Here is a 288,358-nt window from a genome sequence, read left to right on the forward strand (position 1 = left end):
TGGAAGAATCCTATTGAACAATTAAGAGGACACAAATGTAAATTAATGTCAAGGAAAATACACTACATGAGGTTTTTTTTCAATTCAACCATCCTCTCATATCGGTCTTTTCTGTTCTCCAGATTATCCCTGGTGTCTGTCCCCAGATGAACTCTGACTCAAGCGATTGTTCTGGACACACAGAGGGTAATTACATGGAGAAGGGCTTGACAGTAATTGCTATGTGTCCCACAAAGAGGTGTCAGAGTGGTGGGCTGGAGAGGAACTGGAGAGGCTGGGAATCAAAGACCCCTACTTAGAAAACCTGATGTCAACTGTGTATTGAATATTAGCTTCTAAATATGACAAGTTACTAGTTGATGTGGTTAAAAATCACCTAAAATCACCTCTCCAATTACTTTAATTTTAAAAGTATCTGCTATTACATCCGCTATGTCTTGGGGGGGGATTTTCCTTTCAATTTCGGTTTGTCAAAAACCAGCATGAAACATAACTTTATGATGCATTAGGATGTAAATTCAGTTCAATATATTACCAACATATAATGTCGAAATTTCCAGATGACCAAGGCTGTACTGGACATTATGGCTGATGGTTATTGACAGCATGTTCCTTTCTGAAAATTAGACCAATGCCTACCTCAGCAGTATTAAGGACCCCCCCCTCCTCCCCTCCCCTCCATGTACAAGAGTTATTGTGGTGCCCTTGAGTAAATCCAAGGCGGCTTATTGTAATTAGGTGCGGACTGAATCGCATCAATATCACTGAGATTGTAAAAATGTTTGGTACTTTGGAGGTGTTGAGGTGACAAAGAACAAAGTTGTTTTAATCACTGATTTGCATTGTGTCTGCTGCAACAAAGTTTGTCCACATTACAGCGGCAAGAATACTGCTATGCAAAACAAAGCTTATGGAAACAGATTATTAACAATATGTTCTGATCTGAAAAAACTTGTTTCAGTGCCTAACTTTTTAGAGTTGTGAATTCGTCCGGATATTTTGCGTATAAACTCTCCATCAATGCTACAAATGCTCAGTATTACTGTAGAAATGTCTCATCTCTCTTTTTCTTGTGAGTACACTTTATTTTGATGGAAAGGTTCTATATTTAATGGACATAGAAATGCATGTAAGATTTGAATTGTGCATCCTTAATCACTGCAGAATAGATGTACTCATGCATCACCGATCTCCAAGCAATCTCAATCTCCACCAATTAGGTTGGAGACTGAAATAAGACTATAACTAAGACCCGGTCTCAAGAAATACAGCACTGTTTTTGCCCTTTCACAAGAGAGAGTCACCCGTGCTTCTTTATAATTTGTCTCTGATGTCCCAAAAACAGTGTTGTGCATTGGCCGGGAATCGAACCCGGGCCTCCCGCGTGGCAGGCGAGAATTCTACCACTGAACCACCAATGCATCCTTACATAAATATGCAGGGGCCTCTGCTCAGAAACTAAAGGCTGCAGGCTTCTGCTGAGTTGGCAGGAGGGGGAGGAGTTTCATAGGAGAGGGGGAAGAAGCGTAACGGGACACTTAGGGTGGGGTGGAAGAGCACACATTTGGATGCAAAGCGGCTGACTGGTAGTGTGTGAGTAGGTGCTTTAAAGTCCCACTGAAACAGAAGTTAGAGCGTCTTTAGCTTCTGTACTGTGACGTATTTCCCAGGGAAACGGAATATTTGAGCGGTGTACAGTTACAAGAGGGATTTATATCAAATCCTTCGTATTTGATTGGACCGCTAAACAGTGGGCGGGGCTTAGAGTTTAGTGTAATACGGAGCTACAGAGAGAAACAGAGCTACAGAGGACTGTTGGCTCCACACACACCAGGTTGAAGAATGATTGATGGGTGGATGTCATGATGTTATTGGTTGAAATTGGTTGGTTCATGCTTACGTAAGCACACAGCATATTTTGTTTTACAGGAAGAAAACATGATTGGATTTTGATATAAGAATACAAAGAAATTGATTTTTTGTATTTTTTTTGGCATATATTGTTAAATAGGCGCACAGTATGACCGGGGATGTGATCTAAAAGGGTTAAAAATGCATTTTTCATTTCATCTCGACTTTAAGATGAGAGCCGTACATATTTGCTGAAGAATAGATATCAATTTGCAATAATAGTGTCTATGATGTAAACTTTAAATTCTGTAAATCTCTGCTCATTCTCTGCGCAGGAGTGAACAATACATCGTCTCCATTTCTGCCTCAAACAATAAGAAAGTGAAGACTATGAACATCTGTGACCTTTATAAAGTATTTGTTTAATGTAAAGTGATTTTCCTCTTTTTGTCTGTCTCTATCCCCTCGCTTCTTTTTTCACCATATGATGTTGTATTTTTTGTGGATTCGTGGTTTGCATACTTCATGTATACTTGTTGTCGTATTATTCCAATAAAAAAAAAAAAGAAATAGAATGGAGTGTAATCGGAGAAAAATGTTTCCGCCAACTAGAGCCTTTTTTCTTCACCGACGTTCAACAATCATACAGGGGGAAATCTAAAACTATCCCTGCCATTACTGTTATCTCCAATTACATGTAAACCTAATGACTGGATGCAACAAGTTCAGGCGAGCTCACTGGGGAATGTCGAAAGGCATTCTGGGAAATGTAGGAAATCACTAAGTAAAGTAGAAGCAGACGAGGCAGGTTGAGGGAAAGTGGGTACAACAAAAAGGTAAATTACAACACTTTATCATAAAATAACTCCTGTAACGCATTGCAATCATACTCTGCTGCAATAATATATGGTATATGTAACTGTGCCTAATTGGCATTTCTTTGGGTTCAACCCAAATTAGAAAAGAGAGTTAGCAAACCTGGATAAAGTTGGGGTGAGTTGTCCGTCCATCGTCATGAAGCTTCCCTACCAGCCAGGACTAAGACAGCAACCGCAAACCTGATCCATTCTGTGAAGACAAAATCTTTGTATGAAACTACCCCTAAATTCAGGGACGTGCACAGACATTTTGAGGGGCTGTTGCTCTAACCTGAAAAAAGAGCAGGGGGGGTGCTCTTTTTTTGAGGTGTCTTTTTTAGGTGTCACCCATCAGCATGTACCTGAATGGTGTAAATATAGTCGATAACTAACCACAAATCAATTTTAAATTTGTAAATTGTTTTAAATTTTAAAGATTAATGAAATAAAAAAAAACTGCAGTTAGTGCAAGTTAACACATTATTGCAGATATAGTTTCTTGTAACTAGTTTAAGCAGCAGTATGATTTTGCGTCTTGAGCTTAACACTGCCATCCATCAATTTGATTGTGAAAGACGTGTGCCTGTATGGTGATCACACCGTTTCAACATGGCACAATGGTCCTTCATTTAATTACTTGTTATAGACAGCAGAAGCTATGTAAAGCATTCAAACTTTGAGGAAACATTTTTGAAACCAAAAAAGTGAAAACCACAATATTCAAACTACAAACATAAACTCTTTGAACTCAGATGATTACGAGTTGATATTGTATACATCATGTAAAGTAAAAATTTAAAAGTAGATTTTGCAAATTCGAGTCACTGGAAATTAAATCTACTTCACTGTATCATCCAAAAGCAAGTATTTGATTGTATTCATATCTCATATCTCCATGAATGAATACCACTGAATGTCTGAATTACAATAATAAACATTTCTGTCTATGAAATTTCCAGAGACAATAATATAAAGACAGTGCCAGGCAAAATGCTATCATTCTTTTCAATCAAATTCCATTTTGCAAGAATAACTACAACTGTAGGTGATAGCAGCCAATAAGGTATCCTTCAGGAACATATTGCTATTTGAACCTGCTGCTGGTAGTCTGTATCCAGCTCTGCAAACTTGTAGCCTACTGTAAGCACCCAAAATTAACATTACATTAAAAAAAACATGCATTACATTTTAACCAATTTGAACATTACAAGTTATCATCTCATAACGAAAAATAAGGCGACTTCTATCAGCTACATCTGCTTGTTGGTTGAAAATTCATCACAACCTGAATGAAGCACGTTCAAGAACATAGCTAGCAGCTCATGCCACAAGCTAGAAAGAAGCTAACGTAGCGTTAGGTTGGTCTGTTCGCACACGACACGTAGCTTCATATTGACTGTAAACAATATCTAATCTAGCAAGATCCCCGTATCTCTACAGAACGCACACTTAATGTAATGGTCGCACCTGAGGAGTTATCTCGCATGTAGCCTGCTGCCTATATGTTAGCCAGCTAGCTAGCTAGCTAAGATTGGTTCATGTGATAGCATGATATAAGGCAATATTGCGCGACGTGATGCAAACGTGACAAGCTGCACATTGGAGGTTTTTATTCACAGGGCATACCATTGGTTATATCGTTACCATAGTAGTTAATCATCTCCACGACTTCAAAAGACTCGCCCGGACTCGCCCTCACATGACAGGGGGCATGCCTATCAAAAAGTAACAAAAAAAAAAGTTTGGTTGATATGGGGATTTGATTTGGTCTAACTTTAACAATTATGGGCTACTCGTATTTATGCAACCACAACAGCATAAATATATCAGGCCTATATTTTTTTAGCTAGCTAGCCAACATTAGTCAGGCAGAATTCTTAGCTTTAGCCATTCCATTCAATTTAGCCTACTCGACTAGACTTTCAAAATAACTGACATTAACAGATGAAACAGGGGGTTGTTTTCCTAGTGATTGACAGGTCACTAATTACGGGCCAATAGCAGGCGGAGCTGCGGCTCTGCAGACGACCCAGACTCCGCCCCCTCCACCTTGGCTCCGCCCCTCTGCCTCTCTTTGGCTGCTCCGGCTCAAAAAAATGTCAACATGGCGGTGGAGGAAGAAACTCTGGTGACAGGAGATGGTTTTCCCACGTTCATGTCATGTTGCATTTACTATAAACACAAACTGCTGAGTGGAAAAACGCTCACATCTGCCTCCTGGTGGTTACTACAAGTAGAACATGTGGGAATATTTTTCTTTTTTCTTGTATTTTTATAACAAAATCCTTGTTACACTCTGCCTGGAAATCAAATGATTATGGTTTTACAGCAAGGTGCTATTTTTGATTTTGTATTCTTTTGATTTACTATTTATTTTTATTTTACTTTTTAATTTGATATACTGCATTGATTCCACTAGGCCATTTTGCCACCACAATATTACCAGCTATATCAGTTTTGAGCTACTTTTAGATCGCCATCAATATGGAAAGCTGAGTGACGTAACAGTTGCCATTTGCACTTTCAGGCAAATAATTAGGCTTAGTTTTTTTGGGGGGGGAATATTTTATTTTCAGATTTATTTTATAATTAGGCTTAGTTACAGCATAAAATGTGTGTGTATTTAAGTAAACACAATCGTAATACTTCTTGGTGCAAAATGTTTTAAAGGGCAAAAGCACAATTTTTCCCCTTCACAAAACAAATGGGTCTAATGTCTCTACCACCTCAGACAGGTCAGAAGACTCCTGGCAAGAGGAAGTGCTAGCAAACGGTTAATTCCCAAAATTCAATGTCTTCATTAAGATAAAAAATAGTTTCTGATAATCCAAACACACAGTCTGGAAGAGATGCAAAGAGAGAGCACAAGACTGGACTGGAATATGCTGATGGGGACGTGAACACATGAACAGTTTAGGTTGGGTTCAGGAATAGCAAGTGTAAGTCATAATAATGACCACAAGGTGGCAGGCTATACATTTACTTGGGATACTTCTCAACCGTACAAATTCCATTTCTTCAGACTAGTGTTTGGATATATTGTATTAAAAGTATCAGTCTGCCAACTTAACTTTTCACTTCTTGCTCTCTTTATTTCATTTATAGAACACCATGCCTTGCCAAAAAAACAACTGAAATATGAATTCAGTTAATGTAATGAATAAACGAGTACTTTGACACTGCTTAAAGATTACAGCTGCTGGGGAAGATTCTCTGAGCCGTTATCTCGTTCTTCATCTGCGTCCTCCGTCGATGTCCGTGCCATGTCCATGTTGTCCAGTTCCCTTTTGGACAGACTCTGCGCGATCGCCACGCCGAGTGATGGTGAAACTTACAAAATCCACTTCACGGTAATCAGAAGGCTCACATCCCGCACAGGCAAGTCTACTGAAGCTAGCACCAGTAAGGTGCTCACTGCCCCTGCAGCCGGGATCCCTGATGATGCGAAGCTGGGAGCAGCTGCTGATACTCTAGAAATCAGCCACAGATGGACAATGAGTAAAATCCAATCAAGTCGCTCAGCAGGGATCTCGGAAGGGTTTCTGAAGGCCGATACTGATGCTAATATTTTTGGATTGAAGCTGAAGATAGATGAAAGTTTGTGCCGATATTCAATATCTTTATGTTGACCAGACCAGGTGAATCTCCTGTCTTGTTGACCCTCTCACAACACTGGAAAGTCAACGGCAGCGTTGCAGAGCTTCAAGAGAGATTGTTTGGTTTGTTAGCTCACACAATAAACGTAAATTCTAGTTATATTGCATGGTGCTGAGGTGGCATTAACAAGGGTATATACCTGGGTGAGATTAGTTTTTAGAAAAAAAATAATAGATTCCTGGGAGGACCATTGTGGCATGAATGAATAGCCTTAAATTGATTACGTTATTTTTAGAAATTGCAATCATACTGCATAGTGTGAAAAAAAAAATCACTTTATGACTTTATAAGACTAATATCAAGAACACTGAGTAAGGAAATGAAGAACAGCCCAAGTTTTTCACTAACATGCCAGTCACCAGTTTCTACGATCTTTCCAGTGATCAGGAATAATATTCTCAATGGCATGTAGCTGGAAAATAAACATTAGAAGGATATTTTTGGAAAGCTATTTTTGATTGTACCAAAAGATTATTAGAGCAAGGTTATTCCAAAACAAAGCACATGTTAAATTGTCCATGGTCCATGGTTTCATGCCAGAACAAGGTCAACCAATCTCTCAGTAGCTTTGTTGAGAGAGATGAACATGTTCAGAAGGGCTTTCCCTTCCTCTCCTAGATCTCCAAGGATCACACCAAATATGATACAGAAGATGATCAGGCCCACGATATTCATTCCTGCGACTCTCTCTTTCACAACTCGGATATCGTAGGTGACGTTCTGAAAAAACAAATCAATTGTTCAAACAATTCGGTGACCAGAAATGTAACCTGAAACTGTAAACTTACCCACTAATAATCGTGCTGTAGTGACAATTATGAATCCTGGTCAGAATCTCAATAGTGTAGCATTAATCATATGATACATTTTTATTTTTTGCTTGTTCCTCCCTCTAACTACTAGAACCCGGCTCAACTCAAATCTGACTTTATAAATTGTTTATGCCTTTATTAATTAAGGAGCATTTGATTTTCAGTACTTTTTCTTTTGTAGCTGATATTCTAGTTACATGGTTTTTGTAATAATGTTGCCTATTAAAATGAATCCCTTGATAAAGGAGAAGCCAATTCTTCACAAGGAACCTAATTTAATTGTGTGAGTGAAAGCTGGAGCTTATAGTTGATTAGCAACTACTGAATAACTTATCCATCTTAAAATAAAGCATTACGGAAGGTTTAAAGTGAAAATAGGTGTTTTGTTTTGTTTTGTGGTTTTTTTTTTCCGTTTCGTCTTGTACTGAAGAGATAAAATCATCGGGGCACAAATTCTCAAAAAATCTGGTTACTGATACATATTGAGAGGCAGTGTAAATTGATGCACTACTTATATGTAGACTGTCAAACCTGTAGGAAGGTTGCCTCAACTAGATTGTCAGGTATCATGTTCCTGTAGGCCAAGAGAAAGACAATCATATCGTAGACACCACACAATACAATGTTTATGATGAGTAAATGTAAGCCAGTATGCAATTTGTCTTTGTCTTTTTGTCGTTAGTGAACAATGGTATTCTATCTAGGATAGCATTCTGGGTAAGAAGACAGACTAAATGGTGAATACTGCTGTGGGACAAAGCAGGAAATCAGCATGGGCTCCAGTCGGTACTCTTAAACATACACTGTCTTATCAATCCAATACACACCTTATCAGATCCATTATGGCGTCCACTGTGGAGATAGCGCCCTGGCTGTCATCTGATTTGTTCTCTCTGACTTGGTAAGTTACACCAGGCTTGATGATCGCTACCAATACAACACCTGCGATGGCAATAACTTCAGTGTCATTCATACAGGGATGGAGGAAGAAAAACAATGTTTATGAATATTTCATCCCCCCCCCGGCACAGGCTCTGGCATCAGCATAACTTCTCACTGCAGTTAATCTAACTGTCAAGTGGAAGTAACAAACTACATTTACTCTCATTACTGTAATTGAGTAGCTCTTTGTGTATTATAGTATATATTTTACTAAACTCTTTGTCTTCATAGCTTGGTGATCATCATATTAATGTCTTTTAGTTTCAAGTAGCGCGTGATGTATAAGTGAGTAAAAGTAACTTTTACTTCAGTTTGAGTAAAATTTTTGTAAAGCAACAGTATTTCTACTTGAGTAGGATATTTTGGTACTTTTTCAACCCCTGCTAACTGTTATTATGGCCTGACATTAGATAATATCCTATAGACAATATTTACTATGGCTGCACAATTATGGCAAAAATGATAATCCAAACTTTGCACAGAATCTGGATTTGTCATGTGGTTTAAAACCAAACTATCTCCAAATGACAGACAGTGGCCCACAAACTAGAACAAACAAAAACATTTTCACATTCAGACTCGGGAGAAGGATTTTCCTCCTGCCGGACCGATCGGTTCTTTTCCACTTTGCACTATGCTTTTTCCAAAGATGTCTATGCATCTTAACTTTTGTTTTGATCACATAGGTGCCCATTGAGCATTCAAAGGTGTGGATTCTCTTATCTACATCTCACTCAGTATTCCTCCAGTCCTTCCTAAAGTCTCAATAAAGAAAGTGTAGTACGTGAGACTACATGCATACAAAGATGGGAACAGGAAAATGTTGCTCACCAATTGTCACAGAAATCAAAGTCGTGGTGAGGAAATATATAGCAGCACGTAACCCCACTTGTCGGCGAGATCCTTGCTCAGAGAAGCAACACCTGCAAGGAGTAATGTCATTGACACCCAGCAAAGTAGAGGCAACAATACAAACTGTAATGCCATGCTATCATAATGCAGAGCTTTCGTTATGTTGTCTAAAGTTTGTTGCATGTGACATTTTTTCGCTCCATAGAGGATGTTGAAAATGCTACGAATTCGTCAAAAAACAATGGCAAAGGCCCGATGCTTACCTGTTGTTATGCTCGATGTAACCAGAGGAAGGATCACTATATTCAGCATGCGCATCGAGATTTCTCCCGGAAAGCCTATGTAGTATTTTTGTACGTTTGTAAGGGGGACCTGCGTCCGAAGAATCGTGCCGGTGATGATCGCTGTGGGACAATAACACAAAATGGAGGCAAATAGTTACAAAAATACAAGAATACATCATCACACAGGAATACAATGATTACCTAAATATTGGATTAGATACTAGAGGGGTGTAATGGATTACATGTAATCTGATGGGATTGCAGTCTGACTGGAAAAAATACGGTATTCCATTACAGTTATTGCAATTGCAAAAAATAGACAATTTCTTATGTGATTTATGTGTGAATAGAGATCATACACATGGTAACATCCCTCGGCAAGTAACTTAAAAGGTGGAATAATAAGATTTGCCTATATATCACCTCTTCACTACACTTTTCTGTTGGATCTCTGCTCTAATTAACTAGTTCACTCCTCTCTATTGTGAAAATGACTTGACTGTTTGTGTCAATTACAGGCCACCGTAATGCCAGAGTACTTGTGTAGGAGGAGAGAAGTTATTGAAATGGCCCTTTAAATAATGGTTAATCATAGCTGAAGAGAAAACGAGAATTCATTCATCTTCATTGCCATATGCACAGATACATGAATATAAATTCATTAAATTCACTAAATCCTAGGATATGGCAAAATTCTTGCATCTAAAACCATTTCCCAAAGCAATAACTGATAACAGACAAGAGAATTAGCACTTTTTGGAATACAGGCTAATTCCATCGTTTCCATTATTGAATATGCTAAAGTGTAATTGTTAATTGGTTACTTTTGATAGAAACATTGTTTTTCAATTAGACCCTCTATCATTTAACGTGTTTTACTGACATTTGAATGAAATAAAGAATATGTAACTTAGTTAGCTAACGTTAAGTGGACACTAGCTAACGTTAGCTAACATACATTTGCTGTGAACTTAAAACTTCCCTCCTGAAGTTTTAGAGTAGCGCTTACGGACAGTTACAGCCACAACAACAGCAATAAGGAATTTGTTTTGTAACAGTTGTTGTTTGAGAGATGTCCTATTAATCTTGAAGGTTTGGCGAACGGCTTCCATGTTGTCACTTGGCAAATTGACTGTTCGCCAACCTAGTAATTACAATTAAGCCTTAATAATGATGAAGTGGAAATCTACACACGCATTGCCCTATAGCTGATAAACTAGTTGAGGTTTGCATGAGCACTAAAAACTTGAAGAAACGTTACATTCAGACATTAATGAGAAACGTTACTGTTTGAAAAACTACTGGCTTGCTGGTTGCTAAGAGACTGGGCGCGCAACCGTTTTTGCTTCACTGCTGCTGCCGCATTCAGGTCCCATGGGAAACATCATGGTACAGACAAGTCTCCTACTTAAAATACTGTTCACCTCAGCTTTCAGGTGGTAAATACTACTTGGGAACTCAGGGTTTGGCGATTTCTCCGGTTCCATGGACGTCACCAACAAATAAATACCCGTAGTGAAGTCTTGGGATATATTCACGTCAAATAAACAAAATGAATGGTTTTCATCATGTCATTTTGTTATTGCATCTCATGATACCATGGCCACTGGTTGCTGGATTTTCAAGTGCATATGTGTTAAGTGTTAGAATATAAGTAACATGTCAAATGACATTAAAGACGGCAAGAGAAAGATTTATTTAAAGACTGCAAATCTGAAATCTGTAATCTTGATCCCAGATACCAGATTTTATTGGACTTGAATATGCGTAACCCGCAGAAATGCACAAAACACACCACAATCCACAAAGTTCCACATATTCCACTATCCACAAACAAATACTTTTTCACTTGTGTTTTGGATGATTTCTATTCCTGAATAAATGTATTGTCATTAAATAATCGTAAATTTATCCAGAAAGCTGAACCAACCAAGAAGCTCTATCCATGGTGCTGAAATGTAACTGACTAGCAATTGTGTCCCTTTGATATACTGAACATGTAAGGTCAACAAAACAACTAATCTCAGTGAAGGCTGTGTAGTATTGATCAATTCTACAATAAATATGTAATCAATCAAACTGCATCATATAGCCATCATATCAGAGGTGGACCACACTGACTGGACTGGATCTGATTTTTAATAAAAGGCCGTTGACCCCATATATTGGTCTAACCCTAGTTCAAACAATCTAATTTTGACCCCTATCAATCCATAAAATAATAACACTATAGCTTTGAAAGGCAGTAGCAGTCGCAGCAGTGCAGTGACTGCTCAGTACACCATGGAATTTAAGCCAAAAGCACAGCTGATATTTCTGGCAAACAGATCAGTTTTTGAACTTTAATTTAAACTTGAAGCCAAAAGAGTTCAGTTGATGTTTTTCTGACCAAAGGTAAAACGGTATTTGGTTCATAAACGGAAGTTTGACCATCGTTTCCAACTGACTGATGCACTAAAATCTACTAGATGGTCACCTTGCTGCTCGGTAGAGGGACAGAAGACACTGAATGATATTGAAAGATATTGAGTGACTGCTCAATATCTTTCTTTCTTTCTATTTTAATGTCATTTAAATAGTTTCTTTCTTTTTTAATGTAATTTTAAATAGTTGTGGAGTGTGTATGTATTTTTTCTGTTTTATGTGAAGCACATTGTATTTGCCTTCAGTATGAAATGTGCTATATGAATAAAGTTTGCCTTGCCTTGCCTTGAATAATCATTGTGATTAGTGTGAGACTGTAAAAGCAAATAAATCTGCTCTGCTCTTTGGTCTCAGTAGAGATCTGAGATTAATCTGGAAAGTTTTGTTGACATTTTCAAGTCTGTCAACTATCGACCCAACGCTCTGTCCAGCTGTCTTCAGTGCAATGCTGCTTAACATTCTCTACAGAAATAAAACTATACAGGCAGTACATTTTTTTTAAAAGATATTGGTGGTGATATCTTTTATTAGGGAAAAATTGAAGGGGAGTGTTGGAGAGTGCAAATAGGTGATAAGGTGTCTTCAGGGGTGGGGGGTTGGAAATGAGTGGTGGTGTGTGTTCAGAGATTTAGGGTTGGAAATGGACGTGTCCTGATTCTCGTCCTTGCCCTTCCTTTGTTCTCTGCCTCGAGCCTGATGCCCAGATTGTTGATCTTCAAGATGTTCTCTTCGTGAAGCATTTTCAGCTTCACTAGTTGTGGGCAGAGAGCCTCATTGTCCACTTTAGGGGCCTTGAGCTTAGTGGCTAGCTCTCCGTTGCTCGCGGCTTTTTCTCTGGCCTTTTCTGGGAGGTCCTGCAGTCCTTTGTGGTGGGCGTCGCCCTCTGCCTCACAGGCCTTGAGTATGGTGTGTGTTCAGAGATTTAGGGTTGGAAATGGACGTGTCCTGATTCTCGTCCTTGCCCTTCCTTGGTTCTCTGCCTCGAGCCTGATGCCCAGATTGTTGATCTTCAAGATGTTCTCTTCGTGAAGCATTTTCAGCTTCACTAGTTGTGGGCAGAGAGCCTCATTGTCCACTTGAGGGGCCTTGAGCTTAGTGGCTAGCTCTCCGTTGCTCACGGCTTTTTCTCTGGCCTTTTCTGGGAGGTCCTGCAGTCCTTTGTGGTGGGCGTCGCCCTCTGCCTCACAGGCCTTGAGTATGGTGTGTGTTCAGAGATTTAGGGTTGGAAATGGACGTGTCCTGATTCTCGTCCTTGCCCTTCCTTTGTTCTCTGCCTCGAGCCTGATGCCCAGATTGTTGATCTTCAAGATGTTCTCTTCGTGAAGCATTTTCAGCTTCACTAGTTGTGGGCAGAGAGCCTCATTGTCCACTTTAGGGGCCTTGAGCTTAGTGGCTAGCTCTCTGTTGCTCGCGGCTTTTTCTCTGGCCTTTTCTGGGAGGTCCTGCAGTCCTTTGTGGTGGGCGTCGCCCTCTGCCTCACAGGCCTTGAGTATGTTCTGCTTCTCCGCTTTGACCTCCTCCAGTTCTTTACGGAGTTCCTTGTTCTCCTCCTTACAGGCCTCGAGTTTGCTGTGCGTCTCGCTGCAGGAGGCACGCTCACTGCAGAGGGATGCTTTGAAGTTCTCCAGTTCTTTACGGAGTTCCTCTTTCTCCTCCTTGCAGGCCTCGAGTTTGCTGTGCGTCTCGCTGCAGGAGGCACGCTCACTGCAGAGGGATGCTTTGAAGTTCTCCAGTTCTTTACGGAGTTCCTCTTTCTCCTCCTTGCAGGCCTCGAGTTTGCTGTGCGTCTCGCTGCAGGAGGCACGCTCACTGCAGAGGGATGCTTTGAAGTTCTCCAGTTCATTACGGAGTTCCTCTTTTTCCTCCTTGCAGGCCTCGAGTTTGCTGTACGTCTCGCTGCCGGAGGCACGCTCACTGCAGAGGGATGCTTTGAAGTTCTCCAGTTCTTTATGGAGTTCCTCTTTCTCCTCCTTGCAGGCCTCGAGTTTGCTGTACGTCTCGCTGCAGGAGGCACGCTCACTGCAGAGGGATGCTTTGAAGTTCTCCAGTTCTTTACGGAGTTCCTCTTTCTCCTCCTTGCAGGCCTCGAGTTTGCTGTGCGTCTCGCTGCAGGAGGCACGCTCACTGCAGAGGGATGCTTTGAAGTTCTCCAGTTCTTTACGGAGTTCCTCTTTCTCCTCCTTGCAGGCCTCGAGTTTGCTGTGCGTCTCGCTGCAGGAGGCACGCTCACTGCAGAGGGATGCTTTGAAGTTCTCCAGTTCTTTATGGAGTTCCTCTTTCTCCTCCTTGCAGGTCTCGAGTTTGCTGTACGTCTCGCTGCAGGAGGCACGCTCACTGCAGAGGGATGCTTTGAAGTTCTCCAGTTCTTTACGGAGTTCCTCTTTCTCCTCCTTGCAGGCCTCGAGTTTGCTGTGCGTCTCGCTGCCGGAGGCACGCTCACTGCAGAGGGATGCTTTGAAGTTCTCCAGTTCTTTACGGAGTTCCTCTTTCGCCTCCTTGCAGGCCTCGAGTTTGCTGTACGTCTCGCTGCCGGAGGCACGCTCACTGCAGAGGGATGCTTTGAAGTTCTCCAGTTCTTTAAGGTATGCCTTGTTCTCCTCCTTGCAGGCCTTGAGTCTGCTCTGCGTCTCGCTGCCGGCGGTACGCTCCCTGTAGAGGAGTTCTATGTACGTCTCCAGTTCGTTACGGAGGTCGTTGTTCTCCTCCGTGCAGGCCTCGAGTTTCTCCTGTGTCTTGCTGCCGGAGGCACGCCCACGGTAGAGGGGTGCTTTGAAGTTCTCCAGTTCTTTACGGTATGCCTTGTTCTCCTCCTTGCAGGCCTCGAGTTTTCTCTTCATCTCGCTGCTGGAGACACGCTCACTGAAGAGGAGTGCTTTTAAGTCCTCATGTTCTTTATGGTATGCCCTGTTCTCCTCCTTGCAGGCCTCGAGTTTGCTCTTCGCCTCGCTGCTGGAGGCACGCTTTTTGCAGAGGGATGCTTTGACCACCTCCAGTTCTTTATGGAGTTTCTTATTGTCCTTCTTGCCCGTCTTATTCGCTGCCTCAAGCGCTTGGATGCTCAAGTCTTTTTCTTTGAGGTTTGCTTTGAGGGCATCCTTCTTTGCTTTACAGGTTTTGAGTTCATCCTTGTACTTCTCCGCTTCTTTACGGAAGTGCTTCAACTGATCCTTGCTGGCATCAAGCTGTATCTGCTCCGGCATTCCCAAGTCCTGCTCTTCATGCGATTCTACTAGCACATCATAATTTTCGGCCTTTTTCAGGAACTTTTTTCTTAGCCCCTCCATGTCCTGGTCTGGTCTAATAGAAACCTGTCTATAATTATAGTCTATCTGTGATAGTCTAGCACCGTTCACTAATACTCTCTCAGCTCCTCTTCAACTAAACGTCTTCTGCAGTGTCTTGTTAGAACCACACACCTCAGTTTGCTGCAACTGGCTATTTATTGCAGTTCCAACGCTTCCCCGCCCACATCGTGGCATCACTGACAAGTGACGTCACAATGGAGTCGCCCAGCCCTGTGATTGGCTGTGTTTTCGAGCGACGTTCTAACGGATTCGCCTAGCCCTGTGATTGGAATCAAGAATACAAAAACAGCAAGCAGCATTAACGCCGCGGTGTGAACAAGAAAATGAATTCATCATGCCGCCTCAAAAGTGTCCGGCTGGGTTTTCAGAAGAGAAAAGAAAGAAAGGAAAGAGAGGATGAGGAAAGGGAGACAGCGAGAGAGACAGTTTTGACCAGGAGAGGTGAGTCTACAGTCTGCTAGCTTCATTTCAGACTCTAGCTAACGTCGACATCGTGTTGTTTCAGATTAATTTTAGCTGTGAGAAGACAAAACGTCCCGGCGGATTCACTCCCAGTGTGATTGGACTTTAGTTTGCATGCTAGAGATTTTTCTCTGTGATCGCCTACATTATTTTAATAGTCTGTTCATGAGCGTTTTTTTCTTGCTCAAGTATTACCTCGGCATCTGAATCTGTTTATTTAGGCTGCTACGCTTTCATGAAAATTATCTCGGTTCACTCGTTTTAACCTGGCATTTTGCTGTGTGTGTGTGTGTGTGTGTGTGTGTGTGTGTGTGTGTGTGTGTGTGTGTGTGTGTGTGTAGTATATTAGTTTATGTGTTAAAATCCAGAAACTTGGTCTCCTCCCTGTTGTTTCAGATCTTCACTGATTCTTTGATGTTTCGGTTTTATTTTGGATTAACGTTATCTGACATTTCTGTGTTTACAGAGCGAACCGATAATCCCTTAAATTAACCTCACATTTACATTCATTCACTGCTGAATTCATGTAAAATCCCCTTAAAAATGAGTTAAGCGAGTTATTAATGGAGGAGACCCCGTCAAAACTTTTTTTTATGGCTTTTATTGTTTTTATTTTATTCTTTTTACTGTTTTAATTGCTCTAATTTTGCTCTATTTTTGTTCTTATATCGTTTTGCAACAGCCACATTTTTCCACAGAGATCAATAAAGTTTCATCTTCATACATGTGTGGCGTAGGATTTCTCTATTGAAACCCAGACTGATGAAATTGTTTTAGGCTTAAAGGGGTGAACTGTCTGTCACACTGCATGTGTTTTCACATCATGCACAGTGTGTTTGAATTGCATAGATATTTTAATAAGTTGGCATGCTTTCATTGTACAGTCTGCGATATCTGTTCATAGTTTTCAAACAGGCGGCATCTATTGAGCTTTGTTGTTACTACTACTACTACTACTACTACTACTACTACTATCACTACTATTATTACTACTACTGCTAGTACCACTACTTCTACTTTGGTTTCCTCACATGCATTGATCTCATAACATGCAATACTATCTTCTTCACTAGATGGCAGCGTGGCTTTAAACCACACACTGCAGATAAAGCCAAGAAGAAGAAGAAGGAGCTCCTCTCTGATCACTGGCTGACACGCCTACACGACTCGCTCTAATCCGACATGTCACTCCCCACGCGGTCGCGGCTCATTGGCCGAGAAGCCCCTCTGTGGATCCGGATGGACAAAACCCCCATCTGGCAGCCAGGAGCGTGATGGAGGCCGCTGGGTTTTCTGTCACCGAGTCGACTGGAGAGAAGACGAGCCAGGACTGGAGACAGGCTGGGAGGAGAGACAGGTGAGGGGGGGAGACAGGTAGACCTCTGCTGCTGACAGACAGACAGGCTGAGAGAGAGACAGACAGACAGGCTGACAGACTGACAGACAGACAGAGTTTAGCTGTTCCAGCTGACTTGAGTGTTACTGAGCTGTTTCCTCAGCTTCAGCCTTAGTTTTCAGATAGTATCTGTTATGTGTGTTTTATGTCTAAATAAGTTCAGTAAGTCAGTCTAAATAAGTTTAGTAAGTCAGTCTAAATAAGTTCAGTAAGTCAGTCTTTATTCAGACTTTTTCACCTTGTCAGCTAATTTTCCATGTCTTGATATACATATATATATTTTGAGCAATAAATGCCAAAAATGTACACAATTTTTTATCTTCTTGTGTTTTCATATCAAACGGGTCGGGGGGGGGCCGGACTCCAACCCGTGAGCCACCGGGGCGCCACATGGTGATGCTTTCTGACCCGGAGACATCGCAGGTCATTACTGCATCCTGACTTTGAAACACAGGTGACAGTTTGGCCCAAATGAAATTCCTAAATACAATGAATATCAATTTTGCAAGTGAACTTTTCAGCAAAGGCGGCTGACAATTCCTGCCGAGGCGGCCCGCTGTGGCAGACGCTGATATCGTGTCCATCAAACCTGAAATAAGTGATTTCAGACCCTGAAACCGGTCATGAAGCTAACGGGTAAAAGTCTGATCAACGGGATTTTAGATATTTATCAAAGCTCCGAGATGTAGAAATGGGCTTTCATTTGACTTGGCGTGTAGGTGATGGAGCTTCTGTGGACTTGTGGCGGAGTCGAGGTGCTGAAACTGGCATGAAAAAGATTGAAAGAAATCAGCAGGAAACAAACAGCTGCTGTCAGACTGTCAGTCCTGAAGCGTCAGAAGTGCATCAGTAGAAGAGAGTAGAAGCAGCTGGTTTCTACTGTAGCAGACACACTGAACCCAGCAGCAGGCCCAACACACGGCCTCTCTGCTGGTTTAGTGCTGTGGCGCCACCCAGTGGTGAAGAGAGGAAACTGCAGTTCATATTGTGTTCAAGTCAGATATGACTCTCTCATCCAGAGCCACTTCCAATGAATGTATCATTATAATAATAACAATAATAATAATAATAATACAATCTTTATTTTTATAGCACCATTCAGACATAAAATGCAACTCAAAGTGCTTTACATAAAATACATGGATTAAAACAATTTTAAGCCAAATCAAAATTTTCAAGCAAAGTCAAAAATACAAGCAAAAACAAGACAGAAATTAGAACAGTAATTTGCCTACTATTACATTAAAAAAGAAAGAAAGACAGATAAAAATAGGTAAAGATAATAATAAAAAAATTGAAATATTGTTTTACTGTACTCCAGTATAGGAACGAAGCAATAATAATAATAGTGACAATAATAATAATAATAATAATGATAAGAAGAAGAAGAAGAAGAAGAATTATTTTTAAAACAGAGCTGAAACATGCTGGATGGTTCAGCTGTCTAGTGAAAGGAGCCAATCAGGACTCAGTCCAGCTGATCTGAACCTGCCGGATGGATTTTTGAAAATCCCAAACTAAATGTAACAGAAGCAGCTGCATCTGACGAGTTAAAACAGACGCTGCGTTCATTAAATCATTCCTTACTTATTTCATAAGTAAGTACTTATGAAATAAGTAAGGAATGGAAATGATCCAGATTCCAACATGTTTGAATCTGCTGTTTGTATATTTCTCAACAGAGAACCTCACTGTAAAAACCCTCCATCTTTCAGCCTGAAACCAAGAGAAACATTCTGCAGTGAGGAGAGATAACTCCACTTGTCTCCAATGCAGCTTCACTTGTTTCAGGAGTTTTCTAGAAATGAGTGTCAGTCTGTTGAAACCAGTCAGAATAAGGCAGATCACTGCACTGCTGTCAAGAAGATGACTCTTGATTCTACTAAATTCTTCAAACAAGTTGATTTGCATCGGAAACAAGAGAAAATATCTAACAACACTGGCAGATTTTTTTCACTTATTTTAAGAAAATTCCGATTTTAGGACTCAATAACGTTCTCAAAGACTCAATAAATAACGTTTTTTGCAGTGTAAAAGTTTCCTTCCAGAACAAAAGTGGCAGCTGATCTGGTAAAGTGTCTGCTGTCATCAAAGGAAAACTCACTTTTGAATATTTTTTGAAGGGAGCAGCTGTCCTGAGTTGTTTTGTCACTAAGCAACCGTCTTTTCCCAGGAGGATGTCTGGGTGTTATGGGGAGTGAAACCTTTAACTCCCGTGCCTGTGCTTTATATAGAAACTTATTTGGGTGAAGACATTATTTTATCTGAAATGTCTTCTGATCCAGCGACGGACGAACAGAAGACTGATCTGGATTCAGTCGTTAAAGGTTTAGTGTCCTCCTGTCTGTAAGCTCAGCAGTGGAAGCAGCTGCGGTTCCCTGTGGTTCAGTAACACTGCTCTACTGCCACCTGCTGGACTGACCGACCCAGACCCACTGACCACCTGTGGAACCGTGACCTTTGACCCTGTCTGACCTGCAGGTTTGCTCTGACCAAGCTGGACACCCTGGCCGTGCCGGAGGAGATGAAAGTGGCCGTGGCTTACTCTCTGAACGGGAAGAAGATTCCTTATTTTCCAGGTGAAATTCAAGGCAAAGTTAGTTTCTTGTGATGTGATGAAGTGAAGTCTGTCTCCTCTGGATCAGACAGTCACAGTCACATGAACACTGGTGCTGAATCAGCTGATCCTGAATCAGCTGATCTGACGCTGCAGGACTCATCAGCTGGATGTTTTGTCTGATCAGGAAACAGCAACACTAATAAACCAGACTGCTGTTTCTAACATGAGAACGGATTCAACTGAATTATTTGATACGGCATGGAAACTATGAGAAAATATAAAACTGATGAAAATATAAAACTAATGAAAATACTCCTGATGACGTGGCGTAGGGTTTTTCCTTCATCAGCAGTATTTTCATCTGCTCTGGTTTTCTTTCAAACTAGAGCTGAAAGATATTGTCAAACAATCTAATTGTGATTATTTGACAGAATATTGTTTTTCTGGTCATAAATCTTTTAGAACTTTAAAATTGTTTGCAGAAAAGTGATTTAGTTAAAAACTAGATGTGAGTGAGCAGATTCACTGAGTTTGAGTCTGATGAAGGTTTTCATTCTAAAACTCCTTGTTCACAAATCCAGTTTGGACCAAACTCTCTCTGAAGAAACTAACTGAGACTCGTGAGATTTGGAAATTGCAGAAGTTAATTGTTCAGCTCTAATCGGCTTGGTGACTGAGTTGAGTTCATGAATGGATTGAAAGGTTGAAAGTGATGAGATTTGTTCCAGCAGACGACTGAATTTAAATTCTGTTTTCTGAATTTGTATGGAATGATTGAATTTATTGAAGTTGAAACTAATTATAGAAATCAAACTCATGATGCTCTTGCCAAGTTTTTATCCTATTAAAACCATATTGCTTTGAAAAGTCCTAGATATTTAGTTTTCTTTAAGATATTAAATTGATACTGGACTCTTGATTTGTTCTGACTTGACTTGCTGTTCTACATTTAGACTTGAGACTTGACATTAATGACTTGGACTTGACTTGGTAATCTACATTTAGACTTGGGACTTGACTTGAGTCTTGTGCCTCAAGACTTGAGCAAAGTTGACTTGGTCACACCTCTGCTTGTTGCAAAAAAATAAGTGTCAAATACAGTGTCATCAGTCTTAGCAGGAGAATAATCAACTTCAACATTAATCTGCTGATACAGAGCAGCTGATGGCCTGTGAGTTTTACCACATTCACTTCAAGTCTGATTCACTGTAAACACCAAGCAGCCAAATCTTCAGCTGATGTTGAAGTCAAACTGAAGCAGCAGCAGCAGTTCCTCTAACGTCCAGAAAGACTCCAAACCTCCAACTCCATTAAGTCAACGGACCACAACCAACTTCTGATAAAAATACACTGCAAAAACTTAACTTATTTTCTCTTGTCTTGACTTATCAAGTTTATTTTAGGATTATTTTTTTTCCCGGAGAATGTAACTTGTTTCAGGACATTTTGTTGGTAAAAGTGAAATTGTCCTGGAGAAAGTTTCTTGTTTCCAGATTTTCTTCATTGTTTTATGATGATTTCTTGAAAGAAGTCATATTGGCATGAATTAAGTGAAATTTACTGAAACCAGCAGATTATCTGCCAGTGCAGTGAGAGAATTTGACTAAAAATATCTGATAGCTGATAGGCCTCCTCACCCAGTGTCCCATTAACTTTTCAGCTCACCTGCCAAGGGCTGGTAAACTAAAATTTTGTCCCTCGATAGTAGAGGAAAAAATAAGTGCCAAACAATATTGGAGTTTGAGCAAGCATTTGAAAAGACTATCCCCTACATACATACAATCAGGTCTATCATTGGGCCAGAGCACACCGGAACGGTTCCAGATGTGAGTTTGACGACGGATCGGCCTGATCCCCATGTCCCTACCATTTTCCCGCTACTAGTTCGGTTCGTTTTTCCTTAAAAACGGAAAACTCCACCCAGCCGGGAATCCGGGACACATCAAACAAATGCACAATTATATGACAAACGCAGACATAATCTGATCGGCAGAGCTGGCAAACATATTGTGAAATATGTGTGTATTGTGAAAATGGCGAGAATGGAAAAAAACTAGACACTCGGTCGTATTTTCATCCCAATGTGAGTCATAAGACCATATTTTCATGTGAATTTAACTTGTCATTGTCATTTCCTTGGTAATTTTCTGAACTGAGTAGCTAAAACAGCATGTTTGTAATTGAACTGACTAGTCTGAAGTTTGCTTGCTAGCTAGCATGGCAAGCAGAGTGAAAAAAAAGATCTATCTGTGTAACATTAGCTAATATGTTGCAGTGGTTTATCATTTTATAAGCTGTATTCCTGGTTTTCCTTAAAGGATAAATTTGGCGATTTTGGAACTAACGTTATATATAATTTGTCTCTTACATACTTGGACCAGCAGAGAAGACTCCAGAGTCAGCTGTCGGTTGAAACGGTGAGCTCCATTGCCAGACCTCTAGCTGCTAACAATGAGTCCAAATAGGGTATGTCTAAATATCTCCATTATACTGATGATGTTGATATTGATGATAGTGATGTGGTAGCAGTGGCATCATGCCCATAGACACTGGGGGTGCACGTGCACCCTCAAACCTGCAGGGAATTTTTTTTGGTGGACCTTCTGAAAATACTTTGGCTACAAATGAATTACAACATTACAAATTAATTCATGTTTTTTACCACTGAATATGCCCTATCAAAAATATAATGAAATATTGGCAGGGTATGTGAATCCTTTTCCCCATTTAGGAAAATGTATCAGAATAAGCTGCTACCTGTATAAATGTGGCAAGGACTATGGTCTATGACTCGTCTATGCTTCCTCTCTCTCTCTCTCTCTCTCTCTCTCTCTCTCTCTCTCTCTCTCTCTCTCTCTCTCTCTCTCTCTCTCTCTCTCTCTCGTTTGCATGACGCACCCTGTGTGGTCAACCAGAATCTCAAACGTGTGTACGCATTTCAAAACTGGGCGTCTAGTATCTAAGATTTAGTTTCAAGCTTTGAGATTATGTCCTTGATATCTCGCTATACTGCTGCACAGCCACACATATCTTCAGTAATTCCAGTGTGACTGAGACTTCTCTTCAATGTGTGGTTGTACCCCCCCAACCCCCAAAACAGTGTTGTGCATTGGCCGGGAATCGAACCCGGGCCTCCCGCGTGGCAGGCGAGAATTCTACCACTGAACCACCAATGCATGGAGCTAGTAGAGATCTACTGCGAAATATCAAAGGTACCAGACACAAAAGACAAGCCACCATGCATTAGTCCATGCATGTGGCGATCTGCATTAGTGGGCGGTTTTCGGCCTCTCATTGCCGGGGGAGGGCTGGAGTTATGTGCTCCAGGCTGGGGGTGGAGGAGGGGCGCCGAGCCTCTTCCTACACCCAGAGTGCCTTTCTGTTTACAAGGAACCGCGTGTGGGAGGACAGGGAGGAAATCGAAGAGACCATACTTGCCAACCTTGAGAGTCCAGAAATAGGGTTTCAATACCAAAGCAGAGGGTGTGGGAGTCGTCCTCAACCACATTTTAAGATTCAGACAACCTATTCCCAGCATTCTGGTAACTTTTTATGTAGGCTATAGCATAACAAGGAAAAATATACTACAAAAATGTATTCAAATCTTTCAATACCTTGAAGAAATCCTTCCATGATGACTGAAACATGCAGGCATTTTTCTTTTTCTTCCAACTCTCCTTTTCTTGTTTGCGCTATAAGCAGTGGTGGAAAGTAACTAAGTACATTTACTCAAGTACTGTACTTAAGTACAATTTTGAGATACTTGTACTTTACTTGAGTATTTCCATTTGATGCTACTTTATACTTCCACTCCACTACATTTCAGAGGGAAATATTGTACTTTCTTCTCCACTACATTTATTTGACAGCTTTAGTTACTTTTCAGATGGAGATTTGACACAATGGATAATATAACAAGCTTTTAAAATACAACACATTGTTAAAGATGAAACCAGTGGTTTCCAACCTTTTTGGCTTTTGACGTCTTACAAAAAGCAGTGTGTAGTCGGGTCACATTTCAGATGTCTATGAGTTGTTAACAGCTCCACCAAATAGTGATTTTTCCCTCTAAACCTCACATGGTTTCATTTCAATAAATGTTCAAATGATCCAATATTTCAGCAAAAATCAAAGATTAGAGAAAAAATCCAAAAACTGAAAACAGGTTTGTGTATCAGAACTTTGTTTTTTCTTCTTTCCTCTCCCATTAATCATCTCACGACCCCTCAGATTTATCTGGTGACCCTTTGGAGGGGCCCGACCCCTAGGTTGGGAACCACTGGACTAAACTAGCTAACTGTATATAAAGTAGTTCAAACTAGCTCCACCTCCAGCAGCTACAACAGTAACATGCTGCTTACACACTGATGCTTCAGTATTAATAATCTAATGATGTCATATATAATTAAATATCAGTCAGAGGGACCAAACCACTACTTTTACTTTAATACTTTAACTACATTTTGCTGCTAATACTTATGTACTTTTACTTCAGTAGGATTTTTCATGCAGGACTTTTACTTGTAATGGAGTATTTTTACATTGCTGTATTGGTACTTTTACTTAAGTAAAGGATCAGAGTACTTCTTCCACCACTGGCTATAAGTGCTTTTGGCTCTGAGTCAGTAAAAGGATTTTGCTTCAACCACCACTGAACCACATTTTTGGTGTAATGCATTTTGCTGGGTGTTCAGAAAATATCCATCTAATGAGTAATTTAGTTCCTGTTTCATATTCAGCCTTCAAATCAGATTTTTCGTAAACCAAGAGAACAATTCTCCCAGTGAGGTGGGATAACTCCACTTGTTTCCAGTGCAGCTTCACTTGTTTCAGGAATTTTCTAGAAATGAGTGTCAATGTCTTGAAAAAAGTCAGAAGGCAGATCATAAGTGAAATCATCTAACCCCACTGGAAGATTTTTTTCACTTATTTTAAGAAAATTATGATTTTAGGACTCAATAAAAGACTAAATGACTTGTTAAGATGGATATGTTTTGCAGTGTAGGGTTTAGATTTTTGGTGTTGCTATTTATACCAAATATAGCAAATGAGCCGATTTTCAAATTTGATCAAAATACAGGAGAAAGTCGGGAGAAATGGACACCGGGAGCGGCATGAAAATCGGGAGGCTTGTCAAGTTAGGAGGGAAGTGTGAAATGTAACTGAACAGCGTGAGTGGAATGGAAGCATAAACTTGAACTACTAGTGATGTAAGGTGTTTGATGATGAAAAGGATCCAGGATTACCCCACTCTCCCATATTACCTAGTGCTGCCAAAGCAGACCAGCAGAATACATAGGTGTGTGATATTTGGCTTGAATATAACGGCTTCAAATCGCTTGTCTGAACCTTCTGCCGTTATCTTATTTTTAGAGATGAATCGAAGAACATGGAAACAGCAGGCGGTCCATACGGCTCCCTCCCACATACAAATAGAGAATAAGATGTACAGTAGGAATCAAAGAGATACACAGGAATATTACACATAGAACCAAAGGCTATCAAGACCTGAGTGGACCTGCTGAGTAGGCTGTTTCAACCCTGAAGGGTCAGCTGTCACATTAGTCTCTGACTGTTGGTACAATACAATATCTGAACTAGAGCAGGATCAACTGTCCTATTCGTCCTTGTTGATGGGAGGTGATTCTGGATGTACATGGCATGAATAAATCTTTTTCTTTTTTTAAAATATATTTTTATTGTTTTTGAAGGAAAATATAAACATAACAAGAAACAGCTATACAAGAGTTGATGGTTTCGCATAGGACATTGCAGATATTTTACTGAAACAAGACACATAGGGCAGCATGAATAAATCTTTGTAGATGGAATCTCAACAACCAGACATCTCCAAAAATGCATTGGTTTTCCCATATTGTCTACAACAAACGGTAGTGCTCTGTGTTTGTATTTCCATCAAAGCTTGGTCCAAATCTGCTGTCTCTCTGATATAATTTGACTTGGAACCAAAAAACTGCCAAACAGCAACAGTAGTCCTCTTTTTCATTCCCCTCTGCCAGCTTCCCCTCTGAGTGGCTGTTTCAAAGCTAGTTGACACTTGCCTGAGGAGATAAAACATGATGCGATTTTTTAAATGGAAGACAGAATCTAAATGCTGTAACGGTATTTAATATGACACCTCAGACATTTTCAAAGAGAGACCCCAAATCCAAATCTCTGGTGAAGCCTGACATCTAGTGGCAAATAGTAGGGTACTGAACTGACCATCTGCTATTGGCTGATCTCTGGTGTCAAGTGATGTCACTGCCTCTTGTACTGTATAGAAGGTGACATAACCTGGCACCAAGACCAGCCAATAGCAAATGGTCAGTTCAGTACCCTACTTTTCACCATTGGATGTCAGGCTTCACCACAGATTTGGGTTTGGGGTCTCTCTTTGAAAATGCTTGAGGTGTCATATTAAATACATCATTTGGGTTTGGGGTTTAGTTACTTTTTAAATACCCTGGTACATGATAATAACTGGGACATCGCCCAACTCTGCCATTCAATATTATAATATTACCTCTACCATGTTTTCCACCTGAACACTTTCTACTGATGCAATGTGGCACATTCAGTGTCGCCCTTACCGCATTTTTCCCAGTGCCATCCTCTGGAGGAGCACATTTGAATATCAAGCTGAAAGTCTACTGAACAATGCCTCGGCCCGTGACAGCGTCAAGCCTGTACCCGTGCAGGCGCAGAGACACCGGCAACAAAACAAGCAGACAGAGACAAATACATCGATTTCAGAGAGAAACAGATGGCCTGGCAGCCAGACAAGCCGTAGGTACAGACCCAGCAAAAAAAAAAAAAAAGAGACAACCGCACAACTACAGACAGACAGAAAGAAACTTACATCACAATCTGAATGTATACTGAACGAACACCCACCCACTGTCAGCACATTACTGCTCTGTATTCAGCTGAATGCGCTTTATGGTACTGTGAAATATTATGTAAAATGCTATGGGATATTGAAGTGTAGGTTTGTCTTTTTTCTTTTCTTGCGATGTTGCTGCTATTTAGGCAAGTTTTAGGCAAGATGATGTAACACACACACATATTATGCCTCGTTTTTGACACTCATTCACATATTCACCCAAGACATTGTTGTCACCACTATAGACCAGTGATTCTCAACCTTTTTCATATGAAGGACCCCTAATTTAGTCCACATTAGAGCCACAGACCCCCATTTGATGAGATTTTGTCTCTCGGATCCGAATCTGAGAATATTTTTATTGTTTGATATGATTTTGTCAGAATTCCATGACTATCTATATTGTAGGTGGAGAGAAAACAGTGAAGCTATGATCAAAACAGTCATTCTTCTACATTCTCTAACTGTCTTAACTTCTTGGAAATGAAATAATGCTGAAGTTTAACAATTCATCAATTTGCTGGGGACCCCCTGGAACCCCCTCAAGGACCCCTGGTGGTCCCCGGACCCCACGTTGAGAACCACTGCTATAGACTACTAGATGTCATCAACATTGTAGTAGATTTATGATCTGGCCTCAAACTCAGAGAAGTTAATCTAAGTAGCCGCATGTTAGACATCACTGACCAAGAGTGGCACAAAATTTGACCAAAAAACACAGAGTAAAGGAAATTTGGTGGTATTTCAAAAACTGGAAGCATGGATGACTGAACTGTGGAAGAACTCTGGGTGTCTTGTCACATCTTGTCAGTCTCCACTGTTGTCCCTTAAGGCCCAATTAGTTAGAAACAAACACCACCAGACCCTCATGGAGCTCTTCGTACTTTTCTTGATTCCTGCACTTGATCTCCACCAAATCTGTATTCCCTTTCTCCTTCGTTTTGTTTTTCTCCCGTTCGATCTTTGAAAACAAAGGACCGGAACTTTTGTCCTACACATGTGAAGCACAACAGCCTCCAAACTTAAATAACCTCCTGACGTTTATTCTGCTGAAGGTGCAGACAGAGAACAGCAGGTGGTGCCAGAGTCTCACTCTCTGTTGAAGGCTTTCCAAGAGCTGCAGTGTTAAATGTCTCTTACTAAAGTCCAAGAAGAAGAAAAGTGGTCTCTCAGGCGAGACAAGAACACCACATACACATCAGCAATACAATTTGGCCATAATCTAACTTGAGTTATAAGCAAATGCCGCACATGTCCGCTACAAACCACAAAATACCCAAGAGATCAGAAAAAACATCCACCCCTAGTCCACCAACAACCTTCCATTACATACTGTGAATTAACCAGTCAAGACAGAGAAGCTTCTGCCTGTCTGATTCATTTAAAAAACAGTCAAGCCACACAGAGAGTTTAAAGACAGACAGGGAGAGTGAGAGACTGACTGATGCCAGCTACAATACATGCAGCACTACTTGGCCTATGAGGTGTGGAAGTAACAGAATAGATATGATGGAAATGCGAGTTGAAAAGAAAAGTGATCAATATCATCAGGCATTAAAAATTGAGTGATAAATTGCCATGTGATTTGATAGTTCCAAAGACAATCTCATTAAAATAGTGGTGATCTGATGGAAACAGCCATGTTTTATCATTTATCTTCAGGTTTTATCATTTCACATTTACCATTCAGACTGCAAAATTGGCATTTATCATTTAAGATGAGCTGCCTCTAGACTAAAGAAGGGTGTGATTAGCAAAAAGTGATAAGATTCGGAGGGGATGAATGTGAACTGAAGCACTGTGATGAAACTGTGAAAAAGAGATGATTGGTGATTTCAGATTTTCCCTTCCTTTTCATCATTCCCCCGCAACGAAATTAGCCTTTTATCATTTAAAGCGTGCAGCCTCAAGATTGTTAGCTGTTTGTTGTATTTTTTTTATTTTTTATTTGAATTTTATTTGATAGGGACGATGTGCTGCACAGAGAGTTTATGGCTTTTGCTAATTTCCAACTCTTGTCCCTAGTTGGGCTTTTACATGTACAGTGTAATTAAAATATACAGCTTTCAGTATCATAAAACCACAATACACTACAGATATGGAAATACAATGAAATACACATACCACAATACACCAATACACATACACCATACACCAATAGTGAGCCCCTTTATCTTCTCTGCCCAGATAGTTAAATGTCAATCAAAATCCACACCCACTGACGAACCTCTCAAATTTTCTGCTCTCAGACCTGTTGATAACAACCTGGTGATGGACGTTGGCTACCATGGCAACCAGCCTGTTTCAATCAGCGGGCGTGGTTTTCAATTGACCTTTAGCTAATCTGTTGTAAGGGCACCTTGCTGGTTTGAGTATTATTTGAGAGGAGGTGAAGCAGAGAGCTCCCACTCAGCCCCTATTTCTGGGTTCCAGAAAGCACAGCAAAAAATAAATTGCAGACTAGAGTCTGGGCTCAATTCTCATATATTGGCATTAATGGAAACGCTGAGATATGGCCTACTGTTGCACAAATCTTGCATTATAAACATCTTAAGTTTGTTTGGACAACACAGAACACAGAAACTGACAGTATTGGTAAGAACCAGAGCTAAAATGTATGCTTATGAGGTGTTTGTGAGAAAAACAACTTCGGTTCAGGTCTGTACCAGCTTGGTCACTATGGTAACATCGTTATGCATGGCAATGGTTGCCAACTCTGTGAGGCTAATCAGGAGGAGGAGAGGCATTTGGTATTATTGCAAGTTAAACCTGTCCTATGTCATGAAGCAAGTTTAACATAGTCAGAGTGTCTTTGCAATTGCCGGCTTCACAAAACCAAACAATGTCAATCCTGGATAACTGGTCTCATGACCAGTCGCTCTGTCAACCCAGGATTTACCTATCCAGCTATGAGCACGTACAGATGAAAGGGGCGAGGTTTGTAACAAATAGCCAATCACATTCAACATGGACAGATCTAGGGCAGCCGACTTAAGATAAGATGAAACTTTATTGACCTGTGGGGAAATTAGGTGGTTGCAGCAGCAAAAGTAATATGATTCAGCGGGGTAAAGGAAATTTAATATAATCAAACAAATAGAATATAAAAAAACAATAAAAATAGTAGGAAAAAATAAAAAAACAAAAGCAATAAAGTAGACCATTAACAATTGTGGGGTTATGTAAACATATGCTGCTGGCAAGTTTTTTTGTATGAATATGGGTGCAATCTATTGCACCAATCACAAAGGAATCCTACTAATACTAGCATTATTTAATAGCCAGAGTGGGCAAATGGCCTGGAAACGCTACAAACATAGCAGGAACTGGTACAGAGGAGCTGGCCCAGGTAAACCCTCCACTGGTCGGTGTACATTGTTCTGAAGGGCCAGCTCCTCTGCAGGCCCCCCACCAGTCTGCCTCTTCTCTGCCTTTCTCTTATTATCTGTATATAGTGAATACAGCTGTGAAAGATAGGCATGAACTAAGTGCTTCTTGACAACTGGTTCAAAGAATTTCAGCTTACCAGTTAGAGTATTTTTGTGTTTCATTTTGACCTTTGCCCACGGTCTCTTTGAACCAGTGCCACCGGCTCTGAGAGTGAAACTCAAAGGAAATCACAGGCTGTGGAAACTTTACAGGGAAGAAAAATCATATCCTGCCATTTTGAAGAATTTCCACTTGATACCAATATTGGTAACTACAATGATGTATTATGGGCTATAGATGCAATTGTAAGTAGCCTACAATGATGAGCTCTTACTCAGCTGTAGTGTTCACATGGGATGTTTGAAATCCGTCAAATTAATGGACAATTATGCGTTGAAACCAGACTGTATTGTGGGCATGTGTCGAAGCACAGTGGTTCTCAGCCTGTGGGTTGGAATGCCCCAGAGGGTTGTGAGATCATTTTGTGGGGTCCGAAGATGATTTATGGAGTAGGAAAAATGTATATTTCTATTGTACAAATGTATTACCATGTCTAGTTCTCATTATTGTATGATTTTTGCTTTTTTTTTGGTGAAACACTTAATAGTTTTCAGCCTCCATGCCTCCTCTGATAATTAATCAAATGAAACAAACTGAAAAGGGAAAATCATTCTGTGGTTGAACTGTTGAATTGTTTGGTTGAATGACTCTGCACATGCAGGGGTCACAAGCCAGAAAGGTTGAGAACCACTGTATTAGTGGATGACGTTTACTTGTGCTCCGTCAAAGGTTCAAGTAGTTTCAACTTTTTTGATGGAGTGGGTTGCGATATTTTCAATCCCTGTCATCCATCAATGCATAGGTCTTGTTGAAATACAGTAAAAGTAAGGCCAATATTTGGCCATACTCTTGGTGCCGCCCCAGCCAACCGCATGATTGTTGATTATGGTTTCGAGACTCTACTCATGTTCCCATTATCTCAAAACAGGAGTGCACAGTTATCCAAGATGACCCACATCCAAAGAGTAAAGGGCAGCTCCTGGCCAAACCGCAAAATCTATTCCTAGAAGCTTGCCCCACTAGTGGCAAGCTTAACATCTCTGCAAAAGTAAGTTGGGAATTTCACATCTTAATCATTTTTGGTATACCCATAGTCTGGACTCTAACCATATAAATGCACAAATACAAATTTGAATCTATTGCATATTCTTTGTGTAATATTGAGAATTGTGCATAGATGTGCAGACTTTAGAGCCATTTTATTGTATTCCTAGGAGATATTTGATATGAATAATATTGCCTTAAATCTCTTTTTTCCACCCAAACTCAACATCACTCACTCACTCATTCACACAGACACACACACACACACCAGTACATACACACATCTGCATTTAAAAATAAATGACTCTAAAATCTCTAAAACTCTAAAAACTTTAAAGCAATGCATATCAAGAATGAATCTTCAGTTCAGTAATTGGAGAAACATCAGTGCATTTAATAAAGTGTAGTTAGGTATTCATATTTAACTTTTCTATTCGGTAACAGCAAAAATAACTCAATCATTGTTATCTTGGTGACATCTACTTTTCTCTTGCCTTTATTGGCCCTTGATGCATTGAGACTCTTCAACTGGCATAGCTGTTCTGACATAAGTTAAAGGATATATGGTCGCATTTATGAATTGAGCATTCACTGTATAATTGGCAATAGAAACATCAACAGTAATCAGTATATGATGTGCTATATGAGATCCTCCATCTATTCACTGGCTTTGTGTTGCCCTCCATCACTTTGGACGGAATGCTTTAAAACAGTAGTACAGTTGCCTTGTTACCACAGTGATGACAGAGCCGTTGCCTCAGTCCTGGTCCTGGGTAGTGACCCCTCTCATCCATAGCATACTGCCTCTGGCACACTCTGTCTCCTCCGGCTGTGTGCGGCATGCTGTTGGACAGGCCATTGTGTACTGTACTTGCTGGGTGGAGGACTTAATCTAATGCCTACAAATGGCTGTTTTGGAGATATTTCGACATACTCCATTTGGACTCATTGTTAGAAGCAAGAGGCAATGGAGTTCATCATTTCAACCGACAGCTGACTCTGTAGTCAGTACTCTCTGCAGATCCAAGAACTACAGGTATGTAAGAGGCAAATTATATATAGGCCCTTTTATCCGCTGCCCACTCACCACTTCTCTGCTGAAGGTGAGGAGATCCACTGTCTCAGCCCCAGAGGGACTTCTGCTAGAGAAGCCATGCACTCTGCATTGCTGCATCTGGCATCAACCTGAAGGATGGTGCCCACCTCATCTTGTTCCTTACTCACCCTCCTCCTATCTGTCTGTTTTTCATGCTGTATGTGTGTGTGTGTGTGTTAGGGGTTCAGACAGGAAAAAGTATAAAACAAGAGGCACTTGAGCTTCCTATAGATTAAAAAAGGTGTTTTCTCTTAATTTACAGTTTTCCTAAAACTCAACTGTGAGACAAGGGTGTCAAGGTTCAAGAAAGCTAATGATTTTTCTCTTATGAAGCAAAGGGAAGGTGATATTGTTGGAAAGAGTACTGAACATTTTGCTCAATTAAAAATGCCAGCCTACTGCTGGCCTAGGTAAAAGTGAGAATGTACTTTTCTAGAAAGTAAAAATAAATTAGTACCTCATTAAAAGTTGAAGAACTTGATAAACCTGTTAGAGTTATATCTTAATATGACCATCAAGGGGTTAAGTGTTATGTTAAATGGATTGGAGCCTATTTATTCCAAAGGGTTGGAAGTAAGACTCTTTTCTCTCTGTTCCCATTTGACCACGTCTCGTCTCAGCTTTGCCATTCCAGGATGACATCCACTTGTCCTAAAGCAGAGAAACATACATGGGCATTGTGGGCCTCATGTGAAACACAGACGCACTGTAAGTAACTGATTAGTTCCACATTTCTTGTTCTGTGTTGTTTGGACTGCATCATCACCCGAGGGTCTCAATGGAGCTTCCTTGTTTCACTCTCATGTTCTTTCCATTTCCCCCGCCTCTCTCTCCTCAGTTCCACAGTTGCAGAAAAAGGAGGCCACCCTGCCCAAAGTGAGCCAAACCTGGCTTGGGAGTCCCAGACGCCTCCAGACCTCACCTGCCCTCTTGGTCCCCAGTGTAGACTACCAGACATCCAGCAACTCCAACAACTACCTCTTACAGGCCGTCCTGGGAGTGTTGAGCGTCAGACAATTTGTTAGGCGCCTGAAATTGGACACAAACGAAAGCGTGACAGTCTTAAAAAAGAAAGAGACCTACATCCATGAGCCCGAAACGGAGGTGGGCCACTTAAATGTTCTTGATTTGCTTGCAAAGCTTTGTGTCGCACCTGTTCAATCAGTCAGGTTTTACCTGGCCCACTGATAAAGGCGATATTCCCAGATGTCTGTGCTGAAAAAAGCTAAGCCATTTAGACCTGGACAAGTGCAGCATTGTCAAAATGGTATGACTGCTTCAAGTTGAGAGGACGCACTCGTCTGGTTTTCAAAATGTTGTACATCAGCCTGTGGCATTTCATGAAGCAGAGGCAGTTTAGCCCTCTGCCTCTAAAGGACATCAGGCCCATCACTCAACAGGTACACATAGACGATGTGGTTTTCACAACTGTATCGCAGACCAGTTGAAGCAATGGAAGCAAATATGCCTGAAGCCAAATATGCCCTTGATGGATGAAAAAATATGGAAATGGACCCCCACTGTTATAGGAGAAACAGCAAAATACAAAGCTTCATCATAAATTCTCCATTCTTCTATTGTACTAGCAGCTGGCCACGACATTCAACACCTCAAAGATCTAAAACCAGACAGTATCATGCTGATGGACCATGTGTGACAGCCCTTCAGGGTGAAGCTAATTGACTTTGTCTTGGCCATCCGCGGCATCCTACTGTTCAGCCCTTTTACCGGAGGCGAGTTCTCTACAGCCTTGGATCGCTGCTCTACCAGTGTCTGTTTGCATTTTCACACTTTTATGGTAATTAAGTAGCTGAGGATGTCCATACACGCAAGGACGAATGTTTAAATCTGATGTTACAGCAGCTTAACAGATGATGTGCGTTCCTATTTGTCAGGGATTGCTGCCATGTCCCATGTTGTATTCTTGTTCCTCTAATTTTTGTCATGGTGTTGATTCCTGAAATAAATAATGAAAATTTTGTGTCTTATAAATTAGAATAATTATACATTGTGACATGTAAAAGCAAGGGTTTTTGTTTGTATGCATGTTTTCAATACAAGAGTATTTTTTCATATAATTATATTATATATACTTCAGAGGAAATGGAATTGAGTGCACAAACACAGCACACTGGTCTGTGACAATATGCCCTGACGTGGGTTGTCAAGTGGTATTTCAAGTGTCAAGCAGTATAATTAATAACTTTTGCTTCCAGTAAATTATTCAAAATGTAAAAATGGCATTTTTAGAGAAGACCTTAATCTAGAAAACAATATATTGTATCTCAGTAGGAAGGCACTGCTGGGAAATACACCAATGACTAAAAAGTGTGACAACATGCCCCGGTTTCCCCTACTCTTCCTAAAAGACCACCAGAGTGGTTCTCAACGTGGGGTCCGGGGACCACGAGGGGTCCTTGAGGGGGTTCCAGGGGGTCCCCAGCAAATTGATGAATTGTTAAACTTCACCATTATTTCATTTACAAGAAGTTAACACAATTGGAGAATGTAGAAGAATGACTGTTTTGATCATAGTTTCTCTGTTATCTCTCTACCTACAATACAGACAGTCATGGAATTCTGGACAAAATCATATCTAGCAATATAAGATATTGTCAGATTTGGGTCCGAGAGACAAAATCTCATCAAATGGGGGTCTGTGGCTCTAATGTGGACTAAATTAGGGGTCCTTGATATGAATAAGGTTGAGAATCACTGAACCAGGGGACCAGCTTCTGAATGCTGGGACGAAAACAGACTCCTTTCCAGGAGAAACTCTGGAGGCTCAAGGTACTTCAACACCTAAACAAATAACATCTTCTCATATAAAAGTGCCTTTTGAATATAACACAGTAAATGAATGAAAGTGACCAAGAGGTGTCTCAGGTATGTTCTAAGTTATTTTAGACACCAGAGAAGTAAACAGCGGATACAGGTATCCAGTCCAGAGATACCAGACCCCACACATTCATTTCTCTGGATGTCCTGAAAGATGTAGATGTAAAATTCAAGACTATATTAGTGAAATTCCTTTTCCATAATCCGGGAAGTTGATTTGTCCGGTGTGCTGTTGGACTTGGCTCGTTCTTTCGGAATCCAGTCCGCCTGACTGTGGAGGACAGGGCAGAGGTGGAGGACAGGCACGAGTTTGGGAGTTTGATGAAGCAAATGCTCCAAATGGATGGTGGCAAGAGGATTACGCTTGGCCAAGTCCTCGCCTATCCATTTATCACCATGAGCCACCTCAGTGACAGCTGCCAGGACTGCTCCCAGTGAGTGTGTGTGTGTGTGTGTGTGTGTGTGTACTATGTTAGCGCCAGTGCACAAGTTACTGCTTCGTATAAGTTAGCTGATAAGGGAAGGTACTGTCGGTAAATGATTTTGACTGATACATGGCTGATTGGTTGATTAATTGTTTGATTAGTTGATTGATTGATTGATTGAGGGAGGGGTCCTGTCCACCTTCATAAGCCCACAGCCAATCACCATCTTGACTTCTCCCAGCCCAGTTCCACTCTCCAGAAAGAAGAGAAGAGGTGAAGCTGCAAGGGGAGGAAGATGGCAAAGTTAGACTGTTATGAGAGCAGAGTCAGCTAGTATGTGTCCTTTTGATTCTCAGGAACTCAAAGGGAATTTTTCATGAGTTTTCTTAAATGTAACTAAACGGGACTAAAATCTTTGAAGGATCCATATGTAAACAGTACAGTGTCTTTGCGCAGCAGTTTTTGGGCAAGCAAGCCCGCTTTCAGCCAGGCAAGCATCCAGAATGATGCAGATAAGTAGACCTCTTTCCTCCAAGTATGGCCCTTTTAAATGTACTGTCATTGGACCACTCATCACTGAGTGTGTGTGTGTGTGTGTGTGTGTGTGTGTGTGTGTTTAGGGGACCTGACATCAGCTGTGCTGTAACAGAGACTGTGAGTTGTGGCACCAGCAGTACTGCAGGCCAGACTTTCTCAGGGAGGAGAGTGGAGGCAGAGGCTGACGAGAGCAGTGACAGCTCAGTGTTGATGAAAGCTGGTGTTGGCAAACTATTATTAATGCAACTGGAGTAGATGTACTGTGGGCCTGGAGAGGGAGAGATACAGCCAATATCCCATCTAAACAGGGGCTGTGACACTCAACGACATAATCATTAAATGTAAGAAATGTGATTCACATAAAATTCAGTTTCGTGTTCAGCATCATTATCTTGATCCCCCCTTCCTGTACCTGACAAACACACCATCATCATCATCACCATCATCATCATCATCACCACCACCACTATCATCATCATCATCACCACCACCACCACCATCATCATCGTCATCATCATCATCATCATCACCACCACCATCATCATCACCTTTCCTTAGGTTCTTGGCTGATGGTCACTGGAACTGATGAGGAGGTAAAAGGAGGTGGCAGTTATGATGACTGTGAAGAGAGGGAGCATGAGGAGCAAGAAGAGAGAGGAGGAGAGTGGGGAGATGGAAGGGGAGGAGAAGGAGGAGAAAGGAGGTGGAGGAGGAAGAGAGGAGGGAGGAGAAAAAGGATGAGGAGGAATAGAAAGAAGACGAGAAGAAGGCAGAGAAGGAACAGAAGAGAGGAGAATGAAAAGGAGGAAGGGGAGGAAAAAGAGGAGGAGGAGGAAGAAGAGAAGAGGGAGGGACTATCACTATTATCACCACCACTTTTACTACCACCACTACTGTCACCACCATCATAAAAATAAATACAAATCTAAAAGAATCCTTTCATTCATTGCATTCATTTAATTTATAGTCAGTTTAGCTTTCATCTCTGTCTCTGGTCATATCAACCTATATATGTCTGCATTTGAAATTCAAATTTTCCTTTGGCACGCTCACAGCCTTGGCTGAGCTCAGCACAAATCTGTTGACATTTTTCACATCAGTCAAAGTATGTGGCTACAGCGCAGGTTTTCTCTACATCCTCTCAGATTGTTTTAATTATCCATAAAACAAGTGAAAACTAGCAGAGTGCTAGATACAAGCTTGCCACATGGGAGTGTATAGGTGAATAATGCAATATTGTTTTTCATTAGCTATGGTGATATCATTAGTTTTTATGTCATTTGTTTATGGTTAAAGCAAAACAAAGGTATGACAGCTTTATTTCAAAGGTTATTGTTCAAGTCAGTTTGTGTTTAATATAGATCTAGCATAAAAACCTGTTCACACCCCAATGTTTCCATCAAAGTCTTCCTCAGGGTGTGGACAAAAGTATAAATTTCAATAACTGAATACCAGTGCTGACTATATTGTATAAACTGTGTGGCATGATCCAGAAATATCAACTCTGATTGAGTGCTTGCTTATCTTGTACAGAGACATAGAAATGTCAAATGAAATGCCAAAAGCCTAGGACCCAACCAAAGTAGTTTCTTAGTTTAGCAAGATAGTTTCCAGTTCCAAAATTGTTCAATTTCATATTGCATTTCTGGGGAAATGCTCTTTTACAGATTATTGATGGCATTTCTGCTTTATTAGACAGTTCACAGTGAAGACAGGAGAGAGAACTGGCACAGGTTCCAGGCTGGATTTGAACCCAGGCGGTCACATGGTAGCTATCTAAGCCAATTGATCCACCAGGACTGATCCACAATAATTCGCCCAACTTTCTCTCTGGCTTTGTTAGTGGCGATGGTTTAGCCTTTTTCATTATATTTTTATTCCATCATTCTATTTGATGAGCATCTGCTGCTCCGTGGCCATGAACGTCACAGCTCTGTCTTTAAGTCTCTGTCTTCTCCATAGTGAATCGATGTGATGCGTGCTCGAGATGTCGGGTCTGTGTTTCGAAGTCGCGAATGCCCATTTGTCTTGATCGTTCAAATCAGAGGCCCATCTCACGAAGCCAGATTAGTGGGTTAGTGAGCTAATTTTAGGCTTAACCCTGGTTTTTTCGGTCTCACAACAGTGGCCCAGTTTAAAGTGGGGTGCATCACCATGGTAACTGGGGCCTGTCTCAGGAAGCTGTTCATGTATTGATAAGACGGATGATTGGAGAGACCAGCCTCATGAATTTCCATTCTTTGTTTTCAATGTTACTGCAGGTTACATCAGTTGGTTATGATGATGCATCCATGAATACATTACCGTGCAGTATTGTGCAACAAGGGCCAATTTATACTTCGGAATTTGTGAAAAATCATACATTTTAAATTTATTCACATTTACATTACTTTCTGTGTATTTTCCTGCCATATATTATCAACAGTCTGTCATACATTTTATCATACATACATAGGAATGCATACAGTATTTTTACAGGAATAACATACTTCATTTTTCAGGCTGAGGTTCTCATGCAGGTTTCTACTGGCTGCTCTATACTGTAAAAACCAGAGGTGATGGGACCTTTCCCATCAGGGCCTCATCAGGCCGGGTAAATCTGCATCATCTTTTAAATCACCTCTTAAAACTCATCTTTATAGACTTGCTTTTATGTAATAATATTTTATTATTGTTTTTGACCTTCCTTTTATAACTCTTGCCTTGCTTTTATATGTCTTACCTTGCGTTTACTACTTTTGCTGTTGATTGTTTTATTTTTATCCTTCATAAAGTGCTTTATTACCGTTTTGAAAGTGCTATTTAAATAAAGATTATTATCATAATTTGCCTGAAAGCATACTAACTAGGGGTAAGTAGAACTCTGATGTACTGGTTTTGACACAGACAACTAGAGCACAAGAAGTGTATGGGTTGTGATGCTGTCATCACAGATGTGTTCAAAATTATGCAAAATCATTACCAAAGGTGGGTGGATTGAACTTCGGCACAAGGACGTTTAAGGACCAAAAAGCGGCCCATTTTACCGTGAAGTATCACGATGAATACTGCCTTTTAACTAACCATGTGTATAGTGAAGAGGTATTATATCACCATGCTAAATACTGGAATAATCCTGATGAAAAGTCTTGCAAGGCCAGTCGCTCGCTCATAGCACCGTCCTCCATCACTGAGCATCTTTGAGGTGTTGATCAACAACCCTATCAGCCCCCCACAGATGGTCATGCTGTGCTATGGGGCAGTAAAAAAAAACATACTTATTTCCCCTTAATCAATCAGTCATTCTTCAATGAACTCTGCTCAGTTACCAATTTGGCTCCGACAAGGCTGAGGAGGACCAAAGCAGGTGTGTGGAATAATTTCACACCAGATTGCATGTTTCATGTCAGCTTCCATCAAAAATCATTACGGCCAGAGCGTTGTTGGTTTATGTACAGGTAGCACACCGAGCTGACATCGCCCAAGGTAACCTCAACAAACAAGCAATGGCACAGATCCAACTGGCGTGTTGTTGAAGCCTTTGAAGTGATCACACCGCTCTCATGAGACCGGCCTCTAACAGCAGGAGTTTCTTTGATCAGTGATTCTTTTGAACGTGCGCCTTCACTATTTGAGAGATGCTGCCAATTTACGTACACAGTGGCATGACTGTAATCCCATATGGTATTACAAGCAGTTTATGGCAGATGTGACAGTTTACTTAATTCTCAGCCCAAATAAATGTGTTACATATAATTTGACACAGTGATGTGATAATGAACGAAATACAGGAAAAGGATTTTACCAGGAATACTGTATTTCAAATTTTTTTTTTTTGTGGCAAATTGAGAACGCAGTTGTTTGGTTTCAATTATGAATGAGGAGATTATCTTCGTGATAAGGCTGTGCAAAGTAAATCCAAGTCAATTTAACTCAGTGAAAAAAGAAAGTCTTTAAAGTCTTTAGCGCCGTCTTGACAGAACTAGAGCAGCAATTCAAAGACTGAAAAAACACGAACAGGTTGGACTTTGGACTCTTTATTGGAAAGCGCTGTAGGGGCTCCTCCATGTGCTGCCTCAGTTCAGATCGCACAGCCTGTAAGAAACAAAATTGTTTTTAAATGTGAAAAACAAGACACATGAGTTGATTGGTGCCAACTTTGTCATGAAATGATTGAATCCAAAAAGGTCGCCAATAGTGGGTGTTAAAAAAAATCTACATGTTTAATAAAACAGTGTGATTCAAATATGCTTCAACAGCATAATACCCCACCTGTACTCTTCCCTGGAGTTGGTCTGTATTGCTCTGATTGTGTCAATGGTTGCTGTGCATGGAACTGTGTTGATCCTTCCTTACCCCACAAACGAATGTAGTAGTTTCTCAGGAGGAACACATCTATAAAAAAGGAAAAAACACTTTAGAAATATGGAAAAGCACATCACAACATTTTTAAAATATAGAGAGGGGGGAGGAAAATAAACTTTACATGTACCTCTAAGACTAGGGTTCCTCAGGAGCTTGGTTTGTACCCACTGTTGTACAGATCCTGGGTCATGGGTCGTCTTGGACTAGAGCTAGGCATGTATCCTCCACTGACAGGCGTATGCTGCGACTGAGGTATTGGTTCCCTGGGATTGGAGCTAGGCTTGTATCCACCACCATAACTATAGCCACCTCCATTGGACGCAGCAGAGTGGGAGGCTTGAGGCTTTGGGTTGACCGGGCTGCTAACCTGAGAAAAACCACCGCTGTAGGAGGCACTCTGCTGGTAGCTGGGCTGGAAAGACTGAAGTGGTTTTGCAGCACTGGCAGCCTGCTGGGAATGTTGAGGAAAGGATGGTTTTGGATGAACCGCCGTGTCACCTGTGCCAAAGGGCTTCAGGTTGATGGGTCTGCCAAGCTGGGCAACATAATTGTTACTGGAGGTGCTTTGTGCAGACTGGGGGGGATTTACTTCACCGACACACTGAGACTGTTGTTGGGTAGGCTGCAGTGAAGAGGGTTTTGATGGCAACGTATACTGTGGTGCTTGGGGCTTTGGATTGTTTGGGCTAACCTGGACAAAAACATTGTTACTGGATGGATTAGGCTGGTAGATGGGTGGAGAAAACGGAGAAGGAGGTGGTGTTGATAAAGAGACACCCTGCTGAGACTGGGAAGGATGAGGGGGGAGTTTATCAGCCTTCTCAGTAAAGATGACGTCAACAGGAACGGCTGTATTTAGGTCAAACTCAGGTTCCTGGCTGGTGGAGTCAGGTAGAGATGGAGGATATTTCACGAACTGAGGAGCATTCACTGGAGTTCTGCTGGGGACATTTGGACCCTGTGGTGGGTTAAAATTACTTGGGCCCAGTTGAAAAACATTCTCATAGGCATTCGATGGACTGTATTCAAATTGATTTGAAACAGCTGTAGGTGCAGGGTCAAAGTAGGACATTTGCTGAGGAGCAATAGGTTTTTCAGATTGGGCTACCTGACCTGAATCTTGATTGCCATAAGAATATTGGTTGTAACGATTGAAGCCAAGCATATTGGAGGGATTTATCATATTGACCGAGCCAGGACAGTTGCCTGTGTGTTGCAAATTGCTACCAGGATATTGTCCATGTTGAGATGTACCAAGTGAATCAGTCTCGGGTTCAGGGGTCAGCTCTGATGATGTCCTTTCTTGTTCAATGTGAGCTTGGCCAAAGTATGTGGGCCCAGAGCCATCAGATGCTCCTAAATATGGGGCATAGTTAGTCTGTCCAGGCATAGGATCAGAATACTGTATTTGCTCCATTTCCATTTGAGGGTTATATACATATTGGCCATCTTCACTGTCCATGCTAGGAGTATGGCTATAGCCGAGTGTGTACGATTCAGGTCGGTTGCTTGGGTAGGTTTCAAAACTGGAGGCAACTGGTCTGTTATGTTCAATGCGTTGCTGTTCAAATCCAGTGGATTGAGGGTGGCTCACTGAAACTGGTCCATACGCACCAGGAGATGGTAGTTCTGAAAGCCCTGCAGACATAGAATCATGTTTGATAATGTTTTTTTCTGGTAGGTTTTGGCCAGTCAATATACCAGAGGGACCATCATAATGTGTGGTTGGAGCTGCAAAATTGCCATGTTGTCCAACGGCTCCATGCAAGGGGGATTCATGTTCAGCATCAATCACAACTTTAGTGAATCTGGGTTTTCCGTCTAATTGCCCTGTCCCAGTATAACGGGTGGGGAGTGGCGCCTGAGTTTGATGATACTTACTTGGCACATCTTGGAAATGTGGCAAATGGTCAGGGTGATTTTGTTCACTTTGGCCATTGCTGTACTGATAAGGAGAGAAAGAAGAGGATGGGGAAGGAGGCTTTGCAATTACTGGTTTTGTGAAATCTATTTGCGCTGTCTGCCCTGTATTGCCCTTTCCATGATAGCTGGCATTGGTGGCAATGTTGTGATTTCCAAATGATGGCTGTTCATATTGTGAGGGGGCAAAAGTGGGAGATGAGGGAGGCACTGGGCGGATGGGTTGAGGTACAGGCTGTTCATTCTGCCCTTTGCCAGAGGAAGGCTTAAATTGGCCATAGTTGTACTGCACAGGAGCAAAGGTAGGGGGAGCACTACCAGGGAAAGTTGTCAGTTCAGTTTGACCTCTGCCATTGTTGTTGCCACTGGGTTTGAGCTGACCACCATTGTAATGTCCACTTGGAGCTTTTTCATATTGTGAGGGAGCAAAAGTGGGAGATGAGGGAGTCACTGGGTGGATGGGTTGAGGTACAGGCTGTTCATTCTGCCCTTTGCCAGAGGAAGGCTTAAATTGGCCATAGTTGTACTGCGCAGGAGCAAAGGCAGGGGGAGCACTACCAGGGAAAGTTGTCAGTTCAGTTTGACCTCTGCCATAGTTGTTGCCACTGGGTTTGAGCTGACCAACACTGTAATGTCCACTTGGGGCTTTTTCATATTGTGAGGGAGCAAAAGTGGGAGATGAAGGAGGCACTGGGTGGATGGGGTGAGGTACAGGCTGTTCATTCTGCCCTTTGCCAGAGGAAGGCTTAAATTGGCCATAGTTGTACTGCGCAGGAGCAAAGGTAGGGGGAGCACTACCAGGGAAAGTAGGCGGTTCAGTTTGACCTGTGCCACTGGGTTTGAGCTGACCACCGTTGTAATGTCCACTTGGAGCTTTTTCATATTGTGATGGAGCAAAAGTAGGAGGTACAGGGTCAATTGCATGTGTGGGGTTAGGCAAAGGTGTTTGCCCACTTTGACCTCTCCCATAATCCATGCTTGGAGGTTTTATTTGACTGCTGTAATATCCACTGGGAGCATTTTCATATTGTGGGGGAGGATAGAGTGATGGTAGCGCAGACGGAGGTGGATATTTTCCCATACCTGGTTTGGGAAATCTATGGCTACTTTGTTCAGTGGGAAAGTTAGCCTGGGTTGACTGTTCAATGGGAGTGTTATGCTGGTTAGCTCGTTCAGTGGAAAATGTGATCCGTTGACCGTCAGCAGGTTTGATCTGAACTGGGCCATTAGCACTTTGTTCTGCTTCTCTCTGCACAGTACTAGCAGAGTTCGAGAAAAATCCACTATGAGCAGGCCCGTTTTCTCTTTGTTCTGGCTTCATGTAGCTATTCTGAACCAAACCATCACGGCTTGGTCCATGTAGATTTTCAACAAAACCAACATTGCTGCTGGAGGGTTCTGCAGATGGAGTAGGGGATGGAATAGGAACAGATAAGCTGAGTTGAAAGGTTGGCTTGGAAACATCATGGGTATTTTTTGCTCCATTTGGGTCTTTTGTGGAACCTTTCACAGGCCCGCCAGCAGAACTAGAAGGTCTATTGAAACTGCTCTCAATGTGAACACTGGTTGGCCTGTATGTGGACTGAGAATCACTACCGGAACCATCATCAGTACTACCACCACTGACCGGATCTGAGCCTGTGGTACCTCCACCTGTTACTTTGTTTTGGGCTGGGAAGTTAGCGAAAGGAACCTTTATATTGAATTCAAAGCTTCTGGGCTTGGACTGGGGATAGTTTGTCTGAGTGTGAGAAGGTCCAAGTTGGGTGTAATACTGAGGGGGCGTTTGAGGAGCCTGCTTTTGTCTGTACTGGATGGGTTTAGCATCAGTCTGGGGCGGGGTCCTTCCCTGCAGCCATTTGGTGGGTACATCAGACCAAGCCCGATACTGGCTCTGGGATTGGCTGTACAGACTGGGTCGATTTTGGATCTGGGCCTGGCTGTGGACCCTTATGGTATTTATCTGGGGCTTTTGCTGGGTCATGACCTGATCTGGATGTTGGACCTTGGCCTGTATCCCTCTGTAGCGCTGCCTCAGGGCCTGGGCGTACTGGAGAGGGCGACGGTTCCCATAGCCGTGTCCCTCTTGTGGCTTCTCACTTACGCCCTGCCTCGTCTCAGTATAGCTGCTGACTACATGGCAGGTAGAGATAAGAAACATATTCAAAATATTTAATGAAACTAGAAATTAATGTTATACACAAACATACTTCCACTAATGCCCCTTCACGCACTTCCTCTAAGACAAATTGATTGGAATTCTAATCATTAAGATTAATTACAATGGTAACGTCTACCTCAAAAGTGTTAGATGTCTCCCAATCAACTAACTTTATAAATTACACTCACACATACCTTATAAATAAAACTCAGACATACCTCTTGGAAAAGCTGAGGAGTAGTCGGCCTCACTTAACAAGCAAAGCAGGAATATACTGCGAGAAGATTACAAAGTCAGCACTCGGCGTCAAACATTTATTACAGCCAATTCAGAACCGTACAACAGTAGGGAATAAAAAAAAAAACAATCAAACACTTTAGGTAGCGCTCAAGAAAACATTGTCGCAAGCTCAATTGGGCAAACCAATCTTCAGGGTTTTTACTCCATTACCTTGTAAGTTGGAATCCAGCAGCCATGATTGTTGCGGCTGCAGCAGCACTCACAGTCTACGCTGACAAAACCATCCAGCCGCTGGAGTCGAGTTGGACCGTGCAGCCCTGTCAGTGCCTGGATAAAGAAGAGTTGATCTCGCTTAGAGGGAGACAGCTTTCTAAATTCCACCAAGTAAACACACCTGTTGCTGCAGCCGAAGAGATTTGAGTTTGGGGGAAGAGAGGCAAGTGGGCAGGGCCTGCCGCTGGAAGCCTTGAAGCTTGTTCTCGGTCTGTCTTTCCAACTCCAGTGAAGCTGTAAAGTGTTACTAATCTTGCGTCAGGAGGAGACAGGCGCACGAGACTTTACACAGGTGTGATCACTTGATGAGATTGCCCCGGCAGAGGAGAGAGAGTGCCGGCTTTTCTGTTCCCTGGAGGATGGGATCAATGTGAATGAATGTAATTGCAACTGCTAGAATTGAATTTTTCCTGTACAGCTTTTTCCTCTTCAGTCAGAGTTTAAGGTTAGAGTACTATACGCTGAATGTACAAAATATCAGGGACACTTTCATTAGAGACCTCTTTTCATGAAACACACTGACGAGATGAATCCAGGTTGAAGCCATTATCCCTTATTGATTTCCCTTATTAAATCTAGACCAATCACAAAAGTGGAGGTGTAGATAAAGAGAAGCAGTGGAGGTGTAGATAAAGAGAAACAGTAGAGGTGTAGATAAAGAGAAGCAGATGAGTCAGAGAATGATGCAACTGCAACAACTGGTTGTTGCAGTTGCAAATGTTTTTGGTCCACTTTTGTCATCATACCTATATACCTATACCTCTATACATACTTTCATACATACCTATACCTCTCTCTCTCTCTCTCTCTATATATATATATATATATATATATCATACCTCTATTTTAGGCTATATTTTCTGTGGGCCTTTTCCCACTGCACGATGATGACATTCTGTTAAATTTAGGGGTCAAGGGTTGTGTGATACTCAGTCACATGACCTCAATAAAGCTCAGTGGTTGTTGGTTGATAAGTGTTCATATCTATATATTCCAACATCAAGTATACTGTTCTTGCTGAGTGCATCAGTACAAATGTATTGCTACAAAAAAACAAAGAAGCTATTGGTGCAATGTTTTAAAGTGGCAGGGAAATGATAGAGACGAGTGACTCACCACACAATGGGTCATGATTTTAATCTACCCTGTCATTCAAGAAGTTCAATATATGCCTACTTAGGTTCATAATGGTCTGATTCTTGACTCACTGATTGCTCTCCGGTTCAATGTCATCTGGAAAACATTTCAACACTCTACAATCTACATATTTCGTAACCCATATTTAACCTGGCAAGTTGGCTAAGGACACTTCTTCTATGAACACTGCTTCTTTACAGCAGCACACTGGGGGAAAAATGTGGTGGGAGATGGGTTAGATGCATACAAACATACACTGAATGCACAAAACATTAGAGACATCTTCCTGATATTGAGTTGCAGCCCCTTTTGCACAATCCACATCTCAATTGTCTCAAAGCTTCACAATCCTTCTCTAACTAATCTGCTTCTCTTTACCGACATTTGCTCCTTTGTTATCTGTATAAAATTAAAAAAGAAAATCTTTTACCTGGATTCACCTCTGTACTTAATGAAAAGAGGAAGTGTCCCTAATATTTTGGACATTCAGTGTACATATCTGGGAGTTGCCCAGTACAACCAGTGTCGCAGCACTGGTGAATGAACAGCTCCCCTGGAACAAGTGAAGACTGTGTGTGTTTTGGCTCAAGGAGACTTTGAGAGGGCTTAAAGGAATAGTTCACCCAAAAATGAAAATTCTGTCATCATCTACTCACCCTCATGCCAAATGAAACACAGGTGAAATTTGTTAGTCCATATAACACACAGGGAGGTTGCCAGCACAACTTGGTAGCAGCCTTCTCCAAAACAACTGAAGTCAGTGGGGACCTGTTCTTTAGAGTTCCAAAACAAAAACAGCCAAACAATCACACTGTGAATAGAAAGACCTATACACCATTATTTGTTGCAAATCAATCAGCTGTAGTTAAGATTTGCACTAAATGATGGTGTAAATATACTGTAGGTCATTTTGGAACTCTGAAGAACTGGTCCCCACTGACTTCAGTTGTTTTGGAGAAGGCTGCTATGGAGTTGTGCTGGCAACCTCCCTGTGTGTTATATGGACAGAATTTTCATTTTTGGGTGAACTATTCCTTTAATGAGGGAGGAAATAGCGCTCCACGTTCCCACATTTTGCCAACCAGTCTAGGGTTTTTGAACTGGCAACCTTTCAGTCAAAAACTCCCTTATATAAAGTTTACTACTGACACAATCCACAAGTATGGACAACATCACTCTAGCTGTGCAGCAGGCTATGCAATCATTTCCCTCCTTTCTTCTTCTGGAACCAATTTTCAGAGTGACAGGTTCGCACGCTCAGGGCGGACTCCCGATTATAATGAAAATAAAGTCATAGCATTTAAAAAAAAAAAGAAGAAAAAAAAAAAAGCGATGCAGCGGCGCTCGCAGCTACCGGCCCGTGCCTTTCAGATCTTATAAAACAATATTTGCATGCGCGCTAAGGCAACAGGCTGTGTTTTGCACTCCGGTCACAAACAAGACAAGTCAGCGAAGCATCGGAAGATTTAACCCTGGCCTTGGTCACACTGCGATGAGCCGAGCGCCTAACAGTTCCGGGCCTAACGATGACGGATCTCCTCAAGGTGTTCGCTCGTTTATTTTTATTTATTTATTTGTCTGTTTATTTACTCCCGGGCTGTCATGGGGGGGGGGGGGGGGGGGGGGAACTCGCTTGATTAAGGAGCATCAGCCAACACGCAGGTGAAAGCTGAAGTAGGAAAGTAAGGACGGAGAAGAGATACAGAGATGCGTTTGGATTTGATCGACTTCCCTCCTTCCCTGTCATCGCCTCATCTCAGTTCCCTCCAAAAAATGAAAAGCCCCGTGAAAGCGAAAGCAGCAGTCAACAGATGTGCACAGATAGAAAAAGTCCTAGAGAAATGGAAAAGCCGACGCCAAGATCCACACCCAGCTGTTCACGTTGACAGCGGCGGAGACGGAGGAGAGGTGTGAAGGAAGCTGCTTTGCACTTCAAAGATGCGACCCATCGCGAGACGCTGCACTCCACTCCGGTCCACAGTGTTTGTCCTTGTGTTTGTTCACACCCATATCTCACCATCACCAGTGGCTTAGTTTACTGTGCTCCACTGCACCACAATCATTTGTTTGGCCTTTGGTCTCTCTCTCTCTCTCTCTCTCTCTCTCCCTCTCTCTTTCTATCTATCTATGCGAATCCCTCTCTCCCTCTCTTTCTGATTGATTCCTCTGTGCTTTGTGTCATCCTGCTGCGGATGAATGATGTTGTTTGCCTCTCTGACAACCAGTCAATACCTCATTTTGTTTCATTTTCAGGTGACTCCTGCCGGGTTTGCGAATGTGTGTGTATGTGTGTGTGTATATATACGTGTGTGTGTGTGCCTGTTTGTTTTCTGTTCATGTTTGCTTGTGAGAATGCACTCAGTGACTCCCAAACCAAATGCTGCAATGATGAGGACCTCCTCCTCAGGCTCACTGTGTTATGATTTAAACTGTGTTCCTTTGTGTGTGTGTGTGTGTGTGTGTGTGTGTGTGTGCATGCCCCTATATATGCATGCCTAAGCATGCATGAGTACTGTGCCTTTATGTATGTGCATGGGTCTTTGTGTGTGTGTGTGTGTGTGTGTGTGCAGAGTCGGTTGTCATCAGCAGCGCTGTGTGTGGGACTGAGTGGGTGTTACACTGGAATAATGATGACAAAAAGCCACCTGTCAGAGCCCAGGCTCTGTTAGAATGTCATTTCACAGTGAATGGGTAATCAGGTCGGCGGTGTGTGAATTGGAAGGCTACGGAATTTAGGGCCTCTCAAACTTTTTAATGTCAAGTGCCTTCGCATAGATTTGCATAACGCAAGGAAACTCACATCGGGAGTAAAAAATATGGCAAGGGACACCCAGTCTGAGGAAGTCTTCTAGTATTTTTAGATTTAATTTAGCCCAGAGAGCTGTGTGTTGTAAAACGGTCGGGCGATAGCAGCAGGGAGACCAGAGCTTCATTCTCTCTAGACAATATAGGAGTGCTGTCTTGTGAATGAAATATATGGGAAATAATAAAGTAGTCTTTTTTTTCCCTGGGCACCCTTTGCCTTTGGGATCCTCTAAAGCACCCAATGGACCCATCTGACCCCATGAGAACTTCTGATTGACACTTCTAGGATTAGGACTATTATACTTTAGTGAGTGAAAAGGAGAGTAAAGGAAAAATCCACCCTAAGATACTTTACACCCTTAAAAACCAGCTATTGGATTTGCATTTCTTGGTCCATTTTGTTATTTGGTGCATCAGCGGTAAACGTCAGGTTTTGGTGTCAGTCCCTCAGAATCAAAGAGCGAGGGCTTCTTTCTAGAGTCGTGATTTTGCACCAAGAGACGTTCAACAATCATACAGGGAGAAATCCATTGTAGAAGAGGCAGATAGACCAATTTCTCCACCCACACTATAGCCTCAATAGACCAGAATGCAATGCAGCCACGTCAGCTTGCATCTTTGCTGATCTGTCGTCAGTATCATATGAAATACACACACGCTTTTTTTGGTCATTTGAACACCTGAGCCCGGCTCACCACGCTCACTTCTTCTCGAATGGAAAAACTTACTACAACATCGCTATTGCTTTCTCCACCAACTATATATACCGCACAGAGAAGCCCAATCCCCGGGGGGGGTCGAAAGTCATTCTGGGAAACACAGGAAACCACTGACTGAAGTAGAAGTAGACGAGGCAGGTTGAGGGAAAGTGGGTACAACAAAAAAAGTAAATTACAACACTTCATCACAAAATAACTCCTGGAATGGATTGAACACCAAAAATGTATGAAATCCAACAGTGTCCGATGTAAGAGTGTCCCAGGGTGAAGTTTACATGATCCCTTAAATGAATGAATGCATGTGTCTACTCGTCTTTCTGCCTTGTGAGTTACGATTTCTCCGTTCTGAGCATGCTTTGAGGATATACAGTACGCATCATATTGCCCCACCTATTTCTGCCTTGGGTTTCTGAAGCTTCAGTACAAATGGACGTAATGTGCAGAACAGCTGACTGATTTGAACAGGTCCATATTTGCGAGCGCCTATATGACTCGGAGGAATCATCCAACTAAATTGCCATCTGGCATGTGGATGAAGTTCCTGCATCGGAGTTAAACTGTTTACATAAAGCTGTCAGGTTCAAATTCTCTTGAAAGCAACTGGCAACGATTGCCAGTTGCTTTCATCTCCAGTTCATTAGTGCATACATGTTTTTTAGGATGAGTGGGCCCGGTGAGAGTTGAACCCCTCCTAGCAAGATTACACATTTTGTTACTCTAGTGCGACTCGAAGAGTTTATATGAGGTTGCTTCATTTGGCTTGAGTATCTGTCAGTCCCTCCATACAGACGCTGTCGTGATTTTTGAAGCTTTATTTGTCATATTCTGGTGACAGCAAGGACTCAGTCGCTGGCTCAAGACACTGTATTGAAGCAGATAAGTGTCAGGAAGTTGACATTTGTCTCAAGCAACAAGCCCACTCTCTTATTTGCCCACGCTGTAGAGCCATTCCCTGAGCTGCTGTTTGCTATGACGGCCACTGGGAGGCAGAGGGTCAATACAGTAGAACGGTGGTTCTCAACCATGGAGAGCCAACAGTCTGCAGGTTTTCATTCCAACCAAACTCTATAGCAACTGATTTCCCTGATTAGTTCCTTCTCTCTAGTTGAAGGTGTGCAAATCACTGAAATCAGCTGCAATAGTGTTTGGTTGGAATGAAAACTTGTATGCTGTTGGGAACATGATGGAGATCCAGACCTTTATTTGCCTCTTTGATGCTGCTCAAACTCACTTATAACTTCATCAAGTTAGCTGCGTGTATAAGTGTTAAGTGCGTAACAAAACCAATTAAACACCCAAACACACACACAAACTTTTACTGAGTTGTAATTAAGACTTAAGGTGCTTTATTACACAGAGAGAGAGAGAGAGAGAGATTAACAAAATCCTAGCTTGGACCCAAAAAGCATGTGTGTTTTCCCGAGACCAATATTTTCACCTATCCCCCTGTGTGGGGAAATGAACTCATTTACTTTGAATCACTAATTCTCTAACACTTCTCACTCAGTGGAGAAGAGCAGAGTGCTTAAAATTGACTGCCTTTCCTCATCCGGCTAATCGACCATCACTTTGTGTTGAAAGCAAGGAGAAATATATTCATTGACATTGGCATTGGCATTGGCAACCGCAGTAACATTCTCACTCTTAACTCTCCCCTTTCTATTTTTACCACCCACAGCTCCTATTCAAAGTATGGAGACATTGCCAAAGACCTTGTGTCATCTCTTTAACTGACAATAACTGTGTACTGATGGCAGGGAAATATGCATTTAAATGCACTCAAGACTGGAATTACTGAACAGGAGGCTATGGTAATTAGGTCGTCCATCTCTTCTGAAATGGTATGCTTTTTCACTTCAAGGCTAATGTTTTCACACAAGGGCAATACTTTGTGCAAGAACTGTTGTACCTAACTGGTGCTTCTGCGAAGGAAAAAATATTATTTTCAGAAGGCCTCTGCTGTGCACTTTGAAAAGTTGAAGGCGACCTCTTAAGAGGGAATAGCAATTTAAGTATTTATATACTATTGCTATGTTCTAGGACAGTGTTTTGTCTTTCTCCCAAAGCCAAAACCTATGATGTCATCAAAATGTTAAGTCTGGAGCTGCTTCATTGTCCCCTCAAGTGTTGTCCTCATTTCAGGGCTTTCAGATTCTATCCTTTTTTTTTTTCTCATCTATGGCGAAAATAAATGGGATTTTTGGATCCCTTTTGCCAATTGTTCTGTTCTTAAAATGGGTGAAATAATGCAAGTAGAAATATATGACAAAGTCATTACATATTTTATTGTGTAACTGAATTAAAAAAATATATATTTTGCTAACAACCATGGTACTGTTGCATTTTCCTCGCTTGACCGAGCCAGAAAATGTTGGAATGCTAAGCTAAGTATGGCTAGCGATGTTTTTATTTTAACAAGTAATGTAATTAGGAATCCCTGAAAGCAGAAATAGTTAATGTTAGCGCTGGACGTAGTTAAAGGCAATCACTTTACACTCCTATTCATTTACATGTTAGACTGAAAGTGGACAGGATCCAGAATCAGGCAGAAAATTATTCCCACGGTGGCCATTTTTAACACTCGGGGAGGGAAACTCTGCTCGGAAGATTGGCATATACAGTAGCTAGATATAATAGCCTATAACTAGTGTTACCTCAGCACATACATGAGGAAAGATAGACCTTTAAGAGTCATCAGATTAGCTAATAATCTTGGGAACAACAACGACAACAACTGCTTGATTTTAGCAGGGAAGTTAGCTAGCTTACTACCGTGATTAGATTCGGGTAGCTAACTGTAATGGACCAAATATATTACCTTAAAATGTGAACATGTATTCCTCTTGGTTGTCGTGATCCATTTGTTTTCAGGGGGAAATCTGTGATAAATGTTTGTGCTTCCTGATATTTGTACCAATGTGCATGGGATAAAGCCTAATAAGAATGAATTGGGATTTCAAAGGTAACTGTGAGAACCAATACAGTTACCGTAGAATATAGCTCATTTTGGTGTAGAAAACACTTAAAACAAAATTCCTGTGGGTCTAAATCTGTCTCCTATTCATTATATATGTCCTTGTTAGGGTGCTCCTGGCTTTTCTATCCAAGAAAATCTAGTTTGCTTGGCAGAAAGTATGTCGACCTAAATTGAATCTAGAGGCAGGTGATGCTAATCTGGTTGGAAGCAAACCATCATAATATGCAGATTATTTAAAGGAATAGTACACCCAAAAATGAAAATTCTGTCATCATCTACTCACCTTCATGCCAAATGAAACACAGGTGAAATTTGTTAGTCCATATAACACACAGGGAGGTTGCCAGCACAACTTGGTAGCAGCCTTCTCCAAAACAACTGAAGTCAATGGGGACCTGTTCTTTAGAGTTCCAAAACAAAAACAGCCAAACAATCACACTGTGAATAGAAAGACCTATACACCATTATTTGTTGCAAATCAATCAAGCTGTAGTTAAGATTTGCACTAAATGATGGTGTAAATATACTGTAGGTCTTTTTGGAACTCTGAAGAACTGGTCCCCACTGACTTCAGTTGTTTTGGAGAAGGCTGCTATGGAGTTGTGCTGCAGCCTCCCTGTGTGTTATATGGACAAACTTCACCTGTGTTTCAACTGGCATGAGGGGGAGGAGATGATGACAGAATTTTCATTTTTGGGTGAACTATTCCTTTAATCAATGACTGATGCAGTAGGATAACTGTATTGATCTGCGTATGGAATAAGGATGCTGTAAGTAGGTTCTGACTAACTTTACACAAGACCAAAAAAAAGGCATCCTTTGTATTTATTTGATGTTTTGTTGTCTACACCAGTCTTTCCAATTCATTGGTATGTTTCTGGTGCAGGATCTAACAGCTTTAACTAACTTATGCCTTTATTCATTACTCAGTGACTAATTTACCTTTTAAGCCCTTATTGCTCCACCTCCTTGATAAACTCAATTTAATTTCCCTCGGCTCTATACACTTAGAGATTACATATCCATATACGGTTTCTGTTTCGTTGGCAGTTTTATCAAGCGGGGCTTAACCCCTGTGAGGTTCCAAAAGATGATCCTGGGCTAAGCTATTTTTTAATTCCTGCATTTTTGCCTCATTATGGACAAACATTGATACTGATACACAGCAAATAAGTGTTGATTTTTCGGTGACAATTATTTGGAGTTGACAAGTGTTGATTGGAGAGTTGCTTGTCCACTCATAGAGCTGATATGGCTCTGGAGTGGCTGTTGAAAACGATCTAAAGTGTTAAATTATCTCTGATGGTGTGGACTTACATAACACCGGCATAGTGTTGATCTTTACGCTGAGGATTTTGCTGAGAATTTATTCTATAAAACAGTTAATAAAATACTGAACATGGAATTATTGATCGGGCCAAGTCAGTGAAGCCGAGGCCGTCTGGGTATTCATATTGGCTTGCCTACAAAGCAATAGTAACACTGCCCAGCAATAGTAACACTTCACCAACACGTCACGGCTCAGAACAGCTACTCCTTGCATAAAGTGGTGGTTCCTTATTTAATCAGAAAAGTATGCCTCTGTAATAAATCACATCCGCCTAGTGAGGTTTAAGGGATTTGAGACTGTGGGTTAGCACAGAGCCAAATACGCGCGGCACTAAAACGAAGTGAGACGAAACGAAGTGTGGAGAGCAGGCAGGGCGAGCGAGACTAAGGAGATGAAGAAGTTGAGAAAGGCAAAACTCCACTCCGAAATTGAGCGATTCACATCTTCGGCTCCAACACTGACAAGTATGGAGAATAGAGACAAAAATAAACCCCAAAACCTGCTATCCTAGAGACACAGAGAAACCTTTCTAAAAAGGTGAGAATTTTTTGTCTTCTCCTTTTTACTCCCACTCTTACTCTTTTCTCATCTCCGCTCCCCTTCCAACTCCAGCTACACCGACACCCTCTTTCTTTTTCGTAAGTGACATCTCAAGGAAAAATGACTCTTTCAGCTTTATTTATTCCCTCTCTCTCCGCTAGTCCTCAGCCTTACTATCGCTTTTCAATCACTTTCTTTGCCTCTCTCTTCCGCCTCGTACTGTACTCTCTGGCTCTCTCTCTCTCTTAAGTGGGAGTACACAACACAGAGTGCACAAGAGCAAACAGTATTGATGCAAAGAGCCAACATCTGCTGATACAGAAGGAGACACATTACAGTAGCTTCGAGATACCTGCCATCTAAGACTATTCACCATTTAGCTGCTCATAGGCTGCTTCGGCTCAGATGTGATGCTATCCGCCAAAATAAAGTGATCACGATCTATGCCAATTGACATCATTTCTGTCAACCCTATTGACTTTACCCTATGTATGGAGGGTTACTTCATAGGCTATAAGCAATCTAAAAAGCATGTGGCTCTGATTTTGGAATATGTTGTATCAACACATCTTGCTTGGTTTAATTTCACAAAAGTCCATTCAGTATTATTTACACAAACGACAAAATTAGTTACCGAACTGTACAACCCAGCAGTCGTCTGACAACAGAAACAGAAAGATATGTCAATGACAACACCTGTATTGTGTTATACACCATGTTGAAACACAAAAGACGTTATCACAGACAGCTACAAAAAGTTGGGTTTTTAACATTACCGGCAACCAAGCTATACCCTGCGGAAATACGGCGGCCATGTTTGTGAAAAGTGCCTATATGTTCCATCTCCTGCAAAGGGAACAAGCTACAGTAGCCAGCTAGCTAGCTGTAGCTTCACAGGCTATACTGTGAAAAAACATGGGTAGTTACTATCATGAGCCTGAAGTCCCAAATTGTATCTAAAGAGCTGAAACCTATGCTCGACAGCGTCTAATCCCTACTCAGGCGGATCAGCCCTGCTATTGGTTTGTACATTCTATGTTGTAGTTCACCATTGTTACAAAGTATTTTCTGTAAGTTTCTATGCCCTAAAATAAGACACGTGCAAATCATCTGAAAGCTTATGCTACGTAGTGAGCCGAGAGGTGAATCTCAACACTATTTGTTGCTTTGCTTAGTTGCAGTAACACATACTAGTTTGCAGTCAGTGGAAAACCGCGTTAGCCACTTAGCCACTACTCCCTAGCTCCCTATTATGTTGCTGTTTTCTTAAGAAAGGGAAGACATTCAACCGTTTTTGTGGTTACCCATACTGTATACTGTAACACAGTATAAAGGTGGACTTTGATGAGCACAAAGACGTAGTGGAAACAAGGCAAAACAGATTTTTGTGGAATTCATGGTCTTTGCTTCAAATTTCCTCTGATTTGGTTGTTGAGATAAAGCAAGGCTCTGTTCTTCTTGTTCTTCTTTTCCTTCTCCTCCCTCATCTCCCTCTGCCTGTGACAGAGATGTCAATCAAACATGTGGTTTTGGTGAGTTTTCACAATGGATTGTGGGTATTCCAATCTAGCACTTATTGATTGGTCTCTCATATGATGACATGATAAAAGAGCTGCACATTTCTTCTCCTAAAAAAAAACACATTTGTTTTGATTCAGAGGGTTGCCTGGTCTTGCTTCAGTGGGTTGTCTGGTCAGTAGAACATTAGTACTATTAAACTAGACATGAATAAAAAAAAGTAAGTGAAAGAAAGAAAGAAAAGGAAAGAAATGCAAAATAGACTGATTGCACACGCTGTCAGATTTGACACTGGTTGAAATATAGGCAGACAATCTAGGATTTGCCTTGCAACACATCTCTCCCTCTCTCTACTGTTTGTAAATGGGCACATCATATACCATTTAGTTTCAATAAATCATCTGTCAGAGGTTTTGCTATCAACAACCACTCACCTTCGCTATCAACTCACCCTTCCACTGATATAATATGACACATCCTACGGGCGTGAAATATGACCAAATCCAACGAGACAGAATAGACCATTCATATTTGCTCAAAATCTGCATTTATTGACAAGGGAGATGCATTTAATCATTTGTGCAAACAAAAGGAATGACATCCTCTTTCTTTCCCGCTCACACTACGCTTTCCACCTCCTTTCTCCAAGTCATAATTTCAAACTGAGGTCCGTGGATTTACACATGGAACAGAAAATGCCTATTCTCCCACAACCCTGACCATATGCTGTTGTTTAGCCAGCAATGAAAAGGTCAGGTCAGGGTCACAGACAGTAGCGTTCCAAATCATATTTTCCGTTCTTGTGTAAATTCAGCCTTGTCGCTCTGCACAGTCTTTTATTGAGTAGAAAAGAAGGCCGCTGTAAGAATGAAATAGCTATATGTGCAGAGAGGATAAATAAAAAGAGTGTGGAATTGATATATTGACTAAACCCAGATCTGAATCCCTCGTGTAGGATGCCCCAGGCCGGCTTGGGGGTTTTGCTATGTATGGTGAAATAACTTTGTTTTACCTTTGTGAATAAAACATTATTACCGCTGCATAAGAACAGACACTATAACTCTGTTCATCCCCCCCCCCCCCACCTATAATCATTATCTCAAATTATTATGAAAGGATTGTTATAGTGGCAATACTTTGCGAAGAAAGACGTTTTCGCACATTGAGCAGATTCACTCCGTGCATCAAGGAAATGCAGACAGACTTTAATTCATTCTCTGTACAGGGATTTCTCACAGAATTGATTTTTTTTTTTTAATCTAGTTATGCAAAGACTTAAAAAAAAATGTTGAATGAACTCTCCACTTATTTAAAGCTGATACTTCTAAAAATTTGATGGAATTTAATGGAATAAATGTAACTTGTGAAATAGATTCTGTTTGGATTTGATTACATGTCACGCAGTTTTTGGAGTGCAATTTGTACCGAACCCTCCATGATCCAAATCAAATGTAGATGTATGACAACGTGGAGCACTTTATATAACGTAGACCCACAACAGTCTCTGTAAGCTATAAAAAGAAGCTGCGTGTCAACCTCAGGTCTGGGAAAATCTTTCTTCCTTTGCTGTTTGCCATCATTGTTACCATGGTTACAGGTGCCTGTAATGGCTTGTCAGGTAGAATTTACCCAAGGTAGTTATGTGGAAGGTAGATTAGTTGCCTGGATGTAATTGTGCTCATAGGATATAGACAGGAAAAAAGAAAACATCACTATGAACGGATGGAGCTAAACCTTAGAGGGGCTACTGGACTGCAGCTCAAGATGAATTGTTTGTTAAATCCTTCGGTGCTGATGGAGGGTGGGGCGACTTCTACCACAGCAAACACCTTGTGACCCAGTTTCAATATTTTTTTTTTCATGTCGAGCTTGAAATGAAAAGATCAGGGAGGTACTTCTAGAAGCAGGTTTATGCTATTATAACTTTCAAATGGATCATAACATCTGCTTGTGCTTTCAGAGATGCCACAAGTACGGTGAGGAATGTTGGGAATGTTTTGATACCAATACCGGCTCTAATACTGCACTTCAACCTTGACACTGGTTGTAAAACATTACTTTTTTTTTGGATGCCTTTGTTAAATGAAAGCACGTTTCATCCTGCAGCAGATTATATCTGTAAATCATTTGTACATGCTGTTTGCTTTTCTAAATAGAATCAGACTGATCAATTGATATTCTGCAAATGCCCATTAAGAAGGAGAGACATTAAGGTTCCACTCCCAGACACAAACATTTAGATTATTTCTTATAGCTTTTGCATAATATAATATTATATGGAAACACTATTACTATTGATATGGAACACATGTACCAACTTGAAATGTGTTTTTGAACCCCAGCCCTAATCATTATTTGACTTTGGAAGAGTACAAGACATCCCTAATTTGACAAATTTTTCAAAATAGATAAGACTGCATTTTCAGATCTAGAATGACTAGTAAAAAAATATTTTTTAAAGTCAAAGCAAAGCAAATCAAGCTGACCTTAGACCAGCACTTTAGGAGACAGTGGTTATCATTTTTCTCTAAGCAACAAGCAATGTATTTTTCTCTAATTTATTTCCTTCTTGTCTTGAAAACGAATGTGTTTCCAGCGTTACCTTGGTCCCATGACCAATGACTTTCCACGAATTTCCCAGCGAAGATGATGATGATGTGTCGTTCCTCGGTCCGCAGGTCAAACACGAAGGTATTTTATTCTTGTGCGGATCCAGCCTCAGCTCCAGGTTGTCACGCTATCAACGAGGTAATCGCCTCCCTCTGCATCAGTTTTAGAAGAGGTGTCTTGTTTTCTGAACGAATTAGCTGTTTTCAGGTAAATTGGGTTGTCAAAGTCAATATGGAGCGGGAACATGAGAAAATGGCATGGACAAACACAGGAGAGAGAGAGCGAGAAAGAGAGAGCGAGAGAGAATCCCGTAGGTGCATGGTTTTGCTGTTATATAACTGCACTGACCCCTTAAGACCGTACCTGTTTTCAAGAGCAAGCAGGCCAAGCACAAACAGCTTAGACCCAGGAGCGAAGGGAATTCATTTAGATTTGTTTGGGGAATTCAGTTCAGGGTTGAATCTATTCTTGCTATGTTTAACAAACTGACTTGCATTTATTCTGCAAATTGTTCCCCGTTCCCCTTTCGTCCTCTGTTGTCAGAAATGACTTTTGCGCTGAGCCAATCAAATCGCCAAAACATGCTGTCCTTCTGACTATTTATCTGGACTGGCTAAGTCTTAGGCTGACACACACACACACACACACATCATTACAGATTAACGTTCTACAAACAAAAGAATGATGTCAACCTACATTAGAGCAAATGTTTAAAAGCACCGTGCAAGTCTCATGAAATTTTGAGGAAATGAGCATGTCTGAAAATGCAAATATGCGCTCCATGCACGAAAAGTGAGAGAAATATGTTTTCCCATCATGAAAGTATTACATACAGATAGGGCTGGGCGATATGGTTGAAATCAATATCATGATAATCATATATATATATATCAATATATATCACGATATGGTTCATGTATGCAAAATCACGTTAAATAATCAAATTAATGTTCATCTCATTGAACCAAATGATAATGTTAGGTGTGATGTCAAACAAAACGGAAATATTCAAATAATATTCCTACCATACCTCATTTTATGAGTTTTTAAGTAAAATTTGCTGTGGCGAGTCATTTTGCAACAGTTGATGTAAAATACTGACTAAGGAACTCAACTGGTCGCCAAAAGTTGACAGGTTTCAAATTTGCTTGAATTATGTATTTATTTAAATGTGTCCAGAATATTCCTCCATATGGCAACATGCTGGATTTTGTTGTCGTCGTCTCTTCAAACCGTTGCCTCTTCAAACCTTGTCCATCTGTTTGGCAAAATGACTAGAAACCTGCTATGTCGAACTGCAAAAAATAGTAACGGAGGTGAGGAACGCCGTGAAGACACAGTAAAGTGTTCAAAATGTATGAAAGGCAGAGTCACAGAAGCTCATTATAAAATTCTGCTTTGCTTGGCTGTGTTGCAGACGCTATCTTCCACCCTGTTGCCCCGGACTAGGTAATCCTCTCTATGCTTCAGAGAAATCTACGGACCATCTCTGTTAATCTCTGCACTGCTGTATGGGTGTGTGTACTGCAGGCTTTCCTTAAGCTCTCCACCGCCGATAACCACAGACAGAAAACTTACCGGAATGAAAATCAAGCCAGTTCTATTATCATATTTTTTTTATCACATCCTCCAGCTTTAAATCCCAGCAGTGCTCAAGTCTTTGCTCTCAGGGAATTTCGCAGCAACAGTTTGGAAACAGAGCGAGAGTCGAACCGGCTGGTGAACATGGCTGTGATAAGGTGAAGCCAATGGGGAGAGAGAAAAAGATGTGAGGAAAATAACAGTGAGAATGACTTTTTGTCTCTGTGCACCATGTATCTAACTCTCAGCCAGCTAACTGATGCGAGAAACTGAATATCTACCAGTGGGCCAAAGAGCCAAGTAAGATACTCCATGTGGGGCTGTTCAGTTTTAAATGAACAATAGTTAAGGAGCCTGTTGCATCAGCTGAACATTCATTGGAAGGTAAGTTAGGGTGTAAAGTCTACACTTAAGCTAGTTTTTAACACTAAAGCTAATCTTTGTTTAATTGCACCATGGAGACTAAAGGTACATCTCAGCTAGCAGAGCGTAGTCATGAACAGTGATATTTTCACCTTCTGTGGCCAATAACATGCCTGCCAAAATCAATTTCTCCTGCCTCAAGTAACGGTAGCCCAGGTTAAAGTTAGCTAACATGGTTTTAGCGAGAGAGAAAGAGGATAAACCTAGCTTATTTAACATCACCAAATGTCAACAAATAGCTATAATCTAGTACAAAGTATTAGGATTAATGTTGTTTCCCATATAGCCACTACAACCACAGACATTTAATAAACTAGTAGCCTACAGACAAGAATAGTGACATTAAGTGGTTAACTGTCAATTGCAACAGGATAAAAGCTATGTAGCTAGGCCTAAAGCAATTTCCCCTATTGCGAATAGGGTGGGAAAACAATAGTTATCTTGGTTTAAGATAGCTAAAATTGTATTTGGTTCTTTCCTATCAAATCAATTTGCCAATTAAGCCAACATTGTACAGAAAACATTACACCTAGTAAGGGGTTGGTGTAAGTTTTAAGTTGTAAGTTATATCTACATTGGAAATATTCTCTTTGTCAAAATTATAGTAATGGGTAAACTCATAGTGAGAATTTATATTCAAATTAGCCTTCATTTGAACTTGGTTTTAACTTGAAGAGGCTGCTGGTCCCTTAAGCTGTGTTACAAATAGACCAGGTGCTGTGCTTGTAGGTGCTGTGGAAAAGCCTTTGGGGCAGATAGATTTAGACTAGACAGGGACTTGAGTTTCTGCATCTGTGCAAACTACAGCAGCGGTAATGACACCTCAGTAAGGGAAGTCCTTACTAAGCAATCTGACCGACCACATAGACTCTCCTGCTGCTTTATGAGCCTGTAAGCCAAAGCATTTAGCGATGCTTCACGAATCAGCTGCTAAGCTAAATAGTGGTTACCAGGGAGCTATTTAACCTTCTTTCTAACCCTCATGTTTTTATGTTCAAGTAAGCATTTCAGACGAACTGGAAACCACTACACATAAGAGGGTGCGCTGTGAAATTTGGTGATACCAATGGTGTGTGCTTAAAAATGTGATACAAAGCTTTCTGCAGATTTACTGTAGATGTTTTGTTATGTTCAAATTGAATCTAGGAATTGGTCAAGGTGTCAAGTTATAATATTGTTATAATAAGTTTGGTGCTTTGTTTACATTCTCATCACCGCACATACTGACACTTTGTCAGCCCATAAATGTGGCAATGCAGTAACCATTATTTATACATAGCAAATTGTAGGTGTTAATTTAACTCGTTTCTATCAGTCCACACCCATCAGAGGTCATTTAACACTTTTTGATAGTTTTGGACACTCGCCTCAGCTCTAAGAGTGAACAAACAACTCTCAATCAACACTTGTCAACTCCAGCTAATTGCCACCGAAAAAAATCAACACTCATCAACACTGCAATAACACTGAATAACCTCAAAATATCTGTAAAAAGTTATTCAAAGCGTAGTGTGTTCAAATGTTCCCCTCAACGTTATTCTGTCTTTCTTCTCTTGTCCATCAGTCTCGTCCACATCCGTGTCTGCTGTCATGTTCTAGCCTCCAGCTTCAGCCCTCTTCTGAAATAATAATAGGATTTTACGGGCAGCGCCAAATTAAAATGTAACACAAACTGAAGTGGACTGATGGTCCAGCATGGATTTCTCTGATGTTTCCTGAGGCAGCTTGAAACACGATACCAAAAATTTTTTGGAGAGGCCAAATTAGTGCTTAAATCTTCATGATGGCCTTGCAAGTTGGAACTGACAACTGGATGATTCAGGAAATAAATCAGGAATAGGTCCAAGAGGGTGTGTGCCACAAAAATATTGTGCTGTAATATGCAATTTTTGCTCTAGGCTACTTAGTATCAGCTGAAAATGATAGAGAAGTTATCTATTGGATTTTTAACCACATGCCCACTGTAAAGATCGGCCTCTCGGGTATTACAGCTGTATTCAAGATTTTAAATTCTCAGCTTGACCGTGACTTTTCAAGTATCAAAGAGCCAGTGAAATAATCAATAGGTGTGAAAATGTCATGATAGACCTGCAACTTTGAGGCAGTTGACCTCGGCTAAAAAGATAAAAGGAGAACACAGTCAATAATACGGTGGTAATGATGGCAAAAACATCAACTTTCTTTAGACGAGACCGCAGAGACCTAGCGATGCTTTGAAAGTGATCAATACGACCGTAAATCGAATTCTACAACTAAACCGGTCGCCCGTGCGAGAGATGCTAAGATGGGATGATGTGTGCTCTGCTTTTAGCACCACTTAAAACGCTCGCTGCCGCATTAGTTCCAAAACCGGAGGCGTCGAGAGGCACTTTGGACCCAGGCGGGAGCAGAGAGTCGTGAGGAGATAAAACCCGGATGACCTTCTCCAGATCAGCAGAGGATAAAAGCGGCTTAATTCTGGAGATGTGTCTCCGCCGAGAGAAGAAAGACTGCGCGACCCTCTTGACCCGTTTATTAAAAAAAAATAAAAAAAATAAAAAAAAAAAGCCCCAGCATCCTGTCCGGTTCAACACCTAGCAGATGGAGTAAATGACACAAGAAATAAAAAAAAAAAAAACATCAAATCTAAAAAGAATGCCACCCGTTGCTTTTCTCACTTGGCTCCCGATGGGTTCTTCTCACGATCCGGTGATTGCAACATCTGTCCTGCAGTAGTGTCTGGAGCAGAGGATATCCTGTTCAGCGTGTGTGTGTGTTTGTGTGCGCAAATACATCCTAGTGTGACCGAGGGGCCATTTATTAATTACAAAGCGGCCTGGAAAAGGGACTCCTGCCAAGTTCAAGATCCACAGGAGCAAATTATCAGCTCTGACAGCTACACAGTCAATTCCTGACCTAACAAATGCGTCGCTCTTACCTTTCCTGTTGTTGTGTCAGTGTCCCATGGCTTCCATTTTCCTCTCTATAAATTGCAAGTGCCTCAGGATTTGACGAGCCTCCATTTCTCGCACTATAAAAACCCTTAACACGCCGTTAGCAATCAGGGCTTTTCTGCTGCATTCCTGTTGTTGTAAGATGTTCATGTGGAGTTCTACCTTCGCACTTTTCTAAGATCAGATTCTCATTGGGCAAACTCAGAGTAAGATGTGACTCTCATTTCCCTTGGTCAAATTAACACTATTAAAAGCCTTGTGTGTTACATAAATAACTTTAATGTGAATGATTTTTTTTTAGGTTTTAACGTTTATGTTTTTGTTTTTCTTGGATGTATGGCAGTGATTTATTGCATGTGATCCAATATGTCGTAGGGTTCAAGCATTGACCTTGGGCTGTGGCCTGTTTTCTGATTGGTCCATTCAGGTGGATTAAGTGGACATTTTGGAAAGGATTGTAAGATCCATTGTCTCTTTGTCATGTACAGTTAGGAGGTAAACATCCAGCTGAAAGAAGTGATTACTGACAGCAGAGTCAGTAGAACATGCGTTATTTCAATGGAAGTAATACTCAGTTAGAAGGAGAGACAGTGATGTCACAGTTGAATAAATATGAGTTGAAGGAAAATTAAATCATTGCTTAACTCGCCATCAGGAAGCTATTTGAGGGAGACAGGATTAATAAATAGGATTTCGTTTTTTGCGGGGGGGGGGTTCTTGAATATATGGGAATCCACACTCCAACATAGTGGGTCGCAGTAATGCACCTTCAAGTTGGAAGTTGGAACTCCCATTACTCCCATACCAGGTCTCTCTTGATTGCATCTCAAGGAGACAACCTGGTAAAATAAAGGTTAAATAAAATAAAACCAAACAGAAGAAGAAGTCATGTAACCCCGATGAAGGCTTTCTGCCAAAATGTGTTGTTTTTTCTGTACCAACAAAGTTGTTCTTCCTTTCTCGCTTTTCCTCGTATATGTACTTTGGTTGCAAGGTGAGGTGTATTGACACTTTTGCTTTTCTCGAGCTAATAGCATGGCTTGCCCAGTTGGCACTGTCCTCTTCTTTGGATTCGCTTTCTATTTGTGAAAAAAAAAGCCCCATTCGTACTGTCCGCTTGCCACTACTGCCGCACTGTTGCTCCACCAACATGAGGAATCGCTTGAGGACAAAAAGAACCACGCTTGTTTTTCTTTTCTTTTCATTCCAGCAGTCAGCGAAGGCACAAAAACTGGCCCGGCACCGTTTGAGAAACATGAGTTTGGTGTGACAGTGTAACGATTTTGCTGCAGAATGTGGGTCTTCTGTGATGTCTACCACTATTATTTGACAGCCGATCTTTTTCCTTTCCCTAGCCCTAGTCCCTAGTTTTGTGAGGAATGTGTAAAACATGAACACACTCGGTCCACATCTGAAATCGATAAAACGCACAGACCAACCCGAAATATAATTCAAGGATAAATAGAAAACAATAGCAGCACGAGGGGGGTGGGGGGGACAAATCGCCGCAACCTTTTGACCATAAGGAGAATCGATTGCCCCTGAAATGCCTGGAAATCTTGTGGTTGAAATGCTGTGGGCTATAACCCGAGAGAGGCTTTAAAAACCCCGGAGCGCCCGGCGTTATCTTTTTTTCCATTTATCCTTCAGCGCCGCACCTGCCCCAATCTGCTCGGGCGTGTGCGCTTCCCCATTTCTTTTTTAAGCCCAAATATATTTCAGACGTAGACCATCTGGAAGTGCTCCAAATCTAGATGGATTCAGATGGAGTGCCGTCTCTCTCTCTCCCTGACTCTCCGACTCCGGATCACGCCCTAACCATAAATCCCCGCCGGAGTCAAGGGCAGCGCCGCAATTAACACTTGGATTGGGAACGAGCGAGCGAGCGAGCGAGAGAAAACGACGAGAGAGGGAGAGAGAGAGGGAGAGGGAGAGTTGATGTGTTTGCTCGAAGCATCACGGCAAAATAAGAACTGTCACATAAATATTCTCTGAGGATGAATAGATTGTCGTAAAATGTGACGTACGAAGAATAAACACGCCGCTCAGTGCCAGAGGTTGGCCGCCGCAGCGAGTGAAAATCCTTCACACTGGTTTATGGTGTTTTGTTCTGCGGGGATAATTCTCCCGACATATTGTCATCATTTTCTGAGGCTCGTCGGCTCATATGTATTTACTAGGCGTCGCCCCGAAGCCATTAGAACTAAAGAATGATGTCCTTTATAGAAAAAATAGCAGAGGGGGGGGGGGGGCGGGGGGGGTCGATTCGCCCCAGAAAAGTGAAGGGTGCGCTTTCGTGTGCCAGGCGGCATTAGCTTCTTGAATGTTTCTTTTTGGGCCGTTATTTATAGTTTCTAGCGATTTCAATGACAACGAATGCTTACAATGACAGAATAAATGGCTCTGACCTAGACTGCTGAGTCAGCAACAAAGGCCATTTTAACTTTTACTGTGAGCAAAGAAGACTCTCCCCACTGTGGCTGGAAGCATTTCACTGGGGATCCTCGACTCCTTTAGAACATGCTGGCCAAAACACTCTCAACATTTCTCTCACTTTTCTGTGTCCAACCACCATGGAGGACATGATGTCATCATGGTGTCTGTCTGTCTCTCTCTCTGTCTGTCTCTCTCTCTCTCTCTCTCTCTGTGTCTCTCTGTCTGTCTGTCTGTCTCAAGAACAACACTTGATAGAAACTCATGCTTACACCACAAGTTTCCCCCTATAGAGTAGATGATCTAATTAGATTTTGATGGACTTTGCAGCATAAATTTGCATGTTAATGAGGAAAAACTCATTTTCTTGAAACTAAGGTTAAAATCACAATGAAAGGATGAATGAATGGATTTTGAGAACATCTTGCTTTAAGTGCAAACCAAGGGGAGAGCAGTTAGGGAGAGAAAGGCAGTTTCATTGGATGGGAAGGGCAAAGGGGCAGGGCTGATGAAAAATCTGTGACAGTTTTATTGGTTGGAATTCCTCCCAGTACACAGTGATGTCACCACTAGAGAAGTAAAAATTAATGAGATTATGATTGAAAATTTAACAAAATTTGATTTGATTAAAAAAAAAAAATTTGTCATTTTTTTTGCCATGAATTATTTTGAATTTTTCATGTCATTGTGACTTTAAGCTTGAAGATACAGAGTTCATATTAACACTGTCCATCTGTTATGTGAAGACAAATATGTTGACAGAAATATTTGCTAATTAAAGTGATAATTAGCTTAATGAATGGCCTCGTTAGCATAACTGGTTATGTTTAATATGTCACAGTGATTATGGCGGGACATTAGGCGGCTCATGTGCCTCCTGCTCACTCGTGCTGCTAATGTCAACTCAAATGTCGGCTTATTGACACTGACAGCAATATGAACCAGAATCCTCTGTGATTTGTGATATTCATTTCTATATGATATGAATGGAAATGTCTCCTTTCCTTACTTCCCAGGTGTGAGAACGATTTATCATCTCAGCAACACTCCAGCGATGCAATCTCACAGAATTTACTCACGGTGAGGAATGGCCGATCACTATCTTCAGTTTTGAACCTGAAAGGTTGAAGGCTATTGTTGTTTGACTGACATTTCATCTATCTCTCAGGCTCCACTCGCCGCCCCTGCTTCATGCCTCTGTGGGGTATATAGTGTCGTCGGCGGTTTCTAATGAAAGATATGGAAATTTTCCCTTTCTGCCATGAGTGACTGATCGCTGGAGTGGTGTAGACTGATCTGTGTAGCGTTTGTGCCGGCGCTCCCCTCTGGGAAATGTCTATCCACACGTTTTCACAGTAGGACCTCACTTATTAAAGAGGTATTTGCATTTCAGCTTTGACTTGATCTTAAGATTTTTCCTCCATATCCTCTTTGACGTATGTGCATGTAGAGCTGGAAGATGAAGTAGATTTCTCACACAAACACGAAGATTAATTTTGTTCATAAAACCTTTCTATGGAATTTTTAGCCACTTGAGAAGATGTTATTCCAGAGGCTGACAACATGCCGGAAAAGTCTTTGATTGTACATTGTACATTCTTTTCAATACATTAAGCATTTCTGTTCCATCCCTTCAATTTAATAGCAACACTGAAGTCAACTGCATGAAAAAACAAAAAATGCAACAGCAGTCGAATATTTAGAGAAGCAAGCATGTGACCAGGAGAAACACCTGATTGGCTGGAATCCTGGATGTAAGAAATGAATGAGATGCTTCCTCCATAATTCCTCCATAATTCCTCCATAACTTAATTAACTAAACCCCAGCGAAATCTGTGGTGAAGCCTGACACCTAATGGTGAAAAGTAGGGTACTGCACTGGTCATCTGCTATTGGCTGGTCTTTGTGCCAGGTGATGTCACCACCTGTTGTACTCAGAAGTGGTAGAAGTACACAAATTCCCTACTCAAGTAATAGTGCAAATACTCATTTAAAAATATGCTCTGGTAGAAGTTGAAGTACCATTTCAAATCCTTTACTCAAGTCAAATTATAAAAGTACATGGACTTAAATTTACTTAAAGTATAAAAGTAAAAGCCGTTCTCTAAAAAAGTATTTCTAATGTTCTAAACTGGTTTTCTGTTGAGCGTTCCTCTGAATCCAGATGAGAAAGAGTCTGCAGCTCAAATCACAAACCTGAACCCTAGCAGCTGAATTCACGAACGTTAATTCTCTCTCTTGTTGCTTCTCTCTTCTTCGTGTTGCTTCTCTTTCTCTCCCTTTCCCTAATTTTTGGTGTCGCTTTGCTGAACAAGCAGCCAATCACATCTGGCCCTTGATCAACTGCTTCCGGGATGGAAGCTGTCTGATGCTGAAAATTATTTTTTTTAGAAAATCAGTTGATGATTTCCCGAGTAACGAGTCTGTTTTGAAAATGTAGTGAGTAGAAAGTACAGATTTTTCTTTTGAAATGTAGTAAAAGTAAAAAGTCTTCAGTGAAAGTAAAACTTGAGTAAAGTACAAGTATTTTTACTTTGTTACATCACAACTCTGGTTGTACTCTATAGAGGGTGACATCACAGGGCACAGAGACCAGGTAATAGCAGATGACCAGTGCAGTACCCTACTTTTCACCATTAGGTGTCAGGCTTCACCACAGATTTAGGTGGGGTTACTCTTTAACTGCTCTATTGGTGCTATGGACAGAACATGTATAGTGCACACTTTTAGGCTCCGTTCAATAACGATGGTTTATTGTCAACCACATTTGGAACAGAGTACATTCAAATTTGACTGTTTCCTCTATATTTGTCTTACAACAAGGGCATTTTTACCTCCACCATGGAGGTCCGGTTTTCACCTGGTAGTTTGTCTGTCTCTCAGTAGGTATCTCAAGAATGTATGAATGGATTTCTATAGGTTAGATAGGCTTTGGGCAAGGAACAGCTCATTAGATGATCTGGATCCGGGATGGGAGCGTATCTATGTTCCCAGGATCCTATGTTCCCCAGATTTATATGGCACATAATGGGAACATGACAAAGGGTCCTATGTTCCCAGGGTCCTACATTCCCTAGTTCTACATATGTGCTCTCCCAGGGTCCTATGTTCCCAGGGTCCTATGTTTAACCCTAACCCTAAACCCTAGCCCTAACTAACCATATTAAGCGAATACAGAGCTGGGTTCCCATTATGTGCTATATAGAGCTGGGGAACATAGGACCCTGGTAACATAGGACCTTGGGAACATAGGACCCTGGGAACATAGGACCCTGGTAACATAGGAATGACTCCTCCTCCATTAGATGATTAGCGTTTTTTAACCCTAATTATGAAACTAACAGGGATAGAGACTTCCAAATCCTTTGGGTATCTACAGGGTCAAGAAACCAACTTTAAGCGACAGGAATGATGCATTTGGGTTTAACAGCAAGTTGGAGAATTGTTCAGCGTTGGCGGAAGTGTGCATGCGCTCTCAGAGAGCCTTCTAGTTTTCTCATGCAAAACCTGTCTAGGGAGCAGAACTTCGTAGTGGGGAAGCGAAGCTTTGAGGCATGCAAGGAAAAGAATCATTATTTGATATTGTAAAGCTACAGGGATCTGGTGGAAATGTCTCATCTTTTCTGTTCAGGATAATGTTAGGACACTGTGCTGCTGTGTGTATATCAGGGAATCCTTAAACTCTTGGATCCAGGCTCCAACCCACACCAGTACCCGTTGTGATATAGGGGTCCAAAAGCTACAGACATAGGACCAATTTTGGATCACTATAAGTTTTATCCTTCGTGTCGATATGAAGTAGGAGCAATTCCAGCGTACAGGGTGACTGTCAAGATAAGACATGCTGTATATGGCTGAAATCCCAAGGTCAGTCTAAACATGAAAGACAGATAGCAGGCTGGGAAGCTTCTTAGCTTCTAATGGTAGAGATAGCAAGGTTGGACACTCTGGGAAAAAAAAGGCTCTTGAAAGACTCTTGAGAAAAAGAGCAATCCAAGGCACTTCAAAATAGGTTAAAAAGCCTTTGTTCTAGTCGGCTGTTTATTATGAAGAGTTACAGCCGGTGCCCAGGCTTTTTTTTAAGGCTTTTTAACCTGTTTTTAATTTATTTTGGAGTGCCTTGGATGCCTTTTTCCGCATCACTCAAAAAGGGAAATGAGGGTGGAGGATGCGGCAATCATCTTGTTCAAAAAAGGACACAAGGGAGGAGGAAGCGGCACTGATCTTGTTCTGATCACAACACTAAAGGCTGTATTTATCTCTCCAAATGGCTATAGCCTGTGTGTGTGTGTGTGTGTGTGTGTGAAAATCTGTGTTTGTGTGTCTTGAAACCTCTCTGAGGAATATAGATCGTCTCCCTCTACAGTCAAGTCAACATCATTATCCATCATGGCTCACGATTACCCATCAGCGATGTCAAAATACACTCACCGCAGGCAGGCCAGACAAACACACACCTGACACCGAGTAACCGAAAGCCGCACACACACATACACACACACACACACACACACACACACATACAGTGAGTTCTATCACTGAGAAAACAAGGTACAGAGTTGGTACAGCCCCAATGACAAAAGGTACAACTCTGCACTTTCTCACAGTGACGGGCGGAAGAAACTAAGTACAGAAACTAAGTATTCTTGTTACTGCAGCTAACTTTTTGTGTAGGGGAGACCGGGGCATGGTATCACACTTTTTACTCATCTTTACTCAGGCCACTTGCTACACAAGCCAAAGGTTTGCGGGTCCAAGTATATCAAAATCATATTTATTCAGAAATGGATGACAAAAAAGCTATTTCTAAGCAAAAAAAAACAACAATTTCGACAGTTATGACAACATGCCCCACCCAGACATTCCTGAGAAAGATCCTTCTCTGAGCACAGAGCTTCACCAAACCATTCAAATTTATTATCAGGTTACAGCTAACCCTTGCTTTTATGTGTCACAATGTATAATTATTCTGATTCCTTTATAAGAAAAATATGAGAAGAAAAACACAGAAGAGTTTTATTATTTACTTTAAGGTTTCAAAATTGTTTTTATGTTAGAGTGTTTTGACTTAGTATTCAACATATGTAAGCTCTTATTATGAAAGTAAACGTTTGTGTAATTGGACTTTTGGCTCTAAAATATTCAGTTTAAGAAATAAAGCCACTGAGACAACATGTGACAACTAGCCCCGCACTCCCCTACTCACTGAAGTGGTTGTTTTGAAATCAGTAATTTTCCTTTTCCTTACCTAAGTAAGTTTTGATTGAAGTATTGTACTTCACTTAATTTTACCGCTCCATAAGCATCTGAACCTGGCATAATTGTAAAGTGGGCTCTTGTGGAGCCATTTGCAGTGAGCGGTCAGTCAGCCAGGAAGAGAAGAGTACTCTGGCTTTTTTTTTGATTACGCACTTTATTTTGTAGAGGGTATTGTTTTTCTCCCGTTACTGTAAAATAATCTAGTTTGAACTCTCCTTAGAATTGCATGGAAAAAATCACGTGACAAGTAACTCAGGAACTTTTACTCCGAGTACATTTTAAATGAGCTACTTTTTACTTTTACATAAGTAAATTTTTACACTGGTAATTTTACTTTAACTTAAGTAAAATCTACTTCTACTTCCCTCCAAGAAGAGACTAATCAATGAATATTACTGTAATGTGTGCTTGTGATTGTGAGTACCACACAGCTCTATAGGTGTACTGTATATGAAGGGGTGAATTATAGTTTGGGATTTTTCATGTGTTTTTGTTTTTATATACATTGGAATTTTTTTATTCAGTTTCTGTTTAGTTTTTGTTTGTTTTCAGTGTGGGTTTGGTAGTTTTAGTTTAGTTTTATTTAGTTTCGGGTTTTTTTTTTTGAAAGTGGTAGTATTTTTTAAAGGTATAATAATATAAGTTTAGAACAGGTGCTTTGTATATTTTGGTAGGTATTGTGTAATACAAATAATAAATCATTTATTCTTTTTGAAATTTTTTCATTAGCGTTCAGTAAAAATACCCCTAAATTCTTTGCTCATGAAAACAAAACAAAAAAATCTTTTTAAATATTAGTTAGTTTTAAAAGTAGACAAGATAGCTTTAGCTCAGTTTCAGATTTTTCACAGTCACACTTTCATTTTTATTTCAGTTTACGACACTGTTTTTTAACACCTAGTTTTCATCATACTTTCAGTTGTAGTTTACGATAATAACCTTAGTGTGCAAATGCACTTGTGATTGTGTGTACACCATAGCCATATAAGCTGTGTATGTACAGTATATGTTGTTTTTTGCAAAACACACAAAAATGATCATATTTTAGAAATAACATATGACTCAATTCAAATACATCTAGTGGAAATATTGCCCCTTTCCCCTCTGAATAGCCTTCACATCTTCCATCAAACCCCTGACTCCTGCAGCTCCTCGCTCTCGCATCACATGCCCTCGCAGTGTGTTCAGTGCCTGCGGTCCACGAGGAGCCGAGCTTGTGGAGGGAGCGGTCATTGTTGTCAGAAGCTGCAGGACAGAGAGTCGATATGCGCCCCGGCTGTGTCGTCTTGTTAGGTTGTTTGTCCCCCGCGGCCCGGCTTTACAGCGCCGCGTGGCTTTCTCCCTCGCTGTTTACGGTGGAAAAGGACACACCGCTGACACGCTGATGCCGCGAGCACTCGCTGAGAAGGAGCGTTTCAACTTTCACAAAAGGATGCCGATCTCCAGTAGCTGCACGGCAACAGCAGGAGCCATGATGTGTGTGTGTAGTGCTGGCTGAAAAACATTTGATGGGTAGACGCGGGGGCTAGTGGATGTTTTACCCACTTGTTAAAGGAGAACTCCACTCTCAGATGCTCTTAGACTGTTAAATATTAGCAATTTGTGTTATTTTGTTGTAATTTACTTTCCCGGTGTACCCAGGTTGCATTCAGTTCCACGTCAAATGCTTGTTGTCTTCCCTTGAATCGAGGGAGGAAGTCCCCGAAATGCCAGGATGGAGTGATGGAAGTGGAATTCAGTTCCAACAAGCATTGATTCTCCCTCATTCCCTGGTTTTCCCTCCCATCCACAAAAGAAATGCAAACTTCCAAGTGTATCCCACAATGCACCACTCTGCTCCAGCTGCCTGAATCCACGCCGATAGGAGGATGGCTAGATAGAAATTGTGCATATGCTATAAATGTAAGCTGATTTGGCAACTTCCAGTTCTGCTTTTCAATTTTTCATAATGCTGCGCCATTCAAAGGTGGGTAAGTTGTCAAAAGAGGCAGCGTTTTAAGTATTTCACTTACCTCGCTGGATAAGCCTTTATTTTATTTTGAGAGTAAATGTATAAGACTTGCTATATAAAGTAGTGAGGGCCGTTCAGCTCTGACTTTCTTCCCTTGCAGAGAACCTGGAGGGTTTACTTGTTGTACGTCAGACATTTCGTCACTAGGGGACTCAATGAAGGGAAGACATCATGGTCATGCGGCTCCGACTTTCCCTCAACCTGCCTCGTCTACTTCTACTTCAGTTAATGATTTTTCCTACATTTCCCAGAATGCCTTTCAGCAACCCCCCAGAGAAGGAGCGTGGGCTTGTTGCATTCAGCTGTGGGTGGAGAGAGCGGCAATCGGAAGAGCGAGAGAATGAGTTTTCCAGTCGAGAAAATCTAAAAACACAACTTGTGGCTGCATTGCATTCTGGTCTATTGAGGCTGCTGTCAGTGGATCTTTGATTCTGAGGGACTGATGTTGGATGAAAACCCTAAAAATGTCATGTTTTAGGGTGGGTTTTTTTCCTTTAACACAACCAAGCCAATGCATCCTCCTTTGCAGACAATACGAGTCAAGAGCAAGCTGCAATTTCGCTCCACAGCACCACCCCCCACCCCCTTGTTAAATCCGGACAAATCACCAGTTACACAGGCCATTATGGAGATGTGCCCATTTTATCCTGAAGAGACCGCAGCGGTGTGTAAATTGTACATTGTGCCATCAAGCTTCATTTCAGTATAACAAGCATACTGTATATCGTAATGGAGGCATAATGAGCGTCGCTTGCTTGTGTGTGTGTGTGTGTGTGTGTGTGTGTGTGTGTGTGTGCGCCTCAAGGTGCAATAACACCATGAGACGATGTTCAAATTCGGCCCCAATTATATTCGACACAGATTTAGAAGAGCGGGACGCCGCTTCGTGTGTTTTTATCTGAGCTGGTCTCGCTGAATCCTGATCTGGATCATTTAGCGGAGATGTGAAATCAGTGTATGGGCAAGAAAGCTTGTATAGCGCTCGCGGCCCCTTAGGGTGCTGCTGAATACTATGACAACTATTTCCTACACCATTTAATTGGCTATCAGGAAGTGAGAGGAAGTGAATAATAAAGTGTGTGTGTGTGTGTGTGTGTGTGTGTGTATACTGTACAAGCTCTCATGTCTAGTGATTCATAAGAGCAAGAACTCTCTCTCTCTCTCTCTCAGTAATTAATTAGTAGTCTTCTAATTACAGAAGCCAGCTCGTGATCCCATGTGCACATGTGCCCCCAACACGTGCACACGCATACTCTGACACACACACACACACACACACACACACACAGAGAGAGAGAGAGTTTCCACTGTCATGGGTTCCCGCACTCACACGTTTGCAGGACTGAGTTGATAACATCAGTGACCTTCAAGTTTTATTGAGTGTGCGTGTGTGTGTGTGTGCATGTGTGTGTGTGTGTGTGTGATCTCTGATAGATTTCAGGATCAAGAGTGGCAGAATAGGACAGTCAATATGTTCCTATCAGACAATGAAGCACCTATATCCCTATATCTCTCTCTCTCTCTCTGTCTGTCTCTCTCTTTCTCTCTGTCTGTCTCTCTCTCTCTAGCTGTCTCTCACTGTCTCCTGTTCTCTCTCTCTGTCTCTTTCTCTCTCTCTATCCCTCTCTGTCTCTGTCTATCTCTCACAGTCTTCCTCTCTTTCTGTCTCTCTCGCTCTCTCTCTCCTCTCTGTCTCTCTCTGTCTATCTCTCACCGTCTTCCTCTCTCTCTGTCTCACTCTCTCTCGCTCTCCCTCTCTCTCTGTATCCCTGTCTTCCTCTCTCTCCCTCTTCCTCTCTCTCTCTCATGCTCTCTCTGTCTCCCTGTCTTCCTCTCTCTCCCCCTCTCTCCCTCTGTCTCTCTCTGTCTCTCTCTCTCTCTCTCTCTCTGTCTGTCTCCCTCTCTCTCTCTCTCTCTGCCTCTCACTCTCTGTCTCTCTCTGTCTCTCTCTGTCTCCCTCTCTCTGTCTCTCTCTCAATCACTCACTCTCTGCAGATATAGAATTTAGGAGTATATTTACGGATGTAGCATCACTGCAGACGTTTTTTAAAGAATAGACAATCTTCATCAAAGACACACACACACACACACACACCCATACGGCCGTATCTTTGGTCAACAGTGGACATCATCCTGAGTCGAACTTCAAAAGCTCCATAACTCGACCTTTTTTGCATCAGATCTCTATTCAAATATCAAAATAACAATCCAGAAGTAAACAAATCAAACTGAGATGAAGTAATCCAAAGGGGCTAACGCTTCTGATTTTGCCGGTAATCAGAATCCCGTTCCGGACTCCATTTACACATCTGCCTGGCAGCCTCACGCTCATTTAGCCTCTCCTTTCATGTCTTTCATATCCAGCGTCCTTTTCTCTAAATCAGATATCCCTCTTCTCCCTTTCCCGCTCTCATATTTCCATTCTTTGATTGATTGTCCGTTTCATCGCGGCGACACCTACCCCTCGCTCCCGGTTTCCGACAAGAGGCGGCCCCGGGTCTTCCTTTTCCACTTTGGCAGCACCAATTTTCCTCTCCGATGAGATGATGTGAAAGTAATTGCACATTTTCCTCCTCGCTGTGTGTGATTGTGACGCTTGGTCGGAATATCCAATAGGTAGCAGCAAGGGTTGATTGCTTTCAATCTCTTCAAACAAGTCGCTATTATACCCAAAAAAAAAAAGTTCAGTTAATCAACATAAAAAAAAAAAAACGTTAATTTCTGGAGTGAGCCATGATATCTTAAACGTCAGCAGCAGACAGTAAGAAGAATTGATGAAAAGAATGCTAAGAAAGCTGCATTTTCATGGTGTCTAGCTTCCGTAATTCAACATATTTCTGGTTGAAAAAGGATGTTGGGGTAGGACATAATGCAGGGAGGAGGGACTGTTCAAAAGTGGGACCAGAGTAAACATGGAAAAGTGACTCAGCGCTTTGCTAATAATTTTGAGCTTCATATATTCTGGATTCTTCAAAATGAATCAATTCCAGGCACCAGGAGGCAATCATGGTGGCTTAGGAAGATGTTGCCAGTCATGTAAAAGTTGTGAAGTTGGGGAATGTGTGAAATCTGGTTCAAATCCCATCCAGGACATCTCTAGCCTTTCCTGTCTCCCTTGACTTTGAACTGTCTAAGGCAAAATGCCAAGAAATGCCAGGTTTTATATGATGGGTATTATTGGTTGGAGTTTTATATACGCTGACCGGTGCACCATGAAGTAACCACTAAAAATACACAGTTTTCCAGGAAGTAAACATAATGAGATTTTGATATAAAAAATAAAAGATTTTTTTTTAGCATTTATTGTTTAATAGGTGTACATTATGCTATGGAGAATCAGCCGGCAAGGTGAAAAAGTCATCTTTGATTTCATTGTGACTTACATTGTGGCATTTGTTGTTACAGCTCATTCTTGGGAGTTTGTGTCTCCCGATTTGGGTATGTACGTATCACGATGAATACTTTTGTTCTGTGTAATTACAATATTGGTGAACATCTTATGCAGACTACCTGTAAATGGCAACAAGAGGCTTGGGGGTCACAAGGGGGTCAAAAAGCTTTCATGATCCCCAAAACATTCCCAAGACTTGCTGAACATTTCCCCAAATCAGCACAGAGTCCCCTTGATAATCCTCAACCCTGCCAATTCATATGCACAGTAAATAAACATTATCATATTGGCACTGTGGATGTAATGTTTTCTTATGAATTAGCATTCAGCGAGCAGTCTTCAGATTAATTGTTCTAATCCCCATTGTCATTGTCTTAATGTGAACCCTCACCTCTGTGGATCAGCTCTAGGACCTGCCCTATGTTACGAGGAGCTTTTGATATGATTCATCACTTTTACAGGTGTGTGTGTGTGTTGCAAAATGACGATGCAAGAGAACACAATGCAAAGGGGGGAAGGAGAGTTTTAAGAGAGAGCAGGAGGGTAGGAAGCGACAGATTGGGGAGAGAAAGTGAGAGAGTTTTATAGTTAACTCAGTCTCCTCTGACTCATAACTGCTGCCACTGCCAGAGCCTAGGGAACTAGACAAAGGGCTCTCAGGTGCCTGACTGAAATGAAGATGGAGAAAGAAAGAGGAGATTTATGTGTGTGAAAGAGAGAGAGTGTGTGTGAGAGAGAGAGAAAGGTGTCTCATGTGCGGCAGTCCTCACAAAGGCAGCGCGAGGATGAGACAGTTCCCATGCAGGGAGACAGAGGAGAGGAAAGGCAAAAAAGCCAGTGGGACCTATGCCGAGCTCAGCCAGTTGTGACACGTTCAGAGAGGAATTCATTATACCGAGCCCCATCATGCAAATGAGGCACAGGTCAGCCGGGGGCCCTCGGCACCCCGCGTCGGAGGTTCGGCGCTTGAGGGACGTGACTCGACATTCCCGACGGGTCCGTCTCCGGGGCGAGATTTCTCGAAGTGTGTGTTCACAGCTTTCTCCCTTGGCTTTCCACTCCGGCTCCGTAATTAACAAGGTGGATGCCTTTGGTGAATTCCCTCTTAACCTTGTCATTGCGTACCCTTGGGTTACCATGTGTAATTCAAATTCAGCCCTAATAAAGAAAAGTGTCAACTTAAAGGAGAAGTCCACCCTTCAATTTGTGATGTGCAATGCATTCCAGGAGTTATTTTGTGATGAAGTGTTATCATTTATGTTTTTTGGTGTACCCACTTTCCCTCAACCTGCCTCTTCTACCTCTACTTCAGTTCGTGGTTTACTACATTTCCCAGAATGGCCTTTGACAACCTCCAGAGAAGGGGCGTGGACTTGTAGCATTCAGCTGCAGGTGATACATGTAGGTGACAAGATTATTATCGTTAACGAAAACTAACGAAATAACTAAAACTAGGTGTGAAAAAACATTTTTGTTATCTGAAATAAAAATAAAAACGAGGCTTTACAAAAAAACAATAACTAATTGAAACTGTATTGTGTGTTTACAAAACGAACTAAAATAAACTAAAATTACAGAGAAAATGTCTTTAGTTTTCGTCTTTGTCAATTTATTTCATACATAAGCCTAGTATTTTGGGTGGATATGAAATCTATCTTCCAATTTTTTAGCTGTGCCAGTTTTAGTCCACGCCCCTCGCCTGGCATCATGGCGGCGAAAGTCGGGAGAAAGCGGCAGAGTCCCATTTGGGATTACTTTCAATATGTCTCAGATAAGAGCAAGTGCCTTACAGTGGAAGGTGATAAAATATGTGGAACATTTCTCAAGGGGAAATATCCCACGAAAAAAAAAAAGTCCATTTGAAAAGCTCACACAAGAAGGCTAACCTAGCTTACATTGACAAGGTAAGGGAGAACAAAATGAATACATTTTTTAAAATGGTATGATGTTTTGTTGAGTTTTTATTACACAATACTATTTCTGACCTTTCTGAATCTCGCCCCTGACAAATATACAAAATTACGAAAAAAGACTAAAACTAACACTGAAACTAATAAAAACTAAACTAAGCATTTTCAAAAAATGAAAACTAAACTAAACTAGCAAATCCACTTTAAAAACTAATTAAAACTAAACTGAAATGGCAAACAAAAAGTCAAAATGAAATAAAAATAAAAACTAATGAAAAATGCAAAACTATAATAACCTTGGTAGGTGAACAGAGCAATAGCAATTGTGATAATAAGTGCAAGTGAAGAGCAAGAGTTTTTCCTGTCAGGACAAAGTGAGAGTCTTGTGGCTGCATTGCATTCTGGTCTATTGAGGCTACTCTTAGTGGAGAAATTGGTATCTCTTCCTCTTACATCATCAAACAACAAAATGGGCAAGGTATATGACCAATCACTGTTAAACAAGAAGTGTTTTTGAGTGGATTCCATTTTTGTCTCAGGGGTGGCTTTCAATAGTTTAAACTGGAAAAGCCCGCAAAAGGTGAACCATAGTGCTGATGATGGTCTGAGGACCAAAACGTTCACCTTTTTTCTCACTTAATCACTCTTTTTCACTATGTAAATAAATCATCTATTTTTGCATCCAATGAGCCTCAATAGTTTTTGTCAGTGTGCGGGCTTTTTCTGATTACATTGGACTGTTATGCTGGCCTCTCGCACCTGGCCCACTCCTTGGTAAGCCTTGAGTCAAGAGTGCAAACTTTTTGATAATAATAGCTTAAACTGGGCCAGGGCCATTGCTTTCCACACTCTGTAGGTGAATGTACCGATGCTCTGAATGTCTTGCTCAGGACATGTTCACTCAAACTCTTTGTGAACTGATAAAGAAGAAATGAACAATCAGTTGTGGGTTGTTACATTGCGGGTTGCTTTTGTTGGTGATAGATGTGCAGGCCGGGAGCACACTGTACTGTATCTAATTAGGATGACATACGGCAGAAAGCGCTTTTGAATCATTTTTCCTCTGCGGGAATGAAGCTGTACTGAAACAAAAAAAAACTTGTGTCCTCTCAGTCTGTGCTTTGCCAAATTGTCCCTTCCATCTTCTGACAGCTGAATAGAGAACAAGATTAGAATTTCCTAACAATCTATCTTGAAATCCTCTCCTCTTGAAATAGCATGTATCTACAATAGCAGTCACCATTTTCACACCATGCGCTAAATGTTACAGAGAATTACAGCTGCTTTACGCCGAATCAGAATCACAAACATTTTTATCCAAGTGCACAAAAGAAATGTACAGGAATTTATCTTGGTGACATTTGTGCAGGTACAGAGACAATAAGAACTCCCTATTGGTGCAAAGGGACAGTGCAGGACAGTGGGTTATATACTATATCAGCAGTCCAATGGAACAATATACCATGAGAGAGGAAGAAGGAAATGCATGGACTTGGCTCTGAGCAATGTGGAGCATGGACATGGTTCCCGAGGCGTACAAAGACTTGTGGAGACATTCTAAGTATTGCAAGACTTTGCAAATAGCACTTAGCAAAATAAATTGGATTCACTGGACAGAAACAGAGCAACAGCCTTGGGATTACAGTCAGTTCCCATGGCGGGGCTGTTGAATAGGGTGACAGCTCTTGGGAAGAAGCTGATAATGGCCCAGTAGGCTACCATCTCCCAGAGGAAAGTTTCTTGAACAGGTTCTCTGGGTGTGCAGGGTTGACAGCAACCCTGCCAGTCATTGGCGTCATGCAAGCCCCTTCGTGGAGGCCGGCTGACAGCCAATCACCCGCTCAGCAGTGCAGACAATAGATTGGAGCTTAGCCGCGGCGTGTGAGGCAGCAGAGGAGAACCAGACTGTGATGGAAGATGTAAGGAGACTTTCGGTGACTGACTGGTAGAATTGGACGAGGATCAGGTCGGGAGACATTGAGATTCCTCGGTTGCCGCAGGAAGAAGATCCGTCGCTGGGCTTTCTTGATTAGACAGGAGATGTTCCCGTCCCGTTTGACCCACGGAACTGAGTCCTGAGTTCACACCTGAGCCTTTCATGTCCAGAGGGCAAGCTCCCTTCCAGACGTCAGTCCTTATCTCTGCAGTTTTGAGTGTGTTGAACTCCGAGTTGGTGGTGAGATGGTCCACTTTATCCTTGGAGATGAGGCCCACCAGTGTGGTATCATCTGCGAGCAATTAGACAAGGGGCACCGTCATTGGTGCAAAGGGAATAGAAGAGGGAAGAGAAGACACATTACTCTAGTGCATTGCCTTGAAATATATTGTTTCATAAATTCCATTTTTGTTCTCTTGTCAGCTGTCAGAAGGTGCGAGGATGATCTGGCAAGCAGCTAATGGAGAGACTCGAGTCTTGTCTTACGGTATGTCAATCCACTTCTACCTTACAAAATTTGACTAAACCCCAGTGATGACTGCAGTGCTAATGGAGGCCAGATTCACAATAGTTGAATGGTTATAATGGCTACCACTGTGAGATTTTGGGTTGAAGTGCCGCTAGTCACATTAGCTCCACTGTAGCCAGCGCATCAGGACAGATTTGGAGGCAGGGATGAATGGGCAGGGGATGGAAACAGGTAAGCAAGCTACAGCTTTGGTGGGAAGAAGCATGACGCATGATACACACACATACACACACAGCATAAAGCTAGAAAGCCGTAATCGCTCCCTCCTCTCCTCCTCTCCCTCTCTCTCTCACACACACACACACACACAAATGTATACACACATACACATGCACAGTGTGACAGGCGTGAAAGCCAGCCGTCGTCCTCTAATGGGTTCTAGTGGAATAAACCTTTCTTGGGCAGTAGGCTGTGACACTGCCAGCGAGGGAAAGAAGACGACGCTCAGTATGGGATGAAAGGAGAAAGGAGGAGTGGGAGGAATGTAGCAGCAGAGGGTAAGAGAGGTAACCGAAAAGGAGAAAGTAGAGTAGAGAGTCAGGATCGGCGAGATCAGGAGAGGGAGAAGAAAGGAAGGAGAGAGAGGGAAAGTGGACAGAGAAGGAAATAGAGGAGTCCAGGCAGAGAGAGAGAGAGAGGTAGAGAGGAAGAAGAAGTGAATGATGATAGAGGAAGAGTGTAAGTGGAACACAGATGGTTCTGATCTTTTGCAACAAATGAATAATCAGGCTGACAGACTTGACAGAAAGCTCATCTTTCATTTCACAGAAAAATAAACAAGGCGAGCTGAAGAAATCATTTTCCACCACTTCCATCAGCAGGGGGTGCTGGGCTATTTCTATAATGTATCTATGCCAGGAAGTCACTTGTAGCAGCAAGCATCAGTCAGGCTCCAATACAAATCAAGGCCTTTCCATTTCATTAGGCCCCCCGACTGATTGTAGTACTTTCAACTTCACAAATTACTACATCTGGCAAAGACAGAGCTTTTAGAAGACAAAGTTCTCTGCAACTCCCAAGGGTCCAATTTTAGTCGAGGCTTGTACATTAACAAAAGTACAGCTGTCATCACTTTTGATCAAATTGCCTTGGCAAATCTCTTGGATTTATTAAAATGGTTTTTCAATTTGAAGTCCAAATTGTAAAAAAAATACAGGGATTATTTCAGAGCTGAATTTAATTTCAGAGTCGTTAATCACTCAAATAAGAGTCAGAATGTTTCATTTGAGACATTTAATTTCAAGCAGTCGTCGTTTAAGAGATTGATGGGAAAGTGGGTAACATCTCTTAATGTAAGGAGATCAAGACTTTATAAGGAGATAAAGAGACTGATTAATTATTAACAAACTCGTGGACCCCCTTACCCCTGCACTCTCTGGTTGAATGGCCCTCTGTAGTACTAGTCAACATGCAACTCAGGGTTTAATCAAGGTTATAGGCTTGTATATGTGGTTTACTGCCACCTATTAATCTGGGAACAGTCATCCATTTCTCATCCTCACTTATGCAATGGGTGGCAGGGTGGCCAAATGATTACAGTGACTGTCCTGCAACTGAAAGGTCACAGGTTCGATCTTTGCAACGGTCAATGAGTTCCCATCAATAGCCACATGTCCTGTTCAATACATGTAAGTGTCCATGAGCAAACCACTGAACCCTACCTGCTCACTCGCTGGAAGTCACTCTGGATAACAGCAGCACCTAAATGCCTTCAAATGAATGTCAAGGGTTACAGTAAGCTATATAAAGCCCACTTCTTAGAGGTGCACCCAGCTATCCTAGGCTTTCAGGTGATGTAGCGACCCTCTGGCGGCCATGTTGGATGTCCTCAGCTCTTGGGCAACAGTGGCTGTGAACAATTGTATTTCTAAACGTATAACTTCTGGTTCATTTCTGTGCTGTTTTTGACTGGGAACTGATAATTTCACCACCGATACATCTGATCGATTTTGTGTTTAGTGAATGTTAGCTTATCTGGTTAGCTAAGCATCACTGCCTTGTAAACATCTGATTTGCACACTACCTAGTAGAAGCTAGTGTTAGTAGTGGTGATAAAGTCAACATTTAACATCAACATTAACATTAACATTGGTGGCATTGCTAAATTAGCACACAGCCAGTTCTCCAATTAACCTCCATGTTGGCACCAGGCATGGTTGCTGGGAGATTCGTGACACATTTGCAAAGCCTCTATTTCTCTGGGTATACTGTAATCAAGCATCCTTATTTTTCAGCCTAATTCATATTGACACTGGATGTGTGGAATCTGCGGTCACAGTGTAACCGTCTCCACAGCCTCCACCACAACATGAGGCCGATGGTTTTAGGTTTGCCTGCTTTGGCGTTCGAGAAAAGTGAGTAGGAGCACCGATCGACTGACCTTGTAACTGATCCTTGATTATCACCATTGCTGTATAACCGGATTTATACAAGAAAATACAAATGAGGCTTTTAATGCTTTGTGGCACATGTGTCTAAATCAAGCCAGGCTCATTAAACACTCATGGTTTGCATGCCAACCCTTGTATGTATCAGTCATCCAGGATCACTGATCTGTTCTCTCTGACCTGTCCTTCCTCATGTCCTGAAAGACGCCCCAGTGTTTTGCTCCAGACTGGAACTTCAAGACTGGTCGGCAGCAGAAGGTCTTACCTGTGTATGTGCCTGTGTACACTCTGAAGTACAAACCTGTCACTGATTCTGGTCAACTGGACTTTTCACTGGTAATGATGTGAGAAAGCCTTTTCAATCTTCATCGCTCTTACTCTGACAAGCTTAATAGATACCTGCACCAGACCAAGGGCAATAGCAAATATTACTTTACACTTGGGCTGCGTTCGGAATGGGATACTACTCACACTATACATGCTACATGCAACATGTATCTCTATGTTTAGTATGGTAGTATCCCATTCCGAACGCGACCTTGGTCTCGCCCTAAGACCTTTGACAAGTCCGCCATAAGACAGGATCTCCTCTTATTCCAGCGTCTTCTGAGAGAAAGCCTCGTCTTCCTCTGAAGGTAGCAGCACTGCCATTTAAATAGAAAGGCTTTTTTTTTTTCTAAATGGAAAAGTGCAGCAGGTTAAATAGAAAAGTGTCTGCTAAATGCAACAGTGCTGTAGGTTAGGATGAAAGACCTTTTTCTAAAGGTAAAAGTGCAGCGGGTGAAGAGACCTGGGAATACGAAAATCATCTGGTAAAACGGCAGCTTAATTGAAAAGTCAAAGATGAAACAGGGGCTGTCGAACACACGCCTGCGTTTATTTTCATTTATCTTAAATATGTGAGTACGCTTTGCACGGAATGTCTTCGTAGATAAGCAAGAAAATAACGCAAAAATCAAGTGCTTAACGTAAGAAGGCGTTGTTGACCTTTTGTAATACCTGTGCTGCATGGCTATCCCTGCTCTTTGCCATTCATCTGAGCTGATTGTGCTATTAGCTTGCAGCGCAGAGGGCCATTGCACTCATCCTTTCCGTCAGAGCAAACACTTGTCAACACAGAGGGCTTTTCAATTGATCCACCCGCAAACTGATTTAATTAAACCCTCCTTTGCAGCCAGGCGTGGCCCCACATAATCATCCCGAACAACAAGTCGGAAAGCTGCCGTCCTGCCGGTATCGAACCGGTCAAAGCCGCCGGGGGTGAGACGTTCCACTGCCGTAATACATGCGGCTGAATGACGAGGATATTTTTTTTTACAGCGCCCCACTGGCAGCCTTCTCCAAGTCTTCTGATGTGTCATGGTGAATGCACCAGAACCCCAGATGCACGCCGCGCTCCCCATGAGCTTCGCCTCAGTTTTCTTTTTGGGAAAGGCGGCGGGGGTGGCAGTTATTTCCTCTTATTTCCTCTTTCCCCTCTCTTATAAATTGCAGCTGTAAAATAAAGTCCTATTGGATTGGAAATACCGAATCCACCGGAAAGGAATGAGAGAGTAGGATTTGCATGATTTTTTCTAAACAAGATGATTTTAAATTTCACGACTGCTGTGTTGCCTAATCAACCAACAGTGCTGCTTCCAAGGGCGATGAATGTTAAAGATCAGCGCCCGACCGGTCTATTAAACTTTAATCGAATGGATATGAATCAGGATGTGCGATTGCCTTCCGACAAACAGACCTCTGACTATGGATTTTACTGTGAATGAACACGTTTTTATAGGTTTTATAATATCTCCTCGGATCGCCTCGAAGCTTCAATTCCACAACTGTGCCCAAGTGGACAGTGCCAACAATGAACCCAATCCTACGCAGCGGGTTTTTTTAAAAATGAAGCGTCTCTTCGCGTCTCGAGTGTTTTGGACTCCTTTCGGGGGCCAAAGTGAGAGAGAGAGGAGAGATGGAAAAGTCAGACAGACAGATAGACTGACAGATGGACAGACAGTCAGTCAGACAGGATTGAAAGCAGCATAGAGCAGAGAGCCTTAATATTTCAGATCTAATGCATTATTTATACCCTTGGCGAGCCGGCTGTATCCGCTAGAGTGCTCTTGGGTGAATGGAGAGTTTTCGATTCGGCTCCGTGTGTGTGTGTGTGTGTGTGTGTGTGTGTGTGTGTGTGTGATTGGCCAAGCAGTGGATGAAAGACAAAGATGAAAGCAGCAGCCCGGAGGCCCTATCTGCGAGATCCATCTGTTGGTGGAGTGAAGCTCTGAAGTTACTTTAGCGCTCAGGTAGGCACCCTAGGTGGCCCGGCGATCAGAGGTGAGTGTGTGTGTGTGTGTGTGTGTGTGTGTGTGATTAGGTGAGTCTGTGTACATAGTGTGTGTGTGTGCGTGCGTGCGTGCAGAAGTCAGGGAAGCGGAGAAGTAATGCAGATGAGATGCGTTTGGACTTGTCAAATCAGCTGCTAACAGCAATGTCACAATGTCATACCGCTTATGTGCTGCACACGCACACACACACACACACACACACACACACACACACACACACACACACACACACACACACAAATATCTAATGTCTCTTTTACCATAGATGTAGATTACCTTCTGAAGCTACGGTGTCAGGAATTGGAATGGGATACACACACTTTCCTATTATACACACAAAGACACACAGATTAATTTAAGCCCCCAACACACACACATGCAAACACACAGACAATTATGTACACTCTCTCTCTCTCTCTCTCTCTCTCTCTCACACACACACACACACACACACACATGCAAACACACAGACAATTATGTACTCTCTCTCTCTCTCTCTCTCTCTCTCTCTCTCTCACACACACACACACACACACACACACACAGACTATATACACAGACTCTCCTAAGACTCTCCCCTCCACACACACACACACACACACACACGCGCGCGCAGTTGGCACTTTGCATAAACGCACCTGTTTCATTTCAATTACTGCGCCGTGCCTATCCATCACGAGTCGGGTCGATGCGCTTCAACTTCCTTGCATCCCATCCCGTCTCTCTCTCTCTCTCTCTCTCTCTCTCTCCCTCCCTCTGTGTACTCCAGCTGTGAGGGGGGCCGGCGGAAGGGATGGAAACCCCGCCTCCCTTCCCTCCTATTGGGTTGTATAAGGACTATGGGCTTACCGGGGCGTGGGGGGGGTAGAGGAGGTGGGGGGGGGGGGGGGGGGGGGGGGGTGCAGCGCTGCGTCTGACAGCTTTCGCAGCGGCTGAGCGGCAGCCTCACTCGCCCGGGCTCGCTCAGTGGGGACTCTGCCTTTTTTACTATCATTACCACCAAGTATTGTTATTACGGCAATCGGGAACGCGCTTTTCCAGCAATGCCCCCAGCTCCGGCTTCGGACCTCAACGGACTGAATTCCCACTATTTTTGCACTGACTGTTGAATTTGGAGAGATTCTCTAATCCACCTGCCTGCGCGCGTCGGGAGAAAAAGAGAGAGAAGAAAAAAAAAAAAAAAAAAAAAAAAAAGCCCATGGAGGGATGTCGCGATGTTGTGCACACGGAGAACTAAAACTTTGGTGTCGACATGCGTGATCCTGAGCGGCATGACCAACATCGTGTGTCTCCTGTATGTCGGCTGGATCACCAACTACGTGGCCAACGGGGGTCCCAAAGTTGCGGAGAGCGGCGGCGGTGGCGGCGGCGACGCGGAGAGAAAGTTGGAGGAGGACAGCAAGGGGGAAACCCTGAGGATTATCGAGAGGCTGGACCGGCTGGAGAGCGTCGTGAACGAGCACATTAAAGGTGAGGCGCCCGGCGTCTAATGCTCTTATAGCCGGATCAATATATCAGATGCCAGTAGGAATATGTTGTTGTGAGTGATACAGATCTGAAGCCCTCCTATACTAATCCTATGATACATATAAATATCACAGAAAACCATATAAGTCCCTATAAGGATATTATAGTGATGTCATAGGGGATAAAAGTACCATAAAGTACCATAAGGTCACTATAAAGTCACCACAGACGCACTCAAAATCCCTATAGGAATATTATGCCATCATACTGATATTCCCTCCATCTTCCTCATGATGGGCTGTTTCTGTAAATAAAGGTCTATAGAGCCTATAATCAATTCATCATACAATATGCCAAAATGAGCATTTTATTATGCCTGATGCTGGTGTGAAGCATTGAAAAAGAACTATAGATCGAATTTTGTGCTGAATTTTAGACTGATGCTGTAGTAATATCGCAGCAAAACATATACATCCCAATAAAAATGTTACAGTCCTATATTAACTTACTATTGAGTGCCACAGACGCACTCTACAAGTCCCTATAGGAATATTATGGGGATATTAGATTGATTTCTCACAGTGAAACATGGAGCCTAAGTCTGTATAGGAATAATAATGGAGGAATATTATAGTGATAAAACGGCCATAAAGTATGATGAGGTCACTATTAAGCCCTGCAGACACACTGTAAATCCCCATAGGAATATTATACAGATGTTTCATTAGGTCACAGCAGCTTTGTGGTCCGATCATGAATGGCAGTTTCGTTTTAACTACACCTCTATTTACAATTATACACAATTACAATGTGTAATGAATTCATTAGAGGGCAAAAGGAGCGTTTTATTATGAGAGAATGAAATCCATTGACATTTAGTGTCCTATTTAAATGTACTATTTGTATTTGCATCATTGACCCATTTCTAGCTCTTTCAGGCCAGCTCTAGTCCAACCTAAATTCAGAAATCAGATTAGGTCATTTGTCTAACTACACTATTGAGGTCAGTGCTTGGACTCGCCCAAATTTTTCATATGACAGCCTGCTCTGTCTCTAAGCACAGTGGTATTAAGAATCAAGGATGAATAGCCTACCTCCCATGGTAATAATTCATGTTTTATATGCTGAGAGTCCAGTGAGTATTTGCAGGCCCTTCTCAGATGTGTGACGTCATCCTGCTCTATTTACATTTACAATCAATGGTGAGACTCGACTTCGCTCATTGATAAAAAAAAAAAATAAAAAATGTTCGCTCGAGCTTCTCTCCGGCTCGACCTCACCCACACCCACGTCTCTAACAGTGTCCCCCCCCCGGGTCTATCTCACCGCTCCGTGTTTTAATTATTCTCCACAGAGCTGTACATGAGTGAGTCAACACAGATTAGGGAGGAAGAGGGGAGGAAGGGGGGAGGAAGAGGGGGGTGGGGGGGGGGAACTGTAGACCTACATAATACACTGCTGTGAAGTGAACCGTGCAGGATGCAGGGGGAAAACCACATTGGAGCAGTAGTGCTGAGTATATAGACTATACTCCCCTCTAACGCCTGATAGACAGAGAACTCCACTCCCTGGGAAGATAAGGGCCATCCTTTATCAAACATCCATGAGGAAGACTGTTGATCCAGGATTAATTCGGGGGTGGGGGGGTGGGGGTGGGGGTGGGGGTTCAGATGAGAACGTGCCGCCGCTAATCAGCGGAGGGTGAATTAATAGTGTTCCTGAGGAAAAACATCGTTTCAGATGCACAGATACATAAGCGCTGACACGCACAGGCTCAGATGTACTGGCACACTTGGAGTGTATGGGCTTTGATTAAACATTTTACATTGATAAGAAAAGGACAGATAAGGCATTGCGTCATGGATGGGAACAGACCTGACATTGAAACCTGCTGTCGTTGCACTTCTATGGGGTGCTGTACATGCCCTTTTTCTCTATGTGTGTGTGTGTGTGTGTGTGTCAGTGCTTTGTATTCCTTGTCCACACACACTTAAATACACACTCTAGACGAATGAAACCGACGCAATTTACATTAGTCGAGAATTCAGCATCAGTAGTATGGCTTACAGCATTCAACAAGTACTTCATTAAAAAAACAAAGTTACACCAAGTACTTTCTAATATTATGCAAATGGAAAACATTTCATCTGCAAGCAGCGACGCCTTGAACGGCATTTGCCATGCATGTTTGCTTATTACAGCCCCTAGTCCAGAAAAATATTAATTTTTACGTGTATGTGCGCAGATTTCTGAGCGTTAAGGATGGAAAGTAATCGCGGAACTTCTACCCGACCCTACTGCAAATGACAAGACGAATACATTAAGCACCAGTGTTCACAAACAAAGTAAGCCAAGCATGTATAGCTGTAAAACACATTAAAAAATGCGTCGTTCTGTCAACTCTTGCATCGGTAACTCAATATGGGAACGAGGAAAAGTCTTCAATCCAATAAATCAAAATGTGAACAAAGCCAGCTGTCTGGTCACAGTGGTTCAGCAAGGGACACTCTACTTCTAAACTAGCTTTGGCCCAGTATTTCAGCAGCTGTCAGTGTTTTACAAAATATGAAAACACAGGCAAAACGATGAATGTGCACCATTGTCTGCTGTGATGCAAATCTTTGTATTACTTAGATGTGTAATACCTGTATGTGCTGTATCAGGTTTCTCTGTTGATGACTTTACTGTTCATGCTGATGACCCATAGTAGATCCATACTGTAGCAGTGGTTCTCAACGTGGGGTCCGGGGACCACCGAGGGGTCCTTGAGAGGTTTCCAGGGGGTCCCCAGCAAATTGATGAAATATTAAACTTCATTGTTTTGTTTACAAGAAGTTAACACGATTAGAGAATGTAGAAGAATGACTGTTTTGGTTGTAGTTTCTCTGTTATTTCTCTACCTGCAATACACAGAGTCATGGAATTCTGGACAAAATCATATCTAACAATAGATAGATTTGGGTTCAAGAGACAAAATCTCATTAAATGGGGATCTGTGGCCCTAATGTGGACTAAGTTAGAGATCCTTGACATGAAAATGGCTGAGAATTACTGATCTATAGTACCTCCAGTATTGTCTGATGTGGTTGTGTTGGATCCACCTAAAATATGAAAGCAGGACCCTTCCTTTTTGCAGAGATATCAGTGTCAAACACAGCACAGTTATCATTACCATGCAGCATTGTAGACTAATGGTGCACAGAACTGCTCAGCAGTGCTTATACAATCTGCTTAGGCTCCGGGGTTACAGCGGGTGAGTAAATGTAGCCTCCGGACCGCTTGGCACAGTCCGCTCCTCCACTCCGCTTGGTCCTCGGAGCCGGTGCCAGATTACATTATCGGCCATGGGCTGATGTGTTGATGTGTTTATGCTTTGTCACTGATACAAAAAAGACCAGACGTGGGGAGCGGACGTACCGGTTTGAATGAGGATAATTCAACGTTAAGGGGCACAGGGAGAAACTAAAAAGTGTGTTTTTGCTAGTTTTTAAGTTGAAAATCCATCCTAAAATGTAATTTGCATGTGGAATTCTTGGAAGGGTTTCATTCCAAAATGCTTTATTTTAATTTTGGATAATGAAAATTTGCCTGCTATTCATTTCTCAGTCTTTCACAACTGACTACTGCAAGTCATCTAAAGTGTTGCTGTTTTGTAAGCAAAGGTTTCAAGATGACTAATTACTTTGATAATGATCCTTAGTGAGTTGTACTGTCATGCTAGCCATCATTTTGTCAGCTGATATTTTATTTATGAAAATGAAGAAACAAAAACTGAAGCTGCTGTACAGACAGTGAAATGGAGACCGACTCAATGGGTTCATACAGTATTTTAACCAATACACCCAAATGTGCGTTATGATAAAGTGATTTTTCTGTCACTTGATAAGATCAGAGCTTAGAGTTTCAGTCCTCAAGCAACTTATTCATGTCCTCTGATTTAGAATACACTTGCACAAAAAACAGTTTTAGTGTGGATTCTCCCTTTAAGTGTCTGAGAGGAAACGAGAAGTGCCAGCTTCGCCGAAGATATTGAGTGGCCCCTCTGGCCGGTGCCGTGTTACATCTGCTCCGCTGTGCTGTGGCGAGGCGGAGGCTCGGCGCTCAGGTGGAAGACAGAAGAGGGGAAGAAGAGATTCGGGTCATGGAGGAACCGGCTCACGTTTGTTTACAACAATTAATTCGCTGGGCATGAAATACGCAGGATTAAGGGCACAAGAGTAATCACCGCTAAGACACCAAATGGATTCATGCTGTGGCTGATCTCGGCTATAATATTGCACTTTTCGCTCAGACTTAGGCGTCTTCATCGCATCTGTCTCCTCGTGTGATTTCCTCCTGTTTTGACCTTTGCTTTCCCCACTGTTTGTTTCCACCCATGTCCCCGTCAACGAGGAGAAGTCTTATTTTTAGTCGCCTCTTTGTGTGTCAAAGCAAAGAGACGAGTGGAAGTCGCTGGGAGTCGATCCGTGTTGACAGTGTGCTGAAGAGTGTGGCATATCTTGCTTCTGGGGGGGGGGGTGGACTTATGAGAGTGAGTGTGTGTGTGTGTGTGTCAGTGTTTGGCAGCGGTGTGTATGCATTGTCGCGTGAAGAACGCCGCCACCACAAAACCGTCCCAAACAAAAGAGTATAAAAGTGGGAAGATGCCTTTTTTTTTTTTTGACTGTATTTTCCTATGCTCTTGATCCCCACCCCCACTCCTTTCTCTATTACCTGCTCTCTTAAGATGCCTGAGGATAATTCAAAATATTGCAATATAGACATCAAGGGTAGAAATTGCAAAGACACAAAAAAACGAAAGCGGGTGCACTTGCCTGGTAGTAGAAAAACAATAAGGCAATAAGAAGTAAAAAAAAAAAATGCTGCATCATACCCGGAGATATAGGGGTGAGGCATTAAAGCAGAGAGGGACCGCTGTTCCTGTGATTGATACCAACCCCCCCCCCCCCCCCCCCCCCCCCTCGCTCGAACTCAAAGGGAAGGAGAAGAGGGAGAGGGTGCGATCGTCCGGTGCCACATCCCGCCTCTGTACTTTCCGTCTGGTTCTGTCTCTGAGGAGATGTGGCGCTCCCCCCCAATTCCAGACATGTCAATTTATTCCGATCGGGAGCGCGTCGCACCTCCTCCGCTCCATTTTGTTCCGATGAACCTTGACAGCGGCGTGCAAATTATGAAGTGTCAGACGGCGGGAGCTCGTCTCAGGCGGAGTCCAGCTCCGGAAATGAACTTTTTCACCTGCCGCTCTGCAAAAAAAACCTCTTAACAAGTCATTTAGTCTCATATTCAGCCTTCAAATCTTATTTTTCGAGAAATGAGTCTTGAAACAAGTCACACTGCACTACTATCAAGAAAATGACACTTGACTCTACAAAATTCTTGAAACAAGTTGATTTGCATTGGAAACAAGTGAAATTATCGAACCCCATGGGAAGATTTATTCACTTATTTTACGAAAATTACAATTTTAGGACTCAATAATAGACTAAATTATTGTTATATTGCAGATTTTTGCAGTGCAAGAGCTGGGAAAGATGCTGTGTGAAACCTTCGATAAAGGTTTGAATAGAGACAGGGACATTGTTTTGTTTTGTTTTGTTTTGATTTGATTAGAGAGAGCGTACGGTGGCCAGCAGGGACAAAGTTTGAGAACAGTCAAAGACCAAAGACTGTATGTAACCAAAGCATCAAATGACTGGCGTTGGATTTGGTGTGGCAGGTGGAATTTTTCTGACATTTGACGCTTGGTGGTCGCATCAGACCCTGCCTGAAGGTATTCCTGCTTCAGTTACAATGTGAAGTCTTGGGCGGCGGCCACGCTGATCCATCAGAACACAGACAGAATTATTAAGGGATGGATTTCTGTCTGCCTGGTTTGTTTTGGTACGTCAACACGGTGGGCAAGGCAGAGGGCTTTGCTCACAGCGGTGCTGCTTCATAGAAGAAAGAAGAAACGGACTGTGCAGTATAAATTAAATAAGAAACTAAGAAACTGACCTGGAAAACCTGCAGTCATCCCAACGTTATACCAGGCTTTCTCTGTTTTATCTTTGTTTTGGTCGGACCATGTCTGTTGTCCCAAAACAAACGTAGGAACGCCTCTGATTGGCTGAACGGACGGTGACGAATCCACCTGTCCAGAACAACCCAGCGGAACTTTCTGTCCGTCAAAACTGTTGTCCGGACAACAGACAGCTCTCATTGCAAATGAACTGAAATGAACAGAGACTAGTCCTTAGTCATAACCAACACACACAAAGCTATAAATATTCATAGGTACTGTATGTGAAGTCTCACCCAAAGCAAGAACCAAGAGAAAAGAGAGAGAAGACTCCAGGCTGTGATAGAATCAAAGGAGACGTTCTGGTGCTGCTCCGTTGACAAGAGATTAGAAAGCAACCTTGTGGACACTGTACAGTATCAAGGTTGATTTTCCAGGGATATGCCTCAGAACTGTCAGCACCACTTAGAAATAAAGCTCATTCGGGTGAAGCGATGGGGGGGAAATGGAGATCAGTTCACAGCCGATGAACGCTCTTTTAAAAAATTCATGTCACTCTGTCACATTACGCTCAGACGAGGATGGAGGAATGACTAATGAATCTGTAGGGAATTCTGATCTTGACAGGCTTGAAACTCAATTCTGACATTATGAGAACTTCAAAAACAGACAATGACTTGCATAGATGTAATATAGAAATAAGATTATCAATCACTAGACACTATGCGCACTTGCTTCCTCGCCAACATCAACTTTCTTTGTTCGCAAGAAAGTACTTCCCAATGTCTGCACAATATGTCCAAATATATATTGGTAGCAGGCTGTGTGGATAATGGGCATTATGTGAGTGCAGGAACAGCAGACTCGGCCCGGCTGCTATCATCATTCATACACTGGTTTCGCATTATTTTGCTCATCTCTTATTAGCGATCGCAAAATTGAGGTCAGCTCTCGTTTGCTGTTCCCGGGTTTCGGTTCTCAGACTGTGTCGCTGCCCATTTCGCGCTACAGGCGTCCGGCGAGGTTTCTCGAGATTCAGGTCTTCAAAAATGAATTTGCCAGCTCCGGCTAGTCTGCGCCTGGAGGGTGGGAGGGGGGGGGATCTTGCGGTCTACGCTGCAAGATCGTCACGGTTTCAAGGGTTGACCGTCGATTTGGATGGTGCCAAAAAGCTGCCAAAATTACGATTGGTCCTTCTCGCTGGACTGGCCCCATCTGGTCCCGTTGTTAGAACAAACTTTTTCTCACTCTCAAGGCTGGAAGCTATGTCTGGAATTGTGTTGTTATTAGGGATGGGACGATATATCGAAATTAAAGAGTAACTAAACCCCGAACCCAAATCTTTGGTAAAGACTGACACCTAATGGTGAAAACTGGGGTGCTGCACTGGCCTTCTCCTATTGGCTGGTCTTTGTGCCAGGTGATGTCACCACCTGTTGTACTCTATAGAGGGTGACATCACAGGGTACAGAGACCAGCCAATAGCAGATAACCAGCAGTGTACGCTACTTTTCACCATTAGGTGTCAGGCTTCACCACAGATTTAGGTGGGGTTTAGTTACTCTTACAGTATGTCGCAATACAAAAATGTGATGATGCGTATTGTGGGCCAGACTTTTATTTATTACATCGTATCGTGGTTGTGAACCCCATATCGCGTATACAAACGTATCGTGAGATCGTCCCATCCCTAGTTGTTATTTTATACTCATCTAGCCTCATCTTACCTCTGTCTTAGGTAATTGCTCAACTTAGTCTTAAATCCAGTGAATACATATGCTGCACTTTGTTGGTTATCACTGTTCCTTTCTCTGTCTTTGACTTCTAAGGTACAATAAAGATAAAAGACCAGTGAAGTATGTACGGATTTGAGTTTCAAGTTCTCTTTTGTGTTGCCTTTTGCACCAGAATCTGACATGATAGTGTGTTTGAAAGGAATTAACAAAGAAGAAAAACAGACATTGGAAACATCCTATTGAGCTACCTTAGCCGACTTCACATCCCTCCAGTGCCACCCTTTACATAGTTCTCTTATATAACAGTCCATATGAAACACATAAGAAGACCATAAGTGCAGGTACTTTTCGTAGGAAATGCAAAGCGGCTTTCCTCGGTCTTTGATGGTCCTGTGAGACCTGGTACCACGGTTGTTAATTAAAGAAGGGGAATGTGCGTACTGCGGTCAATATCGACCTCGTCACTTCACACACACACACACACACACACACACAAACACGCACACACACGGGAGATTCATAATGGACTCAACCGTCACCATAGAGACTCTCTGCGGTTGTTTGGGGAGTATGACCTGACATACACATGCATATTTGCATATGCACACACACACACACACAAGTGAAAAACACATGCGCACAGACAGGACACAGAGAGACAACACACACACACACACACACACACACACACACCTCCAAATCCCAAATGCTGTAAAGTGCAAGCTGCTAATTTACCCACCCATGCATACAGTTGTCTCATCCCATAAGCAGAGAGTGTGCAAGGAGGTGTGCAGTGTGTGTGTGTGTGTGTGTGTGTACTGCGTGCTTATATGTGTGTACTTGTTAATCCATGTGCTATGTGCTGTGTGTTTGGCACATGTACATGAGTGTGTGTGTGTGTGTGTGTGTGTGTGCGCGCGATCCTACAGTCCTCGCCACCTCGTGTGCCCGTCATGTTCTGTGAGGGAGCACTCTCTCTCACGGTGGCAGGCGGCTTGGAGGAGCCTGTTCACATTTCGCACACGGATGTGTCCAACATGGAATCTAACACTCGGCGAGGCTGCCACTGTCACTCACTGTCTCCTAAATCCCAAAGTGTGTTTTCCCAGAGGCTGCACCGGGGCACTGCAGGGGAGGCTTTCCTCTGCGCTTTCCCACCCCCACCCCCCTTGAGCTAAATACCCCCCAGCTATAGGCTTCGGGAAGAGTATCGCATGCGGGGAGCCTCGTAAAAGTTGTCGTCTGGAGTTGCAGCAAAAAACGGCTGACACATTTGGAGGGTAGGAGCAACGAAGGAAATGGAAATGGATCCCCAAAGTGTTGCGGAGACAAAGCTATTGACTGTCTATTGTTGCCGAGCCCATCTCCGGTGCCTGCGTGAAATCATTTCGGCTTTGTAACTGTGTAGTTGGAGATTGATTTTGAAAAAAAAAACACAGATTTTTATGATTCTGCACAGTCATACAAGTTCAGCGGATTGCAGTCTAGACGTTTCTAGTTTATTCATTGTTCCTCTAGGCATTGAAGAACTTTTCGTACTTACTCAACCCCTTAAAACCCCTCAGAACCTTGGGGTGGGTGTGTGTGTGTGTGTGTGTGTGTGTGTGTATGTGGGGGGGGGGGGGGGGCAATGTTTTTTTTTATTTTGTAAACTGAAAAATCTATAAATAAAGTGTTTAAAAAGAAGTGTACAGGACACATAGGTGAACCAACCAAGTGAACCAATATTGGACGAACTAACGGAACCAGCATTGCAATACAAATTTATCATAGATTCACTTCCAAAACTGTAACTGTCATCGCCGATAAGGTACTACATGTGTAAAAGTATTAAAAATGCATTCGGATTACAGTTACTTATTCATATAATTCATATGATCCAAGGATTACAGTCACAAGCTAACAGTCAGTGCATGTTAGACATGGAATTTAACACTTAATCTATGTCTTTTTCATTCGCTGTCGCCTGCCGTTCCTAATTCTGCCACAGTTACTGTCTTTTCTGTCCGACTGACATCATCCGAGATTCACTCGCAGGTCCCCAGACTGCAGATGTGCCTTCAGTGCTGCTTGCCCTGTAGCTAAATACCAGCTTCCAGCTCTTGGGGAGGACTATCACACAATAAGCTTTCCCTCCACGGTGGGATGAAGTTGTCATCTAGAGTCAGGGGAGATGCCTGAAACTTTCGGAGCTCTAACTATTGTGAGTCTGCTGTTATCCAAGTCCCACTGAAAGAAACTCAGAGAAATTTACCCCGAGGCGGTTCTTCGAGCCCTCTGAGGGCCACACTTGTCTGTAACACTGTGAGGATTACATCGTGTTTTTTACACTATTATTTTATGGCACTTCAGCCTTGTTAAATGATAGGTTTTAGAGCTGTTATTATTTTAATGGCATTTTAATGCTGCACCAGGCAAGATTTTCATGTAAAAAATACACTTGCCTTATCAGCCTAAATCACAGAGTGGGGCTCCATTCCATCCTCCCTTCATTGAGATGGCATAGATTCGCAGCGTTTGTTCAAATGAAATTCTGGTGTCGGGTATGGTTGCTTCTTCACCCACAGGTGAAGTGAGGAATCGAAACTTAAGAACAAAAACTGAAACTGCTGGCAAAAGATTTTTTTCACCATCTCCAGCCCAACCAGTCACTCAGAAGAAGAACTTTCGGTCAGAGTGTATAGTTTATATCGCATTACATGATTTCTGGGTGATGAAGTCCTTCAAATTTCAAAAATCCAAACGGTTACCTGTTGCTGCCACTTGGGAACGCCAAAGTGCGAGGTTGCCTAGTGCAGCTTTATACGTTTTAAAGGTCCCATATGGTGTAAAACAGGATGCTTCTGTGATTATAAAGGAGTTGGATGTGCTATCTAAACATGGTGAAAGTATCAAAATGCACGGTCGCCAACTAAATCCACACAATCCATATGAGAAAAGGTTCGCTCATTATCATTTTTGTAAGAAATAATAGACTAACAACGTGTTTTTTTCAAAGCGGTTGAGCAGTTGTCATTGTTTATTAGAGAGAGTTTTCCCTACCTGTAGCTGCCAGGCCGCGGCGTCTCACGTTTCACTCTTGAAACGGTTAGCCAATCAGAACAGAGGGTTGTTAATATTAATGAGCCTTAAAGACACAGCGACAGAAACAGCCTGTTCTTGGTAAGGCCGTTTTTGGTACATGACACCACACACACAGCTTTGAATGGACCTCAAGACACAAAATAAAACACTGGAAAGTGTAGAATATGGGACCTTTAAATTTATTATTCTTTTTGTGGCATTTCAACATCAGATCACGCAGGCTGCAGTGGAGAGTGACAGGAGAGGTGTGAGAAAGAGGGGATGAAGTGTCAAACATGAGCCAGATTTGAACACCCAATATTGTGATGTTGTGAATATTGTCTCTGGCTACTGAGCCGCAAATATATATCCTTTAGGCCCTGGACTTTTCTGTGGTATTTTGCAGAAGCTTTAGTTGGTGAAGGTTTTATTTTGATATGACATTTCTCAGAGCCCTGGCTGAAGCTACAGCGGTCTGTTGGACATGGAATTTACCACGGCATGAATCTGCCTCTGGTCACTGGTCACTTCTGGTTCCTGAATCTGAGGCTGATGTCTCCCCCCCCCCCCTCAAGCTTTTTCTGCAGCGCTGTAGAGAGCAAGGGCTTTTGGTGCTGCTGTTCTGCAGCCAATTTTGTGCTGTTGTTATCTCTGGGAGGCGATTATATATCTGGAACATTTGGACATTTGTCTGGTGCTACTTTAGTGGTAATCTGCAAGATCCTGCATTCTCAGTTTGTCTCTGTCTTTGTTGCTGTGGTGTTTCTGCATTGGACTTACCAGAGATCACCTGTCAATCAAACAGTGCGTCCAGTACTGTGACGACTTTCTCCTTGGATTTCTTGGACAGTTTTTCCCAGGAAAGACCTACCAGACACCGGGTGTTTAGAACAGCAAATGTGAAAGATTTCATAAACCGGCTATAGGTTGGATCACTATTGTGTTATAGCAATCGGGGATAGACATTTCTTAATATAAAAATGTCACATACTATTACTTTAAATCTCACACATTCTACCACTATCACTCGCTCACTGTCGTCTCAGTCCAGCAGACAGTAGCGCGCCGAGAGTGTCTGCTCTTCAATCCCCCCAAGGCTTAGCACCGACTCCTCTGCAGGAACGCGGACAAAACTTTCAGACAGTTTTTGTTTTTGTTGTACGGCTCTTGCTGCGGTGATACCGGATTGACTGATTTGTTTTGATATACCGCTTCCCGCATGCCAGTCACAAAGCAGCCTTGGTGGAACCTCGGTGGCCTGTCAGAACGCGGGATTTAGCAGCGGATGAATCTGTCTGTTTTACTCTCTGTCACCCCGGGTCCCCTGAATCTGTCACGGTCGCTCTCGGCGGATACGAGCGCTCTCTCTCTCTCCGCTCCCCAGACAGCGGGGAGATATACGGCGGCTCCCCTGGAGCTAAATACCTTCAGGTCACACGCGGTTTTTGTTCCTGGTGGGAAAAGGTTATCATCTGGGTCATGGGGGAGGGGAAAAAAAAACCCCTACCTGAATCATTTGGATGTCTAGAACTTTGTCTTCCGCTGTTGCTCGCTGACATCCAGGTTGTACCGAGTTTGAAGCCCGGTGTAATCTCTGCCCTAAGGCTTTATTCCGCCCTCTCTAGGCCTGGGATCGACTCTTGTGTTGCTCTGTTGAGATGACTTTCACTTTGCAAGCAGCTTTGTGTCTGATATCTAATTGATTCCGATGACGTACGTACGTACTCTGCCTGAGATTTGAGCTCTCTCCGCAACATAGGAAAGAAATACAGTACCATATGTCAGCGGGACAATTTCCTTCGTGCCAAGGCACATTTTGTTAAAATAACAAGAATTCCAAGCTGCACTTAATTATTCATCTCTGGGAAAAAATTTTTTGAAAATGTTACACGGAGCCTCGCAGGATTTAACAGGAGGGTTAGCAAACACCATTAACTCCTGGCCCTGACCCAGATTTTTATTAACTCGGGGTTATGTTTGGACTCAGGCATAGATTTTCTCAACATGAGCGGACAAATCTCAAGAAACACCTGAGCTCGCTCCGCGGCTTCACTCGCCATGCTGTTTTGTTTGAGCACCACTTTTTTTTTTTTTTTTTTTTTGTGCGGGATAATCTCCCCAAAGAGAAGAGCTCTAAGCTATGACGCTCTAATGCTACATGGCAGCCTTACAGAAGGCATCTTTCCAGTCTGGAGACACTAGCCTTTTGCTTCGGGAAGATTATCTAAGATGTGTGAGTCTGCCACCCACTGTCGCTCGCTGCCATCTGAGTCCCGCGGCAGCCTACAGTCGTCTTTGCCTTAAGGCTGTTCACCAATCCCCAATCCCCCCCTTCAGATCCCTCAAGCTCCTCTGTAGCGCTGTCAAGTTTCAAAGAGCCGTTTGATTATTGAATGCCTTTGGCCCGAAAGATATCCTACATCCCAATCTTACACTGTACACTGTCTTTGTAGTGGCTCTATCCTGAAAAGCCTAGTAGAATGAGGGTGAGGATTTTGGCAGGAGGAGTCTTTCAGAGTGGAGGATGGGATGAAGCGCCTAAGACTTTCTAAATGAATTCAGAGGAGGACACACAGTCTATCTTCTCTTATGAAAACAGTCCGACCCCACAAAGTCAAACAGCACTTACTATTTTTTGTGTGTTTTAAAAGTAAAAGGCAGTGACCAGGGTTTACTGTAGCTCTCATGTTCACAAGTATTATACCCATAAATGCTATGAAATGACGTTTTTTGTACCAACAAAAGTGGATTGTTGGGCTGAAGGATAAACTTTAATGTCATTTTTCTCAGTTTCTGTACTCTCAGCTTTGTAAAGCAGACTCTAATCAATTTGCTTTATTATACAGACTGTATTTGTGTAGATAATCTCACACACAGATGGGCAGTATTAATGTACTTTAATTTGTAATGTGTATTATGCAGCTGTCAAAATCATGCGATTTGTACCAGAATGTGTTTGAGGACGAGATTTTTGTTTATCAAAAATGTCAAAATACTCTCATACTTTCATTTACTTCATCTGTCACACTATTCACTATTATCAGCATTTGGCAGGATTTTGTTTGTTTGTGTGATAATTAAATTATCAATTCATTTTCAGTATTATGAAATGCGTGGATGCGTGCGCCAGTATTTTTTAGACTTTTGCTAAAAAAGTATTTGACCTTTTTCTTCTCTTTTCTTCTTTCTTCTTCTCTCTTTTCTTCTCTAGTAAGTAATAACATTACCAAGTCATAAGCGAGCAAAACATTTTTCACGCAAATCTGTCATTTATTACTGCATTTTTTTTCCCGAGTAACTGTCAAGAGTTTACAGCTGCTGTTTTGGAATCAGATTTGCTGTAATCCGATTACATGTAGCCCGTGCTGAGTGCGTCTCCCCCAGGTGTTGACTCGCTCCGTCCGACTCCCATACTGCGCTGCAGCCGAGCGCTCTGTGCCCCGAGGCTCTGCTGTACCGATGTGTGAAGCCTTTGGTAGCTACAAAGCGGCTGCCTCACAGGCAGACAAATGGCAGACCCGCTGTGGAAGCAGGGGTGGGAATGTTTTCACTCGCTGTTGTGTGTTTTCTTTTGTCAGGATTTCAGGCTTTTTGGACGCACCATACCCAGTCTCTTCTAATCAGGACGAACATTTCCCCGATGTCATCACGGTGGCACCTGTCTCTCTGTGTCGCAAGAGCAACACATGACAGAAGCTACACCACAGATCCCCCCTACGGAGTCGATGATCTGAGTTGATTTTGAAGCAACTTGCTGCATAAATCTGCATGTTAATGAGGGAAAACCGATGCTCTTTTAACTACTATAACTCCTTTAAGCTTTAAGATAGAGAGTTCGTATTAATAATACCCATGTGTTATGTGAAGACGTAGAAACTTTTCCTAATTAATGCGCTAATTAGCTTAATTAATGACCTCGTTAGCGTAGCTGGTTGAGCTTAATATATCATGGCGATTATGGCGGGACATTAGGCAGCTCATGTCCCTCCTCTTGTTTTGAGAGGATATGGGAGAGCAATTTCATCCGAGTGAGTTTTCTTGAAGGCTCATTTGCCAACATTCAGAGACTCAATACATATTTTCTTTTTAGCTATTTTTTTTGACTTATTGCTTACAGACTGAATGCATACTTGTCTTGAACTGAAATAACCCAGTGTACTCGAAAAACAGGCCTTTTGCAGCCTCAGAACGCATACAAGATCTGGTGAAGCTGTCACATACTGTCAGTCGTTGTGTCAAGCGCTCAATCAATCAAATAAGTCAAAACAAAGCCAGTAGTGGGGTGACAGTGTTTCAATAGAGGGGGACCAGGCTGCAATTATGGATTTTGGGCTTTAACAAAGCTGCCATCCATAGACACTTTGCTGATATTGTCATGGAAATAACATTGTGGTTATATTGAGGGTTTTGCATGGATTGCTCTCATTAGTTTCCAGTCCAAACAGGACCAGATGGGGCTTTTTCATTACTAATAGAACTGAATTTTCCCCAAAACAAAGGGGTTTTTTTTTTTTTTTTTTTTGCATCTCATTGTCATAAAGGTAACTTTTGTTTTGATGGAGTACGGTTTCTCATTAGAACATAATGCTTTCAGTGAACATATTGACTCTGGGTCTGCAGAGCCACACAGTAGAAAAGTTAACTAATCCCTCGGCTGAATTATAAATGATCTTTGCAGACTGTTTGAGCGTAAAGATTGCGGCGACTTTCAGGGGGAAAAAAAATGCAGTTCTTGAACAGCGGCCCGATGATTGAATGTAATGGAACTGAAATGAAGCGAAGTGGAGCTATGTAAAGGCTATTGTCGCGGCGGCATACACAGCTCCTATGCGGCTTTGGCCCATTCCGGCTCCGACTAGCTGTCACTTACCTCCGGGGACACAATGCAATCTCTCGGCCCACATGGGCTTTCGAATCGCCGCGACTTTTCCGAGAGAGGTGGAGACGCGCGTGAGTGGCAAATTGAATTCGAGGTGAAGTGAATTGGCTGAGATTTAATTCTGCTGAAAGTGAATAGCGGAGAATGGGACGCAGGGGCGCGGAATTGAATAGCTTTGCTTGCTTTGTGTTGATGGGTTACTTTGCGAAAGTACTATGCCAGCTATGAAGCGAGCACAAAAAACACCCATTCCAGGATACTCTTAATGCGTCCAAAGAGATTCTGTCCATTTCCCTCCACCGATAGTGACGCACAATGGGCCGCGGGAATGAAATGGCGGCGGAGATTGCGGAATTATTTCAGCGATGGAAAAACCTCGGCCGCAATCATTGTCGCGTCGCTGGGCCTTTCAAACAGAATGATGAAAGGGAAGGCGAAGGGGCAGACGAAGAGTGAAAGATGCAAGAGACGGACAGAGAGGGTGGGGGGGTAATTGAGAGAGAAAAGTAGGAGGGGGGAGGGGGCAGTGGGAGGATAAACAGATTGAGAGAAGCAGGGAGGCAGAGAGAGAGAGAGGAGAGGGCATAGACAGAAGTGGACTGTGTGTGTGTGTGTGTGTGTGTGTGTGTGTCGGGGGCAGAGAGAATGAGCGTGTGTGTGTGTGTGTGATTGAGAAAGGAGATAAAGAGAAAGAAGGAGAATAGAGAAATTGAAAGGAAGAGAGTTTCAATCTGTCTCGGGAGAATTACCTTTCTTGTTGATGCTCTGGCTCTGCGATAATCAGGTGTTGCAATTCCACTTCCCCGAGGATCCGAAGAGCAGATTACCGAACAATAAGCTTCTCTCTCTCTCCCTCTCTCTCTCTCTCCCTCTCTCTCTCCCTCTCCCCTCTCTCTCTTTCTGGGTAAACAGTGTTGTTTTCCCTCCTTTGGTCCATATTCGTGTCTCAAAAATCCTTGGGGAATATCTGAAAGAGGCTAGTTTATTTGTGTGTGTGTATGATTATCCATGTGAAGCATGCGCATGCATACCTGCACCATGCTTGTGTGTGTGTGTGTGTGTGTGTGTGTGTGTGTGTGTGTGTGTGTACGTCTGTGTGGGTGTGTGTTTGCAGCAGCAACAGGAGAAAGGAGTTGATCAGCAGTGTTGTGTGTCTTCAGGGAGAAAAATCCTGCCTGCTCAGCCAAGGAGAAGATCCACACACACACACACACACACACACACACACACACACACACACACACACACTTCCTCGCTGTTTCCCCCTGGCTGCCTGGTCGATGTGATCAGCAGGGTGCCTTCCATGTACAGTATACAGTATGTGCATGTAGCAGTTTGAGCACAGCTACTGTAGTATTCCCAGAACTCGTCTGGCCAGCAGTGGCTGTATTTTATTCCCTAATAGAAAATTGCATTGCTTAAGCTCAGTAATGAACCACTCTTTCTTTAATGTTTAGCTGTGCGCCTCGAGGAAGGACCGGCACTCCTCCGCCAGCTCTTTGTTTCCCCACTGCTTTAATCGGCCGGATAAACACTACACGATTTCCTGCATATTCTTTGAACCAATTATGCGAAAACTTGCAATCCAAGCCGTATTTTTCTAGTTTGGGCCGTGGTGAGAAAACTGTTCCAAAAACTGTTTAACCGGATCTTCTTCTTTTTTTTTGAAGATTATTTCTTTGGGGACGTTGTTCTTGGCTTTCGTGAGCTTTTGAATTATAAGGTTCTATCTGGGTGGAGTGAAGCTCTGAGGATACTGTGAGCATCAAAGATTTGACAAACCAGAACTGGCAGAACTGTTAGGAACTTTCAATCTTTTTAAATGCCTAACCCCAAAAGGTTCTTTTAAATCCAAAAAAATAACACCACACGAGAATAAAGTAAGATTCAAAGATCGTGAATATGTGGATAATTTAATTTTGATGAAAAAAAAAAAGGCCAGATAGAACCTTAGAATTCCAAGTTCGCGCTTTATCCACAGTAGAGAGGGAGGGACAGAGAGAGGGATGACATCAAGAAGAAGACATCAAGAAGGCAACAAGAAGAAGTACGTTACAGTTACATAGTATTAACCTCAGCCAACTGAGCCACCGGGCCGACCCTTAACTGGATCTTTTCAAATTTGTGGCTTAATTGGGACTCCCCAGGGCTTCGTTCCATCATATATCATCCAGGCCTCTTATGAATATTAAAACAGCTAAAAGAGCTATCCAAGGCACTCCAAAAGTCAGTCAAAAGCCTTTATTTTACTTGACTAGTCATAATTGTAAGTGAAAACCTGCACCCAATGGGTTCCATATAGATACCCAGATGAAGGCCATGGGGCTGAACCGCACTGGGTGTCGTTTTTATCGTACAAATACATTAAAGGCTTTCAGAATTCTCTAGCACCTTGGATCTCTTGTTTTTCCATTTGATTACTAGAGGACGCTTCTTCCATCCAAGCTCCGCAGTCTTTCACATTAGCAGCTACGAATCCTTCCAGCCCGCTGTCTGTTTTACACCGGCGACTAAGTGTTGAAACACTTAGTCCCGCCGCCTCGCTCACAAACCCAAATATCACATGCGGCGCCGCCGAGTCGTGAAGTCCCACTTGTCACCGAGATCGAAGTGCGGGAAAGCGTTCATGAAAGAGAGAGCGGGGCTGAATCATCGTCTCAATCATCTCCGCAGATGGTGCTGTCTTTCTTCCTTAAAGGGACGCTCGTCTTTCTCCCACTACGATTCCTCCCTCGTTCTTTTCATCCATGCAGCGCCTGCTGCTAAGGTCGAACCCTCCGGATGGCGTTGGAGTCGGAGTCGGTCTGTCTACCTGCCCGTCTGTCTGTCTGTTGTCGGAATTTTGCCGCGGCCTCTATTTCTTCCACCTGACAGACAGTAGATTGCATGGAAGCGGCGGCGGTTTATGCGTACGAAATTGGCCTGTTACGGCTGGGAATGTGATTTAAAGGGGCATTCTGGGTCATTTGAGTCGTTGGGATTTAATAAAGTGGAGAGAACTCGAGTCGTATGATTCATCTGCGCGCATAAGCGTCCCTTCCAGGTGAGTGGACGGTCCAGTCCGCTCATATGCTTTACAGCTTATTAGATGGGAGTGGAGGAAGACGGAGAGAGAGGTGTTACATTTTTTTAATCCGTTTCTTCAATCGATTTTCATCTCTCAAGGTAAATCTCTGGAGAAAACATCTTTGGTTCTTTTGGCTCAGGGTTCGTTCGTGGGTTCGTTCGTTCGTTCGTTCGTTCGTTCGTTAGTTCGTTCGTTCCAACAGGTTGGTGTAATGTGTTCAAGCTGCGTGTCGGCAATCATTTCCCTGGTAAAAATTCAAATTAAAACAGCTTTGTTTACTGTTTTGAACTGATATCAGAAAGACATTTAGGTCCTGATATCACAAAGCGATGCAGGTATCAGCTATAGACATCATCCCATCTTTCATTTTGGCGCTGTATTTACACAGGTTTTCAGTGTTGATGCAGGCTGTCGTACCAACATCTATTCAGCATCAGAATGTTTGCTGGGTAAAGTCACATCCCTGATGAATCAATATCTTTGAGATATGAAGACAGCTGAATCAAGAATTACCTCAGCAAGACAGACTGATGAAGTTCTATTGTTTTGCAGGTTTGCTGGGAATAATTATGGCTTTCCTTGATTGATTTTGAGCTGACCTTTGACTCAAGGCAGACAAATTATATATTTGCTGGGCTAAATGTGCTGTTAAAATTAAAGGCCTGTTATATTGAACAAATTGTGAGCACATCTTACACAATCACACTCTCGTCTGGCTGACACTAATCACTCTCTCCTAACCAGAGGAAATGAGAAGCTAAATCCTGCTTAGTGACACATTTCCCTTTTGTCGGGGAAATATGATCTGCTGTATGAAATTCTTATTGGAAATATGAATCCTCTTAATGTTCTTTTTATATCTCACACATTGATTTTTTTTGAACATTTTCCTTTCTCTGGGGAAGGAGAAATCTCCTGTATCAATTTGTGACTTTCCATTATGAATTTCTTATTTAGAACATGTATTCCTCCTAATGGGTGGAATGTTGGCTCAGCGGTTAGCATTGTTCCCTCACAACAAGAAGATCCTGGTTTTGATTTATCAGTCCTTTCTGTGTGGAGTTTGCATGTTCTCCCTGTGTTCTCCTCTCACAGTCCAAACACATGCAAGTCAGGTGGACTGGAGACTTTGAATTGCCCATAGATATGAATGTGATTGTGTATCTTTGATGTATCTGTTGTGGATTGGAGCCATGTCCAGGGTGTCTCTCTGCCTTCCACCCACTGCATGCTGGTATAGGCATCAACCTCCCACACACATAGCCTTGATGTAAACCTTTTATTCAATGCATTAAAGAATAGTTTTCAACAAAATAACATCTTTGTCAAGGTCACCACAGCACAGCTCTCCAAGTAAGTTCTATTGTGATCCTGACAAGAAATCATTTTTTTATGCATGTATGTTTGCATCAACTTTTTGCCATGCCCATGCCTCAACAATCCAGGAGTGTATTTGTTTAGTAAAATATATTCCTGTTATTAGGAAACACAAATCTCTCAAATTATTTTCTCATTGGAAATATGGATTCCTCATGTCACAGTGTATTTAGATTCACTTCCTTAGATAAGATGAGAAATTAAAAGTCATAATAGAGAGTTTTCAGGTGATATAATGCACCCTCTGGCAGCCATATTGGATGTTTTCAGCTCTTGGGCAACAGAGGCTGAGAACCACTGATTGCGTTTCTAAAAATGTACAACTTCGCTACCTTAAAAGAATTGAAAAGACGTGGTTCATTTCTGCTGCTTTTGACTGGGAACTGATCGTTTCAATTTTGTGTTTAGATAATGTCAGTTTGTTAGCTAGCTAACCATGTTACTGTCTTGTTGTAAACACATCTGATTTGCACACTAGCTAAAGTATCTAGTAGAAGCAAATGTTAACACTTGCAGTGGCTGGTAAGCACATGTTAACATTAACATAGGTTGGCTAGTTAGCTAAGCAACCTAACAAAGCCAAAACCAACTGTTCTGGTTAACTGAGCTGACTCTTCAGTTTTTGACTACAGATTATGACTAAAAATTACAGTTTACTATGTTTCAAATAATCAAATTCATCTATGCACCCATGCAACGACTATCTTCAAGTATCTCTCATTTTCTAGCATAGTTGTTTCACATTTAGCCATTATTTGTGCACAGCTAATTCTGCAATGGACCTCCATGATGGAACCAGACATTGATAGGAGATTTGATACAACTGCCAAGCCTCAACAGAGTCTTCTTATGATGTTGGCATGTCTTGCAGCCACGTCCCCACTCTCCAGCGTGGCTCATTGAGCAAGCTAAACAGCTTCATCCTACTTCTCAGATGGATTTCCCACTATTACAATATAACAAGATCATTTGAAAGGTAATTAGATTAAGCCTCAAGGTCATACCTAATGGACTCTGTTCTTGATGTTGATGTGTTTTGTATCTCATAGTTTATTATCTATGCTTCTCGTACGCAGTTATGGGTCACTGATCAAGCCTCATCTCCATGTTGTTTGGTCTATCTCTAAAGTGGATTTCACACTGTGAAGATAGCAAGATAATAATGTGATATGCATGAATTAGATGATGCTAATGTCATCTGATCTGTTGATGTGTGTTGTGGCACTGTATCTTGTTTCCATACAAATTAATATCCATGCAAGTTACTGTATATTGCATTGTCAGCAATAGGGTTGGGATTTCACGCTTGGGTGGATTTTACACTGTAATGACAAATACGTAAGATGATTCTTTTTTTTTTTTTCAAAAGTGGAGAGGTTTAGAGAACAGAACAAGCTGTATCATTTCTTGTAGTTTCCTGATTGCTTTCACACTGCTGTAATACAATAATTATTTTTTGAAAGGTCGGAAAGTTTGAAAGTGAAATTTAGATAATGGAGTCTGGAGTGTGTTGTTTCTCACGGAGAGTCTGTATACCCAAAACATCGGTGTCTTTCCCTTTGACGCTCATGGATTTTTGGGGGTTTTTTTGGACATTTTACAATTCATTATCAATGGTTTGTTTTGGTCCCAAGGTCAAGTAACGTGTTGAATATGAGGTAGAAAATAGAAAAAAGACAAGAACGGCAGAATTGTAGATGGAAGGTTCCTGTAGGAAACCAAGGCCATGTTTCCCATACATAGTGATGGGTCAGTGAATACTGTACTTCTTTTATCATGATACATAATGTTGTTCTCTTTCTTTCATTCCTTCTCTCTCGTCCTCATACTCAGAAAAGCTCCATTCAGCAACTGTTTCTGAGTTTAACATCTTTCATATGATAGCAATAATTTGTTGATAAAGACATTAACATTTGGCTGATCTTCATGTTAATGCTGAATGAGAGCTGCTGTAGTAAGTCACTGATCAAGCCTTATCTACTGGCTGTTTGGTTTTCTAGGTTGTGCTTTTATTTACTCTTAATAGGCAGATTTGAGCATTAATGTTAGTCTGTGGATGCAGACAAGAAGGTGCTCAGGGAAAGTTAGGAGGGCATGCTGTTGCTTCAAGTGATGCTACTTAAAACAATGTTTCTTCTCTTCCGAGTCAGTCACTGTAACTGTTTTGGTATTAATTGTGCTGATAAAAAGTAATTTAACATCATTAATTGTTCGAGCTGTCAAGTCCTCAGTCGAAATTGAAAGATCACTGACAAGCTACGAGTCGTCTATCCATCTACATTAGCCAAGCTTTTACCCAACAACCGAAATTAATACCTTTGCCCCTTTTTTAAAGATTTTTTGGGGGCATTTTCGCTTTTATTGGACAGCTCAAAGTAGAGATAGACAGGAAAGACTGGGAGAGATAAGGGGATGACATACGACAAAGGTCCTGGGTCAGATTTGAACCTAGGCCGTAGTATTTTTACATGGAAGGCGCCTTAGACCTCCTCTCTTTCTCCCTTAAGAAGTGGGAAGAACTGGTGAATTTTACTAGCTTTGTCCGTTCTCTTTGCTCTTCAAGATTGCCACCTAGAGGTCTAGGGTCTTTCTCAAAATGCTTTCTTGAACGTTCTTGTGTCGTCCACGACGTGTTTGATGTAATATCTGACGGCCGAAGTACGATTCCAGAACAAAAGAACGCCGAAGACGAAGGACGGACAAAGATCAAGGAAGTTTACTCGTCAAGCGAGAATGCGTCCGATGGTGATTTGGCTGACGAGAACGAATGGGAAGACGCACTGCGAGAACGATGCATCTTGTCCAAACTCCGCTGTAATCTATAGTATAGAGCTGGTTGAAACATGAAAAATTGAAGAGCTGAGTGTCTTAATTGATGGCGCGACGTCAAGCACCCAGCCCATCTCAAAGTCTAAGGATGCCTCTCTGTGCTCTTCAGAAGTTTATTCTCTCCAAGACAACTTGGGAAGAACTTTCTCCAATAGTATCGACTTGGCATTCTTGGATTTGATAATCAGCTCTAGGCTCCAGTAGCTTCTCCCTGCTCCGAGGGCTTTCTCTACTCTCACTATAGTGCTGTGTTGACAGAATGACGCCCCCCTGTTACATCAACATGCACTCCTTGCTTCGCCTGTCTAATTTTAGCCGATTTAAATAGAATTTTGGGGGATTTTTATGGTCGTGGGGGGGTGGCTGCCCCAAGATTTTACAATGCAGGAAAAACCCAGTGTTAACATAGGGCGCATGAAGTAGCATGCACTCATGATGTGTGTTCAAATCCAGGACCTTCTGTCCTCTAACTCTGCAATGTATACAGTCAAGTGAAGGAGAAATTCCTTAAAATCTTTCAAGCCACAACATTCCGTGCACTGCAGGTAAAAAGGAAAGAAATACCATCAGTTGATGACTGGACTGATGTTATTCATGAGATATATATAATGGAGAAGTTAACCTTCTCTCTAAAGCTTCAACAGGACAAGTTCAATAGAAAATGAGAAAAATGGATTGATTACACTACACCTTTGAGAGAAGATAAATGTGAACAGAATGAAACACCCTTAGTTAGTGTCCTTTAATTATTAATATGAACTTTTATGTGTATCAAGTTCAAGTTCAAATAACTTTATTTGTCCCTGGTGGGGCAATTGGTTATGCAGCAGTGGGACGCATACATTTAGCACACATAAAACACAGGGCACATAAATACAGCAAGAACGAATTTAACAAGACAGTACAGTACAAACAGATGAACAGGCTCCCCGCTGCTGCCGGTCGCTGCGTGCGCATGCGCCCAAACTAGTACCTCCTGTATGTGTGTACATGTGTGTATATGTATGTATATATTATATATACTGTATATATTGTTTTGTTTTTCTCATCTCCATTGTTTTTTGTCTCAATATAAAGAAAAATAAAACACATACTTTGAAAATTTGTTGGACAGACAGGAACAATGATGGACTCATTGATAATAGAAATTTACCATATGGATATTTCTCTGCTTTCAGTATATTTAATTTCTTCACTATCAATGCTTTGCATCTCATTGGAGAGCCTTCACCTGTTCACCTGTATAACGACAATTTATATGTCTTTCATTAACATTACTGTACTCAATAACACAACATTAATATTAGTCTATTGATGTTATGATAACAGTAAGGTTGTCTTACATTGATGCTGATGTGTGCTGCTGTATCTTGAGAGTAATTGTGGCTTATATTTCCTGCTCATATGGATGTTAAGCAGTTAAGATAACTATTATTACTATTAAATTCATTTTAAATAATTAGACATTTTGCAGAAAAATGATTAAATGATTATAACAAATTATTAAGTTTGTCCAAATGTTCACATTGCTGGCTGCTGTTATCTAGTCATTAATGCATTTACATTGTGGGCTTTAGCAGATGCTCTTATCCAGAGTGACTTATAATGAGTCAGTGAGTGCAGCAGTAGAATAACTCCTGTGGTCAAACCCCATCCTCTCTGATGGCTTGCATCTCCTCGCTGGGATGGATTTTGCATTGAGATCGTATTAATGCATGTCTGTCGATGCATGTAGTTATATAAGGGAATTTGCCGCAGAGAACATTATCTATGCTAGCTGCATCTCCATAGTGAAGAATTAGCTCTTGTTGGGTGGATCTGCTGAGTATACGGTATGGAAAAGATCATAACTGTTGACAAGAGGGGCTTCGCACCAGTGATTGTGTGTGTGTGTGTGTGGATCAAGAAGGCTGGAGAGGCATGGGCAGGCTTGGCAGGGGTCCCTCGGATCCTGTCCGGTACGTCAGCTGTCAAGGTTTCAGCTTCTATATAACTCAAGAGGAAATGACTTCTGACAGGGAAGCCGAGGTCGCGAACCTTCACCGGGCTGAGGAGCATCCGCATCCCGCTGCACTGGAGACAAACAGAGAGAGAGAGGGAGGGAGAGAGAGAGATTTAAAGAGAAGGAGGGGGAAGGGAGGGGGCAGAGATCTTGACAGAAGAAAAGAGGAGAGAGTAAGTGATGAGATGGGAAATAGAGTGACCGGAGCAATTTGAAGAGAGAGAGAGAGAGAGAGTGTGACTCATTGCCAAAGATATGAACCGCTCCACCCATTCTTCAGTGCTTGTGGCCCTAAAGCTGGCAGTGTGCTCGCTGCGGAAATGAGCTTTGGCTGGTTCGTTTGCGGCGGAAAAACGATTGGTCTAAAGTATCACATGATTGGTTGTGTTGCCTCATAGGAAAGCATCTCCACTACCATTTACATCCTTGTGCTAACATCTAAGATTGGACCAATAATCCATTTGCCAATATATCGGTTTGCCTTTTATTAAAAATCTGATTTAGTGTCCAGTTAGTGTCGTCCACCTCTCATATGATGAATATGATGCAGTTAGTTTGATTACATATTTATTGTAGAATTGATCAATACTACACTGGCTGCTCATAAGAAGCACTTATCCCGAATTGATTCTAATGAGACATTTATGATCAGATTACACACCAGCAGGCATGAATATGTTTTATTAAAATAATTATCCTGGGTTTCAATGGAGAGTTTTAGTGTCTCATGGTCTAAATGCAGCTTCAAAGGCTTTTTCTACCCTGTCAAAAATGAAACACAGAATTTTCTGGTGTGAACATGGTCAAATTTAAAGATATGGAAAAACAAAATATTACTTATAGCCAGCATCAATCCAAAACTATCCGTATTGGCCTTCTAAACCCATATGGGTGGAACCCTAGTCTCCTCTATTTCCAGGGTAAGAAATGGAGAGAAAATGAAGGACGGAGATGGGGGGAGAGATGAAAGAGGGGGGGGGGATTAGAGACATGAAGAGAGAGAGAGACGTGATGATAACAAGGGTTGAGCTCCCTATAGGTTTCGCATATTCTCAGTGTGAATAGCAAATGAAATAGGGCCGAGGCTGACGATATCGGAGGCTCCGTCGCTTCATTCCTCCGAGGGACGAAGCTTGATATTCTCGTATCAATATCTGCGTCGTATAGCGGACGGAGGTGATATTTGACACAAATTCATATTTTATTTGTTTATTGCCACGGTGCACGCGGTAGTCTATGGGGAAACGCATAAGCGAAAAAGTAGAAAGAGTGCAAAGATTGAAATCAGGGGGTAAGAAAGAATATAAAAATATACAGCTGTCTGATGAAAATCCCAAAGGCAAATCAACAGCGTCAGCCTCAGATTGACAATATTGTTGTTCTATGAAAATATACATATACATGTGTTTTGGATGCGTTTCACAGGACCTAGGGTGGTGAAGTCTGCAGTGCATAAAGGAGCAAGTAAACTAAATTGATAGAAAAGAAGAAACTGCTGAAGTTGTAGTCATGAGGTTTTCACATGGGGAGTTCAGTGACTATGTGTGGTTCACCTACGCTAGTTAATAGTCCAAGGAAGGGGAATAACAGATTAAGTGTAATGGATTTGCAGTAATCTGCTCTCAGAATGGGAAATGCACTGTGATCCATTAGAGTTTAATGGTTTACTTTAAAGAAGGCTGTAAGCAGATTACAGTGTTACGGCAGTGAAAGGGACTTCAGAATCAGAATCAGAATCAGAATCAGGTTTATTGCCATGTAAGTTTTCACAATACAAGGAATTTGCCTTGGTATGAAGGTGCATACAATAAACATAAACATGGAGAAAAATAATAGGAAAATAATAGGGATAGGTTAAGAGGAAGGACTGCAAGTCAAAAAGTCAATAAACATAAATAATACAGAATATGAAAAGAAATACAATAAAAATATAATAAAAAAATATGTGCAATATATCTGTTTTTTTTAAAGTGAATGAAAAAGATGTACAGTTTGTACAGGAATTTGCAAAATATTGACCAGAGAATGTGCAAAGGTTAACAGTATGGAGTATAGAGGGGGGGATAAGGGTCAGTGTCAGTGGGGGTCCCGGGGCTTGTTGTTTTGGGTTGAAATATGTTGTAGATACTAACATAAATAATACAACAATTGGAATTCAGGTTATTTATGGTGATGAATGACAGTCTGCATATTGGAATAAATAAAACGTGACTGAATGTAGTCAGATTACTGAATTGGACTGTTCCAGTGGAATATACTCACCACGAAACCAAACCCCTTAATTTTATCCCTGAAATGTCCTTAATTTCTCATTACATAAACGTTAATTATCCATTAAAAATAACATAGCTTTAAAAAAGTAAGGTTGGTATCATGGGTTTTTAAGGGATTTATTCAGGGGTTGATTCGAGACACCAGAAATTAAAGGATTTTTTATGCCTTTTGTTATTAATGAGTTATTAATGGAAAGTTCCAGTCTCCCTGAATTTTACATTAAATTAGAAAGTAAGCAGTCAAACATTAAGGGGTGTTGAAGGTGGTTTTTGATGGGGTCTCCTCCATTAATATCTCCCTTAACTCATTTTAAGGGGATTTTGCATGAATTAAGGTGTGAATTCATGTAAATGTAAGGTTGTTTTAAGGGATTACTGGTTTGTAGAGTATTACAGATTATAGTAACCAAGGTAACCAATAATCTATAGGAATGATAATGTGAAACTAACTGTCCTATGATGTGTGATAATAGTTAAATTTTGAACATGAAATCACACTGGAATGCCGTTACGCCTCGCTAACCTTGGCTTTAAGCTCCTCGTGGGTTGAAAAGCCAGATAAATCTGTTCATGAATGTGTGTGTAGGACTGTGTGTGTGTGTGTCTGTCCACCCATCTGTGCAATCCAGATTATTGACCATAATCTTAATCCCTCAGCAGATAGGCAAAAAAAATGACCTAGCATCTCTCTCATTCTCTCTCTCTCTCTGTCTTTCATTTTCTTTTCCTCATTGCTGCTGTCATTGTCAGAGACTCAGTGCATTGCAGTAAACCGCCTCTATCCCTCACCATGCTTTCATTCAAGCCTGAGTGCTGTTTCCAGTGGAAAAATACGGCAATCACAAACACACACACACACACACACACACACACACACACACACACTGTCACAGAAAGTATCGAAAGTATCCAACTTTCCCGAGCAATCATCCCTTTTCACAGCGGTTTCCCTGGAATTAAATGATATATAATTTTCCACTGTACTGCAGGCAGTGGCAAAGTATTTTCATGCCCTAAAATCTGACCCAACCCAGATTTTTTTAAAGTGAGGAAAAATTTACTTCTATCAGTTTGTGGTCACCCGGCCTTTTAGAGCTTGAAATTAGCCTCTGAATCCCTCAGGACAGAGGTGGAGAGGAACAAAACTGCTTGCTCTGCCACTTCATTCTGTTCTTTTACTGTAGTTTATTTCAATTTGCTGTTATTATCTTGGCAATTCTGCTTTATTAGATGATATGCTGTGCGGCGGACCGAAGCAGGCATGCGTCGTAATCATGGTGCATGTGCGTCAGCCGGCTCAGGGTGATTTGTTGGTATTTTCCAAGGGGATGGTAGGGAATTAAATGGCTGTTTTCTTTTCAGCTTTTCCCAAACTGGCGTCTGATGGAGCTTCTACATGACCCCAAAGATCTACTTTCTTGTTAGTTTGAATCGAGAGACAGGGTATAGGCCACAAATCTATAAAGAAGGAGAAGTCAGATATGTCAGATCCATGTGCCTTAATTAGAGACAAGCCTTAAAGCCTGCAGCACAATTTGTATTGTAGTGGATGGGAAGTCCATACCTTAGTTTGTGAAGCCTGAGTTCAAACCTGTTCTACTGTGCCTTGGCAATGGCACCAATGATGATTTGTTATTTAGTTCACTAGCTAATATTTTAGGTGTTTTCATTATAAATTTTGATTGAGGAATGACGACAGGAACAGTCCAGACTCCAGAAAAGTCCAGAAAATAAGCAAAACGTTGACTTCACTAGAGCTTATTCTGTCAGGTAACGTCGAATAAAAGAAAGGACATTTTCAACGTTAATCTGACTGGTTTGTTTTAGCTAATCACGTAGCTAGCCTACTGTTTGCTAGGTTAATGCTCTGAAATGGCACAAACAATATCTTGTACTGTAGCAGCTAGCGGTAGTTGATAGCATAAATATGAGTGGACGTACTGCAGTGGCAACATTAGCTGAAGTTAACTGAGCCTTGCAGACAGTTCAAACAGTGAGTGTTGAAGGCAGGGGTTTTAGCGCTTACCGTATTTCCTCTAATAGTGGCCGGTAGTCAATTAAAAGCAGAGTCTCCGAAAATGGCCGGGGCCGTGGTTGACATGAACAAATAAAGACTGGCCCCAAATACAGGCCGGGGGAAAAACAAAGGAAAAAACAACGGTGGATAACGGTAAACTACTGGTGCCTGTTATATAATGTAACTGTAGTTTGTAGTAACGTACAAGTGCCACAAGATGGCAGTATGCCACAAGACTGCTCGGCCGGCAGAAGTCTCTGGAGCATGCCGTCGTCGATTACCATAATGCATTGCAGTAACAAAAAAATGGCTACCTAACGTAGCCCAACAGAAGCAGATCAGAAAACAAGGAGGCTTCGTACTAAAATATGAGCAAATATACTTATCAAACAGAGGGAATTAGAAATAAAGGCCTGTCTCTAATATAAGCCTGCCTCCAATAAAGGCCTGGTACCCTCGGCCACTATTAGAGGAAATACGGTAGCTTCACAGCGGTGGTCGAAGACAGAGACTGGTACCACTATAGCATGCCCACTCACCTTATGCTATCAACTAATGCTAGCTGCTAAACGACAGTACAATTTAAGAGCATTAGATCTAGGTGGAATTAGCAAACAGTATGCTAACTATGTGTTTAGCAAAAAAAAAGATGGTCGGATTAAGGTTCAAAGTTGACACATTTATTGATCAAAATTTAATATGAAAACACCCAAAACATCAACTAGTGAACCAAATAATAAATGGTAGAACATGTTAAACTCAGGCTTCAGAAACTAAAGTATCCTTCCATCCGCTACAATAGAAATTATTCTGTAGGCTTTAGAGTTTGTCTCCAATTAACACTCCCACGCTTGGCTCTGACATTTCTTTTTTTATACATTCCTTGGATATAGGTGGATTTAGATTAAGTGTTTTTTTTTTTTTCAGTGCAGGCAACAGATCTACATACTTCCTCGGGCTCAAGGTTGTTTCTGCTTCAGTGGTATTAATGCTGCTTTTTAGGTGAGATTTCTCCAAGGTTTGTTTTCGAGGCTTTTGGAACAACCGAGACCGAGTCGAGCACAGTGGCGCAAACACTTCGAAAACCACTCAGCAACCCGAGGCAAACCCCCAAGGTTGTGTCAGAGGGATGAAATGTCGATTTTCATTTACAGAAAATAAGAATGATGTGCCCGAGCTGTCCTTACCTCAAATAAAGTCAAGAAGCAAAGACGCGCTTATGATGATTTATAGCTCTGCCCCTGACTGGTACTTTTAGAGCTAAACCAACACTGGGTTACTGTTGCTGCACACACACACACACACACAGACATCCTCATAGATAGACGGAGAAACAAAAACACACACACACACACACACAGACACACTGCAATTACTTGCTGGTTCACAAACATGTGTTGTCTGCATAAGTAAGCATGCTCAATATACCACCTGTCTTTTGTAATCTAACCACAAATACATCACTTGTTTTGTGTGTCTGCGTTTGTGTGTTGGGGGGGGAGCGGGTGGTGTCTTCACTTATTACCCAGTCGCAAGTCAAATTAGTTTTGTCTTCACCGAGAGAGAGAGAGAGAGCGGGAGATAGAGTGTGTGTGTGTGTGTGTGTGTGTACATTTCTTTGTTGTCTCCATGCCATCACTATGGTTACCCTTGATTTGTCAGGCCATAATATGTTCTGCTGCTACAGCGACAACAGAACTATCTGCCTCTGGAGTGTTCTATTTTGTCTAAGGACACACACTCACACACACACACACACACACAAAGAGAGCATCACATCACATGCCAGCTCCTATACTTATACACTTCTAGGCAATGCTGTTTAAAGCCGCGATATAAATCCTTGGGTCAGTGGTTGTTTGAAGTGACCTCTTGACGTCGCACGTATCCAAACGGTTCTTCAAATCCCAACAATTCTCGTTTACCCCAAGGTTGCTGGCCTTGGCGGCTATATATAGGACCACGTGAGTCACTGATCATCCCTCTGTACACACCACCATTTCATTTCCAGCTTCCGACGTCCGAGAGGCCCGCTTTGAAATTGCGCGGGGGAGGGGGGTGGGGGGAAGTGGGAGCTGAAGAGCGGGATGAGAGAGGAAAGCGTCACCTGTGTGAACCCCCTTCGGGTCTGGCTGAGCAACTAGAAAGGCAGGGGAGTTGACATTTTTGGTCCATCTTAATTACCGAGCGCTCCTGTTGCCGGGAGCACCTGCCACCCTCTTCCTACATCCCTCCCTCCCTCCCTCCGTCTTCCCCCTCTTAAAGGTGCTATGTGAAGCGTTTTGTGTTAACGTTTCCCGTAAGCCTCGGGGCGTCTTGTCACAAAGGGGATACGTTCGATCGGCATCTAAGCCACACCGCCTTCTGGGGGACAAACAGACCACTCTCATCATTATGCTTGGTTAGCTGGGTATAGCTACACGATTAACCCTAACCCTAAATACATAATCCAACATACAGTATGTCCTGTGGGGGCAACACAAGTAGCTACGCTTAATTTTTACCTGCAGAGGCTGAGAGGTGTATTCAAAAGTCGCGTTTAATTCACTTAGATGCTTCCCCTTTCGCTGTAGATCAGACCAGCACATATGACTCCGACTCTACTTGGGGCATAGAAAGTGGAGGACTGTATGGTGTCAATCCACGTATTCAAGTATCATTAAGTTATTAAGTATTATTTGTTCACTAAATTAAGTAAATTACAGACATGTCTTTAGATGTGCGAGCCTGCCTGAATTTGGGAGTTCCGAATATCTGGACAAATGAAGGTTATTTGTTCAGCCTTCATGCCCCTCAGTCTTCCTCCTTCAAAGTGGATCAATGACCCAACTCAGTGGCCACACATTACATATCCAAAGTTTTGATGGCAGTCCTGTTTTTGCCTGGGTCCAGACCTTTGAATCCGCCCACTCCAACGAGTTGACTGATTCTGGTCTGGCATCGGGACATGAAACAGCGGTTTCTCTCGGTTGATGATCGGTCCAGTGAGCACCGGGGGGGACTAACGATTAGCCAGTCAGCGCCACGGGCGGGACTAACACCGTTGTCAAGCTGTTGTCAAGCTGTGCGCCGGAACCAAGGAGGAGTAATAACAAATGGCGACCGCTATAGACAAGATAGATGCTGCTATCGAGGCTGTTCTAAATCGATTAAAAGTACCAACTACTTTGAAATCTGAACAGCACTCTGCTTTGAAGGCATTTATTCAAAGGGGAGATGTTGTTTTTCGCATCAGTGTCGACTTAAAATTATGTTAGATTCAGGCGGATACGTTGGGCTCTAGTGATTGGTTAGGGAAAATCGAATCCCCCTCCCCCACGGAAATCGGTTAGAGTGGAGGCAATGTCAGACTGAAGATGGAAATGGAGTGGAACGAGTTGACAATTCTGTCTGATATCAGGCAAGTTCTCTTTACCTATCCTGCTAACTTGAATGAGTGACTCCAATTCAGTAGCTAGATGGTGAGCTAGCAGTAAAACGCTTCGTTTCTGAGAACCATAGATCCGTTTTTTTGCACTTGTTGTAGGTACAATCCACAACACAGCAAGTTTTTGCCATGTTTTTCAATCTTTTTAAACAATGTTGCATGGTCTCAATTGAGCTCACTAACTCGCATAGGGACAATAATCTTCAATATGGACAAATGTCTTCTTTCCCCCAAATGGGGGTGCGGCCTTGACCGATGATGTGGTGCCGGTCGAACGTCGCTGCTTGTCCCCCCTTCCCCTCCCTGATCTTGTTCCGATTGTTGCAAGAAGCAACCGATTGAAGCAAGAAGGATCTGAGCTTTCTGACCAGCTTGCTGTGTATTACCTGCAAAATAACAAGGCTCCTGTTTTGTACCCTGAAGCGACCTCTCTTTGTGCTGTAAAGCAATCCAGCAGATTTCCCGCCCGATCCGACCTGGTGGCACACAATGTAAAATACAGTGTAGAGGCTTTATGGTACTTTTCTACGAATGTCTCAAAATGAACGTGGCAATGGATTTATTGATGTCAAAATTCACCTTAAAAAAACCCTTCCTCCATGCTCCATCTCTCCTTACCTTTTTGCCAGCAGCTCTTGCCTCCCTCTCTAATCCCCTTCCCTCCTTCCCTCCTCCATCCCTCCATCCCACCTCGGGGGGGTGGTGGGTCGCCATCTGCCCAGGCCAGGTTGTTCTCCGCTGGGCTCGCTCCTGCTTCAGGGCCCCCTCTCTGGAGAAGGGGCAATAGAGGTTAATTAGCCATAATGGCTACCTCCGGCACAGATGAGATGAAGTTATGCCACGTCGGCGCTCGGCTTCTGTGGGGACATTTGCTTTAGATATACACGACTTGCATTTAATTGCCTAATTTCATGAATCAAGTTTCAAAACAAGTTTGCTTTTGCTTATAGCTTTGCTGCAATATAGAGTGAGAAAGTGAATTAATTAGCCAGGGTTTGGAATGAGCTTCGATTTATGAGCTTTTTTTACCGTAACATCATTCACGTGAACATGACTACAGATGCAGGCATATGCGCCGAACTGATTTCTCAACTAAAAGGCCAGGAGGACTCACTCCCACACGCTGAGACGTACGGCAAAAAAAAAAAAAGCCCTTTGAGTATTTTTCTCAAAAAAGATAACGAGACAGAGGAAAGAGAGAGAGAGAGAGAGAGGAGGGAAATTGAAAGGCAGACAGATAGAGAACAAAAAAAAAAAACAGACAGAAGATAGACTGGAAAGGGAAAGAGGAAGAGAGGCTTTTTTAACGTTGGCACCGACTCGGCGGAGAGCGAGAGTTGGCAGCACGGGAAAAAAAAAAAAAAAAAAAGTAAGAGGCGAGAAAGGAGAAGCGAGAGGGAGATTGAAGCCGGGGAGACGCTGAGCAGACAGGCTTTGTCTTCCAGGCACTACAGCTGATTGATAGAATGAGAGCTTGTCTAGCGATCCAAGGCGTGGTGTCATGTCACCAGAGGGGAATCGGAGACTGGAGAGGGAGAGGCTGCAGAGGGCTACTCAGGCACCGGAGGTCTGCTGTGTGTGTGTGTGTGTGTGTGTGTGTGTGTTTCTCCAGCCTGTCTATCTGTCAGTGTGTGTATGCGTGCACTGTGCATATGCCTGCCCATCCTTCCGTCTCTGTCAGTTGGTGGAGTGTGTGAAAGCGCTTTTGTGCATGTGTGTTATTAATTCAGTTAAAACATATATATTAACATGTTTCAACATTGGTATACACTTTTATACACATTAACACTCACTGTATTATTAAGCATTGTTCCTATTTCCAGGTATTATTATTATTATTACTATTATTGCTAGACTATTGAATGGTGAATTATTTTGTTAAAATAACTAAATAAGTTAAAATTGACTAAAATTAGACAGCTTTGTTTTTCATTATTATTCATAATTATATACCAACTTTTTTTTGTGACCAATTTTTTTTTAAATTTATTTTAGGTATACCAGGGCATTGATAGGAAATAACCGAGAAAAAAAACATATATACTTTTTTTTTTCTTATATATATATTTTTCTTATATATTCTTATATACCAACTTTTAAAGCACTATGTAATATTATATATTTATACAATTATTATAACATAAAATGTTGAAACATTCATATATGCATTCAAATGAGTATATAATTGCCTTTCAATAAAATATAAATATATAAATGAAGAGAAATTCTGTAGGTGTGATGAGGGGAGAAAAAGTGTGTCTAGTGCTAAACACACACATTTCTTTTATACTAGTTTCAGAATGTCTCTATTGATTTGGTATTTGACTTTTGACAAGCTACAGGAATCACTGAGAGTGCTTTGGAACCCTGCAGTCGACATCGTGTTCTACTCATGTAAATGTAAAAAGCCTTTCGCAGTCAACAGATTGCTGCGAGCCGCAGGCTTTATGGGTCAAGGAGGATTACATCTGCACTCGCTTCTCTCCTCCTCAACGCTCTGTCCTCCTCGCTATCCTCTTTTCACTCTCCTCTCATCCCTTCATCCTACGTCTGCTCTCTCCTCTTTCTCGCCTCTCACCTCGGCGGTTCGTACCAAAATCTCTCCTCTTCTCTCTTCCCCTTTCCTCTCCTCTCCTCTCCTTTCCTCTCTTCCCCTTTCCTCTCCTCTCCTCTCCTCTCCTTCCCTCTCTTCCCCTTTCTTCTCCTCCCCTCACCTTGCCCTCTGCCTTCCTTTCATTACCTTCTATTTTCTCTCCTCTCCACTCTCTCTTCTTCTCCACTCCTGTATTCTCCTGTGTTCTCTCCTGCTCACCTCTCCTCTGCTCCCTGCAGGTCTCCAGCCTACCCCCCACCCCCACCCCCTCCTCCTCCTCCTCCTCCTCCTTATTGCAGTCGTTGGCCCGCTGCCACGCTCATGCCACTGGTAGGTCACGGGTGACAGATGGCTGGATGGCCCGGGCCGAGGCTATAAGACGCCGGCCAGAATGAAACAGGACGGCCCACATACATTATCCGGGGGGGGGCTCAAGGCCCGCGTCTCGAGTTTTAACCTTTATTTTCCCATGGCGAGGCTTAACGGAGAGCGCGGCCTGTTGTTTGAACAGCGCCCCACGCCTCCTCGCCTTGACATTTTGAATTCCTGCGTGCTCTTTCTCTCCTCCGCTTGTCACATTTTGGGGTATAGCCCAAAGTAACGTCGGAGGAACTTTTTTTGGGGTTTTTTTCTACCTGGTGAAGAAAAATAACAGAACCCCTAATTCAAAATGTCACGGTGTCCCATGAAGCGGTGATGTGTTTGGGCCTCAGTTCTGGAACTCCCACCGGCAACAGTCCTCCTTACCTCTATACGGGCAATTTTCAAAGTCTTCTCTGTCAGTACAGACAAAGAAGAATTTTACATACTCACTTTTTTTTAACTCACTGTTGAGCCTTCTGGAGGTGCTGTGGGCCTAATTCAACCAAACGTCTGTAATGGGAGGAGAACACTTGATAAAACCCACACACTCGACCCTATAACATTTAGATTGGGTTGGCTGATGAATGGTGCTAACTGATGGTCCTCTGATGATATATGATATCCTCTATAGTCACCATTTATAGCTTAGTACATCATTCTTTTGGCGGGCTTCTGTATGAATGCTCACAGGACACAAAGGACTCCATGTAATATTATTGCTTATAAAGCTACATTATGCTCATCCTATCTTGCATTTCATGAACTTTCCACTAGGTTTGGCCGATATTTGATATTATTGAATATTGCGATATTCTGCGGTATCGAATATCGTAATTGTAGTTGTAGTGAAAAATGTGTCATTCTAATTCAAGAATGTTCCCTTTTCCACAATCAGCCCATTTTGTGCATGAATTGGAAATGGCATGAATGAGCAAATTACACCAAATGGACATTGTTTTTGCTTGAATAAGATCAAATTTCTCGATATATTAGATTTCGGATCTCGCCCAAGCCTACTTTTCCAGTAGCTTTAGAGTCTAATTTCTGCAGATTATTGGCAGAACCATTTCAGTTTTATGCAATCCACATTTGGGTCCCTAACCATTACTTGGGGAAAAAAAAAAAATGTCTCTATAGCCCCACTCATAGCTCCATTTCCCATTGCGAATTACCACACACATCAGCGACTCCAACCTCCGGGCAGGGCAGGGCAGCCCAGGCAGCCGGCCTCGGCCTCTTGGCTCCCGGCCCTAATCCGAACCAAAACCCATCCCCAGCCCTCTCCCCCCAGCCCCAGTCTGTCCCATGCCTGCTGTACTCCAGCTATTGGCCATACTCCAGTTAAAGTCGGGTTAAGCTGTTTACATGAACCTTTGATATCCTGGACGTCAAGAACGGCAGGTTGTAGTCGCCGCTGCAAACGCGCTCAGCCGTGGGAATCTGCTGATGATGCCGGGACGGGTATCATCAATACACCGGCAGGGGCCCCGTCCGGACCGGCGGGGGGAGTGTTTTTCGAGTTTACAGATGTAGAGCGGAGTTCTACGGAGCCTATAATGAAGCCGTGTACACGCGCCCACTGTCTGCCGCTTGCTATGAGAGGCGCGCTTGTCTTAATTAAGTCAGGCAGCTGGGTGGGTTATCATGTTGTTGCCAGCCAACTCGTAACCCTGTGTGAGTCTGTGCACACGGCGAAGACCAGAAGTGAAAGCGGTGAGATGTTTCCATGCCACAGTAAGCAGTTTAATATGGGAGTGAGCCAGGCATCTTAACCAGGTTTCTCATAATCAGAGTATGAGCTTACTCGGGTTATTCTAACTCGGTTATGATGTTTACATGCACCGACCCAAAACCAGGGGCCGGATTCACAAAACCCTCTTCAGAAAAAACATCTTCTCAAGTGCCATTTTTTTCTTAAATTTAGTCTTAAGAAAAAAAATTGGAAAAAAAAATGCTACTCGCAAAAACAGTTCTTATATATTTTCTTAACTTTCTTTCGTCCTAAGAAAAAACTTACGAATAAGTGGTATTCTTGACATTAAAGTTTTTTTCTTAACTTTAAGACGGCCCTTCATCTGTCTTAAAGTTCCTACAGTGAAAAGGTAAGCCTCTAATATCATATATTTAAACACATTTTAGACAAGTAGGTTATAGTTCAAAGTCTTCATAGGTTCCCCTACACCTAACATTAAGATGAACATTTACTGTAAAGCTTTATTTGGTGTAGGGCCAGGTAGGCCTCTGTCTCATGTTTATTGAAAATAAGCTGCAAATTTTACAGTTACCAACAGCAACCAATGTTTAAATATTTGCTCTAGTTGCCCTAAATAGGTTTTTCAGGTTACCAGTTTAAGAACCAAATTCTCTGTGCATGTAAACCCTAAATTAATTTCACGTGCTTCAGCTCCAATGGAGAGTTTTCGTCTTCTGGCTAAATTGATGTTTCAGGCCCGTCTTCCCTGCCAAGACAAAAAAAAGTAACCAAATGGGGTGAAACGGTTTCAGGTTAAAGCCAATCAGGCACAGCAGGCGCTCAGCTCGGCACGCTCCGTGTGATCAAATAACACTGAATACATTGTCACTAATTAAACACGTTCCACACTTAGGCTGTCTTCGAGAAATCATGCAATATGTGTTAATATTTAAAGCATCCTTAGCTTTTCAGCACATCCGGATTTGTGTCGTTAACGGGACAAAGCGCGTTTTTCGGCACATCTTAAAAACCCGACGTCAGCCTGTCCCGCTCCTAAGTAAACCAGCCTTTCCCCAACTGAGACCCTTTTCCCTCAGAGAGGAGCAGTAAATGTGTCCCAGCGCCAGAAATGAATAATATATGAATCCCTCTGGATGTGTGAGGAGGCTGCCTGATTGCATGAGTCTCTCTCTCTCTCTCTCTCTCTCTGAAGCCGTGTGTGTGTATGTTTGTGTGTGTGTGTGTGTGTGCCTCCATACGTGTGTGTCAGCGGTGTGTATTGACTGTCCAGTCACATCCTCTCTCCCTGCTATCTGTACTGCTGAGGTCATCTGTGTCTGTGCTCCCCCCAGGTCAACACATTATCTAAATGATTTAATATCACTGCAGCCGCCCCGACCCTCTCCTGTCATTGTGCTGTGGAGCAGGGAGACTAAGCACTCCGGGATGAATACTGAATACTTAATAGTATTTTTCATGGCTGTAGTAACAATGGTATTATGGTGATACTCTAGAAAAACAGCCCCATTCTGTATATAATTATATATTGAAAATGTGTAGTTTTTGTCGTAATTCAACGAAAATGGCTTCATGGAACAAATTTAGCCTCAACTTTTTTTAAACTATTTGAACTACAATACCCAGAATTCCTGTAAGGATCTGTGAGGAATTGTGTTTCATAACTGATGTCACAATATCCTAATATATTATTTACAATACATATTGTGACATGACTGCTACTGATGGCATACTGTTGTTTCCAACTGTCATAGACAAGTCAAGTCAATTTAAATTCTATAGCCTCCATCACAAGCCTGTCTCAAAGGACTGGAGCCTAACTGGAGCTAACTGATCAACAATCAATCACAAAGCAAAACCGCATAATAGATTAATTACTGTTTTTAGCAGCAGATTAGTTTTTTAAGCCTTCGTTCCACTGAAGTGGCGAGGCAATGGAATTCACTCTACACATTCATTAACTTCATTACTTCTAGCAGAATAACACTCGTTTTAAGTCCATGGCTTGAGATAACAACAAAACCTGGACAACTCTCGCTTAAAGATGGAAATCAGAGCACGTCTGTCTGAAATTCGTCCTTCCAAATAACTCCAACCCCAGGAAATGATCGCAGATGTTCTCTCAGTCTCCTTTCTCCTCTTTTTTATTCATTATATTCAGCTTTATATCAATACAACATCACAGATCAGGGACTGGGACAGATGGTTTGGTTTTTGAGATTTTGGAGAGTCTGAATGCTTACAGGTACAAGGGCATAAGGATTGCATATATTTTAAGAATGAAAGATGAAAAGAAGTAGTAATCCACAACAATTTCATATAAGTAATTGTCTGTTTCACTGTTATGTACTGCAGATGTGATACCATACAACAGTGATTCAACCTATATCCAGAACTGGGTAGTTAGCATGAGCAGTGATAGCCACCATGGCTGAACAGACAAAGAAAAGAGAAACTGCATCAACAGAAAATCCAAGCCCCGCCCACACCGTTTGATTGACAGGTGATCTCTGGGAAGTGCACCACAGCAATGAATCAACAAAACAAAATCCAAACAAACACAGATATCGCAGATTATCCCTTTAATTTTTGATATATAGTAATGCTGGGTAATTCAAATAGCCCTTTAACAATGAAGCATATTTATTTCATTTTTATCGGCACAAAATAAGTTCAGTGGAGAATTAATATCTTGGCTTTCTGGGCCCTGGGTCTCTGGACTGAGGCTTGTCTCCGCTTGTTTCTGCTGGTTTGAGCCAAGGACGCCGTGCTGCCCCCTAGCATTTTCCCATCACCACCCCACAACCCCTCCTCTTTTTCTCTCCCTCTCTTCCTCATAGACATGCACGGACTGTACACACACAAACACATGCGTGGATACCACACACACACACACACACACACACACACACACACACACACAGCAGAGTACCGGTCCAGTGACCCGCAGTGGCTGTCAGATATTCCCTGCTGTCTCTCATGCAGATGAATCAGAGCGAGAGCGGATGAGGAAGGACAGGGACAAGTGACGAGACTATTTGAATAGACAGGCGCTTTTTGCCAGGAACATGAGAATGAAAAGTGCTGTGGGTACAGAGTGAGATATGTAGACTTGCTGGGGAGAAAAAAAAATATGTGAGGAACAATGTTTGGACAGAAATACACTTCTACCTCACGCCAGCATCCTTGAACACAGATAAACGGTTATACAAACCAGCAAAACCAGGCCCAGCCTTTTAGGATGAACTGTGGAAGTCTGTTACTGGGAGGAAGGAAGGAAGGGGGGAAGGGGGGAAGGAAGGAAGGAAGGGAGGGATAATAGTGAAATGAAGGGAGAATGAAGGAAGAGATTATAGTGAAATGAAGGGGGAAGGAAGGAAGGTAGAGATAATAGTGAAATGAAGGAAGGAAGGAAGGTAGGTAGAGATAATAGTGAAATGAAGGAAGGAAGGTAGAGATAATAGTGAAATGAGGAGAGAATGAATGAAGGAAGGTAGAGATAATAGTGAAATGAAGGGGGAAGGAAGGAAAGAAGGAAGGAAGGTAGAGATAACAGTGAAATGAAGGGAAAATGAAGGAAGGTAGAGATAATAGTCAAATGAAGGGGAATGAAGGAAGGTAGAGATAATAGTGAAATGAAGGGGGAATGAAGGAAGGAAAGAAGGACAGAAGGTAGAGATAATAGTGAAATGAAGGGAGAATGAAGGAAGGAAGGTAGAGATAATAATGAAATGGAGGAAGAAAGGAAGGAAGTAAGCTAGAGATAATAGTGAAATGAAGGGGGAATGAAGGAAGGAAGGTAGAGATAATAGTGAAATGAAGGGGGAATGAAGGAAGGAAGGTAGAGATAATAGTGAAATGAAGGGGGAATGAAGGAAGGAAAGAAGGACGGAAGGTAGAGATAATAGTGAAATGAAGGAAGGAAAGAAGGAAGGAAGGTAGAGATAATAGTGAAATGAAGGGAGAATGAAGGAAGGAAGGTAGAGATAATAATGAAATGGAGGAAGAAAGGAAGGAAGTAAGCTAGAGATAATAGTGAAATGAAGGGGGAATGAAGGAAGGAAGGTAGAGATAATAGTGAAATGAAGGGGGAATGAAGGAAGGAAGGTAGAGATAATAGTGAAATGAAGGGGGAATGAAGGAAGGAAAGAAGGACGGAAGGTAGAGATAATAGTGAAATGAAGGGAGAATGAAGGAAGGAAAGAAGGAAGGAAGGTAGAGATAATAATGAAATGGAGGAAGAAAGGAAGGAAGGAAGCTAGAGATAATAGTGAAATGAAGGGGGAATTAAGGAAGGAAGGAAGGTAGAGATAATAGTGAAATGAAGGGGGAATGAAGGAAAGGGAGAAAAGAAAGCAAGCAAGAAAGAAAGAAAGAGGAAAGGCAGTTACACAAGTATTGAAATGTGTGTTTAGTAATGAGGGGATTTTATTTTCTCAAGGCCAGCACCAGTCACCTTGTCATTGTGCATTATATGGCTGCCTAACATTACCCTTTTAGCGACCACTTGCAGCACCAAGGGACACAACAGAAGCAAACAGAATGCCCTTCACACACTATTTTTTCCCCTGCATTCATCCAGCACCAACAAGTACCACTATAGGACTTCCAAATGGGTAGAAACCTTGTGTTTCTGAAGAGTAATGGTTCTCAGGAAAAGAGGAAAAAGCTACATACTGCAGTTTTTTTTTTTGTGGTTGCTAAAAGGCTTCCATGGCCCAAACATTACTTTTCTTTTCATCTTAAAGTGAATACATTTGGTTTTAATGGAGCGAATGGACCTTGGGTTCTTGGACAACTCTGCATTTTTTGAAAGGCTGTAGCAGGATTTTGTATGGTGGTTGTGATGAGCTTGCATGCAGCTGCAGCGTGGGTTGGGGGTTGGGGGGCGTGTTAGCATAGATTAAGTTGTGTGCATGACTGTAGGAAGTATATGCACCAGTTAAAAATCATACTCAGGGCATCAGATCCAGAGTCCAGAGCCATATTCAGACCACGGCCAGGTGCTGAGCATTGTGATGTCACATTGTGATGTCACAAAGCCTGAAACCCACCATGACATTTCCACTGAGAGCTAAAAAAAAAAAACACAACAAATGTTAAAGGGGCATTAAGCATTCTATGGCCTTTATCAACGTCTATTGTCCAAAGAAAAAAAAATCGGAGATGGTTTCTCATAATTATGACTTAGTATCTCATAATTATAACTTAGTATCTCATAATTACGAGATACGAGCAGAGATGCAGCATTTCTAGTTAAAAATAGCACATATTATGGCATTTTTCATTATTAGTATGACATCAAACTTTAATATGGGTGCTCACTTATTGAATTTGACGATTAAATACAAAGTAATTGGTTTAAAACAGTATTTCTACATTTTTTAAATCTTACGCTTTTATTTTGAAGGCTAAATGCCCAAACCGGAAGTATTCTTTTCTTGAATTATGAGATAACTTATCTCAAAATTACAAGATAAAGATTGCATAATTACGAGATAGTTGTCTCATGATTAAGAGAAACCATCGATTTTTTTTTTCTTTGGTGAATGCGATACACTTCCGTAATTGGCCAACAGTAGGAATTACAACAACATAGATACAGCTTATCTGTATCTCCTCCTCCCATACACCTTGAATTACGGTGGCCTGTTATTGAATGATGTGATGAAACTCCAATTGGTGGAGTACAGGCTGGAAAGTGAGTTTTGAAAGCCAGAAATCTCGGCACCAACAGAAGTAATGGTTGAGTCATTGGTATTGATCAATATCCCTGTCAACCCCCCGCAGATATATTATGGTCATTTTGTGCTATGGGGCCATAAAAATATTATTTATTGCCCCTTGATATTTTCTTTGCTCCCCAGTATTATTTCATAGACCACCTTCAATTTGTGTGATTGTGTGTGTATGTGTGTGTGTGTGTGTGTGGCATTTGAAATGAGCGTGACCCATGTCAGCACCTTATCAGTGCGATTAGCATGACTATGCGACACTCTAATGAATATTAGCGCTGGAGCAGAATCCACAAGCCCGGTCAGCCTGGGCAGAAGGTTTATATGATTGATCTACAAAGTCAAAAGAGAAATATTTTCATTTACCAGCAACTGGCACGCCTGTTTGTGTAAGGAATATTAATTTCATCTCACAGGCTCAAAACCCTGACCATGCATTATGCAGCAACCCAGTCCTATCCCAGAAGTGGTATTTAGGCCCCATGTATTTCATCCAAGCAAGTCAGTATGAACGTCTGAAATGCTGCCAGTTGGTTGTTGGTTACAACAGTGCTGCACAAATCAATGAAGCAGCTCTTGAACAAATTTCCAACAGATTAGCCCAAACACAGTTAGCTGGGCGTCTTACTGTCTTATTATTGGACGCCCAAGTGAGAAATTTTGTCTCCTCCCGGGGACGCTGACTCATTTAAGTCTATTAGTATTGTTATTATGTGGGAATCCACCAGCAATAAGCCCCATAACTCATTTTGGGCTTTCACCCACAGTTAAATTAACCAGGAAATATAGTGTAGTTTGATAAGGTGGCTGCATACAGTACTTACAGCAGAAATGAATTTCGACGGGTTCTTACGGACAAAAGGACAAGGTAGCGGGAAAAAAACGAAGGGCTGCATTGGCTTTGGTGTCTGCAGCAAGCACAGGCTTGCCAGCAACAATTTTTCAAGTTGCTAGAAGTTGCCAGATGGCATAATACGCTAATTTTCATATCGATATATTTGCTACAGTACCTCGCTCTTAGCAGGGGGAGGAGGGCTACACTTTGGATTAGAGAAGCAAGTAGCGCAAATTGGCAACAGCCGTACTGATTTGTTGCCAAATGCTTTAGGATTCAACACATTAGCATTGTTCCCCACGGTCGGAAAAAGTTGCTTGATTTGTCGCTAGTCGGTTTTGAGAAATAAAGTGAGTGGGGGGGGGGGTCTGAAAAGTCGCTAAATTGCTAAGTCGCAAAATTAACGTCAAATTCATCAAGTTAGCAAAAGTGTCCCGTGGTGTGACCGTCTGCAGTTGGTCTAAAATATCACATATTTTGGTTGTGTTGACTTGTGGAAAAGCTGGAAAAGTTGGTAGAAGATATCTGCACCTTCATGACCGCTCCAACAGCCTCTAAATCCCTCAGATTCCCTCAGCCGTCTTTGTCGCTCTTTCACCGCAGTTGTTGTGGCTCTCTGAGTTCCTGTCACTGCTGTTTCCAGTTTACCTAGGTTACAGCTCTTTAATCTTCATGTGCCGCCACTGGCGTGGAGTGCAAATAAACAAACAACACAAAACGGCAGTGAGTATACACCAATTTTTATGCGCCGACATGTTCAACTGTGTTTCTATTCCGGGCCGGTTCGACTTTGCTGTTAGCGTGCCGACAGCTTAACTCTTTGCTGCCTGTAAATGAAATCTCACTTGGCTCTGTAACGGTTTTATCATCGCAGTCTTGGTTTGATTTTGACTGTATAAGGGTTTAAATCATCTCCTCTCCTCTCCTCTCCTCCCCCTCTCACCTCCCCCCTCCACAACAAACCTCCTATTTCCCCGCTGCGTACTAATTGGCTTCCCGACGTAACAATAACAGGTTTTTTCCCTCCCGGTGTCTCCAGGGTCTCCTGTTTTAGAGAACATGCGTGCCCCTTCTGTTCCTCTGATTATGCCCTCAGAAGTCAAGCATATTGTGCTGCAAGAGCAAACAGTGCCGCCGCAAATGCAAATGTCTTGTACCGAGAGAAAGAACCTTTCCAATCTGTTTTGTTGCATATTTAAACCGCAGCAAAGCACCGCTCGCTGATGTATATTTCAAGCGAGGGATGCAGGACAGCGTTGTTCTGGAGAAACTAAGCCATTTGCATAAAAATGACATTTCTCTGTATTTTATTTATTTATTCCTTTCAACTTAAGCTGTAGTGTGAGAGGTCACAAAGGAGATCTAATGCCATGCAAGGTCTATTGTGTTTTTTTTGTTTTTTTTCTTGTGTATCACCCGTCGTCTTGCTCAGAACACTGTTGTGAGTCACAGTTGGTTTTTGCTCAACTTGTTGTGTGAGGATGAGTAACTTTATGTTGCAAAGATCAGGCGTTTAGAGCTGCTGACTAAGTTTCTGGCCTTATAAATTCCACAATTCTGTAAGGACTGTACTGACCTTTTGGGAGTTTGGCCCATTGGTCACCTTACCCAATATCTGATGAGATGATTGGCACCAAAATCATTTCTGTGTCATAGGCAACTAGCATTATCCTAAAAGTGAGATAATAATATAATAAATAAGTGAGAAAATGAGAGCTTGTAGTTCTAAAGGCCAAGTTATACTTATGCGTCAAAGTGCCAGTATTGCCAGATTTATAGTTCTACATTGGTGATTCTGCGCGTAGGCCGCCGAAACACTAGATGGCAGTGATGTGCTTTGCAGGGGTGAGTAGTAACGCGTTACAAGTAACGCACATGAGTAAAAGGTCTAGCAAGGAACGAGCACTTTTAGTTCCTTTTTTTAAACTGTACTTCTACTCTTTACTCGAGTATATTTTTGAGCCAGTAATCTACTTTTTACTTCACTACATTTGCCATTTATACCTTTGTTACAACTAGTCTGCTCTAAATGCGGGGATTGAGTGGGGGGGGGGGCAGCTCCTCTACTGCAGATGCCAAGTTGCCAGCTGCCTGGAAGAAAAATAAGCTCCACCTGTCTTTTGACCACGATGCGATGATGACGGAGCAAAACCCAGAACAAGAGGCAGCTTCCAACAAATGGGTATCCCCAAATGAAAAATGTGAATGGAGAGAAGTTTTCATTCTCTAGTTGACTGACTGAGGTCTTGGTACAGGGAGTAATACTACAGAACAGAAAATCAGAGTTTTAATTAATTGTATTGTATTCGGTATCTACTGCATTTTGGGGCTGTAATAGGTTTGGTTACTATGATAATGTCTTTAAATACTAGAGTTAAACAGACTTATATTCTGTTTTATAAAGGGCTAAGAAAGTTTTATCAACAAGTGCTGTTTTTTCATTATTTTATACTAAAAACACCCTAAAAAATATTAAAATGGAAAGTAACTTGTACTTTGAGTAATTTATTAACCAGGTACTTTTTTACTTTTACTAGAGTAGGTTTCTCAAATGGTAATTTTCACTTTTACTTGAGTCATTTTTTATGGGAGTAATTGTAGCCTACTTTTACTTGAGTATAGATTTTCAGTACTCTACCCACCACTGGTGCTTTGTTAGCATGGAACTAATAACAAAAGAAGTACTTGTGTTTACATTCTCTGAAACTCATGTTCTGGGATATTTCTCACAGCAAATTCAAGGACATCTGGTAGTCTTAACAATTCGGAGATGAGGTGTCCTACAAATGAACATATTTGTGAACCTCCTCAGCTCGTCTCTCTTCGATCTGCTCCATTGTCTTCACTAGGGACGGACAGCAACTGGATATAGGTGAGGAGGAAAAACGAAGCGGGCCAATCACAGTTCTTGCGGTTTTGCGTCGGCGTTACATTTTATTTATTTATTTAGCACAAAAGAGTAGTAGTAGTAGTACAAAAGTAGTAGTACCAACATCATAAAGAGCATGCAGGGGCTTATGGAGTGTCTCCCTTAATAACAATCATACATAATTACAATATAGTGTAATAAAACCAAACCAAGCAATAAAACAAATCAATAGGTAAAGTAAAGTAGAAAATAAGTAAAAGAATATTAAAAGAACCCAAAAAGAAAAGAGAAGGAAAAGCGGAGTAAAGGGATAAAGAGAGAAAACCAAAAAAAAAAAAGGAAAAGATTAATTAACATGAAGTAATTAATTATACCAAAAAAGGGACAGCAGTATGATCACCTCAAAAAAACATGATGATTGTGAAACAAATACTGTTTGACAGCTTTTTTAAACAGATTGGAGAGGTGCAAGTAAGCAGCACCGTCGGGATAGCTACGGCGCCACTTACACAGAGTATAAATTAGCCTTAAGGCTCAATGGTTAGTTAATATTTATGAGGCTTTTATAGAGTCTTTAGAACTACTTTCAATGGCAGAAGATTTATCTTTCTGCGCGGCTTCGAGCAGAGCTTATTATTTATGTTTACACTGGAAGTTAGCAAAGTTAGCCAGACAGCTTAAGTTTTGCGCTGTTGCTTCGTAATGGACTTCACTAATAATGACGATTAAGATTTTGTTTTCAGAAGTTATGAATCTACAGGTCATAGAATAAAAACTAGTACCAACTTTGGATAACTAAAAGGTTTGCCTTCAAACTTTATATAATGCTAATTGCATAGGCGATTCTAGGCTTTGCCACCAGGGGGTGCAAGGTTAAGAGAGACCAATTATTCATAACCTGGTCATAACTAGGCTACATGACATCAATGCCTGTATATTGAGCTTTGGAAATGCTATAGCAGGATATGACACCACAATCTCACAACAACTCTGCATCACCAAACAAAACCACAAAATCAGCGCCAACACAGCATATCATCACAACAGTCATATAGGCCTAAGCACATAATAATATCCCACAGCTGACAGGCCAAGCCAATATCAACCTTCGCATCGCAAATGCCAGCAACGCATTGCACGTGATGAGCAGCATATCACACTGATATTACATTTCAAGAAAGCACCAACCTCAGCATATAACCTCGGTGTTGATGCAGTCATTTTCATTTGTGTCCGTCTTGTTTTTCTTAGAGAAAAACTGATCAATTGTTTTGTTTCCCCTTTTTGACATTCTTGAACTAGCCTAGCTAACGCAAGACAAACCAAACGGAAGATGACCGTGGTTGTTGTATGTAGCGTGGGTCACGTGTTGAAGAGTTGAGAGGTCATTGTGCAGGTTTACTTTATCCAGATACACGATCGAGAAATTTGCATTAAATAATGTTGAATACAATGAAATATAGAATAACTACGGAATAAAAAAAAAAAAGTTTTTAATTTGATTTTTTAAAATAGTTTAGATGTAGAAATTTCAATGTTTTCATCTGACCACTAGGGGGTGCAATTGCACCCCTTGCACCCCCGGTAAAATCGCCACTGGCTAATTGCATATGATTACTGAACATACATGCTAAATCGTTAGAATGCGCACAGAGTCATTCCTATGTTCCCCAGTTAGGGTTAGGGTTAGGGTTAGTAGGGTTAGGGTTAGGGTTGGGTTAGGTTGGTTGCTTGTAGATTTTTACCCAGAGCCGTGACCACAACTGTTTCAAAGAACAGAAGGGCTTTTTATCAGAGCTATCCAGGTTAGGCACAGGTTAGGGTTAGAGACCTTCAAAATCAAATAAAATGACAACAATTGGTTTTGTTGTGTTTATATAGCTGTTTGGAAGCCTTGTTCCAATAAAAAAAAAAAGGATAATATTTATGAAATATTTTAACTTGAAACGGGTCAAATTTGACCCGAACACAATAGGAGGGTTAATGTGTGTTAACAGAATATTGAACTGGGGAACATAGGACCCTGGGAACATAGATACGCTCCCCATGTGCACTGTACAGAGCTATGTACTGGAGACACAGAGATGACTGTGGTGCCAATAGTAAAGGAGTAGTCCTTTAAGTGTAACTTATGAACCATAAGTACAAGTTTTACATTTCTTTTCAGGCCCTTTCTAATCACTTTTAGCTTCATGTTTGTCTGTTTGCTGTAACCGCCCTTGTCGTTCCTTCATCCCGCCCCGCCACGCTCCCCTCGTCTCACAGCAGAACGTGCAAACGAATGCCGAATGAGATTGAAGAACTTAATATCATTTGTGTCTGATAAGAGGCCGCCTCGTCCTTTCTTCTGTTGTTTTTTTTTTTTTTTTTTTTTTCTCCTGACGTGTGTTTCCCTCAATCTCTTTCCAAGAAATGCCTTTTACAGCAATTACATTTTCCCCCCCTCGCGTGCTTGTATTAGCCAGCGAAACCTTATCAGTAGTGCTGTAACGTAATTAGTTCAGCAGTTGGGTGCCGTCTGTTCCAGCAGAGAGGCATATGGACTTACAGGAAGACCTACTCAAACAATCTGTATTGATTTCAGGAAGGGGACGGCGTGGAAAGTCCAGGTTGCAGTCAAGCTGCAATCACGAAATAGATTACCCTCCCATCATGTATGCTCCCTGTGGTTGTGTGTGTGTGTGTGTGTGTGTGTGTGTGTGTGTGAGTGTCTGAGTGTACGTGCCACTGTCTTTCTGCATGTGTGTGTATCTCCTGAGAGCCGTGATGGATAATGTTGTTGGCCTGACTGCAGAGGAAAGTGATCCATTGTCTTCACACACACACACACACATACACACACACACTGTATACAGAGAGAGAGAGACAAGCAGAAAGAATGACAGCCATTTGCAGAAGCCGTCACCCCATGAAGACAGCAGGAAGTGGGGAAAATGATGGCTGATGGTTTCAAAAGGTTGTTAGCGGCGTAAACGAGGGAAATGGCTTGATAATGGAATCTACTTCCCCCGATCTTTAATCTGCAGCCTGTCAACTATTGTGTTGAAGAGAGGAGAGAGAAAAGGAAAAAAAAAAAAAAGAAAAGAAACATACTGCTTTATTCCACTCGGCAAACAAAAGAGGCTGGGGGTTATCAAAGCAAATTCAGATAAGTCCGCTTGCACAAGAAAATTGCTCGAGCAAAATGGCACTTTTCGACTTTTTTTTTTTTATATTGCGGAAAACTCAACCGCTAAACGTTCCTCGCCTCCCCGTCTGCGTCTCCGTCACTCCCTCTTGTCTCTCTAGTTGTAAGTATAGATTTGAGTAGTCCAGGTGTGATCCATTAACCACATTAGTCACACCGGAGGGGCGAGGAGGAAGACGGAGATCACCATCTGCTCACCGCTTGATTAAATTAATCATGTGTGAACTTTTGCGCAAGGCTGTAGGCCCCGATCTCTCTCTCTCTCTCTCTCTCTCTCTCTCTCTCTCACTCTCTCTCTTTCACTGTCAGTAAGTGTGTGTCATTCTACCCCAAGCGGCGCCACGCAGAACTTGCCGAAATACTTCCACTTGACTTCGGCGAGGTGCGGGTGGGCTCACTTTTTGCCCCAGTTGGGAGGAGCGCGACATTTTGCAGATGACTCTTTTTGGTAGCACGCTCCTGGCAGCTAAATCAAACACGTCAAAAAAAAAAAAAATTTGAAAAGCCACTTTCCGTGCGTCAGAGCTCCCTGTGATATGAGAAGGAGCTGTTGTGTGATTCTGAAGAGGCTCTGACTCAGTACAAAAAGGCAAATGAATTGCCTGTGTTTTCCCCCATGCCTTTTTAAATATTGGAACACAGAAAGCTTTTTCGGAGGCAGATAATGTTGCGGCGCTTGCAGAGCAAATGAGATTCTCTCCACGAAAACAAATTCTTTCAAATCCTCGGGTGTGAGTGGGTGTGTGTTTGTGTTACAAGTGCAAAGCCTGCTGGGATAGGTTGGCTGCGAAGCAAATGTTTCCATGCCGGTTTGATGAGCGGAGTGGAAAGTACATGAAGGAGGGTAGGGAAGTTTAATTGAGTGCGTTTACGTGTGCGCACACACACACACAGCGCCTCGCGGAACGAGCTCATGTCCCATTTAAGGCCTCGATCGGGGATAAGCTGTTTATGTGCATCTTCCTATTGCACACATGAATATCTCCGTATACGTGAATAAACAGAAGATTCCCGATTTTACCGTGTGATTTTATGCAGAGAGTTAAAATCAGCAGCGCACCGCTATGTGTTTAAATCAAGCTTTCACACAGTCAAAAATACTAAGATACGATGTGACCATGCACATCCACAACATGAACATTCATTTCTCAGCTGGAATATACAATTACCCTGAATAACAAGGGGCATATTGATGTGCTTGGACATGCACATATTGTATATTGAGCATTTCGGGGGCGAGCCTTCGAAAAAACTTTGGAAACAAGCTGAATTGAGGCCAATGTTATTGCAAGCAGGGGAAAAGGTTTCCAAAAAAGAAAAAAAGGAAATGCTGGTAGCATCTATTACGGTGACTCATAGACAGCGATGCAGAAATTCTGGGTCCCCAAACAAGATCCACCGCTGAATCATCTCACAGACCCCCCCCCCCCCCCCCCCCCCCAAGTCTCCTCAAAAGACATTCTCCATCGTTTTTTAATGACCACTTTTATTGCGTCTCTGTTTTAATGGACGTTATGTCAGGAGAGACTTTTTCGCAGCGTTTCGCATTTGGCAGGTGGATTGACTTCCGTGCGATAATAGCCCCATTTACACTACATCTGGCGTAAACATGGGTCTTGTCCTCCGGTGTTGCGTCGAGATATGATTTAGCGGAGTTATATTTACACATGCGGCCGTGGCATTAACATGTGCCTGCAGCGCAGACGTTAAAATCGGGCGTCTCTTTTCCCTTTTCCCCACTGAAATGCGGACTGCTGCAGCCGACACCTCCTCCCGTAATATTTATGCCCTTAAAAATTGACAGTAAACGCCTCGTCTCGCTCGTTCCCCATGCGCCGGTATCCTCACAATCCATTTTTGACACGTATGTTGCTAAGCTACCTGCCGCCTTTATTTACCCAGCAAGCATTTGACGGACAGTGTCAAGCCGAAAACAGCTCTGGAAACTGTTTTGAACTGATATCAAAGCTATTTGATGATTGATCTGATTCATCAAACGATGCCGGTAGCGGCTACGGTCGACTACGAACATCTCAACTTTCATTTTGCCGCTGTATTTGGGTTTTCAGTGTTGGTACAGGTAACATCTATTCAAAAGACAATGCTGTAATACTTGAGTCCCATCTTGAAACTGCTTTTCTTGGACTTATCTTGGCCTCGGACATTTGGACCCGCCTATCTAAAACCTTTGGAAGATGTTTTTCCCCCACTGAACTGAACTCTTAATTTATCCCCAGGACTAAACTATTGAATGAATTCCACCAATTACATAGGTTGTGATGCTCTTCAAACTTCCGTGCATTTATTGGACGTTGAAGAGATGTGGATCTACCTGCGAGAGTTCTGCACTAGACCACAGAACTCTCGCAGATAGATCCACATCTCTGTTGATCCTCAAGAAACTCTTGAAGCATTATTTTTACCTTGGGAAACACATGCACATGCTTCATTGCCTATATTTGCTCTTGAATACGACTCGATTTGCTCTTATTTCGGTCTCTACTTGGTCTCGAACCTCCTTTGTACCCACTCTCGACTCCAACTCTGGTCTTAGAATTGACTCGGAATCCACTACGGTTGCCTTGACTACGGCTCTGTGAAAGTGTTCGCTGGGTAAAAGGAGGGTAGGCCATGCGGCACAGGTTGAGATCCGGATGTGAAGCTGCGTTGGAAGTCGCACAGCATGCACCTGCAGCCTGCTGAGCCAACAGGACGGCCCATTCTGCATAAAATGACTCGAGGACATGGCTAGACACCCAGCGGAGTGGCCCATTCCTAATCCATTAGGTTGTGGGGAGTCTGGGGCATATGCCTTCAGGTTCCTAGAGGGATGTGGGATGTATGTGTGTGTGTGTGTGTGTGTGTGTGCTGTCTTGATGCCTCAGCTAATAAAAAAGCTGTGGCTCTGCAAGCTGATGTGACCGAGCGCAGGGTCATCTAGTTTATAGAAGCCGAGGGATGAATACCTTCTGTCACAACCCTTTTATTTTCTCCTCTTCTCCTCGTCATTCTCTCCCTCTCGTCTTTTTTTTTTTTTTTTTACTATTTCCTCATCCTCTCATATCTCCCCTCCGCATTCTGTCACAGCCCTGTTTTGTTTTGTCTCGTTCTCTTCTGGCTCCTCTGGCTTTTTCTCACTCTCTCTCTCTCTCTCTCTCTCTCAGCTCTTCTGCTTTCTTGCTCCGTTTCCCTTTCTCATTCCGTTTCTCGTCTCTTTCAACATTCTGCCACAGTCCTTCTTATTATTTTTTTCCCCCTCCCGTCTTCTTTCTGTCTTTCTCTGGGGTCTGCGAGAGAGGTTGTTCTTTATTTTGTTTTTTTATATTTCTCTTATTTTCCAAAGAGGAACTGTGCATTTGTTGGTATATGTGAAGATTTGGTACTGGGAGAATCTGAGAGGTTTATTGTTTATTTAGTCGTTCTGTCTTGCTTAATGAATGAGGTCCAGTGTCTCATGTATGTCTTATGTAGTCATGCACACACACACACACACACACACACACACACACACACACACACACACACGCACGCACTTGTATTGTCTTACAAGGGACAGTCACTGCGTCTACTGTCCTCCCCTGGCTTGATTCCTCCTCTCCCTTTCTGAACCATTCTAGCCTGCAGTGTGTGTGTGTGTGTGTGTGTGTGTGTGTGTGTGTGTGTGTGTGTGTGTGTGTGTGTGTGTGTGTGTGTGTGTGCCTCTGCGTGTGACGACAGCTGAGTAGACACTGAATGGGAGCCAAGTTCCTATCTCCAACAAGGGCATCACAGGACACTGATACACTGTTTACCATCACAATGCAATCCTGGGTGGTGGCAGACAGAACAGTGTTAAACACACACTAGTGATGCGCGGGTTGGGCTGCCACCCCAAGGTCTTCTGGGTAAACCAGCGGGTCAGGCGGGTTAGGGGCAGAAAAAAAACCTGCGGAATAGCTGAGAGTAGTTTGTGGGCAGGAGAAAGTAAAATAAGTCATGAACAGTATATTCATGGCTGTATTAGCTTATTTTCCATTTTTTTCCCCCCTCTGGCATGTGTGATGGCTCCTCACCTTGGGGTCCTTAGGTCAATTTCCAGCCGCTGCTGCAAACTATCAACCGAGAGCACAAAGATTACAGTGAAGAAAAGGTCAAAACACTTCAAGATTCAAGAAAAACTGAGAAGTCTGGCAAAAATCAAGTCACAGTCAGAGGAAAAAATGGAAAAGCAGAGTATGGGAGAAATGTAGTGAAGTGGTTCAACATGGTGCTGCTAATGAAGATGAGGCAATCTACCTATATAACTTCCCTTAAAGAGGCATCCATTTAAAGGGGCATTATGTAATCTATGACATTTATCGACCTCTATTGGCGACTAGTAGGAATTGTAACAACATTGGCAGGTGTCTGGCACAGCTTACAGTGGCCTGTAATGGACATAAATGATAAAATCACATTTTCATAGAGAGTAATCTAGCGAATTAGATTGAGAGAGATCCAACAGAAATGTTTAGTGAAGAGTTCTTGTCACTATGCAAAATACTGGAGTATTAAAACCTTGGAGCATTGGGAGAGTCTTGAAACTCCAATGGGTGACAAGGTTTTGTACCTTAAGTGAGTTCTGAAATCTCAGCAGCTGGTGAAGTAATCATTGAGTCATTGGTATTGATTGACAACCCTATCAACCCCCCGCAGATATATTATGGTCTGTTCTATGGTCTGTAACCCTAAACCTAAACCTAACCATAAACATTCACTTACCTTACCTAACTCTAACCCTGTATAGCACAGGGTTAGAGTTAGGTAAGGTAAGTGAATGTTTATGTTTATGGGGCAGTAAAGATCTTGCTCTTCACTACATGCCTAATCCTAACCCCAAAACTCAAAGTCCTAACACTTAAATAGACCCTTTAAGAACACACACACACACACACACACACAAATAATCGTGAATCCTATGAATATGCCTGTACCTCCATGCAGACTAGCCGTAATTGTGCTTAGTCATTTCCTCATTAGTTCAATAAGCTTTTCGTTGACAGCCCCCCCCTTGTTCGCCCACACACACACACACACACACACACCTCTCTCACCTCACCACGATTCAACTTGATTTCCCCTGACTTGCTAGACTCCCCCCTGCGGAGGCTCGCTGTAGCTTAGATGGGGAGCCGGGTCCGACTAAATAAATGATGAAATATGTCGGACTCAGCGCGGGGGCCAGGACACAACACACTCCCTGGATTCTCAACAGCAGCATCAAGGAAATTGCACAGATGTCTCACACCGGCGGTACGATGTGTCTCTTGAGAAATGAGGGTCAAAACATTTATCGTACGGGGGGTCACCTGTGCCAAAAATGCAGTGACATACGCTCTGGATAAAAGCATCAATCCAATGAAATGAAATGGCTCTTTCGGCTTTTCCCCCCTACGATATTCTCTTTGCCATCAGCCTTTCGACTTAAAAAGGAACCCAAAGGCGGTACGATGCATCTCTTGAGAAATGAGGGTCAAAACATTCATGGTACGGGGGGTCACCTGTGCCAAAAATGTACCTACATACACTCTGGATAAAAGCATCAATTCACTGAAATCATATGGCTCTTTTTGGCTTTTTCCCCCCTACAATATTCTCTTTGCCATCAGCCTTTCGACTCAAAAAGCAACCCAAAGGCGGTACGATGCATCTCTTGAGAAATGAGGGTCAAAACATTCATGGTACGGGGGGTCACCTGTGCCAAAAATGTACCTACATACGCTCTGGATAAAAGCATCAATTCACTGAAATCATATGGCTCTTTTTGGCTTTTTCCCCCCTACGATATTCTCTTTGCCATCAGCCTTTCAACTCAAAAAGGAACCCAAAGGCGGTACGATGCATCTCTTGAGAAATGAGGGTCAAAACATTCATGGTACGGGGGGTCACCTGTACCAAAAATGCACGTACATATGCTCTGGACAAAAGCATCAATCCAATCCAATCTAATGGCTTTTTTGCCTTTTTTTTCCCCCTGATATTCTCTTTGCCCTCAGCCTATTGACTCAAAAAGGAACCCAAAGTAGGGATAAAATGAGGCTACTTAAAACTACTCAAAACTAATAAATGCCTCACAATGCATTTGAAGTGAAGGGTTACACAAAACCATTCACAGTGCTTTCAGGCTGCTTATTATCAGGCAATGAGGGGACTTGAAGGGAGGCTGCATTTTCCCCCCACGACGAGAGCATTAAGCACGTTATTGCCAAAGGGGAAAGTAGTGCTCTTCAGACTAATCAAAAGCCCATTCGACCTGAGTCTTTTTTTTTTTCAAAGAAGAGGAGGCACTTCACAGTCTTGTCTTTCAGCCGGCCTGTGTTGGTGGTTTGCGGGCGGAAATATTGTAGGAGAACTGCAGGAAAGAGAAAAGACAGAAAAAAAATACAATGTATAGTCTTGACTAATTTAGGGTGTGTTTGATTTATTTAGGCTTGGTTCTTTCAAGTTAATATAGATCAAGTATTCTCTGGAACCTCATACCTCATCAAATTCAACCTCATCGTTTGTTTTCCTTACTCAACTGAAAATGACTGAAACTGCATTTTGGACTGCATGTCCATACACTTTCCACCTCTTGGACGCCCGTACACTCTTGGAAGTTCACTTATACTTTCAGTCTTATGAATATTTCATTCTCTCAAAAGATCGGGACAAACGGACTGCATTCAAATTCCAGCCGCTCCTTCGACCCAGATCTGCCATGTTAAGTCATAATAGGTGACGCAGATGCAGCTTACCCTACCGAGACGCATCCGTCTTTTGAATAACGACTAACGAGCTAGAACGAACGCGCTCTCTCGGCCGGTTTCACCCATTCGCACGTTTATAATACAATGTAAATATTTCACAACGCCGCCGGCATGCGTTCTCTTGTTAGCAAATATTTCTCCATACAGGCCTCAAGCATGTTTTCTGTTCTCGTTGTTATGCGCGGGAAGCAGCCGGGTGCACATACAGCACGGAACAGTACAGTGCTTGTATAAAAAAAAAAAAAAAAATATGGTTACCTTGGGCATGCGAAAGGATTTGAGTCCACCTCGACTAGAAATAGATCAGCGTGACTGCCAGAATGAAGTATTTGTAATAACAATGAAAACCCCCTGTATGTTTCTCGCATCCCATTCGCGTCCGCGCTGCAGAAATTATTATTATTTCACTCCCTGAGCCAACGGGTTTGTTTGATAACTAGTGTGCGGTCACAGTGGATTCTCCTGCAGTGAGTAGAGCTGGAGGAAGTTCATTTGTCACTTAGTTTCTCCGCAGTGTAACGCCAGCTAACGGTCACAGTGCTTGGCAATGCAGTAGTTAAGACAGTGATGGGGCTTGGGAGAAAATGGGTTGTTTAGGAGCAGCAAAACTAAAGGGATATACGCTTAAATATCCAAGTATATTCACTCCAAAATACAGATATAGTCCTTCCGAAAGGCAGTAACTTCTCTCTCTCTCTCACTCACACTCTCTTTCTTTCACACTCTATCTCTCATTCTCTCTCAATCACTCACTCTCTCACACTCTCTCTCTTTCACACTGTCTCTCACTCTTACTCTCACACTCTCTCTCTTTCACACAATCTCTCACTCTCTCTCAATCACTCTCTCTCACTCACTCTCCCCCCCCCCCCTCTCTCTCTCTCTCTCTCTCTCTCAATTCAATTCAATTCAGTATGCTTTATTGGCAGATGAGCAATATTGCCAAAGCGTCAAGGATAATAATGAGATAGAAAAAAAATACAATTCATTAAATAAAATAAAATAAATTACTGAAAACAACAAGAAAATGGCAGAAAACAGTAAACACACTCTCTCTCACTCATTCTCCCTCTCTCTCTCCCTCTCTCAAATTCAACTTCAACTGTTGTACTGCTTTGTATTTCAAATGAGGTCGAATGCAACATTAACTAACATTTACATAATAATGAATAAACAGTAATCCAACGAATATCGACAATCATATCAACAACAGTATAATCAAAAGCAGTTCAGTAACGTTACAAATTCAGTTCAATTTTGCAATTCAATTCAGTTGATAGCAATATTGGCAAGAGAAGAACTTTTTTGAAAGAGTAAATAGATAGAAAGGGAAAAAAAGGAAAGGAGGGTAACTCTGTAACAGACAATACATTTTCAACATTTATATGTTGAATCCCTCTCTCTCTCTCTCTCAGTGCGTGTATCAATATCTCTTAAGGAGTAGATTTGGGTTGCTGTGAATTCTGCTCCCTCACCTTCTCTCTCTCTCTCTCTCTCTCTCTCTCTCTCTCTCTCTCCACAGAGACGCCTCAGAAGGACGGCGAGGACCCAGCGGCGTCCTCGGACTCGTCCCCCGCCTCGTCACTGTTCGACCACTGGGGTCACGACCTCGGCCCGGAGAGCCGCAGGGTCGCCCTCAAGAAGTTCCGTTACTACGGCTACAACGGCTACCTTAGCGACCGCATCTCCCTCACCCGGCCCATCCCGGACTTCCGGCCAGATGGGTCAGTCGATCGAGTCACATGACTTGGACTCAATTTTAATTGCTTGAGACTTGACTTGATGCATGAAGAGAAGTCTTGAGACTTGACTTGACTTGGGTTCTGGTGACTTGGGACTTGACTCTGACTTGTACTCTGATGACTTGAAAAGGTTTCTAAAGTCTTGACTTGAGATCTTGTGTTTGTGTAAATGACTCAGATTGAAAGTGATGAGATTTGTTCCAGTAGACGACTGAATTTAAATTCTGTTTTCTGAATTTGTATGGAATGATTGAATTTATTGAAGTTGAAACTGATTCTAGAAATCAAACTCATGATGCACCACATTGCATTGAAAAGTCCTAGATATTTAGTTTTCTTTAAGATATTAAATTGATACTGGACTCTTGATTTGTTCTGACTTGACTTGCTGTTCTACATTTAGACTTGAGACTTGACATTACGTAATGACTTGGACTTGACTTGCTAATCTACATTTAGACTTGGGACTTGACTTGAGACTTGTGCCTCAAGACTTGAGACTGACTTGGGACTCAAGCGTTTTCTCATCAATCATGTTTTTTGGAAACATTTGTCACATTTATGCCTCTCTCATTCCTTCTGAAGAAACACAAGACAGTGTGTTACAGTTTTTCTTGATTGCCAAGACACATTTCTTGAAATCATGCTCCATTTCCCAAAACTCTAAACACAAATGCATAACTGCACACTCATCTTCACAAACTTCAAACTTCCATGTCAAAACCAAACTCTCCACTCAAAACCATGTAATCTTACATCTAAACCAAACTTTGCCTTCAGACATCACACAAAAGCCATCAAATACACATACACTACAAAGTAGCCATTACACACTGGTGAGATCAATTCAGAACACTACTGTAAAAACCTGTTACTGCAGTGAATAATGGCACTTATGGTTTTCCCCCAGAACAACCTCTTTACATGATGAACACAATATAAAGACACAACACATGTATACATTTTCAACATTTTTAATTCCGCTATGTACTGTAGTAAAATAAACTGAAATTGAGTGAAAAAGTAAATGTACCGCAAAAATATGCAACTGATAAAGAACGTAGAATACAGTAAAATAATTTCCATGTATTTACCAATATAAACCAATTTAAAAAAAAACAGTTTGTACATAAAGAAAGAAATCACATTTATTCTGCCTCAGCATCCCAATTTGAGAATCTCATCAGAAACTATTTGTCTCCTTGCCCTTGCCCTTCCACCTCCACCTCCTCTCCTGTGTCCTCTTCCTCTACCTTCAGGTCTTTGTGGATCCATTGTTCCAAAACAAGTAAACTGACCCATGGCCCTTTTATCTATCTATCTATCTATCTATCTATCTATCTATGTATTTATCCTGAGGTTCTGATTGGTGTGTGAACAATTTTGACTCTTAGTGTTTGCGCCTGGGGAATTGTGTGTCAATTGGGTTTGAGCTGTGATGACTTGAGTTAATGATATGGAATGCCAGTGCTTTCTAAATAAGCACATGGTGCAGCCAGTGATATATGAAGGGATTTGTGTGTAGAGTTTTTCACAAAAAGTTCAACAAATGTGAATCATGTGTGAAAACAGGGGAATAGTGTTTATAGTTTTGGGAAATGGGTTTCTCTTTTGGTAGATGGCATCATGGTTTGGGATGTTTAGTTAGTAGGCCCAGTTATAGTGTGTAAGCGATCGAGAAAAACTGTAATTACATGGACTTGACTTGCTAATCTACATTTAGACTTGACTTAAGACTTGTGCCTCAAAACTTGAGACTGATTTGGGACTCAAGCATTTTCTCATCGATCATGTTTTTTGGAAACATTTGTCACATTTATGCCTCTCTCGTTCCTTCTGAAGAGACACAAGACAGTGTGTTAAGACAGTCGGACCCGTCCTCTCATCCTCTCGTTTATCTCTCTCTCTATCCAGATGCAGGAACATGTCCTACTCCTCGGACCTCCCCCAGCTCAGCGTCATCTTCATCTTCGTCAACGAGGCCCTGTCGGTGCTGCTGCGCTCCGTCCACACGGCCATCCAGAGGACCCCGCCCCACCTGCTCAAAGAGATCGTGCTGGTGGACGACCACAGCAACAGCCGTAAGAACCATAAACCATAAATCTTCTTTTATGGTATCTTTATCTCTGGCATGCTCGATTTTCTGCATCCTTTTTTTTTTTACACTGAATTTCTCTCTTTTTGTGGGCTGCAGTGGTTCATAGATTGAGTCCGAGACAGAAAAAATCTCTACGTTTACATGAACATTAATGAGCCGATCTTAACCTAATTAAGGCAATGCTGCGACTCGAGCAAATGTCATGCTAAGGCCTTATGCTAATTATCTCAGTTTTTATTTTAATTAGAGTGAGGTCATAGTCGTTGTGAGCATAGCCCGGTTAAAGGAAAAATCCAGCCTCGGATACTGTCGCACTGTTATATACCATGAGTCTGTGATGTTCAGTGCATTCCAGGAGTTGTTTTTGTGATGATTTTGTGGTGTACCTACTTTCCTTCAACCTGCTTCGTCTACTTCTACTTCAGTTAGTGATTTCCTACATTTCCCAGAATGCCTTTCGACAAAACCCAGAGAACAGACCTGAACTTGTCACATTCAGCTATGGGTGTTATGTGTAGCTGGAGAGAGTAATAGCGATATCAACAGCAATAGTAACAGCAAGAGAGTACGAGTTTTTCCAATCGGCTGTGCCACATACTCAGAACCCAAACATAGCTTGTTGCTGCATTGCATTCTGGTCTACTGAGTCTCCGGTTGATGGAGAATTGGCGTCTTTGTAATCTATTTGATTGTTGAACATCGCTGCAAAATGCTGAGTCTAGAAAGAAGCTTCTTCATTGATTCTAAGGCAGTGATTCTCAACCTTTTTCATATCAAGGACCCCTAATTTAGTCTACATTTGGGCCTCGGACCCCCATTTGATGAGATTTTGTGTCCCGGACCCAAATATGCGAATATTTTTATTGTTAGATATGATTTTGTCCAGAATTCCATGACTATCTGTATTGTAGGTAGAGAGATAACAGAGAAACTATGATCAAAACAGTCACTCTTCTACATTCTCTAATTGTGTTAACTTCTTGTAAATGAAATAATGCTGAAGTTTAGTTTAAATTTGCCTGGGGACCCCCTGGAACCCCTTCAAGGACCCCTGGTGGTCCCCGGACCCCACGTTGAGAAACACTGTTCAGGTTTTAGATCGCTGAAACACTTTCTACTATCACTCTCCATTGTAGCTGCTGGAAATATCTCATGTCACATTGTCTACATTTTGTAACAGAGTTCAAGAGTTTTAGGGTGGATTTGTCCTTTAACACACCTGGATTTCTACTCAAATCTTTCGAATGATTTGCCCGTGTTGATTTAATTCTCACCAGTTTTATGAATGCTTTTCCCCCCACATCACAGAGCGACAATCTAGGCAGCCAGACTCAGATAATTAAGTACTGGCTGCTATAGGTGAGCACAGAAATGACACCGCTTGGACTTGTCTATATTTCACGTCCTTCTTGTTTTATATTCTGCTTTGTCCGGTGCACAAGATCAAGACATGTGGAGGCATTAGCTGCATCACTGGTATATGAAAACAGATTTAAACCTTCTCACGGCACAGTCAAAGCCCCGGTCTGACTCGTCTGCAAGAGGACCGGGCTTTAATAATTGCATCACGTAGTACGGGACATATTTCACTGCCGCCAAATCTATAATTACCATTATGAGAAATATGTCTCTGTTACCGTCGCCTGCAGATTTTATGGGTCTCTCACTGCTCCTCTGTTCTTCAATAATATATCAGTTAGTTTAGTTATGGTAGCTGCACAGTGTTGAATGCTGATTAGCAGAGCAACCAGAGGGATAAATAGATTTTACATTTTACCTCAAATTATTCCCTGCTAATGTATTACACTGTTCAACTGCACAATTCGGGAGGAAATATGATTTAATGCAAATGCTTTGAATAACAATTCCATGGCTGATTAAAGTTAACTCAGTGAAAGTGCATGATCATTACTGTTCCTTATTGATCGTAGATTGCGTAATTATGACAAATGAGGGTAAACTGGGGCTACTTGAAGACAAACGTGGAAATACAGTCACGTCCATTATGCTCTGCCACCAGAATAGTAAATTGCTAGTGACATCAGAGTCTGTATTCATGAAGCCTTCGAGGAAGTGCTGATTGAAGAGCCATGCAAACCTCTATTAAAGTCACACTGAAATGAAAAATTACTTTTTCGACCTGTTAGCCAATTCTTCCCATCGTATCATATCCCTATGTACACCTATTTAACAATAAATGTCATAAAACTGACAAAACTTTAACTTTATTTTTATTTTTTAAATCAAAATCCCTTTACTTTTACTTCCTGGAAACTGGTGTATTTTACCAGTCGCCATACATAGAAATTCCAATAATACCATCACACATTTTTTAATGACACCCCCCACCATCCTTCCCCATCATAGAAAACCTGCAACTTCGCAACTTTCAAAGTGACAAAGTGGCAACAATACAAAATATGTCAGATTACGGAAGCACGACACTGTCAAAATGCAGTTTCCTTGTGACTTTACAGTAAGGTTAAGACGTATAAGCTGGTCCCAGATCTGCACTTTTATTCTCAGATATGGTGTGGGTATGACTGGACCATTTGATTATAAAAGCAAGAGTGAGAGAACCTTTACTTTGGGACCTAAAACAGGTCACAAGTCTGGTGTTTATAGGTTTTTAAAGTCACACTGAAACCATAAAATCTACAACATTTGTATTTTCCTGTATTCTTATATCAAAATCCCATTACTTTTACTCCCTGGAAAACAGTGTTCACACTTTTGAATGATCCTTCCCTGCCTTATGTCCCATCCTGTTTCAACAGGATCACATCACATCACATCACATCACATTAAGGAAGCAAGATGCCCTCAAAATGCGGTTTCATTGTGATTTAAGGGCCCATAGTGAGACTAGAGTTGCTCAGTTTTGGGTCCTTGGCCCTAGATGTAATGTATTCTCAACATAAAACTGTACACAAGTGTTTCAGCAACATCAGAGGCACTTTTTCCTATTTGCGAGGACGCATCAATCAATTCCTCCACTCCAGTGAGCATCTCCTAACCGTCTTCCTCGCTCTGAGCTCAGGCAGTTCTCACATGATGTCTCCTCAGATGAATATAACTTCATTTTAATGGACTCATGGCGGAGCGGGGCTCTTGTTGTTCAGACCGTCAACTACACTCGGGTAAAAAAAAAAAAAAACTTTTTTTGACGCCGCGGTTCAGATGTCTGCAAATTAATTGGCAAACTCGGCGCGCTTGATTTAACGATTGGATTTTTGGTCCGGGGCTCGCCCATTAGGAGGTGATCTCATATGAACATACAACACCGTAAGGTGCTTTTCATATACTCCCAACTCCATTTTTAAATGAGCCAGGTTTCTTCCAGGTCAGCAGCAAACTGTGGCTCATTAGAGGAAAACAGAGAGAATGGAGAGTCTGGGCTGATGGTAATAATGAATAGAGAGGGGGAGCGGCAGCCGTAGCCTGTGGGCAAGATTACAACACAGACAGGAATCACACCGAGGAAATGAAGATGTTCGCTGTTCCACTGTGGGCAGTCTGTGTGTGAATGTGTGTGTGTGTGTGTGTGTCTGTCTGTCTATCTACCTTCATGCATGCATAAGACATATATGAAACATTAAAATCCTTCATCATGCGAAACAGAAACAAGACTTGGGAGAAAACATTAATATATGCAGTAAAAGTGTGTGTGTATGTGTGTTTGGTTTCTTTGGTGTGTGTGTGTGTGTGTGTGTGTGTGTGTGTGTTTCTTACCTGGCAGTATACAGGTTTTTCTTGTATAGATTTTTGTTTTCAGCCTCGAAAGGAGACTTGTACTTATTGTCTTTTGTTCATTTTATTAGGTTAAAAGCACTAATTCTAAATGTATCTGTTTGGGGAAATGGTAAATAAACTGGTTAATAGAGAAAGACGCACACACACACACACTTTCTCTCTCCCTCCGCCCAGTGGAGCTGAGAGAGTTTCTGTGGAGGTTTGTCGATGAGATCAATGCTGCAACAGGCTTCAGTAAGTTTGCCTTAATGTTTAATGTCTGTGTGTGTGTGTGTGTGTGTGTGTGTGTCCCTCGCTCTCCAGTGGAGCTGAAGGAGCACCTGCAGAGCTTCGTGGACGAGACCAACGCCCAGCACGGTCCGGGATTCGTCAAGCTGGTCCGCCACGACAAGCAGGAGGGCCTGATCCGGTCCAGAGTGAGCGGGTGGAGGGCCGCCTCCGCCCCCGTCGTCGCTCTGTTCGACGCCCATGTGGAGTTCAACGTCGGATGGTGAGCAGCTGGCTTCGCTTCATATGAAATCATGGTAGCGATGTGCTGTATGTCCTACATCCACAACTTAAAGAGGAACTCAACCTCAAACCCAAATGTGTCTAAAGGCTGACATCTAATGGTAAAAAAGCATGCTACTGCTATTGGCTGATCTTTGGTACCAGGTGATGACACCTTCTAATAGAGAACAACAGGTGGTGACATCACCTGGCACCAAAGATCAGCCAATAGAAGATGGCCATGTCAGTAGCATGCTTTTTTACCATTAGACTGGCGGCCCCAAATGGCCGCGAGATGTAACTGTTTGAGAAATTTGAACTTCAATACCCAGAAATCATGTAATGTGGGTGGATTTGGGAAAATAGGGTCTCAATTAGGGGGGATGGGACGCTCTTCTCTGTTGCAGGTGTGTTTTTACATTAAAAAAAAAACTTTAAGCTTTAACCAGGTGCTTGATATACCGGGATAATGAAAAATAAATGAAAAATGACGATGACCAAACACTGGTGAGATGCTGAATGTTAGGATTTATTCAGCAGCCAGTTTGTTTGGAAGGTTGCTGTCTAAATCACAAGGGGGGTTGCAAAAGGGTCGGAAATTTTCTGGTAAATTCCCAGAAAATTTCCATGGGAAGTTAAGCTTGGGGATTTGGGAAATTTTACCGAATTTCAATAGGAAATGTTAGCTTATATTAGTGAGCTTTAATTTATTTGGAAAATATAAAAAAAATTCTAGGCAATTCTAGATATTGTAGCATGTTTTGGTGAAAACATGCCCATTTAATGGGAATTCAGTTGAATTGCATGTTTCCAGGCTAAATGTCTGCATTTTACAGATTTATGTTGAAAAGGTCTTTGGAGATTATTATTCAACATTTTTATTTTTTTATTCAGTGAAAATCCCATGTAAAGAGTCACTCATTTAATTAAAGTTAACTAAATAGTCGATTTTTGATTTCTATTAGAGGGTTTACATTTATGTCTTCTTATGATAAAGCAAAGGGTTTATATTTCTGTCTGCATATGATAGGGTAAACACAGCCTGTGCAAATAACCCCCACAATTTCCTTAATTCCCGTATATTCCTGTTAATTCCCATGGAAAATTTCCCCCCTCTGAACATTCCTGAATTTTGCAACCCTAATAAGCGGCATCAATTCAGTGTGTGGATATTTCTTCTTCTTCCTCAGGATGTATCAGTTCAGAACAGACTTAGGGTGTGGAGGGGGGGGGGGGGGGGGGTAATGTGTGGGGAGATCAAGGGGGCTTAGTGCGGAATTTGAACATGAAAGGTTGAGAAATCATGTATTTATAAGTTGGGTCGTGAAAGGATCGCTCCAGTTTTTGTTTGGCGTGAGATATTCAGATGGTTCCTTGTGAGAGAAGTATGAAGAACTGGTGAAGAACTGCAAGCCATGGTTTGGTTTTCTGGTAAATTAGCCATAAATATAAGTGCAAAATATAACCACAGATAGAATTAACATGAATAGGTGTCCCAGAGGCAGCTGTGTTATGTTTCAGATTTTGGGTCAATTTGGGGATTTTGAGTGTTGTCGATTTTAGATGAGTAACAGCGATTTGGCCAGTCGCCCCTGATGTAAACAGACAAGCAGAGGTGGTTGACATGGATTTTGTTGTGGAGTGTTTGAGGCTATTGTGCTCCAGGAAGGCCTAATTAACCCTGCGGCCCAGTGGTTGTTCTCTTTGTCTTCCATTCCACCCGGTATTAACCTGTAGCCCGGGTGATCGCGCTGCAAAAACACTTGTAATCCAGACAAATCTGGCCACATTAACAACAAAGTCGAAAAAGCCGATGCATCTCCAGTCCACATAATGAAGGTGGGAGGCTTGGATAGTAACAGCCTCGTCAAAAACGTGTTCTCAGGATACAATCTGCGATTTAACGAGGACAATCCAACTTTAATGTGTAAATGGCTTCTTTGAGTGTCAATTCTGCAAAAATTGAGAAACTGTGTATTTAAACTTTTTTCTTTTTTTTCTTTTTTTTTTGGGACATTTTAGTAATGGTTCCAGTCTGTTATTATCGAGCGTCCCATCTGGTGTTCCCAGAAAGAGAAAATGAGTGGTGACTGAGGCGAAGAGCTTCTAGTTAAATGGTTGAAGACACATGCAGATTGTGTGAGAGGCTGGGCAGGGGAAGTTATTTCATTGCTGTAAAATGCTGTAAAAAAAAAAAAAAAAAAAAAAATCCACCAATTTTGTTTTATATTTGAGTCATTTCTCACACGTCGAGTTCTGAGACGAGAAACGTGTTTGAGTGTTTATTTGATATCTAATGAATTTGAAGTTATATTCACAGCGGTTCGTTTCTACTGATTTGTCATTTTCATAAGCTTAAAAAAAATCTAAATTGAGACACAGAGTGGGTTAATAGTTCAGTGGGCAGGTGTGTGAGTCAAGGTAGTCCGGGTCCCAGCTGCTGTGACTCTCTTCCAGTGGTTTTGCAGCTAGTTTGCCTTGGAGCGGGCTCAGGTGCGCTTTGAGATTTCCGAAGCCGAGAAAATGAAAAAAAAAAAAACCTTTGTTGAACCTTATTTAAATTTGTCATTCATCCCGGCTTGTGAATCACATATGTTCCCAAAGGTGCGTGTGCTTTGCGGGCCTTCTCCAGCGTTCGTTCGAATATTCACCCACGTGTTCGTATGTTCGTACACGGCTTGGTGTGTGTGTGTGTGTGTGTGTGTGTGTGTGTGTGTGACACCCGCGGAGTAATCAAGCGGCGTGTCCTGTCAGTGCCGTGCTGCGGGTTTTCGTGTCTTCTTTAATCACGCCGCGCCGCGATATTAACGATGTCGAGGACCGGCCGCTTTAATCGAAGCCGACGTCGTGTTGGACAGGGAGCAGCTGCGTTGGGTTTTTTTTTGATGAATGAACCGTTTCCCTATACTCTGAAGAGTCATTAGGTTTTAAAATTACACTGGACAGCCCAATCTCGCCTACTGAAAAGTGGGTGAGAGTACAACAGTACAACAGCGATGACATATTGGGGACTCGTGTAGCATAATCAATCCTCTGCCGTCGCTGTAAACAACCTGAATCTGTTCCAGTCGCCTGTTAGAGCTGCGGAGGCTGCGTTCACACTACAGACGAAAGTTACAGTTCTGATTTTTTTTACTGCACATATGACGCAAATTTGATGTTTTTCTAATCAGTGTGAACACCAAAAAGCTGCAATGGAGTGGATTTTTTTCTCAATTCCCGACTGGACCTTATGGATATGTGCTACAAGGGTTAGATCCTGAATGACATGTGATTTGAACATTCATATCAGAATTCAGCAGCATTACCATGACAATAAGTAAATCTTCCATCATTCACCTGAGGCCGTTATTGTCGTAATTTTGGCGCTACAGCAGCTTGGCTGAGCAGTGGTAGCATGAGATAACAACCGGTATTATTATATATCGTGGTAAAAAACAATAATGCTTATGACAAAGCCATTCATTTTTATTAACATGACCACTGCAATAACTGTGGCTCTTGTTTCTCATCATTAATTTTTTATTTTCCCCAAAAGGAGAAGCCCTCTAATTTTAGATGCTGTTATTTTGATTTTTATTGTTGTGTTGTTTGAAACTATCCTCAGTTTCTATAAGCTAAACCAGCATTTTATAATTTTGCTATTTAATAAAAAGTCAACTTGTGATTAATATGATAAATTAATTTTTAAATGTTTGAAGCATATTACAGTACTGTTTTTAAAGTTTTAATCTTTTTAATAACTGTCGAGATATCATACATCGAGATAATTTTGGTCAAGATAATCAAACTATGAAATGTTCATATGGGCACAGGCAGTGGTGTAGTGGTGCCTGGAGAAGTGGGTATACTTTTAATTTATGCCCAAAATGTTTTTTTTTAAAGCGGCCCGTCCAGCAAAGGATAAACGCCCTGTGTTATAAACAGTGACATACTCTTGCATATTTAGTTCACCCAAAAATGGGCCAGTAGGCTAGTATTTGCACATTGTCACTTAACTTCTGCTGCTTGACTTCAGAAGTAAGGGTAATTATGAAATTAACATTAGCCACAGAAGCAGTGCAGATTTTGCAATCAATACTGGCCCACAGACTATAGGGTGAGACAACTACATAATTATGCATTTTGAGTGAACCATTTCTTATTCCTTAGTCCATCCACACATGAAAATTGGACAACTATTCTCTCACCTTGCAAGTAGTCTATGGGCCAGTAGTTTCTTTTGTAAACTGTCTCTTGGAACAGCTGATTTGCAACAGATAGTGTAGGCCAGAGTGTGCCACCATTATAAAATTAACATTATTAGTCAAGGGGCAGTTTGCAAATATTAGTGGTCCTACACAGGCCTAATGCATGAATAGAAGATATATTCAAGATGAGGCAAACATGGTGTTTCAGTCAGAGATTAGTTTATTTTTAACAAACATTCAGAATGACCGGTCGCTTTAGTACCCATTGGTGCCGAAAATGTGGTTCGTCAGACAGCCGGTGACGCATTGGCGTCGGGACCTCTGCCAAAATCTCAGCCGGATCACCAGGAACAAATCGGCGCCCAGCTATCGGCACTGGAGGGCACCGTGCCCCCGGAAACTCCAGGAAGCGTCGGCCAACGCAGCAAATCCACCATACTCTGTGTGTCTCTCTCTCCGCCGACAGAACAGAGGGCTGTCAGGCGGACAGAGCTCGCGCATATGCATGGAAATAAACGGCGATATGATATAATTGTATAGATTTTACTTTTCAAGCTTCAGTTTATCACATGCATGATATTGGTCAGCCTGCTTACTGTGTGGGAGTGTTGCGGTCCAGCCAAAAAATTTGCAGCACACTACTGAATGATGCGCCTCAGAAGAGATTTAGTGGGTATACGCAATGCCGACTGAAAAATAAGTAGGTATACGCCGTATACCTGCGTATACCCTGCACTACACCACTGGGCACAGGCCTACATGGAGGATAACAAGACACAACTAGAAGGGCACTCGGAGAGCGCAGACCTCAGAGGTTCGTGCTATTATTGCTTGTTCATGAGTCGGATCCGGATCCGCTCCAAAATTTAATGGGTTCTTCCTTGGCCCATGCTACACCCTTCCACAAAGTTTCATTAAAATCGGGCCAGTAGTTTTTCTGTAATCCTGCTAACAGACAAACAAACAGACAAACAAACTAGAAGGGCACTCTGAGAGCGCAGACCTCCGCCAAGGCCAATAATCCAGTCTGCTATGATATGCAAATTTCGTGAGTCGGATCCGGATCCACTCCAAAATGTAATGGGTTCTTCCTTGGCCCATGTTACACCCTTCCACCAAGTTTCATGAAAATCGGCCCAGTAGTTTTTTTCCGTAATCCTGCTAACAGACAAACAAACAGACAAACGGCACCGAAAACATAACCTCCTTGGCAGAGGTAACAAAGGAAAGAAAGACAAAGGGAAGAAAGCCAACCAGCTGACTTCATTAGTATTTGGGGAGGTGCCTCAATTCAGTCAAAACATACTGTAACTGAAAAGTGGCGGGGAAGTGTATACGTTTGCATATTAATGAGGAAAAAACAATTTTCTTGAAACTACTATAACTCCTTAATGCTTTAAGATACGGAGTGCGTGTTAATACCGCTCATGTGTTTTATGAAGACAGAAATAGTTGCCAATGAATGCGAGTCAACTACTGCACTAACTTGTTGTCCGTAGCAACAGTTTGCTCTTTAAGACATGAAATCAACAGCTGTGGCTTGAAACTCAACTTTATTTATTTATTTATTTTTTTTTTTTCATAAATTCAGTGTTGAAGTCTCGGAGCGGAGTGCATTTCCTCACCCCAGGGTCCTGTCCTTAAAACCTATTCAGAACACTGTTTCATACAACAGCAGCACCGCGTACCTGTTAATCATTTTGACAGGCTTGAAAAATATCACACGTTCACACTCGAACACGCGCACACAAACACACACTAACGCACACTTACACTTGTTTTGTCTTCACCGGCTGCTAACACATTTGTGCGTGCTCTCTCTCTCCCTCTCTCCACACACACACAATTCATTATAATGTCTGGGCTGGTTCCAAAATAACATTTGCTGCTGCTGTGTTCCATATTAGACAACAGACACTTACAAGGTTCTTAACCCCTGCACCCATCCGCCCACTCCATCCCTCTCTCTCTCTCTCTCTCTCTCTCTCTACACACACACACACACACACACTCACAACCTACACAAACCACCCACACACTGCTACAGAGGGGGGTATCTGGCTATGACTAATGAAATCATTCTTTGTACTGCCACGAAAGAGCTCAACTGGAGATAAACACATTCATGTCTTCGTCGCTCCCCTCTCTTTAACCGTGCACACACACACACACACACACACACACACACGCACGTATAGTTTCGACATTTTTGTATTAGTGTTAAAGTGTTTTTTTTGGCCCTGGTGCTACGCAGTTGATGTTGTGTTTGTGCCTGTGAAATTAGCGCTCCCTGCACCACATCTGATTTCACACACGGTAATTGAGAAATTGGGTGCATTTCTCTTCTCTCCTCTCCCCTCTTCCGCTCCTCTCTCCTATCTTTTCTCTTCCTTCCATCAACTCTTATTGACTGTGTCTTTCTCAGCGTAACGTTTTCCTCTCCCTCCCTCCCTCCTTTCTGTTCCTCTCTTCTCCCGTCTCGTTCTCTGAAACCCGCCCACTCTCTCATCGTTTTTTTTCCTTTTTTTTCTTTCGGTGTAGAAATTGAGAAATTGCCGTATAATTACCAACAAAGCAGTGACTGCTTGTTCCACCTCATTGTCCCTATCCTACACTGCAATTATCCGCATGGCTGGCTATTTTCAGTCAAATACGTCCCTGAGTAATGATACGGTTTTGATTCTATATAGATTTTTGATCTATAATCACAATAATCCTCAATCATCTCGCCTGTGTGGTCTGGTATCTTGGATTTTATGCACAAAAGCATCTAAATTGATACTAAGTCTGTAAAGACTTGCAGCTCTCTTAGAGAACAGAGGCCAGATTCACTTAAGATAGATCTTAAGAAGTTAAAACATTATAGGAAGTTCTTAAGAAAGCTTTTAAGTGCAATTCCCCATTATTTTCTTATGATTACTTCTCTTGGTTTCTTACTTAGGAACTTCTCAAATAGGCAACCAACCTTGCAACCGCAATGTAAACAAACATAAAAGGAGCAAAAATTTCTTCAAGATGAAATGTTAGAAATTGCATCAGATAATGCAAACCTACAATAACCAGCCTTACTATTTGAGTCAAATATGATCAGTAAGTAATAGGGTCCATTCTGTCTCTAGGAAATAAAAAAAATGTTTAGGATGACTATATGGTTTACTTGAATAAGTAAGTATAGGAAAAGGCTCAGATATCGGTGATATTGGCTAAATCTGCTAGCTTCAACAGATTTGAGAACTTTGCTTTCAAGAATCCCATTTATTGAGAAGTTAATAACATAGAAGAACTATTTTGATGAATATCAACTTTCCTTTTTTCTTAAGACTCAATTTATTAAAAAAAAAAAAAAACAGCACCTCAGAAAATGTGGGGAATCTGTCTCCAGCTTCTTGTATTGTGTGAAAAGTATTTTAGTATTCTGCATTCTTCTGTTGTGTGCATGGAGTCTTGCTATGTGAACACTGTGACCTTTACCTTGACTGGTGAAGGCTTCTGTGATCTGGAGGTCTCACTAATTAGATGGCTACCCAACTTTAATTGTCCTCTGATAGCTGGAATTCGCTTGCTGGGTGGGCTCACTGCATGTACAGTATATGTGTGTGTGTGTGTGTATGCGTGTGATAGAGAGAGATGAAGAGAGAGAGAGTGTTTATGTGTGTGTGTGTGTGTGTGTGTGTGCAACTGAGAGGAGCAAGCCAGAGGTGAGGTTCTCCCCCTAACGAGTTATGAATAATCAGTAGGCAGGATAAAAGACTCACACCCTCTACACACACACACACACACACACACACACACACACACACATACACTCTCCTCTCTGATGTTGGGCCTTTGTGATGTTATTCTAATACACCTCTGTGGGGCTTAGCTGATAAAACATGAATGAATGTGAGGCATGCTGCCCCGTTTATGTTTCCTGCTCTCACAGGACAGTCAAGGGTACTTCTCATTTAAACGACAGCCTTCGGCACTTTTTCCCACAAGAATACCAGTCTAAAGACATTATTTTTCTCCTGCCAATCGACTGTCATGTCTTTCCCCGGGAACAATAGTATCATTTTGAAACAGGAGAACGGTTGTTTTCTCCACAAAGTACAAGCGCTGCGAATCCTCTTATCGCTTTCATTAATCAGACGCGAGATATTTTTTCCATTAGGGGAGGAAATCAAAGAAGCTGTTTTGTTTTTTTCTCTCTCTCTCTCTCTCTCTCTCTCTCTCTCTCTCTGCCGGCCTCCACTCCGCTCTCACTCCTGTGACGATGAACAGCAATTTTCATCTCATTTCCGCGACCGACCATGAGGCTTCTGTGATTTCAAAACGCTCCCATACAAAAACGCCAGGTAAAATAAATCAATCAGACGCTCTCAGAAATGACCTTGACACGTCGGACCCATGCGAACGTCTCAGCCAAAGAGCTTTTGTACGTCCGCGCGACCTCAGAAAGGACACCGACTGATTCTGTGTGTGGCAAATATATTCTTTCATGTGTTAAACAAAATGTTCTTCTAAGTGTTTCAGCTGTAATGAAAATCAGTGGAGGAATCGACACGGTTTAGGCACTCTGGTGGATGAAGTTAGAGTGAAGCGCGCACTTTTGGACGCCCCCGCCTCCAGGAGCCAAAGTTCAAAGTTCTAAAAATGGCATCTCCGCTCGCCTAGCTGTTATCTCCGGTTGGATGTTTGCCCGCCTCCCTCGAGCTCGACTTTGACCGAACCGCTCTTCTCCTCCCTCGGCGCGTCCTGCCTTCAGCAACACCTCGCTATCCGCGACTAACAATCCGCGATCCTCAACCGCCGACCGTCCTACAAGGCCAAAGGCATAGCCACAGGTTCAGCATTCACCACCAATCGGATATCATCTCACCAAGGACTCTGCTCAGCATGTAGTCCAGGCCCTAGTCGTCTCCCATCTGGGCTTCGGCGCTGTAACTCTGCCTGGCGGAGCTCCAGACAGAAGTGCAGCCAACCTTGTCTTCAGCTTCATTGAATTCTCCCATGGCAAACCGCCTCCTGTGTTGCCCCCCCCCCCCCCCCATGCAGTTCAATTCTAAACCTCGGGACTGACGTACAAGGCTGCTTAAAGGCTCCTTACATGCCAGCCCATGCCTTATGTTCTGCCGCTACTCTCCCGCTATAGCTCTGCTCTCGCTTCCCTGCGGAGAACTGGCCGTCTCTCCACCCACCAGGCCTTGATTCAGCTTCCTCCTGGCTCCCCAGTGGTGCAGTGACCTTCCCGATCCAGTCAGTTACTGCAGACTCGCCGCCTGGCTTTCCGGCTTGGATCGAAAACTTATCTCAGTTTCACATTTCACGCCGTCTTCTTTTACTCGCTCGATCTTGCATTTGTTTTCAACCCGACACCTTTCTTTGTCTGGCTGTTATGTCTTTACTTAGCACTTATACGCTGTATTATACATGAGCAGCATGTGTCAGCTACATGCGGAAATGTTTGTGAAAAATTGACTGATTGCGCTCAGTTTCTAAGGTCAAAAAAATACAGTTTTTAATATAGTTATTGGAATATAGTTTACCCGTTAAGTAATGAGAACATACCAAATCATCCAAGTGTCCCTGGGAGATCTTTCGCTACAGTGTTCCATGCTAACACTTTAGCTACACTATGTTGAGCGATGGTAGGCGACTAGCAATTACATATAAGTGTGATCTTTTAGTGATAAAATGTTGTTAGTGGTTTGTATTATGTGGCCTGTAGATTCCAGGTTTATTTTTGGAACTATTTCAGGTGAACAACCATGTATTCATCCACTGTGCAGTGATTTTTAGCTGCACACAGTGGTGGAAACAAAACAAGTCACACTCCAGGTGACTTCAAAGAGAGTCCTTCTGACAAAGTAGCCCCCGGTAGTTCAACTGTACATTATTTTTGTACCATATTTCATGCAAGTTTTACCAATTCCTGACACAAAACTGCCACACATAGCCGCATATCATTAAAAATGACTTAGTATTTCGCTTTAGAGCTGTTACAAGTTCTCATTTTCTCATTTTTGTGTCATAGTGTATGCTGCTACCGGAGACAAATTAATGATTTTGGTGTCTCTGTTCTCATCACTCAACAGTTAAGCTCACCAATGGGCCAATCTCACAAAAACACTCCTTTGTTTAACCATTCTGTTTGTGCTCTGTCTTCCCACAGGGCAGAGCCCATTCTGCAGCGAATAAAGGAGGACAGGACACGTGTGGTGTCTCCCTCGTTTGACAACATCAAGTATGACACCTTTGAGATCGAGGAGTACCCGCTGTCCGCTCAGGGCTTCGACTGGGAGCTGTGGTGTCGATACCTCAACCCACCAAAGTCCTGGTGGACGCAGCGCAACCAGACCGCTGCTATCAGGTACATTTAGGTGAACAATCATGAAACAAAACAGAAAAAGAAGATTATTTTTAGACAGTTCCACTTGATTCAAGTAAATGACTTGAAACCAGCTATATTATCAGGAGACAAGTGAAACTGACGCCAGCAAAATTATCTGCCAGTGCAGTAGGCCGATTAATTATTAATAATTTGACTTAAAGCATATTGAAATAGGCTTGATAACATCACTTGCTAAGCTCATTATTTTTTACATTATAATTTCTTAAACACTAATCCCCTTGATGAATTATGTATGTAAATTCGGGAAACTGTGGTGTCACTATTCTAACCCATTTCAAGCCTGAAAGATGCAGCACAACCACAATGCACATCAGGTGGAACACACGAGACTTGGAGGCCTAGTCAGGGCCAGGGGGCATTTCACACAAATTTAAGAAGAGTGAATTTTTCTTTCTGCACACGTTTTACCCAAAATCTGTAGCTAACCAAGGGAATGCATACAAGAAATCTTGCTCAACAAGGAGGTCAGCCCCTCTCATATCACCTCCTAACCATGCAGGTCTCTTCACACCAACCTAAAGGTTTTCTGGGTATTTATTATAAATTTTCTTGATCCACACGACATAACCCAAGGACGTAGCTGCCTCACCTAAATGTTAATTAGAAATTAGATAGCCAGTGAATGATGCCAGACAGTGAATGATGATAAGACTTAGGATCTTCCACAATTAGATCAGCTTCTATAGCGGCTTTACAAGTGATGTAACGCACCCCCTGGCGGCCATATGGGGCTGCCAAGGAAATAGCGACACTGCATGCATTTCAGCATAAAAACGACCCCTTTCTATGCAAATGAGGCTCATCACCGGGTGCGTCCCATTCACAAAGATCATCGCTAATTTCCGCTCGCAATTAATTGTCAGGATCTTCCGAAAGCAGGCGGTAATGGAAGTTTAACGGGATATGATGATTGTGGCCAGGCGAATGCATTGCCCAACATCCCAGGTGTGCTAGAGAGAGTATTTCAAAGGAGAATATCATTGTTAACCGAGCCCCAAATTAGTCAATGTTATGGGTTGTTAAGTTACATAATTATTGACTTACTTGATGTGATCCGGGACGAGGTTGCGCCTGCCACTCAAAGATCCCATGCAGTATCTGCCATTGTCAACACTTCAGGTTCTTGCGTCTGTTGCTGTGCCTCTGGTGTATCGCAGCCATCCATCGGCAGTGTTGGATGTCAGGGCGCATTTCCATGGCTTGGTCCGAAGGCGTTATTCATACATTTGTCTGGTCGCTAACTGTGATCAGCACTAATTGTGCGGGCGTGTCTGCACAATTACTTGAATTGCGGCAGGCTAGTTTAGCAAAGCAACCGATTGTTGACATGATACTGCTAGCCGTGAACGTAACAACAGTAGGTTTGCCAATAAATCTACCTGACTGATTTGACAGTTCCTTTTTACTGAATTGACTTACACCCACCACAACAATCTTTTTCAGGTATCTCTCTTTTTCTAGCCTGGTTGTCATATTTAGGGGAGTGTATCTATGTTCCTAGGGTCCTAAGTTCCCAGGGTCCTATGTTCCCAGGGTCCTGAGTTCCCAGGGTCCTATGTTCCCAGGGTCCTAAGTTCCCAGGGTCCTAAGTTCCCAGGGTCCTAAGTTCCCAGGGTCCTAAGTTCCCAAGGTCCTATGTTCCCAGGGTCCTAAGTTCCCAAGGTCCTATTTTCCCAAGGTCCTATGTTCCCCAGTTCAATATTCTGTTAACACACATTAACCCTCCTATTGAATTCGGGTCACATTTGACCCGTTTCAAGTTAAAATATTTCATAAATATTATCCTTTTTTTTTTATTGGAACAAGGCTTCAAAACAGCTATATAAACACAACAAAACCAATGGTTATCATTTTATTTGATTTTGAAGGTCTCTAACCCTAACCCTAGAGCTGGGGAACATAGGACCCTGGGAACATAGGACCCTGGGAACATAGGACCCTTTGTCATGACACAACTGTAAAGCCTCTATTCCATCTTAAACCTAGTAGACACCATGGAGACAGTGAAACTTATTATTATTACCGCAGTGTTATCACTATCAAATGATGAAGTTGTTGCCATTTTATTGTGTTCTGATTTGGAGACGGTTCAGAAAAGAATCTGCACAAAGCCAGCAGTGGGAGGGGCGGGAGATCTCGTCGCTATTACCAGTTTTCAGAGAGTTTCTGGCTGTTCGCCAATCTGCGGATCCACAGGGAAGAGAAATTCACCCAAACAAGTTGTTGTTGCGGCGGTCCTGTATTCCACATTGATAAGAGGAGATGTGCGGGACTGACAGCATGAATACTAATAGGAGTTATTTTTCACTCCTGTTGATGTTGATGAAAGATCTGTTTGTTTTTTTTTCCCCCGGATTTCCGCAAAATGTTCTGAATTTGTTGTGTTAGGCGAAGGCATCACTTTGACAGCTGGAAAATTTGTAAGTGAAATGCACCCGTAGGTGTATCATGAAAGGCTGAGGCCTATGTTTATTACATCACAAATGTGGAGCATGTTTCAAAAATAGATTTCCAGGGTGCTGATGCTGAGTGTGGGGCCAACTGTTGGGGCAATGTGTGTGTCTAGTGGGTGTGTGTGTGTGTGTGTGTGTGCCTAAGGAGGCTCCTGAAGAGTTTTGTATGACAACTACTTATTATTTTACGTTTTGTTTTGTGTGAAACCTCCTTATAAATATGATTATTTTTTTGTTTCTCTCTCTAAGGTCTCTATTCTTCCCTCTACTCTTTCTATTCTAGGAGCCCGGCTCTGATTGGCTGCTTCGTGGTCGACAGGAAGTACTTCGAGGAGATTGGCCTGCTAGATGAAGGCATGGAAATTTATGGAGGAGAGAACGTGGAGCTGGGCATCAGGGTGAGTTTGAGTTTGAGAACCTGCAGCATATTAACCATAGATCCATGGCAACGACAGTATTCATATCTGCAGCTTATGCTTCATAAGTTAAATAATATCTGTCCCATACAGTCGTGTGTGTGCTGTATGGAAGCATCACCAGTCCCACCATCCAAATTGTCATTCAGAGCAGTGAGCAGTATTTCCTGCCTATATCCTGGGTACCAGCCATGCCCAGCATACAGAAAAAGAGCAGTGACCCTTCTGATAGAATGGGGGATTTATCGGTCATTGACATTCTTCAGACAGTGGGACTCAACCAGAGAGGAAACTGATAATGTAATAACTGCCTGATAATGTCATATTTTTTTTGTCCCTGTAAATGAGTCAAAAACGGAATAAAACCAGATATTGTAGTATTTTTCAAGTATAACATTAAGCCGCAATTATGACATTATAAGGGGTATAACTTTTTAAACATTTCTACAATATCAGTCTGCTTCATTTATAATTTACAACTTCATTTGTTGTTGCCTTTCGCTTCTCATTTCCTCATTAAAACTTCCTCCTTAAAACCATTTAGAGGGGACTTTTTATTACATTTTGACATTGGTATTACATTACCCGACGGTTATGACCCTGATCGGTCTTGTCAGTTTATTTGAATTCCAACGGCAGAGGGGCTCGACACCGGCACCATCCGCGGCAAATCACAGTCTTCTCACGGCAACTGTCGGGCTAGCTCTGAGGCCGAACGGACACAGCAGACGCCGCGGGGGGGGGGGGGGAAACTGCTGACTCAGGCTTAGCGGGGAGCGTACTGATTTTTACAGTCTCGTGTCAGTGAAATACAGGTTTGATTATCTGCCCCAACCTGGCTGGAGCTGATCCGAACCGCTGGGTTAAGGACGTGTCGGGCACAAAAAAAAAAATGTTATTAATTCCCTCAGGCTTGACCGGGTCAGGTTCAGATTGAGTGGATTCTCGACAATCAATGATGACAGAGCGGAAAAGAGACAGTGTTGATTGTTGTGCCGAGTCCCCCCTATGCCTTAAAAAAAACCACACGCAGCTTCACAGTCACTGACTTTCCCCTCATGGTGTCCGGTTGTTGACAGTCGGTATGTGTTTATAGGTGTTGATGCATGGAAGCTCACAAGGCCATCTCCCCCCGCTACACACCCAACTTCCACTGAGGCATTCTTCTATTCTTTCCCAACAAAAGAAATTCACCCTGGTAGCCATCTCGCTGAATCCCAGCAAACTGATTGATGGGCGACAGCATTCAGGAGGAGGCCAGGTTCAGCTTCAACCCAAATGAGCACACAATTTTCACAATATGAGATTATGGCACGGTAGAGATTCATATTAAAACAGCTTTGGCAACAAAAAGGATACTAATAGGAGGGCTACAGTGCTCTAAGACGGGTAAAACACTACTGTAAGATGGTGCTCTTTGTCGAAAAATAGGGGAAACGCAAGAATTGTCAAAAAAAGGCGAATCCAAGGCACTCTTCATACGATTAAAAAGCTTTAATCAAAGGCTAGTTCATGGTCGAACAGATAAAATCAAGCCAACATGTTTCGGCCACACACGGCCTTCATCAGGGCATAGCATCATCATCATATCATATGAAGAGTGCCTTGGATTCGCCTTTTTTTGACAAGCTTTGGCAACAGTTTGAGAAATTAGCAGGGCTCTTCAGTGCCCCCATGTTGTTTGATTGGGCCAATAATGGAGGGTTTGTCTCTTCTTCTGTCTGCTGATAGGCCACAAAGTTTAATCTTACGTGAATCTGTTAGTATGTTATAAACCTTTTTTGTCAGAAGACACACCCCACCACCACGCCCCCCTTTGGACTACTGCTATGACAAGTTAGTGAGTTCTTCCTTGCCCCATGACCAATCTTTCCCCCAAATTTTGTGCAAATCCATGAATAACTTTTTGAGATATCCTGCTAACAGGCAGACAAACAAACAGACGGAATGGGGCGAATCCGTTGGCGGAGGGAATTAACGAATGTAAAATCTGAAAAACCTCCATATGTTTGAAAGGTTATTTGTAATACAGCCTGTCGTTTCTGCAGAATATGGCTTATTGGCAATCATTTGTCTCTCTTTGGGTATATGGGCTTGTAAAAAGCCTTTGTGCGGGGCGAGCTCAGCCTTGACTCCCTTGGCTTTTTTTTCCACACGAGGCTTGAATGGGGTTTTTTTTTTTTTTTTTTTGTCCCAATCAAACTCTCTGCAGCGAAACGTTACGAGACCGCTAACGGCTTTTCTCCTTAGCGCCGCGGTGACCCTGAGCGCTTGTGCAACATCCAAAGAGGTGATTTTCTCCGGACCTCCGTCGGCACATCCGGCTTTCTGAAAGCCCCGTACTGTAGAAACAAATTGACTCGACACCTGTTGACACGAGCGCCGTTGGAGAGTTCGATGACTTATTCAGCGCAGCAGTATAAGCAGCGAGGCAGCACTCGGCGTTTTTTTCCGACCCTCATCCATCCGCACTAGTTCCAGCCGAAGTCAGAAGCCACAGCTGCGAATCAATCGCCCTCTGCGGTTATGAGAGCAGACTCTGACCCGAAACCAATCCAGCTGGATGGAATCGCACATCCAAAAAACAAGCGAATGTCAAGTAGTCGGTTGCCTTGTTGCTTGGTTGGTCCCCCCTCCATCAGGGTGGGATAGGGGGTATGGGGGGATGGGGAGGTGGAGAGAATGCGGGCCAGTTTTGCCTGTCTGTAGTTTTTTGATCAGTTGAAGTGCAGCAAAAGGTTAGCCAGAACGTCAGCCAGCGATATTGACATTTCTTTCAATTGCACTTCCAATGCCAAAAGGGGTATTTCAAGCCAGAACCGAACATCAAATGTATCCCTCCGCCTAATACACACACACACACACACTGCACACATTATGTTCGTCAATAGCTTCAAACCGCATCAGTGCGAATATAAAAGCATCAAGGATGACAAGGGGGAAAAAAAAGTCAATATTTCCATTTCTGTTACAGTTGCAGGCTGCATCGCAAAAAAAAAAAAAGGCCTCGTCGCAGATCAATGATTATGTAAATCGGCCGTGTTATTTTGACAGAATCAGATTCTGCACATCTGTCTCGAGGGCGCGGCGCTTTACTCTTAACTAATTCATCATGCGTCGAGTTCAACCCGAGGTTTGAGTCGGAAAGCGGGGCGAGTTTGTTCTAGTCGCGTCTCCTTCCCACCAAACAGACTTCTCTTTTTTTTTTTCCCCCCGGTTTTCTCGCAGAAACATGCTCCCATTGTGATAATGTCCCTTTCACGAAGACGCCGTCTCTGTCGCGGCGTAACACTGTGCATATTTAGCGCTCATTGTCTTACGCTGTTTTGATTAAGTCTCTCTTCTGTTTTTTTTTTTATCACAACAGGCGGTCGTCCTCTGCGTGATTCATAATTTACAGCTTCGTTTGTTGTTGCCTCTCCCTTCTCGTTTTCCCATTAAAACTTTTAAAAACACGAGTTCATGACCGAGATTTCGTTGCGCGTTAAACCGGAGAAGACTAAGACTAAGAGGCAATTGGGGATGTAAAATGCGCCGCTTAATTTCTGCCCCTTCATTCTCACACACACACACACACACACACACATCCCATAATGATTGCTGTGAAAATGCCTACTGTGTTTGCTGGGTAATAGCTGGCGCGTGACCCTTTTTATGTAGAGTTTTATTTAGAGAGAAGATAAAGGAAGAAAAAGAAGGCTTTGGAAATGCTGAGCTACAGGAGGGTTCGAGAAGATGGGCAGAAGCTGTTACTCTCTCTCTGTTTCTATTCTCTGTTTCTTCCTTTATCTCCTCTCCATACTTCCCTCTTTATCGCCCCTCTCTCTTTTGTCCCCTATCCCTCTTCACCCCCTCTGTTTTAATCGCTCTCTCTCTCCTTCTCTCTCTTTGTTTCTCATTCTCTCTGAATCTCTCCTCTCTCTCTCTCTCTCTTCACTCTCCATTTTCTCCTCCCTACCTCCCTTCGTCTCGGTCTCTATCTCCCCCTGCACACCCACACGCTCAGACAAAGATTGTTACACTCGAAGAATAGCTCCTTATACTCTAACCCTATGTCGTAAATCCTTTTTTTTTTTTCCTGAAAATGTTGAGATATTTTCTGAGGGAAGTGTGAATTATCTCAGAATTTGGCTGGAGTTGCAGCTCCTGCCTGGGCATCAGGCCAGTGCCACAGTTTACTGTTGATGTTGTTCTGCGGTAGCTTTTTTTTCCTTTGGAGTGAGAGAAGGCGGCAGGCTGGTCGGCAGGAAGGGATTATAACACACACACAGGGAGAAGGTGTAGGACCGGAATGGAGAGAACAGGCGTTTCTGGTTCCATCAGCCTTCTCTAGCGGTTGTTTAGTCGGAACATTGAACTGCCACGCAATTTTTGACGGTGTTATCGTGGAAGTTAGCGTCGGTTTAGTGCGTGGAAGTCAGAAAGTTGATGCGTTACCATGGCAAAGGCGTGCTGAAGGAAATTACCAGAGGTGTGACCAGGTCAACTTTGATCGAGTCCCAAGTCAGTCTCAAGTCTTGAGGCACAAGTCTCGAGTCAAGTCCCAAGTCTAAATGTAGAACACTAAGTCAAGTCCAAGTCATTAATGCCAAGTCTCAAGTCTAAAGGTAGAACACCAAGTCAAGTCCATGTCATTAATGTCAAGTCCAAGTCAAGTCCATGTCATTAATGTCAAGTCTCAAGTCTAAAGGTAGAACACCAAGTCAAGTCCATGTCATTAATGTCAAGTCTCAAGTCTAAAGGTAGAACACCAAGTCAAGTCCATGTCATTAATGTCAAGTCCCAAGTCTAAATGTAGAACACCAAGTCAAGTCCAAGTCAAGTCCATGTCATTAATGTCAAGTCTCAAGTCTAAATGTAAAACACCAAGTCAAGTCCATGTCATTAATGCCATGTCTCAAGTCTAAATGTTTCAGCTTCAATAAATTCAATCATTCCATTCAAATTCAGTCGCCTGCTGGAACAGATCTCATCACTTTCAATCTAAGTCATTTACACAAACACAAGATCTCAAGTCAAGACTTTAGAAACCTTTTCAAGTCATCAAAGTACAAGTCAAAGTCAAGTCCCAAGTCCCCAGAACCCAAGTCAAGTCAAGTCTCAAGTCTCCTCTTCATGCATCAAGTCAATTCTTAAGCAGTTGAATTTGGGACTCAAGTTTGACTTGAGTCCCCACCTCTGGAAATTACCATAATCTAGATCTGCAAAGCAGCAAAATATGCGAGAGGGATGCACCTTCGTCTTGCGCTTATATTCCCATTCAAACCACATATTTCTGGATCACTGGTGAACGAAATCTAAGACGTGTACTTGGTATTTTTGTTGGCCTGTCATGCTGCTAGCAAAGCCTGTGTTGCCTGTGACATTTTTGACTGCTTTCACTGTCAACAAAATGGTAGAGAAAAAAAAATTGTAAAAATAGCGAGCACCCAGGTGGGCCTTCTCAGTGTGTTTCCATGATACCTTTCTTTCTTTCATACTAATTCTATAAACCAGTCTCAGTCACAGTAAGAATTTAATCCCCTATTTAGAGGATCGGCATGTACCTGGCAGGTTCTGTAAATATCCACATCTTTATTGTGTATGTCCCTGTGATTATTTTCGTGTGTGTGTGTGTCACCAAGGTGTGGCAGTGCGGGGGCAGTGTGGAGGTGCTGCCCTGCTCCAGGATAGCCCACATCGAGCGCGCCCACAAGCCCTACACAGAGAACCTGACAGCCCATGTGCGTCGCAACGCTCTGAGGGTGGCAGAGGTCTGGATGGACCAGTACAAGAGCCACGTCTACATGGCCTGGAATGTTCCACAACAGGTAGAGAAAGCATATGTGTGTGTGTGTGTTGGTGTGTGACTGTGTCTGTTTGTGTGTGGCTTTGCAGTTGTGTCACAAACCTCTTCGTAACCTTGCGCTATCGTGGAGGTCCATTGCAGAATTGGCTGTGCACAAATAATGGCTTAATATGTAACAACCAGGAAAGAAAAAGAGAGATAACAAAACATTATTGGGTTGTGGCAGTAGGTCAATTCAGCAATGTTATAAAAGTCTGATGAGGTTAATTTGTTTCCTACCATAGGTTACTGTGACACAGACGGTTCCGTCTTTAGCCCTAGTCTCCAAAACACTCAGCTCAGATAACCTGGACAAACAGTTAGCTAGCAAACTAGCCAGCAGGCTAATTAGCAAAGTAAAGCAACCAATGTTAATGTTAACATGCGACTAACTAGCCACTGCTAATGCTAGCTGCTACTAGATACATTAGCTAGTGTGTAAATCAGATTGTTAACAAGACATAACAAGCAAATAGTAAACATGTTGTCCCCCACCAGTGATGTAGTTCCACCCTTGGGTCAGTCAGTGATTGCTGAGTGGACTATATGAGTGAAATTGTATAAGCATTTTCGTATGGGACAATGAAAGGACAGATTGACCATATATTTCTGTTGCCTACTGTCCTCAGAATTAGGCTTACAAGTTATATCTTGAAATGTAGTAACTGTAATTGTCCTGTTTTTACTCAATACAGTACAAAATAAGAACTACAATACGCAATAAATACAATCCGTACATTACACAATGTACACTACAATACAATTTATAACACAATATACAATATAACATACAATACCAGGAGCATGAGTGTTATGAATAATGTAAATGCTAAATGATAAGTGACATATGGTATTGCACAGTAGGTAAGTGGTAATATAAGTAATAACAGTAACTACAGTGTCTTGTGGTTAGAGTTTTGCCCAAAAATTCTCCATTGACTCTCACTTCAACACATCAACCCAGTCTGATGTCTCTGTAGACTATTATGTTACCTATGATAACTTTAACTGTATTGCTTTACCACTGAGTCCCCATTCATTGTCCTCCACATTGTATGATAACTTTAACTGTATGACCTGCTTTACCACTGAGTCCCTATTCATTGTCAAGTCAACATTACAGTGTGACTAACTAACAAATGAACTAACAGACGGAGACCAATCCATAGTCCCCCCTTTGATGGGGGATAACTAACCAGACAGGCTACTAGCTAACAAGCTGACATTATCTAAACACAAAATCAATCAGATATCAGTAACAAAATGATCGGTTCCCAGTCAAAAGCTGCACAGAAATCAACCGTTACTATTTAGTTCTGTTGACACAGTCAAGTTCTACGTTTTCAAAGCACAATCAGCTGTTCACACCTGTTGCGCAAGAGCTGTAGACCTCCAATATGGCTGCCAGAGGTTGTGTTATATCACCTGAAAGCCTGTATACCTCTATATGTTCATGCAAGCCAGTACTGGCTCCCCATCTCTTTCAAATGTCACATTTTTCTCTATCTTCCGCTGTAGACAAAAAAAAATGTTCTTTTCAAACCTCAGGTCAGCCTCTCCCCACTGAATGCTACCCTTCCTCGCTTCTCACTCTAATTGCTCTCTAATAGCTCTGCTCTTTAGCTCTTATTCTTAGCTCTTACATGGTCATTCTGTGGTCGCGGGAATATTGTAAGGACACGAAAGGCCCTGACCTCTTTTTATTTTCCTGTTGGTGAAATGAAATGTTTTTATGTGTGTTTTTCCCTCCTGTAGAACTCAGGTATAGACATCGGGGACATTTCTGAGAGAAAGGCCCTGCGATCCAGACTCCACTGCCGGCCGTTCAGCTGGTTCCTAACCAACATCTACCCGGAGCTGCGGTCCTACAGCGACACCATCGCTTACGGAGTGGTGAGCTCGATGTATTCCTTAATTCTCACAACTTTTTCCAGTCTGGAACCCAGAACTGAGTCATTTCATTCAATATTGCCCCAGAAGCCAGGCTCATTAAAATGTACTACGGCTCTTCCCAGTGTAGGAACCCACAGGAACAAGGCCGCAAATTTTGGGTCCCAGCCCACAGTTTCGGAAACAGTACCACTCAATCCCCATTGGCTGCTACCAATACAGAAACTAGTCAAAGCAGAGCATAAAGTATTCAGGAGTGTTTGAATTCGTTATGAAAACAGAACAAGGCGCTCCTTTTGCTTTATCAAAAATTAAAACACCTTTATTGTGGTGGCTTACCAGCAAGGAGTTTGAAAACATATTTTTGGGTCTCTGTTCTCTTGTCACATTTCGGCAGAAAGACGAAGCACATAACGTGTTTTGAAATAACCTTGACTGGGTACAACCACAATTAAGCCATTTTCATTTTTGGAACAAAAGAAGTAGTAATTTGGTTTCCTGTGTTAATAATTTAGAGTGTCATAATTTCACAACTTTTCATATTGGCACTTTGTAATCTAACCACTATTTTTAATGTTTTCTTTACTCAGGCTGCACTCCAGTTCACTCGGGAGTAGAAGGCATTGTGGAGTATTTTTTGTTCAGGTTTTAATAAAAGTGTTTCATTCTGTGGGCGCCTGCAGGTCACACTTACACGGTTGCACTTGGTCTCCCACTGAAGACTAAATTGTATATAAATCAACCACATCATTTAGTCCAGCTTGCCTGATTACCATCCCATCAGCACAGAAATAACATAAATGCCCTCTCGTGAATAAACTTTCCCACAAAACCTTCGCTTTTCTAACTTTCCCAAGCCGCAACACCTTAACTTTTCCATTAACTCTGGAGCTAATTGTATGTGCGGCATGTGATATAAGCCGCCCTAATGAAAGAGCTCACTTCAAATCACTTCAGCAGTGTATTGAAAGGGTGAACCTTTTTTTACGGCACTTAATTTCCGTGTGGCTATTCCTCTCTTCGACTAACGGCTGTAGGAGGATTTTGCATAATTGAAAAATGACAGTAATCTGTTGAAAGCAGAGCAGAATTAGCCCACCGCCTCGACTGCTCTTACTGATAGAGGGGGGGGGGGGAAATGAGTGAAAAAATGCCTTTTTTTTTTTCCTTCTGGGCTGGGTTTCTTGTCTGGGAATTTCCCCAAGTCCCTGTTCTCATAATTTATTGATTTCATTTTTGATTTTTGTCTCAGTTTAACCGTTTTTGGCTTAGTTGGAGTGCAGGTGAAGGAGTCATCCGTCTTCTGCGAGTCTGCCTGCGATTTAAAGCGTTGGAAGTCTGAAAATAATCATCACTCAGACCAAATGTGCTACAGGTTGAAAAGGTTTTATTCTGTGCTCTATCAACTGCATTGACTCCGCAGGAGTTCAAACCCGTCGCTGAAGTGGAGGGGAAAAAAGGAGGCGAATTGATGGAAAATAGGCCGGCTCGGCTCCACTCAGACATTAGCTGCAGCGAGCCGAGTCTCTCGCTCCGACAACACCCTCTGCACCACCCCTTGTGTTTGTTGTTCGATAAACACTTCAATCACGGTGCGGCGCTGGATGGAGTTATTTGTTGACACTACTGAGCATGTGCGGGGGCGCCGCTTTGAGTGCGCGGGATGAAAGCGTTGCCACAGCGACATCTGAGAGATGTAGATATGAAGTTTACATATTTGACAAAAACAAACTCGCAGTCAGAGGAGATAGCAGTCGGAGTGCGCACAACAAGTGTTCTGGTGTGATACCATCTGTGGATGTTGTTTATGCACTGATCTCTTATTTAACATGAAACAAAAGCTGGAGAAATGGAGGGTAAATATTGGGCAGAGAGGAGATATGTTGCTTTGTCGGGCTGTTTCATATGAAGCGCATTCGCAAGGCATCAGATCTTTGCACCAGTTTGAGATGTTTTGGTGTTCTATGGGGCAGCAGTGGTTAGAGAGGCCGTCCTTCATCTAGAGAACCTGGGTTCAAGCCCTCATGTCCACAAGCATCCGCCCTGCTGAAGTGTCTCCGAGCAAGACACTGAATCCCCACCTGCTGCAGGGCCGCCGCTCTGTAGCTGAGCCTGACCTCAGAAAGAGCCCGAAAGAGCAGAAATAAATTCCCCATGGGTGTCGGATTCTTGTAATTGTTCTACAACTGCAATAAGCGTGAGAGGAACTAAGGTAAGGTGTCGTGAAATGGAAAGCGCGGTTCTCGGTCGGAGCCGGGTTGTGCCGAAACACCCCCACAGGACTATATTTGATATGGAGTACGGGGAGGTGGTGGGAAGCGAGAAGCGAGAGAATCGAGTTTTAGAGAGCAGTTGGAGAGGTAGTCGGGATGATTGTGTGATGGGATCTTTGGGGCGAGAGCAAGAAATAAAGCCTGGGAGAGCTGTATGTAAAAGCAGTTTAGTGGAATATGAGAGTCTCTCCTCCCGAACATTCGTCATGAACTCCAAATATTGTGCCTTTAGGATTTAGCTTATGAGGTTGGACTCGGCAGCGATTGCTGGGTCCAATAACCTCTTTTCGTTCTTTCCCAAAGAAATTAATGTTTGTATTTTACGAACTTTTATTAACAGGGGGCACGGCAGTCCGCGGCTCTCGCATTGACACGGGGACCACAGAGCTCGAATGGGTAAAGAGGCATTTCAATTCAAATCACTACTTTTTAAAGGTCAGTTGAATGGCACACTTAAGGTGGCTGCCATTGAATGCTTATAATGCCATGGAAATAAAGGTGTAGTACATGAACTTTCACCATGGCAAAGGCTGAACATTTCGGAAGCAGTTATAATATTTGATCTTTCTGAGCGGAACATACTGTCGACACTGAAATAACACCCATTTCCATGACACTATTAAAACACTATAGCTGCCATTTAGTCTCAGGATACACTACTAATCTGGTTTTGGGTCGATGCATCTAAATACCATAAGTGGATTAGAATAACCCAGGTAAGATCATGCTCCTATTATGAGAAACCTGGTTAAGATGCCTGGCTTACTCCCATATTAAACAGGTTACTGTGGCATGGAAACATCATACTGCTTTCACTTTTGGTTTTTACCATCTGTGAACAAAAAAACATGGCAGCAATATTTACTATTACTATTGGGACCATAATTTATTTTTCCTTTATTAAAATTCAAATCTATCTGTGGACAGGAATATTGTGTTAATTGGTTTATTCATGGAAACAGGGAGAGAGAGTCTCAGGGCATAAAAGCTTAATGTAAACAGCTTAACCTGAATAAGAGCTTAATCAGGGTATGGTCAGTAGCCAGGTTACGCATGTGAACGTAGTTAATGAGTGGGACATGCAGATATTTGTCACTGCATCGTAGAGTCGCACGGGGATCAAATCACGCTACCCGAGTTCTCGCACCATGCAATCCCTGAAATTGTGTGAAAAGACAAACTCTTGCACTAATACAGAACCAAAGCAAAGAAAGTTCGAACAACTGTTTCCTTCTGAGTGCTTCCACTACAGGAGGACATCAAGATTTCTCCAGATTTGACTTGGGACATCAAACATCAAACACTTGCTTTGTCTCTTTTGTGGTGCAGGGAATCAATTACCCCGAAGATCCAATTCCAAAGAAAAAAAGTCAATTCCCACGCACACACTTATCACCTCTGCATTGATTTATTAAAAAGAGTCAACCTTTCTCAAGACATATCAATCATAAAGTGACTTAGTGCTTAAATAGAGCCCATGATTGCATAATAGTCCACAGCTGTGTTGGAGGTGTGTTCATGATCCCACACAACAGCTCACTCATTCAAGATTCCCTCAACTGTGAAAACATACTATAATCGTACACATTCAAAATCCTTAACAAGCAAAACATTTTTTTCAGGTTAGTGGTGTATGCTGTATATATAAGACATAGCCCAAGTCTACAGTATACAAATGGTCCCAACTGGATCAGGTGGCAAGACATTCAAGTCCTTAACCCTCACACACTATGAGATAATCTGGCCCGACTATCCATTACGACTCTAACTAGCGCCGACTCGACAAAATTTGCAGAATTGTGGCTACAATCAGCCTAAAAGTTGTGTAGTTTGCCCCCAGCCTCAGTGAGTACCGAAGGAGATTACCATAATGCACCAAAGACAAACCATTTCTGGCAACTCTATGGTGGAGAGCCAGCACACCATCCTCGGTGCAGCGCTTACTTTCTTTTTTGTGTATCTTAAACTTCTTTCTATTCAACTCGAGCAGCGCTCCTGACATCTGACCTTCTCTTCAAACCGCCTGACTCAACCCGGCAGACGGAGACGTTGATGGAAAAGGCTCCGCCGTGGGCTAGACAGATACAAGACTCTTGTGAGCCGCGGTGTTCCCGAATCAAGAGTCCTCGTTTCCTTTCTCTCTCGGTATTCTTCAAATACAGAATTTATTTTTGAGCGAATAGGCTTCTCCGCCGCCGATGCTTTTCTCTCCGTGATAAAAGCAATCCTTTTGTTTGCGCTTGGTGTCAGAATGGGAGCCTTTAAAGTGGAACACCAGTGGAACACCGTGTTTATTTTTCCCGCACGCTCGCTGTGACGTGACTTCAGGAACAGTCGACTTCTGGCGTTCCCTGCCCTCGAAATGTGCATGCACGACTCTTTTCTTGTACCAGTATGTGCAAACTGGTAAAAATATTTACTGAAAAACATGGCAAACAACATGGAAAAAATTCTGTATCTCGGTTGCGTCTTGTGTTAGTTTGCATATGTTATACAAGGAATCGCAGCCAAATCAAAGGAGTTGACTACAGATGCTTTTCCATTGTGAAATATTGCTTTACAGCTGCCACAAAAACACTTAATGTGCATGGTGGAGGAAGTTAGTCTAAAGTGTTTGTCTGATTTCTTCCCAGCAAGCAGTAATTAGCCTACAGTGGTTCAATTTGTCTCAGCTTTAGCCACACAGCTAGAGCAGTGTAGTGCACCACTCTATCATAATGGACTAAGTATATAGAGAGAGAGACTTCCCTTGAAGATATATGACTCCCAGAAACAAATTCCCGACGCTATATGCAACCATAAAGAGAGTAAAACCAGATACATCTGTAATTGGTTTGAAGAAATCAAAATAAACCATAAATTCAGCTGCTGTAGGTGTCTGGAAATAAATTATAATCCAGCAGAATACCTTGTCTCAGTGAAACACTTAACAAGGTGCCGAATTGGAAAAGCTCGACTTGGCAATTGCAAAAGGTTGTCATAAAAATTCATGGCAAGAAAGAAATGCCTGTTCACACTGCAAACAAAATGAGACTGGAGATGAGATGCATTTCCTTTCCCGCCAGCTTGCGTAAAAAATCCATCTACCTGGAACTTGAGAGACAACAGGAGATTTTATTTTCGCTTTAGCCCCCTTCTCCCCCTCTCCGTTTCCATCTTAACTTTGTCGTTTTCTGCCTTTCTTTCTCTCTCTCTCTCTGTCTGTCTGTCTTTCTCCTCCAGTTGAAGAACAGTCTAAGAGATGACCTGTGCTTGGACCAGGGACCGGACACTGACAACGTTCCCATCATGTATCTCTGTCACGGTATGACACCTCAGGTCAGTGGGCCCTAATTCTATTCTATTAATCTCGATTCTACCTCCCCAACACATGACACACACCAGACATGACCATTAGCAAGGAGAAATCTTTGAAGAGTAGATGTTTGGACTCGGTCGGATCCACCATCATCATCGTTATTTAAAGAGTATCTAAACCTCAAACCCAAATCTGTGTAAAGCCTGTCATCTAATGGTAAACAGCATGCTACAGAACTGGCCATCTGCTATTGGCTGATCTTTGTTGCCAGGTTATTCACCTTCTATAGAGGTACAACAGGTGGTGACATCACCTGGCACCAAAGATCAGCCAATAGCAGATTGCACACACCTACTCCTATAGTTTTAAACATCACTCCACCAAGATATTTTAGCTAGGAGTTAGCTAGCTGATGAGAGCAGAAACGTGTAGAAGAGGTAAAATACCACCATGCTTAATACTGGGATAATAATACTGCTCTGTCATATGCTTTCTTGGCTTGAGGACGAGGCTAAAACGCCTGGAAAGTAATTGCTGAGTCGTTGGTATTGATCAAACAGATATATCATGGCATATTTAGTGCGATGGGCTGGAAAAAATCTTACTCATTACCCCTTTAATGGAGGCGCTGAAAAACACTTTGAACACCAAGGGAGCATGACTGTGTACTCCCTCTTCCCACCGCTCTTGGAATGTTCCGTAGCTTGACAAATTAAAAATTCATATTCGACTGTCTGCGACGCTTATATCCCCGCTGCCATAAAGAGGCTTGCATAATCAGAACAAGACGAGACCCGGCATCTAGGAGAGCTTTCTGAGGACACTCCGATGCCTCGCCTCTATTGTCAGTAAAGTTAATAGCTTCGACCGGTGCCTTGCCGTTCCAACTTCCTATCTGGGTCACACTCAGCAATACCGAATCGGCTTCCGGAAACAGCTGCGTTAGCGCTTCTCGCCGTCTCCCCCCCTGTCTTTTCCCCATTCACAATTTCCCCCCCCCCCCCTTTTTTCCTGGAGACGGCATAATCAGCAGCTGCCGATAAAGAAATTGAGTCGTAATAATACATTTTTATCTCCCTCAGTGTTGTTATTTATTTATTAATTTTTCGAGGGGGCTGAAAACACGGAAAATTGAGACGGGCGAGGCTACTCCGAAGGGACGGGTTCTCTTGAGCTTTTTCCTCCGCACAATGAAAAGCTCGGAGTCTTTTGTGAACTGGTTTCAATTAAAAAGGGCGTGATGTTTGAAAAGTTTTCGCACTCTTTCATGCGGTACAATTTGAAGTAAGTTAGCTCGGACGAAAGATGGGATAGGACAGGAAGGGGAGAGATACCAGGTAAAAATGTATTCAGCCTCTGGCGGAGCAGATTGCCCTCGCTCTGAGCCAGAACTGCCCAAAGTGAGGCCTGTGGGCCAATTTTATTTCCCTCCTTCGGGACGCAGAATGATACAATATTATTCATTTGGCCTTTGTTGATGCAAATTCATTATAATTTGAGGGGCTGTTTTGACAACACATTGCATTTTAAGGCATATCGGCAAGCGTAGACGTTCGCTGCCAACAATCTACTTATCCGAAATGGCATTGTTTGTGGAAGTGAACCCAGTATTTAGCTTGGCGTGTTAAAGGATGACAAATGACCAGACAGTTCATTTGTTTGGCTGATATTTCTGGAGGAATAGAAAGGCGGCCAAAAAGAAAAAATGATTTCTAACAACCCATAATAATGTATCCAGCGCTCTGTAATGGATCTCCAGATAGCATGGATATATTTGGGCTTTACTAGGATCAGTAAAGATACCACTAGAATATCATTACACAGTATTGTCTCAGAAAGGGGAACTAATTACTATATAGACCGGAGATATTTGGGCTTTCCATGGCTAGAATCAGAGATACACATGCATACATGCTGCACATACAATGAAATGGAGGATAAAGAATTTTTACGAGGATATGAGAAAGATATAGAGAGAGGGAAAGAGAGAGAGAGAGAGAGTTATTATCCATCCTGTACCTGCTGAGGTAATTGTTGAGGGATTACAGAATGCTGGATATATAATGAATAAATCCCCAATCTTTGCTGTTAATGGATATCCCCTATGCAAACACACGCATACACACACACACATACTCAGCAGAGGGATTTGTATGCACATTAGCACCAACTAAAACACACACACACACACATATATGCATGCACAAGCAACCACTCCATGCATTAGCTTAATGAAATTCCAGGCCTCAGTGACCAACCCTGCTCAAATTGCCACATGGTAAAACAATACCTATCCATTTTCACGATCAGTATCAAAAAAAAAATATAAACATCAAAAGATAACAGGTTTGATTTTTGCTTATTTTAAGCAAATAAGCGCTTTAAGATGCTTTTTAATTTGAGAAAATCAATTAACGTCAACATCAAGCATAGTCTGATTACATCTAGAAATGAAAATTAGTTATACCACAATGAATATCTTATCAACAAAAGAAAAAAAACAAAAAACATCACTGAGTGAGTTCCGGTTTGAAGTATTGGAACCAGTATGAGTTTTAAAACATTTCCCAACGACACCCAGCCCGAGGATTCACAGAGCAAAGAGCGGGAACTGTTTCATAGCCGACATCAAAGACTAACTTCTTATTATTCTTCTTGTCTTCTGTCGTGCCTTTATTACTTTTTATTCTTTATTCCTTATTCATGTGGAAGATCTTTTGTAATGTTATTCCCCCCAGTCCCACTTATTCCCCATTCAGATCCTTTCATTCTGATTCGTCCATCGCTTTAGATTACCTCCGAGTCCTCTTCTTTCTGAACAGAACCGCTCCGTTCCTCTGTGTGTGTGTGTGTGTGTGTGTGTGTGTGTGTGTGTGTGTGTGTGTGTGTGTGTGTGTGTGTGTGTGTGTCCAATGGGATGGATGGATATGGCGGTGAATACCTGATGAACTGCTGAATGTCAGCGATGCATAATGTACTGTACGTGAGTTTCCTTTTCAGCCACTTGACTCAGACGGAGGAGGGAGGGAAGCCTGGAAGGATACACAGAGGAGGAGGATAAGAGGGAGAGAGAGATAGAGAGGGAGAGAGAGAGCGTGAAAGAGACACTGATCGACAGACAGAGCGAGAGAGAAACCACAGTGGGGAATGCATCAGAAAGTGTAGAGTTGAGGATTTCTTTGCCTAAGTCAGTAAATAGCCCCTGTTGACCTCATGCCGCAGTCATGTCTTTCACCTCATACGACCTGCCGGCTGGGAAAAGCCGTTCACGTCAGCCTCCTAGTGATAAGTACAAGTAGGACATGTGGGATTTCCCCCACTTGGCATCATGAATTGCAGAAGTGAGTCAACAGAGGCGGCAAAAACTGCAGCAAATCCACTGAATATTGGCAGTCCAAGATAATAAAAATCTAAATGATCAATATTCACAGTAATACAGTCAACTCCACTTACAAAAAAGCAAGTAATGTCTGCCAGTTTATCTATGCTTGGTTTTAAATTCATAAATAACTAGAAATAGCCGCCTCGCGGTTGTATGCCTCCGCCAATAAACTTTGTTTTATCATTGCAAGGACAGTCTTTATTTATTGAACATATGTTATTAATGTGATTATTAGGTCAACTTCAAGGATTTTGGTGTCTGCAAAAGTAAGTGACAGCACTTCCACCGTTTTTGTAGAATGACCCAAGATCATTTTCTCAGTGACAGTGGTAAACAAAACTTTATGATGTCACAGTTGACCTTTGAACTTTTGGATATAAAATGTCATCACTTCATCATTTTATCCTATTAGACATTTGTGTGAAATTTTGTCATAATTAGCGTATGAATTGAGTTATGGCCAAAAACGTGTTTTGTGAGGTCACAGTGACCTTTGACCACCAAATTCTAATCAGTTCATCCTTGAGTCCAAGTGGACGTTTGTGCCAAATTTGAAGAAATTCCCTCAAGGCGTTCCTGAGATATCGCGTTCACGAGAATGGGACGGACGGACAGACGGACGGCCAGACAACCCGAAAACATAATGCCTCCGGCCACGGTGTGATGTCATCTTATTCTTTTTCTTCTTCTGTGACGTAAACACAGAATCATTCCCATGGCCATTTTGAATTTGCACTACACTCAGGGTGGAAACTCTACCCAAATATTGACAATCTAACAGTAAAAAAATAAGCTAGCAGCAACTACAACTACTTGAATTTAGCAGGGAAGTTAGCTAGCTTACTAGCTTGCTACCTAGGCTAGATTCTGTTAGCTAGCTACATTCCCTTAAAATGTGAGCCTGTATTACGGTGACCAGACGTCCCGGTTTGTCCGGGATTGTCCCGGTTTCAAGATTGGTGTCCCGAGTCCCGACAAATATCTGTGAAACACTAAAATGTCCCAGTTTTCAACATTCACTACCAAATTGTCCCAGTTTTCACCACAATTAAAATAATAATAATAGTATTATACTTGTTTTCAGCGCTTACATAGACGTTTATCATGTTCTGTCCCGCTCGTTATTACCTAACCCTCTCAAAAAACATAAACAATGCACCACATAAACTATGTTTTGGTGGATTTTTGGAGACAAAACATAATTTTTCGTTTGCTGAGGCGCTGTCCATGGTGTTGAAAGGTGCAGTCACTAGGTGTGCTAAGCGCTGAAATAATTGTCCCCCATCCTGATGAAAACGCCTATGGTGCGTGCATAAGCGCATACATGTGCGCGTGCATGAATGTGCGGGACACTTAAGGGTCCCGGTTTGGGGGTTTGAAAATGTGGTCACCCTAGCCTGTATGGATTCCTGATATCCATTTATTTCTAAGACATTTTTCTGTGAAATGAAAAATGTTGGTCCACTTCCCGATGTCTGTTTGATGCACATCTTGGTACACAACATAGCTGGGCTGAACTTGCTGTTCCAGGCAGAGCATGACATTAGGGATGGAGACTTGACTCCAGAAGAATCGAAGACTCCTTTTGCAATCTCGACTCCAAACTCTGGAATCGAAGAAACTGTTTAAATTAAACGGATTTATAATTAAATCATTCATTCATTTAGGCCTATCTATACTAATCTGCGATTGCTATAGTCCATTTCACAAGTGGGGAGAGGGGGAGGGAGAAATTCAAGGCTCATTGGTTGAATGCCCACCGGTGTAAAACTCCCATTTTTGTGTTGATTTTCATTTGGAATCATTTCCATTACAAGGACAATCCCACTCCAAAAAATGTGGAATCATCCTTCCCTATGTGACGCAAGTTCCAAATGGCCGCCATGGAAATAAGGTCTATGTGATATATGTGCCACATTTGGTAATTCTAAAAGTTTAGTGCAGTTGTTGATTTTAGGAGCCAATTTCAGGCCAATATAAGAGGCTTGGATGACAGTATTTTATTCGAAGGACTTAATAAGGGTGAGAAATAGCTGTTGAAATCCAGCAGGTAATAGAAATCTGATCTCTGCCTCAGTATTGGCGGAGCCTCGCTAACAGAGATTGGTTTGTGGCTGGATCAATAAAGTCTGAAAATTAGACCTTTGAGGCTATTTACCAGGGCAGCATTCATGTGCTTGTGTGTGTATATGTAGGTGTGTGTGTGTGTGTGTGTGTGGGCGGGTACACGAGTGTACACGTGACAAAGTGCCTGTAAGTACGTTCAGGCAGACATGAACAAGCTGCAGGAAATCACATAGCGGGATTTGATGTTTGTAAGAGACTGAAAAAACAGCGAGACCTGATAAAGAGAAAGCAAGTAGCAGAACAAGTTTAATCAAACGCAGCCTTGCCACTGGGGAAGGAGAAAAAACTCTTTCTCCAACAGTGGCTTTCTTTTTTCTTTTCTTTTTCAACTTTAAAGAGACTTTACAAGACATTGATTTATCATTTTGTGTAAAGTTGGTAGTGTATTAATGATTTAAAATAGACTTCTTTCGCCAGGGAGTTGGTTTGATACAAGGAAAACTCAAACCAATTAAAAATAATAATTAAAAACTTTTGACAAATTGATCGGAGAGCATTTTGTGTGTGTATGTGTGTGTCAGACGAAACCAATTACTGGACTTGCTAAAACTTTAACCTTTGTCAAAATTGATCTATGAGAATGTGTGTGTGTGTGTGTGTGTGTGTGCATGCATGTGTGTGTGTGTGTGCCTGTGTCTATTAATCCGTGAGAAAGAAAAATATTCACAACCTCACTGAAGGATCAAACGACGTCTCATTTTCCTGCAGATTCTCACACCAAGGTGTGAATCTCAATAAGCACTCAGAGAGCGTCGTTAGTCGGAGCAAATTTCCCACAAATTGTTACTTACACTGAAAAAAAAACAAAAAACACATGATGTGTCACCGGCAGTGGAATATAGAAGATCCCGCTGCTTAATTTTCTGGGTCATTAAAAGGCAGCGGTTATAAAATGGAGACATCGTAGCGGTTGTCGTTTCATTGAAGTAATCCGGCTTCAAGATGACTGTGTCCATAAGCCTATTAAAACTGGGTCTAATCTGATCAGTGTAAGATACTGTTGTGAGCACTCTCTCTCTTTGTGTGTGTGTGTGTGTGTGTGTGTGTGTGTTAGCCGCCATAGTAGGAGAAACTGTTTTTTCGAGTCAATTCATTAACGATATCTATAAATAACAGCTTCTCCAACTCTTCAGTCTCCGGTTAACCTCATTGTCTGCTCTCTCTTCAACTCTCTTCCCTCAACCTCGCTCTAACTTCCACTTGTTTGGATAAACCTCTTCATTATATATTGAGACAAGATGGTTCTTTTCCTCCTTTGCAGCTGTTGTTGTACTCTGTGTGTGTGTGTGTGTGAGTGTGTTGTCTTCTCACTGCCAGAGCAGATGGCTGAGGGAAACACCAGTGATTAGCCTGTCTAACGACATCCCAGGCTGTCAGTAATAAGCTCGCCCGGAGCCTCAGCTAGAGCCGATTCGCTGTCATACTGAAAACAAGGCGTTCAGGTAGCAAGTGGGTCTCTCTGCCGTAGCTTCATATATATGGAAGACCAGGGGGCGATTTCAGAGCGGGCGGAAAATTTGTTTTTTAAAGGAGGTGTATTTTCCGCCTTTCCTACGCTTTTACGTCATTACCTGGAGTCTAGCAAACACACCTGTGGAGTTTTTTTTCCAAGTGAAAATACAATTTTTAGTTATTTTCTAGTGCCCCGCTCCCGCCTAAAGAGCGACAGGCTGTTTTGGGGGGCGTGTCTAGCAGCCAGAAAGAGGCCCCTGCTCTGATTGGCCGGCAGAACAAGAGGGTCCGCCCCCCTCCACTAGACCCAAAAGTAAGCTGATTGGTCGACTCCAGTAAAGTCTGTTTTCTACACAACAATGGCCCATTTCTGAGGCAACGTTTTTTTTCAAAATACACCTTTGGCAAAAAATACTGCAATTTTTTTTTTTACTGTAAACAAGAACATCCAAGAGTGTAAAAGGCATCATAAACACTAGATTATCGATTTCTACAGGTGCATGCTGGGATAGGCTCCAGCCCCCCCCCCCATGGCCTTGAAGTGGGTAGAGAAAATGAATGAATGAAATGATCATGTAATACTTATGTGATTATAGGGAATTTCTCCTTTCTTTTGCCTCCCTCCTCCACAGGGAGGCCAGAGGTCAGCAGTAGGGATTCAGTGTTTGGCTCAAAGACACTTGAGGTTTTGAACATGTGAACTTCTTCTCCTGATGTAAATGGTCTGGACTCGGTGAATGGTTGCTTTATATTCAGAGTATGTACACCACCTATAGACATAATTTGTATATTTTTCATTAAGCCACCTTTGTTTAGGTGAACTGTCTGTGGTATTGACTCTAGCTCCTGATTGATCATCTTATGACTGAACATCTTTGCCACACACAAGTTGAATGACTGCAATTAGCCAAGTACCTCTGGGAGAAAGATTTATGAGCGTCAAGCTGCTTTTTTTTTTTTCTCTCTCTCTGTTGCGATCTATAGCGGGGCAAAGCTCCGTGATGAAGAGATTTTCACAGAGAGAGCTTCATTTATTAATCTCTCCGACTCGAATCGCACAACATTTTTAACAATGCAGTTACTCCAGCTCACAAGTCATCCAGCTAATCTGGACAAAGGGGAGTGAAGAATACGCAGGGCTGTCCGGTGGTATTGTGCGAGTCTCCCATCATGCATCTGCCCTCCATCTATCCTGCATCAGTTGCCGCGGGGCTGTTCTTCCTCAAATGCTGTAAAGTGGGTCTGGATAGGCGTACTCTAGCCCGTCGACCGATTGTCCGCGCGATTCCTCAAGGGACGGAGCAATCGATCGGGTTGATCATAAACGCTTCTGTTTGAAGTGTGGAGAAACTTAAAGGAGTGCTATCTTACTGACAGTCCAACCAGGGTCTACTGTCAGATGACCCCTCTCATGTCAATATTGGACAACAAACGAGCATCAGACACCTACCTGGACAGATACCTGGGCAATAAACAACATTCGGCTTCGGATCACAGCCATGTCAGCCAGATAGCACTTAGAATGACAGCGTTAGACGGCTAAACAACAAGGTGAAGATCGAGCTCAGATCCAAATGTCACCTGCTACAGGTACATACTAAACGGCAGCAAATCAGCCCTAGCTTACGGGGCTTTCGTCTATCCGCGTTGGCTAATATGTACATCTGACAGGAGAGATTGCCGTCTGTCTGACACGGCGCCTGGCGCTAATCCTTCTATTAGAGGTTTTAAGGAGCCGTGGCAGGAGGAGATAGCATTAAGCCCTCTGTTGGGAACCGAGCGTCAATCTATTGACATGTGCGAGTTGAAGGGCTCTTATTAGCACACATGCACATACACAGGGAGACAAAGCCTCTCTCGAAGGTACGCGCACACATTTATCTCGGCCTGTTGTCAGTCTCAGGGTGTTTTTTAAGCAGAAGCTTAAAAGCTCTCTGGCTGGTTCGCAGTGTGATAATGGCTCCTATCTGGAAATGTCCTGTTGCAGCAAGACGGTCATCATTCTCATCAATTACCTCCTCGGAGCTCACACACACACACACACACACACACACACACAGGCATGCTCGTCTTGGAAAGCGCACACACACACACACACTCACTAATGCAGAGCACGCACACAGCTGTTTCCCCCTGTAATCTTTGGTGGCGGTGGTGGTTGGGGCAAGGCAAGCATGTACACACATTTATAAGTAAATATGGATATGGGCGTGCACACACACACACACACACACACACAAGCGTCGTTCATCCTGAGCAGTGACATTTCTATCCTTATTTTCTCTTCCATTACTCCTTGTTCTCACCCCTTTTTTCTGCTTGTTTGGATTTCAAGTGGAGCTCGATCCTTTTCATTTGCTTTTTTTTATTTGATGTCTTCCGTCATTCTTTTTTCCTCCTGCCTTTGCTGTATTCCCCGACTCGGGCAAACGCATGTTCGGATATGGTTTGAAATTTTCTGAACTAAAGGTGCACTTGATTCACCTTCCCAGACACTCGCAAAGCTTCAAAAGCGGGGAGAACATTTACATAAATTACCATGTCCTTGTGGGGTTTTTTTGTTTTTTTCTTTTTCAGGCATGCAAAATTTCTTGAGCTAATGTTTGGCCAAGGTCTATTTTTCTTTCGCCCACCTCTCCTTCCTCCTTCATCTCTTGCATTTTGCAGCCGCTGCCTGTTTCCGCCTTCTTTTATTGTTCTTTCCCCGCTCTCCTTCTTAATTAGACCGGTTACATGTGGCCTATTTATTTCTCACAAGATTAAAAGTGAGAACGCGGTTTAGAGAGATGGCAAATTGTGCAGGTGAGGCAAGAAAACAATATGCACTCCACATCCAACAGATGCTAATTCAAACTCAAGTACAGCATAACAACCAGCATAATGAAAGGCATAAAAGCATAAGGCAAATGAGGAAAAATGACAGGAAACTGAAAAAAGAACAAGTACAGGTTCTGTATAGTCCCACGGCGCATTGGCATATAGACCTAATTAGCAAACATAGCTTATAGTAGGGCTGGGCAATATGGACAAAATCAAATATCACAATATTTTTGACCAAATACCTCGATATCGATATTGCGACAATATTGTAGGGATGACTATTTTCACAAAATATTTACACAATGAGATTTTTGATAAATAATCACCAGTAAGTTGGATATAATGACTAAGTGGGTAAAGGCAAATAATAGAACAGCTAGAACAGTCTGGTAAGTTCAGAAAATGACATCACTTTACTGTAATGCAGCCTTTAAAACCAGGAAAAGACACTTATGCCATATCACGATATTACGATATCCAAAATCTAAGACGATATCTAGTCTCATATCACGATATCGATATAATATTGATATTGCCCAGCCCTAGCTTATAGCATATTGCATACATACATAGAAGCGTATACAATGATGTACTGTATTACAAAATGCTAGGTATATGTTTTAGCTTTATATATATATATTTAGATAAACAAAGGCCTACACTCCATGCAAGCTAAAGAACTCAGAAGCTAGCTCTCCTGCTGAGTCACGTGGTCGAAACTAATTTGCATACCAAGAGAATTATGGGAGGTTAAAATTACAACTAATGATTCATTTTTTAGTTTACGTTACATTTTCACTTACTTCATTTTAAGAATTGTATACCGTTCGATAAAGAAGTTAATTTGTACAAAATTATTTTTTCCCCTCACCATGATGAAGTGCCCAGGTATAGAGCAGTGAAGTGTCTCACGTTCAGTTCCCCCAAGCTCAATGGGACTCTTGAAGGCTGGCGCTTCAAAAAAAAAAGAAAAAAAAGAAGCAAAGAAAGAAAGAAATCAAGTCTATTCTCCTCACTCCCCATTGTCTCTTCCCCCCCCCCCCCCCCCCCCCGCAGAACGTGTACTACACCAGCTCCCAGCAGCTTCACCTGGGAGTGCTGAGTCCGACGATCGATGACGACGACAACAAGTGTCTGGTGGATGTGAACAGCAGACCCAGGCTGCTGGAGTGCAGCTACGCCTCCACCAAGCACATGAAGCTCACCTGGACCTTTACTCAGGTACAACACAGGCACAAGGCACGTACTTAGGCAAGGGACTCCCAGTATATATGTACAGTAACATACCTGCATACCTAAATGCTAAGGAACTGGGAACTCTAACTGATCTAGTCTCTCACAGGGAAGACATTACAAACTCCCACTCCGCTAATGTATTGCCCCCAATTCAGGTTCTCTGTTAAGATGTAGTCTTTGATCTGCCTCATTGGATTCATTGCGTTCCTAATTGGTATTCAATATGCAGCTGTAACTTACCTGCTATTTCTTGTCTGAGCAAGGAAGATCCATAATTTTATTCTGGGTTTTTTTTTTTTTCAGCTTCACGCCTATTCCTCCCCGCTTTGTTTCTGATTCCAGGAGGCACCTTGTCTCGTGTCGTGCGAGCATGGATCATTCTTCCGTTACGCAATAGGCGTTTTAAAGGCACATCTGCTTCAGATGGATAATGAGCTTTCACACATCCACACTTTCTGACTTTTAACAACCCCCCTGTCTTATTTTTAATCTTCAGACTTGCAATGTTGCCTTAAAAAGTGACAGATAAGTAGGGGAAGAAGGGTAATTAGTATAAATAAGATATACTGCTGTACTGTATTCATGCCCTTGGCACCTCTAGTGTGTGTGTGTGTGTGTGTATGCCTGTGCGTATGTACTGTTTTTGTTCCAGACAACACCACCCTGCATAAGAGGCTTGCTTAGCTATATCATTAAAATGTGAGATACATCTTCTCTCTCTCGCTCTCTCTCTCTCTCTCTCTCTCTCTCTCTCTCTCTCTCTCTCTCTCTCTCGCTCCCATCCTTCCTTCCTCCCGTCTCCTCAGTGAACAATAGCTCTCCATCCCTCAGCTTTTCCTCAATAGCCTTAGCTACTGGGCACACTGGCAGTGAATCTCGCTCTAATTAGCTTCGGCCCGAGTCAGAAATCCCACATTCCCAACTTATGTCAGAAGTCAAAGAGATGAAACCCATTAGGCGAACTCCCGCGGGGCTTGCAATAAGGAAGCGCTCCATTTTCCTCGAAAAAGTTAGGCAAGAAGTCAAATAAGGCCCGGGGATTTTGAAGATTTTGAGCTGCTCGCTTTTTAGCGGAGCAGATGAAATGTTAGATGTATGAAAGATTCATAAAAGGAAGGGCTGAAATGAAATGCTGTAAATGAAGTTCACTTCATCAACCTTCTTAAGTCAGAAATGTTCCCAATCACATTGGTCAGTGGACGTGGATGAGTATAAAGAAAATGTCGAACTAATGTGCGCGTCGTAGCGTAGGTTTGAACCCCGGCTCACTGTACTGTCACTTCTCTCTTCTCTCTTCTCTCTCCATCCACAGACTCTTATAAACAAAAGCCTTTCAACAAAATCCAGCGTGATGCCAGAAAGCTCAATGTTCTTTCAAGGACAACAGTCTTTTTTGCCCTTTCACTAACTACATTTACTCTCTATTTTACATTATGTGGCGGTACAGAGAAAAATTTCAAATCTTCCATCAACCAAGGCTGGCGCTGTCAGGGAGGTCCATAAGAGAAATGGCTGTGTGCAAATAAAATAAGAGAAAAAAGAGACGCCTGAAAAAGCTTGTTGTGGTGTGGCTATAGATCAATTCAGTGACATTCAAAGTAAAAGTGAATAGTCTGATAAGGTCGACTTGTAGGTTACTGTGACACAACTGTTGTAAACTGTTGTAGCTGAGTTGTAGCTTGAGAAGAGTCAGCTCAGTTAACATGAACAAACTAACTTAACAAAGTAACCACAGTTATTATTATTATTATTATTATTGATTACATTTATATAGCGCTTTTCTAGGTACTCAAAGCGCTTCACATATCGGGGGGGGGACTCAACTCATCCACCACCGAAGTGTAGCACCCACCTGGGTGATGCACGGCAGCCAGTTTGCGCCAGAACGCTCACCACACATCAGCTATCTCAGTGGAGAGTAGAGGACTGAAAGAGCCAATTAGGTAACGAGGGATGATTAGGTGGCCATGATATAAAAAGCAGACGAGGCAACTATGAAAGCAACCGATGTTAATGTTAAAGGTCCATATTCTAAACTTTCCAGAGTTTTATTTTCTGTGTCATGTACCAAAAACACTCTCAATCCATTTTTACACGTTCATTTTCCAGCATCTCTCTGAGCCTTACCAAGAACAGGCTGTTTCTGTCGCCGTGTCTTTAAGGCTCATTAATATTAACGACCCCTCTGTTCCGACTGGCTAACCGTTTCGAGAGTGAAACGTGAGACGCCGCGGCCCGGCAGCTACAGGTAGGGAAAACTCTCCGGTAATAAACAATGACAACCGCTCAAAAAAAACACTTTGTTAGTCTATTATTTCTTACAAAAATGATAACGAAAGAACCTTTGTGACGCCACAAAGTTACAGAAGTCCAAACGGCTCGTTTAGAGGCTCGCTTTTCTAATATGGATTGTGTGGATTTAGTTGGTGACCGTGCATTTTGATACTTTCACCATGGTTAGATAGACCATCCAACTCCTTTATAATCACAGAGGCAAGGGGAATCCTGTTTTACATGATATGGGAACTTTAACATGCCACTACTAGCCACTACTAACACTAGCTTCTACTAGATACGTTAGCTAGTGTGTGTCAGATGTGTTTACAACAATGCAGTGATGGTTAGCCAAACAGATGCTATGCTTAGCTAACTAACAAGTTAATATTATCTAAACACATAATCAGTCAGATGTATCAGTGGTGAAATGATCAGTTCCCAGTCAAAAACGGCACAGAAAAGAATCGTGTGTGTTAAAATCTCCCGAAACGGTCAAGTAGTAGAAACATAATAAGCTCAGACGTCCAATATGGCCGCCAGAGGGTGTGTTACCTCACCTGAATGCCCTCTATTGATGCCAGAAGTATTATGCATATGTGTCTTTATATTTCTGCATACCTATATGCATGCGTGGGTGTGTGAGTGAGTGTGTGTTTGATCTCTAGCGCTGAGGATATTATTCTAGGGAGGCCGTAAAGACTGTAGCTGGAGGATCTGACACACAGCTTATGGTGTTTGAAGTCAGAGGTCCTCCCTGCCTAGAGAGAGAGAGAGAGAGATGGAGAGAGAGAGAGGGCACAGAGAGAAGAACGGGGAGACCGAGACAGGTGGAGGGAGACAAAGAAGAAAGGTGTGGAGATAGGGAGAGAGATGAAGGGAGAAGAAAGAGATGGAGATGGAGAGAGAATAAGGCGAGAGAGCAGGGAGGAATGGAGCGGGAGAGGAAGGGTTGCGGGGAGAGAGAAGCAGTGGAGGAGAGAAATGGAGAGAATAAGAGAGAGGGAGGGAGGGAGTGTTTCATGTGAAGCGGGCAGTCGGTATTTGTGAATTATTGATAAGCAGATCTTTTACAATATTGAACCGAGCTTGACCCTGAGGGAGCGGCCGTCGATGAAGAAAGAGAGGGAGGGGAGGGGGTGAGAGAGAGAGAGAGAGAGAGAGAGAGAGAGAGAGAGAGAGAGAAAGAGTGATGAAGAAAGGGAAAGTGGGAAATTGCCTTTGGAGAAATCTACCGAGAGCAGGTAGTATTGTTTTATTTTCTTATATCAGCTTCTTGTTTTGTCAGTCGGTTTTATTTGTCCCGTTTATGGACACCGCTTCCCTTCCGGTAACCCAATAAAAAAAAGTTTCATCTCACAAATGCAGAGCACATCGCCACCCGTTCATTATATTCACGACGGCACACACACACTACGCTACAGCATCACCAGCAGCACTCCTCCAGTGGTTTTTGTTTTTTAAGGGAGAGCGGTTAGTCCACCCTCCCTCGAGCGTTTTTCATGAGTTTTATGAGTCAGGGAGAGGGAGGAGAGATGCAACTGCGCCGTATTAGTCAGGATTTGAACCCACGCCATCAAGGAGAAGCCGCCACTCTTAGTGTTAATCCCAATGCTCACAATATATCCAGTAGGGATGGGACGATATGCTAATCTCACGATACGGTGTAATAAGTAAAAGTTCGACGACAGCAAAGTCTGACTGTGCAGAATTCTGTTTAAGAGGAATCATTTCGGAAAAACTGCACCATTAGTACAGGTAGTGCTTGGTTGAAATCAATATCATGATAATCATAAGGATTTTTCTCGATATCAATATATATATCACGATATGGTTCATGTATGCAAAATCACATTAAATAATCAAATTAATGTTCATCTCATTGAACTGAATGGTAATGTTAGGTGTGATGTCAAACGAAACAGAAATATTCAAATAATATTCCTACCATACCTCATTTTATGAGAGTTTTTAAGTAAAATTTGCTTGTCATCATCAATTCAGACAGCAGAAATGTGTGTCACGATATTAAAATATCTTCATATCACGATATGAAGATATTTGAAAGATGAAAGACGATAAACGATAATATTTTATTATTGCCCAGTCCTAAGTACAGGATAGATGTATGATAGATGGGACTTCTACAGTGGTTATCAGACTATTTATGAAGCATCTCAGTGTAGCATCGCTGATGTGGGATCAGTGGCCAGGCGTGTTTCATTCATTGCGATCAGAAATTTATAACCCGCAGTTGTATTCTAAAAGATTCTTAACGCAGCAAATTTCAGCTGATGTTTTGTATGCGCACTGCACACACACATTTGGCTTCAGTCACTAACAAGTTCGCCTATTACCTTTTATAAGAGGCATTTTGCACAGCTGTCTTTCCGCTAAAAGCAGGTCAACTCACAAAGCCCATAATTAATGGGTGTAGTCATGGTTAAAAGTAAAGACGTAGAACTTTAGTGGGAAATATTTAGCTAGGAGAACAGTTCTTAAAAAGGACTTTAAAGCCGCGTTATGCAATTTTCACACCGCAGCGGAAGGCGGCTGCTTGAATTTTGAGGATCTAGGCTGATTTTTACATAAAAAATCTTTGCCTGGCGCAGCTTTGAGATGAACTGCATTTGCACAAACACTTCACGCTCGACGGCCCGGTATCCTTTAGCCCTCGTTCTTTTCATAGAGCTCTTAGTTACCGCATCCTTTTGAGGTGGATGACACGATGATTGAGGGGCAAGGCTGACAGATCGCCTGGCTGGCTGGCTGGCTGGCTGGCCGGCCGGCCGACTGACTGGCTGTCTGATGGCTTTCTGGCCGGCTGGCTGACCGACTGATTAACTGGTGTTCCCGCCTTAATAGCAGGGAATCAATAGTGCGGTCCAACTCTGCACTCGGCAGAATGACAGGCCGGGCACGCCGCTGAATTGAGGACAAGGTGTTGGACGCATGCCAGACGCTGGTGTGTGTACGTGTGTGCGTGAGTGTGTGTGAGAGAGAGAGAGACAGAGAGAGAGAGGCTGCGTTGTTTGTGTATGCTCCGACTCAGCTCCTATACACTCCGTCTGAGCTGTTCTCCTCGGGGGGGGGGGGGGGAGCAGGGAGGGGAAAGCGTCGACTTTTAAGTACACTTGTTGGAAGTCACTCAGGAGGTCGTACACTTAGAGAAAGGCAATTGACTTGTCTTAAGCGGAGGTGGTAGGAAAGATCATTGTGATTATCTTAATGGATTTTAAGCCTGCTTTTACCGCGCACGGTGGCGCACGGTGGCGCCCGTCAGCGCGGTCCCACGGTGACGAGTCCCCCCCCCCCCCCTGCGCCCCGTCCCGGACGCCGCGTCTCCCGATGCCTGTCAAGAGAGCCGTGGAGAAGCGTTGCGTTTTGTGCAGTGGGAAAAAAAAGTGGGCGTGAGTTTGGAATTCTTAGATTCAGCTCTGAGATACTGAGCATCAAAGATTTGACATGCTGTTATGTACTTTCTATCTTTTTAAATATTTAACCCCAGTGTCTGGACTCTTTTTAAAAAAAATAACACCACATACGCTTAAAGTAACATTCAAAGATCATGAATATGTGGATAACTGAGTTTTGACTGAAAAAAAGTCAGATAGAGCCGCACAATAACAAACTGTTCCAGTCTGTTCCCCAGTGCTTTTCAAGGGTTTACAAGTTCCAGAGCATTCTCAACTCAACTCTGAATTTGTTTGCCAGTCTGTTGCTGTCAATCACGTCCATATGCGCGAAAATCATCTCCCGCTTGTTTATTGTTTGTTCGGCGCCCCATTAGCTAGTCTTCCTGGGGTCCAGACATACAAGACTCCAAATTCAAAGAGGAAATGTAAAAAGCAACAGTCAACAAATACACAGTTATGAAAAAAAAAAGACAACAATCAATAATTAAGAACACTTCAATAGATGAGCTTCCCGGAAACATCTGGTGACAACATTCTTGAAACGCACATTAGATCTGCCTTTTTGATGCTTGAATAAAAAGAGTTCTTTCATCCTTTTTTTAAAAGACAGTTTACTTTTTGCTGATATTGAGAGGGAACATATTCTACTGAGTAACTTCCGTATATAAAACTATTGATCTTGGTTGGGGGTGAGGGATCAACTGATAGATCGTTGGAAATCGAATGAGATTTATCTTAGTACCTAACACAGTGTGGACTAATCATTTGACTGATTAGCCTGTGATCAATGTAAATAGAGGTTAACTGTTGTAAATCCAATATGGGAGTCTCAACACAGCTAGATTGCCCTCTCCTTTCCTTCCCTCTCTCTCTCTCTCTCGCTCTGTCTCATGTGTAAGTGGGTGTGTGAGAGCGAGAGTGTGACATGAGTGTGTGGAAACGCCGTCCCTCCGAGCGATCACACCTACACGTGTGCGTTAGCCGGCAAGTGGGCAAAACCGCGCTGAGGCAGCTGTGTACACAGGCAGGCAAAGGCTGAGCGAATCGATATCTTTTTAGGGAGTTGGAAGTCTCAAAGAGAACTGTAGTTTGTTTTTTTGTTACTGTTCCACTCAGGTCCGTTTTTTTTTTTATTATTGTATTTGTAGTGTAGTGGACTGCGGAGTTAGCGGTACGATCCAGCCTCTTCAGAAACACTCTGGTACACTCAGTTCTCCTCTCTCCGGCCTCCTTTGATGTTCACTCTGTGTTTGTTACTGCGGCTGATGTAAAGCGTATTGATTTTAAAGCAGGCTTCCTAAAGCCCACAATGAGTTTGACACAAATGAGTTCGGTCTGTTCTCCCGGGGCTCCGGCTCATTAAAACATATTACTGTTCTTGCCATATGTACGAACCTATTTAGGGTCCTATTGCTGAACAAATCAAGATGCACACACACACACACACACGCATACACACATACGGCCTGGCGTTCTTACATGACTCTCCCTTTCTCTCTCAATTTACTTCAATTCACTCTGCGTTCCTGGCGTGAATGAACAGTATTGCATCGAAGTGCAATTGAATGCAATAATACAAATAAATAAGTGGTAAATAACAATACACTTCTAACATTAAAATAATAAATCCAAGTGAGCAAAACAAAAACAATTCGTGCATGCTCGATTTAGAAATCAGTATAACACTTACAATTATCTCCTATTGATTCAAATTCAACATGTTGGCATCGGCTTCACTGCACATTTACAATGTTGCCAAAGCAAAAATGTTATGAAACAAGGCACTACCTAATGTGACATAACATAACCATTAACACATATAACACATCTAATGTTACATATTAACATAATATAACATTAGGTAAATATGTGATGTCAAGTAGGGATGTGCCAATCAGGCTTTCTTGGGACGATTCTGATTGCTGATTTTTTTAATCAGTGTGATCAGCTCATCACTGATCTAATCACTGATGCATTTTACTTTCTACTAACAATGGCGGATCATGTAAAAGTGCACAGCAAGCATAAACAGTAAATTTCCAACATAGCACTGTGCTTAACATACTGCTCTTATGGCTACCTATCCATGTGTAAATAAATCATAGGTTTTATCCAAACAGTATATAGCACATGTTAGTTTGTGCTTGATGACTGGGTTGTTTATTCACCTTTTGCCACTGGCAGTCCATTAAAAGTTTTTCAATGTGCCAGCAAAGGCTCTGCCTTCTGTCCAGTATATGAAACTGGTTCTAATCTATGATCATAGGCTGAGAAATTCAAAACAGAAATGAACTTATAATGCCAGATGGACGACATGCCTACGCTACTAACATTCTGCTGACTAACGCAACTTGGCTCAAATTGAAGCTTTTTTTTTTTGATTGGGCAGTTGAAACGGTGTTCAGCCAATCATGATGACCTATTTAGAACATTTATTGCCCAATAATGATTGCTGGCCGATCGATTGGGCCTCATGTCAAGACTTCATATATTATATTCCCTCCCTCTCTCTCTCTCTCTCTCCCTCTCTCTCCAGGGCGGCTCCATCCAGAACAGCGAGACTCAGCGTTGTCTGGAGCTGGTGGAGAGCAGACAGTCAGAGTTCAGTTTCCAGCTGGCCATTCAGGACTGCTCCAGTCAGAGATGGACCATCACCAACATACTGACCGTCCTGCCGCAATGACCGCAGTGACGCAACGCAACCGCCGCAACACATCTGTCTAGTTCTGAACCAGCGAAGTCTGGTTCAAGCCAGGAATTGCATTGCTGCAAACGGGAAAAACAAACTCATCCAGATCAAAGACGGACGGTTGCCAAAATCCCCTGACCATCAACAGTGAAAAAAAGAGTTCTGGCATACGTAGAAGAGTTACAATCCGGTTAGAAATGGACTAACATGCTGACCGACACAGGGAACTAAGCACCCAAAAAATGAGGATCGATAGAGGATGTGTCTTTAACGAGATACACTTAAAGACGTGCTTCAATCAGTTATGGACCATCAGTAATCTAATAACCATTTTATACCAATGACCTGAGAGAAGATAGACTCATAGAAGGGCAATTGACTCGAGTCAGGGCTCTTAAAGCTCTCCAACCTGCGACCGAGGCCAGAAATACAGTCCCTTGTTCCAGGAGACAGCCTCATGAAATCATATAACTACTCTGGTCATGGGGCCACACGGCAGAAACAGGCCCGTGATGCATTTTGGGTAATAGCCCCTCAGTGTCTCTGACCATCCTGGCAGGACGCACCATAGCAAATTGAGGGAGCATGGTTTAAATATGTGTGCGTGCTGTATTTGCAGAGGGAGAAACGCGAGGGTGTGTGATTGCTCATGTCCGAGAAAAATAGAACAGTTTTCAGATCCGAGATTCACTGGTTTGCAACGCAGATTGCCCTCAGCGGGGGAGTCGACCGACCGTCACGTACGGGAGATGATATGAGGAGAATGTTATGTCTGAACGGCTGCTTCCTCCGTCCTTTTCGATGGAGGAGACGGGTACGGAGTTATTACCGTCGGACGCCGCACGCCTCGAAGAGTCGATGAGGCGGGTGCTCGCCGCTTTCCTCGGGTATCGCACAAAAGTGAGAACCCGTGACAGCGTAATGGAGGATAACCAAGAAGTCGTTTTAAACTCGCACCTTGATAGAAATACTATCCTTCAGCCGTTTCGGAATTAATTTGATCAGAAGCGTGGCCGTCTATCACGCCGGCGGGGGGGGGGGGCCGGGGATTTGTGGGTTTGGAGATAGGGCAGAGACTCATCCGGAAAAGAAGATTTGGATTCGCTGCTGGGACACCAGCGCACGATAACGCGGAACTCTTGACTCGTGCGGCGTCGATACGTTCGCGTAGCGGTCGGCCGTTTAGGAAGTGATGCGTTAGCGTTGAGGAAGATCAAGCACACCTGAAGTACTTTGTGTTCAGTACAATATTCAGATCTCTTCTTGTCCAGGTCTGATTCCGAGGCAAGCGCATCAGTCTACTCAACCGGGCCGAGAGTCCGCGAAGCCTGAGAGCGCGGGTCAGAGCAGGGAGGGTCAGTGGCTGCAAGCTTGCTGGTTCCAGTTTCATCTTCATAGGAGACCGACAGGGCAAATGAGGAGTTAAAGGGAAAATCCACCCTAAAAAACTTGAGAACCCTGCTAAAAAAAACCAGCTGTTAGTGATGCACCTTGCATTTTCCATCCTGTCGTTCGGCGATGTATTGTTCTTACGTAGACGATGTAGACGTGTATTTTTCAAACGTAGACGACGTGACATCGCGTCCAGATATTTCCAGCACAGCAGTGGAGTTCGATAGCAGAAAATGTTTCGATCTAAAACATCAGTCCCTCAGAATCGAAGAGCGAGGGCTTCTTTCTAGAGCCGACATTTGGCACCGAGAGACGATCAACAGTCATACAGGGAGAAATACATCGTAGAAGAAGAGAGAGACTAATTTCTCCACCAACAGTAGCCTCAATAGACCAGAATGCAATGCTGAAAGTCCACGCTCCTTCTCTGGGGGGTGTCGAAAGGCATTCTGGGACATGTAGGAAATCACTAACTGAGGTAGACGAGGCAGGTTGAGGGAAAGTGGCTACAACAAAAACTTAATTACAACACTTGATCACAAAATAACTCCTGGAAATAACAGTGTGAGAGTATCTGAAGGTGGATTTTTCCTTTAAAAACCTGCTGCTGTATCCTTGAGCGGTACACTACAGTAAATACACTGGGGTGTGTGTGTGTGTGTGTGTGTGTGTGTGTGTGTGTGTGTGTGTGTGTGTGATTAAGAAACTAAAATATTTATCCTGTTATTCTATTTTAATCTATAAAAGCTTTGTTCCTTAAAGCTCTGAATCATGGGTATTCACTGGGTAATAATTTGCACAAATTCAACAGAGGGGATTATGAGCCGGTAAACTGGCTTTTCTGCACATATTTTCCCTCAAATCTATAGCTAAGGAAGGGGAAGGCATGCAAGAATTTGTGTTAACAAAGAAGAGTACTATCTCTTCTCATCCCCCGTTAAACACATTGTATGGGTCTGACTGGGCGTTTTTGATGTGTGGATGTATGTTTGAATACGTTTAGCTTTTGAGACTTGCATAGACACTGCTGTCAAAATGATTTACTCTACACTTACAGTGCTCCAAAAGTTACACACTGTCAAAAAAAGGTTTTAATTAAATATAACCCCTCTGCAATCAATCGCCCAATTATTCAAACCCCCAGCTTTCAACAATCTCTATCAATAATTCAACACGAAAACAGGACAAACCTATTCATAATTCATCTTAATATCATGTATTCAGAACTATTTTTTTCAATCACGGCCCGTTGAGGTACCAGAAAAACAATCCAGTAGTGAAGCAGTGGTAACGCCTGGAGGACTGGAACTGTATGGCTTGTATTTAGCTACCGTGTAGCATGTATTACCAAACCCCCTTGTTTCATTTCTGTTCTCTTTGTGGCTCAGGTTTGTCGATCCTGAAACCTTAACGGTATCTCGATTTATGGGGAACTGTTAATGTCACGTTATGGAAATGTCTAAGCTATTTTATTAGTGTATTTAAACTGGAATATTTATAAATACCTACAGTAAAAACCGCTGATGGCGAAACTGATCGTGTGTGACCATCTGTCTTTTCACATCTGCTGACAATGAATATGCAATTACTGGTCAACAAATAATTTCCCCACTGGGAGCATTGGGGGACTAGCGGGGTAAGTATGCTAAATCCTCGCAATATTGTGGATTTGAATCTGGCACACGACCGATGTTGCATCCTATTTTAGGGGCTGCACAATGCACTGCTACATATTGTGATCACCATTATTAGTCTCGACGATTTGAACAAAACTGCTTCAGAAATGACATAAAAGTAAGTTCTTAACCTTGACCACACTATTACCCCACATTCCCACATCTTTCATTACAAGCGAGGAAGTCAAATCTTCCATTAAAGGTCCCATATTGTGTAAAACAGGATTGCCCTTGCCTCTGTGATGATAAAGGAGTTGGATGTGCTATCATTATCATTTTTGTAAGAAATAATAGACTAACAAAGTGTTTTATTCAAAGCGGTTGAGCGGTTGTCATTGTTTATTACCGGAGAGTTTTCCCTACCTGTAGCTGCCGGGCCGCAGTGTCTCACATTTCACTTCACTTGAAACGGTTAGCCAATCGGAACAGAGGGGTCGTTAATATTAATGAGCCTTAAAGACACGGTGACAGAAACAGCCTGTTCTTGGTAAGGCTCAGAGAGATGCTGGAAATGAATGTGTAAAAATGGATTGAGAGTGTTTTTGGTACATGACACCACACACACAGCTTTGAATGGACCTCAAGACATAAAATAAAACACTGGAAACTGTAGAATATGGGACCTTTAAACATGTTTTGCAGCCAAGTGAAGAGAGAAAATACTGTACCTAATCAATATTAATATAATTTATGTCTCATCCTACCTGTGTCCTCACAGAGTGGCAAGCCAGCGTCTACTAAATTTTGAATTAGCTGGAAAGATGCAGGTTGCTGAATAGGAGAAGAGGCATTTTCCTCAGCGTCTCCTCCTGAGCCTCTCCGTCTCTGCTGAACTTAAGAGTTTGGCATCATGAAACATGTATGAGATGGCACTCTCCAAGCACAACTAACATCAATCCCAGTAATGCCGCTGTTTACTCTCCCACTCTCTCATAAAAGCCATCATTTGCATGCATACACACATACACACACACACACACACACATTTCACAGCTTATTTCACCATTTAAAGCAAGGGAATAAAATAGAAGTGGATGCTAAGTGTGATTCATAATCTGTGAGGTGCTAATGGGGTTGGGAGCAATGGTTTCCATATAATGGATTTACAGTAATCTCATTAAAAGAAATGGTGAATGTGATCCAATACATCACAGACCAAATTGCAGATACTTGCACAGATTTTAATAACGGTAAGTTCTGGGTGTGAGTGACTTTCTGTAAATTGGAATATGTTTATGTTGATCTATGTGTGTTTGTGCAAGGGTTAGACCAATATATCGGGCTGATATTGGCTTTTATTAAACATTAGAAATCGTCTAGTCACTGCTGATATAATGGAGGTTCCTTCTTTGCCACAGCTACATAAAAACAGTCCATAAAACCTGCGATAAAGTTTATTTTTTTTGCACATTTTATCTGTTCATTTAATTGCTCAATGTTTTTTTTTTTTGGTAGATGAATTCTCCGTTTAAATGAGTTTCCCCTACAAGTGCAGAGTCACCCTGCCTTAAGGAGCTGCTAACCCGCCTAAAAGAATTTAATTAGTCTGGGTTTCAGTGGAGAGTTTTAGCGTCCCGTGACGGTCTAGGCTTTCCCAATAAAACACTGAACACTTGTCTTTTTTTTGGGGGGGCATGAAAACTGTCAAATTTAACACAAAATCTCAGCGATGGGCGACTTCTGTCTAAAAACAGTACCTTCAAACACCCGTGGCGGAGGGAGCCTGGATTGAGCCGGAGTGCAGCCGACCTCGGGGGGGCAGCTGTGTGGGCCTCCGCAGCCTCCGAAGATCCACTAATTACCAGCCTCCAGGCAACATCCTACTCTCTCTCGTTAGCCCACTGAAGCGCCGGCTGGACTCTCTCTCTCTCTCTCCCCGTCTCTCTCAGTCCCACTCATTCCCTCTTTTCGCTCTGTCATTATCCTCTCTCTGCTCTCCCTCCCTCTCATCCCTCCTCCCCTCCTCTTTAATTCACTCTGCCCCCCACTTTTAATAGATACCTTTTATAGAGAGAGGGCAGCTCTTCACTAAATGGGCGCCCATGCTTTTTACGCGGTACACCTCCCTAAACAGCGCTTTCCGCTCTGTCTGTTTTAAGTGATGTGGAATATTTCTATCGACGACGCGTTCGAGCTGGAACTCGCCGCTTATACTGTTCGGGGGGGAGTCTGGTGTATCCAGTGGACCGTGAACACACACACACACACACACACACACATCCACGACGACGCATTCTGAGCGATTCAGGGCCCCGCGAGGTGCTCTGGGGGCCTCGACGCGGGAGCCGGTAATGACGCGCCCGTCGACCTCTGCTCACGCCTCATCGGCTCGTTCCTCCGCTGAGTAACAGGCTGCGTCTTAATTGAAGGGTAACACTTCGTTAACGCGGTTGCCAGGTGACCACGGAGACTTAATTGAAGGGCGACGCTTCATTGGATCCGATCCCGGAGCATCAATCAGGCACGCTAACGAGAGAGCCTGGCTTTTGTCTCGTTGGGGTATTGTCCCGCGATGAAAGGCAGCTGCTGCTGAGTTACAGGGGGGGGGTTCGGGTACAGGAAGAGGAAGGGATTGTGGGAGGGGAAGAGGAAGGAGGGGGAAGGGGGAGAAGATAAGGGGTGCAGAGAGGAGAGCAGAGGGCAAGAGAAAGGAGGATTACGGGTGCACGGGAGAGAGGAAGAGGGGGAAGGAGAAGGGGGAGCTCCTCGGGGATCTGATTATCAAGACGGAGCAAATGCCACGTCAGCAATATTTCTCACCATGGAAATGAAAGCACTCCTGGCAGGAAGGGGCGTAATCTCCTGTTTCTAATTGGACGAGACCTAGGCTCAGCAAGAAAAAGTGATCAGAATTCCGGTGGAGGACGGAGTGACATTGAATTCCCCGGTTCGATTTCTCAAAAGATGGCTCTCTTGTTTGGCGGGCTCTCTTTAAGTTCCCGTGGGCCATATGTAAAAACTCAGGGATACATTATATTAACTTTTTTTATTCTAATTCTGTGTGTAAAACAGTGAGAGGAAATATAAAAGTATTAGTAATCGGTGCAGTTAAGGGAGCAAGAACCTCAGCTGTCCTTAGGCGGGTATAAAAAGTATATCCCCATCCCTACAAACAAGATGAGAGCGCTAAAATGTGGAAATGGAGGCTTTTACCTTGTTATTGCAGCGGTAATGGAGGGAGAAGGGCAGGAGGAGGTGTGCAGTAATTTGACATTAGCATAAATACAGTATATGGGTCAGAGGTAATTAGGCCGAGGAGTGGGAATACTTGATTATACCCAGAGAAAGAGGTGAGGCGGTTCGCTCTATCATCGTGAAAACACATCTCGTCCTTTTCATTCACCGTGACAGTTGCCTGGTGAAAAAAAAAAAAAAAAAAGAATCTGAGAAGAGCCTCAAATCAAGTTGTGAAAGCTCCGTGTGTCGCTCTCGGTCTTGATCTCCTCTCAAAAGAAAAGCTGGAAAAAGCCTGACCTGGAGCCGGCGGGAAACTCATCACCCCCAACTCTCTCTCTCTCTCTCTCTCTCTCTCTCTCTCTCTCTCTCGTTGCTCCTATGGGCGCCAGGGCTGTCAGCGGGGAGGTGAAACGGCTCGGAAAAAGGTCAGCTGGAGGTGTGTGTGTGTGTGTGGGGGGGGATTGATGAAAGATCTGCCAGCGATCACCGGGAGGAGCGGGGTTGATAGAGAATCTGTCAGAAGACACCGGGCCCTCTCTGTCTCTCTCTCTCTCTCTCTCTCTCTCTCTCTTTCTGCCCACTCCTAGAAAAACTACAGAGACATGAAAAGAGAAGTTGATGTATTCCCTCCAGGATCTCCTACATGCAGAAAAACATTGGGAAATAAGACGGAAAGGGATCTCATGCAGGTCTGACGCAATGAACCAATTTAACGCAACATCGCTGGGAAAGTTCTGCATTTCGTTCGTATTTCACAGCGATGACAGGATGGGAGCGATATTATCTTTCCGTGCCCAGAAAGCTTAGGACTTATTAGTGCTGTAACAACCCTGGCAGAGAGGCCCGAGAACCTCCCTGCCAAGTTGCGATGTGCCTGTTGGTGTGTGGGGGTTGTTGCTGTCACTGGGGGGGGAAAAGTGTGAGGGTGTAAGGGAGTTTTTTTTTTTTTTTTTTTTGGAGTTATTAGTCAGGACAGTGCGACCTACAGCTCGGGACAGCGGGACGGTCCGTGGCGGATCGGGACTTTTGGAGTTACTCCACCCCCGGGGGGGGGGGTTACCGGGTGAGTCATCCCTCTGCGCCGAGGGATGATTCACCCGGTCGGCCTCGACTCGCTAGCCGCATCGACACGTGAGTCGAGATCTGGCAAAAGCAACGTCAGACTGGATTTAACCCGGTAAGCCATGCAGGGCTACAGGTCTAGATTTCATTGGCGGGCTCTGTTATTACCCAGAATCCCTAGAGGTCTTCATAGAGGCAGAGGGCTGGGAGGAAGTTGTTTGTTTCTGTGTGTAGGGTGAATACCACAGCTTCTCCTTAGAGGTCAATAAAGTTTATCAATCAACCAGTCAATCAATCAGTCAATCATTGCCCTACATCTGCTTCACATATAAACCTAAAAACTGTTTCTTTCTCTTGTTCGTATTAAGCAGCAGTCCTTAGAATATGAGCCACCCTCTGTCACAGATGATGGATATCTCTCATGAGTAAACACACTCAGCACCAAGAGGTGCACCGCCACGGAGTTACACAGCTGTATTCAAAGCCTGGCGGCTAGAAAAATGATATTAGCAGGTCTGTCATGTACAGAGCAGTGGGATATATTAAAGCTAGGAGCTGTTTTAAAACAAGTTGGGGCTCTGCCAAGAAAGTCTCAGAGCAATATCTTCGGCCATATGGGTGGGGAACGGATTCTGTTGCGGCTGGCACAGGGCTCTCTGACAATATTTAATATTGTATAGATTTAACCTGCTGGGAAATCATGTTCAGGGGGTCTGTGGGGCTTAAATGTAACTTCAGTTCAAACAGTGACTGTTGTTACACTCACAAAAGATGTACCTCTATCAGTTTCTTCCACTTCATATATAAGGTATTTTCTGATTTTAAGAACACATGTTTTCCTCAAATTTAAATGTGCAATTTCTTAATGAAAGCAGAAAGCACTACAGTGTTTATTTGAGGCTACTTCCATTTATCAAATGAAAACATGTTGGTTTATTTTACCAGATTTTGGTAACATTAAATCAAACGCCAAAAGCTAGAGCTTTACTGCGCTCAAAAGTGCAATACTGCCACCACGCGGACAAATGTGTGAGCTGCGCAAATATCCATTCTCTCACTGATGTTTAGCATTGCTATAAAATGACTGTTACATTTTAAAATGATTGGTTAAATCACTGACAACAAAGGACTGTGACAGTTTAAACTAGAAAAAGCTGGTTAAAAAAAACACTAAGCGGAACTATTAATTGAGCCACCGGCTTTTTCAGTTTAAAGGAAGCGGGAATCATATTGCGGTTACACCGATGTTACATGTGTAAGGGCGCTTCCTGTTTAGGAATCTTCAGCAAGTCGTAGAAAAATTTGGGTCATGTTTCAAAATGTTTTGAGTAGATTAGCGACAGAAGCAGGTCGTGTTCAGCGGTGTGTGAAGTATGCTCCTCTGCTCCGGCCCGTAGCGTCCGCCCCCGTGTCGGTAAGAAGCTTTACTGATGTGAAGGACGAGGCGCAGCAACCTTTCGACACTTCGCTGCTCCAGTTCCTCGTCTGTCCGCTGTCCAAAAAGCCACTGAAGTAAGTCACAGGCAGCCACTAAAGCTAGGTCGCATCAGCATTAAGCTAGGAGAGGTTGTGCTGTATATGACTATTAAACATCCAAGATTTCTTATTGGATACCACGCCAAGTTTCTATGAAACGGTGGTAAACACAGAGATTAAACGGAGATTAATCAATTTAATCTAGTTTAATCTCTATGGCAGTGACAATGTTGTATTGAAAACAAAGAACGGAGATGTTCAATAATTCGTTTGTGACTGATATTAGTGAAACTAATTCGTAATAATTTCATCTGTGGCAATGCATTGCAGCGCTTGAACAGTAGCTAATGCTGCGTTCAAGTCACATGGGAAAGATAAAGGTAGATACAAGCTTCCTACTTGACATTGCTGTTCACCTCAGCTTTCAGGTGGTAAATACTACTAGAAAATACTGTTCAACTACATTCTTAAAAATATATATGTTATGTAATTAGGATACATTCAAGAACCATTGATAACAGTGTGCACCAAATGGAAGTGATATCATTGTGTTGCTCTTGTCCCTGATTCTCCCCCAGGTACGAGGTTAAGACCAATGAGCTGATCAACGAGGAGCTTGGCATCGCCTATCCCATCATCGACGGCATCCCTAACATGATCCCCCAGGACGCCAGGCTCATTCAGAAAGACACAGAGACCCCGGCTGAGCCAACACAAGGATAACCATACAGGCACAGGACTCTCAGGCACTGGATTATTTCTGCAACACTGTAATTGGATCCTGCTCGACCCCGGTGTACTTTAAATGATATGTTGCATTACTGCAGATTAAGAACTTACACTGCAGTCTAGCCACTTAGCTGAAACTCACATTCAGGACTATTTAAGTTCAAACATACTGCACACCTTCCTATTCAACACACCTTCCATCTTAGCCTACATGCAGTAATTCTCCCTGATATTTATTAAACCAGTAGTATACCAGAAGCCAGTATGTTCTCTCTGTCCAACCTGGTGGTGCTGGTCCCGATCGTGTCCCTCTGCGGCTTGTTCTTCTCTGCTGCGGTGGATGAGAACTTCCCCCAAGGCTGCACCAGCAGCAGCAGCCTGTGTTTCTACAGCCTGCTGCTGCCGGTCACCATCCCCGTCTACGTATTCTTCCACCTCTGGAGCTGGATGGGGATCAAACTCTTCAGGCACAACTAGGCTGCTCTGTCTCCGCTCTGTTAAAGGGGAAAATCCACCCTAAAACATTTTAACACCGTTTAAAAAAAGGTTGAGGAAAAGCGAGTACACAAAAAAAGCAATTTGTAACACTTCATCACAAAATAACTCCTGGAATGTATCGAGCATCACAGATTGATTATACCTAACCATGTAAGAATATGAGGGTGGATTTTTCCTTTAATGTGTATATATAATACAATGTGATCGGTTATTTTAGCTTGGTGAGGGCTAACATGTAATGGAGTGGGAGGTTATGTGAATAAATATTTTCTTAGCTGAATAGTGCTCACTTGGTTTCTTTACAAGGCAAAGTGATAGTATATCACAATCATGTAACACAGCAATTTCCCCACAAACTCCTGTTGACAGTCTCATGTAAATGTAAACCACAAGGTTATACAGTAAACCCTGAATATTTGGTTGGCACAGATTGATTCTACAAGTCACCATGTCTGTCCATTCGTTGTTTGACATCTGAGCCTGAATGGAGTTCACTGTTTAAGCAGAAGTGGAAGGTCGACTGTTTTATATATGTGACTTGGAAAATGGCAGATGTATAATGGAGACGAAATGAATAAAAGAGAATTTGAATGGTGAGTGTGAATGACTCAACCTTTAACTTCATTGGGTTCTATGGCAAAGCAGTGTTTATATTCAAAGCCAGTATATCCAGCAGTTCTGCAGTAATTGAAATGCCATTCTTTTACAATAAATTAACCTTGAATTGATAAAGCATTAATATTCATACAGAAAGTTTTATATGAATTTTTCTCTTAACGGAACAGACTAAGCTAGGAACATTCATTTTATATTTTCTGATAACATTCAAAAGCTGCCATTGAAACTTCATTCAAAGGGTTAACTCAAGAACAAACTAATGTACACTTACAAACGTTAAGCCCATAACATTATAAAGAACTTCAATTTGAAATGTTTAACAACTTCCAAATAAGTGCATAAACTCATTATCATCCATACAATTAGGAAATTGATATTGGATGTTATTTTTTTCTGGGAGTTCATTTTGGGATATACAAGTTCCCTTCATTTCTAATGGGAGATTACTGTTATCCTTCTTTGTGTCCCTAATGAGATCGTTCATTCTTGTTGAAACTGTCCCTGGTAGATCATAAAGGGATCAGTTTGGGTCTACAGTGTTAACATCACAACTTCCTCTTCAAATGCTCTTACCTTTCAAGGATAAAGTTCAGAATGAGCTGCTGCAGCAACAGTTGAAATGTGAGTCGCCCATAACTGGTACTCTTCAACCCAAGTTACTGAAAAACCATCCTCACATTCCACACTTTGAATGGTGTCTACTAGAAATAGTAAGTAAATACCAGCCAAATAACCCTACCAAGTTAGTGTCCAGGATCCTTACTTTCCATCCCTGTATGGTAATAAAAACCTCAGTGTCTCTTCCTGCTTTTCTTCTCCCTGCTCTGTGTGAGCTTCATCAGTGGGGACTCCGCTCTGGGCGACTGTCCCTCTCCCTTCGTCTTGAAAAAGAAGGACTCGTTCAGTCTCATCTGGACCGCTCTGACCTGAAGTCAAATAAAAACGCCAGATAAAAACCTTGCTGTAGTTCCTCAATAGGTACAATAGCTATAGAATAGAACATAATTCCAGTCAGATGTTTTTGTAGGTTATGGTAGTTTATAGAGGGAAAACAACTTGACACTACGCAAATAAGAGAAGCACCAAACTTTAGTGTAATTTTTTTCTTAACCTCCCTCTGTAAACGGCTATAACTGACAAAAAGATCTGACCAAATTTCAATGTGAAAAACCTGCAAAAATGCTGAGAATCAAACAGAGGGCCAAATACTTTTACACAACACTAGAATGTGTAATAAAAGCATCACAAACATGGGAGATGACATGAAATAATGTAAACGGTGGATTTACACATGAACAAAAAAATATTTTCAATCCAACAAAAGCCAGATTTGACGGTGCAATTAGCTGTTCCAGTGTAAATCCAGTTAACAGTTTTTAGAGGAAATCTCGAATCACCTGGGTCATGTCCAGCTTGCCGCTGCGCCAGCTGGGCTCGTTGTCCTCGCTGGAGGTTGTCGTGTCGGAGGACTTGGGCTCGGACTCGGACTGGGGGCTGGGCGTTGTTTCGTCTCTCCGTTGTTTGGTGGAACCCCACAGAGGCTGACCATGAGGCTCTTTCATTCCTTTGCCGTCTTTCACTTCTGAGGAATACGACGGACGCTCGCCGATATCTTTGTCATCGTCATCTTTGATCTCTACTGGTGAGGATGACGGTTTCTGGTCAGTGTCGCCCTCATCTTCCATCTCAATAACCGAAGTCTTCACTGAAAACAACAAACACCCGCCCAGGTCTGCTCTCGCCCTTTGCGGCAGACTCAGGTCCAAAGGTTTCAAGTCCTCGCAGCTTCTAGTCGCTCTACTCTCCTGGCAGAACCCGAGGTACGAGGAGAGCTCGGCGGTGAAGAAGTTCTCCGTCTGCGTGGAAGTGTTTGCTGTCGACATCGGGGGAAGCGGGAATGACTTTTGGATCTTCTGGCTTGATGTGCAGAAGTCTTTCTGTGGCTTTGCGTCCAGGTGGGTGTTTACCGCCATCGGATGCTCCAGGTAGGAGTTCACTGCCTTGGGCCTCACAGGTATGGGGCGCAATGCTTTTGTCTCCTGTGTCAGGTTTGTGTATAACTCTATCTTCTTGGGATCCCCTTGTGATGTGTGTAACCCGTCTGTTTTGTCTACGAGGAGGTTTGCCTTTCTGGAGCGCTTTTGGAAATGCGGGAGTGTATCCTGTGCCTGTGGACGCGTGTCTGACCCTTCGTGACGCTGCGTTCTTTGTGTCAGAGGTGAGCGCGACTCCCCGTCCGGAGGTGTAGCGGCGTCCTCTTCGTTGGTTTCTCCGCCGGACGGCTCAGAGGACGATGCTCTGAACGTCTTCTGAGTGATGAAGAGGTCCTGGCTGTTAGTGTCGTCCGCGGTGCATTGAGAGTCGTTATCCTGCGGCGGACCCTGGCTCCGCATCGAGATCTCGCTGTCTCTCGCCGCTTCGCTCTCTAAGAGGATTCTGTCTCTGGCCGATTGAGGGGACGGAGAGGCGATTTTAGGACGTTTGACACGAATGCAGCCGGGCGATAAATCGAACGCCACTTTCTTTTTGGTTTTGGTTTTCTTCTTCTTAGGGAGGAAGTCGCAGGTTGGCTGATCAGGCTTTGGCTTCTCAGAGCTGCCTGGATGAGATGCGGCAGGCTTGTCAGCAGGTGTTTGCTCGGGTCTCATCCGGTGCGCGACGGGGTCGGACGCGCCGTTGCCCTGCGTGAGTAGAAAACTGTCATCTAGTCCTAATGGCGCTCTCTTCTTCTTCTTTTTCTTCTTCTCTTTCTTCTTGTCCTTCATTGCCTCTTTAAATTTGCTGTTTTTCTTTTTCTTTTTCTTTTGGATGCTGCCATCGTTTTTCAAGGCTACGCTGCTTTTGCGTTTTTGCCCCGTTTTGTCCTTCTTGGAGTCCTTCTTCCTTGTTTTCGTCCCAGGCGAGGCCCAGCAGGATTCCCAAGAGAAGTCCGCGTCTGCCTCTGCACAGTCAGCCATGATCCTGTATTACAGAGAGATATTTATTTATGGTAGATTCATAGTTATGAATACACAGTTTTTGCATTCAATTAGCTTGAAGCCAGCCTCTCAATAGATGAATATACTCGCTTTTAAAACAAGAAAAAGCAAAGTGACTGACGGTCAGGGTGTCCTTCAGCAGTGTAGTGGTGGATGAGGAGGCAGGCACACATCTGTGACCACACCAGACTAAAACTAATCCTCAGTGCGATGATCCCCCCTCACTTATACTGCTTGACTAATTGGGCCCAAGCTCCCTCTGCAACACTAAAGCCCATTTTATCGGTGTATAAACAGGCTCTTAAAGTGCTAATAGCCGCCACCACCACAGCATTCTTTACAAGTATGATCTCCTGAGCTGGGGAAATCGACTTCTCGGATGCATGCCTCATATTCAAGGTACTTTGTGGAAGGGATCCTTAAAAGAAAACTCCCTAAAATCCCTAAAAAACTACCGGCAGGAGATCCACAAGGCCTATTTTCTCAGTTAGAGCCTCTCATTGGAAGAGATTTCTGGTTCTACCTATTATCATTTTACACACAAATGAAAAGATTTGGCTAAAATCAATCAGCCATGTGAACACAATTCCTAGTCCTGTTTTCTTAACCCAATGCTACTAGTGCCTGTTTTGTCTACTGTCATTTTTGTGTCACTCACTTTATGTAGTAGTTTGCCTACTTGTTGCTTTGTTCCATGTACAGACACTTCAATGTCATTTTATATCTGTTCTGTCTGTCTGCTTCAATGTACTTGCTTCTCTTTTGTCTGTGTCAGTGCTTTATGTTGCTTTGGCTGATACCTGTATATTGCTTTATTTTTTATCTGTGTGTCTCAGTGTATTTTTTTGTTAGGCTGTAACTGCATGAGTGTTATCTGCATCGGTGTCAAGCTTCTTCGTGAGGCTTTAAACAGCACCTTGTATGTTTTTTATTGGTATTTTTATGTTTTGTTTTTTACATCATGCCCAGGCACTACAGTTGAATACAGGCACATTTACAGACATGTTGATTAATGTGCACTGCCTCTAACTCAATAAAGTAAAGACTGTACAGTATAAATCAATAATAGGATGACGGGTGAGTATATTATGTTCCCCAGAGAATGAGGAGAACACTCTCCATATGCAGTATATCCTTGACAGCACTACTGGCCTTCACACCTATCGTTTAACACTTGAATGCTTAGGTTCTCTGGCACTTCATGAATTCATGAATTACAACAATTGTATAAATGAGTCAGCAAGTATTAAAACAACACAGTGTACCTGAATCTTTACAGGAAATAGCATTGGAACAGGTAAGGTGACATATTTCAATGAAAAATATATATTCATTCAATATTAGGCAACAGTTATCTGTACATGGTAAAACAGTTTTGTCTTTATGCTAACCTCAACAAGCTGTTAGCAAACTAATTTCCCATCCTTTCTTTTCTCGTTTCTGTAGTTTATCAAAAATAAAATATGACCATAAAAAATGAGTTCGTTTGCAACAAAGTAGCATTATCATGTTGAGGAACTGCTGTTAGCTGGGAAAGGGACAGCAGGACGCTACAATGTAACTTCTCAATTTATAGTTTTACACTTTTTGGCTAATCGCAGCTGAAAGCTCGTGCAGTAGTCGCATTAACGAAAAGAAAATGGTGAATTTAGCGAAGCCAAGTGACACAACTTGACAGGTTAGCCTCTTCACTTGACCTTTCGACCGCAAATTGTTGCCAATAATGTAGTAACACTTGGTAAGAAACATATTCCTGCAGCCGCTGGACAGGTTGTACAATAAAACATCACTAAAGAAAGATTTTTCGAGAAGAAATCAATTATTTACCTCACGAAAGTAGTTTCTCCCAACTCTACAGGAGGACTAGGCTTCAAAGGAACAGTTAATACCGCCGATAGCTCATGCTGCATTCAAGTGCTCCTCGTAAGCTCCAACTTCTCAGCTGGCAAGTTGTAAATACACCGTCGTAAATTTTGTCTTTTTGATTACGCCAAGGAAAATGTACAAGATAAGAAACATCACAAATACTTCCCAAGATATTAAAATTACAGGACAAAGTGAGAAAAAGAAGACAACGCTTCAAAAGGAACACACCAAAACATCAGAAGGAATACATGCACACACACAAGCAATTAAGTTGGCTGTAAAAAAAAATAAAATAAATAAAAATAAGAGAGCATTTCACTTATCACATATACATTTTTTTTTAAGTTTATCTATTCATATTTTTCATGAATTTTAACCCGAGTCATGCTTTTCCATTTACAAATATGAATATATTTACCAGAAATCATAATCAGGTTAATAGTATCAGAAATGTGTAATGTTATATATAGATATTCCATGCTCTCTCCCTAAACATCATACCTCGGCAACTCGGGTATCAGACAAAATTCCCGACGTGCCCAGTCCCATTTACCGATTTGTTGGGTTGTACATGTACGTTTACTCTTAATTTCGATGTTTTCGACTGCACATGAAGGCAGCATCAAGTCCTCTCCAGTCTGATGCTGATGTTGCGGCCAGTATCGAACCGGTGTCTTCACGAAACACTGAAAACAACTCAAACATAATACAATTTCTAGAAAAATCAACTTATAGTAAACATGTGGGTTAGCCGAAGACAGCTGGGGGTGTGTTTGCGTCAGCTTGAAAGGTTAAATAGTTGAATTCTTTTGGAATAGTCCATATTTGAAAAGTGTTTACAATTTCACCACTAGATGTCGCCATTTGCCCTCCGCCATTCATTTCTCTTGGGAAAAATGCTCTCAAAACGTTGAATAGTGACTATGACTCTAAATAAAAACGTATCACATTCATTGAATTACAGTCTATAAAATAGATTTATATTAAGGAGGCAAAGTTACTGAATGTACTTAGATTATATAGCATTTGAGTGAAATATGTTGCTGCTGCCAATTTTATGCAGGTAATCAGTAATTCGAAATAGATCAAATTTAGGATTTGAAAGGGTAAAATTAGCAACTTTCCTACTGTAAACCTAAAATTGGTGAGTTGGACCCAGAGTTGACTGAATACCGCCAGTCAAAACAGACTGTGTGTATGGCCCTTTGTCTGATGCTGAACCACACTTTGTTCAGTTCAGTTTGTACAGCAGACTATTAGCTTGGTGCCACTTAACTGTTACTGAAGGAAGAACAAACCTCTGAAATGACTGTTCTCTATTGTTTCCCTTTCCGGAGACTCAACATGAGTGAGTCTGTGATGCAGCAGAAAAAGAAAAAAGACACTGTATTGTGTATGGTGTATGATGCTTTGATGAAGGCTTATTTGCTGAAACATATTAGCCTGATGTTGGTATAATTGAGGTCTTGTCATATTTTTTATGGAAGTTCAGAAAGTGATTAACTTAAATCCTTTGTTATAATAATGGACTCAGTAGCATTACGGCTACTGTACAAGAAAAGCAGACTTTCACCACGTGTAAGCATTGATTTCCAGGCAAATGTAATATTTTTTCACCCAGGACCATAAAGGCCAATATGAAATGTACCATAAAAAGCTACAAGAATACAGCATTTCCACTGTAGAGTTGCAAGTGGCCTGACTCTTCAGATGCCAATTTCTCCTGAATAATGCTGTGACCCATTTCTATCTCCCCAACCTATTAGTTTGACAAAAGTCCTGTCCTTCGCTCTGTCTGCAGCACCTGCTCACACACAACACCGCCCTGTTCCCTTCTGAAGCAGGAGTGAGTATTTCTACTGGTAAGCAGAGGGGGTGTTGAAGTGTTTATTCGACTACAGGGATTAGCTAATGGGCAGTTATGGACTCCATTTAACACCAAAGTGGGTGGATGGATAGACTTAGTGCTGAAGCCTGCTTGGTTTTGGGCTACAGAGATTTGATATGGGATGTTGTATGAGTCAGTATACACTATGTGACTTACGGTAGTGTGTACTTTGTAAAGTGATTTAGCCAACTTTGGAAGATCTGACTTTCAATACTGAGTCCCACTGAAGGAGCTTTAGTGCGATTAAGGGCATATTGACAATCCATTAGTTAGCTGATGTTGCGTAACAGCAGAGAGACTGAGGATTTATACTCTATGGAATGTTGCAGTAATTTATGTGCTGTATAAGGGCGGCTTCCTGTGCACATATTGCATCCATTCTTTTGATAATATATTGATAATTTAATTGGTGAGTCTTTAGCAAGGTAAAAAGACTGCATGGACCATATTGGCCTTTAAAATGTAAGTAAACCCCAAACCCAAATCTGTGTAAAGACTGACATCTAATGGTAAAAAGCATGCTGCTGAAATTGCCATCTGCTATTGGCTGATCTTGTACTCTATAGAAAGTGACATCACCTGGCAACAAAGATCAGCCAATAGCAGATGGCCATTTCATTAGCATGCTTTCTACTATTAGATGTCAGGCTCTACATAGATTTGGGTTTGGGTTTTAGTTAACTCTTTAATGAATCAAATGAAGTTAGTTCGAAGTTAGGTAGATTTTTGTTGTTTGTTTTGCTTTGCTATAGATTTGTGTGGTGCTGCTTTATTACCTTTACCTATTACCTATTACCTTTATTACGCCAAAGAAGTAATGTTTTCACCCGCCTCTGCTTGTTTGTCCGTCCATCCGTCTGTTAGCAGGATATTTCAAAAGCTTGGCACGGATTTCCATAACACGGCTGTTGTGGAGAATCAGATGTATCGGACACATTCATTCAGTGTCTGTCAGTCCACACATGTAATTTGGTTGATGAATAACATTGTATGCCCTGCAGATTGGTATCCGCCTCATCTGTTTTCCACTCATCTGGGTGCTACATTTGCTTCTGCCTGCAAATTTCCAACAGCTAAATCCCTGAGGTCTCAGTGAAGAATGGTGCCAGCCTTCAACTTTGCTTTTTATCGCTGATTTTGGGAAGCAGACAAAACATTATTCATTTTATTTACACTTCTATCCGCAGTAGCTGGGAATTTGTTGGCTTGTAAATGGCCTAATGTGAAAATATGACCATACTGTTTGTGTTACTGTCTTGCGGCAACCTCATTAGTTCTAGTGGAGTGTCTGCAGCAGTGAATATAGGTGTCTGTCACATAGGTAAAATTAAAAATAATAAGGTAAGGTGAGAGGAGAGATGAAGCACGGATCCCTTCCAGCTGTGGCCGTTGTTCCTCCACCCACACGAACGAATGGCGTCTCGCTTTGTTAGTCAGCTCTGCATTTGTTAGTCATGGCGACTCACGCGGTCAGGCCTAAAGAAAGACTCGATTACCCTGATGAGACGCATTTTTCTACCAGGGGTCTGGGTCAATCCACTTGGAATCCAGTCAATTCAGCGAGTGGATGCTCTTAAACAGGCACAATCGGAAGCTCTTTGTGAATTGATAGTGTATTCAGTCCAACCCTGATGACTCGCTATTCATGTTAGGCCTATTCATGTTTTCCTTAAAAACTGTATCTTACCATAAAGAAGAGGATGTCATCCCCATTCCAATCACTGAATTTACTAAACGTACTGCTCACTTTGCATAGGATCAGAAAACTGTACATTTGTTGCACAGATCTGATCTTTTCTAAACAGGGATGAATCTGATTCCAAAGTGGTTTCTTAGTGTTTACACACACAGGAAATTCAGGAAATTCAGTTCAATTTACATTAATGCAACATTTGATCGGTTCTTCATCCAAATCTCCAATAAATGTTACGTGTTGTGAGATTGGAGAGATTTAATATATGCGCTCAAATAGACTGTCAATGGCTCAAAGTTTATCATTCTTAAGCTTAGACATTTTTAGCCTTGGACCCATATAAAATCAATATAATCTCATCCTGGAGCTCAGCCACGTGAAAACACGTTTGTGTTCGTCATGTGGGAAATCAGAAAAGTAAGCTGTTTTGGGTCGTGACTGGTAGTTTAAAGAGGCAGTAAGGAAGGTTTTTACTGCCCCATGGCACAAAATGTCCATAATATATCTGTGGAGGATGATAGGGTTGTGGATCGATACCAATGACTCAACAATTCCTTTGCCAGCTGCTGAGATTTTTGGCTTTCAGTACTCACTTCCCGGCCCCTACTCTGTTTTGGAACAAAAACAAGACACTAATTCCTTCTGGTCACCAGTAGATGTTGATAAAGATCATAGATTAATGCACATTTAAAGGAAAAATCCACCCTTGAATATTATTATACTGTTATATATCATCTATTTGTGATGATCAATGCATTCCAGTTAGTTATTATGTGGTTGCAATTTACATTTTTGTTGTACCCACTTTCCCTCAACCTGCCTCGTCTACTTCTACTTCAGTTAGTGATTTCCTACATTTCCCAGAATACCTTTGGACAACCCCCAGGGGAGCTTGTTGTTGCATTCAGCTGTGGGTAATGGCAATATCATTGTAAAAGCAAGGGAACAAGAGTTTTTCCAGTCAGGTCTTCTACAATGGAGACGTGCAGAAATGCAAGGTACATCACCAATAGCTGTGTTTTTCTAACAGTGTTAAAGTGTTTTGGTGGATTTTTCCTTTAATAAACGCTGAATGAGAGTATACATCCCATGATGATCTCAAAGACCCACATGGAAATCACATTCTCTCCTTCGAAACCATTTACATATTGGAGCTGTGATAATAGCCATAATCCCTCATCCTAATGTTCGCATCGTGTTCCTAGATTAGTCCTGTCGGGGGCATTGGATCCACATCTGGGGAGAGTTTTCCGTTGCCATGGTGACCAAGGCTCTGGAAACTGAGTGGGAGGGAGGGAGGGGGGTCTTTTACATTTCCCATCAGGTGTGAAGGTGTCGAATTGAATGAAATGGTCCAAACACTTGCTCTTCCCCACTCAATCTGCCACTCCACATGTGACTGTATGTGTGTGTGTGTGTGTGTGTGTGTGTGTGTGTGTGTGTGTGAATGTTGAGAGTTCTCAGACCATCACAGAAATTTTGGACCTTGAAATCACATATCACCCTTATTCCCCTACACACACACAAACACACACACTCAATCACTCACACACACTCACTCACATATACAAATCATAGACTTCCATATGGATGTTCAGAGCTGTCATTTAGACACACACACACACACACACACACACAGTCTAAGAGAACTCTTCGATTGCGTTGGATGAAAGAGACTGATGTTGATTCTCATATAGATTTTCCCAAGATTCTGTAGTAAACAAGATGAGCTTGATCATTTTACTCTAAGACAGCAGCGAAAGCAAATCGCCCCTCTGGCTATAGAACAGAACAAAACACCCAAGGCAGATGGTTTATACATTTTAGACTCACGGCAGAGTTATTGCTTGAAAGCCAGCTGCGTGAAGCCGAGAAGGAGCGAGAATGCCACAAGGGCTTGATGGGTCGTAATAACTGACTGTGCGGCAGTTAAGACTTGCTTCAAATTGCAATATGAATCATTCATCTCTCTGCGTTTGATGATCCTGCCTGGCAAAAAGAAATCAATTGGATGGGTGTAACGTGCAAACTCCACTCATCCTTCCCTCCAGCCAGACCAAACAGACCAGTCGAATGAAGCGAAAGGATTTCAGGTAGGTGTCCGGTGGCAGCGGCACCAAGTCAAGGTGTATTGCCTCAGGGGGCCAGTCGGCAGTTCTGGGAAAAGAGGGTCAAGCAGGAGTAATGAAGCGCCCGTAATGTCAAGAGAGAAATGAAGGGAGCACATGAGCTGTTAAAGTTCTCCCGCCTGACCTTCGACCCCGCATCGTAAATCCCGCCAATAGCACCGCTTTGTAAAGCATTCGTACTCATTGTCAAGCTTAACAAGCATTTTTACCTCTGCCAAGGAGGTTATGTTTTCGGTGCCGTTTGTTTGTTTGTTTGTCTGTTAGCAGGATTTTGAAGAACTACTGGCCCGGTTTTCGTGAAACTTCGTGGAAGGGTGTAGCATGGGCCAAGGAAGAACCCATTACATTTTTGGAGCGGATCCGGACCCACTCACGAATTCTCTGAGTCTGTGGCTGGTTGACTACTTGAGGGCAAATACATAAATGCACACCAATATTTTATAGGAGCAGGTTGGTGGAAATCAAGACTGGCTTAAGGCAATATTGCATTTTCTTGGTAGAACGTTGCAATTTTCAACAGACATGTAGGAGTCCATGAAGAGTCAACCTTTAACTGAACGGATAATCTTTGAACATTCTCCTTCAAGTCTTTTGCTTTAATAAATAATTGCTAACTCTCAAAATTACTTATTACAAGCATGAGGTTTTGGCTAATGGATAACGCTGGCTTACTTTAAGAAGAACAGGAAAATCCACACCAATACTGGGGAGGTGTAGGGTGGTGGAGAATAAATACTGGCATAAAACAATTTCTCACTCTTGTACAACATTTATATTTTTCAACATGCATAGCTACATATGAGTTCATGAACAATTATCCTCCATGATTTGCTGCTATAGAAATCCATAACCCTGACAGGTGTACAGAGTTTTGTGACCTTTTTTCGAAAGAGTGATAACTTCAAACAGTCAAAACTGTTTCTTGATAAATACATCAGAATACAGACAAAAAGAAATATATGTCTGGGCTGCCTATATATGAACTATTACTGTTTTGACTGTGTTTAAAAGTGAACGCAATTGAGGAATAGAAGTATGTGGCGGTATGTGTGCTAAAAAGTGAATTCCTATCCACTAAAGTTAAGTATTTAAATCTCCAGGTACGATTTTGTTCCAATTAATTTGTCTGAATTCTTAACAGTGTCTTATCAAATGCGTTATCAAGACAAACAGAAACTTTTATTTCTCTGAATCTCACTTCCTTCACATTTTCAATTACTCAACCAAATACGCTTTCCTTCATCAGTTTTGTGATAGTGCGATCCCTCACAACCAACATCTGTAATGAAATGTGTTTTCTCCATAGTCTATTTGGTATGACCCAAGATGATGGGAATCTCTGCTATGTTATGTATCTTCTCTGTGGCCCATCTCGGGGCATGCTGTCACCCTCTATAAAAACCAGAGGATCACCTGAAATAGCATTGCCGTGCTCCTTATTTACTCCCCTGTTGCTATTCTGGACTCTGAGGGACCAGCTTGGCTTACTGATGCACCTGACTTGCAATAGCTGTCAATGCCAGGTCAACGATAATGCTCTGCATGTTAGCAATTCCTTTGCTAGTCCCGCTCAGGATATTTGGAATAGGTACATACTGTAGTTCAAACTGAAATTTTTAATGGGAAGAATCTCTTACATTCTGTCTATTCTTACACCTGGCTCAGTCTTTGTATTTTAAAACTTAAGTGATTCCAATCTTATCTTCTGCCTTTCTGGTGATGGGACCGCCTTTTCGTTCGCAGTTGGATTCCCGTGTCGGACCCCCTTGTCGGATTCCCATGCACCTTGTTGCCGTTGCATGCCGTAGTGTGACACGGTGCGCATTGAGACAGCATGAGGTAATGAGGACGACAAGGTTTAGGATCCTCAGCTAAGGTCAGAGGTCGACACGTTTGGTGGGTGTCATCTAAACAGGCCGTGGCCACCGTAGTCCGTAATAGTATCACGGGAAAGCGAGGGGAGGTCAGCATCTTTCGCCCGCGGGGCCCCCACCGATCCCCGTAAATCTTGTAAACCTGGTATGTAAACAACTTTAATTGCCGGCCACTTGTGCCATCTGTTTATGTAGCAACAGGTGCAGGGGCTGACTTAAGACGATAATCAATACTGTTTGATCTCTTGATGCCTTCGCGGTAAGACTTTGATGGTTCGCACCTGCAAACAACTGCTAAATGAGGGCCTTCGGAAGCAAAACCTTGGGCAGTTTTCTCAAAATGTACCACTAACCCTTCCGACAAATGTCAAAGGAGCTTCTCTCCTCGTCTTCGCCCCGCCATAACTATTTGTTAAATCCCTCCCCCCTCCCCTCCCCCCCTCCCTGTCAGTCGGTCATCAGGGTCAAGCTCTCCTCTCCCCCCTCGGCCACAGGTGTCCCGAGGGTGATCGATCCGTGGGACCTGCGCCGGAGCGGAGCGCCCTACTTATTATGGTCGCAGCCGCTACACATTAGGTAACCACGGGGGTATGGGCTTTTCTAAATGTGGCCGAAGCTCAGGAATGGCTATGTCATAACACAAAGGCTCCGTTCACACCAGGTGCTTGGAATTGGCGGTGAAACCGCTTTTAGGGTTCTAAGGCTTGGAAATGAGCATTCATATTGAGGTTGCGCTCTTCAGTTTGCAGAGTGACTTTTGATGAGGTACAAATCATGTAACTAGAGAGTTACAGCCCTGATCTTACACTTAAGGTGTCATTTTCTTTCTCTGTAACACATTGTAGAACATCAGGATTTACAGCTTCAGTGTGAACAGGTCCAAAACAGGTCCACAACCCTATAGATCTTCATCCTCATGGGCTGCTTAGGACTCCTGGGCTCCTCCCTCCTCTCCCACGAGGTAAAAAGAGTATGACAGCATCAGTGGAGCAGGCAGAGTATGACGTTATGCCAGGCAGCTCAAGGATGCAGAAGCAACTTTTAGTCTAAGCTATTCAGCTTTGGTATAGATGACTATGGCTGCCTGTAGGAGGCTTCTGTCAATAGTGTCAACATATGGAGTATCAATGAGGTCAATGTGCAAATTGAAGGCTTCTGTATGTCACTGTACCCTGTGTGTGTGTGTGTGTGTGTGTGTGTGTGTGTGTGTGTGTGTGTGTGTGTGTGTGTGTGTGTGTGTGTGCGTGCGTGCGTGTGTGCGTGCGTGTGTGTGTGTGCGCGCGTGTGTGTGTTTGTGAGAGAGAGAGAGAGAGAGAGAGAGAGAGAGAGAGAGAGAGAGAGGCCTTCTTGACATGGTTTTCTAAGATACACTTCACCTCTTTGAAGGTGAACATGAATTGCTTCAAATTGTTTTGTCTCCCGGCTTACAATCAAGGCAAGGAGGCTTTTACAAGAAGTCGTTAATTTTTCATTCATCCCTGAAACAGGTAGTTTCATTCACTGAGATCGAGGTTGCTTCTTCAAGAGAACCCCGAGAGCAAAAACATTCAGAAAACTGACAAAGAAAATACATAAGAGCCTATAATTCATTCACATGTTCCAGCAGTCAATCAGTCAGCACCAAACATTATCAAACATCATAAAAAAAATACTAACCAGTCCTGTGATCTGGTACCATAATGATGGAAGTAGAGATGTGAGGTACAGGGCTCGCATCAGAAGTACAAGTGGAATTATATGTGTTGATTTAAAATATGTCACTAATTCATTGGTTAAATGTTATCCATACATCTAACATTTTGAATGGAATTTATATTAATATCTTGGTTTTTTTCTAAGACCTTAATTTAGGCCATTTTAACAATCAGTGTTCAAAAAGTATCTGAGTAAGTCAGAATTTGCCAGATGTTAAGAGCCCCCACCTGACACACACACACACACACACACACCAGTGACGACCAAGAGCGAGTGACGCCATCACCCCCTGACACACCTCCAGAACTCCCATTGACTCTTTGATTCAGGATGTTTTCTCTGACGTCAGGCCGGTGTAAAAGCCCCTTTTTTGGAGGTGGAACTAATTAAAAAAAATGTTAATTCCTGAGCAAAGCGCCTATGTAACCGGGGAGACTCTTTAATGGTCAATGAGAGTCATAAATCCATCCGAATGTTGGCGCTATTGTTGCGAGGTTGGGCTGGGAGTCAGACAAAAAAGGTCACATTAGAGGTGTAGACGGATAGATCTGGCAAGTCCTCAGAAATAGTAAGGAGACAAAAGGCAAGCACGCAAATTTAGAAATGTGGAGGAGAAATTCAGCAGGAAAAAAAGCTTGGGAAAGTGATATTTTGGGCTTGGGAACCCATGGCCTCTCATATGAATCTGTCAGAATAATGTAGTGATACCATATAATGTATATAATACCATAATGTAAACTCATCACTGAGTACCACAGACACATTATAAGGATATATGCTATAGGAATGTAATAGGGATATTATGTTGATTTTAGTTAGGGAAATACAGGTTATTTCCTATAGGCTTGGATTCCCACAGAACATATAGTGTGTGTGTGTGGGGGGGGGGGGGGGGGCACTCTGGGGTTCAAATGCAGAGCAATTAGTTAGGTCTGGTGTGAAGGTGGTGAAAGCCTCCAGCCCGGAGGAGGTGTTGTCATTCCTGTCCTGCCCCCATCAGGGGCTGGAGGGGTGACATCAACAGCAATGATGAAGGCGGCTCATCAATGGCCCGGGACAGGGGTGGTGGGGTGGTGGGGGGGTGGGGTGGGGGGGCTATAAAAGGAACTCGGGGAGTCCGACGCTTATCATAACTGATAGGAGCAATCCACCCAACCAGACTCAAGTTTATACCACTGGGACTGCAAGGCTTTATACTTTTATACTTAACTACACAGAGGGGAATTAAGGCACCACCAAAGGTAGGTTCAGCTTGTTACAATACCTTTTAACCAGGGACATAATGGAGGGTAAACCCACCTTAACTCACTTCACTCACCTTTTAATTTGCGGAATATAGAGTTTGGCCACTTTTTTTTATAAATCTTTATGATATAATTCATTATATGAAGTGGTGTCAAGCTGATGTAAGCTATATGAAGATAGGGTTTTTCAAGTGAAAAAGCAATAAATTCATACTTTTCTGACATATTTGTTAAGTTGTTTGCCTTTAATGATCACAGACTGGAGGTCACAGCTTACCCTCCTTTTGATTTAACGCTATCATTTTTTTTTTAAACAAAAGCTAGAAAAGGCTATTTAGATTTCAGTGTACTATTCGATATCAGTGAATTATTTCCCATGCTTTTTCTTTTTGCCATGAGTCATATGCTGTGCATGCTTTTTAGATTTTGATTTAATTTACTTGTTTAATTTCATAGGTCATCATGGTCATCATCAGGAGTTTGGACTGTCAAATTGTATTCATCTCACTCTGCATTTTACACATGGCTGCACTCTGTGAAGCTGGACCCTTGAGGTAATTTCTCCCACCTCTTGAATAGTTTTGATTATGTATAAAGGTCAACTTCACTTATGTAAGTCAATAAATATGGCTGTAACAGCTGCCTCTTTCAGCTGAATCATCAAATATGACCTTACAGTGTCAACATTATCTATCTTGGCTTGTATTTCCAATGTAGAAGAAGATCAGTGAGTGAGGTCCAGCTCATGCACAACCTCGGGGAGCACAAGCAGGTGCAGGAGCGCCAGGACTGGCTGCAGATGAGGCTGCGGGACATCCACACCGCCTCGGCCCGGGGCGCCGGGGACCCGGGCCGGGCGAAGAGGCGGCTGCTGCCCAGCGACCTGCCGGACCTCAGCGACCTGACACCGGAGGAGATCCAGTACGCTCTCAACTTCTTGGAGAAGCTGCTCCACTCGAAGCACTGACGTCTGGGGGGGGGGGGGTTGTAAGGGGGGAATTTCTCTTTTTGTGCGTCAATCCTGATAGCTGCTGCCCGGCTGCACTTCCTGGATTCCTTTTTAGACACTTTGCGTTTTTTTCATTCTTTCTTTCTTTTTCTTTTTTACTTTCTTATGTGTCTGAATATGTGTCCGTCTTTTATTTATTTAGCCTATTGGGCGTAATGACAATGGATAGGGCAAAGCTCCCGTGTTCTGTACATTTCATGCACTTTTATTTATTTATTTACCAGGTGGTATTCACCGTTGATGAAGCTATTTATTTCAAGAAATTGAATGAAGGAAAGAGTAGGACCAATGTTGTTGTTTTTTAAATATAAGTTGATAATATCCGTGTCAAAGTAATTTTTTGCTTAGTCTACCAAAACAATGTGTAATTGTTTTAGTTTGTGTTTAGTTTGTTCATTATATTTGATCTAACTGGCAAATTTAATATTTGCGCATGTAATGATTATGTGGATTTTGACTACAGAATATGTTGTCAAAAGCCATATCTAAGATGAATTATGTGCACTTTAACAATATAAAGTAGACAATTATATTTTTATAAGCAGCCTAGCTGTAGGCCTGAATAAAATCATTCTTCTCAAATGTTTTACAAACCCTTATAATTGAGACTTTCTAAATGGTATCAGGCTTGTGTGTGTGTGTGTGTGTGTGTGTAGGAGGGGTGGGGGGATGGGGGTGGGGTGGTCCGGCAATTTTGCGCGCAGTGATTGGTCAGTTGGCCACCGTTTGACCCCGCCCTCAACGGTTTCCGTGGAAGCCGGGATTCTCTCGCGATACGTTCCACGAGAACTCCGCTTTTCCAAATCAAAAGTCCCCAGTCAAATGTAGCTAGCTACTACGAGTTGGGTTGAAAAAACAGCAACTCGTGAGGTGTCACATGCCTGTCTGTGTTCGACGCATGCAATTATATTGTACAAGGGACTATTTACTCAGCTACCGGATAAGACTTCAAATCGGAATGTAACGCGAAGAGGTAATGAAAACTTGTTTTGAAAATCCTGTTTATGGAGCTAGCTAGCTAACGTTAGCAGACCTAGCTCAGGTATTATCTGCCGAGCCGTTAGCTACAGTGTTGTTAACTTAATCAAAAAGTCTAATTCCCTCTTAAAACGGGGCTTCTTGCTTTTTAAAAACACACCACTGCATTTAAAAAACAAAAGCGCAAACGTTCAGTTAAGCTAATTTTAATAATAGTCAAAGTAATAATGTTAGTTATTCGTACATTCATGTCTAACTGTACGTTAGCCACCAAGGGGCGACCCTGACTAATAGGGCTAATGTAACTGTGGCTAAACAGCGTGGTTGCTAAGCGACATGTGAGGGTATGAATGGTGGTTTTGGGTTATCGTATTAATATTAAAATGAACTATTATGCAGTTAGCTATTACCCAGTTGTGTGTTTACCGGGCGATTATTTAGCGACGGTACAACAGCTTCCGCTGCGAATCAGACTGAGGTGAAGACCGGTTTTGTGATCATTTGCCTACATATTTGACTATACTTGTAGTCAATCACGCCATAGTTTATTTGTCAAAGGCGAGGAACCATGGTTGTTGCATTCATTAACTTTTTTTAAATCCCAGTTTGTTTCATTGTCAGCACTGTGTATAGCAGCAGCCTGCAGCTGACATGCACTTCAGCTGAGATGGAACCACACTGGGCTACGATGACCATGTCTGGACCATAGAGATAAAACAGTTTTTGTCAGAACCTGTTGAACCCAGTTAAAACAACTATTCACGAATCCCCTCTGATAATGCAGCGTCGTATATGTGGAACAACAGTAGACCACGTAAGCTTAAGTGGACTGGTAGGACAGTCAGGGGTTTGACGTTGCACTAATCTAGACAGATGTTCTGACGCTTAATCCCATCCTGTGCGGTATCTGGCTGCCTGATGACCATTATTCTAAAAGATAAAAGAAAAGATAAAGCCGGCCGGAGGTGACCTGTTGATGCCATCTGGATCTTCAAATGCAGAAGGAATAAAGAGTTAACCTTTGCAGGAATGGCTGATATGCCTAAAGTAATCTATCTATCTATCTATCTATCTATCTATCTATCTGTCTATCTATTTATCTGTCTGTTTGTCTGTAAGGGTTTAGGCTGACTGGAGTTGTGATATGCCACATATGCTGTGTAAAGGGGTCCCCTGGTGTCACGGAGGCGACACTGCCTTCAGTTGCTCTTACAGGACACAGCTGACATTGCCTTGCTTGATTGCTTGACACTGGAATTATCTGGGCCATGATCGCACAAAAATCACGTTTCATTATACTGTATGTGGGCCTATACCGGAATCAGACTTTTCATTGTAAACTGAGATATTGCGCCATTTTGTCAAGTCCACCTGGACCATGACTTGCAGTCTTAATGCTGAGGAGGGGAAAGGAAGGAGAGTGAAAAATCACTAATAATCTTATAATCTCATAATATGGGCTTTTAGTGTGTCTATACTCACTGGTAACGTTATCCTATTTAATGGTATTTCTTTTTTTATCTCCTAAGATATTAGTATAGATTTTTGTGGTATATATATATATATTCTTTTTTACCTATAGCTAGTTGCTGCATGACATTTCAAAGTTTGGTGTGATATTTGCATCCTTCTAAAAATGTATTACAGGATTACTAGGCTATATTTTTCGTATGGAATTATAGTTTAAATTTAGTTTCAGTGTTTTTCATACACTCCAGTTTTCTCTTTTATTTCAGTTTTGTTGGCGCTGAGTTTTAGTCAAATACAATAACACTGACCAGGACAGCAGACAGATTCCGTGCAGACGGTCAGGGAGGTCGTGCAGGGCTTCGTTGTGTGATGCTGCCTTCAAGTGATGTCGGGAAAAAAATGAAGTTACGACTTGAGTGCACATGGATCGACCCAACAGAGTGATACGTCTGGGAAAGTCGGGATTTTCTAATAGTTTGTCGATACCTGACGTTTAGGGGGGTGTCTTGAGGGAGGAAGGAGACCGACAGCTGATGGTAAAAGTGATGAGGCAGCCGGGAGATATTGACCTTGCTGTGCTGCGTACGCTGTCTTGAGGCTTGGCATTGCGCAACCTTGAGTGTATTATAGTATACAACAGTTTTTAACAAAAGAACAACGCAGTGAATCAGATTCAACGATAAAGTAGCCTACTCTGCCAACAAATAGGCTACAGTTCAGATCATCCAGATTTTGGTGTTACAGAAACAAGTGATATTGACGAGTTACAAGTTTCTGATTTTTCTGTAAATGAATTGATACAATCTATGATAGAACGTAAACATGCGCATTGATATTTTTGTAATAAGGTTTTGGTAGGATATGGGTGCAGTTATACGATTTTAGCACCCAGTGGAATGCCTTTCAACCAATCATATTGGTCGGGTGGAACTGTCTGTTGTATAATTTATTATTGTAACTTGTTGTTTGGCATTGTGTGTAAATAGTAGGATATTCAGGTATAGGCTCTATTTTCACTCTTTTTCTCTACGTCTTTTTTTTTTTAGTTATCATGCATTTTTATTATTTCATTGCCTGATGTGCATTTTCTCCTCTTCATTTTGCCCCCGCAGTCCACAATAGCTCCGTGTCGCATGATTTAAAAAGCAAACCAACAGCCATCAAAAACACCATAGGCCTACATGTTTTGTTGTTACTTCCGACCAGACGCACTTGAATGCGCGACCGGTCCTATTTTACGGACCTCTGGAGTGGGAGTCTACGAGGAGCACTCGAAGGCAGCACCGGTCTGATTCAGTCGAGCACACGGCCATTCACAGTTTAAGGTCCCTCCGGTGACTCTGAATGACTCGCCGGCGCGCGTCTCCCTCGCCGCGTAGACCGATTTGACCCTTTCGATCGAGGCTGCGGATTTTACCAGCGAGTTAAAGTGGAAGTTGCCGCCTAGTTTGTGAAACGATGCTGATGAAGTTGGAAAGTAATGAGCGAGGATGCTGAAGCTGCCGGCAAGCCCGCTTTGTTCGGAGGAGCGCAAGGCTTTTGTGCCGCTGTCATCCCGCAGCTCATCCCCTGCTGCTTTGTCTTCACTTGGCCCTCTGATAGCGACTGGTAGGTGCACGTCCGCTTTGTAATGCACCGCTTTTTATTTCTCTCATGCTATTACATTTACTCACTGCTAGTACCTCGCTTTAATTACGATTTCCCCGCAATTCAAAGAATTACGATGCTGCCCTAGCAAGAAAAATCAGCAGGATATTATCCCCGCATGGACTCAGAGTGGGTCTGTGGTACTTAACACTGAGTTAATGGTGACCTTATAATACTTATGGTAATCTTTCATCTCCGATGCTATCACTATATGAATAATATTCCTATAATATTCCATTAAGAAATATTATATTTTTTCCTGCATGGCTGTAGTTCTTTTTCGTAAGGGCGAAATAATTACACTCGTATTCATATTATGATAAAAGGGGTATTTCCCTGTTATGTCCTTTTTATCCAGGATCTTTGCTGGATTTCTGCCCATGCCGTAGCACAGAGCAGCCTTCCCTGCCTTTGCCCATCAGTGTGTCGGTGTCAGCAGCCCCTAAATAATAGATGGGACCCTCTTCTTTAAGTAACGGGGCTCTCACCCCGTGCTTTTAATAGACTGCAAGGACACCAGTGCGTCTTTGTCTGAGTTTTTGCGTGCTAGATGGCGCGGTGGTCTTGTACTTGGATTCGAAAGAGTATCAGCCTACATCCAGGGCTTCTGTAAGTCATGCCATGGTGATCATGCTATAGGCCATTGACCTATTTAACAGAGAAGGGGAAAAAAACGTGATATCAAGAGGGGGGTGGTGCTGGGTAACGGGAAATTGGACATGTGAAATGTTAGCCTCCTCTATCTCTTTCTGTTCCATCAGTGTGAAATCTTGGCCGCCGCAGATTTGCATTGCCGTGTGAAAGATGAGAGGAGCTGCCTGCCCCGAGTGAAATATTGCCTCCTCAGTTCCTTTGTTCCTTCCACCCCGCTGGTCTGGCCACTGGCTGCCTGCCTGGTTGGCTGGAAGACCCGCTTTTGTTTCTATTATCCCGTTTCTACCTCGCATTAAAATCCCATTGGAGATAAAAGATGCTTTTATAGCGTGTCAGGGCACCAAGCCATAATAAGCACAGGTGTAAATACACACATTAGGTGCTGCAATCAGACCTTCCTAAAATCACTCAGACTCCCAATTATTTTTTGGCAACATTCACATCAGGGTGTAACCTTGGCAAGCCTTTTTAATAGGCTAGATCTGGCTAATGTTATGCGGCTTTCTATGAACGGCCTTGGGTGCCTTTCTTTCACATTTTGTACTGATAGGTACTATCTGTGATGCGGGCTGGAGGATTGTTATCTTGTCCTCTTTATACTTGCCAGACGGTCCACCTGAATGCTTTCTTGGCTGCGCCGAATACACTGGACAAGAAGGGGAGATGTGTGTGTACGTGTGTGTGCACGTTCATTCCCTTTCTCAGCTGCTATGGTGACCCTAGTCTTCAAGGACATAACCGGAGTCTGCAGCTGCACCGTGAAGCTGACACATCGGGAAGTAAAAAAAAAAAAAAGAAGCGGGGGTGGGAGGGTGGGTCTTGTTTTATTCTGACATTTCAATAATTTTGCCCCCTTGATTTTGCTAAAATTTGAATTGAACTGTTACAGATCCAGTTGCTATGTTAGCCAAACCTGTCCTGGAGAGAGATAGTTAGCCAATTAGCCACTCAGTCAGTCTGTTGGTCAGCCAGCCAGCCAGCCAGTCTTCTCTGCAGCTAGTCAGCCATCCAGCAAGTTGATAAGCCAGCCAGTATCCAGGGAGGCTTTTCTCATTACCAGCTTTTGAAGCTCTGCCAAAACATACATAGCCTAGTCATTGGGCTGGCTGCACAGAAACAAAGGTCTAAGGTTTATAATTTATAATTCAGTAATGCACTGCTCACCCTGGGTTAATAGGCTACGCCGTTCTCTAGCACTTTTCACTGACTGAGTGAAAATGTTCTGCTGAAGTCTACAATACGGCTGCACTTACTTGTTTTGTCAAATTGTAGGGAGAAGAGCTGTTTTGTATTTGCTTTATTTTAATTTTTAGTTAAAAAGTTTATATATAATCTACCTACAGTTGCCAACCAAATCTATGTCCATGGACTAGGTTAGTGCTTTGTGTGTGTCAGTAGTTTGCGTCTGTGTATCTAGTTGTGTGCTATGCAGAGTAGAAGGCACTACTCTGGCCTTGTCTGCTTGCCTTTATGCTTCACTAACTCCATTTTTATAAAAGATTTTAGAAAAGAAGTCTCTCTCTCTCTCTCCCTCTGTGTCTCCCTCTGTCTCCCCAGTTTCCATCTCTCTGATGGTCATCATCATATTTCATAGCAGCTCCCCTCATGAGAGCAAGGCTCTCTTCATTACTGAGACCTGCATGTGTTTGTGCCATTTGAGTAAGCTGACTGCTATCGATCAGACAGCTAGCCACATTGTCGCAATGGAAATGAAACAGATGCAGTTGTTCTAAGTGGTTGTGTGTGTGTGCATGTGCGCTCTAAGGCTTAGAAACAATTGGATCAACAAAAAGGGAAAAGAGCAGAAATATCACATGAATAAAAATGAATACAATAATGTAATCTATAATAATAATAAAATAAATGTAAAATAAAAACGTTCTAATAGGATACTGTTTAATATATTTTTTTCTGTTTCCATGCTGCTACCTGCTATGAATGTCTAAACAAGTCACAGACATATAAGCAATACACACACACACTCACTCACAGACACGGCCAACTGGCCCCTGTTTCCTCTTCATCCCTTCCCCCCTGTCCAGATCCCCCTGCATCCACAACCACATCCGTAAATGAAATTTGTACATTTTAAAGTGTACATTTGTAACTCTATTACATGCCTGTCAAACACAATAGCAGCGCACACTTTGGAGCCCACGCATGGATAAATTACAACCTTGCCTGTGGCGAGTTAGCCAACTAAGTTAAAACTCTTTTCTCATTTTCAGTAGCCTCTATCACGCTTTTCCATCTTCCCTAAATGGCTTGCTCTTAACAGACATAACAGGGCAGCGGATTTCTCCTTAGTCCTTGAGTGAATAAACGGGAGTGTAAGTACCTTGAAAACGTGTCGGACCTATGCAAACAAATGTTTCACCCGATAAGCTACAACAGAAGCTGTAAATAGAGTTTCATTTGACTGTTGGGTAAAGTCCGTTGTCTAGCGAAATTTTATTGTGTTCATAAAATCGTTCTGGAAATGATCTTGATAGGAGAATGTAAAAACAAAAAACATTTTAGCGTTCAATCTCATGTTGTGCGTGCATGTACTTGCAAACCTAAGTGTGCATTAACGCATGCATGAGGTTGTGTGTGTGTGTGTGTGTGTGTGTTTAAAACCACTCGGAAACGGAGAGCACACATTATAACAACAGCTCTCCCAGGGCTGCTTGTCCGTCTCCGGCGGAACACTGAATTACAGCGAATCACTCAACGACGCATCATTTGGTTAGAGGCAAGGCGGGGCGGTTGTTACCTGTCAGTCAGGCACCCTCCGAAAGACCGGTTTGTGGAGCAAGTAAACAGGTCAGGCCGTATCTATTTGTTGGCCTGTACCTAAGTGAGTTCAGCTCACTTAGATTGTTTCACATGGATACACTCTCTAATGGATGTTGAGAGTTGGGGCTGTGTGTGTGTGTGTGTGTGTGTGTGTGTCTCTAGCTGCAGGCAGAGGTTGGCGGTGGTGGTGGTTTGGTGTTGGCCCTTTTCTGCAGCACTCAGCTCCAGTAAGGGTTCACATGAGTTGACTGCAGACTTTTTACAGACTCTTTACTCTCTTCTCGCTCCACAGAGCAGCACGCGAAAAAAAAAAAACCCAAACTCTTTTACCCCCCTGAGCGATTTGTGCATGTGTGTGTGTGTGTGTGTGTGTGTGTGTGCATGCCTTGTCAGTGTCTAAATCTGTGCACCAAGTAATCTATCTCATTGTGCCATGTAGTCATGCGTAAATGCCATGGTCTCTTTATCATTAGTAACGTCATCCGACTCGAGATTGAAGTTTGTTTTTGTCTGTGTGCTAGTGTTCCCACTGTACCAGAATGTCAACTTTGATAAGAATACTAAGTCATCAAGCAGTGTCACAGGACAACCACTCTACTCTATTCTCTCTATTTTATCCAAAAGCACTAGAGAAAGCACCATAGCTTCAACATCAGTATCAATAACTTAGATAACTTCAGAAATATTCAACAGTGCAGTGAGAACAACTTAACAAAATGTGTGAAGATCTTGAATAAAACTGTATCAATGCTTTGCGAAGTTGCTTGTGTTGCTTGACTTGGACAGCTTTGTAGAAACTTTGGGTTGGTTGGGTGTCCATCTTTGTCAGCTTTGTAAATCAGTTGAGGTGAACTGGGATTCCGTTCAAGACATGGTGGACTGTTTGATGCCGTCAGCACATTTTCAGCTGTTTGACTGTTGAATTCTGCTGCTGCAGCCCACTGTCAAAAGCCAGATTGCAGCTCTGTCTGTTACAATCCTTCTTCTTCTTTCTCTTCTTCTACTTCCTCATCTTCTTCTTCACCTTCACCTTCTTCCTCTTCTTCCTATCTGCATGTATACACCCTCTGGACGTGATGCTGAGATGGAATTCAGTATTTCACTATGGTGTCAAAGTAGTACCGACATTTTGGTTATTGTGACAACACTAGTTGGTCTTCATCAGATGTGATCGAAGTTTACACCAGTGAGAGAGGTGGACGTGCGTATCACTTTGATTTACTCAACGTATTCTCTTGTCTCTCCCTCAGCGACCAGCAGCGTGGTTTGTCAGAGTCGGACGGCGACCGTCAGCAGCAGCAGCAGCAGCAGCGGCGGCTCGGCACCATGAGTCTGTACGGCGCCGGTGGCGGGGCGAGTGGAGGAGGAGGAGGAGGAGGAGGAGGCGGAGGAGGAGGCGGGGCGGAACATTACCGGGAGCAGCGGCGGCGCTCCAGCGACCGCTCCCGAGACTCCTCCCACGAGAGAGGAGAGGGCCAGCTCACCCCCTGCATCCGGAATGTCACCTCGCCCACCCGGCAGCACGGTGAGCAGAAAGGAAGGAAGGGGGATGGGCCCCCCCCATCCCCCTTCCCCTGTTTCACTTTTTGAGTCCCCCCCTCCCCCCCGGAGGGGGGGACTCAAAAAGTGAAACAGTCGTTGTCGTGTGTGCTCCTCTAAAAAGTTGTTCTCAACTTTAGAAAATGCTCTCTGCCTAAAAAAAAAAAGACACCAGGCTTGGCACTTTTTCCAAATTGGCCGCTTTCAGTCCGACTTGCAGCTGCTCCCCAGTGACTGCGCTGACAGTTTGAAAAAAGCGTAATTCATCTGATTTATTAGCTGTAGTGTTGTCTTTGTCTTCATCTCCTAACCACATGTATGTGTGTGTCTGACTGTCTGCGAGCTCGCTTGTTCATGTATCCTCCTCTCTACTGCAGACCGTGAACGCGGCGACGGCGGCTCATCTTCGAGATCCTCCAGTCCGCGTCCTCCCAGGGTTTCTCTGCCCTACCCCCCGATCGGAGGCGCTCTGATGGGACACGTGGCTCGGCCCCTGGGTGCCCCCGGAGGCGACCTCCACTCCAAGGCCCTGGGGCTGGGCCACGGACCGTGCGACATGATCTACGTGTACGACTTCAGCAGTAAAGAGGGGCCCCGTGGCGGGCTGCGGGCTGGGGAACGAGTGACGCTCATCGTGGACAACACGAGATTCGTGGTGGACCCCGCTATCTTCACAGCTCAACCTAACACCATGTTGGGCAGGTAAAGACTGGCGTGATTTTAGGTCAAATCCACATACATATTTATAAGGTGCTACTTGTAGTGTTTTTAAACATCAATATATCATTGTGAAATTCAGTGTTATGAGATAAAATGTCATGAGACCACGATTGGTAGCCTCTGTCTCACACTGGCTTGCTCAAAATTAAGACCTAATTTCTCATAAACCCCGTTGCTCCAGCTTTGTGTCATAAAGCAATCCAGCAGTTTCCCATTAAAACTGAGCCAGTGGCACAAAGTAGAGGCTGGTAGAAGCTGCCAATCAACTCAGCGATGGTCTTGTTTGTATATGGTAATTACACTGTGTCAATATTGATGTGGTAATGATTTATTGATGTTAAAAGCTAAATCTAGCACCTTTTAATAATAGAAGGTAAAACCTTATTCCACTTACCTTTAACATGGGGATTATTTGGCACTTGAACGCCATGAAAACCAGAATATAAACTAATCACCAAGATTGGATGCAGCTGGACGAGTTTGTAGCGTTCAGATTTTTACTTCCCATTCATTTGAATGAGGAAAATAGACTGACAATAGCCAAATAGCATTTTTATTGATAGATGAGAACATAGCCAGAGGGATACCATTTGGGAGACATAGTCTGTTTGGGAGACCAGATCTACTTTTATTCTTAAATACTAATTTTAGTGTAAAGCATGGATAGAAATGCAAAATTACGAAGGACCCAAGATTGCTTCATTGTCTTGAAAGCAGGATCTGTTGTTGAATCTGTTCACAAACGTGTTAAATGTCAGATTTCAGGCTACTTTCGGTTTTCATGGCGGTCAAGTGCCAAATAACCCCCATGTTAAAACTAAGTGGAATATTGCTTTAAGGTAGAGTTGTGATTTTTAGTCTTCTTCAGGATAATTTCTCCCATTATTTTCTACTTCTTCCTGTTGTTGTGATCCCTGTTGTTGGCAGCAATTAAATACTGAGGGCAAATTCTGATCAACTTCAGTCTTTGATGTGCTAATACCGCCTTGAAGCTGATCAGAGCGTGTTACAAACAGCAGCAATACTGATAGATCAGAGGATAAATGAACCACTAGTGGCACGGTTTCTCTGATGATATTGAAGTGTTCTGCATGTTTCTGATCTGCTGTGTGTTTTGCAGGATGTTCGGTTCGGGGCGGGACTACAACTTCACGCGACCCAATGAGAAGGGAGAGTTTGAGGTGGCCGACGGCATCAGCTCCACCGTCTTCAGAGCCATTCTGGTGAGGAAAGCCGAGTCCGGGCCTTCGTCTGGGGCTGACATGCTCTCTCTCTCTCTATCTCTCTCTCTCCTCTCTTTCTCTCCCTCTTTAATCCCTCCTCTTTGTCCTTCTCTCTCTCTCCTTCCCTCTCTCTCTCTCGCTCTCTGTTGCCCGGTGAATTCAGGACTCCTCTGATAACATATGTCTCTCAATGCTTTAACCGCTTCTTTCTTCTCCCTCTATCCAGCTCCCCCTCCATTAATCCATATTTCTATTACACCCATCAGATACCTCCACCACCACATCTCTCTCTCTCTCTCACTTTCCTCTGCCGTTCGTCTGTTCCACTCCACTCTGTCCATTTCCTGGGTGTGATATCGAACGCTCTGTACCTCCATCATTCCCTCGCTGCTTTTACCGACAGAGATGTTCAGCTCAATCTTAAATGGGAGATCAGTTCTCTTACTAACACGATACTCGAGTCCAGTTTTGTGAAGCAAAATATACAAGTGCTTTACCTCATCTGTCAGTCACCATACAGCGGTCTGCATGTCCTCAAAAAGTCTGAAAAAGTCTTAAATTACACTGTCTAAATTTATGGCCTTGAAACACATTAAATGCAGTAATGAGAGGTCTTAATTGTTTCACCATATAATCACAGTCTTATTTTTTAATTGAGTTTCATTTTGATGCAAATATGAATTTGGATAAATATATTGACAGATTGTTTACATTCGGTGATATTTAGTCGAGGCAAGGTTGGGAAGTAAGGCAAACAAAATAAGACAAATGCAGTGAAATGTGTAGTTTCACCAAAAGATGTGAATGGGACCAGCAGTAGTTTTGATTTTATTTTCTTATGTTGTACTACAGCACAGATACAGAACAGGGCTAATATAATATGCCAAACTTGTTTTGTTTTTATAGCATCTACTTTAATAACCATAGTTGGACATCATGTCCCTAATAATTTCCTAGTGTCCTTTTTCCTATACTGCCCATTTACAGGTCTAGATCTATCATTAGCTATGTTTCATTGGAAATGGGCTGTTTTTGACAGATTTCTCATTATTTTGGTAGTTTAATTGGTCTTAAATTTAAATCCAAGTAGCATTAAATAGGTCTTAGCTCGATGCCCAATTCCTATTCTGTTGTCAAATTCAAATCTTTATTGGCAGGACAAGAGAATCTTTGCTGCCCAAGGATTTACAAAAATATAACCACCAATAAATGAACAAAAATCGAGCATAGAAACATTTAAAAAATCAGATCAAAACATTATAACAGGGGATATTGTACACACCCGCAGTTCATATACTGCATGTTCATAAATTTGAAATGTATACGATAAAATGTGAGTCATCAGAGATGGGTGAAATCCCAGCACTGAGTTGGAGTAGCAGAGTGCAACAGTTAGTCCTATTCCCTTACATATCTTCACACATCCTCACCCAGGACTATGGGTAGGTTTGTATTTGTGATAGGGTCCTAAGTTGGGAATATTTCTTTAAATTTAAGACGTATAAGTCTTGTGATATTTTGAACATAAGAAAAATAGGTATATATATTTTGATTTCCCCGTGTTTGCAGTGCTTTCAGAGCCTCTCATCCTTGGGTTCAGTTTCAAGGTTCCCAAGTAGTAGATTTACTATGAGTTGTTCTTTTGATTTGTTTCATTAATACTAAGGGAATTGGTCAGTTTAATTTCTCTGTCTAAAGTTTGATAGCGCTTTTATTCTGAATTTGAATTTCATGTTTCCAATAATCTGTGTACCATCTTTTGAAGTGGAGGTCAGGTCATCAGTGGATCTTACCATATATCAGTCGACACACTGTGATAAAATCGATGTCTTAATGGTATCAGGCGACCATCTGAGTAAAAATCAGTTTAAAAAACAATCAGAGCCTCTCTTATCGCTGTCCTTTCAACCCTCTTTCTCTCCCTCTATCTTTCTCTCTCTCCCTTTTTCTCTGTCATCTATTCCCTACTGCCTTCAGAAGTATTCAAATACCCATCTATCCATCTATGTACCTTCTTTTTCTACTGTTTTCAGAGAACTACCCTGGTAGTATAGAACATCCTGCATATTTTTTCTCAGCCTGCTATCTTTAGTTTCTACCCTTTTATCCTTTGTTACGTTGCTTTGCTGGTGATGTTAGGGAGCCCTGTTTGGGGTAAAGGGTCTTTGTAGAAAAAGTTTAATGGAAAAATCCATCTTTGAACACTCTTACACTGTTAGATATCATCAGTCTGTGATGTTCAGTGCATTCCAGGAGTTATTTTGTGATAAAGTCTTGTAATTTACTTCTTTGGTGAACCTACTTTCCCTCAACCTGTCTCGTCTAGTTTTACTTCAGTTAGTGATTTCCTACATTGAAATGACTTTCGACAACCGCTAGTGATGGGCTGTAAATTTTTGCTTTCAATCAAAGGTGTGTGTATGGGTATATAAAGATAGTTAGCTAGCCAACTAGGTCATGAACACTGGGGCGTATGGAGAATCTTATGAGTTTTTTCTCGCAAACTTCTGACTTTAATCACAGAAATTAATTTTTTGTTTTTTTTCTTGTAAATTTCTGTAAATAGCTGAAACAATTCTCAACATGGTATCATGTCAATGGTTGGCCAGTTATTCACAGGAATAAGAAAAACACACCAAACAACAAAACGGGCCCAGAAATGCAAGGCACATCACCAATAGTTGTTTTTAACAATGTTAAGTTGTTTCAAGTGGATTTTTCCTTTAAGAGGTTATGCTGTCGTATCTGTATATGGTTGGCTTTACTGCGGTTTTAATGTTGACAAAAGTGGTATTTGCAGCATGTGTTGGATAAGGCAGGTGTCCAGCTATCAGCTCCTAATACTGCACAATGTGCTTCTATTTCTCTCTGCCCTCGTCCAAATGTCCATTCGTTCTCTCGTTTGCTGTGCTGTTAAAGTCCACATTGACAGAAAGGTAGGTAGGAAAGCTTGTGTGTGTGTGTGTGTGGACTAATAAACTGTATTTTCAGAGAGAACACTTCCCTCAGTGGTTCGAGGTGTAATGTCATGAGGTTTGTCACCCTATTAGCTTGAAGAATGATCTTGTTGCAGTGGAAACAGGTTGACTCCTCGCTAGTCAGAATCTGGATTAGAGAACTCATGCAACTTCTCCAGTTGGAGAAACTTAAATATACTTTAAACAGGAACGAAACCCCAAACCCACATCTGTGTAAAGCCTGACATCTAATGGTAAAAAGAATGCTACTGAAATGGCCATCTGCTATTGGCTGATCTTTGCCGCCAGGCGATGTCACCACCTGTTTTCTATAGAAGGTGACATCAAAATAGTATCTATTTACCTCTACTCTTTGTGTGGGGAGTACTGAAGGGAATGAGATAATAATTGTTTGATTCTGGTTATGGGTAAGTTATACTGTCTGATCTTTATTACATCCAGTATGTGTGTGTGTGTGTAGCCATGAAAGCAAACCCAGAACGCTCACAGGGTGCTGGGACAGAAATGAGTGAATCTGACTGTCTAGTCGTAAAAGGGGATGCTGTCAGTGTCTTCGTAATTGAAAAACATTTTTCCCCCTCAATGCTGGTTAACTTGACCACGTGTGTTACAGTGTGAAATGTGTATGTAGATGTGTATGTTCGGTTTCCAAAAGTTGTCCTTTACACAGACAGCAAGATGGAGCGAGAGGAGAGTGTTCTCTTTGTGTTTGTCATCACGGCTTGCCAATATGAAGTGCTCTTGCTGAGAGGATGAAAGCACTTTGTGTGTGTATGAAAGGGGGAGAACTAGAAAGACGGCAAGGGAATGGAATCCCACAAAAGCTTTTCTCTCCTGTATCACCACCGCTCCCTCGCTTCGTCTTCCCCTCTGTCTAAATACAGAACAGAAACGCTAAAGGTGAGGCGGCCGCTCCCGTTCTCCTGCAAAATTAAAAAGGCCTCTCTCCGCTTCCCAGGCTGGCAGAGCGGCGCGGCGCGGGGCTTTAGAGCAAAGTTAGCAGGCTTTACAAAGACAAGCCACCGCGATGCCCTGGTGGCTGCTGGGAAAACAGCCGCTGCGAGCGAGCGAGCGGGGGCCCGCTTCCGCGTTTCACAGCCTGTAGAAGAGCAGAGGATGGGGCAAAAGCGGAGGGAGGAGGGAGAGTGACGTCGCCGGCTTTTGCCTTCATCACCGCTCGCTCTCCATCCCTCCCCCTCCTCCTCCTCCTCCTCTCCATCCATCTCCCACACTCTCTCTCCCACTCTCTCTCTCTCTCTCACTCTCACTCGCCTGTGTTTGAGCGGAGCGGCATCAATAATGGCGTCTTGTTTTTCCTCCCATGCCTGCGTGTGTGCATGACCGCCCTGCCCCGCTTCCACATATGTGTGCCTCCCCCGTGTGTGTGTGCGTGTGTGTGTGTGTGCGCGCTGGTGAAATGGCAGGATTACTACAAGTCGGGGATAATCCGCTGCCCTGATGGCGTTTCCATTCCCGAGCTGAGGGAGGCATGTGACTACCTCTGCATCTCCTTCAACTACAGCACCATCAAGTGCAGAGACCTCAGTGAGTACTGCAAATAGACACGGCTCATTTCGCTGTTAGTACAAACTATTATGTGCAGCTAGAGATAGATGCAGCCCGCCACTGTTGTCGTTAACACAGAGACCTCGGTGAGTGCGGAGCATAGGCAAAGATGATTTCATTGTTTTGTATATTATTCGGCAGCCTATTGAACTTTTATTTTATGACGAAATAGAGGAATTACTGCGTACTGGGTGTAGAGATAGCCACTGTCTTTCATTCTCCTGTAGAAATGACGATAATTGAGCCAGTAGTGGAGATATAGTATGATAGACAGACAGATAGATGTATCCCATTTACCTGTTATTTACAGTAAACATAGGCTCAGCCCTTGTTTACTGACCTGGCTGTTTGTTTTGTACTGATGTTGCTTGCCTGTCGTTTGCGTTTGACACACCTGCGGCAGTGTACTGTTACATGGAAAGGTCGTTTTGTTACAATGCTACATATCTGTGTCTGTGTGTGTGTGTGTGTGTGTGTGTGTGTGTGTGTGTGTATGACAGAGTGAGCACACTGGAGCCTATGCGCATATTTGTGTGCACTTATGTGTTATTGTGTGGAGAACAGTGTGTGTTGGTTGCTTCTTGTTTATGCCTCTGAGTGAGTAGGAGGAGCAGCCTCAGCTTGCCAGCTGATGATGTGTGTGTGTGTGTGTGTGTGTGTGTGTGTGTGTGCGCTGGGCTCTAAGTAGGTCATGATTAGCTGTGAGATCTGATGCCTGCTATGCAGCCCCGGCCACAAACCACCAGCGCTAGCAGGTCTCATTCTTCCAAATGGAGGCATGAGATGTGGTTTTTGAGGGTTTTTAGTTCGTAGTGCCTGCTTTTTTTTTTTGTGGTTTTCATGATTATTTTGTCCCAGATGTTAATCTCTGTCCCTAAGTTGGCCGTACAGATGCTCAGCATGGCAGCACATATAATACACCATGTTTTCTATTTGTGTGTTTTTAAGAGGTTGCATTCAGGAGTACATGGTTATACAACATTAATAGGGTTATACAACAAACATTGTTTGTTGTGTTCAGGCAGCGCAGCACAGGCAGCATTTAGAGGTTTTGAATGTGGGCAGCAGGGGATGGAGAAAGAAATCTGGAAACAGTAGGCTTGGATATCTGAGATTCTCTAGGGAATACGGACCATTTTCAATGCATATTCAGGGTTTTGTTGACATATACCGATCAAATATGGACTAAATATAGCCTACATCATTAGGACATACTGTGTCCTTGGATAGGATATATCTTAATGTCTTCTGTTTGTTTGTTAGTCTTTGCTAGTATCTCTGGAATCTAAAAGGTTAGGGTTAGGGTTAGAGTTCAGATATTCTCTGGATATGAAGTTTGAAAATTACATGATCGGAGAGTATTACTACTAGTAGTATTACTACTAGGCAAGGTTATCTACTGATTCTGGGCCTTTTGTCACAGGTTGTGGATAACATTAAGGGGTAGGGGGAAGAAGTATATACAGCCTTGCACAGAGGAAGAAAGAGACATTGTAGACACAGTTTTCAAGAGAAAGAGACAGAGGAGGAAGGCAGATTCTAGCAGCAGATAGTGGCAGTTTGAGTCTGAACATGCCCATTCTTTTGACAGGAGCTTTCACCCAGTTGTTTTTTGTTTCACGCTCCAATCCCCCTTTTCCCTGTCCTCTCTTTGTCTTTATACGAGTCCTGGAGAGGGATCTAGCTGTACTTACAGTCACTCTCTGAAAGAAACCTCAGATGTCCTCTTAGCCCTCACCATCAGTAATTTAAAGAGACACATTGACCGTTCCTGTTGATGCCCTTGTACTTTTAAAATTTTACAATACATTATCAATGGTTGGGCTTGGTCACAGGGTCATAAATCATTTTCTACAAGTGGAAAATAATGTCATATATCAATCATCAAAATAGCAAAGTTTCACATTCCAGTTTTATGAAAGGCACAGATGATATTTATTATGGGAAGTTACAAAGTATCTTTTAAAGACCCAGTTACATTGTGGCATCCTGAAACATTGTCAACCCACAACAACTCTGTTTACATGGTGATTTTTTTGGTGTTTCTTGTCTGAGCTTTTTCATGCAAGGGCTGAGAGTATGTAACTGCAAAACATGAGTTTTATGTTTATTTTGAGGCTGGGAAAGTGCTGTCTGCATTTGTAAACATTGGCATGAAACAGATGTGTATTTTCAGTGGTGATGAGCTGAGAAAGTTCTAGAAAGCTTATTTTGCACCTACAAATCAAGAATATTGAATGAACCAAAATTTAGGTGATAAAACAAGTTGTGTTGTCAAGTTTTGTATCTACATTCGATGTAGCTGGGATACATCTGGGCGACAGCTGACTTTATTATGTCTCTGGTATCCACACTGAAATCTGATTTCTCCTTCCCTCACCAAAATGCAGATAGCCGCATTTTACTTCCTCTCCTTATATTTACGTTGTTTAGTGAGATGGCAAGTGTTCGGGAAGTCCTGGTTGGAACGTTTGTTGCCGTTTACATATGTGCATTGGAGATGCATTGCATTTAATACGGCCAAATGCCTCTCTGATCACTTCTGGAGGTAGTTTGGGTGATCAGATCTTTAATGCATCTGGATTTTAAGCATTTTTGCTCAATTTGAATACAATCTGATCATCCAGGATGCAGGTTAATGCCAAGTAGAAAGGATGCATTTTATCTCTAACCAATACTGGGCTTGTTGTTCAAAGTAATATATTACCTATTATTATGTTTTTTCCAAAGTAATTACGTATTACTCCCTTGGGGCAGTAATTTATTACATTTCTGTTTGGATTAGTTTTCTGTTTCACTGCAAAATTGTTGATTACATCCTCTGAAAGGTACTACTGTAAATAAATTGGTGATTGATGACTGTAACATTATCCTTGAAATTGAATAGTAATTGTTTACACTACTTGTTGCCAGAAAAAGTACTGATATTACCGCGTTACCACCCAACACAGCTACTAACAGCCGTGTACTTCCTCCCTCTTTCTTTTGCCCTCCCTCTCCCCTACCCCCTACCCCCCCCCACCTCCTCAGGCGCCCTGATGCACGAGCTGTCCAACGACGGGGCGCGGCGTCAGTTCGAGTGCTACCTGGAGGAGATGGTGCTGCCGCTGATGGTGGCCAGCGCCCAGAGCGGGGAGAGGGAGTGTCACGTGGTGGTGCTCACCGACGACGACGTGGTGGACTGGGACGAGGAGTACCCGCCGCAGATGGGAGAGGAGTACTCACAGAGTAAGAGATATACAGTACATCATCACAGGGTTAGAAAAAAACCTGGTTAAGCTCATACTCTGATTATGAGAAACCTGGTTAATGTTCAACTTCTTAATGCTTTCACCATCTGTGCAAAGTCAGACCCGCACAGTATTATGGGTCAATTTTGATGTCAACAAAAAACATGGCAGTAAGCAGTGCTTACTATTACTATTGGGATCATCTTTTCTTTCTCCTGTATTAGCTGTGAAAAATAATACAGTACCCACAGACTTAGGATCAGTTATTGAAGGTCATGTGGTGGATTCATGTTCTGAATGTCGCTCTCCTCTGATGCCAACAGTCATCTACAGCACCAAGCTGTACCGCTTCTTCAAGTACATCGAGAACCGAGACGTGGCCAAGTCGGTGCTGAAGGACAGAGGGCTGAAAAAGATCCGACTGGGCATCGAAGGTACTGGATCCATGCTTTTCTTTTCCCTTGTTTGTCCCCACTACTGAATAACAAAGTATTTACAGTTATCATGCTGTACAGTTATGATTGTATTGGTTAGATGAGTTTCAGTTCTGATTTCAGTCATGTTGCAGATAAGAATTGCAGAAGTCCAGAAATAAAATTGTATTGTACTTGTAATATGCAACATGAAAACACGCGAAAAACAGGCTGTGTGCTGCACGCTGTAATGGCTACTGAATTCTTCTTCTATTCATTTAAAACAAACCGCTGTTGCTCAGGAGCAGCATGCATTCGCCACCCAGTGGTCAATGTAGGTATTACAATGTAGGTGTAAGCTGGTATTCGGCCATGTATCAAACCGGTTTTAAATTTTTTACACCGGCCCAAGCCTAGTAGGAACCCTGTATAATGCTTTTTAATGTAACTTGAGATCATTAGAGGTGTATTTCATGTGTTTTTTCCCCCAAAACACATTTGTAATAAAGTGCCAGTAGTCTAAGCGGTAGCTCAAATATAAACAAAGCAAAGTCAGGAAGGCTGCAGATGTTTCCCTCCTCTCTCACTGACCTGCTCTGGTGACCTTTGACCTCTTCCCTCTCCAGGCTACCCCACCTACAAGGAGAAGGTGAAGCGGCGGCCCGGCGGTCGTCCGGAGGTCATCTACAACTACGTCCAGCGTCCCTTCATCCGCATGTCCTGGGAGAAGGAGGAGGGGAAGAGCCGCCACGTGGACTTCCAGTGCGTCAAGTCCAAGTCTATCACCAACCTGGCGGCGGCGGCCGCGGACATTCCTCAGGACCAGCTGGTGGTCATGCAGCCCCCGGGGCCGCAGGTGGACGAGCTGGACACTCTGCCGGGACACCAGCCGCAGCCCGTGGGGCTCGGCGACCCCCACCAGCAGGGGCCGGAGGCCGCCTACCCCCAGCCGCCGCAGGGCTACGACGCCGCCAACCACCCGGCTCCGCAGGGGCAGGACGCCGGCCACCAGCAGGGGCAGGACGGCCCCGGCCAGCCCCCGCACAGTCTGCCCCACAGCAACCAGCAGCAGCACAGCAGCAACCTCACTCAGGCCACCTACCACTACGAGCCGGACCCCGACACTCCTTCACCCTCCGCATGAGACTGGCTGTCCACTCACCCCCCCCCCCCCCCATCACCCCCACCACATTCACACTGAGAGCAACCTGACAGGCAAACACACCGCCTTTCATAACCTTAAATCATTTTGATGAGTTTACAAAGCTAGCCAGCATCTAATTAGGTAGCATTGACTGAAAATAAACACTCAAAATGACTTCAGTTTACTGTCGACCCCGACATCGGATGCAACTGTCTTCCAGGCATCGTTTACTTCTATAGTCTTTCAAATAAAAGTTGTAGAGAACTGGGAAACTTTGAGCGGCTGCGATCAACTTCTCATCCATTTTGCAAGCACATCGTCATGGAAACAAGGAAGCACACAAACCTGAAGTTCAGCCACAGCCAACTTCTCTCTGCCGACAAGCTCGCCGAGCCTCCACGCCTCGGCCCGGTTCCCCTGCTGGCTCAGCTCTATAGGAAATGAACGGACTTCGGTGACTTGCTGATCACGTTGCTCCTAGTGTGAACTCTGGGGTTCGCCCTCCTCCTCCTCCTCCTCCTCTTCCTCCTCCTCCCCCCTCCTCCTCCAGCACTCTTCCACCCCCTCTAGTCACCCATGCCTTCTCCTCCTCGAGTGGCAAAAAAGGCCACTTTGCCTTTCTCTTGCACCTCCGCTGCAGCCTTTCTCGATCTTACAGCCTCAAGCAGAAAATACCGTCGTTAACGAACAAGATTTTCTTTTCGACAGCCAAGGAGCGATAAAGAAGCACACAGGAAACGCCAGGCCTCCTTGTCCAACTCTGTTCACACAGATTTTCCTTTTTATTTACCTGACCAAAGGAGATTTTATTTTCTTTCAGTATTCTCTATACATACAACAAAAAAGACACGGAAGAAAGTACTGTAGATTACATTATAATGAAGTTAAATTTAAGTGTGTGTGTGTGAGCGAGAGGTGACTGAGTGCGTGTGTGTGTGTGTGTGTTGCTGCTGTGTCATACTGTACCTCACACTGGGGAAGTGAAATTCGATACCTCTTCACGCTCTCAAACTTTATTTTTGGGGGCAGATAAGTTGGATGTGAATATTCACTTTTCCACTGTTTGTAAAGGCCTTGATACATGGATGATATTTTTGGTTTCAGGCAGCGTAGATGGGCATTTTTTTTTTCCACAACACCTATGACTTTTCCCCCACTCTTTTTGTTCAGTTTTGTCCTCATTAAACACCCCCCATCATTACTGCCTCAGACCTCGTTTTCCTCCATTACAGTTTCACTTCGCACCACATTTTGGTTTCGCTGCACTCCCCGCTCGCGACCCGACCGCTGTCCCGACCACGCAGGACGACAGGAGAGACGAGAAGACACATCCTACTTTTTTTTTTTTGTAATAAATGTTGTTCACAACACTTTCCTCACGGATGACTCTCGCCTTGTTTGTTTGTTTATTAATTTAAAAGGGAATGGCAGTCAGGTGATTGACGGGTTTAACTGGTAGTGAGAGGGTGTGGATTTTAATACTGCCTGACAGACAGGTATGGAGGGATGATGGGCTGCATTGTGTAGTGTCCAGGTTTTGGGGAGTGGTTGAACTGGACTTTCCAACACTGTTTTCTGACCATATTTTATTTGAAAAGTGACCCAAGTCCTGGGAAATCCCCTCCAATCAACCCATCACTCAATCAGTCAGATAGATTGATCAAGACTGAGCAGGCATGTTGAATATCTACCGATTGTAAGTCTCTCCGAGAGTGAAAACTTAAGTTAACGTTCACCTCTGTTTTCATCATTTATCCTGTGGCACAACAGGAAGCAGTAACTTGTAGTTTGAAGCTTTACGCCCAGACTCTCTGTACTTTAGGAGTGTTGTGGTTTTCTGAAGCTCTGGCAGCAGATAAAGGAAATGTTGCCAGTAGCTCAATGTGACTGAACTCAGAGATGCGGTTTGGAGATTAAATATGAAAACAAAACTCACTGCTGCCACAGCAACTTCACTCTAGAGCAGCAACGATTAATCAATTAATCGATTAGTTGTCAACTATTAAATTAATTGCCAACTATTTTGATAATCGATTAATCGGTTTGAGTAATTTTTTAAGAAAAAGAAGTCCAAATTCTCTGATTCCAGCTTCTTAAATGTGAATATTTTCTGGTTTCTTTACTCCTCTATGACAGTAAACTGAATATCTTTGGGTTGTGGACAAAACAAGACATTTGAGGACGTCATCTTGGGCTTTGGGAAACACTGATTGACATTTTTCACCATTTTCTGACATTTTATAGACCAAACAACTAATCGATTAATCGAGAAAATAATCGGCAGATTAATCGACAATGAAAGTAATCGTTAGTTGCAGCCCTACTTCACTCACTCTTTAAACAATGTTGTGTGCCACACGAGAAACCGATGAATAAGCTACAAATTGAGTAGTTAAAGTAGTTATAGTCAAATTATACCAAGTGGCACTTTGTTCTGAGATGTTGGTTTAACATTTGAAGTCCCTGAATGACCTGCATATTTTTCTCATTCCAGCTGAACCTAACCAGGATTCAACCTTTAATCTTGAGTGCTCTCACAGTCGCCATGTCTATATTTTTGCCAACTGCGTTAAAAAAACACCTTTTCACTTCACAAAACCTATAAAAGAAACGTGTGGCGAACTCCCATCTGCAGCTGTAAACATGCTGAATAGTGAATTTCTGACACCAAGTGATGATTTTTATTTGGACTTTTCAGCCCATTTCTCTTGATTTATTACTGGAAGAAAACTAGAGACTAAAGCAGAATTTGTCACAAATATTAGAATATGATACATTTGTAAATTACTGTTTCTACCATAAACTCTGGCTTTGAGAACCATTGATCTGTCTACATATTGGTTTAAGGGCATAATTCTGTAACCACTTCAATACTAAGCCTTGTTGTTCCAATGGGGGAAAAAAAAGTTAAAAACAGTGACACCTTCAGTAGCAGAGTAGTGACACAGGGTCGACAAATGACAGAAACAAATAATTTTATTTTAAAAATATTTCACTGCTGATACATACAATACACTCATCATACTCATATATATTTGCATAAAGTATACTCTTAACATGATAATATTTAAAGATTTGATACATTATTGTCAGGTGGGGAGAGGAGGGGTATATCGACAAGGGGGAAGGGGGGGGGGGCACTTTATTGTAGTGTGTAGCGTAAAAACATTGAAACAGAAAAATACCACTAGAACAGATACAGAGGTAACCTCGCCAGCTAGTAGCAGTATTAGAGGATGACGGGGGCACGCGCAACATCTTTTCAGCTTTTGCTCTCGCGACCCAACCGTGTGCACACTCGAACCAAAGTGATTTAAGTGCTCTAACTGTCACGAAGCCTCGAGTATAAACTTGGGTAAGTACTCTTTTATCGTGTGGACTTGTGTAAATGTTTTTTCAACCGAATTTGAACCGGGACAGGATGCTAAATACGATTTCCCCCCTTCGAATGTCAACCTCTAATCCGAAGATTTAGGCCCGCGCGCTCCAAGGTGGCCGGCGAGGTTTAAGAGATAGGTTGTGTTGAGGATACTAAATTATCATGTAGGAGAACAGACACTGAAACCATTCAGACGCTCTTACCTTTCCCCCCGCTGAGAAAGTAGAGTAGCTCTATCCCCGTTACAAAGTCCTATTTTGCTGGAGTACTGCCGTTCATTTCTATGACGTGTATCTGTCCGTCTGCTGCTTCACGCGCCCCCCGTCTGGATCACATAGCCCTCTCGACTTAAGGTAGTTTGCATTGACAGTTTACATTGTAGCCGCAGTACTTCAGCGTACTGTTAAGTGCCCGAGAGACCAAATCCAAGAGTAACTGTAGGATTTCAAAAACCCAGTCGAATTTCAACTCTCCAAATTCTCTTTGTGCAGTAGAATTACATTCTGAGAGGTATTTGTTTCAGTCAGAATCAGTTGCATTTTTCTTTATAAATCAGGAGTGATCCGATTTAGCCCTCCTGTTTCGAGAGTTAGTTAGGGAATAAAGTCTGAATAACTCTACCATGAGTGTTTCATGGGATATTAAGTTGGCACCCCACCACCCAGTTTCTGTGTTAGTGGGCCAATGGCAACGAGGCTGCCATCATCTGCCCTCCCTCCCTCTCCCCCTAGAGAGTAGTGGGAAAGGAACAGACCTTGGTGAAACGGTGGCCGAGAACATTTTCCATGTGGAAACACGAGGGACGCTCGATTTATCGTGGGTTGCAATTGAATTGCCGTCTTTTGAGACTGGTAAATGATCTGGAGAGATAAACCGAGCGCTCCTCAAAGAGGTGAAATATTTGAAAGAGAGAGGGGGAATCTGTTTTTGCCTGGATAAATGTATTTCTGCAGGAGGACGTTTTTTTTTTTTTTGCTGTAGCTTGGCCCAAACTGTAGAGCCCTCCTGTTGCTCTGACAAGCACAGAGGGCAAAGAATCAACTGTAGGAGGTTTACTGCCAGTTCACAAGGAGCTGGTGAAGTGTCATTGTTAGTGGATGAGGGGGGGGGGGGAACACACGTGCACACCGAGCACACCGAGCTGCTGCTTCCACCAGATGAAATGAACCTGATTTTCTCCATTATTGTCAAAATAATTGTAACAGTCATCAGAGCTGCACTCCAACTGTTATCTTTTCTCATTCCCTGTTGAGTGGAACTGAACACGCTGTAAAGACTTTGTGGCAAACTGTGTGTGAGAACAGACACACACCGTACCACATGAGAGAACAAAGCAGGTCATTGAGATTGCAGTCTGCAACAGCAATAACTGCATGATTTTTTTTATTTTTTTTTTGGGCTGGCATTAGAATGCGTAATCGCAACTAAATTCTTCAGCAAATACAACAGGTAGTTTTAGGTAGAATCAGTTGTACTTTTTAACTCAGGAGAAATTGGGTTTAGAATGACAGAGCAAAATATGTCAAAACTACAGAAAACATAGTGATATGTTATGGTTATAATCAAATAATGGAAACGGCAGCTAAGTGGCTTTTTTCAACTAACAAGGTTTCATCCTCAGCCAGGTGCTGATAACTAGACGCTCTTGGGGAAACTTTATGGTTTGAGGAACTTAAACAGGGTCCATTCTCTAACCAAGGACCCCTAAGTATCTTCCAACTACTTTCCAAAGCATCACCAGAGCCATGTTGGTACGACATAATCCTTTCCTTCTGTTGGCTACAAGAAGATTCTTTAAAATACAGTCACAGATCTTACAAAAGGGCCGTGGCGGGAGGCGGAAATCAGCTGTCCCCCGACACCACTCCACCCCTCCCTATCTAAAGTCCCAGATTTCAACCGCTGTCCTTGAAACGGAGCTGTCAAGAGTCCTTGTGTGGGTTAGGGTTGGTTGTGTGTTGACCTGGCGTGTGACAGGGCCCAGAGCCACCGCTAGACAGAGTTTAGTCGCCGAAGCGCTGATCGGCGGCCATGTCGGCGCCGCGAATCCTGTAACTTGTGATTCCACGCTGGCCTGTTTTCAGAGTGTTGGGCGGTGTTGTGGAGAGCCTTGCTTTTCAGCCAACAAACACTGCAAAAAAGAATGATCTTAACAGGTCATTTGCTCTTATATTGAGTCTTAAAGCTACACTAGGCGATATCTGTATGTAAAAACACACCAGCAACAGGGAAGAGAGTCCCATCCACACTAATTGAGAGACAGCAGTTTTGCCCTGTTGCCCTAAATTTAAGCGTGAAATCCAAACTGTCTCCGTCCAGAGAAAGCCGGACTCACCAGCGTTAGATTTTCTCCTCTCTCGTCTCTTTTGTATCTTTGGTATAAAGCATCACAGAGCGGCCGGAGTGTGTTGTGTGCAGTTTACTGACCTTCACCTTACAGGATTTCTGGGTACTGAAGTTCAAATTTTTCTCTTGCCAATGTGGAAAGTTACCTAGTGCAGCTTTAAAATCTTATTTTTCTGAAATTAGCCAGTGGGAGGAGATAATTCCACTTATTTCAAATGCCATTTCACTCATCTCAAGAATTTTCCTGAGAAGTGACAATGACTAACATTAGAAAGATGTGAAACTGCCTCACCTCATTGGCAGACTTTACTTGATTTAAGAAAACTAACACTTAAAACTCAATAGTAGATTAAATGACTTGTTAAGAGGGATATGTTTTGCAGTGTATCTCTTTAGAAGGGGCGGGAACCTGGCAGCCATCGCACAACCCGACTGAACTCTCTCCACCGGTGGCTCTGGCGTTTACGAGGGAGTCTCTCTCTCTCTCTCTCTGCTCCTCCTCCTCCTCCGCCGGACCTCACAAAGGCCAGGGCAGGTCGCTGAAGTCGACGGGCCCGCCCAGGCCGGCGTCCGCCTCCAGCAGGGACATGATGACCGCCATGGCCGCCTCGTCGTTGCTGGGGCTGCTGGAGCCCGGGTCGTCCATGATGTCTATGCTCAGGTGGGAGTTGTCGCCTGGACGGAGGACGACAGAGGAACAATCGGTTAGGTTCATTTGGGGGGGGGGGGGGGGACATGGATGAAGATGAGAATACAGCCGGATAAACTCGATAACTGACTGGATGGATTCGGGGTATTCTGCTGTGAGAGAACAGTAAGTCTGCATGTGTTCGACTCAATCAAAATATTACAGGCTGGATTAAGTTTATCCTATGGCATGTGTGTGTGTGTGTGTGTGAGACTCACTCATGATGGACTGGTTGGAGTAGGGGTACCCTATAGAGTCGGGTCCCGGGATGATCCCTGTGGTCGGCAGCTCGGGTGTCCCTCCGTTCTGAATCTACACACACACAGATCGGTTTTCAGCAAAGACGGGAATTAGTGTTCAACCGCAGAGGCACAGACACGAGGCGCATATCACATTTCTTTCTTTCTGTTTCATTTCAAACATTTTCCTCAAAGAACTTGTGTTGATGCCCATGGGAAAGAAGTGTCACATTTGAAAAGTTGCTGCCCTTGTGAGAGAAAAACAACAAATTCTGCACAAGTCGGTGGGGAAAGGGAACGGAATCTGAATTTCTGATGTGGTAAATGGTGCCAGTAATAAATATGCATAACTGTCATAGATAAATATCAGTCAGTCAGTCTGGGGATTCAGTTAGACGTCTCTCTTTTGGTCTTTGGTGCATTTCAATTACAACAACCTCATTATATGCATTCTCCTACCACAGACAAAATGTCTGTTTACTTGGCGATATTTCAAAAACAGATTTTTTTAGGCCATCAGATGGTCGCCAATAACTTCAGTAATATTACACAGTGAGATTTACTTTCGGAGTGGCGTCGAATTTTTCCAAATTGTGAATATCTTATTTTGAAACGCGACTCCTCGCATATTGTTCCCGATCCACAGAGAAAGACACGCACAGCTCAGGTTTCAACCGCACCGAAGATTTGATATCCTGAGACCAGCTAGCGCACTCGCACACGGAAGAAACGTGACAGAAGCTCCAGTTTCGCATAACAAAAACCGATACTATATGGAGGAGGAAGCTACGAGTGTGTGTGTGTGTGTTTGTGTGCGTTACCTTCTTGCCCCCTGGGGAGCAGGTATCAGGCGGAGGGGTGCTGGTGATGTTTAGAGGGCTGGAGCCACAGCTGGAGGGAGAGGAGCCTCGGATCCTGACAGAGAGAGAGAGAGAGAGAGATGTTTCAGTGTGTGTACATGGATAAAAGCAGACCAAGGCTACATGCACACTGACGCAGAAAGTCATTATTCATTTTGGTTTCCCCTCATGTGACGCAGATCTGACGTCTTCTAAATCGGTGTGAACAGCAACAAGCGGCATGTGCACGAGACCTCCGAGAGACTCGCGTTCGAACGCTCGTATCGCAATCCCTCGGCGTTGCCATGGCGACAAGTAAATGTTGCATCATTCAACCTGAGGCCGTTGTCATAATTTTTGGTGCGACAGCAGCTTGGCTGAGCAGCGTTAGCACGGCGGCGGCGAGACACAACAATGGAAAGAAAGACAAACAGCCGACGGCGCACACTGAAACCGAAAACACGTTGGAGACAAAAAACGAACGCTACGTCTTTTGTTTGCTGTTATTATGTGCACACGCATATTTTTCAGCATCACTGTCAGTTCATATTGGTATCAGATACGGGTATACGGGTTACATTCTGGAGTTGAATGAAGGATGTTCGGGCTGAGAATAAAATATCGGGATATCGCGACCGGGTTCTGATATCTAACTAGGATCTAGGCCACAGGAGTTTTCCACTCAAGGACCCGATAAAATTCCAATTTCCTACCGGTTAGACTGCCTGGTTTGAGATTTGGAACACAGCGATTGCGTCTGCTCTCACCTCTGGATCTCCATCACTTCTTCGGCGATCATGCGGCCGATCTTGCCGGCGCCCGCTCTCGTGCCGCCGGGGATGCCGGGCACCGTCTGCAGCGCCCGCCTTCCTCCGCCTGCTGAACGACACACACACACACAGCAAGGCGATCATGAAAAAGTGATGTGGGCAAAATAGTTGAGGGAATATTTTTCAGCCACACTTGATGGGCTGGTACGTCTTTTTATTAAAAAGGTTCAGGTGGTGTTTTTTTTACCTTCTGAGGTGAGAACACTGTCCATGCTCTGTGGAGAGGCGGCAGATTGAGGGTAGTCTGAGCCTTCCATCATGGGACACCTGGAGAGGAAAAACGCACAAGAAGAAACATCCTGAGTGTTTTCCTTGACATTCATTTTGTTCATTCACAGGAAGAAAAATGTAAATACAAATTCTCAGCCTTCAAGAAGATGCGTAGATCAGTACTTACGACACGACGGTGTTGGTGGAGACGATGTACTCCACCTCCTTGGTCCAGGGGTTCATGAAGCTGAACCACCGGCTCCTCAGCGTGATGAAGGAGCCGTCTTTGATCTTGAACTTGTAACAGTTGGTGTTGATCTTCTCTCTCATCTGTAGCACTGTGGGGGGGGGCGGAAACACAAATATGCAAGGTAAGTTAGGCAAGTGTAGGACAAAGATCTGATTCACTCATCCATTGAGACCCGTTTAAGTCCTTGGCTCATTTTTTCATGTCCCTAGTCGGTACCTTGTCTGTGGCACTCTGCCAGGTGGCCGATGTCATCCTGGTGGAAATACTCATAGAAGGAGGTTCCCAGCAGCTCCTGGGGCAGGTAGGCTAGGATGGCTGTGGCTCTGGAGTGGAAAAGGAAACAGAGGGAGTTTGGGTTTACTGGCAACTACTTGTTTCTGGCGAATAAAAACAATGGCAATCCAGGAAATTGAAGAATTCCCAGACACATTGATCGTCCGCAAAACTTTTGTTTAGCTATTTGGAAGGTCTGCGTTGAAACTCAGCAATGAATGACAGTCATACTCTCCAGGCAGAGGGACAGTTGAGGATTATGGTTTAGCTTTTTAGTCATTATACAGCATGAAAAGATGGCAAAACAGTGTGGGTTGGCAGAATGAAAGAAATAAGAGAAACAGTTCCATTGCCATCTGAAGAGACGGAGAGAGAAAATCGAATCGATGATAGAGTCCAGATGGGTTGTTTAAAAGTAGGCAGCATTCAAAGGCTATGGAAAGGAAAAACGAAATATGTCCACACACACGCACACAATCTGCTAAACCCCCCCCCCCACGTTCTCCCGCTCCCTCACCTCTGGTCCACGAAGACGAATTTGCCGTCGATGGCGTGCCGGGAGACGTACTCGGTGGGCTTGACGCGGATGTCGGCCAGGCTGGGCTGGGGGACGATGTGGGGGTGCAGCCGGCCGATGGCCACCAGGCAGCTCAGGTTGCAGCCCTCGTTGTCGGGCTCGTTGTCCTCGTCGAGGCCCATCTTGGTGGGAGGCCAGCTCTTCAGGTAGCCCGTACTGTGGATGGTGCAGAAGCTCTTGCGGTCCGCTGCGGAGAGCGAGGAAGGAGAGACGGAGAGAGAGAGAGAGAGGGGGAGTTAGAGGTTATAATTGGTGGTGGAGTTGGCGGGAGGCCATCCCATACTGTGTGGGTGATGAAGATGCTTACGGGTCGCTGAAGAGAAACGCAGCAGGGTGTATTCGTATTGGTATTATGAAACAGATACTCCCTGACCTCAGTTCTGATTAGCTGAGTCACGCATGTGAACAGTAAGTGCATGTAATGTAATACAACATAAGAAATTAAAACCGATCCCTTTCACACAAACATTTGCGTCTTTTCTTATTACAATGGGGTGTCACTCCACTAGCTGTGCTGCTGTAAAGCCTGGCCTATATTGCTGACTTATATATATCCAAATATATTTATAGGTAATATATTTTTTTTATATGGTTCATATATTTATAGGACCCAAGATAGGAAGTCAGCTTGGGTGAATGCTCAGGGTCGGCCTAAGATATACAGTACTGTGCAAAAGTCTTAGGCATATGTCAAAGATATCCATAAAGCGAAGATGCTTTCAAAACGATGAAATGAAAAGTTTCTGAATATCAAAAATTTACAATAAACATCAGTCTACTGGCACACTAATGCAGAAAACAAATAAACATCTGAGACTTCTAAGAAATGTATATAAAAAATCTAGGGTGTCTAAGACTTTTGCACAGTACTGTATATGAGCCAGTTTTTTAAGCTTGTCACAGCCTAAAGTGTTCCTGGTTATTGATCGCTTTAGAAATCTACATTTCCTGCCCCGTAACATGAATGTGAGTATTTAGGTCAAGACACTGTATCTCCAAGTGACTCCGAATGGTTGCGCCAGTTCAGAAAATAACTGTGTTCTTCCCATTTGGCACACAAAGCACAACATCAGGAGGAGGAACAAAGTTTTCCTCTATGAAATATTCATCTAAAACACTAAAAAATTCAACATGAACGGTGACACAGCCGATGTCGGGCTGCGTGCCTCTGCTTAAATGACCTGCAAAAAGTTCTCCTGACTAAAGACATTCAGTTTACACTCCAGCGGCTCTTGTCGGGTAACGAGCAGAGCGAACACGCAGCCGGCCATATGCTCTATCTGCCCTGAGGCGGCTGCGGCTCAAACCAGGCGACGAGCTGAGCGGAAAGTGGAAGTGCAACGAGATAAAAGACTTGCGATATTTTGATAAACAGTCTCAACAGCAGACCGGCAATTCATATCGATCTTGATAATGTGGGGTTAATGGGGTTGAAAGCGGAAGTGCTCAACTGAGACGTCAATGAAGTAAAAAAAAACAAAAAAAAACAGTTGTCTGAAGATTTTTTAAATAATGGAAATACAGTCAAATACAGTATCAAAGTATGCATTTGCAGGGTTTTTTTTATATCTGCAAAACCTGGTCAAATTTGAGAGAATCCATGTTGTCTTTTGTTTTTACCGTTTATACTGTTTATCGTGCTTATCCATCTTATCTATTGGTGATTTATGAACTGTGTGGTTATGTCTGTGTGTTCTTTAGCTCTTTAACTCCAACTCTAAACTATTACATGCAAGATTGTATTTTTTTTTATATACAGTACTGTGCAAAAGTCTTGGGCACCCTAGATTTTTTATATACATTTCTTAGAAGTCTTAGATGTTTATTTGTTTTCTACATTAGTGTGCCAGTAGACTGCTGTTTATTGTAAAAAACATTTCTGAATTGATATTCAGAAACTTTTCATTTCATTCGTTTTGAAAGCATCTTCGCTTTATGGATCTCTTTGACATATGCCTAAGACTTTTGCACAGTACTGTATATACATGTGTTTATTGATTTTTGATTCAGAAAACATTATGACGTCGAAGCAACACACATCAACAAAAATAACAATTAAAAGAGGGACAAAATCAAAACAAAACAGAACATCTCGGCTCACAGACCCACACATTCAAACAGGCAAGTGACTCAGGAATTACATAAAATAAAAATAACATAGCAGGTATCACACAGATCCATACTACATAAACCCTCTTGTAAGAATAGCAGAGATATCTAAACCAATATATGACATAAAAGGCTCCCATGTTCTACGAAATACATTGTCTTTGCGATGTAACATGCATGTCAAATAGTCCAATGATACATATTCACGTATGACCTTATGCCAATATGTTTTAGATGGAACTTTGTCTGTTATCCAGTTCAAAAGAATGCATTTTCTTGCACAGAATGTTAGCATTTTGTAGAGTTTCCCCTTTATATTTATCAGTAATAAAGCCATTCGGTATCCCAAGTAACATGCATAGTGGATCACACTCTATAGTAATAGATAGGATCTTATTAATTTCCCGCCCTATAATCTGCCAGAATTGCTGTATTTTCCTGCGAGACCACAGGCAATGGGTGAGACTACTTGTCTCTATTTTACACTTGGGACATTGGGGGGAGGAGTCAATGTTAAACTTATGGCGTTGGGAGGGGGATATGTGGGGCAAGACTGTATTTTTAACAGACCTGCCTAGTTAAATAAAGGTTAAATAAATAAATAATGGTGTGTGAAGAGGCGGACTTCCTTGGTTGTGTAACGGCGATGCTCCCATGCTAACTGAGGTGTGCTTCCTGGGTCTAGGGGGGAATGTAACACTAAGAATAGTCAAGGAGGAAAACCAGGAACACAGGGAGTCTTCCTTTTCATGTGAACACAAAGAGCCACCTGATATCCTGAAATTAATTATGTTATATCCCTGGTGTGGTGTCCAAAGGAGGATGGGGTGAAGGGCTTTCCACTGGGACTAAAACATGAGAAATGTCGGGGGAGACGCTTTCAAGAGCACAGAAACAGAGAAAGAGCTGCTAAATAAATGTACAAAATCACACTGACTTCCATCGAATTACACAAGCATGACACCAATCGAAATGCCGTTTCCTTATGACTTTAACACTTTAAAAAAAAGAATAGTGTCGTACCTTTCTTCTTAGAGCAGGTGGAGGGGAAGTCTTTGTCCTCTACTTTGACAGAAGGCCTGTTGCACTTCATCCTGCAGAAGAACGACCGCCTGGCTCCGGAGCAGAGTCGGGACGGACCGGGGGTGATGTCTGTCTTCACTGGAAGACCGGCTGGAAATACACACAACATTTTGAGTCTTTTAGTACCTTGAAGTAGTATCTGATAACAGTACTTTTAAGGGACACTGCAGATTTAGACATAAAGGTCAGAGGGGAAGAGAAGGAGAACCTGCATGAGAAATCATCACTAACCAGCTTCCTAATTCTGTAAAAACGTGTGTGTGTTTGTGCTCGCTTACTTTTAGCGTCGATGAGCCTCTCGCGGGGGGCCGTGTCGGAAGAGGACAGTTGCTCTTTGACTTTGGCAATGTCCTTGGGGTGAAGGTAGTCAAACAGACTCTGACCTATCAGGTCGTTCTGGAGAGAGGGTGGGAAAGAGATAAAATAATATCAGAGAGAGCGAGAGAGAGAGAGAGAAGGGAAATGAAAGGGGGAATGGAGGGACAGAGAGAACTGAAGAGAGAAGGCCGGCACTAGGCATAAACTGATGAGGACAAGTGCAGAACTAATGACATTTGCTTCCTAGTAATAGGTAATCCGATAGTTTAAATGTTGGCCTAATAGTTTATTTCCATTAGTTTTAGTAACATTCAAGCTTCCTGGGGCAAGATCTAGTCTGAAGGGAAGACAATCCACAGCTGCCTCTAGTATTTCACTGAGTTTTGTTGTGTAGAGGTGCACCGAGTATCTGTAGTATCGGAATCAGTGCCAATTTAGCTCCAAAGAAGATCATACTCAGCAAATGAAGCCATCCCGATACCAGCTGTTTAATGAGCTGTGCTTCGGTGCAATAAAATACTTTTCTAGCAGGAGGAAAAACGTCTGCAGCATGGCAGTTCTTTGATCTCAGTGAAGCAAAGTACCAGCTGTGCCAAGCTAAGGTGTCTGGAGATGTGAAGCAGCTTCCTCAAGCCAAAGAGGGCTGGAATAATACTGGAAGTGAGGCATTTCCGCCTTCAAAATAAAAGTGTGAAGTCTGTCACCGTCACTTTTGGTAAAAAGAATAATGGACGTAAACGGGGCTTTTTGGGTAAAGAAAATCTCCATTCACTGTAGAGCAACTTCAAATATATTCACTTAGGTTCTTTCCATTACTCAAAAAAATGCAGCTCTTGTTCATCAATATGGGTTTTATTCTGAATTTTTGACTGGAAGGCGTTATTAGTGCTTGAGCTGAGCACTCAATAAGAGCCACGTTCGTTTGTGACACTTTTCAAGGCGCATTACTTAGTAGCATTATGAATATGTATTTTCAGTGCATATTTTGATCAAGTGAAGCACTTGTTTCTGTAGTTTTATAATAGGCCATTAACAGGCAGCATGAATTGAAGTTAACCGAGTGATCCTCGGATGAGTACTCACATCGGCCGACTCATCAGTTCTGACAAATTGGAATCGGTGCACCACTACTGCTGTGATTATTGCTACAGAAAATATGTAATGTGGTGGCTTTTCTGAGAAACCGCGGGGCAATTTATGTCTTTAATTTGCAGTAAAACTGCTGGGATACGCAGAAGTTCCAAGTGGAATAGGAAGTTGTGATGGTCTGCTGCTTGACAAGAGCTTTAATTAGACTATTCACTGTGGCAAAATTCTGCTGATTTGGGAAATTCACTGTTCTTTGCATTATTGAAAAAGATATAAAGGGTTTTTTTCTGCACAAAGAGAGTGGAAATAGGTCAAAACTGCAAGCCTTTGTTTAGGGAATAATTGACTTTGCATAAAAGAGATCACAAAAGTTGTGATGAACTACATGTAAAAGATTTTACAATGACTATATACAGTAGTTGGCTGATTATGATACCCAGTTTGTTGACAAGGCAGTTTCTACATTACTGTGCACTGTCACTGTCACTGTCAGCATACCTGGCTGTAGTTGAGAATCTTGTAGACCGACTCAGATACAAAGAGTATCTTGCCACGATCACACCCAACCACAAACAGGAAACCATCAGCAGCCTAGATTGATCAAACACAAAGAAAACACTGAAATATACTGATGGGGTTTTCACAAATGTCGTGTCCTCATAATGTGTCACGTCTAAGTGACAGTGACTTAAAGTTAGCTGTTTCTGCTGTTGACTAATCAGCAGAAAAAGAGTCTCATATGATCAGAAGAATATGAGACAAAAGAACAGACTGCCGACTTTTCATTATGGGCCCCTATTTTGATATCAGGATACATTTTTCAGCTCCATAATGCATATTTTGACTTTTTTTGTATGACAATAAATGCTTCAATATAACGTTACAATAATTCAGTGGAAAACCTTTTGAAGCAATGCAAACAGACAACACTGTATTTAACTATGACGGAGATACATGAATGACTACACAGTGCAGTATCAAGAAAAAAGTACTGTTGCATCTACTTCAAAATGTTGCCCGACAGTGCGTCATGACCTTTAGATGCCTAATCCTCGGTACTGGACTCACCCTTAGTATCAAGTGCTTCAGTTCATCGTCTGAGAGGAAGGAAGGCTTGTAGTTGGCCTCTGTGTAGGGGTTGGCTGCACCTAAAGACAACAGCAAACACTCATCTCACACCCGTGCGTATTCTTAAGTTACATCTCAAACGTGGCAAAAACAATTTCAGAATGACTATATCCCTTCGCTTGCACATGATATCACTTTGCATCCCTCCCAGAACCATTCAGTGAGTCAAAGCTGTAATCTGCTGTTTTTACATTTACTTCCAAGTCGACTGTGAACCCAGAATTTCAGTAAACTTAAAGGTCCGTTAAGGAAGACTTGAAAGGGTTATTGATCAATACCGATGACTCAGCCGAGTACTGGGCCAGGTGCTGAGATTTCCGGCGCTCAAAGCTCACTCTCCGGGTATAAACCCTTGGAAACAAGCGCCCCTCCTCCCACCCCTCCCATTTTCAACTGCTCGGAGATGGATGACGGTGCTACGAGTGAGCGACTGCCATCATAACACATTTTGTTCCCCAACCAAAAGCAATGACAAAGCAGTATTATGTTGCATGGTGATAAATCACCTCTGCACTAGACATTTCTGTTGGCTCTAAATTAGCTAGCTCTCTCATCTGTATGACAAAATGGGACTTCTTGCAGATCCACTTCAGTTTGTCTAGTTTGTCTCTGTCTCTCTCTCCATCCAGCCACCCCCAAGCAGTCCCGTGCCTCCGAACAGTCCCGACCATTCAACCTATTGTTTACCCAACCGCCAATGCGCCCGTCCATTCCCCCCTCACCTCTGAGTGTCTTCATGTGCTGGACGGCCATGCGCAGGACGGTCAGCTTGTCCAGCTTGCGGGACATGGCGTTGCAGGTGGGCACCAGGGACGCCAGCTCGTCGATGAAGCTGTTCATCTTGTCCCTGCGGCGCTTCTCGATCTGGCTGTGGGCCTCTCTGTGGACGGGGGAGAGCCCAGCAAGGCGTTAGCAGGCGGCTAGCCGTTAGCGTACACCGATTACACTCCTGGCTTCCTCGTATACTATCCAAGTAAGTTCTCTCGGTTATGCGTTTCGGGGCACTTTACCTGTTTTATAAAGAATCCTAGAACTACACAGAGCAGAGAACCAAGATGAGGCAAGTTATCCGTCAGCGGCTGGCATCCTTGTAAAAGAAGCTGCTCTGCGAATTACCCGGCATCTCGCAATCTAATCTAGCATGATACAGATCAGCCATCGAAGTACCGAGAAAACGTCGCTCTTCAGACGGAAGGCAAAATGCCATCTTATGCGTCTTCAGGACTCTAAGAACACATCCTTGCGTCTATCCGACCTGTCCGCTCTGCCTTCACTTCAACCTTGGCTACACCAGCCGCTAATGAAAAGGAGAGTTCTTTCCACAGAGGAGAAAGAGGGCCTGTCATCAGCCATTAGCTGTGCTCTTACAGTCCCTCAGTTCCACATAATACTCTGATCTATACACTTCAATGTATAAAGTTTCGCATTATCAACGTACACAAAGCGGCCTCTGTCTTCCGATCGGACGGAGTGACATTTAATTCATGTCGGAGAGATTAGAGGGCCGGGGGGGGGTATGAGTGAGAGGAAGAGGGGAAGAAAGAATGATACAGTATGTGAGAGAGAGAGAGAGAGAAAGGTAAAGGTAAAGAAGGAGGCTTGATACCTGGCGTTCTTTATCCGGCCCTGTTGGTCACTGGAAAGACAAACAGAGAAAGATTAGAGAGGGAGCGTTGCGAAGGGAAACTCCTCAGAAGGTTAAAAAAAAAACAAAAAAAAAACATAAATCTCACGGTTTGAGGTTCGAGCCAAGGCGGGAGATTTATGAGACAGAAAATATTTTAAGGAGCGAGGACGGGGTCAGTGAGGGGCGGGGTGGGAACGGGGGCCACGGCTGGGACAGAAAAACCTGTAGCCAGCCAACCCCGTTTGTTGTGTTTAACGACATAAGAGCTTATGCAACCAGATAAAGCTGCTGGCTATGTTTGACTGTGCATAATGATGCAATACAAATATTACGTAGCGTCTGATTAAACTTCTTTTACACTGACCCAGTCTCTCTATCTCTCTCTCACACATGATATAACATTCCCACTAATGGAGAATTCCCACTAATGTGTGTGCTTTCCCTCTGGAGTTGTGATTAAAGTTGAACTTGATTGGCTCATTGCAGCAGCAGGGAACGGGATAAAACTACAGTAAATAAAAGCATATTGACGATTAAAGCTACATTTTCACCATTCTTACCTTCCCAGTTTATCCTTGTCTGGGTCCATGTCACTAAAGAGAAAAAGACAGGTGATATTAGTTTCATCCGGGCCATCATAGCACACTCAACTGTTCCACTTCAGAAATGTTTAACTCAGCAGAAGATAATAAAAGAGTTCAGCGGGTTCAGTGTTTTTTTTTGTTTTTTTTTCCAGTACATTGATTATTCTACAGTGCAAAAAAAAACAGTCGATCGCAGGCCTTTGCCGCTTGAGCTCTTGACAAGCTATGAGCGTGAAGCCGTGTTTGAACTTACTCGAATGAGAAGCCATCGATTCTGCAAAGAAAAAGGAAACGAAACATTTTCTCAGTGTGTTGAATAATGCACATATTTTGAAAACGATTACGAAAAGACTGTGAAAGTTTGGTTGCACAAAAACAGCTGTGCGGTTTATGACTACAATGAGGTCAGTAATCGTCCGTCCTCCTCTCCTTCTTCCTTTCCTTCCCCTCTCCGTCTTTCTTCCTTCCCTTCCTCCCCCCTCTCTCACCTTTCTTTGTTCCCTTTTTCCTGGCTCTCTCTCCCTCCTTCCTCCCCTCTTTCTTTCGTTCCTCTCCTTTCCCACCTTCGCTTTTTTCTTTCGATCACCTTTTTCTCTTTCCTTCCTTCCGTCCTTATTCTTTTGTCTCCTTCCTTCCTTTTCTTGTTTTCGCTCCTTTCTTTGCTCCCCTTTTTTCTATTCCCTCCTTCCTTCCTATCCTTTTCCCTTTACCTCTTACCTTGCTTTTCTTTCTTTCCACCTTATTCATTTCTTTCCCTTTCCATCCTGACATTTTTTTCTTTGCATATTGCCTTCTTTCTTTCCCTTCCTACCCCCCACCCTCGTCTTTCTTTCTTTCCTTCCTTCCTCCCCTCCTTTCTTTCCTCCATCCCTCCTTCCCACCCTGCTTACTGGTAGTCGGTGGTGCTCCCCTTCCTCTTGCGGGTGTAGTCCATGCCGGGTGTGCTGATGGAGCTGGAGATGAGGTCGGTGGAGCCGGGGGACATGAAGTCGGTCATCGTAGACGAGATGTCCATCCTTTGGTCTGCCATCAGATCATCTGCAGCGCAAAGACAAAACACCTCTGTTATGCACCCAGGGTATCCGACCGGCTTTTTGAAGGAATTCCTAAGCAAGGTCAAAGGTCAAGATCAAAGAGGGAAAACAGCACCAGTGGGGTGAGTTTCACACATGGACAGGGTGGGGGACTGAGTGCAACAACAACCTTCAGGGGCAAAGATTACAAAACATCCGGAACCTCTACACCCATAATAAACACTATTGGAAATCATTCAGAGATCTCATGCATGGAAAAGAGGGGAGAAAAAAAACAAGATACTGGACATTTCCCAAAGACAGACTGAAAAACACTTGCCTGATGTGTTTAAAAGTTTAAAAAAAGGCAGGGAGTGTCCCCACACTCACCACAGATGTTCATCACAGCCTCTGTGTTAAAATCATCTCCTTCCATCCACTCTAGAGCCCTCGACTGTGGACACAACACACAAAAGCATCACGTTTGCAGCAACGAATCATCAGTGAGGTCATTTTGAAATTGTGCAATAAAAACAAGCGCGAGTGTGTGTGTGTGTGTGTTTGTGTTTGTGTTGCCTGGACACCGTGGGCAAAACATGCCATCTAGATCAAATGTGGTGGGAGAATAAACAGGAAGCAGCTATTGTCTGCATGTATACATCTCAAATTATTTTTTTCCCCAGGAGAAATAGGCCATACCATATTGTTTTCATGAAAGAAATAAACCTGAGTGGTGATGTGTTGTGTGTGTGTGTCCCAATTACCCAATTTCAACCCACAAAAGTAATCAAAGTGACTCCAACTGATATTTTCCCAGCTGAATTTGACCCAGTTTTGCACCGCCTAACCACTTTCAGAAATGCTGACAATGACTCAAAACACTATAATCCTGCTTAAAGAGCCTTCCCTTTAGCTGGCTACCTAGTTAAATTATTAGGTTACTTAAATAGATAGAACACAGTGTAGTAAGTGATTAAATTTAGGGCTTAGTGTGCAAGAACATATCATTCCAGTGGGTGCTAGCGGCATGTTATGGAGACAAAATACAGCACCAGTTTATTGTTGACTATAATGTGCTTAAAATTAGAAAAGTGTGATAATCATGTGATGTTTACTTGAATTGTCTACATTTTCATAAGATTTAGGTTTGCTAGTGGGTATTAATCCAGTGGTTGAATCTTAAGACATTGATGTTTTGAGAAAAAAATTGCAGTTAGTCCTCTTCCTAGAAAGCTCAATATCAAGTATCAAGTTCCTAAAAAGCTCCCAACTTGCCTGGTAAAAAAAACTCCCTAGTAAACGCAAGCCAGCAACTAGGACAAAGAACAACGAACCAAAAATGGGCATGGACAGTCAGGTTTAGATATGAATGAAGATATGAATGTACAATGTGAATGGAAGTGCACTTATGTAGTCTCTAGTAGACATGATTTTGCTTATGTGCTGCAGCCTCAGTTCCAACTGGCTGTGACAATGTTGTTGCCTCCTTGCTCTTCCTCTTAGATCAAGTGAGTAAAAAACTGCCACCTTGTCATTTACTGAACTAATTTATATTACTCAAAGGAAAAATCTGCCCTGAAACACTTAAACACTGTTACTTTGAATGAAAGCAACAAGTTACTGTCCTCTGGGGGTTGTTGAAAATCATTCTGGGAAATGTAGGAAATCACTAACCGAAGTGGAAGTAGACAAAGCAGTTGTGGTAAGAGAGGAAAAGTAGCTATCCGAGGGTCGATTTTTCCTTTAATATATTCCACTCACTGGCAGTTCTCACAGGAAGCAGACTGAAGTTATACACTAGATCAATAGGCCTTTCTTGATTCTATTCAGCCTCTCTGAAATATGAGTTGGAGCAGACTGTACATACAGAACAGGGCTTGTCAAGGCTCAGACGGTTCAGGTACCTGGATAGGAAACTGGAACAGGCCTCCTGGATTGGCCCGGTGTCGTCTGGATCAGCCTGGTCTGATCCGGTCTGGCCTGGTGTCAGTCTGGTTTGATTCTGTTTGACCTAGTTTCATCCGGTTTGATGTCGCCTGTCCCTGGTACGATCTGGCTTTTAAGCAACTGGTGTAACTGGTCTACCTCTGGAGAGAGATGAGGAGAAATGACAATGTCAGTAAGGTCTGATGTTTTGTTTGATTTACAAGCATAACACACTGACAGCTCTCTTTGACAAATCTAAAAATAAAAATATACAAAATACAAGAGATCAGAAAAATGAACAAGACCACATTAAATAAACAATCAGCATCTACAGTTTGGCAAACCCAAGCAAAAACAAAACATGGCACACATTCAAATAAATCAAGAGAACTCCTCTTATGTTCGTTACAGCTGACCTGAAAAATGGAATAACTGAATCTAGGCTAATTGAATCGTTTCCTGGAATTTGCTCTATTTGGTGTGCAGATGAAAGCTAAAAGCAGATTTCTCTATTTATGCACTGACATGTAATTTCCATGACTAGATATGATGATGAATATGATTTTGCAGAGTGGCTGCTCTATACTGTAACCTTGAAGGAAAACACTTCAAAGCTTCTTGCAGATTCCCTTAGGAGTATTGAGTTGCTATCCCTGCCATCTGTGATCACTATGCCACGAATGTGAAATTTAACCCTGAATTTGAAAGTTTGTGTTAATCAGGATTAAATGTTAGCAAAATCTCATAGCCTAGTGTGGCTATGAGATCCTAGAAGCCTCAGCTCTGGACAGGTTTCCTTTCCAGCAGGGCTGGGTGATATGCAAAACATTAATATCACAACAATCCTAAGAAATAATCTTCAATATTGATATAACATCATCTGCTAACATAGGCAAAATCACACGTTAAATAGGCTAGTCAAATTGATGTTCATCACATTAAACTGCATGGCAATCTCATCATAGATCTCATTTTGCGAGAGATTTTATTTGCTTATTATCATTAAATTAGACAACAGAATTGTGTATCATGATAAATCTATATTACTTCCTCACAATATTATTCTACTGAAAGATAGGATAATACTGATTATTGCCCAGTCCTCTTTCCAGGCCACATTTCCTTGACCTAACAGAGATTTTTGCTAGACATTTAAGGAAAGGTATTTTTTATCAGTTTTGGGAGTATGGATCTAGGTAATTCATACTGCTTCATGACCAATTTCCAATGTTACTTTCAACACATGTTGTGCTTTAAATATGCCTTTTATATCATTACAGAAGAAGAGTAGTACCAAAGTTGTGCACCATTTGCTTTTATTGGGTGAGAAAAAAGCCCAGAAATTAACTTCCACATTCACAAAAACGGTCCTCATTCCAAGTAAGAAGCACTCATTACATCAGCAGTTTTTCTTAACACGCTCCATTCAGACTCACTGGCTTTTAGGGAAATTAGCCCCAATAAAGAATTTATGTGTGTTATTCCTATGATCTTGAATAGGCTTAGCTTAGTTTAGATTTATACACACAAAAAGGGCAAGACTGTATTCTGTAATTTACTTAAAAGGTAATATTGTAGCACTTTAACATTGCCATCTGCTATTGGCTGATCTTTGGTAACAGGTGTCACCTTCTATAGAGTACAACAGGTGGTGACAACAACTGGGTCAGGCTTTATATCACGCAGGCTTTATATCATGCAGATTTGGGTTACTGTTTAATAATCACCATTCCCAGTGTCAACATGCAGCTCTGGATACAATAGCCTATTCAACTTTTATAGGAGTAATTTGTAGATTTAGAAAATTATGAACAACTTTGATGTACAATAAATGTCTTCTACTATAAACCAGTGCAATTTTATTCCTTGCATGTATTAAATCTTAGCTCTTTTGTGTGTCTTTTTTCCTGCAGACATATCCTGCTCTGCAGTCCTCCCTCCTCTTCAGATACTATCAGCCTGTCTTTCACTGCATGATTCCCCTGAGACGGCTTACTAGAAGTCATTTGTTTGCGACTAGTTGCAATTCTGAGAAGGTTGAATGAGGCCACACTGTAGACAGACTTCATGAATAGGCCTACGTGTTGTGGTGGTTACAGGTCAACATAGTCCTACTTAGAGCCGTCTGTTATACAGCCCAATGGACACAAGTACACAAGATCAAAGACATGTCAGGTGTTGTTCCTCGTCCTCCACCTCAGAACACTGAGCCATTAGGCGGGTTAGGTTCTATAAATCTGGCTTTACATTGTGCATTTTCACTTTCTTGCAACTTTTGAGTTACATAGTAGAACCAGGTATTGAAAATAATGAGTTTGCCTTGTATCCTTGTACAAGCACTTCGCTATAATAGTTTGACGAGATGCCCTTATACAGTCACAGTTTATCAGGAGTCTGTCAAAGCAAAATTTCTGCCTGGTTCACTTCCCTACAGTGTCCATAAATGCACCTGTTTAGAAACACACAGTGTAACTCTGACTAGCAGTTAGACACAGTCTCTACCACTATGCAAGCAGATTAACTCTGATTGCACTGAAGGGAGACATGTAGCCAAACTGGGTGACCATACCTAATAAATCCATTGACCATCAGTTACAGTCATTAAATTAAATTAGAAATAGTTTAGAATGCAAGTTATTTTACAACATTTAGGCCCATTTCAAAAATAAAAACAACATAAAGATAAATTACTAACAAAATACACACATTATGAATGGTAGGCTATATAATGTTAGACCTCGCTAAACAGATGGGGTAAACATGTTATGCTGTTTCGGTCTATTGCAGAAATTAGTGCTAAGAAAAGCTAAGGAAACCTAGTGCTAATTTTAGTTAAGGACTTCACTGAGTGAAGTATTAGGCTGCCACTCGAAGACACTGTTAATTCAATTTAGTGTTTTATTGGCTGACTGTATGTTCTCCTGAGTGATTGGCTGCCTGCTTGTTCTACTGATTGTTTTTAGAACTATTGAATAAGTGATAGGTTGGCTAGTCGGCCAAGCAGCAAGGCACCCAATAAATAAGGGAAAATATAAGTGAGATTGGGGAAAGACTGTAAGATCGCACAAGCTTTATGGGGGAAAAAATAATAATCATGGGTGATTGGAAGCCATTCTGAAACCCTGATTGTTTCCTGTAAGCTATCAGAAAAAAAACGCTCTGTTGGGTCACCTGAAAGTTTAATCTGCAGGAAACCCACCCTGGGAGGGAGACCGGACAGCAGTGATGCAAAATGTGAGGCTCGAGAACCATTGTTGAAGTGGTACTAGGTCAGGACAGGCTGGGCAAGCTCTTTTACTGGGACAAAGCTCTGGGCTAGAAGGGGAAAACCACTGTGTCATGATTGAACACTGAAAGGAACTGGTGCCGGAGTGGAAACTGGGTCAGCCAGTCTCTATGGTCTCAAACCAGCCAGCCTCATTTCCATCTACCACCTACTTCTACTTTGTCAGTGAGTCAGCAAGCCATTCAGCTTCATTTCCCTATTCTACATTCTACACCCACTCAGTCAGTAAGTAAGCAGCCAGCAAGCCTGTCAGGCAGCCTGTCAACAAGCCTAATACAGTTGGTCATAAAGTGAGGCGGTCAATGAAGTGGCCAGTCAGCAGGTTTCTCAGCCACCTGCACAATCTCCCCAATCACAAACGCTTCCAACCCGACAGTCAGCAGTCAGCCAACCAGTCAGTCACTCTTTGAATCAGTTAAGAAAATCATTTGGTCGGTCCATCAATAAAACAGCCAGTCAGACACTCATATCAGTTTGTTATCCACTTTCAATAGGTAAAATCAGCAGTTGGCCAATCAACAAGGAAACACTGGTCATTCTTATTCCTGTCAGCCTCTGAGTTCTAGATTTTGGCCTATCAGATCTGTGCCTACACAACCTGCCCCCTCAACCTTCATCAACCTTTCTCCATTGGGGAACTTTCTCCATTATTATGCCTCTACTGCACTTCATTTCAAGGCTGAACACATCAATTTTACAGTCAGAAACGCACAGATCGGGGCGCCCCGGTGGCTCACCAAGTAGAGCGCGTACCATGTAAGGCTCAGACCTCCCTGTCTATCTCTCACACTGTCTCTACCTAATAAAGCATAAAAATGCCTAAAAAAAATTGTTTAAAAAAAGAAACTCACAGATCAAGATCTTGGAAAGGCTGGATCCTGCCTTGCAACACAACCCTCTGGTAATAACACATGGGTTGCTGTAGCAAAATGCCTCCCTGCCAAAGCTGTAGGCCGATTCATAGAGCACAGTTCTTAAGTTAGCTTTGCAACAGGACAATTATTTTAGTTTGGTAAATACAGCCTAAATTATATGGACAATTTTAGCATAGGTATCACTTAAAGGTCCTTCATTTAAGACCACGTGAAATGGGAAATGACTTTTGTTAAGCAAGCTATTAATATAAGCAAGGAGCAATTATAATATAATTGCTCCTAGCTATACGTCTATTTTCTGTCACACTACCGAGGAGCATTCAGAAATGTTGTCATGCTAGTTTGGCTCAGTCCAACTTCTTTGCATGTAAAAATAGCTAGATGCTTGTGGCATTGTGGTGGAGCCATGCTACCTTACACTGAACTTGATTGCCCTTGACTGTCTTGAAGTTTGCCCACACTGGGCTTTTGTGTGGCTTTGTTAAAGGAGAATTGTGGTTATTTTCAACCTGGACCTTATTTTCCTAGTTGTTGCCTTCATGATGATTGATTGTGTTGAAAATGTCATCACTTCTTTCACTGCAGAGCGTTCATACCTCCACGTCGCTGGACGAGCTGCCAATCCCCACACACATACACAGGGCCAAAACAGTAGGCTAATCTCCAACAGTATCAATCACAATCCAAAAAAATGATTAAAACACGTCCTTTCAACACAATAACTCACACTGCAATGGCACCTTACATCCAATGCCCAATTATCCATCGGATGTTCAGTAAATACGAACTGCCGACTGTGAATAAACGCCACGTCAACCTCTTAGTGGTAATAACAAGTAGGATATGTGGTAGGCTGTGATATTTCCCACCTGACATAACAAATTGTGTAAATGTGTCAATACAAGAAGTAAAATATAGCAGCAAATCCACCAATGATGGTAGTCCAAGGTATGAAAAATCACATTTATCAGTTATATTCACATTAATACAATCAACCATACTCACAAGACCGACAGCAAGCAAAGTCAACAAGGAAGTGTGTGAGCAATGCTAAAAAAGTATCAAATGGACTGTTATGACTGAAATGTGATAATTGTTCAATTGCAGTGATTTAAAAGATATGTGTAACTACAAGGGAGTGCTATTGTGTTGAAAGGACATGTTCTAATCACTTTTTAGGTTCAACTGTTGGCGATTACTGTTAGCCTTGTGTATGTGTGTTGGACAGCAGCGCTCCCGGCGACCTGCCTGGAGGTATGAGCGCTCTATAGTGAAGTAAGTGATTCAATTATCAATACAATCAATCATCATGATGTCATGAAGTATTTCACTGGGTCTCTAAAATCACAGTATGATGAGATCCAAATAGGTGTGCAGTCTCATTGAGTAATAACTTTAGCAACGTGGGGCAATCAAACACTGGTTCATGCAATGCCATACACAGGCCTGAAAGCCATGATGGAATTGACAGGCAACATTTTAAGTAAACATAAATGGGCAATTTTTCAAAAAACTATGATTAGGGCTGTCAATTTCCCCTGAAAATCAAATTCAAGTATGACTTGACTGAAATAAGCCAGATTCGACTACATTCCACTATTGGGGTAAAATTTAGATAATATTAACACATGAAAGCAGAGCAGAATGAAGAGATAACACATTCTAAATGGATCAAATTCTATCCGGAATCCGTCTTTCTGGTATTGAATTTCTTATTGTTGTTACTGATTTGAGTTGTTCTGCTGATTATTGCTTTTTACTGAGGGGAATCCACATTAAATGTTTTCTGCCATGATGCTACCAGCAAGCGTTTTTTTTTTTTAAACAAACTAGCAGGCTAGTAGAAGAGATTGCGAGAGCGTCAGAGAGTGAGAGTCTATGCAGCCAAGAAGGCATGGGGAAATGTATTATTTTTTGACATTTGTTCTGACAGCCTTAACAAACAGTATTTTTACCCATCTTCCTGTATTGTTGAACATTACATTCCACCAAGTAAAACTGGCAGAAATGATTATTCAACATTATCAACAATGTCGGCAATCAATTAGCATTTCCCATTGTTGATTTGTTAAAGTTACTCAGGCCTACTTCCTCTCCAACCTTTCATTTGTATTTTAAAAATAGCTTATGCTCACAGTAGTTTTGAGGATGACGGGCCCTCAAACAAGCCTTTAAAACAAAAGACTTAAGTACAGAAAATTGTGGGAACTCATCAAGGAAAAGTAAAGAAGTAAATATCGTGCAAGATCGACTTGGCTGCATGCTCGAGTACATGAAAAGTTTAACATCTCAGTGTGCAAGATGGCAAAGCATCTTCACAGTAAATGTAAATCTGCTACGTTAGCACAGTGTTAGCATAGGTGTTCACTGTGTGAAATAACTTTAGATACCAGGGTTTCCACCAGACATTTATAGCGGGGGCACAATACCCTGATACATTCTGAGCGCTTCCACTAACGTCCACTAATGAATACATTTTCCCCCCCCAATAGAACCTTACGCTCAGATGACATCCAAAGAAATGTCATGGAGGCCCTAGTTCACGCAGCAAAGACCGTGTTGTTTAGTCCACTGATTTGCCAGACTCAGTAAGCACAGTAAAAATGTGACTGGTTACTACTGGTCTACCATCATGTCTTTGTGACAATTTTTATCAAGGCAGCGAGTTGCAATGTTGGGGAAAAGCAGAGTTTATTCAATAATTTGAGGTGCCTCTGGCTGGATCACTACAGATTACTATAGATTACATTGGCTGGTTGTATAAAACTGAACTCTGGGCTATTAATGTTGACAATTTTGTACAAATCACCATATTACCCAATCAAATTCCTTAGTAAGAGAATGTATTGTCGACTGGGAGTTGTGTAGACGGCAAGACAAACAAGCAGAGAGTAAAGCAAGGTGTGGCTGACAGAGTCTTTGTAGTTATAGGCGGGATAACCTAAATCACTACAGACTGAGCATCACTAGGCTTGTATTGGCGTGGCAACATACAAATCTAGAATCTATTTTATTTTGTGTGTGTGTGTCTGTGTGTGTTAAATGACTAAGTTTCTGGTATATTCAATAGGGATTTCTTTCGGTTTTCATACTCATTTCAGACGTGCCAATTGTGGATGCATTTGATGCCAATGATGCCATGTGGCCATCACTGGTGGCTTTAGACACCTCTAATGGCTTATCAAATATGAAATTGCACATCTCATTAATTGCCAAGCCTTGTTTGACTTGGAAAAGCTCCTTGGTTGCGGTTAGCCTATTCATTATTGGCACCACTGCTCGCCCGTCCCTCTGAGGCACTTTTTAAGTCATTGCCTCGGGGAAACCCTAGATACAAAATTTTCATTATGACATACAAAAACATATTTCATGTTTACGCAAAATACTGTTGAGCTCTCAACAGAAACTAGTACAGAATAGAAGTCGTTTACATCAAAAATTTTACCTGCCAACATTTTTTCCCAGTGTTCCCTTTAATTTTTGCCATATCTTTGATCTTTCCACTCTCACTTTTCCATGGATGCTTGTTTCCTTGTTGAGAGAGCTGGTATTGAATCTCACCTTCCTGACCGGCAGCCAAACCAACAACACTTTAGGGTTATTACCACCCTGTTGGATTCACTTCAAACTGCTCTTATCACAAACGCCTTCGTGGCAAACTAGGAGCTAATCAATACTGATAATAATGTGGGGCTACCTGACTATGAGCAACAACAACGCTGTCAGTCCAAGTCTTAAGTTCACGGCGGATGCCTGTGCTTATGAACAATAATACATAATTTAGTGATGTTTCAAGAGAAATTAGGTCTGTGAACTATACAATTCAAAAACCCAGTGCTTGTTAACAATCTAGCAATAACCATGGCAATACAAATCATGCAAAATAAACATGAAAATGAAAGCAATTATTTGCATAAATTGTAGATCAATGGTCACCACTCAGTTTTTAATATCAGGGACGCCCAAATAGATCCACAGTAGACCATGAACCCACATTTGATAAGACTGACCATCTCTATATACCAGTATAGACCGGTATATATTGTAGTCATAACCATAGTGGGGAGAGTGACACTGTTATCAGTACAGTCATCCTTAGACATTTACTCGTTGCTCTCATTTCTACAGGGTGAGACAATAGTTAAATATAACTATTGCTCATCTTGCTGTGGACCCTCTGAAACTCCCTAAAGGAGTCCTGGAGGTCCCAGGACCCCACTTTGGGACCCACTGATGTAAAAGTACAAAACAAAAGACACTGCTGTGCATGATGCACGACGAATGCCAGTCCCCAGAACCTGATATCACATCATGATCATCTTTTGGCAATCACTGCGGAGAGAGGGAGAGACTGCAGAAGAGAGGAGAGGTTGCCACATTTCCACTGCCAATGCCAAGACTGTGTCACGACACTTCATGACCAAACATGAGCCAAATGGTCTCGTAAAGGCCAGGGTTTTGTTATGGGTTACTTCTGCAGCCACACATGCTACTGTGTTGTTCGAAAAGATACACGACGGAGGCTTTGAAGTTACTGGTAGAGGGATGGATGCTGTCGAAGAAATCGTGTACCAGACACCAAGGCCTGTTTACATGGGCAAGCCCAGTGGTTAGCATTGTTGACTTATTCGTTCGCATTTAGGTTAAACGTTAAACAAGCCTGCCGACCGGGACTTACCTATACATTAGAGCCTCCCGTGAGCCCCGGTAATTCCTGACAACATTTAATGCTCGCCTGGCAGAATGTGGGCGGCTTTCCCACCCTTTTATCCATCACAGCATATAGCCCCGTTAGCTAATATTAGCATACAGTGGCTAGCCGAGGAACGCTAACTGTCAAGAAAAATGGACTTGGCCAGCGAGCTAACGTCCCTCCTCCTGCTCTAGAAAACCACATTGACATGACCACAGCGCAGGGAAAACATCGACGCGAGCCATCATGGATAAAAACCCAACAAACTCATCGAGGTGCATTATCGATAACTAGCGGAGTCGTTTGCGTGTTGTACTTACAGTGGATCCAATGCGATAGGTCTATCCATTTAAAGTCGCTGGGTAAAATGTAATAGCAACCCTCAGAACTGTGACATAAACGATTTTCAATCGGTGACCCAGTTTCTCTTCACCGTCATGCCTGTCGGACCACTAACCTAGTTTTTCAGCCAATGGCGCTTGGGGAACCGCCGTAGGAGCCGCTCTAGCCAATCAGAAAACAGTTCAGGTCGGGAAAATATGATGGGCGCGCTAGTTGGCCAATGACGGCCAGGATGGAACGGAATGCAAAAGCTCGTTGTGTGTGTGTGTGTGTGGATGTGCACGCGCGTGTGTGGGTGTGTATAAGGAGAACATTCTGCATTTAGTCACTTAGTAGGTTATTAGGCTTTCAGCACGAGTTGGCCCTTCGCCTAATTGCCTAATGTTTAAGACTCCATTTCAGATGGATTCATGTTGACCCCTGGTGTATTCACCTTCTTATACGGAATAGGGAATATAGGAGAAATTGCTTAGATGATAATTACTACTTAATGTTATTGAATAACTTGTTAGTTAAAACGCTATATATAGGAGGGGTGAATTTAATCTGTCTTTCTTTTTCAAGTGGTGGATATCTTTTGTGGAACCAACTCCTCAACTGTTCTGGTCAAGTTTTATAACAGCCTACACTTGACCCTCCCTACATAATACTTCACGGAACCCTCTCTACCTTTCATCTTGGGCATGGTGTACATTGGCGCCCCCTGCCCGTCTGAATGTGTATCTCATATTCTCTCTGCTGTCTAAATATGAAAACATACAGTAGTAACTACAATATAACCCGAGGGTCGCTGTCTAAAACTGTATTAAGATCAGATCTGTGCCACGTATGGGTGATAGATTGTTTTTAATTTGAGCTGGCAGTGGAAATGGAAAATAACTGTCCAGGCAGATTATAATATGCATTATTGCAGTTCAGAGAATGGCTTCTGGTAATTGCAAAATTACTCAGACATTACATCAGGGCAACATATAGGAAGATACTGAAGATGAGCACAATGCTGTTTCCTTGGTTTTCATTTGCATTCCTGCTAAGTTTAACAACTAGGTCAGGAATGCAGTTTCCCAGCTGCAGCAGATATAGATAAGGACAGAGATGTATAGCAGGATGTAATCACCTCACACACATCTTTTTTATTTGCAGAAGTAGACTTGAAAAGGTTTCTAAAGTCTTGACTTGAGATCTTGTGTTTGTGTAAATGACTCAGATTGAAAGTGATGAGATTTGTTCCAGCAGACAACTGAATTTAAATTCTGTGTTCTGAATTTGTATGGAATGATTGAATTTATTGAAGTTGAAACTGATTATAGAAATCAAACTTGTGATGCTCTTACCAAGTTTTTATCCCATTAAAACCATATTGCATTGAAAAGTCCTAGATATTTAGTTTTCTTTAAGATATTAAATTGATACTGGACTCTTGATTTGTTCTGACTTGACTTGCTGTTCTACATTAAGACTTGAGACTTGACATTAATGATATGGACGTGACTTGGACTTTATATCTACAATCTACATTTAGACTTGGGACTTGACTTGAGACTGACTTGGGACTGGAGCAAAGTTGACTTGGCCACACCTCTGCTGTGCTGTATACTGTGTGTGTGTGTGTGTGTGTGTGTGTGTGTATGTGCTGAGTGTAATGGAAACCTGACACAAAACACAACATGCACATTCACAATGTTTTGACCACAACAAAGATCTTATCTTATTGCAGCAGTGCCGTTCTGTGAGTCACAACTGGAGAGAACACCAGAGTTGTTGCCACACAAAAAGGATTGACTGAGTTTGTTTGTCCCTTACTCATGTGATTTTGTTCATTTGTGCGCTCACATGAAGCATTAATAAACATACTTTTTGCAAATGAAAATGGGAATATTAGATACTAGATACTTTTAAAGCAGAGTGAGTCTCATTTGGCAAGTGTAACATTTACTTTGGCTGAATTATGAAGTGACCTTATCATACTTTATGGTATTTTTTTGTTATATCTTTGTTAGTATTGCTTAATATTCCTATAGGATATTATATATTGTACAGCTTATAGTTTCGCTGTGTTTGTACAGTATAGTACCCTTCTAAAATGTATTATAGGATGACTACAAAACGTTTTCCTAAGCCCTGGCATACTGAAATATATAGTCACATGGTTAATTTTTTTTTTTCAACAATATTTTTATTGAGTTTTCAACATTTTATAAAAGTAAAAACAAAAACAAAAAAAATCCATTATGTATGCATACTTACAAATATAAAATATTATAAAAAATAAACATATACATGATATATACATAGATACATACATATTAATGAGAAAACAATATTAGAATGATAAAAAAAAACTCCCACTACATAATTGGTAAAATAATAATAGTAATGACAATAATTATGAAAAAAACATAAAGGGGGTACATTACAAAGTCACATGCTTAATTAGTTGACAGTGTCTTTTTTCCTGTTTAGCAAATAGGTATAGAAGTATTTCCATGAAATACCTCTAGCCACACATATACAAACAGCTGCATCATTTTCTAAGAATTATATCAGACAAATACATTTTGTCATACAAGGGAGGACTAATAAATTATAACTGTAAGTTGCAAACAAACTTTCTGTCACAAGGTGGCACTGTTGCCTCGCCTTAAAAACAAAACAGCTGTGAACATAAAACTCATCATGAAATATTAATTTACGTGTTTCTCTTGTTCGTGCTGCTTTGTAAGTTTTTTTTTTTAAAGCACCGAGTTATGATACCAAAAAGCCACATTAAAAAAAATATATAAATACATAATATTATATCCTGTAATAATCCTGCGGAGACTTATAGGTTTGCTGTGTTATTTTCTATAGTATCCCTCGGATATTTACTATACGATTACTATAGTACTTTTTCACAAGGTTTTGTGCAAATGTATGAGAATAGACATTTCCATAGCCTCTTACTGTGTGAGGTTGTGGGCTGGCGGATTGAAGAACTGAACTCTCGCCAAATTCATATCAGGAAGAAATGAGCTGAGGGACACTGTGAGCAATGAAGATGAGACATTTTGCCAAACATGCACATCTTGTTGGCAGAAAAATGTGAGTCTGAATGCTAAATAGGATGTAATTGACCATTTATTTATGCGAACATTGCTGCCTTCAGGTGCTCTCGGAAATATCGCACTTACCACTTGAGCACATTTGATACTGCAACAAAGTGGTAAAAAGACTGGCAAAGTCGGGATTGACACCTGAGTTGCCAAGGTGTGACATTTGCTGAAGCTGTGTCAAAATGCGAAAATAATAGTGATATTTTATTATTTTAGGTTATTGTTTGGTATTCTATATAAATGAGTTGTATTGTTGTGTGACTTTCACCCTTTCATTAACTTGTAGTTTTCTTACATTTGTGTTTATAATAAAATAAGTGAAAAAAGTGTAGCATCCATTACATATTTGGCGCCGATTTTCTCCTTATTATTCTGCCTCCACAACATAAAATAGCTCCGTGCCGCTCCGTGACGCAGCCACCAAAAAAACAACAACAACAGAAACAGATATTTGTCAGAGGGTTTACTAATTCACTAATGTGTAATTATTTCCAATCAGACGCCCCTAAGCGTGCAACAAGAGTTATCCTACGACTTTTACGAGGAGCACGTGAAGGCAGCACGAGCTGTGGTTAGTATCGGCAGCGGTGTGCGCGCTCCCACAAGGCTATCACATGGCAGGTGATTGTTGCGGTGGCGCGCGCTCCACTCCAGCGCAGAGGGAAGCGTCTCCTGGGCTCAGAGCCCCGTAGACAGGACGAGGCTCAACTCTCACCTCCGACCACCGAGTGAGTGTGACCGTGTGTAAGTGTGTGTGAATGTATCTTCAAGTGCATTACTCGCCTCCCGCAAGCTGAACTGAAGGATTTGGTGCAGCAACGCTTCAGAGGAGTCGGATATCGTGAGTAAAATAACAGCATTTAAGCTAATTACCATTACGAAAAAGAACTACATTACTCCTAAAATACAGTTTAGAACGATACCATAAGCTACAAGTATCGCAGGGAAACTTCACGTTCCTATGGGAATACCATACGAACATTATAGTGAGATAAAAGCTAGCATAAAGTACGATAAGGTCGTTATAAACAATGTATTGACTACAACAAACACACAGCAAGTCCCTATGGGAATATCAGTGATGTTTCGGTAGGGTGTCCATCTCGAATAATCGAAAAGTTTGGCTGCATGTCTAGTTTATTTAATCGATTTGTTCATTTAGACTTTTTTTAGGACAGCAAACAGACAGTTAAGATGGTCACTGGGCAGAAGGCTGAAGTCACACACAGAGGGATTTGCATGGGCTACTGTCCCTAAGGAAATATCACTATAATAATCACCATAAATAATATGCATACAGGGACTTCTATCTTCTTCTATCAATAGTTTATAGTGACCTTATCATACTTTATCTCCAGTGGTTTCACTATATTATTCCTATAATATCCCTATAGGGACTCATAATGTGTCTGTGGTACTCAGCAGTGAGTTTATCATACTCTATTATATTGATTATGGTATCACTATAACATTCCTGTAACATTCCTATAGGTTATTATGTATACTGTAGATACATACTTCTTCTATAGGCTAGATTAAACAGTTGACTTATCGTTTTTTTTCTGTATGACAGCGAATTTTGGCTTGTGTTCCACGCTCCGGGGACAGAAAACATGGTACTTTTATTGTGACACTGGCCCTCCGCTTGTTCAGTCATGTACTGTCAGCGTGGAACTGATAGATGATGTTTAGCTGCACTGACACATGCTGTGTAATTGCAGATCATCAATTTCTGACAGCATGAGTGAGAGAGAGAGAGAGAAAAGGGGGAGAGAGAGATAGAGAGAGAGAGAGATGCTGATATGCTAATGGAGGAGTATCAACGCTGATGTGTGGCTCCCCTCGGCTGAAGCATCTGCTGCATCTAACACCGAAAATACACACACGCACACACACATGCACACACACATATGCACACACACACACATCACAGACAGGCTACTTGAGAGAGAGCTGAAGGAGCCTCCCATCCACTGAATTACAGTGGGCCGGTGCCTCTTTTCTATTGCAAATCTCATTAAAAGAGGGAGCGAGTTGAAAGGCATCATTGCCGCTGACAATAGTGAATTGATTAAGCCTGTGTTTCGGTTGGCACTCGGTTGGCATCAGCACTCCCAACACACATAATAAACAAGGCAGCTGAGGTGAAGTGATGCTTGATGCACAAAGTCCCGAAAGGATAGTTAGAATAAAGTTATTGATGTTATTATTTTTTAAAGTAGGTAAGTAGGTTTTAGAGACATGCTTGTGCATACTAATGCTCACACACACACACATAGTGGGTCTGCAGATGATGGCACTCATCCCTGTGATCAAAGCCATGTGCAATAATACCAACAGCGGAAGGTTTTCTCTGCAGCCGTATAGGTTTCCGATGATTGCTCTGTCATCTTAACAACTGTTGAGCCGCGGCTAATCGCGCCGCTACTGTAGCTCAATGGAGGTAATCCACTGTTCCCCGAGCGCGAGGAGCGAGGGAGAGGCACGAGTGAGGAGAGGGAGGAGAGATAGGCGAGATTAAGGGAGAAGACTGGCGGGGAAAGAGGGAGGAGAGAGAGAGCAAAAAAAAAAAGGGTAGAGAGCAGAAAAGACAAAGTCAGACTACTAATCTACAAGGAGTAATCCCCCGCTTGCCGAGGGGCGGGCGGGCGGGGGGGAAGAAAGGGTCGAGAGAGGGAGAGAAAAAGATGAGATGACTGCGGTTTATTAGAGGTAATTTTTTTGTTCGCTGACAGGGGAGGGAAGAGGGAGGAGAGGGGGAAAAAAAAGAGAGGAAAAAAGGTGCCGGGGGAGCGCTGAGGAAGAGGGGAAAGTGTAAGAGGCAGGAGGAAGAAAGTGACACCAGTCACTTTGCTGCTGCAGTAATCCCCTGCCAGAGAGAATAGAGACAGAGGAGTGGAAAGAGAGAGAAAGAAAGAGTAGAAGGTGTCTCAATGCTACTATTGGGGATCCTTACTGGGAAGAGGAGCGGAAAGGAGAGAAGGTAGAAGAAGAGAGTTTTTAAGCTTTAGGAAACTCCTAACGTTATATGAATATCAAATAACTAATGAGGAGTGGGGCCGCCCTTTGCCTTCAGAGCAGCTTTAATCCCCTCTCAGAGTGCTGTCACCCTGCATCCTGAACTGTGTGAAGTAGGATATTGGATCTTTCTTCGAGAAGGAAAGCCTGCAGTTCTTTGAGGCGATGAAGGAGCCGGAAATCCACTTGGCACTCTGTGCTCCAGAACGTCCCGTAAAAGGTTCAGTGATGATTTCACTGAAGGCGTTTCACTTTGTTCTGGTGTTTGACATTGTCGTCTTGGAATATGGGAACACCTGGTCCTGTAAAATGGCCTCATATTGGCGATTATAAGAGCATGTAGATCAATCGCCAGACCTAATGACGCCAAGTACAGATCCACCACCAGTTGATGTGTTGATCTGTCCGTTGGCAACAGACATTGTGGGTTGAGGGCTTCCTTTGTCTTTCTCCAAATGTAAACCCATCTGGATGTAGGAAAACAGGTGAAAGATTCATCAGACCATATCATTTTTTCCATTGTTCAGGGCTCCAGGTTTTGTGCTCCTTGCACCAGGTTATGCGTCTTCGCGCGTTGACCTTGGATCCAAGCGGTTTCCGATTGCTCCTGTTGGTTCCATACTGTTCTGCATCTGTCCTGTTGAGTGTCTGTCTATCCCATGTCATTGAGCTTTGACTTTCAACCACTCTTTGCTGATGCAGTTTGTCTGATGTTGTCGTAATTTCCGAGACGGTTCCGCATGCCATGTGAAATCATTTTGTGGTTTTTGCGACTGACTCGTGATGCAATTCCGGCGCCAAACGTTTGGCATCTTTGGAACTCAGTTAGTTGCCTCGGGTTGTTTTAAAAACTCACATATAAAAGTGGTGATAGACTTCTTTTAAAGCTGACGCATACTGTCAATTGGCATTCAACTCGATATGACTCGCCTGTGTAGTTGCCTTTTGTAAGTTAAAGGACAGGTTGGATGTGCACGGTTGTACTCTTCTTCTACTCTTCTTCCAATAACAGCGTACTAGTGTAGTGTAACTGTCCAGGCTGATAGAGGAGTGCAAGATGAATAAAAGCAAAGAAAAGAGGGATGGGTGAAACACAGGTGGGAGAGGAAAATCTTTGGAAAGACAAAAGAAAGAGGAAGTTAGACAACCGTTGCACACCAGGTGTAATGTGCTGAAGAGAGAGAATGAACGATGGAGGGGCAGGGAGAGTTATTATCTTACTTTCTGGCGATGCTGCAGGTCTTCTGCCCTATAGCTCGTCCCCTAAAAACAGCCAGAACTTGACTTTTCGTGGTCATTGATTTTGAAAGATACAGGCCAGGCATATCTGACTTAGCGCCTTGGCCCGGAAAGTGACAACTTGCAGGAAGGGTAGAAATGAAAGGAGAGGTCAAGCTTGTAGAAGTAGGTCACACAGAGACAGAGAGAGAGAGTGATGGAAGGAGGAAGATGATGAAGGGCTGAGAGACTGTAGGGCTTTTGGGTGACATAACGCAGCCTGTGGCGGCCATAGTGGAGGTCACAACAATTGGGCAAGCAATGGCTAAAAATGGATTCCAATTGACCTCCATGAAGACGCCAACAGTGGTTGATAGGAGATTTGTGTTGCAACTGCAAAGCCTCTAAAGCAAACGAAAAAGTGACACTCGTCCACACAGTCGTGGAATGTGGGAGGAAATGGAGGGAGGGTTGAGAGAAGGGTTGGCAAGGGTGAAGAAAGGAAGTGTTGAAATGGAATGGAAAGAAAAGAAGGTAAATTTATGTAGTATGTAATCCTGGAATTAGCTGTGTTGTTAACAAATGGACGGATGGATAAGGGCTGCTGTTATTTGATTTTGTTTTCAGCTCGGCTCTGTGTTTCTCTCTCTCTCTCTCTCTCTCTCTCACTCTCTCTCTCCCCCTATCCATCAGCTCTTGTCCTCTGAGGGAAACAGTGAGTGATTGTGAGACTGTTAGATGACATAGCACTTTAGGAGCAGGGCCAATACATCAACAGATATCATTATTGTCGAACGGCTTCCTCTTTTCAGTGCAACTGCCAAGTTTCATATGCAGACAGCTTTAGGTTCAATGTTTTTTTTTTTTCGCATGTGGTTTTTCTTCGGTGTGGGCTTTTGAAGGCCAATAACAAAATTTAAATAAAATTTGTCCTTTTTCATGCCCACAAATTCCAAAAGATTAAGTATTCAGTGTTTCCCCCAGACATTTATTATTGACAGGATGAAAAAGAATTTAGAGCATCATGGGACACTAAAGCTCTCCATTGAAACCCAGAGTAATGAAATTCTTTTAGGGTTAGCAGAGGAACCTCCATCATATCAGAGGTGGACCACACTGACTGGACCAGATCAGATTTTTAATAAAATGCCAATATTGGAAAATCGATATCAGTCCAACCCAAACAATGAGTGTCTTAATTGCAGCTACATGTGTGTAGTCTTGTGAATTTGCAAATAAAGATGAGAGTAGCAACTTAAGACAATCCCAAAGCTACAAGACCCAAGCCAGCGCCATTAAACACAGGCAGGTCAGCCTGGGACGCATACACACACACACACACACACACACACACACACACACACACAGAGGATCCTGTGCCCTACCAAGACAGGGGCGTGTGAGCATCGCTGTCGTCTAATCTATCTCGGTTAGACTTGTCAGAAGCAATATCAAACGGTCCAGCTGAAGGGCAGAGGAGAGAGGAGGTGAGGGTGAAAAAAGGAGGAATAAAGGGGGAGGAGGGGGCAGTTAAAAAAGAATCAGGGAAAGGTTGGAGGAGAGAGAGAGAGAGAGAGAGAGGGCAGGGGGATGGAAAGGCTGGATGGACGAGAGGAGAAAGGAGGGATGGTAATGTGGAGAGGCGGCAAGTGGGAAAATGGGAAAGGTGAGGTGTACGAGGGCAGAATTAAGACGTATTGAATTTGAAAAGATGAATGGAAAGTTCGATAACATTTGCTCAAATCGTAAAAAAAAAAAATTGTTTTTACGTTCACTTGAGGGAAAGGTCAATAAGAAGGCATGCGATAAATGGTGATGGGAATGCGTTTTTCAAATAGTGATGTAGGCTTAGTTCAAGCTCAGAATATGTAAGTGCATTTCATTGTTTTTGTCTTCAGGCAGCATGAAATATGACAAATTAGCTGTCACAAACAAACAACAGCTTGCCCAATACTAATCAATTCTTGAGATGCTCTCCATTTTTCTGGTGGATGTGTTTTCTTGTGACATTCTGGAAGCCTATTTATTCGCTTTAACCCAGCAGATGGAAACACACCACATGACATTTGTTTGTCTAGTGTTGCTATAGATCAGTTATTCTCCATATATGCTGTATATGGGTTGTATTTATGCTGCTGCTCCTCATATTATCTTTGGTAAAGTTGTAGCCTTGTACCAGTCAGTCACTCCAGGAGATGTTGGGGATTTAAAATATTTGATCTGGATTTGACTTCAGTGCATTCAGATTTGTGTTTGTCTTAGCTCTCCCCTCTGTTGCAAGAATGTAAAATATGCTTTGCACCACACTGAGTGGGCTCTATTTGTGTTTCAGTGTAGGATTACTGTTTTTTTCTAGGAATTTACAGATACACCCAATGTAGAATTCCCACTTTTTACATGCTTACTGCACTGCTGCTGCTGCTACAGGGTTGCTGCACAAGCCAGGAGTGATAGCTTAGAAAATGCAGCCGTGTCAATGCAACAATGGGTGACACACACACACACACACGCTCAAATTGCCGTTTGACTCACAGAGACAAAATGAGTCAAAACAGCATGTAACCATTTTGGGGAAAAAAATAAAACAATACCTTCGCTTCATCATTCAATATCTCTAAAATTTAGAGCATCCAGTGTGTATTTTTGTCAGTTGGAGGACTTATGGAGGACTTATTGTGTGCTGGCAGTCATTTTGTAAGAGGAAATATCTCATTTTGGAATGGAAGATTGACATTTGTAATGGAGAGGCAAAATGCACGCACTAGAGGGGATAAAGTGAGAGGCAAAACTGATTCAAGGTTTTAATCTGTAGCCCAGCCACTCGCTTTCCTGCTTTAATTGATGCCTTTGGTTCGGGGGCTGAGATGAATTCACTTTCTTCCCCTTCAAATCAAAATGTAAATGTAAATTGAGCTGCAATACATTTACTGATGATTGCGCATTAGCTCTAAATCATCCCATTACAGATGGAGGGTTAGGAGCTTCTTAACTGCATACAGGGCTGATGTGATCTGCATGAGCACAGCAACAGTTCCTCTTGAGGTCAGCACCCATTATGTCACCCATATCACCCCTTGAAGATGGCATCACCCTGCCTGTGTGTCACTTATACCACAATGTATATTAAGCAGTATTTTCTTTTAAAGCTTTAGATTTGTGTTTGATTAAGCTGAATTGAAGTGTGTGTGTGTGTGTGTGACTCACCGGAGTGTGCACCTGCCTCTGGATGACATTTACCTGGATCTGCTTCTGAGACCCTTTTAACACACACACACACACACAGCCTATGCTTGTGGGACTGTAATGTTACCCTGTAATGTGATCCGTCTCTGTTCTGGTCTAGATGGCTTGTTAGCAGGTTGAGGCTCTCACTCTGTGTAACTCTAGTCCCCTCTAGCCGAGGTGCCAGCCGATGCTGTTCTGTCATACTCTACATGTTTGGCTGTCATTGGAGGGATGGATTTTTTTTCCCCCTAGCCATAGCCCAGCCTGTGCTTAGTATTTTTGCAGTCTGTCAGAATTTGAATGGAGGCTGATGAGGAGATGGCAGGCAGCTACGCTTTCAGAGTCTAGTGGCCAAAATCCTCGAGCTCCATCCCAGTTAGTTGGCAGAGCACAAACACCTAAAGTCTAGATTTACTCCACTTATAGATCTCCAGTATAGTGAATGGAAGTGGCTGTGTATGGACTGAAGATGATGAATTTATTATAGTTATATCTTGCATAAGAAACCTCCCAGCCTTACAGAATTTCAGATAGATAGATTTCGGTAGATATGAAACACACTCCTAACAGACACAGTATGCACACACACACACACACACACACACACACACACACACACACCTCTCAACCCCCTCGATGACACGTGTGCCCGCTCTATTGTGTCATCTCCTCAGCTTCAACACGTCCATGCGTCGCTGGCAGAATGAGACCGCGTCCTAATTGGCCAGTTCATTAACCACGACGGCTTCCCATTGGCTTTGTCCGTTGTCAGCTGCGTGCCGATTGGCCAGGCCCCAGCTGTCAGAAGCGGTTGCGAGCGTCTTTGATGTGTGTGTATTAAGCGGTGTGGACATGTTGTTTTTACAGTAGTGGCTTTGCTGACACTGGTCTCGGAGCCCGCTGCTGGTTTCTAGGCCCCAGGCTAGATGTCAGGCCTTCATAACAGAGGAGGGAAATAAAATGTGCATCTGCTTTGGAAAGACAGCAAAACTGTGCGTCCTCTGTACAGTTGTGCTTTCTATTCCAGGTGTTGCCCAAGTACAGGGAGAAAGCATTTTTTTTTTAAGAATAATAAGAGTCTTTCCTTGTTTGTTTTTGTCTGCCTCTCTTACGCAGCTAGAACAATGTGCTGGAGCTTTTTTTTTTACATGTGGATTTAGAGCAACTTCTAAGAAAATAAAATGATATTATATGCTGGCAGTGGGACTGAAACCCATGCCAAGCCGATCTCCCAGCACTACACCATTCCACCAACCTAAGGGAATTCGGTGTCTCATACATTCTGGCTGATTAGAAGGGAGAAGGAAAGAAAAGAAAGTTTGACATTTCAAAAATGCAATTATAGTTTTGGTTTCTGTTGTTTCGTCGTAAGCCTAACAAAGTGCTGTTTTGTGCTTCTGTCCTCGGGCAAAGCCTCCATGCAGCCATGGCAGATCCCCTGTGATTAGTTATATTACTTTCCTGGAGTTGTAAAAACTGAAAATAATAAGGAGGTGATTTTAGGGGTGGGGTGGGTCCTTCTGTTTTGACTTCATACTTTAAGGGAAAGGTGAGACCGCCTCTTTAAAAACTTCTTATACATGTATAGCAATGGTATCTTTTATTGTTCATATATGTTCTTTTATAGTGTGTTTTGGAGGCCTTTTCTGGAACAGAGCTAGATACACATAGTGCATTGTTTAGAGTAGAAACTGGAAAGCCCTGTTTTCTATTTTATTTCATGCCAGAAATGGAACTGAGAGTGCCCAGAAATAATGTAGTAAAGACCCTGTTTTCTTGAACCACATGCACTCCTACTGGACTAGAATCCTGCCAGAAACTGCTCCCCTAGGTTTTCTCTGCTCTTAGTATTGCTTTTCTTCAGTCTCATAAAATAATATGATTAGATGGAACCGCTTATGTTCAGATGTTTCAGTTACCTCTTGCGAAGTTGCTTTAAAATATGATATGGAAGAGAAACGGTACAAAAATGGAATGGCTGCAGACCAATGCAACACATACTGTACACAACTGTTGTTGGACTTACAAATCATGCAAGGAAACAGTAGTTATCATTTTATTCATCTGCTTCAATTGATGGTCTTTTATTAGACTCCCATAATCCATTGGCCTTTCTAGTGTTAAGTTCAAACCGCAAATAGAGAGATCCAGCCCGAGCGCCACATCATATCGCTGTTGTCGGGTAAAAAGCTTGTATCTCCACCACCAAAAACCAACCATGTTTTTTAGCTTGCCCACCATGCATTTTTCAGTTTATCCAATTGGTTTTGGAAAGCTTTCATAAACCCAAAGATCGCAGAATTTTTTCATGGAATCCTTCAATTGCAGTAAAAACATGAAAATCACCAAAATTGGATTTGAGGTTAGAGGTTTGTCAGTTATGATACGCGGTTTGCACTGCTGTAACCCACGCAGTCACGGGAGGCCATGTTGTGGTGTTTCCCTGACAAACCCGCTCTCTGCGTGTGTGAACGTGTGTGTGTGTGTGTGTGACAAAGCCACGCAACTTCCCCTGTCAGAGTAATTCCACTCTGCCCGTCACACACACACACACACATGTTCGCGCACACGCTAACTAACGATCCTTTGCTAGCGAGCGAGCTAGTGTGGTGAGGTGGAAGAGCTAAATATAGGGCCGAGACTGTTGAATACAAATCAACCGCGGCTTGGGTTTCTCCAAACCTGAATATTGCCATTGTGCTCCATCACATCCACATTCCACGAATTGACAAAAACCCTGAAAAATATTATGAATAGTTTGGCTTGAGCCATAGGTCAGCCACAGTAAAAGAAGGCAAACATTTCTTGGAGGTTTCTTGAGGACTCCGTATGCAGCATTTCCCCAAACAGATTAGTTTCAAAAAGCACTCTTGCTAAAAAAGAGACGATGTTGCCTGCAGTTTTCTGCCAAGTGACCTTTGACCTT

At 42.5% G+C, this 288,358-nt stretch overlaps 5 protein-coding genes and 2 non-coding genes across 11 annotated transcripts; 4 read left to right on the forward strand and 3 right to left on the reverse strand.

Annotated features, from left to right (window-relative positions):
• Positions 1-1,350: 1,350 nt before the first annotated feature.
• trnag-gcc (transfer RNA glycine (anticodon GCC)) lies at positions 1,351-1,421 on the reverse strand. Its single transcript has one exon. It is a non-coding gene; the product is annotated as a tRNA-Gly (tRNA).
• A 21,086-nt stretch (positions 1,422-22,507) lies between these two features.
• trnag-gcc (transfer RNA glycine (anticodon GCC)) lies at positions 22,508-22,578 on the reverse strand. The gene has a single exon. It is a non-coding gene; the product is annotated as a tRNA-Gly (tRNA).
• A 64,053-nt stretch (positions 22,579-86,631) lies between these two features.
• On the forward strand, positions 86,632-197,825 carry galnt18a (UDP-N-acetyl-alpha-D-galactosamine:polypeptide N-acetylgalactosaminyltransferase 18a). Its single transcript, XM_071524350.1, has 12 exons — positions 86,632-86,887; positions 145,135-145,336; positions 147,269-147,435; positions 151,509-151,695; positions 162,039-162,236; positions 165,015-165,129; positions 170,772-170,957; positions 172,730-172,867; positions 178,360-178,455; positions 181,896-181,898; positions 189,273-189,437; positions 197,679-197,825. Exons 1-12 carry the CDS (start codon positions 86,632-86,634, stop codon positions 197,823-197,825), a joined length of 1,860 nt encoding a protein of 619 aa, XP_071380451.1.
• An 8,567-nt stretch (positions 197,826-206,392) lies between these two features.
• On the forward strand, positions 206,393-207,349 carry pyurf (PIGY upstream open reading frame). Its single transcript, XM_071524351.1, has 2 exons — positions 206,393-206,650; positions 207,193-207,349. The coding sequence occupies exons 1-2, from the start codon at positions 206,448-206,450 to the stop codon at positions 207,335-207,337; spliced, it is 348 nt and encodes a 115-aa protein (XP_071380452.1). The 5' UTR covers positions 206,393-206,447; the 3' UTR covers positions 207,338-207,349.
• A 248-nt stretch (positions 207,350-207,597) lies between these two features.
• Positions 207,598-208,435, forward strand: LOC139648279 (phosphatidylinositol N-acetylglucosaminyltransferase subunit Y). Its single transcript, XM_071524352.1, has one exon. The coding sequence runs from the start codon at positions 207,608-207,610 to the stop codon at positions 207,818-207,820; it is 213 nt and encodes a 70-aa protein (XP_071380453.1). The 5' UTR covers positions 207,598-207,607; the 3' UTR covers positions 207,821-208,435.
• Positions 208,436-225,648: 17,213 nt separating this feature from the next.
• On the forward strand, positions 225,649-246,554 carry btbd10a (BTB (POZ) domain containing 10a). Of its 3 annotated transcripts, XM_071524347.1 has the most exons (9): positions 228,764-228,891; positions 233,613-233,887; positions 234,279-234,603; positions 235,742-235,844; positions 240,247-240,367; positions 243,419-243,616; positions 243,942-244,052; positions 244,658-244,929; positions 244,981-246,554. In XM_071524347.1, the coding sequence occupies exons 1-9, from the start codon at positions 228,764-228,766 to the stop codon at positions 245,173-245,175; spliced, it is 1,728 nt and encodes a 575-aa protein (XP_071380448.1). In that variant the 3' UTR covers positions 245,176-246,554. The 3 variants fall into 3 exon arrangements, with proteins under 3 accessions (XP_071380449.1, XP_071380448.1, XP_071380450.1); XM_071524348.1 differs by lacking the exon at positions 228,764-228,891 and adding an exon at positions 225,649-225,808 and having other exon boundaries at positions 244,658-246,554; XM_071524349.1 differs by lacking the exon at positions 228,764-228,891 and having other exon boundaries at positions 233,689-233,707; positions 233,756-233,887; positions 244,658-246,554.
• A 1,620-nt stretch (positions 246,555-248,174) lies between these two features.
• bmal1a (basic helix-loop-helix ARNT like 1a) lies at positions 248,175-274,918 on the reverse strand. Of its 3 annotated transcripts, none has more exons than XM_071524346.1 (20): positions 274,858-274,918; positions 265,662-265,844; positions 264,148-264,211; positions 263,635-263,782; positions 262,998-263,018; positions 262,721-262,753; positions 262,140-262,169; positions 261,256-261,413; positions 260,474-260,553; positions 259,904-259,996; positions 258,277-258,394; positions 257,939-258,088; positions 254,747-254,993; positions 254,173-254,279; positions 253,897-254,044; positions 253,684-253,763; positions 253,434-253,542; positions 252,649-252,742; positions 251,807-251,900; positions 248,175-251,575 (listed from the first exon to the last, which is right to left on the reverse strand). In XM_071524346.1, exons 3-20 carry the CDS (start codon positions 264,191-264,193, stop codon positions 251,418-251,420), a joined length of 1,914 nt encoding a protein of 637 aa, XP_071380447.1. In that variant the 5' UTR covers positions 264,194-264,211; positions 265,662-265,844; positions 274,858-274,918; the 3' UTR covers positions 248,175-251,417. The 3 variants fall into 3 exon arrangements, with proteins under 3 accessions (XP_071380447.1, XP_071380446.1, XP_071380445.1); XM_071524345.1 differs by having other exon boundaries at positions 253,894-254,044; XM_071524344.1 differs by having other exon boundaries at positions 253,434-253,545; positions 253,894-254,044.
• Positions 274,919-288,358: the final 13,440 nt, after the last annotated feature.

Source organism: Centroberyx affinis, unplaced genomic scaffold (assembly GCF_046629955.1).
Source record: "Centroberyx affinis isolate AG114_WGS23_722 - 3 ecotype Tasmania unplaced genomic scaffold, CSIRO-AGI_Caff_v1 ptg001184l_1, whole genome shotgun sequence".
Taxonomy (NCBI): domain Eukaryota; kingdom Metazoa; phylum Chordata; class Actinopteri; order Beryciformes; family Berycidae; genus Centroberyx; species Centroberyx affinis.

Coding starts and splice junctions, on each gene's coding strand:
- galnt18a (XM_071524350.1), top strand. CDS start 86,632: ATGTTGTGCACACGGAGAACTAAAACTTTGGTGTCGACATGCGTGATC. Junction 147,436..151,508: donor GGACGACCACAGCAACAGCC/GTAAGAACCATA, acceptor CTCGCTCTCCAG/TGGAGCTGAAGGAGCACCTG. Junction 162,237..165,014: donor AACCAGACCGCTGCTATCAG/GTACATTTAGGT, acceptor TTTCTATTCTAG/GAGCCCGGCTCTGATTGGCT.
- pyurf (XM_071524351.1), top strand. CDS start 206,448: ATGTTTCAAAATGTTTTGAGTAGATTAGCGACAGAAGCAGGTCGTGTT. Junction 206,651..207,192: donor CTGTCCAAAAAGCCACTGAA/GTAAGTCACAGG, acceptor ATTCTCCCCCAG/GTACGAGGTTAAGACCAATG.
- LOC139648279 (XM_071524352.1), top strand. CDS start 207,608: ATGTTCTCTCTGTCCAACCTGGTGGTGCTGGTCCCGATCGTGTCCCTC.
- btbd10a (XM_071524347.1), top strand. CDS start 228,764: ATGAGCGAGGATGCTGAAGCTGCCGGCAAGCCCGCTTTGTTCGGAGGA. Junction 233,888..234,278: donor CTCGCCCACCCGGCAGCACG/GTGAGCAGAAAG, acceptor TCTCTACTGCAG/ACCGTGAACGCGGCGACGGC. Junction 244,930..244,980: donor CGGGACACCAGCCGCAGCCC/GTGGGGCTCGGC, acceptor GCCTACCCCCAG/CCGCCGCAGGGCTACGACGC.
- bmal1a (XM_071524344.1), bottom strand. CDS start 264,193: ATGGAAGGAGATGATTTTAACACAGAGGCTGTGATGAACATCTGTG. Junction 258,089..258,276: donor GAGGCTCATCGACGCTAAAA/GTAAGCGAGCAC, acceptor GTGTATTTCCAG/CCGGTCTTCCAGTGAAGACA. Junction 254,280..254,746: donor TTCGTCTTCGTGGACCAGAG/GTGAGGGAGCGG, acceptor TTTCCACTCCAG/AGCCACAGCCATCCTAGCCT.